The sequence below is a fragment of the Salvelinus fontinalis genome, chromosome 16 (assembly GCF_029448725.1).
Source record: "Salvelinus fontinalis isolate EN_2023a chromosome 16, ASM2944872v1, whole genome shotgun sequence".
Lineage (NCBI taxonomy): Eukaryota > Metazoa > Chordata > Actinopteri > Salmoniformes > Salmonidae > Salvelinus > Salvelinus fontinalis.
Window position 1 is genome coordinate 34,385,099 of NC_074680.1, and position 288,358 is coordinate 34,673,456.

General features: G+C 43.3%; 1 protein-coding gene across 1 annotated transcript; it reads right to left on the reverse strand.

Annotated features, from left to right (window-relative positions):
* Positions 1–13,220: 13,220 nt before the first annotated feature.
* On the reverse strand, positions 13,221–203,937 carry LOC129813065 (cysteine-rich motor neuron 1 protein-like). Its single transcript, XM_055865219.1, has 17 exons — positions 203,607–203,937; positions 187,367–187,540; positions 103,452–103,694; positions 102,425–102,545; positions 102,164–102,285; positions 65,864–66,046; positions 56,297–56,494; positions 43,724–43,852; positions 41,046–41,202; positions 35,626–35,747; positions 33,366–33,578; positions 32,910–33,125; positions 29,623–29,844; positions 29,129–29,317; positions 25,083–25,205; positions 17,538–17,728; positions 13,221–17,148 (listed from the first exon to the last, which is right to left on the reverse strand). Exons 1-17 carry the CDS (start codon positions 203,905–203,907, stop codon positions 16,963–16,965), a joined length of 3,090 nt encoding a protein of 1,029 aa, XP_055721194.1. The 5' UTR covers positions 203,908–203,937; the 3' UTR covers positions 13,221–16,962.
* Between the last annotated feature and the right edge of the window lie 84,421 nt (positions 203,938–288,358).

Here is a 288,358-nt window from a genome sequence, read left to right on the forward strand (position 1 = left end):
AACTTCACTGGACTCTATGTAAACTGGAAACCATACATCCTGAGGCTGCATTTGTTGTAGCTTGGTATTTTAACAAATGAATTTTGAGAACAAGGCAACCTAAATTCTATCAGCATTTTGATTGCACTACGCGAAGGGGCAATACACTCGACCACTGCTACTCTAACTTCCGCGATGCATGCAAAGCCCTCCCCCGCCCTCCCTTCGGCAAATCCGACCACGACGCCATCTTGCAGGCGAAAATTCAAACAGGATGTACCAGTGACGAGAAACATTCAATGATGGTCTGACCAATCGGAAGCCACGCTTCAAGATTGTTTTGATCACGCAGACTGGAATATGTTTCTGGTCAGCCTCAGAGAACAACATCGACCCATATGCTGACTCGGTGAGTGAGTTTATAAAGAAGTGCATTGGAGATGTTGTACCCACTGTGACTATTAAAACCCACCCTAACCAGAAACCGTGGATGGATGGCAGCATTCGCGCAAAACTGAAACCGCAAACCACAGCATTTTACCATGGAAAAGGTCTGGGAAAATGGCTGAATATAAACACATTCTTTGCCCGCTTTGAGGATAATACAGTGCCATCGTCGCTGCCCCCTAACAACGACTGAGCTCCCACCCCCTCCTTCTCTGTGGTCGACGTGAGTAAAACATTTAAACGTGTCATTCCTCGCAAGGTTGATGGCCCAGACGGCATCCCTAGCCGCGTCCTCAGAGCATACATAGACCAGCTGGCTGGTGTGTTTACGGACATATTCAATCGCTCCCTATCCCAGTCAGTTGTCCCCACATGCTCCAAGATGGCCACCATTGTTCCTGTACCAAGAAGGCAAAGATGACTGAAGTAAATGACTACCGCCCCATAACACTCACTTCTGTCATCATGATGTGCTTTGCGTGACTAGTCAATGATCATATCACTTCCACCTTACCAGCCATCCTAGACCCACTTCAGTTTGCATACCGCCCCAACAGGTCCACAGACGACGCAATCGCCATCACACTGCACACTGCCCTATCACTGGACAAAAGGAATTCCTATGTAAGAATGCTGTTCATTGACTAGAGCTCAGCATTCAACACCATACTACACTCCAAGCTCATCATCAAGCTGGAGGCCCTGTGTCTCAACCCCGCCCTGTGCAATTGGGTCCTGGACTTTCCTACGGGCTGCCCCAGGTGGTGAATGTAAGAAACAACATCTCCACTTCGCTGATCCTCAACACTGGGGCCCCACAAGGGTGCGTGCTCAGCCCCCTCCTGTACTCCCTGTTCACCCACGACTGTGTGGCCATGTACACCTCCAACTCAATCATCAAGTTTGCAGACAACACAACAGAGTGGGCGTGATTAACAACAACTACAAGTCAGCCTACAGGGAGGAGGTGTGGGCACTCGGAGTGTGGTGTCAGGAAACAACCTCTCACTCAACGTCAATAAAACAAAGGAGATGATAGTGGACTTCAGGAAACAGCAGAGGTAGCACCCCCCTATCCACAACGAAGGGACAGCAGTGGAGAAGGTGGAAAGTTTTAAGTTCCTTGGTGTGCACATCACGGACAAACTGAAATGGTCCACCCACACAGACAGTGTGGCGAAGAAGGCGCAACAGCGCCTCTTCAACTTTAGGAGGCCGAGGAATTTTTATTTTTTTTATTTTTTTTATTTATTTTTTTATTTTTTTATTTTTTTTCTTGGGGGGTGGATCAGCTTAATATTGCGGAAAGAATGTTGCTTCCAATGTAATTGTCTGCATCATTTCAAATCCCCCATATTTTTTGGGGTAAATATATATATCCATTCACGTATGCATATATATACACATATATACATACACATACAGTATATCACAAAAGTGAGTACACCCCTCACATTTTTGTAAATATTCGAGTATATCTTTTCATGTGACAACACTGAAGAAATGACACTTTGCTACAATGTAAAGTAGTGAGTGTACAGCTTGTATAACAGTGTAAATTTGCCCCCTCAAAATAACTCAACACACAGCCATTAATGTCTAAACTGCTGGCAACAAAAGTGAGTACACCCCTAAGTGAAAATGTCCAAATTGGGCCCAATTAGCCATTTTCCCTCCCCGGTGTCATGTGACTCGTTAGTGTTACAAGGTCTCAGGTGTGAATGGGGAGCAGGTGTGATAAATTTGGTGTCATCGCTCTCACACTCCCTCATACTGACTGGTTACTGGAAGTTCAACATGGCACCCCATGGCAAAGAACTCTCTGAGGATCTGGAAAAAAAGAATTGTTGCTCTACATAAAGATGGCCTGGGCTATAAGAAGATTGCCAAGACCCTGAAACTGAGCTGCAGCACGGTGGCCAAGACCATACAGCGGTTTAACTGGACAGGTTCCACTCAGAACAGGCCTCGCCATGGTCGACCAAAGAAGTTGAGTGCACATGCTCAGCGTCATATCCAGAGGTTGTCTTTGGGAAATAGACGTATGAGTGCTGCCAGCATTGCTCCAGAGCTTGAAGGGGTGGGGGGTCAGCCTGTCAGTGCTCAGACCATACGCAATACACTGCATCAAATTGGTCTGCATGGCTGTCGTCCCAGAAGGAAGCCTCTTCTAAAGATGATGCAGAAGAAAGCCCTCAAACAGTTTGCTGAAGACAAGCAGACTAAGGACATGGATTACTGGAACCATGTCCTGTGGTCTGATGAGACCAAGATAAACTTATTTGGTTCAGATGGTGTCAAGCGTGTGTGGCGGCAACCAGGTGAGGAGTACAAAGACAAGTGTGTCTTGCCTACAGTCAAGCATGGTGGTGGGAGTGTCATGGTCTGGGGCTGCATGAGTGCTGCCGGCACTGGGGAGCTACAGTTCATTGAGGGAACCATGAATGCCAACATGTACTGTGACATACTGAAGCAGAGCATGATCCCCTCCCTTCGGTGACTGGGCCGCAGGGCAGTATTCCAACATGATAACGACCCCAAACACACCTCCAAGATGACCACTGCCTTGCTAAAGAATCTGAGGGTAAAGGTGATGGACTGGCCAAGCATGTCTCCAGACCTAAACCCTATTGAGCATCTGTGGGGCATCCTCAAACGGAAGGTGGAGGAGTGCAAGGTCTCTAACATCCACCAGCTCCGTGATGTCGTCATGGAGGAGTGGAAGAGGACTCCAGTGGCAACCTGGGAAGCTCTGGTGAACTCCATGCCCAAGAGGGTTAAGGCAGTGCTGGAAAATGATGGTGGCCACACAAAATATTGACACTTTGGGCCCAATTTGGACATTTTCACTTAGGGGTGTACTCACTTTTGTTGCCAGGAGTTTAGACATTAATGGCTGTGTGTTGAGTTATTTTGAGGGGACAGCAAATTTACACTGTTATACAAGCTGTACACTCACTACTTTACATTGTAGCAAAGTGTCATTTCTTCAGTGTTGTCACATGAAAAGATATACTCAAATATTTACAAAAATGTGAGGGGTGTACTCACTTTTGTGATATACTGTACCTACATAGACATACATACTTTTTTTTAAAGAGTATACCTTTATTATTATTCCCCGCAAACCCTACCACCGATCCCCCAATTGGAGTAAACTGATAAACATTTCTGTTTTTACCTTCAATTTATACATCTTATACACATTTTACAGACACAGTCTACTTTATAATAGTTCTCTCTTGTTTGTTCTTAGTCCTTCCTCTATTTCTGTTGTCCATCCAGTTTGATTTCCACTTGTAACTGTGCTATTTCACAATAGCTCCGCACCTATACACATTTCACAGATCCCGTATGCCCTACATTGTTTATCTTGTTATTAGTCCCACCCTTCAGCTCCACTCAACCTTTCCCATCTATCTTCCAACATCATCCATTTCGGATTTTTATTTGCCATATATTTTTCAACTGTGCTGTGATGCTTCACAAAAGATTTGAATCTTCCTATTCTCATAGCTTCCACGGATTGTAAATTAAAAATAAACATTTTTGCTAAAATAATTATTATATTATTGATTGATTGACTATGGCTTTTCAAATCCCCCAGTATTGCTATCTGTAGCGTTAGTTCTACGCAAATGTTGCAATTCTTCAACCATTCCTGGACCTGTGACCAAAAACGAGCTACATGCGGACAATACCAAAATAAATGGTCTAATGACTCTGCCTCCTCACAGCAGAATCTACAGAGCTGGGAAGATTGTATCCCCCATATATATAACATTCTATTAGTTGCAAGAATTTTGTACAATAATTTAAACTGAAAAATTCGAAGTTTTGAATCCGGCGTTGTTTTGCGTATCAATTCATAAACCATGTGCCATGGAATGGGTACATCGAAAATCTCTTCCCAACTATTTTGCAATTTATATGGCACAGCTGTAAGTTTTTTGGTCCTTAAATGAAATTGGTATATGTTTTTATTTATCACACTTTTCTTTAACCATTTATGTTATTTAATATAAGGCCGACATACAAGTTCCTTACTTTTATCCCCTTCCACCTGCCTCTTCCATTTTTGTGGTAATGCCGCAATTAATTGGTTGTAATTTTGGGTAGAGCAGACATTTCCATATGTCTGTGTTAGCTGCATGTGTGACATTACTCCACCAGTCCTATTTATGATATCATTCACAAAAATTATACCTTTTTTAAACATTTCTTCGATAAATACAGTTTTTTTATCAATTACTATATTTGAATTTAACCACAAGATTTGTTGTACTATTTGTTCCGTCCTTTCAGGTGGATTAAACTGAAATTGCAACCAACTTTCTAAGGCTTGTTTAAAAAATAAAGATATTTTGGAGATTATTTCCTTTTCAAGCAACCGAAAGTGAGCAGGTGTAATCTGAATAAAGGGAAAAAGGCCCTTCTTGAACATAGGATGAGACATTCGTACCAATCTACTAGAGAACCAGTTTGGATTTAAGTATAACTTTTGTATGACTGATGCCTTTAGTGAGAGGTCTAATGCTTTAATATTTAATAATTTCTGCCCTCCGAATTCATATTCGTTATATAAATAGGCCCTTTTAATTTTATCTGGCTTGCCGTTCCAAATAAAATTGAATATTTTTTGTTCATATAATTTAAAAAGCAGGTCACTAGGTGTAGGCAAAACCATAAGCAAATAGGTAAACTGTGATATGATTAAAGAGTTAATCAGGGTGATTTTCCCACAAATAGACAGGTATTTTCCTTTCCATGGTAGCAAGATCTTATCTATTTTTGCTAACTTTCTATAAAAATTTATTGGAGTGAGATCATTTCTTTCTTTTGGGATTTGTATACCGAGTATGTCCACATCACCGTCAGACCATTTAATTGGTAAACTACATGGCAATGTAAAATGTGTATTTTTTAGTGATCCAATACGTAATATGGTACATTTATCATAATTTGGTTTTAATCCAGAGAGGATAGCAAATGTATCTAGATCCTCTAAGAGGCCGTGGAGAGATTCTAGTTGTGGTTTTAAAAGAAAACATGAATCATCAGCGTACAATGACACCTTAGTTTTTAGGCCCTGGATTTCTAATCCCTTAATATTAATGTTTGATCTAATTTTAACAGCTAACATTTCGATGGCAATAATAAATAGATATGCCGATAGTGGACAACCTTGTTTAACTCCTCTAGATAGTTTAAAACTTTCTGCGATGTAGCCATTATTTACTATTTTACACCTAGGGTTACTATACATAATTTTTACCCATTTTATAAGAGATTCCCCAAAATTGAAATATTCTAGGCATTTATATATAAACTCCAGTCGAACTGTACTGTTAGTCCTTCAATTTCCTTTGTTAATATGGACTCTTTTGATCGAAATTGCTTTTGTTTTATAGATGAGTACTGAATTGCATGGCCTCTAAAGGCACACTTAAAAGTGTCCCATACAATATGGGGATCTGCTGTACCTATGTTATGTCTAAAAAAGTCAGTTATAAATTCTTCTGTCCTAGTTCTAAACAATTTATCATCTAGTAGGCTTTGATTAAATTTCCAATATCCTCGCCCACGTGGAAATTCTGTAAGAGTAATATGTATGCCAATTATGTGATGGTCCGACCACATTCTGTCCCCTATCAAACACTTTTTAACTTTTGGTGCCAGAGAGAATGATATAAGAAAGTAGTCAAGGCGACTAGCTTGATTAAGCCTCCGCCATGTATATCTAACTAGGTCAGGGTATTTAAGTCTCCATATATCCACTAATTCCAATATATCCATGACATTCCTGATTTCCTTAAGTGCCTGAGGGTGATAGTTTGTAGTGTGATTTCCTTTCCGGTCCATAGAGGTATTTAAGACCGTATTAAAATCTCCCACTATAATAATAGAGTCTAGTGTTGCTTGTAGAGTTGATACATTCTTATATATATTGTCAAAGAAGCTTGGATCATCATTATTCGGACCATATAGGTTAATAAGCCATATATGTTTATTGTCCAATAACATATTTAAAATAATCCATCTACCTTGAGGATCTGTTTGGACAAGTTGGACATTTGGATCAAAGTTATTATTAATTAAAACCATCACCCCTTTTGAATTTCTTTGCCCATGGGAGAAATATATTTCACCCCCCCAGCTCTTTTTCCACAAAACTTCATCTAAAACTGTCGAATGGGTTTCCTGAAAGCAGTAGATATTATAATCCTTCTCTTTTAGCCAGGTAAATAATGATCGTCTTTTCTTATTATTTGCTAAGCCATTACAATTGTAACTGGCTATACTTATTTCACCACTTACCATAATGAGACACACCTTTCAATAATTTTTATCAAAATATATGTTTGTAAACGTCCTATTAAAAAGTAACATAATGATTGAGTGTCTATATAGTTGTACCATGACATTTGCATCTCCACTAAGCAAACCTCCAATTGGGCCCCACTATTCCACCCGCCAAAAGCCCCAATCTCGAGTTGGGTTGTCATCCCAATGCCCGGCAGACCACCCCCGACCCCCCGCATCGCACAGCCCCGGACCGACTGGGATCCATCCTTCGAAAAGTGCACACAGCACCATCCACCGAACCGAAGCAGATCCATTGCCAAATGCATTTCCATCGCCCTCACCTCGATTTTTATTACCTATTGCTGTGAATCATCCTCTATAGTCCCTAACATCTTTTACTTCTTCCTTCGCAACAGTTGTGGGATACACACATACACCCACACACATTCAGCCCTTACCCCAACACAATCATAAGCTCACCCTCTCAACAATTGCACCATCCCAGAGCCCAACTCAAGATGGGTCATGATTTACAAATGTACTTGCAGTTGCAGCTGCATGAGAAGGCCTGCAAGACCGCGCAAAAAATGAGCATAAATGTAGAGATTTATTTACCATTGTCACATCCTAGATGATGGAGGTCAAATGTACACCTTCTTCCTGAAACACCCACAATACGGTCATCCATTTTGACCATGTTCCCAAGCATCTCCATGCAGTCCGATTGGTTTCGTGCCACCAGGGCCACAATAATATACCCCCTCTCTGAATGTCCGAGTGTGACCCCCTCCAAATGGGTTACTGCAGCTAGTGTTGCCAGCACTGCCACTGCCTGGGTGGGGGCACCCCACCGGAATCCCCACCGGCTAGGTACAAGGTCGTCAAGGTTCTCATTAGCAGCTTTGAGAATTTCCTTGTTTATTATGCTCTCCCTTTAGGGGGCTTTGGCTTTGCAGGACCAACCCTGCCAAGCAGGCTCAGAATCTTGAGGGGGCAGTGCTGCTCATGGTCCCTGACCTCATTTTGGCTGCATACAGACCGCTTACAGCATGCACATAAAACAGTTAGGGACTTCTCCTTAGTATCTGGGCCATTCATGTGGGTGTCTAGGGTATAGGGCCATGGACCGTACCATTAAAATAGGATAATAAATAATTAGATATAATTTATAAAAAAATAAATAAAAAATGTAGTTCTCCATGATAGGACAATAAATAAATAAGACGTATAATTCATTATAAAAGTATATCCATCATTTGAACAATATTGAAAGCCCTCTCATACCCGGCCCACAGCAATACACTGGCTCTGGGATATGCAACTATTTCATTACTCACTCACTCAACTTTCCAAACATAACAAATAAAAATAAACACACACCACACCATCCACACATACTGTGCCTTCTGTTTACTTAGTTTTTATCTTCACTATGTAGAAATAGTGCTTGTGTTCAATTAGTTATATGTGAAGACTTATAGAAAAGCTATATTTTGTATTGTATTGTTACAATCAGTAACCGGGCTTGAATTGTGTTTATTTTCCTCATCTATGAGAACTTTGTAATTTTTAAAATAACCATGGAGCAATCTTTGTGTCTCTGAACAACTGGTTATCAATATATAGTTTATCAATGACGAGAGCTACTCGTTTCGCTTTTAATCTATTTTCTTTGAAAATTGGATACAGAACTTTGCGCCGTTCTGCAATTTCTTTCGGAAACTGATCATTCATGCCAATTTTGGTCCCAGCAAGTCTTTTACCCAGGCTTTTAACCATTATTTTATCTTTAAATGAAGCAAATTTGGCAACGATTGGGCGTTCGTACCTCTGCCCTCTCTGTCCGAGGCGGTGTACACGTTCAAGTTGGATCTTATCGATAACTTCGTGTGGAATCTGAAGCGCTGCAAAAAGGAACTCTCTAACTACAGATTCAGGAACCTCTCCTTCTTTCTCTTGGATACCTGTAAGTACCAAATTCTCTCTCATGGATCTAGTTTGTATGTCCAGTAAGCATTCCTTCAGAACGTTGTTCTCCTTTTTAAATTCATTCATTTCGGTTTCAATCTTATTGACTGTCCCTTTTAGCGCGTGTGTTTCCTTCTCCAATGTCGCAGCTTTTTCATCACTCATCTCTAGGCTTGCCTTCAACTCTTTAATATCTTTACTAACTAATTCAAGTATACCCAGTTTGTCATTTATTGATTTTAACAGATCGGTTTCGACCTTTACCATTGCTGGTGGTGAGAATATTAGATCATCAGTGTCGGTTGAGGAGTCACGTTTTCGTTTTTGAATCGGTTCCCCTGTCTTACTCTCCGTCATGTTTGGGTGTTGCTTGTTTTCGTAATATTTGTCGATAAATGTCTCTAGTCTTAGGATTTGTTTTGTGTTATTATCCAGATTGAAGGTTATCACCCACCAGATTATTTAGTGCTAATATTTTAGTCTAATTTAGCAGATATTTCGAATATTATGTTTTATCTTGAGGTGCTCTACATAACTTCGTTCAGTCCGCCATTACCTTTACGTTACCTTTGTGTGGGAAGGTAACGTAAGGCCGAGGAAATTTGGCTTGTCACCCAAAACCCTGACAAACCTTTACAGATGCACAATCGAGAGCATGCTGTCGGGCTGGGCTGTATCACAGCCTGGTACAGAAACTGCACCGCCCTCAACCGTATGGCGCTCCAGAGGGTGGTGCGGTCTACACAACGCATCACCGGTGGCAAACTACCTGCCCTCCATGACACCTACAGCACCCAATGTCACAGGAAAGCCAAAAAGATCATCAAGGACTACAACCACCGGAGCAACTGTCTGTTCACATCACTACCATCCAGATGGCGAGATTGTACATGTGCATCAAAGCTGGGACCGAGAGACTGAAATACAGCTTCTATCTCAAGGCCATCACACTGCTAAACAGCAATCACTAACTCAGAGGGGCTGCTGCCTACATGGAGACCAAATCACTGGCCAATTTAATAAATGGATCACTAGTCACTTTTAACAATGCCACTTTAAATAATGCCACTTTAATCATGTTTACATCTCTTACATTACTCATATCATATGTATATACTATATTTTATACCATCTTTTGCACCTTGCCTATGCCGCTCAGCCATCGCTCATCCAAATATTTATATGTACATATTCTTATTCACCCTTTAGATGTGTGTATTATGTAGTTGTTGGGGAACTGTTAGATTACTTGTTAGATATTACTGCACTGTCAGAAACAGAAGCACAAGCATTTCGCTACACTCGCATTAACATCTGCTAACAATGTGTAGGTGATCAATGCATTTTGATTTGATTTGATAGAGCTCCAAGACAGGATTGTGCCGAGGCACAGAAATGGGGAAGGGTACCAAAAAAATGCCTGCAGCATTGAAGGTCCCCAAGAACACAGTGGCCTCCATCATTCTTAAATGGAAGAAGTTTGGAACCACCAAGACTCTTTCTAGAGCTGGCCGCCCGGTCAAACTGAGCAATCGGGGAGAATGACCTTGGTCAGGGAGGTGACCACAAACACTGTGGTCACTCTGACAGAGCTCCAGAGTTCCTCTGTGGAGATGGGAGAACCTTCCAGAAGGACAACTATCTCTGCAGCACTCAACCAGACGGAAGCCACTCCTCAGTAAAATGCACACGACAGCCCACTTGGAGTTTGCCAAAAGGCACCTAAAGACTCTCAAACCATGAAAACAAGATTCTCTGGTCTGATGAAACCAAGATTGAACTCTTTGGCCTGAATGCCAAGCATCACATCTGGAGGAAACCTGGCACCACCCCTACGGTGAAGCATGGTGGTGGCAGCACCATGCTGTGGGGATATTTTTCAGCGGCAGGGACTGGGAGACTAGTCAGGATCGAGGGAAAGACTGGGGCGAATGTTCCACTTCCAAAAGGACAATGACCCTAAGCACACAGCCAAGACAATGCAGGAGTGGCTTCGGGAAAAGTCTCTGAATGGCCTTGCCAAAGCCCGGACTTGAACCCGATCGAACATCTCTGAAGAGACCTGAAAAAAGCTGTGCAGCGACGCTCCCCAACCAACCTGACAGAGCTTGAGAGGATCTGTAGAGAAGAATGGGAGAAACTTCCCAAATACAGGTGTGCCAAGCTTGTAGCGTCCTACCCAAGAATACGAGGCACCAGTCAGAAATTCAGCTAAGGGGTTAATTAACCACATTCAACACAGTATGATGCTGTGGGGATTATCAGTGTATATGTGTGTGTGTATGTGTGTGTTTAAAGTGAGTGTAGTGGTTTATAATGAGCACTTCCAACTAATCCATGACTAGCATTGTAAAACTACGTACTTAACGTAATTTCAAAGAAGCTTCTCTTGAACTCACAAGAACGTAAAGGGAAATCCATTGACTGTTCGGGCTGATCCTTGACCACATTAGCTGGAAATCACAAAATAAGTCCACTTAGATGTATAAGACTTCCAAAAATATCTCTCTGCAAATCATGATTCTTGTTTAGAGATAAAAATATTAGTTTACAGATATTATCACCAGACTGCATGCTGCTGCCCACAGCTATAGCCAATACTTTCTGGCCAGTAGGGAGAGAGGGAGAACCTTGGCCTTTGGCACACACACACACGCACATGCACACACACTATACTCACTGCCAGGCTGAGCCCCTTGTTACATTAACATAAGGGCTTCTGTGACAGTCGGCATTAGGGATGAAATAAGAGGATTAGTTGATGGACATTTCTGTCATGCCTGGTCAATTATGAAAATGGTCGAAAAGGTAGAGCTGCCATGCTATGTCACCGACACCCGCCCCCTCTCCTCTCTCCCTCTCCTTTACTCACACGGATGAAGACAGATATATATACACAGGCACGGATGTGCACACACAGTTAACAATCACTGAAGATATTGGGCACATTTGCACAGAATATATATATATATTTTTATCCATACATTCAAATATTACTGCTGTAAAAAATATATATATAGAACTTCTGTGATGGCTGACTGCTACATTCCACTTGGCAACACTTAACAATGTCCTTATACAACATCATCACCGAATAGACTTGTGGTTAGAGCTTTGGGCCAGTAACTGAAAGGTTGCTGGATCGAATCGCCTAGCTGATCGAATCGCGCTCTGCCTCTGAGCAAAGCAGTTAACCCACTGTTCCCCGGGTGCCGAAAACAGGGATGTCGATTAAGGCAGCCCCCCGCACCTCTCTGATTCAGAGGAATTGGGTTAAATGCAGAAGACACATTTCAGTTGAATGCATTCAGTTGTACAACTGACTAGGTATTTCCCTTTCCCTAGAATGGATGTGACTGAGGTTATGAATGACTTAGTCTATCAACAGCATAATCAGTCACATACGTCATGTCTTAACATGTGTGTAGTAAACAGATCATGAGTCAAACTAATCCTAAAGGGATAACTGTAGACATGTAATATGTGAATGAAGTATAAAAGGTACAGGAACTGGAAAGGGGATATCAGCCTATTTTGATGTGCCATTGTGGTTCTCTAAAAACTCTGTCTCCTCCCTGTGGCTTGTACTGGTCATTTGTGCATGTGCTGCACAGTACCAGATAATGTGACATAGTAATTGAACCCTTTTGTCCAGACCCTATTCACCCACAAACCGACATTGACTTTGGTCCATTACTGAGAGGATACTGTACATTACCGCGTACTGTTAAAAATGAGATGGAATCTCATTTATTGACTCAGTGTTATTTTGAATTGTTGCAACTGAGAAACAATTCCTATGAACATATTTATGTTAGAGGAAAGTCTACATGGAGTACCAAGGTCATTCTAGCTACCTAATACTCTCTCTTGTGTGTAAAGCCCATTGAACTGCTGTATGAAAATGTATTCATATATAAATAAAGGCTTATGGGTTGCTTTGACCAGATCCATGGGTAAACATTTTTATGGAAAAAAGCAAACTATTTTATCCAAAGCGATTTACAGCACAATGTGTGCATACATTTGTAGTATGTTTGTAATCCCTGCTGGAGTTGAACCTTTTACCTTGCGCTATGCTCTTGGTAACTGAGACATACAGGGCCAGGTACTGTATCACTTAGCAGACAACTGGAAGTGGTCACACATTATTTATCTGCCTCAGCTGGCTGGGTCTAATAAAATGTTTTGGTGCCATCCCCTACTGAGTGAGTAATCGCTAAACGGGTTGACCTGCTGGTATATTTTCAAAGTGCTGCAGGTGAAATTGTGTTTTTATTCCTCTTGAATTTTTGTTGTTGTTGATTGAACCTATCCTCTATCTCTAAACCCAGAGATTTCTTCCTCAAGCAGAAAATAGCCAAAAAAGTGCACCATTGACATTTCATGATTGAGGCAGAAATCCTTGAAGAGAAATCACAGAGGAGATGGACAGGTTTGTGTCAAATTCCCTTAGAGGTAAGAATGACAACACCAGTACCAGTAATACTAATAATGATTGCACGGAAGATCCACATAGCTGTTTTCAAAGTATTTATTGTGCTGCAAAGAAACAAATAATAATAATACAAGAACTTGCAAAAAACAATCTGCTGTGCTACGGGAAATTCAGTCAAATATGAATCTATCCTCTTAATAAACCTTGTTTTTGCAATATCATCATTATCAATATCAACATATTTTTTTTATTTTTACATAAGCATGAAACACCAGTAATATACAGACTCTAAAGGGGATTGGTAGTTGTGTAAATAAAAGGATTAACAGGTAAGAATGGGGACAGGGAGATATTTCCCTCTCAACGGGCTATCTTTATTGGAACAGAGGAAAATGCTCATCAGGGTGTCAGGCTTTTGTGCTCCTTGGACAAGGCATATGTAGCCTGATCACATGAGTTTGTGTTGTCTAGCTATCCAACTCCTATGTTCTTTGTCACATTGTGTTACAGTAAACTGCGTGACAGTGACCATAGGAGGTGGCAAGACAGCACAAACAGATCTGGGATCAGGCTAAATCAGGTCCATGAGACCAAAAACCCTGAAAAGATGTGAAAGCTTGTGATCCTCCAACTTCTCCACCTACCTAAAGTACAACCTTATTTACATGCTCTTAGAGAGACTGACACAACACTAAAATAGTTTCACAATTTCAGCTGCATCATCGTTTAAGGCCTATTATGTTCATGTTCAATTATCTTGCTCATTAATAAATTATTTAGGTCATTTAACATAATAAATTAAATCAAATTCTTTCCCTCTCTCTTTCTTTTCCAACAATGTTTTTTTATTTTTTATTTTGGCAAGTGATACTCAAGTATTTACAACAATACTTGGGGGATGCACTGAAAGATACAAAGATTTCACCCTGTAAGACCCATTGTGAATAAGATGCATTCCTGTATGACGTTACTCAACCATACTGTAGGGGATGTAGCACCATATCCTGCAACATAGAGCCAAGTCACATAAGAACTCAGCCAGTCAATGTGATGCGAGTGTAATAGAACTTATGGTCCTTAATCAAATCAATTATTATGATCCATCACTTCACCGATTGGAAATAATGTGGATTGTGTATTTAAGTGAGGTTTGACTGTGGTTTGTGTCCAGATGATAGACAGACCTATATATAATGGCTGGAGAACCAATCAACTTTCTTTGAAAAAGCCTTTACATACAGTACATGTCGGTTATACAGTAGATTTGAGTATGTTTTTCCTATGTCTGGAGAATACATATAGGCTAGGAGAAAACAGAGCAAGCTTCAGCTGCAATTAATGTTTTGAAAGGTAAATATTTACCCCTCTTGTTCTTGCCAGAAATCCACACCTATAAACAGAAATGCAGTGCCTGCATACAATGACCGTAAGAGTTCTAAGTTAATTTAGGTTTTGTAGATCAAATATTCAGAAACAACTGGAACCTAACTGTAACACTGGGTCTGACAGGGCTCAGAAAAAAACTAAGGGCAACTCTTTCAATGAAAAGTATGTTTAAAAAAACTAACCAAAAAAGGTTATTTTCTATTTAAAAGTGCCAAGATGTATGATTGAACAAAAAATTTTGTCAGACAGATTAAGATACACCGAAGACAAACTATAAAAGTCAACTACTACCCCTACCTTCCTCCATCCCACCCTCTCTCCCAGAGTTTATGTCCACCCACTTTCAATAGTTTGACTTCAGAAGCGGCAAATGAAAGAGAAGAATAACAGATCGAGAGAACGTAATTCTCAGCTCAGAACTCACTTGTCTATATATGGTTGGCATTTTGAACATTGCTTCATTCAGGGAAACAGATTGACTCAAATAGATAGACCAATCAAACAAAGCCCTCATAGACAATTTTTTTTTCTTAAAAAAAAATCTGAAAATGACATCAAATAAATTAGGGGAAAACAGATTGAATAAGATGTTTGTGTTTTTTCTGTCCTGCCTCTGTCACTCCTCTTTTCAAACAAGCAATGCAAATGTTTGTTCTCATCATGTTTTCTATTATTAGATCAAATCTATTTCTCAATCATAAATACATTCAATAGGAAATTAATTGAGAAATGTACATGTGAAGAAAAAAGCATGTGTGCATGCATGTGGGTTGACTCATGTACATATATGAATAAACAACATACATAGACACATACGTACTGTATATAGTCAAACAATATTTCATGTATTTTTCATCTTCAGCAGTAATATGTACATACGTGTTCCTACTGTATAATGTTTGCAATTAATAAATGAAGACAAAGGTGCTTGGGTAATATCGACAAGAGGAGACTGTTAGTCTTACAGCCAGTAAAACAAAACGAGAAAAATATCAGAGCTACTTTAATATAGCTCGTCTTCAGAGAACCCCGAGAGAAAACAAATTTGAACATATTCTTTGATTCTATGTTTTCTTGTATCCTCAGTGTTTCCTAAAGGATCTAAATAGCATCCCTTTGTGTGTGTAACTCCATGTAAAACAGGACTTACAGCAACAAAGCAGAAAGGCTTGTAAAGCATATGCTCAAATTGTTAATCCTCAAGAACTACACTACCCACTGGGCACACACTGGTTGAATCAACGTTGCTGCCACGTCATTTCAATGACATTATGTTGAACCAACGTGGAATCTACACCCATCTGTGCCCAGTTTGAAGCTTCATCCTGCCTTTATCAACCAGAACACATTTATTCTTTATCCAAATAAAAGACACCATTGTTTGGAGTGTGTGAAAGTCAGCGTCAGCCTGGCCTTTGTTGTTAAATACATTTAGCCAAAAGATTATGGAGATTTGAAAGTGACCAGGAAAATAACACTTATACACATTGAGCAGAATATCAAAGGAAAATAAATGGAGTGAATGAAGCTTCTTCTTCCTTTCCACCCTCTATCCAACAGGTGACGTTCCACGAGGGAAAACAAGACAACAAACCAATGTCAACCTTTTCAAAGGAGGGGAGGAAAAGAGGAAGGAAAGAAGAGAGCAATAGTCCAGCTTGAACAGACCTGAGAGAGGTGCTCAGCTGAGTTCTGTCTGTGACGGGGTCTACGGTATCTGACCTCTTTCTTTCTCTCATTCTCTCTCTTTTGGCTCAGCGCCACATAGAGTCTGGCAGTCGTCAGTCCGTCGTGCCACGGCTCAGATCAGACTGGCCACAGTGTTCCTCTAGCATCTCTCTTACAGGGTGTGTTTTGATTCGACATACAGTCAGCAGAGCTTTGGTTCTAAAAGTTCAGTGTTCAACAGAAAACACTAGCTTGAATTATTCTGTTTATCTCTTCAAAGGCCTTTTTCAAGGAAGCAGGAATGCAGGAAAATACCATACTTTGAAAAATACCCACTTTTTCCTAATCACAAAGATGTATATCTAACTTTGAACACACACACACACACATTCACAAAGACCCACATACAGAAGCACGCCTCCATCACACACACCAAACAAAAAGAAGTTGAATAATAATCTAGGAAAATCTGGATTCTGGTTCTTCCATTGTGTTAGCTGTAGTTTATAATCATCATCATTATATTTTGTTTGATTAGTTATTCATCTTGAGGAGATTATTATTTTCATTTATCTGTCTTTGCTAGTGAACTTTGCGAGTTTGCTAGTTATTTTATCATTGATAGGTTTGGTGTCATTTTCCCACCCGTCTGTGTTAAGTAATAGTTGTTGTGACGGTACTGTAGGTAATGCGCTCTCTCGCTCTCATTTTGGCTGCTTGCTGACTGCTGAGTATTGGACACGAGGCGAGGCCAGGCCAGTCTCTCTGTCTCACTGAGTCTGGTAGAAGTTGTCAGCCTGCAGGTTGTTGAGGTTGTTTTGTTTCTGCATGCTGTAGTAACCGCTGTACCTGGAGTCAGGGTCAGCGATCCGGAGCATGCACTGTGAACTGTCCACCTGCACCTTGGTGCCTTTCTGGCAGTCCACATATACCAGCTGGTTGTTGAGGCAGGTGGGCTAAAGAGGACACACACACACAGTTAGTTACCTCCACAGATCACACTCTAGTTAGGCTCAGAGCTTTAGATTTTATTGATATATTCATACTATATTATATTTCTCAATAAGGCTCTGCTCAGGCTGTATACATACAGTAAAGACAGCATTTGCTGCTCATCATTACTATAAAGCTAGGCAATGTAATCATTCTATGTAATAGCACAACTTTTTTTTACATTAAATTATTTCAAGATTCAAATGTATAGACATTGATCAAGTATGCATCTCCATAAGCTGCTGATGTGATATTCTCTGCCGTTTTAGACCATCAACTATATTACAACAACAACAAAGCAGTACAGAAACCAACAAGGCATACTGTAAATGTGGGTAATGGCACCCCCTACCTTAGTTGGGGTGCGATAGCAGAGCACGGGGATCCACTGCTTCTTCTGGTTAATGAAGAGCAGAGCTGTGATGGTGAACAGCATCATGATGATGGGCAGTGCCACCCATGCCACAGAGTGCAGCGTGGTGTCTTCTCTGGGCACGGGGGTCTTCCTATCAAGATAGGGCATTTGGAGACTACCAAAGTTCCCTGTGACAGAGGCAGCACACAAACGTTATGACACACCTAAAAGTCTGTATCACGAGACGTTTATACATTATTCATTTGAAAATAAAGGAAAGCCGCACACTCTAGGAGCTCAGATGCAAAAATGTTAATATCCAACGTTTCGACAGCCAAGCTGTCTTCATCAGGGTATATTATTCATTAACTGGCGAATGGTTCCATGTGGGATTTGCCTTTATATGTAGTAGTTAAAAGGAAACAGCAGACTCTGCTCCAAGTGGGGAGATGAAGAGTTACATATGTGCCTTCGGAAAGTATTCAGACCCCTTGAGTTTTTACACAATGTGCTACGCTGTAAGTTACAGCCTTATTCTAAAAAATACTCTGCAATCTACACACAATACCCCATAATGATAAAGCGAAAACATTTGTAGAAATGTTTGCAAATGTATTAAAAGTAAAAAACAGAAATACCTTATTTACAAAAGTATTCAGGTACTTTGCTATGCGACTCGAAATTGAGTTCAGCTGCATCCTGTTTCCAAATCAATGAAAACTTTATTTGTCACAGGCTCCGAATACAACAAGTGCAGACTTCACCTTGAAATGCTTAATTACAAGCCCTTAACCAACAGTGCAGTTCAAGAAGAGTTAAGAAAATATTTACCAAGTAGACTAAAATAAAAAGTAATAATAAAAAAGTAACACAATAAGAATAACAATACTGAGGTCATATACAGGGGGCACCGGTACCGAGTCAGTGTGCGGGGGTACAGGTTAGTTGAGGTAATTTGTACATGTAGGTGGGGTGAAGTGACTATGCATAGATAATAAACAGCGAGTAGCAGCAGTGTACAAAAGGGAGGGGGGTGGGGGGGGGTCAATATAAATTGTCCGGTGGCGATTTGATTAATTATTCATCAGTCTTATGGCTTGGGGGTAAAAGCTATTGAGGAGCTTCTTGGTCCTAACGGCAAGCGCTCCGGTACCGCTTGCCGTGAGGTAGCAGAGAGAACAGTCTATAACTTGGGTGACTGGAGTCTCTGACAATTTTATGGGCTTTCCTCTGACACTGCCTATTATATAGGTCCTGGATGGCAGGAAGCTTGGCCCCAGTGATGTACTGGTCCGTTCGCACTACCCTCTGTAGCGGTGATGCAACCAGTCAGGATGCTCTCGATGGTGCAGGTGTAGAACTTTTTGAGGATCTGGGGACCCATGCCAAATGTTTTCAGCCTCCTGAGGAGGAAAATGTTTTGTCGTGCCCTCTTCACAACTGTCTTGGTATGTTTGGACCGTGCTAGTTCGTTGGTGATGTGGACAACTCTCGACCTGCTCCACTACGGCCCCGTTGATGTTAATGGGTGCCTGTTCAGCCGCCTTTTCCTGTAGTCCACGATCAGCTCCTTAGTCTTTCTCACATTGAGGGAGAGGTTATTGTCCTGGCACCACAGTGCCAGTTCTCTGACCTCCTCCCTATAGGCCGTCTCATCGTTGTCGGTGATCAGGCTTAACACTGTTATTTTGTCAGCAAACTTAATGATGGTGTTGGAGTTGTGTTTGGCCACGTAGTCATGGGTGAACAGGGAGTACAGGGGGGGACTAACCACACACCCCTGAGGGGCTCCAGTGTTAAGGATCAGCGTGGAAGACGTGTTGTTGCCTACTCTTACCACCTGGGGGCAGACTGTCAGGAAGTCCAGGATCCAGTTGCAGAGGGAGGTGTTAACTTCTTTGTGATAGGGGGCAGCATTTTAACTTTTGGATGAATAGCGTGCCCATAGTGAACTGCCTCCTACTCTGTCCCAGATGCTAATATATGCATATTATTACTACTATTGGATAAAAAACACTCTGCCGTTTCTAAAACTGTTTGAATGATGTCTGTGAGTATAACAGAACTCATATGGCAGGCAAAAACCTGAGAAAAAAATCCAAACAGGAAGTGAGAATTCTGAGGCTGGTCGATGTACAACTCATCGCCTATTCAATTCCCTGTGAGATATGGATCTGTTTGCACTTCCTACGCCTTCCACTAGATTTCAACAGTCTGTAGAACGTGGAATGAAGCCTCTACTGGGATGTTGAGCCGGATGGCAGAATGCCAGTTCCTGGTCACGCGCATTCCAAATGATATCGTCTTGCTTTCCATTACTTCTAGAGACACAAAGGAATTCTCCAGTTGGAACGTTATTGGATAGTTATGATAACAACATCCTGAAGATTGATTCTGTACTTAGTTTGACCAGTTTATTCGACCTGTAATATAACCTTTTGAAGTTTACGTCCGAGTTTGCATGCATCTGCGCGAGCGTTTGGACATGTGCACTAAACGTTCTAGCAAAAGTAGCTACTTAGACATAAGTAATGGACATTATCGAACAAAACAACAATTTATTGTGGAACTAGGATTCCTGGGAGTGCATTCTGATGAAGATCATCAAAGGTAAGGGAATATTTATGATAGAATTTCGTATTTCTGTTGACTCCAACATGGCGGAGAAATGTTGTTATATCTGAGCGCCGTCTCAGATTATTGCATGGTGTGCTTTTTCCGTAAAGTTTTTTTGAAATCTGGCACAGCGGTTGCATTAAGAACAAGTGTATCTTTAATTCTATGTAAAACATGTATCTTTCATCAAAGTGTATGATGAGAATTCCTGTTATTAGACGTGGCTCTCTGCAATTTCTCCGGATATTTTGGAGGCATTTCTGAACATGGCGCCAATGTAAACTAAGATTTTTGGATATAAATATGCACATTATCGAACAAAACATACATGGATTGTGTAACATGATGTCCTATGAGTGTCATCTGATGAAGATCATCAAAGGTTAGTGATTAATTTTATCTCTATTTCTGCTTTTTGTGACTTCTATCTTTGGCTTGGAAAATGGCTGTTTTTCTGTGGCTATGTACTGACTTAACATAAGTTTGGTGTGCTTTCGCCGTAAATCATTTTTGAAATCAGACATGTTGGCTGGATTCACAACACGTGTGGCTTTAATTTGGTGTCTTTTATGTGTGATTTCATGAAAGATTGATTTTTATAGTAATATATTTGAATTTGGCACGCTGCATTTTGTCTGGCTTTTGGCCAAGTGGGACGTTAGCATCCCATATATCCCAGAGAAGTTTTAAGTCCCAGAGTCCTTAGCTTAGTGATGAGCTTCGTGTGCACTATGGTGTTGAACGCTGAGCTGTAGTCAATGAACAGCATTCTCACATAGGTGTTCCTTTTGTCCAGGTGAGAAAGGCCAGTGTGGAGTGCGATTGAGATTGCATCATCTTTGGATCTGTTAGGATGGTATGCGGATTGGAGTGGGTCTAGGAGGAGGATGTTGAAAAAATAAGTTACACAAAACGCAAAAAAACTAATAAAACAGCACAATTGGTTGGGAGAATGTAAAACGTCATCCATGTTCTTCGGCGCCATTTTTAATACATTGATCATCCTTGAGGTGTTTCTACAACTTGATTTGAGTCCACCTGTGGTAAATTAAATTGATTGGACATGATTTGGAAAGGCACACACCTGTCTATATAAGTTCCCATAGTTGACAGTGCATGTCAGAGTTAAAACCAAGCCATGAGGGCGAAGGAACTGTCTGTAGCGGTCCGAGACAGGATTGTGTTGAGGCACAGATCTGGGGAAGGGTACCAAAACATTTCTGCAGAATTGAAGGTCCCCAAGAACACAGTGGCTTACATCATTCATTAATGGAAGAAGTTTGGAAACACCAAGACACTTCCTAGAGCTGGCCACCCGGTCAAACTGAGCAATCAGGGGAGAAGGGCCTTAGTCAGGGAGGTGACCAAGAACCCGATTGTCACTCTGACAGAGCTCTAAAGTTCCTCTATGGAGATGGGAGAACCTTACAGAAGGACAACCATCTCTGCAGCACTCCACCAATGAGGCCTTTACGGTAGAGTGACCAGAAGGAAGCCACTCCTCTGTAAAATGCACGACTGCCCACTTTGAGTTTGCCTAAAGGCACCTAAAGAATCTCAGACCATGAGAAGAAAGACTCTCTGGTCTGATGAAACCAAGATTGAACTCTTTGGCCTGAGTGTCAAGCATCACGTCTGGAGGAAACATGGCACAATCCCTACGGTGAACCATAGTTGTGGCAGCACCATGCTGTGGGAATATTTTTCAGCGACAGGGACTGGGAGACTAGTCAGGATCGAGGGAAAGATGAACGCAGAAAAGTATTGAGAGATCCTTGATGAAAACCTGCTCCAGAGCGCTCAAGACCTCAGACTGGGGAAAAGGTTCACCTACAAGCAGGACAACGACCCTAAGCAGATAGCCACTCCTGCATTGTCTTGGCTTCGGGACAAGTCTCTGAATGTTCTTGAGTGGCCCAGCCAGAGCCCGGACTTATGTGGGAACTCCTTCAAGACTGCTGGAAAAGCATTCCAGGTGAAGCTGGAATTTCCACCAGTCTAATATCCATTGCTCGTGTTTCTTGGCCAAACAAGTCTCTTCTTATTATTTTTGTCCTTTAGTAGTGGTTTCTTTGCAGCAATTCAACCATGAAGGCCTGATTCATGCAGTCTCCTCTAAACAGTTGATGTTGAGATATGTCTGTTACTTGAACTCTGTGAAGCATTTATTTTGGCAGAAATTTCTGAGGCTAGTAATGCTAATGAACTTATCTTCTGCAGCAGAGATAACTCTGTACTCAACTTCCGGCGCCGACAGAGATAGCCGCCTCGCTGCGCGTTCCTAGGAAACAATGCAGTATTTTGTTTTTTATGTATTATTTCTTACTGTCTCGACTTCCGCAGAAAACGGCTCCTCTCCTTGTTCGGGCGGCGTTCGGCGATCGACGTCACCGGCTTTCTAGCCATCACCACTCCATTTTTTCATATATCCATCTGTCTTGTCTTGTTTCCATACACACCTGGTTTTCATTTCCCCAATCAATCTACTTGTATTTAACCCTCTGTTTCCCATCATGTTTTGAGTGTAATTGTTTCATGTTATGTGGTGTTAGTTTACGCGGTTTACTTTTATGTTCCGTTTTTTGAGCGCATTTGATTTATGTGGTGCTCTCATTTTTGGAACTATAATAAAAGTGTCTGTTCATTATACTCTGCTCTCCAGCACCAGATTTCGCCTCCAATACACCATTGACACTTACATTGTTACCCCAGGAAATCCTAAGATTTATTACATACAGCCGGGAGGAACTATTGGATATAAGAGCAACGTCAACTTACCAACATTACGACCAGGAATACGACTTTCCCGAAGCGGATCCTCTGTTTGGCCCACCACCCAGGACAATGGATCGGATCCCAACCGGCGACCCAAAACAACGGCGCCGCAGAAGGGGCAGATGGAGCGGTCTTCTGGTCAGGCTCCATAGATGGGCACATCGCGCACTGCTCCCGAGTATACTACTCGCCAATGTCCAGTCTCTTGACAACAAGGTAGATGAAATCCGAGCAAGGGTTGCCTTCCAGAGAGACATCAGAGATTGTAACGTTCTGTGTTTCATGGAAACATGGCTCACTCATGGAAACATGGCTCACTCGGGATCCCTAAATTTTATCAGCAATTATCAGAATTCACGACCCAGGCTGGCAAAACCCTGTATCATTGTTACTCTAACTTCCGCGACGCATACAAAGCCCTCCCCCGCCCTCCTTTCGGAAAATCTGACCACGATTCCATTTTGTTGCAACCAGCCAGAAACTAGACAGAAACTAAAACAGGAAACGCCCGTCCTCAAGTCTGTTCAACGCTGGTCCGACCAATCGGATTCCACGCTTCAAGATTGCTTCGATCACGTGGACTGGGATATGTTCCGCATAGCATCGGACAATGACATTGATGAATACGCTGATTCAGTGAGCGAGTTTGTGTATCGTGATGTTGTACCCTCAACGACAAACAGTGTAGCTATACCCTCCGCAAGGCAATCAAACAAGCTAAGCGTCAGCATAGAAACAAAGTAGAGTTGCAATTCAACGGCTCAGACACGAGAGGTATGTGCCAGGGTCTACAGTCAATCACGTCGCCTACCACGATGTCTTGCTCCCAGACAAACTAAACAACTTCTTTGCTCGCTTTGAGGACAATACAGTGCCACCGACACGGCCCGGCTCCCAAAACCTGCGGGCTCTCCTTCACTGCAGCCAACGTTAGTAAAACATTTAAACGTGTTAACCCTCGCAAGGCTGCCAGCCCAGATGGCAACCATAGCCGCGTCTTCAGAGCATGCGCAGACCAGCTGGCTGGTGTGTTTACGGACATATTCAATCAATCCTTATCCCATTCTGCTGTTCCCACATGTTTCAAGAGGGCCACCATTGTTCCTGTTCCAAAGAAAGCTAAGGTAACTGAGCAAAATGACTATCGCCCCATAGCATTCACTTCCGTCATCATGAAGTGCTTTGAGAGACTAGTCAAGGACCATATCACCTCCACCCTACCTGACACCCTAGACCCACTCCAATCTGCTTACCGCCCCAATAGGTCCACAGACGACGCAATCGCAATCACACTGCACACTGCCCTAACCCATCTGGACAAGAGGAATACCTATATAAGAATGCTGTTCATCAACTACAGCTCAGCATTTAACACCATAGTACCCTCCAAACTCGTCATTAAGCTCGAGACCCCGGGTCTCGACCCCGCCCTGTGCAACTGGGTCCTGGACTTCCTGACGGGCCCCCCCGCCCCCATGCATTAAGACTGAAAGAAATTCCACAAATTAACTTAATAAGGCACACCTGCTAATTGAAATGCATTCCAGTTGACTACCTCATGAAGCTGGTTGAGAGAATGCCAAGAGTGTGCAAAGTTGTGCAAAGTCGTGCTTCTACACCTGCATTACTAGCTGTTTGGGGTTTTAGGCTGGGTTTCTGTACAGCACTTCGAGATATTAGCTGATGTACGAAGGGCTATATAAAATAAACTTGATTGAAGGCAAAGGGTGGATACTTTGAAGAATCTCAAATCTCAAATATATTGTGATTTGTTTAACACTTTTTTTGGTTACTACGTTATTTCATAGTTTTGATATCTTCACTATTTTACAATGTAGATAATGGAAAAATAAAGTAAAACCTTGGAATGAAACCAGTTTTTGCTTTGTCATTATGTGGTATTGTGTATAGATATATGAGAAAAAATACAATTTAATACATTTTAGACTAACGCTGTAAAGTAACAAAATGTGAAAAAAGTCAAGGGGTCTGAATACTTTACGAAGGCACTGTATGGACGACAGCAGAAACATTTAGCAGCTACAGTAGCACTGAGGAGACAGACAGTGTGTTTGTGTGTGTGTGAGTGCATGCTGTGTGGGCACATGTGTCTCTTTTTCAGACAAGGAAGTGTTTGATTTGAACTCTGACCTTTGAACTGGGGCATGATGTCGTTCTCACTGCGGGTGGGCCAGGCAGGCTGGTGCTGCTTGCTACCTCTGTGCTGGTCTGTCTTCTCAATTGGCATGTTGGTGGGGGCTGGTGCGTACATCTCTGTAACATAATATGGAAACACATGGTTAGAGAGAGAGAGGAATTAGGAGTTATATTGAAATATGTGGTGAGTAGGGATTAACATGGGTAACCGGGAACACTCTTTACATTTACATTCCCCGACGCAACCGGGGATGCCTCAGCTGGCTCGACCAGCTTCCATGCCTCAGCTAATATGATAGGTTCACAAGTCCTGGTTGGCTCGTCAGACTTCCATTGCCGAAGCTGGCTCATCAGGTTCTCAAGCCTCGGGTTGGCTCGTCAGGTTATCAAGCCTCGGTTGGCTCGTCAGGTTCTCAAGTCTCGGTTGGCTCGTCAGGTTCTCAAGCCTCGGTTGGCTTGTCAGGCTCCCGCACCTCGGATGGCTTGTCAGGCTCCCACACCTCAGCCGGCTCTATGGGCTCCCACGCCTCAGCCAGCTCTATGGGCTCCCGCGCCTTAGCCGGATCTACGGGTTCCCGCGCCTCAGCCGGATCTACGTGTTCCCATGCCTCAGCAGTTTCTACGGGTTCCTGCGCCTCAGCCATTTCTACGGGTTACCGCGCCTAGAGTTTGGCGTCCTGCGGCTGGAGCCGCGCATCAGGGAGGGGGTACTGTCATGTCTACTCCCGCTCCCCCTCTCTGGCGCTTGTTGTCGCCAGTTCTCATTATGCACACCTGCCACCATCGTTACGGGCACCTGCGTCTCTTGAGACTCACCTGGACTCTATCACCCTCCTGATTACCGCCCCTATATCTGTCACTCCCTTTGGTTCTGTCACGCCCTGACCATAGAGAGCCCTTGGTTCTCTATGGTGTAGTACAGGGGTGTCAAACTCATTCCACGGAGGGCCTAGTGTCTGCAGGTTTTTGGTTTTTCCTTTCAATAAAGCCCTAGGCAACCAGGTGTGGGGAGTTCCTAACTAATTAGTGATGTTAATTCATCAATCAAGTATAAGGGAGGAGCGAAAACCCGCAGACACTCGCCCCCCCGTGGAATGAGTTTGACACCTGTGGTGTAGTAGGTCAGGGCGTGACTAGGGGGTGTTCTAGCTCAATATTTCTATGTTGGTGTTTTGTATGGTTCCCAATTAGAGGCAGCTGGTAATCGTTGCCTCTAATTGGGGATCATATTTAGGTAGCCATTTTTCCCACCTGTGTTTGTGGGATATTGTTTTGTGTATGTGCACCACTACTTTCACCTTTCGTTGTTGGTTTATTGTTTTTGTTTAAAGTTTCACCGTAATAAAGATGTGGAACTTCAATCACGCTGCGCCTTGGTTCCGTCCTTATTACGAACGTGACAGGTTCTTTACTCAGGCGTTATTGATTCTGGTTATATGTTTCATGTCTGTACATTTCTCGTGTTTCTTTTTTGTTCCATGTTTGTTTATTTATTAAATTAATTCCCTGTACTTGCTTCCCGTTTTATTAGCGTACACGTTACATCAACCCTCACGTGAAGAAGCAAGACTCTGCACATTTTGAGATAAGAATTTATATATATATTTTTTGTGATGGCATCACCTGCTTTGTAGTTAGATTCACCAAACATATACCAGGTTAATAACCAGTGTGTCTTTATATATTTCATGTAATTTAGCAATGCTAAAGTTTTAATATGTAGCTAAAATTGAAGCTAGCTAATTACACACACGCGCACACACGCATGCACGCACACACACACATTCAGTTGAGAAGTTAATGGAGGGTTAATCACGCGCACACACACACACACACCTCACACACACATTTTGAATGTAGTAGCGCAATCTCTTAGAAATTAACAAAAAATGCTAATTTTGTCATGGTGTATTTGCTAACAAATACACCATGACAGCGCAATACACAAGGGGTGGAACATTTGCAAAGGACAAACAGAATAATATTAGTCTGAGGAGAGATTAAATAGCATTAATACAACAAAAATAATTGCATTATTTAGCATTATATTACAACAAAAACAACAAAAAAAATGGCTAGCTAAAAGTGTTACAACCATCCCCGGTCTCCCCTACTTGCTGCCGTTACGAGAGCTTTGGCAGAGAATGTGATCAACAAACGGTATGAGAGTATATATGGATATGTTTAAAACAGAGTTGGTCCCCATTAAGATACTTTGCTATTTAATCTCTTTATCTCCCAGTTATTCATGAGCCGATCTTCAATCTGTATAATCATTAATTCGATTTTGCTAAATATAGGAGATATTCTGTCATTTGTTGAAGCTGTTTAGAAAATTTGGTCATTTGACTTTTGTTTGACTGCCGCTACACAAAGTTTGTATGATGTATGTACGCCAGACCCACTGGCTCCAGGTCATCTATAAGTCTTTGCTAGATAAAGCTCCACCTTATCTCAGCTCACTGGTCACCATAACAACACCCACCCGTAGCACACGCTCCAGCAGGTATATCTCACTGGTCATCCCCAAAGTCAACTCCTCCTTTCCTTACAGTTCTCTGCTGCCAATGACTGTAACGAATTGCAAAAATTGCTGAAGTTGGAGACTTATATCTCCCTCACTAACTTTAAGCATCAGCTATCTGAGCAGCTTACCGATCGCTGCAGTTGTACACTGCCCATCTGTAAATAGCCCATCAAACTACCTACCTCATCCCCATATTGTTTTTATTAACTTGTTTTTGCTCTTTTGCACACCAGTATTTCTACTCATCATCTCCACATCTATCACTCCAGTGTTCATTTGCTAAATTGTAATTACTTCGCTACTATCGGCCTATTTATTGCCTTACCTCCTTACTCCATTTGCACACACTGTATATAGAATTTTCTATTGTGTATTGACTGTACTTTTGTTTATCCCATGTTTAACTGTTGTTTTTTGTCCCACTGCTTTGCCTTTATCTTGGCCAGGTCGCAGTTGTAAATGAGAACTTGTTCTCAACTGGCCTACCTGGTTAAATAAAGGTGAAATATATTTTTTTAAAGTGACCTTCTACTCTTCATTAGTTGTGCCTGAATCTGAGAAGAGGTCAAATTTAGATTTTAATCTCCAGCCAATCACAATAAGGGATTACATGACTCTGTCTGATCTTTATCAGCCCTCTTCTCCAACTGTTCAACCAGTTATTGTTGGGCACCACAACAATAATTAGAACATTTGCTCTTGTCTGCTTGGAGTGACAGGTGGGTGCAATCTAGGAAAGATAAAGTATTTTAAATCTTTTCAAATAGTATTTGAACCCAGGGATGAATTACGGGCAGTGGAGTTCTCGTCAGCTAATTATAGTGCATCTCATCGATCCATGGCAGGACGGTGAGAGAGAACAGAGGGAGCTATTATCAATTCATTATCCTAGCCTAAGCAAAGCATGCTAATTTACTTGACATCACCAGTCAAACCCTAATCCCTCCATTCAGATGATTAATGTCAATGAAGGTGTTTGCTGTGGTTGTCCTCAATTAATGATAGCTTAACAGTCAACCGAATAAATATTTGAGGGACATGGTGTGAATGAGTCATTATCAATATAACGTCACGATCATAAAAAACATGCAGTGACTTGCTGTATAGAGTTAGAGAGTTAGAGTTAAATGTAGAATAATCAGAGATGTGTACTTCTGTGTACTTCTGACTATGCTCTTCAAGAGGTGAGGATATTAAAACCAAATAGTTAACATTTATTTAACAATCCCTTAAACGGCACGTAGTTGTCAATTGTTTGAAGATCTGGGGGTCTCCTTGACCCCCAGCAGCCAAATCGAACGCTCTGCACCATATTGTGACGTTTTACTGATAATGACCTATACATACCAACAATGGGATTGGTATGCACTCTTCATAGTCCTTATTTAAAAATATTGAAGTGAATACATAGAAGCAATATTGATGACCAGGAAAAAGCATATTTTGCAAGGGCGTGTGTTTAAGGGGGAAGGAAGTCATTAGAGGCAATGAGACTGAATGCCAACACACACACCTGAACACATAGGGCAGCAGCTGCCCTCCACTATGGTGGGTTGGTGGCATGGCAGGATGGGGCAGCTGACAGTAGAGCAGAGGGTCTGTCCCTGAAGGCAGTAGCAGTGTGTACAGCTGTCTATGTCCCAGCGCTCCTCGTCTGCATACGTCTTCCCATTGAAGTGGCACACGGCTCTTGGTGTGGCATCTGCCAGGAGACATAGGAGAAGATCAAATAGGATCCACCTCCAAGACAGGAAAAAATATGGAAGATACTCATTCAGTTAATACACACAAACATATAGGCAAGACCATCTCACCGATTGAGATGAATACAATTTCACAAATTTGTGGTTTCAAACATTGGTGCGAACACACCACCTTATCAGGTTAGAGTTAAGGCTTAGGTAATGATAAGCCTCAACCCATGTATCATGTGAACACGTCTCTGGATACCTCCCCACATTGTCTATAGTACAGGTATGTCCAATGATCTGTGTGTGTGCAGCATACCGAGGCAGTAGGGGCAGCACTGTCCTTTGCGCAGCACGGGCCTGGCACAACCAACAGGCGGGCAGGACTCTGAGAAGCAGCTGATCTGACCGTCCAGACACACACAGCTGGAGCAGGTGTTGGGCTTCCAGGACTCTGCTGCCAGGAAGATGTCCCCCTCCTTGTTCCTGCAGTAGCTGGGTAAGCTGTCATTACTGGGAGAATGGGGGGTGATGGGCTCGTCTATAGAGGAGAGAGGGACAAACACACACACAGGATCAACTGACTGCACTGAACACACAGTGAATACATTTCTTCACTCGTTCGGGTATGCTTTTAAATAGTGACGGGGGGAAAAAATCGAAAGTTACATATCGGGATATTATTTTTAACAATATCGTATCATTTGTTTTTTGCGGTAGTTGGCTGTACCAAAACACTAGTACTTTTCCTTCATAGGTTGTTCTTCATCTTCTTTTTAAATAGGGAACAAATTTGTTTTCAGCTCTTTTATTTCCATGACCGATCAAAACTCGTTTTCTCATGGCTCTCTATTCTCCCACTGCAGCAGACATATGGTGAGCAATATGTTTGGCACATCGAATCACAATAAAAAACAGTATTGAATCGCAATACATATCGTATCGGCACCTAAGTATCATGATAATATTGTATTGTAAGGTCACTGGCAATTCCCAGCCCTACTTTTAAAGATGCTGTTACGGCTCTCGTTGGTGGTAGGAAGAGTGGACCAAAGCGCAGTGTGGAAAGTGTTCATGGTTCTTTTATTTAAAAAAACACTCAAACAAAATAACAAACGTGAAAACTAAAGCGCACAGCTCTGTCAGGCAGAAACACTAAACAGAAAACAAGATCCCACAACTGAAGGTGGGAAAAAGGGCTGCCTAAGTATGATCCCCAATCAGAGACAACGATAGACAGCTGCCTCTGATTGGGAACCATACCCAGCCAACAAAGAAATATACAAACTAGAATGCCCACCCCAAATCACACGCTGACCTAACCAAATAGAGAAATAAAAAGGCTCTCTAAGGTCAGGGCGTGACAGATGCGTTCTTTAAGCCTGACTGTAGCTCTTAGAGCAGCTAATAAAACCCATAATACAGGGCTTAAAATATAGATGACATTCAAACGGTAGAATGTTCATTTTTGCGTCTTTGGTTTATTCGACTAAAACATCTCAAACAAACAGCTTAAGAGATGGAAACACACCAGATATCCATGTGAGAGTTGAGTTGGTGGCCTTCCAGGTATCTCAGTCCTCTTACGCTGTATTTTACAATGACAGAGGCCCAAAGCACTGCTGCCTGTTTCATGTTTGGCTTGGTTTGCCATGTCTAAGTTTTCTCATGCACTATTCATCTCTAGAGCTCCATAACTTATGCATTATTCTTTTTTTACTCTCTCTACGGAGTTTGATTCTGGGCTCCGATCTGTGTTTTTTTCTCCAGCTGTTTACCGTCAGAAACTATTTCTCCCCTCTCTCTTGTCCTCCTCGCTGTGTCTCTCTCTGTCTCTGTATCTCTCTGTCTCTGTACCTCTGTCTCTCTCTCTCTGTACCTCTCTGTCTCTACATCTCTGTACCTCTATGTCTCTACATCTTTGTACCTCTTGGTCTCGCTCTACATCTCTGTCTCTTTGGCCATCACTCTCTAGTCTGCTTGGCCAGACACTATTGTTGTGCTGCTGTGTTGTTGCCTTACAAAAGTATTCACCCCCCTTGGCATTTTTCCTATTTTGTTGCATTACAACCTGTCATTTAAATGGATTTTTATTTGGATTTCATGTAATGGACAGACACAAAATAGTCCAAATTGGTGAAATGAAATTAAAAAAACTTAAAAACGGAAAAGTGGTGCATGCATTTTATTGTATTCACCCCCTTTGCTATGAAGCCCCTAAAAAAGATCTGGTGCAACCAATTATCTTCACATAATGAGTTAAATAAAGTCCACCTGTGTGCAATCTAAGTGTCACATGATCTGTCACCTGATCTCAGTGTATATATCCACCTGTTCTGAAAGGCCCCAGAGTCTGCAACACCACTAAGCAAGGAGAACCACCAAGCAAGCGGCACCATGAAGACCAAGGAGCTCTCCAAACAGGTCAGGGACAAAGTTGTGGAGAAGTACAGATCAGGGTTGGAATATAAAAAAGTATCCAAAACTTTGAACATTCCACAGAGCACCATTAAATCCATTATAAAAAAATGGAAAGAATATGGCATCACAACAAATCTGCCAAGAGAGGGCAGCCCACCAAAACTCACGGACCAGGCAAGGAGGACATTAATCAGAGAGGCAACAAAGATACCAAAGATAACCCTGAAGGAGCTGCAAAGCTCCACAGCGGAGATTGTAGTATCTGTCCATAGGACCACTTTAAGCTGTATACTCCCCAGAGTTGGGCTTTACGGAAGAGTGGCCAGAAAAAAGCCATTGCTTAAAGAAAAAAATAAGCAAACACGTTTGGTGTTCGCCAAAAGGCATGTGGGAGACTCCCCAAACATATGGAAGAAGGTACTCTGGTCAGATGAGACTAAAATGCAGCTTTTTTGGCCATCAAGGAAAACGCTATGTCTGGCGCAAACCCAACACCTCTCATCACCCCAAGAACACCATGTTTTTCATCGGCAGAGACTGGGAAACTGGTCAGAATTGAAGGAATGATGGATGACGCTAAATACAGGGAAATTCTTGAGGGAAACCTGTTTCAGTCTTCAAGAGATTTGAGACTGGGATGGAGGTTCACCTTCCCACAGGACAATGACCCTAAGCATACTGCTAAAGCAACACTCAAGTGGTTTAAGGGGAAACATTTAAATGTCTTGGAATGGCCTAGTCAAAGCCCAGACCTAAATCTAATTGAGAATCTGTGGTATGACTTAAAGATTGCTGTACACCAGCGGAACCCATCCAACTTGAAGGAGCTGGAACAGTTTTGCCTTGAAGAATGGGCAAAATTCCCAGTGGCTAGATGTGCCAAGACAAATAGAAAATGTTAAAATAGCATCTCTATCAATGCCAGGTCTGAGCAGCAATAATTAATTACCTTAAGGACCTCAGCTCAGTCAAGACAACTTTGAGACCCTATCCCCTTCACATTCACCTCTACCTTCATACACGGATTAGGGCTTATGCTGCGTTTAATAATGAGGCCGCCCCTCTCTATTATAAAGTAAAACATCATACAGACTATTCTTGCCAGACAGACTCAAATATATAGAGACTTAAAGACCAATAGTGTTTCAAAGCCAACTCAAAAAAGCAATGGCTGCTCAAACTCACCTGGGCAGTGGGGGCAGCATGAGTCTTGCGTTCTGATTGGGCTCTGGCAGAGCAGGGGCGGGCACACCTCTGTCTCACACAGGACACGCCCACTGTGACAGGTGCACTGGGTGCAGGCGTCGATGTTCCACGTCTCCCCCTCCACAAAGTACTCTCCCCCCGGGGCCAGACACACTGACGAATCCCCCAGGTCTGGTTTGTGGGAGCTGGGCTCCTCTGAGGGAGAAGGACGGAAGAGAGAGCACAGGGTCAAGGGTGAAACATATTGGAAACAGCTTTTTCATTAGTGTATAATGCATTATCAACATTAACTATTATATGAAACAATGAGGAGGATGGGAAAATGGTGTGTAAACCTGTATACATCTAAAACAACAACTAGCCTATCTAAGAATAGCCTACTACCAGTGCACAGTTTTCTTCCCATATTTAATTTGTTGGTTTAAGGTTTTCTACCTGGGCAGGATGGACAGCACTGTCCGGACTGTATGGCAGGGCTGTCGCAGGATGGTACAGGGCATGAGATGAGGGCACACATCTCCCTGCCGCTGTGGCAGTAGCAATCCCGGCAGCCATCATGCCAGTTCTCTTCGTTCTCGTGCCGTCTTCCATCCATGGACAGACAGGAACCCTTCTTCACTAACGGGGCCACTGAGGAGGAGCTCTGGTCTGGAAGAGGGACAGAGGAGAGAGGAAAGATTTTAGAGATACAACTACCAACATAACCCATAAAGAACAGTGTTAGGCGGACCAATTACTGACTGGCTTTTCTGAGCACGGTCCAACCACGACCAGATTAATACCAGGGAGAGAAAAAAAAAACACCTTGATTAAACTTCTGTCTGAGACTCTGAGCTATTCTGGGTGGATGCCAAATTTCCCCAATTCAAAAGGGAGACAGATTAAAAAGTTTTTCCTCATTAAAAGAGGAGTTTTCAATGCTGATTCATACATTTTTCACAACGATTTAATTATTTAGTGCGAATCACAGTAGAACACAAGAGGAGCATCAATAATAGATCTGTGTGGAGGAGATGACCCCAGTCTGCCCTCTGGATGCACCAACAGGTGGTGTCAAAAACACCAAATGGCACCCTATTCCCTATACAATACACTAATACAAAAGTAGTACACTATATAGGGAATAGGGTGCCTTTTATTTATTATTATTTTTGTATTATTTTTTTTTGACACCAGATCCAAATTTATACATACGAACAACAACTTACAGATGCACACAAACAACGACTTCATCTCCTCTGCTCAGACCCGCATGCCCACACCCCCATCCCTAATGCATTACTGCCCAGACCCGCATGCCCACACCCCCATCCCTAATGCATTACTGCTCAGACCCGCATGCCCACACCCCCATCCCTAATGCATTACTGCTCAGACCCGCATGCCCACACCCCCATCCCTAATGCATTACTGCTCAGACCCGCATGCCCACACCCCCATCCCTAATGCATTACTGCCCAGACCCGCATGCCCACACCCCCATCCCTAATGCATTACTGCTCAGACCCGCATGCCCACACCCCCATCCCTAATGCATTACTGCCCAGACCCGCATGCCCACACCCCCATCCCTAATGCTTGCACTATTGTTGGCCACTTGGCCTTAAATTGTACCAACTTGTTTTTCTCTGTCGCCCATGCTATTCCAATATTTAAATAATAAATCATTAGATTTTTCCATTCTGTTAACGATGGCAGATTGATGGATTTCCAAGTTTTTAGTATACGTTTTTTCAAGATAAGTAATGAGAAGAGAATCGTCCAGCCTGTTGGGTATCTCACTACACCCCCATATGCCATGTCTTGAAATATGCAGACAGATGGATTAAAAGTAAGTTAACATTGTAATACTTCTGCCAGACAACTTTCTAGCTCTGCCCATAAATTTGGGACTTCATCACATTCCCAGAAAGCATGGATTATTGAGTCAATATTAGTTTTACACTTAAGACACGACTCTTCCGTTGTGCTGGTAGAATTTGTACATTTTGTCTCTTGTATAATAAATTATATACATTAGTTTATACTGGATTAAGCGTACATTTTCGTTAGGGTGCCTTTTAGGCAGAGGTGTAAAGTAATTAAGTAAAAATACTTTAAAGTACTACTTAAGTAGTGTGTTTGGGTATCTGTACTTTACTATTTATATTTTCAACAACTTTTACTTTTACTCCACTAAATTCCACTAAATGATATACTTTTTACTCCATACATTTTTCCTGACACCCAAAAGTACTAGTTACATTTTGAATGCTTAGCAGAACAGGAAAATTGTCTAATTCACACACTTATCAAGAGAACATCCCTGGTCATCCCTACTGACACTAAACACAAATGCTTTGTTTGTAAATTATGTCTGACTGTCGAAGTGTGCCCCTGGCTATCCGTAAATGTAAAAAACAAGAAAATCATGCCGTATGGGATCATGCCGTTGCTTAATATAAGGAATTGGAAATGATTTCTAGCCGTTCCAGGTTTCTTCAGAACAAGTCTGGCAGCAAGAGACTAACCAGACAACCCTCCATTGGTGGAATAGTTAGAAGCAGTAAAACATTGACAGAACAATAGTTAAAACATTAGTGGTTCTTCAAGTCTGACAAGGAAAGCGAGGAGAGAGTTTGAGAAAAAAGTATTATCAGCAGTCTCTAAATGATGAATGCATAAGCATCAAAGGTTATCAATAGATGGCACTCACCTCTGCACTGGCACTTCAGACAGCCCAACTTGTCCTGCTGGAAGCCCATTGGACAGGCTTTGTCACAAGGTAACTCTGGACACTTCTTACAGCGACAGATATCACAACCATGCTTATTCTTTCTGATGGGGTAGAGAGGGAGAGAGAGAGATATATAGAGGGTGAGAGAGAAAGAGAGAGAGGTTAAGATCAGTTCTTCATAAGTTTAGAAAATATAGGTCCTAATTTTTACAGTTTACGCCACAGAATCTAAAATGGATAGCCCGTGTCCACTAGGGATGATGTCGGGCGATGAAACGGCAAAGGTTCATACATTTTCAATAGAAAAAAAGCAAGGAGAAGCGAAGTGGGCGCATGAACAGGACACACCTACTCATTCAAGGATTTTTCTTAATTTTTTACAACTTTCTACATTGTAGAATAATAGTGAAGACATCAAAACTACTACATGATTCCATATATGTTATTTCATAGTTTTGATGTCTTTACTAGTATTATACAATGTAGAAAATAGTAAAAATAAAGAAAAATCCTAGAAAGAGTAGGTGTGTCCAAACTTTTGACTGGTACTGTCAGTTGGGGAAAGATTAACTTTATGCAAATAATCAGCGATATCATGGCTCAATATTGACCAATCGAAGCTCACTATAGCTTCTAGCCCCGACTGGTTTGGCTGTTGATACCTAGCATGCTGTCGACTTGCTAGCAACCACATGACGAGCCACTCTGGACGAAGCTAATGTGGCTAGGCGAAGCATCGCTGCTTATGGATCAAAGCCGTGAGGGTGGCCAAACTGTCCATAGCGGTGGGTGTTGCAGTGAGGAGGCAGAAATAATATTGTTTTTCTGCCTCAGGTTTGGGCTTTTTTTTAACAAAGTAGAGAATAAATAGGTGACAAAAGTGCTTAGTAAACAGGACAAAGAGCAACATATGTCACTGCACTGATCTAACCCAGGCCTCAATAATGCCTGATAGCAATTTGCCTGAGCTGCGGCAAGTAGGCCTACAGTATAGCCAGACCTTCCACTGTGTGGCCAAAACAGGAAATTAGGGGTTGAAGAATACCTCTTACCCATAATGCATTTCATCATGGAACATACTGTGCAATTTCCCATTTCAATCCTCCCCCCGGGAGAATTAACAGGTTTGCATGAACCACAGCACAGTTTAAACATTGAGCTCTTGAACGCCATTCTGTTTGCCTGTAACAATCTCTGACGAGGATACATGAAGGATCCATCTACAATTAGCCTACGAGGACAAATAAAGTAAGCATTTACATGTCTTTAGCTTAACTTTAGTATTAATCATACTCATTAGTGATCACTTTGTAGTTATACTTTTAAACAACAAATGCATGAATAGAAGAGCAATTAGTGTGGAGCTGCAAACAAAATGTTTAGTGCCAAAACCAAATGAATCGGCATGCACGACCACAAACTCGCATACATTGTACTTCAGCCTTCGGAAAAAAAGATAGCAAATCACAACTATTGCAATTCAATAAACAGGCCACAATACCGTGTCATTGAAAATTGTAATGACAAAAATTGTGCAAAAATAAAATGATGCAAGCTACAGAAGCGCAACATTGAATCTATAGTGAAAGTAAGAATATTAGGCTATGGTAGTTTCATCTCTCACCTTGTTCCATAACACAATAGCACTGATTACAGATGACGTCCATCAGATTTTAGTTTGCCATTGGGTTTGTTTGTGTGACATGCTTTAGTTACCAACAACATTGTGTTTGCTTGACGTAGTATCTGTTTCATTAGTTTGACATGGTTTTTGTCATTGCACAGAGAGGTAAACACATAGCAAACAGCCAAACAAATCTTTGTATAGCAGAGACAGGCAGTGGGTACATTCCAGCCAGGTGCCAATGACAAGCAGCACCAGTGTTATCAGTTAAAACAAGGACAGAGATAAGTGTGTGTGAGAGAGAGAGAGAGATTGTTTGCGTGAACAGGTGTGTGTGCGCCAACAGATGGCACAAATGACTGACCATAGGGACATATCAAACATACGCTTCGCTCCGTGGCTTGCTGCTCTGACCAGACCGCGCAGGGCACCTTCACTTACCTAAGTTAAAATTCACATCCCTATCCCATCCAGTTCTGCCTCTATCCTTATATCCTCCCCTCCTCTATCCCTTTATCCTCACCTCCTCTATCCTTCCATCCTCGCCTCCTCTATCCCTTTATCCTCACCTCCTCTATCCTTCCATCCTCGCCTCCTCTATCCCTCCATCCTCCCCTCCTCTATCCTTCCATCCTCCCCTCCTCTATCCCTCCATCCTCCCCTCTATCATTCCATCCTATCTCTCCTCTATCCCTCCATCCTCCCCTCCTTTATCCCTCTATCCTCCCCTCCTATATCCCTCTGTCCTCCCCTCCTCTATCCCTCTGTCCTCCCCTCCTCTATCCCTCTGTCCTCCCCTCCTCTATCCCTCTGTCCTCCCCTCCTCTATCCCTCTGTCCTCCCCTCCTCTATCCCTCTGTCCTCCCCTCCTCTATCCCTCTGTCCTCGCCTCCTCTATCCCTCTGTCCTCCCCTCCTCTATCCCTCTATCCTCCCCTCCTCTATCTTTCCATCCTCACATCCTATCCCTCCATCCTCTCCCCCTCTATCCTTCCATCCTTCCATCCTCCCCTCCTCTATCCCTCTGTCCTCCCCTCCTCTATCCCTCTGTCCTCCCCTCCTCTATCCCTCTGTCCTCCCCTCCCCTATCCCTCCATCCTCTCCCCCTCTATCCTTCCATCCTTCCATCCTCCCCTCCTCTATCCCTCTATCCTCCCCTCTATCCCTCTCCTTCTTCCACCCTCCCCCTCTTCCCTCTCTTATCTCATGAACAATAGGAGCGAGAAAAAATAGCAATCTTCATTTGGTTTGATGATAAGGATCTATCAGGGGCCATTTCAGTTGTGGGGAACATCAGAGAAGAACGCGGTCTGTTGAATTATTCAAACGATACACTTTGCTGCTCGAAAACATAGGGGTAAGGTATAACTTTGATAGGGCATAATAGATATCTAAAATTAGAATCTTAGATGCAACCATTCACCCCATGAACACTCATTTGTGAGAAAGGAGAGAGAAAGAGAGGGAGAGAAAGAGAGAGCGAGAGAGAGAGAGAACCGTCGGTTCAATGCAGACAGACCAGTGGAGTAACAGCTTACTGTGACAGACAGTTGATGAGTGAGAGTTTAGATAGGAAGGTTAAGATAGGAAGATTAACGTGTTGACAGGACACTGCCTGCTGCTTGAGCGTTTTAATCTCTGTCATATCCAGAACTATTCTGTCATAATAATCCCTAGCAGGCAGGCCGGCTGGTCGGTTCACACCACAGTTAAAATACAGGGCAGATGGAATATTGTGCAGCAGGACTGGCCTCCCCAGGGTCCAGTAGAAAAGCTGCTAGCCGCTCTATGAAAGAGAATGCGTACTACTATTACTACGAGGAACTGGATCAGCAGCCATTAAAGGGGGAATCTGCAATTCTTACATTTATTTTACAGAAGCCCGCTACTTTTTTGTCTATAAAGCTATGGCGTTAAACAACTTTATATTTTGTGTTATGATGGGGTAAGAAAGTTGTACTATGAGCTCATGAGGCATTTCTAAGTTGACTGGGAGTGAAAGAGCCTGAGGGGTTCTGAATCATTCTGAACCACTGACAGATATCATCTGCTTCTCCAACTCTTGTTAATGTAATAAATATGTTGCGCTGATGTGAGGGTAAATTATCTATTAACAAGCTCATCACCTGAGATTGAGTCATTTCATATTGTTTTGGTTATGGGTCATTTCAAAATAATCAGAAGGTGGTATGCCAGTTGGGCATGTGCTGTAATTGTCCATTCTTATACAGTACTGTACTGCCCTAGGAAAGCTTTTGTTTATGCACAGCAAGCCTAGGCGTTATAAGTGTGTGCGTGTATTTATTAATTGATTTATGTTGTGTGTGTGGGGGGGGGGGGGGGGTTTAGCTTTAATATTGCAGATAGATTGTAGCTTCCATCAAAGTAATTGTCTGCATAATTTCCAATCCCCCATATATATATTTTTTGTAAATATATGCAGTACCAGTCAAAAGTTTGGACACACCTACTCATTCAAGGATTTTTCTTTATTGTTACTATTTTCTACATTGTAGAATAATAGTGAACACATCAACACTATGAAATAACACATATGGAATCATGTTGTAACCAAAAAAGTGTTAAACAAATCAAAATATATTTATATTTGAGATTCTTCAAAGTAGCCTCCCTTTGCCACGATGACATCTGCTAACCCTACTGCTAACCCTACCAATTGTGTAAAAATACTTTAAAGTACTACTTAAATATTTAAGGGTTTCTGTACTTCACTATTTATATATTTGGCAACATTTACTACATTCCAAAATAAAATAAATATACTTTTTACTCCATACATTTTCCCTGACACCCAAAAGTACTCGTTACATTATTGATCGACTGACTATAACTTTTCAAATCACCCATTATTGCTATCTATCTATATATATCTGTGTGTGTTTGTGTGTATTTGTGTGTTTGTTCACGTTTGTGCCAGGCCTGTGTTCATATCTTGTTAACCAGCAGACAAGATTCCCTAGTGAAAGCTGTAATACATTGCTTTCCTGATGTATTTCTGTGTAAATGGCAATCAGAGTATTCGGGGAGGGATGCGATGAGCTTACAAGCATGGTACTAGTGGCCGGAAGCTAAACGTTTCAGTTTCACTATCAGAGGCCATCCCGTACAACGCGCAACAGCAACACAAGCAGCAAACCCAATCAGTAACCTGGGTGGAGCTAATTAAACTGTCAACTCTACACACAACGCCTGTTTAGCCAAAATGAGTTATGGAGAAGGAAAAAGGGATCATTTTGTCAGTTTACGAGCAAAACTCACTTAAGCATAACAGGCAAAGCAGGTAACTGGAGTAATTTGTGACATAAGTTTGAAGGTGCCACGATTTCAATTTCAATTGGCCATCTGTCTAGCTGTCTCCGTGAAGTTCTACTGCTTTTTAACGTCTGAAAGTGACTGGCAAAGTAGGGCTCATTTATTCTGAAACGATGCAGATTTGAAATCGCTTCATATTTCAAAGCGTGGAGTGTTGGAGTTTAAAGTAAATGATAATTGCATGAGCTGGGAATCGGCATTTTGTTTTTTAAGTGTGTCTGAGTGGGTAGTGTGTCGGTAAGACTGGGAGAGGGAGGGAGGAAAGGAAGAAAGGGGAAATGGAGGGAGAGAATTACAGAGGAAAAGGGAGGGAGGGAAGGAGGGGGGAGAAGGGGGAGATAGGGAGGTAGCAATATACAGAGCGAGGGATGGATGGATGGAGGGAGTGAGGGAGGGAGGGGAGAGAAGGAGGGAGCAAGGGAGAGAGAGAATTGCTTTCTCACATGAATCCGAAGGGGCAGGCCTTGTCACAGACCACAGCCTTGCACTTTTTGGGCCTAGGGCGACACTGACACACGTCACAGCCGTGGGCATCTGTCTGCAGGCCGAAGGGACACTTCAGGGTACAGACAAAGATCAGAGCACTGCACAGCTCTTCTCCTGTAGGAAGGACATAGACACATCAGACATCATTATCAGAGGAGGCTGGTGGGAGGAGCTATAGCAGGACACATTGTAATGGCTGGAATGGATCTTTGGAACAGAGTCAAAAATGTGGTTTCCATTTATTCCATTCCAGCCATTACAATGAGCCTGTCATTCTATAGTTCCTACCACCAGCCTCCTCTGCTCAATATATGGCCAAAACTACAATGCAATGTAATAGTTCTAAAAGTCCACTTATTATTTTATGACCTGTGGCAATGGATTAGAGGTGCAGACACTCCAAATTATGATTTTTATTGAAACTCATAGGTCATAACTTATGATAATGCCCTTTGCAGCATATCATATTCTAACAGGCAGGGACACAAACCAAAAACCTGTTTGTTTTTAAAAGCCCTTTCAGGATGTTTCAGTGTGCCCTCTGAGTGCCTTTGGTCCACGTCTGATAACGGCCCAGACAGGTATATTCATATCGAGAGTAGAGGTCGACCGATTAATCGGAATGGCCGATTACAAGTTTTCATAGCAATCGGAAATCGGTAATTTTGGACGCCGATTTTGCCTATTTTTTTAATGTTTTTTTTTTACACCTTTATTTAACTCGGCAAGTCAGTTTAAGAACACACTTTTATTTTCAATGACAGCCAAGGAACGGTGGGTTAACTGCCTTGTTCAGAGGCAGAATGACAGATTTTTACTTTGTCAGCTCAGGGATTCAATCTTGCAACCTTACGGTTAACTAGTCCATCGCTCTAACCACCTGCCTCACGAGGAGCCCGCCTGTTACGCGAATGCAGTAAGAAGCCAAGGTAAGTTGCTAGCTAGCATTAAACTTGTCTTATAAAAAACAATCAATCAATCATAATCACTAGTTATAACTACACATGGTTGATGATATTACTAGTTTATCTAGCGTGTCCTGCGTTGCATATAATCGATGCAGTGCGCATTAGCGAAAAAGGACTGTCGTTGCTCCAACGTGTACCTAACCATAAACATCAATGCCTTTCTTAAAATCAATACACAGAAGTATGTATTTTTAAACCTGCATATTTAGCTAAAAGAAATCCAGGTTAGCAGGCAATATTAACTACGTGAAATTGTGTCACTTCTCTTGCGTTCATTGCACGCAGTCAGTGTATATGCAACAGTTTGGGCCGCCTGGTCTCATTGCGAACTAATTTGCCAGAATTTTACGTAATTATGACATAACATTGAAGGTTGTGCAATGTAACAGGAATATTTAGACTTATGGATGCCACCCGTTAGATAAAATACGTAACGGTTCCGTATTTCACTGAAAGAAATACGAGATGATAGTTTCCGGATTCTACCATATTAATGACCTAAGGCTCGTATTTCTGTGTGTTATTATGTTATAATTAAGTCTATGATTTGATAGAGCAGTCTGACTGAGCGATGGTAGGCACCAGCAGGCTCGTAAGCATTCATTCAAACAGCACTTTCGTGCGTTTTGCCAGCAGCTCTTCGCAATGCTTCAAGCATTGCGCTGTTTATGACTTCAAGCCTATCAACTCCCGAGATTAGGCTAGTGTAACCGATGTGAAATGGCTAGCTAGTTAGCGGGGTGCGCGCTAATAGCGTTTCAAACGTCACTCGCTCTGAGACTTGGAGTGGTTGTTCCCCTTGCTCTGCATGGGTAACGCTGCTTCGAGGGTGGCTGTTGTTGATGTGTTTGTTCCTGGTTCGAGCACAGGTAGCGGCGAGGAGAGGGATGGAAGCTATACTGTTACACTGGCAATACTAAAGTGCCTATAAAAACATCCAATAGTCAAAGGTATATGAAATACAAATGGCATAGAGAGAAATAGTCCTATAATTCCTATAATACCTACAACCTAAAACTTCCTACCTGGAAATATTGAAGACTCATGTTAAAAGGAACCACCAGCTTTCATATGTTCTCATGTTCTGAGCAAGGAACTTAAACGTTAGCTTTCTTACATGGCACATATTGCACTTTTACTTTCTTCTCCAACACTTTGTTTTTGCATTATTTAAACCAAATTGAACATGTTTCATTATTTATTTGAGGCTAAATAGATTTTTTTGATGTATTATATTAAGTTAAAATAAGTGTTCATTCAGTATTGTTGTAATTGTCAAAATTACAAAAAAAAAAAAGAAGCTGATTAATCGGTATCGGCTTTTTTGGTCCTCCAATAATTGGTATCGGTATCGGCGTTGAAAAATCATAATCGGTCGACCTCTAACCGAGAGTCAGACATTCAGGACAGTGAGAGAAAACACCAGAGAACAATGTCTCAATGTCATTGGCTCAGGGCGAGTTCTCTCCTCTATATAAACCAAACTGTTCAGAAGAAAAAATATACATATTTTGCATAATATGCTTGACTGACTGAGACGTCAGACCAGACCAGGGAGGTCACTACCTGGACTTGTCCAATAAGAAACACTCATTTTCGTTTTACATTGGAAAACATTTTAAAACGTATTCCACTGTGTGCCCTAATGAATATGGCCCAGGACTCACGTGTCTTGCAGTGGCAGGTGCGACAGCCGTTCAGATCCAGTTGGAAGCCGTATAAGCAGTGCTTCTCTGACAGGGAGCAGTTCTCTAGTGACTGACAGGCAGGGGGTGCCATAGTAATGTAGGTGGGCTCTGTAGGAACACAAATCACACAAACCACTCTGGAGGTGAGTCACTGACAAATCAGGAACTCCACTCAACACATGCATATGATGCTCACACACACATGCATACGCACGCACGCATACATACCCTCAACACAAATATACTCATAGGAGTCATAAGAGTCAAAAGCAATTTCTCTGCAAACCCTCAATACCTTCCATTAATGCGGGTAATATCAGAGAGCAATAATTAATATCCATTATAACGGCACAACCAACCTACCCTCTGCATTAAAGTCCCGGCCACTAGGAGCGTCGCTTCTGGATGAGGATTTTCTTGTTTGTTTATGGCCTTATACAGCTCGGTTAGTGCGGTCTTATTGCCAGCATCAGTTTGTGGTGGTAAATAGACGGCTACGAATAATATGAATGAGAACTCTCTTGGTAGATATTGTGGTCTAAATCAAATCAAATTGTAGTTGTCACATGCGCTGAATACACCTTACAGTGAAATGCTTACTTACAAGCTCTTAACCAACAATGCAGTTAAGAAAAATAAAATAAAATAAAAGTAACAAATAATTAAAGAGCAGCAGTAAAATAACAATAGCAAGGCTATATACAGGGGCTACCAGTACAGAGTCAATGTGCAGGGGCACCAGGCACGGGTCTATAGCTCATCATGGGGTAGTTTACCTCAGGCGAGCAATACCTCAAGACTTCTTTAATATTAGACATCACGCAACAGCAGTCATTGACATATAGACACACCCCCCCGCCCCCCGTCTTACCAGACGTAGCTGCTCTGTCCTGCCAATGCACAGAGAAGCCAGCCAGCTCTATATTATCCGTGTCGTCTTTCAGCCAAGACTCGGTGAAACATAAGATATTACAGCTTTTAACTTCTAGGGGGCAGTATTTTCACGTCCGGATGAAAAGCATGCCCAGAGTAAACGGCCTGCTACAAAGCCATAAAAGCTGGAATATGCATATTATAGATTTGGATAGAAAACACTCTGAAGTTTCTAAAACTGTTTGATTTGTCTGTGAGTATAACAGAACTCATATGGCAAGCAAAAACTGGAGAAAAAATCCAACCAGGAGGTGGGAAATCTGAGGTTGGTCGATTTTCAACTCAGCTCCTATTGAAGATACAGTAGGCTATTGGTAATGTTGCACTTCCTAAGGCTTCCACTAGATGTCAACAGTCTTTAGAACCTTGTCTGATGCTTCTATTGTGACGTGGGGCCGAATGAGAGGGGATTGAGTAAGGTCTACCAATGACCTGAACATGCGCTGACCATGCGCGTTCATGTGAGAGCGAGCTCTGTTCCATCGCACTTCTGAAGACAAATTAATTCTCCCGTTGGAACATTATTGAAGAATTATGTTAAAAACATCCTAAAGATTGATTCAATTCTTCGTTTGTCATGTTTTTACGGACTGTAATATAACTTTTTAAACTTTTCGTCCATACTTTCCGCTGGACTTGCCCGCTGGACTTGTCGTGAGTTTGGAAAGTGTACTGAACGCTAGAACAACAAGGAGGAATTTGGACATAAATGATGGACATTATCGAACAAAACAAAAATGTTTTGTGGAACTGGGATTCCTGGGAGTGCATTCTGATGAAGATCATCAAAGGTAAGTGAATGTTTATAATGTTATTTCTGACTTCTGTTGACTGCAAAATATGGCGGATATATTTGTGTCTTGATTGGGCTCTGAGCGCCGACTCAGATTATTGTATGGTTGCTTTTTCTGTAAAGCTTTTTTGAAATCTGACACAGCGGTTGCATTAGGGAGAAGGGCATCTAAAATTCCATACATAACAGTTGTATCTTTTAGCAATGTTTATTATGAGTATTCCTATAAATTGATGTGGCTCTCTGCAAAATCAAAGGATGTTTTGGAACTTCTGAACGTAAGGCGTCAATGTAAACTCAGATTTTTGGATATAAATATGAACTTTACCGAACAAAACATACATGTATTGTGTAACATGAAGTCCTATGAGTGTCATCTGATGAATATCATCAAAGGTTAGTGATTAATTTGATCTATATTTCAGCTTTTTGTGAATCATCTCTTTGGCTGGAAAAATGGCTGTGTTATTCTGTGAATAGGCACTCACCTAACATAATCGTTTCGTTTGCTTTCGTCGTAAAGCCTTTCTGAAATCGGACACTGTGGCTGGATTTACAACAAGTGTATCTTTAAAATGGTGTAAAATACATGTATGTTTGAGGAATTTTAATTATGGGATTTCTGTTGTTTTGAATTTGGCGCCCTGCAGTTTCACTGGCTGTTGAAGAGGTGGGACGCTACCGTCTCATGCACCCTAGAGAGGTTTTAATGTCCTGTTGGTAGGATATTCTTAATCGTAGATCGTCCAGTTTGTTTTCTAACGATTGCACATTGGCCAATAATACAGAAGGTAGTGGTGGTTTACCTACTTATCGGTGAATTCTTACAAGGCACCCCACCCTCCTCCCCCTTTTTCTCTGTCTTTTCTTCACACTGATGATGGGGATTTGGGCCTAGTCTAGACAAAGCAGTATATCCTTCATGTCAGACTCATTACAGAAAAATATTGATGTTTCATGAGCTTAAATAAAAGATCCCTGAAATGTTCCATTCCAAAAAAGCTTATTTCTCTCAAATGTTGTGCAGAAATTAGTTTCCATTCCTGTCAGTGGGCATTTCTTCTTTGCCAAGAAAATCCATCCACCTGACAGGTGTGGCATATCAAGAAGCTGATTAAACAGCATGATCATTACACAGGTGCACCTTGTGTTGGGGACAATGAAAGGCCACTCTAAAACGCCAAAGATGTCTCAAGTTTTGAGGGAGCGATCTATTGGCATGCTGCCTGCAGGAATGTCCACCAGAGACAGAGAATTCAATGTTGATTGGTCTACCATAAGCAGCCTCCAACTTAATTTTTGAGAATTTGGCAGTACATTCAACAGGCCTCACAACCACAGACCACGTGTAACCACACCAGCCCAGGACCTCCACATCCCGCTTCTTCATCTGCGGGATCGTCTGAGACCAGCCACCCGGACAGCTGATAAAACTGAGGAGTATTTCTGTCTGTAATAAAGACCTTTTTTGGTGGAAAAAGCTTTTCTGATTGGCTGGGCCTGGCTCCCCAGTGGGTAGGCCTATGCCCTCCCAGGCCTACCCATGGCTGCGCCCCTGCCCAGTCATGTGAAATCCATAGATTAGGGCCTATTTCATTGATTTTAATGGACAGATTTCCTTAATGAACTGTAACTCAGTAAAATCGTTGAAATTGTTGCATGACTCGTTTATATTTTTGTTCAGTGTATCTCTTAAAATGAAGTGTCTACATTTCAGTTCAGTGTATTTCAATCAGTGTATTTCAATCCATATACAGCATTTAATATCATATCGTAGGGTGCTGGCTCACCATATTTCACAGTCATGGACACCAGCACAAGGTTTAGTTATGACAGCTTTGACAAGTTCCTGCCTGATGCCTGTCACCCTGCCTGGTTGGCTGCTATCTGCTGTATGGATCTCCTCTCTGCTGAGCACAGGGCCAGGACCAGTGCTGTGCTGTGATGATAAATATGACGAGGGTTGTACAAGGCTTGTAGAGGAGACCAGACCAGGAAGTCAAAGAAGGAGTGGGGAGGAGGACATGGGAAAGAGGTTAGGAATAGGACAGGAGGAGGTAGGGAGGAGGAGGATCATAGGAGGTGTAGGACAGGGGCAGAGAGGTGGGGAGGAGGACAGGAGAAGGGAGATGTGGAGGAGGACAGGAGAAGTTAGGTGTGGAGGAGGACAGGAAAAGAGAGGTGGGGAGGAGGACAGGAGAAGGGAGGTGGGGAGGAGGACAGGAGAAGTTAGGTGTGGAGGAGGACAGGAAAAGAGAGGTGGGGAGGAGGACAGGAGAAGGGAGGTGGGAGGAGGTGGCCAGGAGGAGGTAGGAGGACGACCGGTGGAGGTGGGGAGGAGGTGGCCAGGAGGAGGTAGGAGGACGACCGGTGGAGTTGGGGAGGAGGTGGCCAGGAGGAGGTAGGAGGACGACAGGTGGAGGTGGGGAGGAGGTGGCCAGGAGGAGGTAGGAGGACGACAGGTGGAGGTGGGGAGGAGGTGGCCAGGAGGAGGTAGGAGGACGACAGGTGGAGGTGGGGACGAGGTGGCCAGGAGGAGGTAGGAGGACGACAGGTGGAGGTGGGGAGGAGGTGGCCAGGAAGAGTTACGGGGAGAACAGTCAAGGTCAGAGGAGACACCAGTGAGTAACTGCTGCTTCTTCATCTCAGAACCCAGAACCAAATCACATGTGCACTGGACAGTCTACCCAGCAAACTGGGAACATTCCCGTCTCCCTCTCTTCCAACCCTCGCCACTCAGCACATACCCAGATTGTCATGCGCCATTGCAATCTTCACTCTCATTTACATTTTACATTTTAGTAAGTTAGCGGACACTCTTATCGAGAGCTACTTACAGTAGTGAGTGCATACATTCTCTCCCACTACTCTCTCCTCTTCTGTTCTATCATCTGTCTCTTCTGATAAATCCTTCTCCCTCCTGTCTCCTGATTTTGCCATCTTCGACCCAACTCTCTTCCCTTTCCGTATCCCCTTTACTCCTGGCCGGCTAGGCACTCCCCATCTGCTCCGTGACTGAGTGACTCATCAAGCTTACAGAAGAGGGCTGCAGGCAGCTGAGCAAAAATGGAGGAAAACCAAACTTCCGGAGGACCTTTCATCCTTTCACTACCTCCTCTCTACCTTTTCTTCCTCTGAATGCGCTGCTAAAGCCACTTTCTATCACTCTACATATCAAGCTTCTGCCTCTAACCCTAGGAAACTCTTTCCCCCTTCTCCTCCCTCCTTAATCCTCCACCCCCTCCTTCCTTCCTCTCTGCGGACATCTTTGTCAAGCACTTTGAAAAGAAGATTGATGACATCCACTCCTCATTCGCCCAGCCAATTGAGCACTGATTCCACTCGCACTTAACTAACTTTCTCCCCTCTCTCTCTCCAGATGAAATGCTGTGAGGTTTGGCTTCCCGACAACCTGCCCACTCGACCTGATCCCCTCCTCTCTTCTACAGACCATCTCTGGAGACCTTCTCCCATTCCTCACTTCCCTTATCAACTTATCCCTGACCACTGGCTGCGTCCCATCTGACTTCAAAATGTCAAGAAACCCTCAACTCCTCTGACGTCAAAAACTACAGACCGGTATCCCTTTTTAATTTTTCCCCCCACAAACTTGAGCGTGCTGTCTCTGACCAATTCTCTCACTATCTCTCTCAGAACAATCTTCCTGACCCTAATCAGTCAGGCTTCAAGATTGACTGCTCTTCTCTGTGTCACAGAGGCTCTCCGCACTGCCAAAGCTGACTCTCTCTCCTCTGTTCTTATCCTAGATCTATCCCCTGCCTTCGACACTGTGAACCATCAGATCCTCCTTTCCACCCTCTCAGGGATGGGCATCTCAGGCTCTGCACACTCTTGGATTGCATCCTACCTGGCAGGCCACTTCTACCAGGTGACATGGAGAGGATCTGTGTCTGCACCATGTACTTTCACTGCTGGTGTCCCCCAGCGCTCGGATCAAGGCCCTCTCCTCTTCTCTCTCTACACCAAGTCACCAGGGTCTGTTATATCCTCACATGGTCTCTCCTATCATTGCTATGCAGGTGACACTCAACTACTTTTCTCCTTCCCTCCTTCTGACACCCAGGTGGCGACACATCTCTGCATGTCTGGCAGATATCTCAGCTTGGATGTTGTAACAGCGAATGGGGATCCATATAAAATAATAAAATACCCCCAAAAAATCCCCACCTCAAGATCAACCTTGATAAGCTGGAGCTACTCTTCCTCCCGGGGAAGGCCTGCCCGCTCCAAGACCTCTCTCCACGGTGTCCCCCTCCAAGAGTGAAAAGAACCTTGGCGTGATCCTGGACAACACCCTGTTGTTTTCTGCCTCAAACCTGTGACTTTCTCCTGCAGGTTCATGCTCTACAACATCCTAAGAGTACAATTCTACATCACACAGGAAGCGGTGAAGGTCCTAATCCAGGCAATTGTCATCTCCCATCTGGACTACTGAAACTCACTGTTGGCTGGGGTACTCGCTTGTGACATCTAAACCCTGCAACTTATCCAGAAGGCTGCAGCCCGCCTGGTGTTCAACCTTCCCAAGTTTTCCCATGTTACCCCGCTCCTACACCAACCCGAGCACTCTGTTCTGCCACCTCTGGTCTGTTGGCCCTTTCACCCCTCCCGCTCATCCCAGTCCAAGCTCTTCTCTGCCCTGGCACCCCAATGGTGGAACCAGCTTCCCCCAGAAGCTAGGACAGTAGAGTCCCTGCCAATCTTCTGAAAACATCTGAAACCCTCCCTACCTCTTCAAGTTATATATCTTGAAAACTGATTGCTGACATGAAAAACATTTTGGGACTATATTAATTAACAATGTACTAATGAAACAAATACCAAAATATTGTTTTTGGGTGGTTTTCCTTTAAGATGAATGCACTTTAAGATGTAAGTCGCTCTGGATAAGAGCTTCTGCTAAATGACTAAAATGTAAATCTGTAACAACCCCCACAGAACATTCCCCTAAGGATCTTATTTGATTTCTAGGTAATGTTAGAACAAAATGTCTTCTGGGGACATTCTTGCAACATCAGTTGAATGTTTTATACAAAAATGGTGTTATCATCAGCACAACTGGACAGTTTTTTGTTTGTTTTTAGAACTTTTGGGACAACCTAATGAATGTTCTGGGAACGTTCACAGAACCAATTTTGGTTTGCTGGGTAGTCCATCACCAGAGACTATGAATGAAATGATGCACAACATAAGTAGTAGAAATAAAACATACTGATAATGCTAATAATAACAATGCTCAATCTATTGGAAACCATTTAAAAGTAAATAGATAGTAGCCTATAGAGAGAAACATTTCATTAAACATAGGCAAAACAAAATTGTTGCTGACAATTTGGGGTCACTTTGTGATGAATGAATTCCTGGTAAACACAAAATGGCCAGGTAGGGAGGGAGAGTAGGTCTTTCTGAAAACAACGCAGTACCAGTTATTCTGGACTTGCACATTTAATTAAGCCCCAGCAGATAAAAGTAACAAAATTATAAAACCATTTTCCCCCCATCTGCTTTCCTCTCAAGGTTATTTGTCTCTGACGAACACCTCCATTCATTTATTTCAAGACTTTTAGATGTTATGATTAAAAAATGAGCACTCTCTCTCTGATTTCATTAACTAGCTAAAAACTAGGGCTAAAACAAGGTATCCCTATTAACAAACAATTGGTTGGCGGGCTGACAACAGCCTAGTGGCTACAGTAGCAGAGGCATGGTAAAAGACTATACACACAAACAGTTACAAAACACACACACACACACACACACACAAAGCACACACACCTGTTGAGGTGGGATTCCGCTATAAGTTATGCAGCATTAAGTATCGCAGAGGCTTCCAGAAGGCTTCATCCTAATATGATAGCCTTCATTTGCTTAACTACACATAGTGCATCTGGTACAATACCCACCCTGACATAAAGGGAGTGTCATATTGAGGAAACCACCTCTCCTAACAAATAATAATTATGAAATAAAAATGCATAAAGAGCTGGCCTGACTGTGGAGGAGCTAAATGAAGCTGCCGGGAGCACAAGGCCGTGTTCCCTGGGGCCGCTGGGACAAGGGCAGGGGTGTGTGTGTGTCTACTGGCTGGGAGGTACAAGGTCAGGGGTGACAGTGGCAGGACCTGGCTTGTGTTTACCTGGTTGTTCCCAGAGGCCCAGACACAGTACACACCGAGGCCCAGACCCAGTACACACAGAGGCCCAGACCCAGTACACACAGAGGTCCAGACACAGTACACACAGAGGTCCAGACCCAGTACACAGAGGCCCAGACCCAGTACACAGAGAGGTCCAGACCCAGTACACACATAGGACCAGACCCAGTACACACAGAGGTCCAGACACAGTACACACAGAGGTCCAGACACAGTACACACCGAGGCCCAGACCCAGTACACACAGAGGTCCAGACCCAGTACACACAGAGGCCCAGACCCAGTACACAGAGGCCCAGACCCAGTACACACAGAGGTCCAGACCCAGTACACACAGAGGCCCAGACCCAGTACACACAGAGGTCCAGACCCAGTACACACAGAGGTCCAGACCCAGTACACACAGAGGTCCAGACCCAGTACACACAGAGGCCCAGACCCAGTACACACAGAGGTCCAGACCCAGTACACACAGAGGTCCAGACCCAGTACACACAGAGGTCCAGACCCAGTACACACAGAGGTCCAGACCCAGTACACACAGAGGTCCAGACCCAGTACACACAGAGGTCCAGACCCAGTACACACAGAGGCCCAGACCCAGTACACACAGAGGTCCAGACCCAGTACACACAGAGGTCCAGACCCAGTACACACAGAGGTCCAGACCCAGTACACAGAGGTCCAGACCCAGTACACACATAGGACCAGACCCAGTACACACAGAGGTCCAGACCCAGTACACACATAGGACCAGACCCAGTACACACAGAGGCCCAGAACCAGTACACACAGAGGTCCAGACCCAGTACACACAGAGGTCCAGACCCAGTACACACAGAGGTCTAGACCCAGTACACACAGAGGTCCAGACCCAGTACACACAGAGGCCCAGACCCAGTACACACAGAGGTCCAGACCCAGTACACACAGAGGTCCAGACCCAGTACACACAGAGGTCCAGACCCAGTACACACAGAGGTCGAGACCCAGTACACAGAGGTCCAGACCCAGTACACACATAGGACCAGACCCAGTACACACAGAGGTCCAGACCCAGTACACACATAGGACCAGACCCAGTACACACAGAGGCCCAGAACCAGTACACAGAGGCCCAGACCCAGTACACACACAGAGGCCCAGAACCAGTACACACAGAGGCCCAGACACAGTACACACAGAGGTCCAGACCCAGTACACACAGAGGCCCAGAACCAGTACACACAGAGGTCCAGACCCAGTACACACAGAGATCCAGACACAGTACACACAGAGGTCCAGACCCAGTACACACAGAGGCCCAGAACCAGTACACACAGAGGTCCAGACCCAGTACACACAGAGGTCCAGACCCAGTACACACAGAGGTCTAGTCCCACAGCTCACACTGACTGACCCAGCCTCAGGTTTAAAGCTGATGGGCTCTAACAGGCAACAACTGCATGTCTTAAATCAACACTGCAAGTTGGTGACTACATTGGTGTAAATCAAAAAAACATTGTAAAAGTGTTTGAGTAATATTTGATATGGTAAATAGATGAGGCAATCCCATTCATTGTTTCTCAGATGATTCTAGATGGCAGTGAAATAAGTTTGAGGCCCTAACCAGTGAGAAGTGTGGGATATCTATTAAGGGTAGCCTGCTACATATCACCAATGTCAGGAGTTTTTGTTGAGGAGGCAGAGTAAGGTCATGAGAGGGATAACGATGTGAGGGCATGCATTAAACTCTGCTGCTCCCTGTCATCATAGCATATCTCTCATAGAGTATCTCTCACGTCCCCCACCAAGACACAATGGTCAATATCCCCAATAGCACAGATGGTGAAACCCATCTTACAGTATAATACAAAAACTCATCCCATCCATTAATGGAATACAAATATGAATAGGTGTTTGGGAGAAATCACATTTTGCAATTATATTTATTTTTCATTTCCCTTAAAACATTGTTAATTAGAAGTCAATCAAAGCCAAACCTATCCTAGTGACAAAAAACATTATGCCCCATAGGGATTCCATTCCCCAAACTCCTATCAGTAAATGTAATGGCTGTAAATGTGTGTGAGCCCACCTATCTATCTCAGCTTTGATCTGAAAAACCCTGGAAACATATTGCTCGAATAAGGAGGACAGAAAACACAAAAAAATCATTATCAGCAACACAAATAGTGTGCCTACTGTGAAATAGTAGTATTGAGTGAACCATTTTGAGCTTATTTCACCTATTTTACATAATACAGAAATAAAATACGGTCTATAAATGCATAAATACATATGATCTGTTATTATTCATATTACCGTTCAAAGTGCATGGCCAGGCAAGTGACGATTGGGTTAGCGTGGGAGGACTGGGGACAACATGGTGACCCTACCTGCCTCTCCCTCTCTAGGTATGAGGCTCGGTCAGTCAAAAAAACACATAATCTCTTCAGAGGCAGACAGGCACATAAAAACTTAATGGAAGGTGGTGGGGGTGAGCGTGCTCACCATGGGGTAGAGGCAACGGGACCTGCAGGCATTAAGACATGGCATGGGTCACTGCCCTCCTCTCTCCCTTCCCATCCCTCCCTCCCCCCCTCCCTTCCCTCCCTCCACCCACCCCAGGAACACATTATTGCAGACACAGGAGTGGAAATGACCCCAGGCCAGTGAAACTAGCTAACTAAGTGGAGATCTTTGCATCCTGATTACAAAACAAAACTCACCACAAATCCACTGGGTTGAGCTTGTAATATATTATGTTGCTAATTTTAAATTCCTTGTTAGTCATTGCTTTTGTTTTAAAATGCTTTGATAGTCTAATATTGGACTGTTTAATTGGAGGGAGAAGTGGAGTAAGTGGGAAATATTCATCTGTCTCATTAATGTTATGCGATTCATTTACTAATTCCCCTGTTGGTCCCTGTCAGATCATCCATCCACTGACTCACTGCATGATAGAGTCCAACTCATCTAAATACAAATACTATTTATCACAGCAGATATATCCTTCAAGTTACTGTGCGGTAAGTCAAGCATTCAAGGCCACAGTATTGAGAGTATGCTAATGCTAATAGGGGTTAACAATGTTAAGCTGTAACAATCAAATCAAAGTGTATTGGTCACACATATTTGCAGATGTTATTGCATATGCAGGGAAATGCATGCGTTTCTAGCTCCAACAGTGCAGTAATACCTAACATTACAAAAACAATGTATCCATATCTTGCATCACTGATTTTGGCATTTGCTGACTCTGGAAGATTTGTTTCATCATGACTTCCCCCTACGATGTTTTGACTGGTTATGATTAAAGACATTTTTAAACACCTATATACGTTTGGTAATAGGCCATTTGACACAGTGCTTAGTCCATAGATAGTGTTCCTGGTATACATTAGATAAGGGGTTATACTGTATTACAAACGTGGTACTTGGCTACAAAGGTAAAATAGACTATAATCAACCAAGATCTTCACCTACAGTACCATCGATCCAATATATGCTTGTGTGTGGGTGTGTGTGATATAGAAACAGGCAGCATACTACACTGCGCTAGCCCTTTGAACCTTAGATGTAATCTCATCAGTGATAGGAAGCCAGAGAGAACCTTAGAAAGATAACACAACAACTTCCCCAGATAGCTTTACAAAAATCCATAATTCAGACTTGCCTAATAAAAGATTATGATTCTGTAAGCCGCTAAGCTCACTGCTTCCACTAACCAGACAAACGAGCAACAAGCAGCAACCTAAGTCCCCAGTGTGGTCTTCCCAAACCAATATGAGAATAAAGGAGGTAATGTGGTATTCTGATACACATGCATGATGAAACTAAAGCAGTGCATGTTGGGGGAAAAGAACACCAGGGAAGATTTGTGTGTCACCGTTTGTATGCAGATTGCTGCTGTATGACACCAGCGGTAGAGGAGCTGAGGCACGCCCCTGCTAACTGAAATGATGCCATTCTGCTCAGCTTCAAATAGATGTGCCTGGATTTCCCTAGATTTCCCTGGTCGGCCTGATTAGGAGCCCTTCACAGACTACTGTTCTACTGCTATTATCTGATTATTTGGATGTTTGGATTTTTACCAGGGAGTAAACAAAGACGTTAACAGTAGAATCTGTCTGTCCACTGAGTCACACTGCACTGTCAAGTAGATAAAACATACAGACACATAGACAGGTCCATATGGCTAAAAGACAAATAAACATAAAATGTACAATACACAACGGCAGAGAGAGACAGGGGTAATGTGGAGAGAGAAAAAGCGAGAGACAGAGAAGCAGACAAACTGAAACTTAAGCTGAGAGAAAGAGGCAAAAAATGTAGACAGAGAGAAAGTAAAAAAGAGAAAGAGATAGAAACAGGCACAGCTAGCATGAGAGATAGAATTAGACAACAACTGAGTAGAGACATACTAGGAGATGCAACCAGACAGAGGCAATGAGACAGACACAAACAGAGACAGACAGGTTGAGGTGAGAGGGCATGTCAGGTGGCGGTGTGTGTTGCTCTCCTTACACACACACACACACACACACACACACACACACACACACACACACACACACACACACACACACACACACGCACACGCACGCACACGCACGCACACGCACGCACACGCACGCACACACACGCACACACACGCATACACACTTACCCTCACACACTGGACAGCACTCTCCGGGTACAGTCACTGGGTTGAGGCAGCTGTGCCCACAAGCAGCGGCCACACACCGGGAGTCACCACTCACACACTGGCAGAACGTACAGTCATCCTCACGCCAGTGGTCTCCGTGTGCTAGGATCTCCCCATTCACGTAGCAACCTGCGAAGTTCAGCATTGGGTAGATGGGGTCTGGAAAAGAGATAGTTGGAGAAAATATTGATTAAGATTAAAGACCCCAAAACAATAGAACAGGAGCCCGTAACTTGAATCCAAGATTGAATAGCAGTCGGACGTGTGTTCTTGTCTTGTCCCGTCCTGTCCCTTGTTTATATAGTTTTCTTCGTATATATTTTATATATATTTTAATCTCACCTTCCATCTACGGACTGAATATACTCTCATGCAACCCGTACCCAATGTGGTACGGATCTGCTATTTTTATACTTTAGAACCAGAACCCCGATCAGAAGCTAGCCAGCTAACTAGCTACTAGCTAGTAGTCAGTTAGCCACTGCTAGCGGTCCTCACCGTTAACTCGGACATCAGCCAGCCTCAACCCAGTCAATTCCTGCCAGTCTGAGCAAGGCGATATCAACTCAGAGCATGTCTGACTGCTTTTTCTCTACCACATCTCCGGATTCCTACCGCAAGCTCTGAACCTTTACATCGGTTCATCACAGTTAGCTAGCTGCTATCCGAGTGGCTACTCCTGGCTAACGTCTCCGTCCCGAAGCAAGCACCAGTTAGCCTGGACCTAGCCCAGAGCTAGGCCCATCTCCCGGCTAGCCAAAGAGGTCCACCAGCCAATTCTTGGGCTACAAAACCTCTTGCAAATTGGCCTGGACCCTTTACTGCTAACACGGAGCCCCGCCGATGCATCACGACTGGTCTGCTGACGTAACCGTCCGAGGTGGTTTCAACAGGCTCTTCCGTTGCGAAGTCGCCGGATGCTCATCTGCTATCCCCGGCCCGCTAGCTGTCTGAATCGCCGTGTCTCCAGCTTGCCTAGCGTAGCAGCAACTACAAAATTGGCTCCCTGACTCATCTAGTGCTACTCTTTGGACCCTACGATAACTGGGCTACACATGCCTCTCCCTAATGTCAATATGCCTTGTCTATTGCTGTTTTGGTTAGTGATTATTGTCTTATTTCACTGTAGAGCCCCTAGCCCTGTCCAATATGTCTTAGATAGCCCTTTGTTCCACCCCCCACACATTCGGTGATCTCACCTGGCTTAACTGGTGCCTCTAGAGACAAACCTCTCTCATCGTCACTCAATGCCTAAGTTTACCACCACTGTACTCACATCTAACCATACCCTTGTCTACATTATGCCTTGAATTATGCCAAACCCACTGGTTCCAGGTCATCTATAAGTCTTTGCTAGGTAAAACCCTGCCTTATCTCAGCTCACTGGTCACCAAAGCAGCACCCACACATAGCACGCGCTCCAGCAGGTATATTTCACTGGTCATCCCCAAAGCCAACACCTCCTTTCGCCGCCTTTCCTTCCAGTTCTAATGCTGCCAATGACTGGAACGAATTGCAAAAATCACTGAAGCTGGAGTCTTATATCTCCCTCTCTAACTTTCAGCATCAGCTGTCAGAGCAGCTTACCAATAACTGTACCTGTACACAGCCAATCTGTAAATAGCACACCCATCTACCTCATCCCCATATTGTTATTTATCCTCTTGCACTTTTGCACCCCAGTATCTCTACTTGCACATTATCATCTGCACATCTATCACTCCAGTGTTAATGCGAAATCGTAATTATTTTGCCTCTATGGCCTATTTATTGCCTTACCTCCCTACTCTTCTATGTTTTCACACACTGTACATATATTTTTCTGTTGTGTTATTGACTGTACGTTTGTTTATGTGTAACTCTATGTTGTTGTTTTTGTCGCACTGCTTTAATTTATCTTGGCCAGGTCGCAGTTGTAAATGAGAACTTGTTCTCAATTGGCGTACCTGGTTAAATAAAGGTGAAAAAAAAATCAATTTTGCAGAGATCAGGAGATCCCTCTTCCTCGGGTTGGTGCCCATATAATACCAGGTCAACTCTCACCCTACTTACTCCACAGACTCTCACTAGACTGTATAATACTGTAATAGATGTCATGACTCTGACCGGACATTTTCCTCTGTCAAACGGTTTAAGGAAGAAGTGAAGCAAGGAAACGTAATAAAAAAAACTTGGTTTGCTATAATCTTGGTTAACCCAGAACTAAAATATTGTGTAATTTTGTCAGATTCTCGATTAAGGTCTGGGGGCATATGTGTAAAAAAAGGTATTGTCCACAAAGATTACATCCTCGCAAATGGAAAATTCGCAGCCAAGACCCCGCCCCCAGTTTAAGACCCTTCACCCAACCTTGATACGTCCAAATAACCAGTGACGAAAACCTAAACACCGGAGCTACTGCTGCTCATTACCCCATTCCTTCCCGACAGATTCTATGGTACCAGTTATGTTTACATAAACTGAGTGTACAAACATTAGGAACACCTTCCTAATATTGACTTGCACCCTCAGAAAAGCCTCAATTAATTCGGGGAATAGACTCTACAAGGTGTCGAAAGCGTTCCACAGGGATGCTGGCCCATGTTGACGCCGATGCATCCTTCCCACAGTTCTTTGAGTGGTTGACCATTCTTGATACAGACGGGAAACTGTTGAGTGTGAAAAACCCAGTAGAGGTGCAGTTCTTGACACACTCAAACCGATGCGCCTGGCACCTACTGCCATACCCCGTTCAAAGGAACGTAAATATTTAGTTTTTCCCATTCACCATTTGAATTGCACACATACACAATACATGTCTTCATTGTCTCAAGGCTTAAAAATCCTTCTTTAACCTTTCTCCTTCCCTTCATCTACGCTGATTTAAGTGGATTTAACAAGTGACATCATTAAAGGATCATAGCTTTCACCTGGATTCACCTTGTCAGTCTATGTCATGGAAAGAGTAGGTGTTCCTAATGTTTTGTATAATCAGTGTATACACCATACAAAGCATGTGGACACCACTTCAAATTAGCGGATTCGGCTATTTCAGCCACACCCGTTGCTGACAGGTGTATAAAATCGAGCACACAACCATGAAATCTCCACAGACAAACATTGACAGTAGAATGGCTTTACTGAAGAGCTCAGTGACTTTCAAAGTGGTACTGTCATAGGATGCCAACTTTTCAACAAATCAGTTTGTAAAATTTCTGCCCTGCTAGAGCTGCCCCGGTCAAAAGTGCTGTTATGGTGACGTGGAAACGTCTTGGAGCAACAACGGCTCAGCTGCGAATTGGTAGGCCACACAAGCTCACAGAATGGGACCACCGAGTGTTGAAGCGTGTAAAAATCGTCTGTCCTTGGTTGCAACACTCAGTTCCAAACTGCCTCTGGAAGCAAAGTCAACACAATAACTGTTTATCGGGAGCTTCATGAAATGGGTTTCCATGGCCGAGCAACAGGCTTATTCGCCCAACATCAGTGCTGACCTCACTAATGCTCTTGTTCTCTGAATGGAAGCAAGTCCCGTAGCAATGTTCCAACATCTATTGGAAAGCCTTCCTATAAGAGTGGAGGCTGATATAGCAGCAAAAGTGCGACCAACTCCATATTAATGCCCATGATTTGGAATGAGATGTTCCACGAGCAGGTGTCCACATACACTACATGACCAAAAGTATCTGTCCACGAGAGATTAGGTTTGATATAAAGCTAAGGGATGGGGCTGAAGAAATGTAACCACGGTCAAGGGAGAGCAGAGCTATGGATGCAAGGACTGAATGTTCATGAGGTCAATATTACATTAATAAAAATGTTTGCTATTGTAAATGACATTTGTCCCCAAAAGTTTAGAGTTTTATAGTTTAACCCCTGGGACTTGGCCTAAATGGATAGGGGCTAATTGAAATGTTTCTTACAGAAGAAATATGAAAAGCATTATGCATAAGCATGGTAGCAATTGAAAGGGAACTGTTTGGAGATCATGGGAAAATTATTAGACCAAAGTTGAGGACACAACAGTTCACCTGACATAGGACTGAATCCAAACATTACACTGTTAATTTTATGTGAATTTTACATTTACTGTACTCTTCACCACATTTGTTGATAACAAAATCTGAAAATAATCTGTATACATTCAGAAACATAAGACTATTACTGGAAAATGTGAGAAAGGTGCAACATAAGACAAAAAAACAAAAATACAAGGGTTTGAGTGAGAGGACTAACTTGTGTCTCCAAGTGGCCATACACCTCTCCAAAGTGTGCACAGTTCCTAAGTTATTTCAGTGCACTTTTATGACAGGAAAAGTCTTGAACTCTAAGGTGTTTTTTTCTCCTGGCTGTGCCGTTGAGGAACTAGAGCAAGCACTCATGTGACAAAACTCAGCAAAAAAAGAAACGTCCCTTTTTCAGGACCCTGTCTTTCAAAGTTAATTCGTAAAAATCCAAATAACTTCACAGATCTTCATTGTAAAGGGTTTAAACACTGTTTTCCATGCTTGTTCAATGATCCATAAACAATTAATGAACATGCACCTCTGGAACGGTCGTTAAGACACTAACAGCTTACAGACGGTAGGCAATTAAGGTCACAGTTATGAAACTTAGGACACTAAAGAGGCCTTTCTACTGACTCTGAAAAACACCACAATATAGATGCCCAGGGTCCCTGCTCATCTGCGTGAACATGCCTTAGGCATGCTGCAAGGAGGTATGAGAACTGCAGATGTGGCCAGGGCAATAAATTGCAATGTCCGTACTGTGAGACGCCTAAGACAGCGCTACAGGGAGACAGGACGGACAGCTGATCGTCCTCGCAGTGGCAGACCACGTGTAACAGCACCTGCACAGGATTGGTACATCCAAACATCACACCTGCGAGACAGGTACAGGATGGCAACAACAACTGCCCGAGTTACACCAGGATTGCACAATCCCTCCATCAGTGCTCAGAATGTACGCAATAGTCTGAGAGAGGCTGGACTGAGTGCTTGTAGGCCTGTTATAAGGCAGGTCCTCACCAGACATCACCGGCAACAACGTTGCCTATGGGCACAAGCGCACCGTTGCTGGACCAGACAGGACTGGCAAAAAAGTGCTCTTCAATGATGAGTCGCGGTTTTATCTCACCAGGGGTGATGGTGGGATTCACGTTTATTGTCGAAGGAATGAGCTTTACACCGAGGCCTGTACTCTGGAGCGCGAAAGATTTGGAAGTGGAGGGTCCGTCATGGTCTGGGGCGGTGTGTCACAGCATCATCAGACTGAGCTTGTTGTCATTGCAGGCAATCTCAACGCTGTGCGTTACAGGGAAGACATCCTCCTCCCTCATGTGGTACCCTTCCTGCAGGCTCATCCTGCCATGACCCTCCAGCAGGACAATGCCACCAGCCATAATGCTTGTTCTGTGCATGATTTCCTGTGTTCTGCCATGGCCAGCAAAGTACCCGGATCTCAATCTCATTGAGCACATCTGGGACCTGTTGGATCGGAGGGTGAGGACTAGGGCCATTCCCCTCAGAAATGTCAGGGAACTTGCAGGTGCCTTGGTGGAATAGTGGGGTAACATCTCAGAGCAAGAACTGGCAAATCTGGTGTAGTCCATGAGGAGGAGATGCACTGCAGTACTTAATGCAGCTGGTGACCGCACTAGATACTGACTGCTACTTTTGATTTTGACCCCCCTTTGTTCAGGGACACATTATTTTTTAATTCTGTTAGTCACATGTCTGTGGAACTTGTTCAGTTTATGTCTCAGTTGTTGAATCTTGTTATGTTCATACAAATATTTACACATGTTAAATTTGCTGAAAATAAACGCAGTTGAGTGAGAGGACGTTTATTTTTTTGCTGAGTTCAGTTGTTTTCTTTGGAACACAACCCTGCATCCTCACCATCACATAATTACTATTGTTGTTTTACGCAATCCAAAAACGATCCATTTCAAATTGTAATCTGGGTTAGGTGCGCATAATTTGAAAGCTAAGCTAGCTAAGTTATAAAATATGGATTAAATAAATACAAATCCTCATCAATCTACACACAGTACCTCATAATGACAAAGTGAAAACGGGTTTTTATAAATTTTTGCAGATGTATTACAAATCAAAAACTGAAATACCTTATTTAAATAAGTATTCAAATCCTTTGCTGTGAGACTCGAAATTGAGCTCAGTTGCATCCTGTTGACATCGATCATCCTTGAGATGTTTCTACAAGTTGATTGGAGTCCACCTGTGGAAAATTCATTTGATTGGACATGATTTGGAAAGGCACACACCTCTCTATATAAGGTCCCACAGTTGACAGTGCATCTCAGAGAAAAAACCAAGCCATGATGTCGAAGGAATTGTCCATAGAGCTCTGAGACAGGATTGTGTCAATGCACAGATCTGGGGAAGGGTACCAAAACGTTTCTACATCATTGAATACAGTGACCTCCATCATTCTTAAATGGAAGAAGTTTGGAACCACAAAGACTCTTCCTAGAGCTCGCCGCCTGGCCAAACTGAGCAATCGGGGGAGAAGGGCCTTGGTCAGGGAGGTGACCAAGAACTCGATGGTTACTCTGACAGAGCTTTAGAGTTCTATGGAGATGGAAGGATCTTCCAGAAGGACAACCATCTCTTCAGCACTCCACCAATCAGGCCTTTATCAGGCAAGACGGAAGCCACTCTTCAGTAAAAGGCACATGATAGCCTGCTTGGAGTTTGCCAAAAGGCACCTAAAGACTCTAAGATAATGAGAAACAAGATTCTCTAGTCTGATGCAACCAAGATTGAACTCTTCCAAGCCTCACGTCTGGAGGAAACCTGGCACCATCCCTATGGTGAAGCATGGTGGTGGCAGCATCATGCTGTGGGGATGTTTTTCAGTGGCAGGGACTGGGAGACTAGTCAGGATCAAGGGAAAGATGAACGGCGCAAACTAAAGCGAGATCCATGATGAAAACCTGCTCCAGAACACTCAGGACCTCAGACTAGGGTGAAGGTTCGTCTTCCAACAGGACAACGACCCTAAGCAATCAAGACAATGCAGGAATGGCTTCGGGACAAGTCTCTGAATGTCCTTGAGTGGCACAGCCAGAGCCCGGACTTGAACCCGATCGAACATCTCTGGAGAGACCTGAAAATAGCTGTGCAGCAACGCTCCCCATCCAACCTGACAGAGCTTGAGAGGATCTGCAGAGAAGAATGGGATAAACTCCCCAAATGCAGGTGTACCAAGCTTTTAGCATCATACCCAAGAAGACTTGAATCACTAATCGCTGCCAAAGGTGCTTCAACAAAGTACCGAGTAAAGGGTCTGAATACTTATGTAAATGTGATATAAATTAGCAACATTTTCTAAAAAGCTGTTTTTGCTTTGTCATTATGGGGTATTGTGTGTGGATGAGAAAATAATCTATTTTAGAATAAGGTTGTAAAGTAATAAAATGTGGAAAACGTCAAAGGGTCTGAATCCTTTCCGAATGCACTGTATGTGGTGCTCTTAAAAGCACCAGGATTGGTAATTTGCACTTGCACTGAAGTGGGAGGGGTGGCAATATCTGAGTGTCCTTAAAAAGTACCAATTTCAGTATGTGCTAGTTGGGGATACTTAAGTCCAACCGAAAGCTGGTCTTAGCGGTAATGTGTTTGGTTATGACATGGATTTTGACAGCGGAAGCACAGCCTATCCAGCCTTGAAGCACAGGGACCATATGGACATGGAACAAGAGAGATGTTATTTTTGTGCCCGTAAACCTCGTATTTAGAAACATAAAAAACAAATGATTAAAAACCAATTAAGGCAGGGTTTTTTTTCATGCCCAATGCATTCTCCAAGTTGTCAAGACTATCGATACAGGGTTTGGCTGGTGAGGCCTTACCCTACTATAACAAAAGCTGGTTCAACAGCAATGCATCTTGTGTCTTTCTGATCTTGGCCATGCATTAGCCAAGGAACCTATCCATAAAAGGTTTCTAAATGGTCCACTCACGAGGGTTGTGCTGAAATGCTTCTGCATTATTCACAGTTCACATAGGCCTACCTGCAGTGCATACTCCATTCGGCTTGTATTCGTCCCCATTTCCAAAGAGCGCCTCATGTCCGGTTACCAAAGACGTACTCCTCCATTCAAAATGTTCAGTCCTATAACGTCATATCAACGGTAGGCCTAGGCTATATTCTTCTTATTGAAAATATGCGTCAAACATACAATATAATTTACGGGAGCCTAGTATTTTTTATTTGAGGAGAAGTGTGATGCGTAAAGGCCTATACTCATTGAAGCCAAGTACAACAATGTTGACTGTCAACACTCCAAACATATTGAACAAACACTGCATGTTTTCTAACTGTTACTACAGTTTATTAAATAGCATAGGCTACAGTATCAATCCACAATGGACTTGGACGAGAATATTCCATGCCCCCCAGCCGAATTGGAGCTGATGACAACGCAAAGACCGTCAATAACCTAGAGAATATGAAACAAATGCATGCAGTATTAAGCCATGGAACGACTGGATTGGCCAGTGAGTGGCCACGCCCTCGTCACACCTACAACTTGTTTATTCATCAAGATCCAGGCCTTTCACACGACTGCCAGCTATTGAGCTCATAATAACCGCTGTGAAAATAGCAAAAATATTTCTGACACACCCCAGACCTATAGCACTACCGGCAGGGCTTAGATTTACCATTGTGTTAGGTTTGATTTAATAAAGCCCTCTCTCTGTGTGTGTGTGTGTGTGTGTGTGTGTGTGTGTGTGTGTGTGTGTGTGTGTGTGTGTGTGTGTGTGTGTGTGTGTGTGTGTGTGTGTGTGTGTGTGTGTGTGTGTGTGTGTGTGTGTGTGTGTCTGAGCCAAAGACAGTCAGTCAAAGATAGGTTGAGTGAGAAACAGAAGGGAGAACGACTGACTCAGTGACTGTTGAAGTAATCTCATCATTCAGGCTTTAATTGCCTATATCTGGGTATTGTCACGGTGGTGTAGGCGTTAGGCATTTTCCTCAGCTCATCCCTCTCCTGATGTTTATTAATGCTTTGCACTCAGGCAGAGCAAATCTCCTCTTTACCACAGGCACTCATTTCAATGAAATGGTATGAAATGCATTGGTCTCAGCAGACTGTCATTTCTGTTGCCACATCTCTGACCTTGAGGGAACTTTAGAAACCGATGTTACATTGCTCATAGGCTTGATCACGATCTGAATACATACAATAGTGAGTCGTGCAAGGACGAGGTTTGGTTTGGTGATTCCCCTTAAAGGAACATGTTTCATTTGATTCTGTTCCTAAACAGTGACTATTATGGGATTTCTCATTTATGGTGATATGGGCCGCTATTAAAAAATCGTCTTAGTGTAAGAGTGCTGATCTAGGATCAGGTACCACATGTCCATATAATCGTATTCATTATGATCTGAAAGGCAAATCCGATCCTTTATCAGCACTCCTACTCTGTGATGACTCTTTGTGAATACAGAGGGAGTCTGTGTCATGTCATACAGGGAGGGAGGAGTCAGGAGCGATGTCATTTGGTGATGATGTCATACCTTCACAGACAGGACAGCACTCTCCTTCAGGGATGTAGTAGCGTTCACAGTGCAGGATGCCACACTGGGCGGTGAAGCACACTGATACCCCTCCCTGACAGCGGCAGAAGCGGCAGGCGTCCATTCGGAACATGTCTCCGTCATGGTACTCTGACCCGTTGAAGCTGCAAGCCGGCTTCGTCTCTAGAGAGGAGAAAGGATTTATGATGAGAGAAATTCATCAATCAATCAATCAATCAATCAAATGTATTAATAATGCCCCTATTTTACATCTACAGTTGTCACTAAGTGCTTTTACAATAATCTGCCCTGATCCCAAAGAGCAAGCAGAAGCAGAGGCCCATTGTCTGGGGAAAACTCCTTTTCTTTCAGGGTTATTTTTTACGCCCACCGACCAAGCAACAGCAAAGAACAACATTTCTTTTAAGTAAGAACAAAAGAGAAAAACAGATTATAACGATGACAAAAGTGGTCCAAAATTCCCATCAGACAGCTAGCGCGGTGTCTGTTGTAAAGACACAGCAGAGTTTCAGAAGGCTATGAAATTGGTCTCTCCTGGTCTCCATGGCAACACAAGGTGAAAAAATTCACCTTTCTTGATATAAGGCCAACAGTGGTGAGTGTGCGTCAGTGAGTACAACTCACAGATATCAATGTATGAGAGAGACAGATTGTAAACTATAGTACCTACAGATGGATGGAAACACTGCACCACTATAGGAAGACATTTGATGCAAGGCACACACATTCACACACACACAAAAAGTTATTAACAATGAATAACTTTCAACCCATTTGATCTCCAACACAACACAACTGTCCCACTGGTCACAAACTGGTTGAATGGCACACACTGGCACATACTGGTTGAATCAAGGTTGTTTCCAAGTCATTTCAATTACCTTGAACCAACGTGGAATAGACGTTGAATTGACATCTGTGCCTAGTGGGGTCTTAACTCTTATCCCTCTCAGGAGGAGTCTGTTCGCTCCAAGAGCAACTGGTAATCTGCCTGTCCTCTTCAGCTATTAAAAACCATTAAAAAAATGTCTGGTTCAAAAAAGATTAAAAAACGCACAAGCATTTAATCTAGTGCAGCTGTATCAGAGAACAGTTCATTCCCAGGAATCAATGGCACAGGAAAATTGGTCTCTACATGTTTACAATTACAGGGCCTGCCAATATGGAATGTGGGGTCTTTCATTTTCTGCTATTCGTTTTGTCAATTAGTTGTGGTTCAATGAATAACAACGTGATGGGGCGATACTGCACGCATGGTTGTCACACCAGTGAGGGCTGTGAATTCACTCAACAATTTTATAATCAGGCCCACTTCTGTTCATATGTTCTTAAATGCTGTTCTGTGTATGTGTGCGTGCCTCCCTCCTCGTATACTGCTATGGTGTGTGTAAAGCATTGGAAGGTGTGTGTGCATGTGCGTGTGTGTGTGTGTGTAGGAGGGGGTATCACAATATTTTTTTCACGGCAAAAATGTAAACACAAAGCAGTCCGAACTCTTTGGTCCTTTAAAAACCTGCAGTATGTAAAATGTTGTGTGCTAGAGCATGGAAAATAAATAAATGTGACTCTGGATGACAACATAATGATTTGCTTCCAACATTAGGGCTGTTTTAAGGGCTGTTTTAAATCCACTTCGTGTTTTGTTTGCTTGTCACGATACTAACAAGTATTACGATACTGGTATCGTCCCGGCCCGATTTACTGTCTATTATGATGGCATCAGTGTGTAGGTGCCATACAAGGACATCACTATACAATGCATGTATTTCGGGAGCAGTGTTTCAAGGTCCTCTTTGTGATTCATACAAACACAAATAATATTTGTGTTTTCTTTCAAATACATTGAGCATGTGATTGGGCCTGCCTGGAGTGCAGGTAATGGAGATGGGTAGAGTTGGCACTTTTGGGAAACTCAATCAAGAACTGGTCCAAGTACTTGGAAGAAAAGCTGGGGTCTCCAGAACTGCAGACTGTAGTGGATCAGAGCTGCCTGGGAGAGTGGTAAGAGAGTTGTGGGGCAGTCCTACTTAATTAGGAGGAACATGGCAGATGGTAATTCTGGCATCGCACACTTCCTTCCCAGATGTTCACTGAGTGCCTCCGTCTTGGGTATGATTGCCTTTATAAATGAAACAGTTACCCACTGGCACATGAAAACCACAGGCCAGCAACTCTAATGGCTACTACAGCAAAACACTGTACTGTGGTTAGGGGGTACCAATGATGCAGGACAGACTGATGTTGTATCTGTTTCTGATGCATGGGAAACAACACATCCATACTATAGGCTTGTGATTGGACAGGGCCAGAGAGGTCCTCTGGGACGATTGCTTCTCACTATACAGGTAACTGCCAAAATAAAGGAAACACTTGAGTAAATTAAGGATACACAGTATATACTGTAGAAAGCAGGTGCTTCCACACAGCTGTGGAATTAACATCCCATAATGCTTAGGGGTCATGTATAAAAATGCTGAGCAGGCCCCATTGCCCATTACTTTGGCTACTTCAGTACGTCTCAATCACCGGTCTCAACCCAATTGAACCTTTATGGGAGATTCTGGAGTGGCGCTTGAGACAGCGTTTTCCACCACCATCAACAAAACACCAAATTATGGAATTTCCTGTGGAGGAATGGTGTCGCATCCCTCCAATAGAGTTCCAGACACTTGTAGAACCTATGCCAAGGTGCATTAAAGCTGTTCTGGCGGCTCGTGGTGGCCCAATGCCCTATAAGACACTATGTTGGTGTTTCCATTATTTTGGCAGTTACCTGTACATCATGATGCATTTGAAGCACATGGTTATTCTCCACCTGAATATTCTCCACATGGTTATTCTCCACATGGTTATTCTCCACCTGGATATTCTCCACATTGTTATTCTCCACCTGGATGTTCTCCACATGGTTATTATCCACCTGGATATTCTCCACATTGTTATTCCATGACAATGAATGAGTCTTGGAGACTGACTGATTGTGTAAGCAGTTTGCTTGGGCAGAAACCAAGCTGAAGATCTTTCTCTTCACAGATAAACAGGATGAGATTTGCAGACAATAATTTAGCAAATTTTGAATTTTGATTGTTGCTGAGTGTTTTGTGACCTACCTCTCTCAATAGACATATCATCTGGCATTTTTACTGCAATCTATGACTAGGATAGTCATAATACCAGTATGTTTCTTCATTGTTTGGTGAGAAAAGTCTTCCAACATGGAATGAATTACCAGATTTTGTAGCCATTTGGGCTTTTAGATTTTTGGTTGAACTGAACCCCGTTTGGCAATATCAATCCTAAAATGCCATTCTGGAGTTTGTCTCCAGGTGATTTCCTTTTTATGAGCCTTCACAGAAAAATACTTCTTAAGGGGATGACTGCATCCAAAAGCATTTTCATATTTCATAACACACGTCGCCCACCTGGCCTGATGGAAATTGATGTCATCGCTTCTAGTGGCTCTAGTGTGTGTGCATACGTGTTTTTGTCTCATGCTGGAAGGGTACAGAGCCCTGACAGGGAACACTTGACAGAAATGTGTTGTTTTTTAATCAGACAGACATGGTTGAATATCTTAAGCATATATCTAGATCCAGCAAGCTACAGCCATAGAAATATTCAGCTATGTACAGTACATTATCCATACCAGATAACTTCACCTCGCCTAATAGTATTGCTGCTATAGTTCTGTTGGTCCACAATACACCTCCATATAACCAAGCCTTAACCAACCTTTCAAATAGTAAACACTAATGCAGGATCGGGATCAGACCTTTGAAGCTTGAATCACTCAAAACTCACCCAGAAAACAACTTATGATATTACAGTTTGGCAGGCAGCATATTACAAACAGCCAGGGCTATGAAACATCGATACTTACTTCAATGGCTAAAGTGTTTATTTCTAAAAACACTCTTATTGCCAATGTGTTCCCCTTGGGCATGCTCAATGAATGTACTGCTCTCATGTAGAGAGAAGACACTCTTATTGGTAACTTTTAACAAGGCTTTAGATCTCATTACCTGGAGGACTATTTCGTTTCACCATGGTGATGGATGAGTCCACTGTCTCAGATATAATCCTATAAAGAAGCCTATAAAGCAAAGGCAGGGATCCAACATGGCTTGGCAACATGTGTGTTTCAATATGTGTGTGTGTTTTGATGTGTGTGTGTGTGTGTGCGTGCGTGCGTGCATGTGTGCGCATGTGCTTTCAATGGATGTATCTGTGTGTCTTGATTCAATAGAGAAAAACACCTTTCTAAGCACCTTCATAATCTACTTCTGATAGAGCAGTAGTAGAGTTTCATCTTTTGGCAGTAGATAAACAATGGTGTGCCTGCCAAGCCAGAGAGCCAAAGAGCATAAGGACATCAATTAATCAAAAACAACAGATGTGCATGGTGTGGCACTGCGTGATAGAGGAATCCTATAAATATTTGATAACCCACCAACAACCTGCATACAGATTCACCATTGGCTGTGAAACGCTTTGGAGGGAACAACATTTAAAAAAAGAAATTGTAATAGCTACTGTACCTGTTGTGATTTGCATTCTGTGAATATAGTTTGAAAGGTATTGCCAAAACAAACCAGAACTTATTATGATGTTATGCCTTTCATGCAACAAAAAAAAGTAAACTCTTCAGATTGTGAAATAGCTGAACTGTGTATCAGGGACACAATTGAATGTGCACTGAGTGTATAAAACATTTTGAATACCTGCTCTTTCCATGACATAAACTGACTAGCTGGATCTAGGTGAAAGCTATGATCCCTTATTGATGTCAATTGTTAAATCAACTTCAATCAGCGTAGATGAAGGGGGGAGGAGAAGTTTAAAGAAGGATTTTTAAGCCTTGAGACAATTGAGACATGGATTGTGTGTGTGCCATTTAGAGGGTGAATGGGCAAGACAAAATATTGAAGTGCTTTTGAACGGGGTATGGTATTTGGAGCAAAGCGCACCGGTGTCAAAAACTGCAAAGCTGCTGGATTTTTCACGCTTCACAGTTTCCTGTGTGTATCAACAATGGTTCACTACCCAAAGGGCTGCGGGAAGCATTGGAGTCAATATGGGCCAAGATCCCTGTGGAAAGCTTTCGACACCTTGTAGAGTCCATGCCCCGACAAATTGAGGCTGTTCCGAGGGCAAAGGGGGGTGCAAATCATTATTAGGAAGGTGTTCCTAATGTTTTCTACACTCAGTGTTCCATGTCCATGTTCCATGTCACATAGTACACATTTACACCTTCATTCACCTTCTTTACCCTAAACTCTGTTTCCTTGCTCTTGTAGTGGTTTGTGCTGCAAACATTGTCTCACTTAGCATTCCCATTATGTCTACAAATCACACTTCCAAAAGCAACACCTGGATGTCAATCAAAATATTGACAGGCACGCGTTGCCATGGCTACAATAATCAAACAACACGCAGCTCTGTTCCACAGCCTCACTTTCACTTTCACCAACACACACACACATGCAGCGCTTCGCTATGCTTTGTCATCTGGATTACTGTTCTCTGTCTTCATATCCATCAGTCACTCAGTCTAATAGGCGATAAAGTCAGTCAGAGTTCAAAGAAATACTTAGGCTACACATTTCCTCATGCTGTTAAGAAAAGAGCATCGCTCGAACCACTTAGTAAACCAACTCTTACTCGTACACTGTGTGAGCGTCTTTGACTGCTAACTCACAAGCTAAGACTAAGGATAAGGCCTACAGTGCTGCATGCATGAACAACTACAAACTTCACACCTATATAATTTAACTCCAAATACATAGCATACAGAAAGCCTGTATTCAGTGAACCAATTTTGTTTCAACTGCAGTTCTTTTCTCATAGCACACAGATAGCCTGTATTCAGTGAACCAATTTGCTTCAACTGCAGTTCTTTTCTCATAGCACACAGAAAGCCTGTATTCAGTGAACCAATTTTGTTTCAACTGCAGTTCTTTTCTCATAGCATACAGATAGCCTGTATTCAGTGAAACAAAATTGATTCAACTGCAGTCGAAACAAAATTTTTCATTGAATACAGGCTTTCTGTATGCTATGAGTTTGGAGTTAAATTATATAAGTGTGAAGGACAGCATGAGAGTGTGTGATGAGAGAGAATAAGGAGGGAGCTACTAGTCCTAACACACACACACATAAACTCAGCAAAAAAACTAACGACTGCAGATGTGGCTAGGGCAATAAATTGCAACGTCCGTACTGTGAGACGCCTAAGACAGCGCTACAGGGAGACAGGACGGACAGCTGATCATCCTCACAGTGGCAGACCACGTGTAACAACACCTGCACAGGATCAGTACATCTGAACATCACACCTGCGGGACAGGTACAGGACGACAACAACTGCCCGAGTTACATCAGGATTGCACAATCCCTCTATCAGTGCTCAGACTGTCCACAATAGGCTGAGAGAGGCTAAACTGAGGGCTTGTAGGCCTGTTGTAAGGCAGGTCCTCACCAGACATCACCGGCAACAACGTCGCTGGACCAGACAGGACTGGCAAAAAGGGCTCTTCACTGACGAGTCGCGGGTTTGTCTCACCAGGGGTGATAGTTGGATTTGCGTTTATCGTCCAAGGAATGAGCTTTACACCGAGGCCTGTACTTTGGAGCGGGATCAATTTGGAGGTGGAGGGTCCGTCATGGTCTGGGGAGGTGTGTCACAGCATCATCGGACTGAGCTTGTTGTCAATGCAGGCAATCTCAACACTGTGCGTTACAGGGAAGACATCCTCCTCCCTCATGTGGTACCCTTCCTGCAGACTCATCCTGACAGCATGACAATGCCACCAGCCATAATGCTCGTTCTGTGCCTGATTTCCTGCAAGACAGGAATGTCAGTGTTCTGCCATGGCCAGCGAAGAGCCCAGATCTCAATCCCATTGAGCACGTCTGGGACCTGTTGGATCGGACGGCCATTCCCCCCAGAAATGTCAGGGAACTTGCAGGTGCCTTGGTGGAAGAGTGGGGTAACATCTCACAGCAAGAACTGGCAAATCTGGTACAGTCCATGAGGAGATGCACTGCAGTACTTAATGCAGCTGGTGACCGCACCAGATACTGACTGTTACTTTTGATTTTGACCCCCCCTTTGTTCAGGGACAGATTATTCCATTTCTGTTGGTCACATGTCTGTGGAACTTGTTCAGTTTATGTCTCAGTTGTTGAATCTTATGTTCATAAAAATATTTACACATGTTAAGTTTGCTGAAAATAAACGCAGTTGACAGTGAGAGAACGTTTATTTTTTTGCTGAGTTTATATGAGAGGAGTGGAGGATTTACATAATGTAATGTGCCATGTAATCTGCTTTAATGGTATATCTCATACCAGGCCCACTGTGACTAGTATAGCTACATATTAGAACTGAGACAAACATATTGATTATATTATATTATATTACAAGCTGATTTTAGTGGTCTTTTAAGGTTCAAATGAAAAGGTTTCGAATGCCAACGGCCTTCATTTGATATCTACAAATGAAAATGCTACTAATAGCAGTCCAATCCTACGGTAACTGTGGTCATAGAAATATATATACAGAATAATATATATTTAATAATATACCCCTGCTACAGTATGTGTGTACTTTCCCATGGTAAAAAACAACAATCAGTTACATTGAGGTTAGATAAACACACAGTGGGTCCTGTAGTTTGTTTGCAGCAGACAATGTTCTACAGGATTATTATCACCATCATGTTTATAGAAAACAGAAAAGCAGAGGCCTCTGTCTGTTCCTCTGTACTAAACCTCCCATGTAATGGCTATCTCTTAGTTATCAGGAACCTGTGAGAACCATGTACTCCTGGTGTACTCCTCTCCTACCAATCTGTCTCCCTGTATATCTATCTCGATGCCTGCCTGCCTGCTATTATCTGTTCTTCTCTAATTCTCTTTGGCTTTCCCCACGCCTGCAACCACCCCTACTCCCCCTCTCTCCCATATGTCTGGACCAGACCCTTCCGCCCTCTCTCCCAGCCAGCTAGCCAGATCTATTCATTCCCCCATGCCACCGCACCCTCATGTTTTGTCTGTGTTGCTGAGACAGAGACTAAATAATGTCATAACATGCAGCACTCGACAGGTGTGCCTCCCTTTCTCCCTCAGACAGGCAGACAAGCCTCAACTCTGTGGATGAACAGAATAACACACCAGCCTGGCAGGCAACAGCACCTGCAAATCAAGGCTGCATCACACATACAGCCTCAGAGTTTAGAGTAATGTGAATTTATTGAGTGAGATAGCTAGTGCTTACTGCTTACAGCAATGGAATGAAACATAAAAAATATCTGGTCCCACAATGGCTCCCAGGCCCGGTCAAATGTTATTCTAATCTCCTCCACATACTTTACAGATTAAGTTGTTGCGCGTAGTCAGTCACTGTGTTTGAATGCCTATATTTGCATAACACGTAGAACGCATGTCCAATACGGGCGGCAGGTAGCCTAATGGTTAGGTCGTTGGACTAGTAACTGATAAATTGCAAGATCAAATCCCTGAGCTGACAAGGAAAAAATCTGTCATTCTGTCCTTGAACAAGGCAGTTTACCCACTGTTCCTAGGCTGTCATTGACAATAAGAATTTATTTTGAACTGACTTACCTAGTTAAAAAAAGGTAAAAATAAATACTTTGCTTCACTTTATGTGGTACTCCAGCCTAAGCTAGTATGGATATTTCTTTCCAGAAATGTCGAAACTGATGACCTTTAGTCAACTTCCTGTTTCTAAAGCCAATAACAGCACAAGGTTCTCCTTTGACTGTCTAGCCCAGAAATATATTGTTTACTCTAACCTCCGTCTGCGAACTGACTTAACATGAAATCAAATCCAAAAATCGAATCAAATTGTATTTGTCACATGCGCCGAATACAACGAGTGTGGACTTTACCGTAAAATGCTTAATTTGACACATTTAATAAAATTACAAATAGTAACACAAGAGGTATACAAAATAATTGAGTTACTGTATATACAGGGAGTAGCAATACCAGATCAATGAGGTATTTGAGGTACAATTCCAGTCCAAAATTTGCACACACCTACTCCTTCGAGGGTTTTTCTTTATTTTTACTATTTTCTGCATTGTAGAATAATAGTGAAGACATCAAAACTATGAAATAACACATATGGAATCATGTAGTAACCAAAAAAGTGTTAAACAAATCCAAATATATTTGAGATTCTTTAAAGTAGCCACGTTTTGCCTTGATGACGGCTTTGCACACTCTTGGCATTCTCTCAACCAGCTTCATGAGGTAGTCACCTGGAATGCATTTCAATTAACAGGTGTCCCTTGTTAAAAGTTAATTTGTGAAATTTATTTCCTTCTTAATGCATTTGAGCCAATCAGTGTTGTTACAAGATAAGGGTGGTATACAGATGATAGCACTATTTGGTAAAAGACCAAGTCTATTGTATGGCAAGAACAGCTCAAATAAGCAAAGAGGAATGACAGTTTCTAATTACTTTAAGACGTGAAGGTCAGTCAATACGGAACATTCCAAGGACTTTGAAAGTTTCTTCAAGTGCAGTCGCAAAAACCATCAAGCACTATGATGAAACTGGCTCTCATGAGTACCGCCACAGGAAAGGATGACCCAGAGTTACCTCCGCTGCAGAGGATAAGTTTATTAGAGTTAACTGCACCTGAAATTTGAAGTAACAGACACATCTCAACATTAACTGTTCAGAGGAGACTGCGGGAATCAGGCCTTCATGGTCGAATTGCTGCAAAGAAACCACTACTAATAGACACCAATAAGAATTAGACACTTGCTTGGGCCAAGAAACATGAGTAATGGACATTAGACATGTGGAAATCTGTCCTTTGGTCTAATGAGCCCAAATATGAGATTTTTGGTTCCAACCGCCGCGTCTTGATGATCTCTGCATGTGTATTTCCCACCGTGAAGCATGGAGGAGGTGTAATGGTATGGGGTGCATTGCTGGTGACACTGTCTATGATTTATTTAGAGTTCAAGGCACACTTTTAACCAGCATGGCTACCACAACACTCTGAAGCGATACGCCATCCCATCGGGTTTGCACTTTGTGTAACTATCATTTGTTTTTCAACAGGACAATTACCCCAAAACACACCTCCAGGCTGTGTAAGGGCTACTTGACCAAGGAAAGTGATGGAGTGCTGCAGCAGATGACCTGGCCTATACAATCACATGACCTCAATCCAATTGAGATAGTTTGGGATGAGTTGCAACGCAGAGTGAAGGAAAAGCAGCCAACAAGTGCTCAGCATACTTCTTCAAGACTGTTGGAAAAGCATTCCTCATTAAGCTGATTGAGAGAATACCAAGACTGTTGGAAAAGCATTCCTCATTAAGCTGATTGAGAGAATACCAAGAGTGTGCAAAGCTGTCATCAAGGCAGGTGACTACTTTGAAGAATCTCAAATATAAAATATATTTAAATTTGTTTAACACTTTTTTGGTTACTACATGATTCCATATGTGTTATTTCATGTGTTCCATATGTGTTATTTCAATGAAGAAAATAGTCAAAATAAAGAAAAATCCTTGAATGAGTAGGTGTGTCCAAACTTTTAACTGGTACTGTAGATATTTACATGAAGGCAGGGTAAACTGATTAGGCATCAGGATATATAATAACAAGAGAACAGAGTAGCAGCAGCATATGATGACTGTAAAAGTGTGTGTGTTCGTGTATGTGCGTGTGTATTTATGTTGTCAAATAAAATAAAATCACATTTATTGGTCACATACACATGGTTAGCTGATGTTATTGCGAGTGTAGCCGAATACTTGTGCTTCTAGCTCTGACAGTGCAGCAATATCAACAAGTAATCTAACAATTCCACAACAACTACCTAATACACAGAAATCTAAGTAAAGGGATGGAATAAGAATATGTACATATAAATATATGGACGAGCAATGACCGAGCGGCATAGACAAGATGCAATAGATGGTATAAAATACAGTATATACATATGGGATGAGTAAAGCAAGATATGTAAACGTCATTATTAAAGTGGCATTAATAAAGTGACTAGTGATCCATTTAGTAAAGTGGCCAATGATTTCAAATCTGTATGTAGGCAGCAGCCTCTCTGTGTTAGTGATGGCTTTTTAACAGTCTGATGGCCTTGAGATTGAAAAATAGCTTCTGTCTCTTGGTCCCAGCTTTGAAGAACCTGTACTGACCTCGCCTTCTGGATGGTAGCGGGATGAACAGGCAGTGGCTCGGGTGGTTGTTGTCCTTGATGATCTTTTTGGCCTTCCTGTGACATCGGGTGGTGTAGGTGTCATGAAGGGCAGGTAGTTTTCCCCCGGTGATGCGTTGTGCAGACCCCACCACCCTCTGGAGAGCCCTGCGGTTTTGGGCGGTGCAGTTGCCATACCAGGCTGATACAGCCCGACTGGATGCTCTCAATTGTGCATCTGTTGACAAGCCAAATTTGGTGACAAGCCAAATTTCTTTAGCCTCGCTGTTATGCCTTCTTCACCACACTGTCTGTGTGGGTGAACCATTTCAGTTTGTCCGTTATGTGTACGCCGAGGAACTTTCCACCTCCTCCTTATAGGCTGTCTCGTCGTTGGTGATCAAGACCACTCTGTTGTGTCGTCTGCTAACTTGATGATTGAGTTGGAGGCGTGCATGGCCACGCAGTCATGGGTGAACAGGGAGTACAGGAGGGGGCTGAGCACACAACCTTGTGGGGCCCCAGTGTTGAGGATCAGCGAAGTGGAGATGTTGTTTCCTACCTTCACCACCTGGGGACGGCCCCTCAGGAAGTCCAGGACCCAATTGCACAGGTTGTGTCGGTATGCGTGTGTGTGTGTTGTGTGTGTGCTTATGTAGTGTATGTGAATGTGTGTGAGTGTGTATATATAGTCTTGTGAGTTAATTAACTATTTAGCAGTCTTATGGCTTGGGGGGTAGAAGCTGTCTCAGAGCCTGTTGGTCCAAAAGCTGATGTTTCGGTATCGTTTGGTAGCAGAGCCAACACTTCATGGCTAGGGTGGCTGGAGTCTTTCACAATTTTTCTGGCCTTCCTCTGACAACCTCTGATATAGAGGTCCTGGATGGCAGGAAGCTCGGCCCCAGTGATGTACTGGAATGTCTGCACCACCCTCTGTTGCGCTTTGAGGTCAAGGGCGTTGCATTTGCCATACCAAGCAGTGATAAAGCCAGTCAAGTCGTTCTCGATGGTGCAGCTGTATAACTTTTTGAGGATCTGAGGGCCCATGACAAATCTTTTCAGCCTCCTGAGGGGGAAGAAGCACTGTTCTGCCCTCTTCACGACTGTGCGGGTGTGTGTGGACCATGTTAAGTCCTTAGTGACGTGGACGCCAAGGACCTTGAATCTTTTGACCTGCTCCACTGCAGCCTAATCAATGTGGATGGGGGCGTGCTCTCTCGTCTTTCTCCTGTAATCCACGATCAGCTTCTTGGTCTTACTGACGTTGAGGGAGAGGTTGTTGTCCTGGCACCGCACTGCTAAGTCAGTCCCAGGGACCTAAGGGAGAACAGGAGCCCCCCCCCCCGAGGGGCCACCATGTTGAGGATCAGCTAGCTGAGGTGTTATTGCCTACCCTCTCCACCTGGGGCCGGCCCGTCAGGAAGTCCAGGATCCATTTTACAGGGGGAGGTATTCTGTCCCAGGATCCACCAGCTTGGTGATGAGCTTGGAGGGCACTATGGTGTTGAACGCTGAGCAGTAGTCTATGGGCACCATTCTCACATAAACTCAGGGTTTTCCAATGGAAGACTCTTAGTAAACCCATCAGAGAGCTGATCCAAAACCAACTCACAACAGTTGTGTTCAAGTAATGTGGTGTCTGGAGGAAGAATCAGAGTAGCTGGATTACATGGTGTGCCACGTTGAATGATGATGTTAGGAGCCTCCAACACAGTTGACCATTTGTTCCAATGAACAGCTGTGACCTGTGCAGCTCGATTCATTGTCAAAAGAGTATGAACAGCATGTGGCCACTTGATGGTAAGATGTTGGTCGAGAACAAGCGATGCCACCATCGACACAGCGACGTAAGTAGCCTGCACAGCTCTGAGACAGGGACCCCATCCCAATGCCATATCATCCAACTTCTTCTAATAGTAGCCTACAGGTTTCTGACAATCACCATGGTCTTGTGTCAGCACTGAGATCTTGTAGCCATCTTTTTCAGCCACAAAGAGGGTGACCGGTTGGCCTGAGTCCGGAATGCCCAAAGCTGGTACTGATTACAAAGCTAGTTTGAGCTTGCCAAAAACCTCTTTCTGCTCTTCCGTGAAGGCTACAGTCGTTTGAATCAGGGTCTCCCTTGAGGAGGTCATTAAGGAGTTGTGCAATTTCGGCGAAGGAGTCCACACAGCATCTGTTGTAATTGCACAAGCCCATGAAGGAGCGAAGTTCTTTAATAGTAGTGGGCTCTTTGGCAGCTTGTATGACAGTCGTACGACTTTATGTCATCTCTCTTTTTCCCTGTGAGACCAGTTGACCAAGGTAGATAACCTGTGATTGCATGAGTTGGGCCTTCTTAGGGCTAGCTTTATGGCCTTTGGCATGCAAGTGGTCTAACAGTGATTTTAGATCCTCAGCATGTGTTTCCTCATCTTGTGAGGCCAACAATATATCATCAACATATTGTATGACAACAGATGACATCTGAGGGAGATCTTGGAGATGTCTCCTCAATGCCTGATGGTAAATCAAATAACTATTATGAAGGCCCATAGGAGTCCTAGTCCACTAATACTGTTGACCATCCGCAGAAAAAGCAAGCCATGGACGGACCTCTGGATGTAAGGGTACTGACCAGAACCCATTAGCCATATCAATGACTGAGAACACAGAGTGAGCAGGTGACAATGAGGAAAAAGTGGTTGAAGTGTCAGCCACCAGTGGAGTGAGCTTGGAGATGGCTTCATTTGCATTCCTGTAGTCCACAGTCACTCACCAGTCCCCACTTGATCTTTTCACTGGCCATACTGGGCTATTAGAGGCACAATGTGTCTTTTCAACTATACCCATGTCCCATACATCTTTCATCTCTACTTTTGTAGCGAACATAGCTTCCTTGCTAATGGGATATTGTTTTGTGCAAGGTGGGCAACACCTGTCAAGCACACTTGTTCCATATCCAAAGTTCCACACTCATTTTTCTTCTTAGTCCAAATAGCATCAAGGCCTAAAATTGGTTGTTCAAATGAGTGTATCCATACCCCTGCATCAATCTTCATTGGACCAATAGAAATTGATAATGGTTTGGTTTGTTTCATATCTGTCCCCCCTACCTGTTGCTCTCATCTTGTTGTCCGTGTACTGAGGACATATATGTTTTGCATAAGATATGGGCAATACAGTGACTTCAGCACCCGTATCTATGAAAAAATCTACTGCAAAGTTGTTAACCATCATTGTCACATATAGTCCATCCAATTTCATATGTACACCAGCTGAGATGGGACGTAAGAGGGGGTCTATTAGTTCCCTCCACAGCATCCCTGCACACTCTGCTGCTGAACTGGAGAGAGCTTCTTACATTTCTGCATGAACATTGTGTTGTTGGGGCTGTTGTCATGTTTCCATTTTCCCTTAGACCCTGCTTCTCCTGGCCATTCCTCATAACAACACGTTTTCTCTTAGACAGACCCTGCTTCTCCTGGCCATTCCTCAGAAGTACACGTTTTCTCTTCCGACATTCTCGTTGCCAGTGACCAGAAATCCCGCAATAATAACATACACCAGGTTCCTCTTCTGCTGAACGAATAATGTTGTTGGTTTCACTCGGGGAAACCTGCACAACTCTGATAACAGCCGGTTTATTATGTGATTGATGTCTCTGTCCAGTCGAGACAACCTGTCGATGATGTCGCCGTAGTTTTGTCTCTCCCAGTCAGTAGTTGTGGAAACAACAGTTTTTCACAAATCATCATGTATGGATTGCATCATCTGATGAGTGACTGCCTCATTTTTGGAGGAATTGAGTGTATCTCATCTTCCATGTCGGGTAACCCACAGTGTCTAAACACCTCTGCTCTAAACCTTTCTTCAAATTCAAAAAATTGTTATTTCGGTTTTTGAATACATTTGGTTATCTCTCCCCAATTGGTGGATGCATTGTTCAGAACCGTAAGGAAAATATGTATGGCTCTCCATCCATCGACCACATCTTGCTCACCCACAGCTCTATAAACCTTTTCATCAAGTACATCATGTTCACGGTTGTTCTAACAAAGGCTAACAACTGCAACCCATCATAAGGATGTAGATTGTAGAGTTTCAAATAACGCTTCAAATGGTCCCACGTTTTCATACCCACTTCTCTGGGATGTTTCAACGTTTTCATACCCACTTCTAGGGGATGTTTCAACGTTTTCATACCCACTTCTCTGGGATGTTTCAACGTTTTCATACCCACTTCTCTGGGATGTTTCAACGTTTTCATACCCACTTCTCTGGGATGTTTCAACGTTTTCATACTCACTTCTCCGTGATGTTTCAACATGTATAACCATTCATCCAACTGTTTTGGAGATGCTGATTAATGTGTGAATACTGTCACCGGAGGTTTCTCTTTACTACCTTTTACAGCCTGTGTTCTGGTTGGCCTAAGACATCGTTTGTCACCTCTGTCAGTATCTGTTGACTCAAAGCCAGGCAGTGCTGACCTGATGCTTGAAACCCGATCATCCTTGTGCAACTCAGCCTGAGGGTGGATTGAAGGAACAAAGGGTCCTCCATATGTTGGAGCATATTTTAACCTGATTTGGTTCTTTTAGAATTATATTGGTCTAGACTCACCCAGCACTTCTGCCATCAATCGGGAGATTAAGAGTTGACTCTCCCAAAGTGGGTTGTGCTCAGCCTTCTCTCTTTCTCCTGGAGCAACACACAGTTGAGTTTTTCTTGTTGTTGTTGAGACCAATTCATTCTGGTCATGGCACCAAATGCTAGCAGTTGATGTTATTCTTTAATAACACAGATATCCAAAGCAATTCAGGGGGAGGGAAATAGGTTCATTCAAAGAGGATAAATCATAGATGGTATGCTGAGAGGTAGATGGTAGATGGTAGTTCCTTCCCTGTCATCAGTGATTCTCTCTCAGTGATTCTCCCCTGAACAAAGGGACAGGATGTAGTTTTATAACCCAGCCCTAGCTTGTGGTTGTCCAATTAGAATTCCTTGCAATAAAACTGTGCCAATGGTCAAATAACAAGTATCCTATTTCAGACTCAACATATAGACAAAATCCTCCCATGTCTCTGCATTAATCCCCTATTACAGAAAAAACACTATTTCCATTGATCGTTAGTACTCTATTGACTTTTAGTCCTCTTGACCTTTAGTCCTGTATTGACCTCTCGTCCTCTGTCTCTGCGTTGTGTATTTATCTTCTAAATATTCTTATGTCTCTCCATTTTCCCACGAGACTTTGCATAAACATATATCAGATGTATAACACACATGCACACACTGACTGACAGACTATATGAGTACTTATTTATCTATCTCTATGGATCAGACATTATTCTTTCTGATGAAAGCAGAACAAAGTATTGACTTTCAGATCATTCATGCTTAGGTCAGTTCAAGTTTATTCAGCCTGCCCATTTGAGGGCTGAGAGAGAAGAGAAGAGAGAAGAGGGCAGATTGCTGGTTGAAACATGATGAGTGGTTGCCGTGGTGAGGCAGGTGATTGACAGTTTATGTAATCTACTCAACACATGGTCTGAGAGAGAGACGGGAAACCACCTCTAACGTCTTGAGCTCATGCTGTCGGTTTTTCTGAGGCTCCTTTTCCCTTTTTGAGTAATATCTCTGCTGTGTCAGCCCCAGGCTTCACCCATCCATAGCAGTGTGTGTACCAGACCTTAAGCAATTAGCCCAGGGATAATCCCTAGCTGTGTATAGGGCCGGGTTGTTCTGCCTGCTCTGGGATGACATGGAGAAAGCCAGACAGAACAATGTGTTCTCTCTTACAGCCATGGTCAGATTACCACACATCAAGTTATGAAGGAGCCTCGGAATGTTCAACAGAGGCAGCCGGCAGTTCGCTATTTGAGGGATTACTACTTTAATACCGGTACCTTAAACTAACTCTGGTTAGATCAGCGACGTGAGATGTCCAGTGATGCAGAACACCCAAAAGAGCTAATTGCCCTTTATGCTCGCTTCGAGGAATACAACACTGAGTCTTGCGTGAAAGCCCCTGTTGTTCCAGATGACTATGTGATCTCACTCTCCATGGCCGATGTGAGTAAAACTTTTAAATAGGTTAACACTCACAAGATGGAATACCAGGGCGTGTTCTCAAAGCATGTGCAGACCAGCTGGCAAGTGTTTCAATCTCTTCTTGTCCCAGTCTGTTATCTCAACATGTTCCAAGTTGACCACCATTGTCCCTGTTACCAAGAACTCCAAGGTAACCTGCCTAAATGACTCTCGCCCTGTAGCACACTCATCTGTAATTATGAAGTGCTTTGAAAGGCTGGTCATGACAAACATCAACACCATCATCCCAAACCCTGGACCCACTCCGAATCACATACCGCCGCAACAGATCCATAGACTGACTTGCCTAGTTAAATAAAAGTAAACAAAATAAAAAAATATCCATAGATAATGCAATCTCAATTGCACTTCACACTTCCCTCCACCACCTGAACTTGACGGGAGGGGGACAGACATAAAACAAACCAAACCATTATCTATTTCTATTGGTCCAATGAAGATTGATGCAGGGGTGAGGATAGGCTAATTTGAACAAACAATTTTAGGCCTTGATTCTATTTGGACTAAGAAGAAAAATTTGTGTGGAACTTTGGATATGGAACGAGTGTGCTTGACAGGTGTTGCCCACCTTGCACAAAACAATATCCCATTAGCAAGGAAGCTATGTTCGCTACAAAAGTAGAGATGAGAGATGTATGGGACATGGGTATAGTTGAAAAGACACATTGTGCCTCTAATAGCCCAGTATGGCCAGTGAAAAGATCAAGTGGGGACTGGTGAGTGACTGTGGACTACAGGAATGCAAATGAAGCCATCTCCAAGCTCACTCCACTGGTGGCTGACACTTCAACCACTTTTTCCTCATTGTCACCTGCTCACTCTGTGTTCTCAGTCATTGATATGGCTAATGGGTTCTGGTCAGTACCCTTACATCCAGAGGTCCGTCCATGGCTTGCTTTTTCTGTGGATGGTCAACAGTATTAGTGGACTAGGACTCCTATGGGCCTTCATAATAGTTATTTGATTTACCATCAGGCATTGAGGAGACATCTCCAAGATCTCCCTCAGATGTCATCTGTTGTCATACAATATGTTGGTGATATATTGTTGGCCTCACAAAATTAGGAAACACATGCTGAGGATCTAAAATCCCTGTTAAGACCACTTGCATGCCAAAGGCCATAAAGCTAGCCCTACGAAAGCCCAACTCATGCAATCACAGGTTATCTACCTTGGTCAACTGGTCTCACAGGGAAAAAGAGAGATGACACAAAGTCGTACGACTGTCATATAAGCTGCCAAAGAGCCCACTACTATTAAAGAACTTCGCTCCTTCATGGGCTTGTGCAATTACAACAGATGCTGTGTGGACTCCTTCACGGAAGAGCAGAAAGAGGTTTTTGGCAAGCTCAAACTGGCTTTGTCATCAGTACCAGCTTTGGGCATTCCGGACTCAGGCCAACCGGTCACCCTCTTTGTGGCTGAAAAAGATGGCTACAAGATCTCAGTGCTGACACAAGACCATGGTGATTGTCAGAAACCTGTAGGCTACTATTAGAAGAAGTTGGATGATATGGCATTGGGATGGGGTCCCTGTCTCAGAGCTGTGCAGGCTACTTACGTCGCTGTGTCGATGGTGGCATCGCTTGTTCTCGACCAACATCTTACCATCAAGTGGCCACATGCTGTTCATACTCTTTTGACAATGAATCGAGCTGCACAGGTCACAGCTGCTCGTTGGAACAAATGGTCAACTGTGTTGGAGGCTCCTAACATCATTCAACGTGGCACATCATGTAATCCATCTACTCTGATGCTTCCTCCAGATACCACATTACTTGAACATTACTGTTGTGAGTTGGTTTTGGATCAGCTCTCTGATGGGTTTACTAAGAGTCATCCATTGGAAAAAACGGAGTTTATCTTATACACAGACAGTTCAAGCATTGTGGAGGGCGGGGTGAGGAAGGCAGGATGGGCAGCTACAATGGACAATGTGAAAGTGACAGTCACGTTAGATTTGAGAAAAGCAGATGTTCACTTTATGAGTTACACAATGCTATTGCATACAACTCTCTAATGCAGTAGGGGAAGGAGACAGACAAGTAAAAGAGATGTGGGGAATAAGTCCTGAGGGGGGACATGACATAGTACCAGGACAGAGAGTGATGGTAAAAAAAACATGTAACAGAGACATTAGGACTAAGATGGGAAGGTCCTTATCAAGTTTTGCTCATAACGAGGTCAGCAGTAAAAGTCCAGGGAAGATCACGATGGATACATGTCACTCATTGCAAGGTTGTCCATTTTGATGACAAAGCGGAGCCTGGAGAATAAAGAACTGATTGATTAGCAATCAGGGGCCAATCCCGGGTGAAGAAGCACAGTAAGATTATCAGAACCTGATAAGCTTCTATGTTGTATACCAGAGTCGTCATATTAGGGATATCTAGGTGAAATGTCCAACTTTTTCCTGAAAATCGGGACATGCTTACTTAGGGAAATCTATGTGAAATATCAATTTCTATTGAAACCACAACATTTTTTTCCCCACCTTTTTGTTTCCTTCGTTACAGGTTATGAGAATCTACAGTCTGAAGCTGAAGCAATATCCTTCGATTCAAGGACTGTACCTGAAACGATACAAGATCACCGGTGAAGTGCAACCAGTGGAACGGAAGAAGAATTCCTCACTACCGGCAGACTGTCAGAACATCATTTCTAATAGTTATTTATGTGGGACTGATACCAGTGTGGAAGAGCTGATCACTTTTAAAGGACTTGGTGAATGGTTACCTTGCCAACAGAATGATTGAATATTATTGTCTTGTTGACTGTCAGGTTCTGACCTTTATTTTCTTTGTTTTTTGTCTTTATTTAGTATGATCAGGGGATGAGTTGGCGTGGGCAGTCTATGTTTGTTTATCTATGTTTTTCTATTTCTGTGTTTGGCCTGATATGGTTCTCAATCAGAGGCAGGTATTAGTCATTGTCTGATCATTTTGTGTGAGTTTCCTCCTAATACAGGATGTGGTAGGAATCGTAAGGGACATCATCATTACACCTGTTAATACTTATTTTCTATAACTTTGTTTGAAATCTATATCCTATTGTAAAAGCAAGTACAATATGTCCTTTGTGTTTGATTGAATTGCAAGGTGTTTAATGTGAATGATTTTATGCTTACTGCTAATGCTTTTTTATACTGTCTATTTTTTCATGTTTTCTATTGGTTTCTGTAACAGTCCTGACCTGTTTTATGTTGTTTTTTATGTGTTTATGGTCAGGGCATGTGTTTTGGGTGGGCAGTCTATGTTATCTGTTTCTATGTTGGTTTTGGGTTACCTGGTATGGCTCTTGATTAGAGGCAGGTGGTTTGCGTTTTCCTCTAATTAAGAGTCATATTTAGGTAGGGCGTTCTCACTGTTTGTTTGTGGGTGATTGTCTCCTGTGTCGTTTCATGGATTTACCATACGGGACTGTTTGGCTGTTTGTTTCGTTTCGATGTAGTATGTTTCCTGTCCGTGAGTTTTACGTTTCAGTTAAGTAAGTTCATGTTCAGGTTTTGTCGTCTACGTCGTTTTCTTTATTTTGTAAGTTTGTTAAAGTGTTTGTTTTCGTGTTGCCATCTTCATCAGTTTTTTGTTTATAAATAAAAAGATGGCTTATTTCCCACAAGCTGCGTTTTGGTCTGAAGATCCTTCTCTCCTCACCTCGTCCGAGGATGAGGAGAGCAACAGCCTTAACAGTTTCTTAAAATACATTTTAAGTATATGTATTTTTTATAAATGGTTTAGAGGAGTATAAGAATATTTAGAAGTTAAATACAAAATGCAGAGCCAGAGGATGAGAGGTCAATACAGGACTAAAGGTCAAGAGGACTAAAAGTCAATAGAGTACTAACGATCAATGGAAATAGTGTTTTTTCTGTAATAGGGGATTAATGCAGAGACATGGGAGGATTTTGTCTATATGTTGAGTCTGAAATAGGATACTTGTTATTTGACCATTGGCACAGTTTTATTGCAAGGAATTCTAATTGGACAACCACAAGCTAGGGCTGGGCTATAAACTACATCCTGTCCCTATGTTCAGGGGAGAATCACTGAGAGAGAATCACTGAGGACAGGGAAGGAACTACCATCTACCATCTACCTCTCAGCATACCATCTATGATTTATCCTCTTTGAATGAACCTATTTTCCTCCCACTGATTTTCTTTGGGGTCTGTGTTATTAAAGAATAACATCAACTGCTAACAACATCAATGTGGTCGGATCAGTCTTCAGAAAAGAGATGGCTGTCTAGATTCTGTTAGATAGCCACAGCCTGCCTGGGATAGCATCAACCTGCTTCTTACTATATTCGTTGCAGGGCATGAATAGGCAGATACTGTATGTCATCTCAAAGTACATGAAACCAAACTAACATACTTGTTCATTTGTACAACCCCCCCCCCCCCCCCCCCCCCCAAAATGATAAGTTAGCAATTTCAGTACAGAGTCAACAAGATTGCTCAAATATGTGAGTCCCCTCGTATTCCTGACAGAAGGCTCCTCTCAACTGCCTCCTTCAAGCATGAGTGGCCTTCGGCTACCATTGAATAAAGGATAGACCAGCATGTCCACTTGCAATAGTAGCACTTTACACACTCGATCCAAATGCCACACACATTCAATAGAAATGCCAACTTTAAGTGTACCTGCCATAAGTGCCAACAGAGATTGGCAGCTTTTAACTGCTCCTTTGTGAGCATGACGCTCGGAAAGACAGTAGAGCACACCGCAGACGGATAAAGTGGCTAAAAATAAAGACACAACAGGCACATCTATAAAACATCTGGCTCCACTAAATGCAGCATAAGTTGCAGTGTACAGATGTAGGATCTTAATTTGAGCCCGTTTGCTACAGCAGGAAAATAACCCTGCAGCAATAGGAAATTAAAATTAGTATGTGGATTATAATTAATGGACATTTTTGTAGGGGTTGATACATTTTCCTTAAGAGAAAATGTAAGACTGAAATGTTAAAGTGGAAATTGTACATTTCAGGAGCCTTTTTAAACCACGAAAACACTACAAGTTTTACATTTCCTGCATTGCAAACTACACTAACTCCATGACTCACAAACTAATTCCATATTTATTACAAAGTCTGGTCTTTATCAACTTCCTTGGTAAGACCTGTAGCCTGCTGAGTGAGTGTTTAGATCAATAACTTCCTAGTTTATAACACGAACAACACCATATGCCATTTAATTTACAATCATGGGAACAACAGTCACTATGAACAATACTTTGTTCTCATATGCCATTCAAACCAACTAGACAAGAGGCTTTCCATTTCCTCTGAGCATCTTCACATCGGACAACATCACACAGCATCAAAGGGACACATACATACATAAGAGCTGACTTATTGACTAGAAAACAGACAAAAACAACTACTTTGCCAAAACACGTGCTTCTATTTGTCTCACTGTTTTCGGAGCAGACTGAGGAGACATGAATAGTCATCAACATCATGAACTTGGCATCTTTCCTCCTGAGTGCAGTGTGTGTGTGTGTGTGTGTGTGTGTGTGTGTGTGTGTGTGTGTGTGTGTGTGTGTGTGACCAGGATCTCTCCCTCTGCCAGATAATCGAGGTTCCTGTCAGTAGTTCAACTGCAGGTCTTTGTCAGGTTTGTGGGCTCTCTCTGCTCCTGCCATGGAGGTAACTTAGAGAGGTCGATAGCCTCGATTAGCTGGCTGAAGGAGTGATCCCAGTCAAACACACACACAGACAGACACACACACACACACACACACACACACACACACACACACACACACACACACACACACACACACACACACACACACACACACACACACACACACACACACACACACACACACACACACACACACACAGCCTGATAAAATGCTTATCTCCCCTGCAGGAGGGTTACATCACCGTCTGAGGAGGAAGCTAGCTGGTACCTAAGTGTGTGTGTGTGTGTGCGTGTGTGTGTGTGTGTGTGTGTGTGTGTGTGTGTGTGTGTGTGTGTGTGTGTGTGTGTGTGTGTGTGTGTGTGTGTGTGTGTGTGTGTGTGTGTGTGTGTGTGTGTGTGTGTGTGTGTGTGTGTGTCTGAGCAGCAGGCTCAAAGGCCATTACAAACATGCTCTGCGGAGTGCCTCAACTGTCTCATGTCTCATCTGCTGTTGCTAACATTTGCTGTCAGAGTGGGACAACAGAAGCCTGCAGACACCACTGTTTTGCAGATGGCTTCCACAGTTCATCCAGTCAAACCTTCTTTCCTATGTCCTGGCCTGTTTGTCTTCCCTGAATAGTGCTTCCAACACAGATGGTTGTGAGGAGGTAGCATTAGATGACAGACATGATGTCCTTTAGTTCTTTGATAACTCTGCAAGCTTTAATGCTTTTAACATGAAACATGTAACATTAAATATTTTATGTCCATTCAACTGCCTTTCATTAAACGAGTGGGCACACAATGGAGGAAAAAGCAATGGTGAAATCAAGTTGAACAGCTTAATCAAGGAGTCTGAATTTACGCTTGCTGCGGAGTATAGATTGTCCAACGACCGCCATAACACAGCTGTTGGAATTTCAGTTCCCCTGTAGCGAAACACTGAAACACTGTGAGTAGTCATTGATTGAGAACAGCATGTTGTTCCATACACACACACACACAAAAACAGTGTGTCAGCCATATTGAGCAGCCAGACGTAGGTGCTTATCAATTACTTACAACACCTATGTAAGTAGGATGATAACACACACACACACACACACACACACACACACACACACACACACACACACACACACACACACACACAGTGATCAATAATAGTGTAGAAATACCTCATTATTTGTAGCTCTTTCACTAAACAGTGGTTGTGCATGTTTTGAGAGTGAGGGTTTACCATGGTGTCTTTGTGTGTTTGGCATTCATTTGTTTTATGTTAATTACTGGGAGTCACAGCAAACCTCAGATAGTATTACAACAGAGCTGTAGTGTTGCAGAGCTGTAGTGTTGCAGGGGTGATGTGTGTGTGTGTGTGTGTGTGTGTGTGTGTGTGTGTGTGTGTGTGTGTGTGTGTGTGTGTGTGTGTGTGTGTGTGTGTGTGTGTGTTACATGGGTGACCTGACTCAACAGCTGCTGTTCTATTGATCCCCAGTTCAGTTTCCACCCTTTGGGATGAGTTCATCTTCACTCCCCATTTCCTTTCCACCCTCCACCCCCTTCAGCTGGAGAATCTTAGTTCCAGCTCCCTCCTTCCCTTCAGGCAGACAGATAAAGCCACCATAGAGCCAGCTGTTCAATCAGTGTATATTTCTGTTTGGTGCTTTGATGTTCTGAGGGTAGATCTCTGAACGCATGTCTCTTTGTTCTGAAATCACTAAATATACAAAAGGCAATTTCACAGCAGGATGTAGGGATGACACAGACCCCTGGCTCTACATCGCCAACAGATGTTTGTTCTAGCTAATAGGGCTAAGAGGAGAAGGGAAGCGCTGCACTGCCTGTCACACCCTCTCCCCTGTCGCCCCAACGTCAACCAACAGAAAAATCTCCTCCTCGCTAGATTTGCTTTTCCCCACATAATTTGCAACATACAGTATGCCATGGCTCTCTTAAACTTCCTCTCAGAGTAAATATACTGGAGATTTCCTTATTTTAAATGCAAGGTCTTGAAATTATTATTTTAAAGGCTAGCTCACACTTGAAAGTTCACCGCCGCTCATAATGTGGGCTCGGTAAATCCTTGAGAATTTGCTTTAATATGAAAACAATCTTCTGCCCATTCAACCTCCTCTCTCCTACTCTCTCTGTAACGCTCGTCGGAAGAAGACCAAGGTGCAGCGTGGTACATGTTCATGCTTCTTTATTAAAAAACCCAACACCAAACAAAACAACAAAAGAACAACGACCGTAACGTCTTGAAGGCTACACAGAGCTAACAAAACCAACATCCCACAACCTAAAGGGGCAAAACAGGCTGCCTAAGTATGATTCCCAATCAGAGACAACGATAGACAGCTGTCCCTGATTGAGAACCATACCCGGCCAAAACATAGAAAACCAGAACCTAGAAATAAAGAACATAGAATGCCCACCCAAATCACACCCTGACCAAACCAAAAAGAGACATACAAAAGGCTCTCTAAGGTCAGGGCGTGACACTCTCGCTAATTTGTGACTGACCGGCTGGATTCAGTCTTATGTAGCAACATTTGAAATGGTGTTTTTTACATTGGATAAAAGTAGAAAATGGTATATCATACACTACAGTTGAGGAAAATTGGGAAATTATTCTGCTTTGAAAGTTGATAAACTTGTAACCCCACTTTTCAGAAAATGACCCTTGAATCATTTTGGAACACCTACTGGAGAGCTCATCCTTGCTTATACCAATTCAGCATTCTATTAAGCCTTAGCCTCGCCCATCTCTTTAAGAATTCACATGTGAGGCCTTCTACTAAACAGAGTGAGTACGGTAGTGAACTAAACAACAAAGATTTCAATACTAAATGCTGGTTTATAATACGTCTATCGACATGTCGTGAATGTCATCCGACATTCAACTTGTCGTTGTTCTTATGAAAAAGTATAAACACAAAAATGACAGGCTGCATGACACCACCAGCCTGGTGGTCCACAATAGCATAACTGGTGTATTTTAAAACCAATAAACCCATCTGTTTAAGCAATTATTTAGTATACAGTACCAGTCAAAAGTTTGGACACATCAACTCTTTCAAGGGTTTTTATTAATTTTTACTATTTTCTACATTGTAGAATAATAGTGAAGACATCTAAACTATGAAATAACACATATGGAATCATGTAGTAACCAAAAAAGTGTTAAACAAATCAAAGATGTGACATTTGCCATCCTCTCACCGAGTATATGCCACCAACACAACCCTCTTCAACAGTCAATATGCTATCTTGTTGTTAGAAGGATTTTCACATAGTGTCACGACTTCTGCCGAAGTCGTTGCCTCTCCTTGTCCGGGCGGTGTTCGGCGGTCGACTTCACCGGTCTTCTAGCCATCATCGATCCATTTTTCATTTTCCATTGGTTTTGTCTTGTCTTCCCACACACCTGTTGTCAATCCCATTCATTACCTGTTGTGTATTTAACCCTCTGTTTCCCTTCATGTGTTTGTCAGAGATTGTTCGTTGTCAAGTGTTGTGTTGTTTGTGTATAAGTGTGCGATGGGTCTTCGTACCCAGATTTATATTATATTTTTCCCGTGAGTGTTATGGAGCAGATTACTGGGACTTTAATTAAAGTACTCCATTCTACACTCTATTTGACTCTCCTGCGCCTGACTTCCTCTGCCACTTATACACGCCATTGTGACAGAATCTCTGACCATTAAAATGAAGTCAGCAGGAGGAGGCACTTCGCCAAATGAGGTTGAGGAACGCGTCCTGGAACACGCGGCGGAGATTGACAGTCTGTGCGCTGCCATGGATCACATTGTCCAGAGTATGGACCGCTGGGAGAGACAGGGAGCTTGTCCAGTACCTCCACCACCACCTGGAATTCCTGTGAACGTTTTTTATCCTCCGGAACAGAACAGGATCCAGTTATCCCTACCCACGGGATACAATGGAGATACTGCCAGCTGCCAGGGTTTTCTCCTAAAACTGAACTTGTATCTGGCCACGGTCTCTCCAGTACCATCAGACCGTGAGAAAAGCTACGCCCTCGTCTCATGCCTTACCGGGAAATCCCTGGAGTGGGCCAACGCTGTGTGTGGAGAGGATAAGGCGTTGGACCATTTTGAGGAGCTCATCTGCCATTTCCGGAAGGTATTCGACCACCCATCCGAAGGCAGAGCAGCAGGTGAGCTCCTCTATCATCTAAGGCAGGGGACGAGGAGTGCTCAGGAGTTCGCTTTGGAGTTTAGGACCTTGGCTGCCGGCGCTGGATGGAGCGACAGGGCCCTGATCGACCACTACCGTTGTAGTCTACGCGAGGACGTCCGTCGGGAGCTGGCCTGTAGAGACACCACCCTCAACTTCGACCAGCTGGTGGATCTGTCCATCAGGCTGGACAACATGCTGGCTACTCGGGGACGTCTAGATCGGGGTCTGGTTGTTCCATCCTCCCGCACTCTCTCTCCCGAACCTATGGAATTGGGAGGGATGGTGCGCAGGGAGACCGGAGGGGGTACCCGCTCGAGCACCATCTATGATCGCAGAGATCACACTGCTGATCGGTGTCGGGTTGGTTCCTCTGGGAATAGAGAAGGCAGGCAGGGCACTCTGGCATCACCCCAGGTGAGTAGGCACCATACTCATCCAGAGCCCTCTGCTGCACTTATGTTTGTCTCTGTCACCTTTCCGGATTTTTCCCTGCATTCCCAGTATAAGGCGCTAGTAGATTCAGGCGCGGCTGGGAATTTCATTAATAAAAATTTTGCTCATAGTTTAGGGATTCCTGTTGTTTCTGTTGATATGCCTTTCCCTATTCATGCCTTAGATAGTCGACCAATAGGGTCAGGGTTTATCAGGGAGGTCACCGCACCTTTGTCTATGATAACGCAGGGGGGTCACAAGGAGGAGATTAGTCTTTTCCTTATTGATTCCCCTGCGTATTCTGTGGTGTTAGGCCTACCCTGGTTAACTACTCATAACCCCACTGTTTCTTGGCCACAGAGGGCTCTCACGGGGTGGTCGCGAGAGTGCTCAGGTAGGTGTGTAGGGGTTTCTGTTGGTGCTACTACGGTGGAAAGTCCAGACCAGGTTTCCACCGTGCGCATTCCCCCAGAATATGCCGATTTGGCACTCGCCTTCTGTAAAAAGAAGGCGACTCAATTACCACCCCATCGACAGGGGGATTGTGCGATAGATCTCCTGGTAGACGCTGCATATCCCAGGAGTCATGTGTATCCTCTGTCGCAAGCGGAGACAGTGGCTATGGATAATTATATCTCTGAATCCCTGCGTCAGGGGTTCATTCAGCCATCCATTTCACCCGCCTCTTCGAGTTTCTTTTTTGTGAAGAAGAAGGATGGCGGTTTACGCCCGTGCATTGATTATCGAGACCTTAATAAAATCACGGTAAAATATAGTTACCCGCTACCTTTGATTAATACAGTAATGGAGTCAATGCGCGGGGCCCGCTTCTTCACAAAATTGGATCTCAGGAGTGCGTACAATCTGGTGCGTATTAGGAGGGGTGATGAGTGGAAGACGGCATTTAGCACCACCTCAGGTCATTATGAGTACCTGGTCATGCCATATGGGTTGATGAATGCTCCATCAGTCTTCCAATCGTTTGTAGATGAGATCTTCAGGGACCTGAACGGGCAGGGTGTAGTGGTGTATATCGATGATATTTTGATGTACTCTGCTACACGCGCTGAGCATGTGTCCTTGGTGCGCAGGGTGCTTGGTCGCCTGTTGGAGCATGATTTATATGTCAAGGCTGAGAAATGCTTGTTCTTCCAACAATCCATCTCCTTCCTAGGGCATCAGATTTCCACTTCAGGAGTGGAAATGGAGAGCGACCGCATTACAGCCGTGCGTAATTGGCCGACTCCAACCACGGTAAAGGAGGTGCAGCGTTTTTTAGGGTTTGCCAATTACTACCGGAGATTTATCCGGGGTTTTGGTCAGGTTGCAGCTCCCATTACCTCACTGCTAAAGGGGGGACCGGTGCGCTTGCAGTGGTCGGCCGAGGCGAATAGGGCTTTTGGTAAACTGAAGGCTCTGTTTACCTCGGCGCCTGTGTTGGCTCATCCGGATCCCTCTTTGCCATTCATAGTAGAGGTGGACGCATCCGAAGCTGGGATAGGAGCAGTGCTCTCTCAGCGTTCGGGTGTGCCACCGAAGCTTCGCCCCTGTGCTTTCTTTTCGAAGAAGCTCAGCCCGGCGGAGCGTAACTATGATGTGGGGGACCGAGAGCTGTTAGCTGTCGTAAAAGCCTTGAAGGTGTGGAGGCATTGGCTTGAGGGGGCTAATCACCCTTTTCTCATCTGGACTGACCACCGCAATCTGGAGTACATCCGGCAGGCGAAGAGACTAAATCCTCGCCAGGCAAGGTGGGCCATGTTTTTCACTCGTTTTGTGTTTACGCTTACTTACAGACCAGGCTCCCAGAACGTCAAGGCAGACGCATTGTCTCGGCTGTATGACACAGAGGAGCGACCCATGGATCCCACTCCCATACTCCCAGAGTCGTGTTTGGTGGCGCCAGTAGTGTGGGAGCTGGACGCGGACATTGAGCGGGCGTCACGTGCAGAGCCCTCTCCTCCTGAGTGTCCAGCTGGTCGTCTGTACGTTCCGTCTGCTGTCCGCGACCGATTGATCTATTGGGCTCACACATCACCCTCCTCTGGTCATCCTGGGATAGGTCGGACGATGCGCTGTCTTGATGGGAGGTACTGGTGGCCCACTTTAGCTAAGGACGTGAGGATTTATGTTTCCTCCTGTTCGGTGTGCGCCCAGTGCAAGGCTCCTAGACACCTGCCTAGAGGTAAGCTTTTACCTTTACCCGTTCCTCAACGGCCGTGGTCGCACCTGTCAGTGGATTTTGTGACTGATCTTCCACCTTCACAGGGTTACACCACGATCCTGGTCGTTGTGGATCGGTTCTCTAAGTCCTGTCGTCTTCTCCCTTTGCCCGGTCTCCCTACGGCCTTACAAACTGCGGAGGCTCTGTTTACACATGTTTTCCGGCATTATGGGGTGCCTGAGGATATAGTGTCTGATCGGGGTCCCCAGTTCACGTCAAGGGTCTGGAAGGCGTTCATGGAACGTCTGGGGATCTCGGTTAGTCTTACCTCAGGTTTTCACCCCGAGAGTAATGGGCAGGTGGAGAGAGTTAACCAGGATGTGGGCAGGTTTTTGCGGTCCTATTGCCAGGACCGGCCAGGGGAGTGGGCGAAGTTCGTGCCCTGGGCAGAGATAGCCCAGAACTCGCTACGTCACTCCTCCACTAACCTTACCCCTTTTCAATGTGTATTAGGGTATCAGCCGGTTCTGGCTCCTTGGCATCAGAGTCAGACCGAAGCTCCTGCGGTGGACAATTGGTTTCGGCACGCTGAGGAAACTTGGGAGGCAGCCCACGTCCACCTTCAGCGTGCCATAAGGCGCCAGAAAATTGGCGCAGACCGTCGCCGCAGTGAGGCCCCGGTGTTCGTACCAGGGGACAGGGTCTGGCTCTCGACCCGAAACCTGCCCCTCCGCCTGCTCTGCCGGAAGCTGTGTCCGCGGTTTGTGGGGCCGTTTAAAGTCCTGAGGAGAGTGAACGAGGTATGTTATAGATTACAACTGCCCATTAATTACCGTATTAACCCCTCGTTCCATGTGTCTCTCCTCAGGCCGGTGGTGGCTGGCCCGCTCCAGGAGGCTGAAGTGCGTGAAGTTCCTCCGCCTCCTCTAGACATCGAGGGGGTCCCGGCGTACGCTATTCGATCCATTTTGGATTCGAGACGTCGGGCGAGGGGCCTTCAGTACCTCGTGGACTGGGAGGGGTACGGGCCGGAGGAGAGATGCTGGGTTCCAGTGGAGGACGTTTTAGATCCTTCCATGTTAAAAGAATTCCACCGCCTCCATCCGGATCGCCCTGCACCTCGCCCTCCGGGTCGTCCCCGAGGCCGGTGTCGACGCACTGCTGGAGCCGCGCGTCAGGGGGGGGGTACTGTCACGACTTCTGCCGAAGTCGTTGCCTCTCCTTGTCCGGGCGGTGTTCGGCGGTCGACTTCACCGGTCTTCTAGCCATCATCGATCCATTTTTCATTTTCCATTGGTTTTGTCTTGTCTTCCCACACACCTGTTGTCAATCCCATTCATTACCTGTTGTGTATTTAACCCTCTGTTTCCCTTCATGTGTTTGTCAGAGATTGTTCGTTGTCAAGTGTTGTGTTGTTTGTGTATAAGTGTGCGATGGGTCTTCGTACCCAGATTTATATTATATTTTTCCCGTGAGTGTTATGGAGCAGATTACTGGGACTTTAATTAAAGTACTCCATTCTACACTCTATTTGACTCTCCTGCGCCTGACTTCCTCTGCCACTTATACACGCCATTGTGACAGAATCTCTGACCATTAAAATGAAGTCAGCAGGAGGAGGCACTTCGCCAAATGAGGTTGAGGAACGCGTCCTGGAACACGCGGCGGAGATTGACAGTCTGTGCGCTGCCATGGATCACATTGTCCAGAGTATGGACCGCTGGGAGAGACAGGGAGCTTGTCCAGTACCTCCACCACCACCTGGAATTCCTGTGAACGTTTTTTATCCTCCGGAACAGAACAGGATCCAGTTATCCCTACCCACGGGATACAATGGAGATACTGCCAGCTGCCAGGGTTTTCTCCTAAAACTGAACTTGTATCTGGCCACGGTCTCTCCAGTACCATCAGACCGTGAGAAAAGCTACGCCCTCGTCTCATGCCTTACCGGGAAATCCCTGGAGTGGGCCAACGCTGTGTGTGGAGAGGATAAGGCGTTGGACCATTTTGAGGAGCTCATCTGCCATTTCCGGAAGGTATTCGACCACCCATCCGAAGGCAGAGCAGCAGGTGAGCTCCTCTATCATCTAAGGCAGGGGACGAGGAGTGCTCAGGAGTTCGCTTTGGAGTTTAGGACCTTGGCTGCCGGCGCTGGATGGAGCGACAGGGCCCTGATCGACCACTACCGTTGTAGTCTACGCGAGGACGTCCGTCGGGAGCTGGCCTGTAGAGACACCACCCTCAACTTCGACCAGCTGGTGGATCTGTCCATCAGGCTGGACAACATGCTGGCTACTCGGGGACGTCTAGATCGGGGTCTGGTTGTTCCATCCTCCCGCACTCTCTCTCCCGAACCTATGGAATTGGGAGGGATGGTGCGCAGGGAGACCGGAGGGGGTACCCGCTCGAGCACCATCTATGATCGCAGAGATCACACTGCTGATCGGTGTCGGGTTGGTTCCTCTGGGAATAGAGAAGGCAGGCAGGGCACTCTGGCATCACCCCAGGTGAGTAGGCACCATACTCATCCAGAGCCCTCTGCTGCACTTATGTTTGTCTCTGTCACCTTTCCGGATTTTTCCCTGCATTCCCAGTATAAGGCGCTAGTAGATTCAGGCGCGGCTGGGAATTTCATTAATAAAAATTTTGCTCATAGTTTAGGGATTCCTGTTGTTTCTGTTGATATGCCTTTCCCTATTCATGCCTTAGATAGTCGACCAATAGGGTCAGGGTTTATCAGGGAGGTCACCGCACCTTTGTCTATGATAACGCAGGGGGGTCACAAGGAGGAGATTAGTCTTTTCCTTATTGATTCCCCTGCGTATTCTGTGGTGTTAGGCCTACCCTGGTTAACTACTCATAACCCCACTGTTTCTTGGCCACAGAGGGCTCTCACGGGGTGGTCGCGAGAGTGCTCAGGTAGGTGTGTAGGGGTTTCTGTTGGTGCTACTACGGTGGAAAGTCCAGACCAGGTTTCCACCGTGCGCATTCCCCCAGAATATGCCGATTTGGCACTCGCCTTCTGTAAAAAGAAGGCGACTCAATTACCACCCCATCGACAGGGGGATTGTGCGATAGATCTCCTGGTAGACGCTGCATATCCCAGGAGTCATGTGTATCCTCTGTCGCAAGCGGAGACAGTGGCTATGGATAATTATATCTCTGAATCCCTGCGTCAGGGGTTCATTCAGCCATCCATTTCACCCGCCTCTTCGAGTTTCTTTTTTGTGAAGAAGAAGGATGGCGGTTTACGCCCGTGCATTGATTATCGAGACCTTAATAAAATCACGGTAAAATATAGTTACCCGCTACCTTTGATTAATACAGTAATGGAGTCAATGCGCGGGGCCCGCTTCTTCACAAAATTGGATCTCAGGAGTGCGTACAATCTGGTGCGTATTAGGAGGGGTGATGAGTGGAAGACGGCATTTAGCACCACCTCAGGTCATTATGAGTACCTGGTCATGCCATATGGGTTGATGAATGCTCCATCAGTCTTCCAATCGTTTGTAGATGAGATCTTCAGGGACCTGAACGGGCAGGGTGTAGTGGTGTATATCGATGATATTTTGATGTACTCTGCTACACGCGCTGAGCATGTGTCCTTGGTGCGCAGGGTGCTTGGTCGCCTGTTGGAGCATGATTTATATGTCAAGGCTGAGAAATGCTTGTTCTTCCAACAATCCATCTCCTTCCTAGGGCATCAGATTTCCACTTCAGGAGTGGAAATGGAGAGCGACCGCATTACAGCCGTGCGTAATTGGCCGACTCCAACCACGGTAAAGGAGGTGCAGCGTTTTTTAGGGTTTGCCAATTACTACCGGAGATTTATCCGGGGTTTTGGTCAGGTTGCAGCTCCCATTACCTCACTGCTAAAGGGGGGACCGGTGCGCTTGCAGTGGTCGGCCGAGGCGAATAGGGCTTTTGGTAAACTGAAGGCTCTGTTTACCTCGGCGCCTGTGTTGGCTCATCCGGATCCCTCTTTGCCATTCATAGTAGAGGTGGACGCATCCGAAGCTGGGATAGGAGCAGTGCTCTCTCAGCGTTCGGGTGTGCCACCGAAGCTTCGCCCCTGTGCTTTCTTTTCGAAGAAGCTCAGCCCGGCGGAGCGTAACTATGATGTGGGGGACCGAGAGCTGTTAGCTGTCGTAAAAGCCTTGAAGGTGTGGAGGCATTGGCTTGAGGGGGCTAATCACCCTTTTCTCATCTGGACTGACCACCGCAATCTGGAGTACATCCGGCAGGCGAAGAGACTAAATCCTCGCCAGGCAAGGTGGGCCATGTTTTTCACTCGTTTTGTGTTTACGCTTACTTACAGACCAGGCTCCCAGAACGTCAAGGCAGACGCATTGTCTCGGCTGTATGACACAGAGGAGCGACCCATGGATCCCACTCCCATACTCCCAGAGTCGTGTTTGGTGGCGCCAGTAGTGTGGGAGCTGGACGCGGACATTGAGCGGGCGTCACGTGCAGAGCCCTCTCCTCCTGAGTGTCCAGCTGGTCGTCTGTACGTTCCGTCTGCTGTCCGCGACCGATTGATCTATTGGGCTCACACATCACCCTCCTCTGGTCATCCTGGGATAGGTCGGACGATGCGCTGTCTTGATGGGAGGTACTGGTGGCCCACTTTAGCTAAGGACGTGAGGATTTATGTTTCCTCCTGTTCGGTGTGCGCCCAGTGCAAGGCTCCTAGACACCTGCCTAGAGGTAAGCTTTTACCTTTACCCGTTCCTCAACGGCCGTGGTCGCACCTGTCAGTGGATTTTGTGACTGATCTTCCACCTTCACAGGGTTACACCACGATCCTGGTCGTTGTGGATCGGTTCTCTAAGTCCTGTCGTCTTCTCCCTTTGCCCGGTCTCCCTACGGCCTTACAAACTGCGGAGGCTCTGTTTACACATGTTTTCCGGCATTATGGGGTGCCTGAGGATATAGTGTCTGATCGGGGTCCCCAGTTCACGTCAAGGGTCTGGAAGGCGTTCATGGAACGTCTGGGGATCTCGGTTAGTCTTACCTCAGGTTTTCACCCCGAGAGTAATGGGCAGGTGGAGAGAGTTAACCAGGATGTGGGCAGGTTTTTGCGGTCCTATTGCCAGGACCGGCCAGGGGAGTGGGCGAAGTTCGTGCCCTGGGCAGAGATAGCCCAGAACTCGCTACGTCACTCCTCCACTAACCTTACCCCTTTTCAATGTGTATTAGGGTATCAGCCGGTTCTGGCTCCTTGGCATCAGAGTCAGACCGAAGCTCCTGCGGTGGACAATTGGTTTCGGCACGCTGAGGAAACTTGGGAGGCAGCCCACGTCCACCTTCAGCGTGCCATAAGGCGCCAGAAAATTGGCGCAGACCGTCGCCGCAGTGAGGCCCCGGTGTTCGTACCAGGGGACAGGGTCTGGCTCTCGACCCGAAACCTGCCCCTCCGCCTGCTCTGCCGGAAGCTGTGTCCGCGGTTTGTGGGGCCGTTTAAAGTCCTGAGGAGAGTGAACGAGGTATGTTATAGATTACAACTGCCCATTAATTACCGTATTAACCCCTCGTTCCATGTGTCTCTCCTCAGGCCGGTGGTGGCTGGCCCGCTCCAGGAGGCTGAAGTGCGTGAAGTTCCTCCGCCTCCTCTATACATCGAGGGGGTCCCGGCGTACGCTATTCGATCCATTTTGGATTCGAGACGTCGGGCGAGGGGCCTTCAGTACCTCGTGGACTGGGAGGGGTACGGGCCGGAGGAGAGATGCTGGGTTCCAGTGGAGGACGTTTTAGATCCTTCCATGTTAAAAGAATTCCACCGCCTCCATCCGGATCGCCCTGCACCTCGCCCTCCGGGTCGTCCCCGAGGCCGGTGTCGACGCACTGCTGGAGCCGCGCGTCAGGGGGGGGGTACTGTCACGACTTCTGCCGAAGTCGTTGCCTCTCCTTGTCCGGGCGGTGTTCGGCGGTCGACTTCACCGGTCTTCTAGCCATCATCGATCCATTTTTCATTTTCCATTGGTTTTGTCTTGTCTTCCCACACACCTGTTGTCAATCCCATTCATTACCTGTTGTGTATTTAACCCTCTGTTTCCCTTCATGTGTTTGTCAGAGATTGTTCGTTGTCAAGTGTTGTGTTGTTTGTGTATAAGTGTGCGATGGGTCTTCGTACCCAGATTTATATTATATTTTTCCCGTGAGTGTTATGGAGCAGATTACTGGGACTTTAATTAAAGTACTCCATTCTACACTCTATTTGACTCTCCTGCGCCTGACTTCCTCTGCCACTTATACACGCCATTGTGACACATAGCGGGTTCCACCTAACATCCAGCAAGGTATGCGCTTGTATTTATCAAAGACGCCCACCGAGTGTAAATATATTGAGTGTAAATATCTCCATGTCTTAGTGCTTATCTCCTAACCTCCCCCGTTAGCTGGCCTGGCACAATATTCTTTCAAAAGTAACCAGAGAAGAAAGCAGGAAAACAGGGCTTTACCATCACCCTGCATAACAGCTCAGACACAGTGAGCCTGGTGCTGTGCAGTTCAGCTCAGAGCCAAGCAGAGGGAGAGAGAAGGGCCAAGCTCACCGTTGATACACTCGTACACATCACAGCATCGCCCGGGGGTACCGTCGCCGCGGGAGACCACCTGAGGGGAGCTCTCCACGGTGCATTGCGGGAAACTGCACAGACCAGGCAAACACTCACACCTAGAGAGAGGGGGATTCATAGAGTTAGTACACATCAGATGGATACACCCTCATACCTGACTTATTTCACCTGACTACTTTATATAACAGCCAAAGAAAGTGCATTGATTGTCGCATTCAGGGGGAGGTAGAGGCACACCTGGTGGGAAGGGTGCAGCAGCCATCTGCGGTGAGACGCACCTGGGTCTCATAACTGTCAGGTGGACACTGAACCTGCAGGACAAGAGGGCACTCCACTGTGCTGCAGTCCACACTAAACACTAGATACAGTAGGGCAAAACACAGAGACAACCATTAGTGCTGCAGTCCACACTGAACACTAGGTAGGGCACAACACAGAGAGAATCATCAGAGCTGCAGTCCACACAAAACACTAGGTACAGTAGGGTAAAACACAGAGACAACCATTAGTGCTGCAGTCCACACTAAACGCTAGGTAGGACACAACACAGAGAGAATCATCAGAGCTGTAGTAAGTATGTTAATTTGACCAGTTTCTCACAGCAGGAAAACAATGTTGCAGCAACAGGAAATGTGAATTATTAATGTACATTTATGTAGGGGTTGATACATTTTTCAGAAGGGCAAATCAAGTTTGACATTTTTAAGTGGAAATTACAAACTTTAAAATACTTTTTAAACATCGAATAGACTACAATTTACATTTCCTGCAATGCAGAAACATTTTATGCGATAACAGAGTGATCAAATTAAGATAGCATACCTGTAGGGAGGGCATAACACAGAGACAACCATGAAAAATCGTGTAGAAGAGCACATTGGGAGTAGTGTGTGTTAAGAAAACAGACGTGTCAGTATTTGAACTGCAACGTGATATGTCATGCTGTATGTTTATTGGAACAGGGAGATCACGGCACCAGCACATTCCTATCCTGGCAACAACTCCTTCTGTGGGCTAGGGCCTTCATTACACCACAACTTGAGGTGATAAACCACTGTCGAAGGATGCAGCTGCCATTCATGAGTGTAAACACATTCATATGTAGCCTACAATGTGGGCATTGAGCTTGGGAAATGCGTTCAGAAACTGGAATATAATAATCATTATTATTATTATTACTACAATGAGCTAAGTATCAGAGTCAGAAAACAATATTGCCATGTCACAAATAGTTGCTGGAAATTGTTATTGGTAGCTAGTGTACCTGGTTTGCACTCGTACAGGTCGCAGCATTCTCCAGGCTTCCCAGAGCCCTTGGCTACCAAGATGTTGAGGTATCCAGGCTGGCACACCTTCCTCAGGCACCCTGCAGGGCTGCAGACACAGCGGCTGGGTAGGGGACAGCACTCTCCAGGGGGTGCGTAGCCTTCGATTAGCACCGAGTCCTCAGGGCAGCGGGGTGAGAACTGCACCTCACACCGTGCCTTAGAACAGTCAGGCCGCTCCTCTGCAAGAGAGAGAGAGATCAGATTGTTGATTGTAGCTTTAAGACGATATGTGTACAGTTCCAGATGAAATAATCTGCCCTGGCTGTTACTTTTAGTGTAATGGGTAAAAACATTTCAAGGAATGTCAAACTGAAACTTTAAAACATGTCTGTCTTTCTCAGGGAATGTTTCTGAAAGGAACACTGGTGGGACACCCAGAACATTCGGCAAATGGACGTTAGAGGAATTGGGAACGTTATTGCTAAACTTTAAGAACCTACAAAGGATATTCAAGGACCAAAAATGCGGCGGCTGGGCAGTCAATCGAATTGACTATTTTCCATTCAGGTCAAAGTCCAAGATTTTATACACACAATCAGTAAAGACACTTTTCTATCAGAAGCACAACAGTTTCTTTCTGACTCCAACCTTTATTTAAAAAAAGAGCTAGATGAAGGAAGTATAAAGTGCATCAGATGGGCAGGTAAAACAAGCATTCAACATTGACGTGAACGCGAATGAAGTGTAAGTCTAAATTGCTGAAATGATGAGTACAGCAAACAAACAGGAACTGAGAGAGGTATGGCGCGCTAATGCCCTCACTCTCCGGAAGACACAGACACAGGAGGCTAGCAGGCAGAAAGCTGAACACACAAACAATCGGATGTGGCATGCACGCACACAATTCATGTTTTCTTTTAAAACCACAACTAGAATCTCTCCACGGCCTCTTAGAGGATCTAGATACATTTGCTATCCTCTCTGGATTAAAACCAAATTATGATAAATGTACCATATTACGTATTGGATCACTAAAAAATACACATTTTACATTGCCATGTAGTTTACCAATTAAATGGTCTGACGGTGATGTGGACATACTCGGTATACAAATCCCAAAAGAAAGAAATGATCTCACTCCAATAAATTTTTATAGAAAGTTAGCAAAAATAGATAAGATCTTGCTACCATGGAAAGGAAAATACCTGTCTATTTGTGGGAAAATCACCCTGATTAACTCTTTAATCATATCACAGTTTACCTATTTGCTTATGGTTTTGCCTACACCTAGTGACCTGCTTTTTAAATTATATGAACAAAAAATATTCAATTTTATTTGGAACGGCAAGCCAGATAAAATTAAAAGGGCCTATTTATATAACGAATATGAATTCGGAGGGCAGAAATTATTAAATATTAAAGCATTAGACCTCTCACTAAAGGCATCAGTCATACAAAAGTTATACTTAAATCCAAACTGGTTCTCTAGTAGATTGGTACGAATGTCTCATCCTATGTTCAAGAAGGGCCTTTTTCCCTTTATTCAGATTACACCTGCTCACTTTCGGTTACTTGAAAAGGAAATAATTTCCAAAATATCTTTATTTTTTAAACAAGCCTTAGAAAGTTGGTTGCAATTTCAGTTTAATCCACCTGAAAGGACGGAACAAATAGAACAACAAATCTTGTGGTTAAATTCAAATATAGTAATTGATAAAAAAACTGTTTTTATCGAAGAAATGTTTAAAAAAGGTATAATTTTTGTGAATGATATCATAAATAGGACTGGTGGAGTAATGTCACACATGCAGCTAACACAGACATATGGAAATGTCTGCTCTACCCAAAATTACAACCAATTAATTGCAGCATTACCACAAAAATGGAAGAGGCAGGTGGAAGGGGATAAAAGTAAGGAACTTGTATGTCGGCCTTATATTAAAGAACATAAATGGTTAAAGAAAAGTGTGATAAATAAAAACATATACCAATTTCATTTAAGGACCAAAAAACTTACAGCTGTGCCATATAAATTGCAAAATAGTTGGGAAGAGATTTTCGATGTACCCATTCCATGGCACATGGTTTATGAATTGATACGCAAAACAACGCCGGATTCAAAACTTCGAATTTTTCAATTTAAATTATTGTACAAAATTCTTGCAACTAATAGAATGTTATATATATGGGGGATACAATCTTCCCAGCTCTGCAGATTGTCCGTATGTAGCTCGTTTTTGGTCACAGGTCCAGGAATGGTTGAAGAATTGCAACATTTGCGTAGAACTAACGCTACAGATAGCAATACTGGGGGATTTGAAAAGCCATAGTCAATCAATAATATAATAATTATTTTAGCAAAAATGTTTATTTTTAATTTACAATCCGTGGAAGCTATGAGAATAGGAAGATTCAAATCTTTTGTGAAGCATCACAGCACAGTTGAAAAATATATGGCAAATAAAAATCCGAAATGGATGATGTTGGAAGATAGATGGGAAGGGTTGAGTGGAGCTGAAGGGTGGGACTAATAACAAGATAAACAATGTAGGGCATACGGGATCTGTGAAATGTGTATAGGTGCGGAGCTTTTGTGAAATAGCACAGTTACAAGTGGAAATCAAACTGGATGGACAACAGAAATAGAGGAAGGACTAAGAACAACAAGAGAGAACTATTATAAAGTAGACTGTGTCTGTAAAATGTGTATAAGATGTATAAATTGAAGGTAAAAACAGAAATGTTTATCAGTTTACTCCAATTGGGGGATCGGTGGTAGGGTTTGCAGGGAATAATAATAAAGGTATACTCTTTAAAAAAAAGTATGTATGTCTATGTAGGTATGTGTATGTATATATGTGTATATGTATGCATACGTGAATGGCTATATATATTTACCCCCAAAAATATGGGGGATTGGAAATGATGCAGACAATTACATTGGAAGCAACATTCTTTCCGCAATATTAAGCTGATCCACCCCCCCCCAAAAAAAAAAAAAAAAAAAAGAGCTAGATGAAGGAAGTATAAAGTGCATCAGATGGGCAGGTAAAACAAGCATTCAACATTGACGTGAACGCGAATGAAGTGTAAATCTAAATTGCTGAAATGATGAGTACAGCAAACAAACAGGAACTGAGAGAGGTATGGCGCGCTAATGCCCTCACTCTCCGGAAGACACAGACACAGGAGGCTAACAGGCAGAAAGCTGAACACACAAACAATCGGATGTGGCATGCACGCACACAAACCCATTAACACAAAATCGAAAGTGGGACGCACACACAATCGGATATGGCCAACTACCATCCAGTATAAATTGTGCTGTCTCCAAAGTGCTGGAAAGACTGGTGTGCACACAGGGTGTCAACTATTTCTCACTCAACAGCCTATCAAAGTGACTTTAGGAAGATACACAGCACATCTACAGCAGTGCAAATGGTTGTGTAGAACATCAAGTCGGCTTGTAACAGCCAGGAGGAGACAGCAGCACTGTTCTTGGATCTGAAGAAAGATTTTGACACTGTTCACTCCAACACGCTCCTGAGGAAGCTTGCAAAATTTGGCTTTGACACCACTGCAATCAAGTGGTTCATATCATACTTACAAAAGAGGAGTCAGTACACCAAACTGCAGAGCACAAAGTCAGGCCAGGAACCTGTGGTGAATGGATTCCCACAAGGGAGTTTGCTTGGACGCCTACTGTTCCCCATTTACATAAATGACCTTACATCAGTGCTGGAGAAATTTTGAAAACATTTACAGTACCAGTAAAAAGTTTGGACACACAGAAAGATATTCCTCCTCCACCAAACTTTACAGTTGGCACTATGCATTGGGCTAGGTAGCGTAATCTTGGCATCCGCCAAACCGAGATTTGATCACTACAGAGAACGCATTTCCACTGCTCCAGAGTCCAATGGCGGCGAGCTTCAAGGGTTTTTCTTAACTTTTTACTATTTTCTACGTAGTAACCAAAAAAGTGTTAAACAAATCAAACTACATTTTATATTTCAGATTCTTCAAAGTAGCCAACCTTTGCTTTGATGACAGCATTGCACACTCTTGGCATTCTCTCAACCAGCTTCACCTGGAATGCTTTTTCAACAGACTTGAAGGAGTTTCCACATATGCTGAGCACTTGTTGACTGCTTTTCCTTCACTCTGCGGTCCAACTCATCCCAAACCATCTCCTTTAAAGCATCTCAAATATTAAAAAAAGAACACTTTTTTGGTTACTACATGATTCCATATATATATATATATATATATATATATATATATATATATATATAGACACACACACTACATGACCAAAAGTATGTGGACACCTGCTCGACTAACATCTCATTCCAATATCATGGTCATTAATATGGATTTGGTCCCCCCTTTGCTGCTATAACAGCCTCCACTCCTCTGGGAAGGCTTTCCACTAGACGTTTGAACATTGCTGCAGGGACTGGCATCCATTAAGCCACAAGAGCATTAGTGAGGTCGGGTACCGATGTTGACCAATTAGGCCTGGCTCGCAGTCAGCGTTCCAATTCATCCCAAAGGTGTTCGATGGGGTTGAGGTCAGGGCTCTGTGCAGGCCAGTCAAGTTCTTCCACACCAATCTCGACAAACCATTTCTGTATGGACCTCACATTGTGCACGAGGGCATTGTCATACTGAATCAGGAAAGGGCCTTCCCCAAACTGTTGCTACAAAGTTGGAATCATAGAATCATCTGGAATGTAATTGTATGTTGTAGCGTTAAGATTTCCCTTTACTGGAACTAAGGTGCCTAGCCTGACCCATGAAAAACAGCCCAAGACCATTATTCCTCCTCCACCAAACTTTACAGTTGGCACTATGCATTGGGGCAGGTAGCGTTATCTTGGCATCCGCCAAACGCATTTTTCACTGCTCCAGAGTCCAATGGCGGCGAGCTTTACACTACTCCAGCTAAGCTTTACACTACTCTAGGTGAGCTTTATACTACTCCAGCTGAGCTTTACACTACTCTAGCTGAGCTTTATACTACTCCAGCTGAGCTTTACACTACTCCAGCTGAGCTTTATACTACTCCAGCTGAGCTTTACACTACTCCAGCTGAGCTTTATACTACTCCAGCTGAGCTTCATACTACTCCAGCTGAGCTTTACACTACTCCAGCTGAGCTTTATACTACTCCAGCTGAGCTTCATACTACTCCAGCTGAACTTTACACTACTCCAGCTGAGCTTTACACTACTCCAGCTGAGCTTTATACTACTCCAGCTGAGCTTTACACTACTCCAACTGAGCTTTACACTACTCCAGCTGAGCTTTATACTACTCCAGCTGAGCTTTACACTACTCCAGCTGAGCTTTATACTACTCCAGCTGAGCTTCATACTACTCCAGCTGAGCTTCACACTACTCCAGCTGAGCTTTATACTACTCCAGCTGAGCTTCATACTACTCCAGCTGAACTTTACACTACTCCAGCTGAGCTTTACACTACCCCAGCTGAGCTTTACACTACTCTAGTCACTTTACTGTACAAATTACCTCGACTAACCTGTACCCCCGCACATTGACTCAGTACCGGTACCCCCTGTATACAGCCTCATGTTACTTTTAAATTTTTACTTTAGTTAATCTAGTAAATCTTTTCTTAACTATATTTTCTTAAAAAACTGCATTGTTGGTTAAGGGCTTGTAAGAAAGTATTTCATGGTAAGGTCTACAACTGTCGTATTCAGTGCATGTGACAAATACAATTTTAACTGATTTGCTTGGCATTGTGTACTGTATGGTGATCTTAGGCTTGTGTTTGACTGCTTGGCCATGGAAACCTATTTCATGAAGCTCCCGACTTACAGTTCTAGTGCTGACGTTGCTTCCAGAGGCAGTTTGGAACTCAGTAGTGAGTGTTGCAACCGAGGACAGACGTTTTTTACGCGCTACACACTTCAGCACTCGGCGGTCCTGTTCTGTAAGCTTGTGTGGCCTACCACTTCGCGGCTGAGCCGTTACTGCTTCTTGACGTTCCACTTCACAATAACAGCATTTACAGTTGACCGGGGCAGCTTTAGCAGGGCAGAAATTTTACAAACTGACTTGTTGGAAAGGTGGCATCCTATGACGGTGCCACGTTGAAAGTGACTGAGCTGGGCCTCCCGGGTGGCCCAGTGGTCTAGGGCACTGCATCGCAGCGCTAGCTGTGCCACCAGAGACTCTGGGTTCGCGCCCAGGCTCTGTCGCAGCCGGCTGCGACCGGGAGGTCCGTGGGGAGACGCACAATTGGCCTAGCGTCGTCCGGGTTAGAGAGGGTTTGGCCAGTAGGGATATCCTTGTCTCATCGTGCACCAGCAACTCCTGTGGCGGGCCGGGCGCAGTGCGCGCTATCCAAGGTAGCCAGGTGCACGGTGTTTCCTCTGACACATTGGTGCGGCTGGCTTCCGGGTTGCAGGCGCGCTGTGTTAAGAAGCAGTGCGGCTTGGTTGGGTTGTGTTTCAGAGGACGCATGACTTTCGACCTTCGTCTCTCCCGAGCCCGTACGGGAGTTGTAGCGATGAGACAAGATACAATTGGATACCACGAAAAGGGGGTAAATTTTTTTTTTTTTTAATAAAGTGACTGAGCTCTTCAGTAAGGTCATTCTACTGCCAATGTTTAGCTATGGATATTGCATGGCTGTGTGCTCGATTTTATACCCGTCAACAATGGGCGTGGCTGAAATAACCGAATCCACTAATTTGAAGGGGTTTCCACTTACTTTTGTATATATAGTGTATATGATCGGATGTATAGACATGAAGGGAAAAGGAAAGGGGGATACCTAGTCAGTTGTCCAACTGAATGTATTCAACTGTGTCTTCCGCATTTAACCCAACCCCTCTGAATCAGAGAGGTGCGGGGGAATGCCTTAATCGACATCCACGTCTTCGACGCCTGGGGAACAGTTATGGACAGTATAAGGATAGAATATATAATACATATATCTGAAGAATATTGTGCCTGGAACAGTCATCATTTTAAACAGGGCTCAATTTGGCGAGTTGAAATAATGTTTTGAGAGTTACAAACCAAAATCTGTCTTCTTTTCAATATACAAACATTTTATTAATGTTTTCTGTTTATTCTGCTTGTTCTTTGGAATTTTATAAACGGATTAATAATTCGATATTGAACACTGCATGGTGATGAATTACGGCCTAGACATCTGTTTGGTGAGTAGGCCTATTTGTCTTTATCAAACTAATCAAACTATTATTTTTGTATATTTTCAGTGATGAACTTATTTATGTTTCGGGGGGTTATAGCCTAGGCTAAGCCATTTAAAATGCCACTAGCAGTTTGCAAAGTAGCTCAAGCAGAAAATAGACCGGATCATTCCAAAACTGCAGCTCCTTGTTGGAACACATATTTTCCTACTTCAATCAACCAGTCCATTTTGAATTTGTGATAAAACGGTCGTCATTTGGCAAAGAATGTAGCTTGTGTATCAGTTAGATACATTTTTGGAGTATTTTTTTTCTGTAGGATTAACGGGGACTGGTGTGGAGGGAGTGGTCGGAATGTAATTGAATGAATGAGACACGAAGGGGGAAAGGGAATTTAGGGAGAAGAATGGTGTGATGCTTGGCTTGGTTTATTTTTTGTTGTGCCCCGCACATGCAGAAATGGAACACTAGAGTCAAAGTAAATTAACGTTGTCTTCAAGACTAAATTAAATGTAATATGCCCAATCGCGCAGCCACAAAGCACATTCCACTAAATGTGTTTTTGATCTCTGGTTAAAGATTAAGCTTTAATGTCCATTTCAGTACCAGAATACTGGATTACTCATGTCCATCCCTAAAATCAGCTACAGCGTATCATCAACAGGGCTGCTCGTATCATGACCGGGCATTCATGGAGGGAGCACATAAAACAGAGGTTAACTGACGGACAGGATCCATTACAACACCCTAGTGACTGTTTTCAAGGTGACACAGCACAAACTGCCTGAATACATGTCAGGCCTGTTCAGGTGTGAATCTCCACCCATCTTCTGGGAGTGCACAGCCAAAGCCTATGAACAATGGGAAACGTACCTGCTGGCATAACCATCAGTTAAAAACATGGCTTTCCAAGGCAGTCTGCAGTTCTTTGGACCACTGCTCTGGAACAAGCTGGACTTATCCACACGAAAGCTAGCTAACATGTCCGCCTTCAAAAGAGCTGTACACAAACCTAGACAGATGTAATGTGAGTATAATTTTGTATTTATGCAATTGTGTCTGATGGTTCCTTCTGTGTATGTTGTGTTAGCTGTGCGTTGGTACGCATGCTACTGGGAATGCTGTATATGCTTCTGTGTAACATCACTGTTATGTGATGTGTACATTTGTATTAATTCTTTGGAACCCAGAACTCCCTGGATAACAGTGGCAATTGTTACTGAGTGGACTATCCTGGCCCAAATTCTTTTGTAAAAAAAGAACATGTACAAGTAAAACACTGCAAATGAAAAGCTAATTCACTTTGCTTTAGAACAGCTTCCAAGTCTGGTATGGCAGCAAGGAACAGAGCTAGGCTGAAGCTCTGGAGGCACATCTAGAATGTTAGATCTTTTTATTTTATTATTATTATTTTTTTTTAGGGGTGGATCAGCTTAATATTGCGGAAAGAATGTTGCTTCCAATGTAATTGTCTGCATCATTTCCAATCCCCCATATTTTTGGGGTAAATATATATATCCATACACGTATGCATACATATACAAATATATACATACACATACCTATATAGACATACATACTTTTTTAAAGAGTATACCTTTATTATTATTCCCCGCAAACCCTACCACCGATCCCCCAATTGGAGTAAACTGATAAACATTTCTGTTTTTACCTTCAATTTATACATCTTATACACATTTTACAGACACAGTCTACTTTATAATAGTTCTCTCTTGTTTGTTCTTAGTCCTTCCTCTATTTCTGTTGTCCATCCAGTTTGATTTCCACTTGTAACTGTGCTATTTCACAAAAGCTCCGCACCTATACACATTTCACAGATCCCGTATGCCCTACATTGTTTATCTTGTTATTAGTCCCACCCTTCAGCTCCACTCAACCCTTCCCATCTATCTTCCAACATCATCCATTTCGGATTTTTATTTGCCATATATTTTTCAACTGTGCTGTGATGCTTCACAAAAGATTTGAATCTTCCTATTCTCATAGCTTCCACGGATTATAAATTAAAAATAAACATTTTTGCTAAAATAATTATTATATTATTGATTGATTGACTATGGCTTTTCAAATCCCCCAGTATTGCTATCTGTAGCGTTAGTTCTACGCAAATGTTGCAATTCTTCAACCATTCCTGGACCTGTGACCAAAAACGAGCTACATACGGACAATCTGCAGAGCTGGGAAGATTGTATCCCCCATTTATTTTTATTTTTTTTACCTTTATTTAACTAGGCAAGTCAGTTAAGAACAAATTCTTATTTTCAATGACGGCCTAGGAACAGTGGGTTAACTGCCTGTTCAGGGGCAGAACGACAGATTTGTACCTTGTCAGCTCGGGGATTTGAACTTGCAACCTTCCGGTTACTAGTCCAACGCTCTAACCACTAGGCTACCCTGCCGCCCCATATATAACATTCTATTAGTTGCAAGAATTTTGTACAATAATTTAAATTGAAAAATTCGAAGTTTTGAATCCGGCGTTGTTTTGCGTATCAATTCATAAACCATGTGCCATGGAATGGGTACATCGAAAATCTCTTCCCAACTATTTTGCAATTTATATGGCACAGCTGTAAGTTTTTTGGTCCTTAAATGAAATTGGTATATGTTTTTATTTATCACACTTTTCTTTAACCATTTATGTTATTTAATATAAGGCCGACATACAAGTTCCTTACTTTTATCCCCTTCCACCTGCCTCTTCCATTTTTGTGGTAATGCTGCAATTAATTGGTTGTAATTTTGGGTAGAGCAGACATTTCCATATGTCTGTGTTAGCTGCATGTGTGACATTACTCCACCAGTCCTATTTATGATATCATTCACAAAAATTATACCTTTTTTAAAAATGTCTTCGATAAATACAGTTTTTTTATCAATTACTATATTTGAATTTAACCACAAGATTTGTTGTACTATTTGTTCCGTCCTTTCAGGTGGATTAAACTGAAATTGCAACCAACTTTCTAAGGCTTGTTTAAAAAATAAAGATATTTTGGAAATTATTTCCTTTTCAAGCAACCGAAAGTGAGCAGGTGTAATCTGAATAAAGGAAAAAAAGGCCCTTCTTGAACATAGGATGAGACATTCGTACCAATCTACTAGAGAACCAGTTTGGATTTAAGTATAACTTTTGTATGACTGATGCCTTTAGTGAGAGGTCTAATGCTTTAATATTTAATCATTTCTGCCCTCCGAATTCATATTCGTTATATAAATAGGCCCTTTTAATTTTATCTGGCTTGCCGTTCCAAATAAATTTGAATATTTTTTGTTCATATAATTTAAAAAGCAGGTCACTAGGTGTAGGCAAAACCATAAGCAAATAGGTAAACTGTGATATGATTAAAGAGTTAATCAGGGTGATTTTCCCACAAATAGACAGGTATTTTCCTTTCCATGGTAGCAAAATCTTATCTATTTTTGATAACTTTCTATAAAAATTTATTGGAGTGAGATCATTTCTTTCTTTTGGGATTTGTATACCGAGTATGTCCACATCTCCGTCAGACCATTTAATTGGTAAACTACATGGCAATGTAAAATGTGTATTTTTTTGTGATCCAATACGTAATATGGTACATTTATCATAATTTGGTTTTAATCCAGAGAGGATAGCAAATGTATCTAGATCCTCTAAGAGGCCGTGGAGAGACTCTAGTTGTGGTTTTAAAAGAAAACATGAATCATCAGCGTACAATGACACCTTCGTTTTTAGGCCCTGGATTTCCAATCCCTTAATATTAATGTTTGATCTAATTTTAACAGCTAACATTTCGATGGCAATAATAAATAGATATGCCGATAGTGGACAACCTTGTTTTACTCCTCTAGATAGTTTAGATAGAATGTTAGATCTTTCTGAGGAAAGCAGGCCTACTTGGTAAGACTAGCTTTGAAGTGTTGTTCTTGTTGTTTTTGTTGGGCTTGAAGAATAAAAAATAATAGAAAGTTTCACATTGGGTTGGACGAAAGCTTCTGTAGTATAGTGATTGTCTGTGACGGGTCAAGCTGAACTAACACAGAATAGAGCTTCACTGTGAAGACAGGCTCCAGCTACCTCAGCAAAGGGCCTTTCTAATAAGGCCAATCTAGAATTTTCAAATTTACATTTACATTTAAGTCATTTAGCAGACGCTCTTATCCAGAGCGACTTACAAATTGGTGCATTCACCTTATGACATCCAGTGGAACAGCCACTTTACAATAGTGCATCTAGATCTTTTAAGGGGGGGGGGGGGGGGGGGGGGGGGCAGAAGGATTGCTTTATCCTATCCTAGGTATTCCTTGAAGAGGTGGGGTTTCAGGTGTCTCCGGAAGGTGGTGATTGACTCCGCTGTCCTGGCGTCGTGAGGGAGTTTGTTCCACCATTGGGGTGCCAGAGCAGCGAACAGTTTTGACTGGGCTGAGCGGGAACTGTACTTCCTCAGTGGTAGGGAGGCGAGCAGGCCAGAGGTGGATGAACGCAGTGCCCTTGTTTGGGTGTAGGGCCTGGTCAGAGCCTGAAGGTACTGAGGTGCCGTTCCCCTCACAGCTCCGTAGGCAAGCACCATGGTCTTGTAGCGGATGCGAGCTTCAACTGGAAGCCAGTGGAGAGAGCGGAGGAGCGGGGTGACGTGAGAGAACTTGGGAAGGTTGAACACCAGACGGGCTGCGGCGTTCTGGATGAGTTGTAGGGGTTTAATGGCACAGGCAGGGAGCCCAGCCAACAGCGAGTTGCAGTAATCCAGACGGGAGATGACAAGTGCCTGGATTAGGACCTGCGCCGCTTCCTGTGTGAGGCAGGGTCGTACTCTGCGGATGTTGTAGAGCATGAACCTACAGGAACGGGCCACCGCCTTGATGTTGGTGGAGAACGACAGGGTGTTGTCCAGGATCACGCCAAGGTTCTTAGCGCTCTGGGAGGAGGACACAATGGAGTTGTCAACCGTGATGGCGAGATCATGGAACGGACAGTCCTTCCCCGGGAGGAAGAGCAGCTCCGTCTTGCCGAGGTTCAGCTTGAGGTGGTGATCCGTCATCCACACTGATATGTCTGCCAGACATGCAGAGATGCGATTCGCCACCTGGTCATCAGAAGGGGGAAAGGAGAAGATTAATTGTGTGTCATCTGCATAGCAATGATAGGAGAGACCATGTGAGGTTATGACAGAGCCAAGTGACTTGGTGTATAGCGAGAATAGGAGAGGGCCTAGAACAGAGCCCTGGGGGACACCAGTGGTGAGAGCGCGTGGTGAGGAGACAGATTCTCGCCACGCCACCTGGTAGGAGCGACCTGTCAGGTAGGACGCAATCCAAGCGTGGGCCGCGCCGGAGATGCCCAACTCGGAGAGGGTGGAGAGGAGGATCTGATGGTTCACAGTATCGAAGGCAGCCGATAGGTCTAGAAGGATGAGAGCAGAGGAGAGAGAGTTAGCTTTAGCAGTGCGGAGCGCCTCCGTGATACAGAGAAGAGCAGTCTCAGTTGAGTGACTAGTCTTGAAACCTGACTGATTTGGATCAAGAAGGTCATTCTGAGAGAGATAGCAGGAGAGCTGGCCAAGGACGGCACGTTCAAGAGTTTTGGAGAGAAAAGGAAGAAGGGATACTGGTCTGTAGTTGTTGACATCGGAGGGATCGAGTGTAGGTTTTTTCAGAAGGGGTGCAACTCTCGCTCTCTTGAAGACGGAAGGGACGTAGCCAGCGGTCAAGGATGAGTTGATGAGCGAGGTGAGGTAAGGTAGAAGGTCTCCGGAAATGGTCTGGAGAAGAGAGGAGGGGATAGGGTCAAGCGGGCAGGTTGTTGGGCGGCCGGCCGTCACAAGACGCGAGATTTCATCTGGAGAGAGAGGGGAGAAAGAGGTCAAAGCACAGGGTTGGGCAGTGTGAGCAGAACCAGCGGTGTCGTTTGACTTAGCAAACGAGGATCGGATGTCGTCGACCTTCTTTTCAAAATGGTTGACGAAGTCGTCTGCAGAGAGGGAGGAGGGGGGGGGGGGGGGAGGAGGATTCAGGAGGGAGGAGAAGGTGGCAAAGAGCTTCCTAGGGTTAGAGGCAGATGCTTGGAATTTAGAGTGGTAGAAAGTGGCTTTAGCAGCAGAGACAGAAGAGGAAAATGTAGAGAGGAGGGAGTGAAAGGATGCCAGGTCCGCAGGGAGGCGAGTTTTCCTCCATTTCCGCTCGGCTGCCCGGAGCCCTGTTCTGTGAGCTCGCAATGAGTCGTCGAGCCACGGAGCGGGAGGGGAGGACCGAGCCGGCCTGGAGGATAGGGGACATAGAGAGTCAAAGGATGCAGAAAGGGAGGAGAGGAGGGTTGAGGAGGCAGAATCAGGAGATAGGTTGGAGAAGGTTTGGGCAGAGGGAAGAGATGATAGGATGGAAGAGGAGAGAGTAGCGGGGGAGAGAGAGCGGAGGTTGGGACGGCGCGATACCATCCGAGTAGGGGCAGTGTGGGAAGTGTTGGATGAGAGCGAGAGGGAAAAGGATACAAGGTAGTGGTCGGAGACTTGGAGGGGAGTTGCAATGAGGTTAGTGGAAGAACAGCATCTAGTAAAGATGAGGTCAAGCGTATTGCCTGCCTTGTGAGTAGGGGGGGAAGGTGAGAGGGTGAGGTCAAAAGAGGAGAGGAGTGGAAAGAAGGAGGCAGAGAGGAATGAGTCGAAGGTAGACATGGGGAGGTTAAAGTCACCCAGAACTGTGAGAGGTGAGCCGTCCTCAGGAAAGGAGCTTATCAAGGCATCAAGCTCATTGATGAACTCTCCAAGGGAACCTGGAGGGCGATAAATGATAAGGATGTTAAGCTTGAAAGGGCTGGTAACTGTGACAGCATGGAATTCAAAGGAGGCGATAGACAGATGGGTAAGGGGAGAAAGAGAGAATGACCACTTGGGAGAGATGAGGATCCCGGTGCCACCACCCCGCTGACCAGAAGGTCTCGGGGTGTGCGAGAACACGTGGGCAGACGAAGAGAGAGCAGTAGGAGTAGCAGTGTTATCTGTGGTGAGCCATGTTTCCGTCAGTGCCAGGAAGTCGAGGGACTGGAGGGACGCATAGGCTGAGATGAGCTCTGCCTTGTTGGCCGCAGATCGGCAGTTCCAGAGGCTACCGGAGACCTGGAACTCCACGTGGGTCGTGCGGGCTGGGACCACCAGGTTAGGGTGGGCGCGGCCACGCGGTGTGAAGCGTTTGTATGGTCTGTGCAGAGAGGAGAGAACAGGGATAGACAGACACATGGTTGACAGGCTACAGAAGAGGCTACGCTAATGCAAAGGAGATTAGAATGACAAGTGGGCTACACGTCTCGAATGTTCAGAAAGTTAAGCTTACGTTGCAAAAAAAATAAAAATAAAAATAAAATACAAGATCTTATTGACTAAAATGATATAGTACTGCTGGCTGGTGAAGTAGCCTGGCTAGCAGTGGCTACGTTGTTGAAAGTGAAGCTGGCTTGGTAACCTCGACAATTTCACTAAATTTCTCTAAACTACACAATTATCATGGATACAAGGACAGCAAAGACAACTAGCTAACACTACGCTAATCAAGTCGTTCCGTTGTAATGTAAGTTTCTACAGTGCTGCTATTCGGTAGAAGTTGGCTAGCTAGCAGTGTTGGCTAGGTAGGAGGACGGCAGCGCGGCAGGCGAAAAATAGCTGGCTAGCTAACCGATAATTACTCAAAGCTACACAATTATCTTAGATACAAAGATAGCAAAGAAAACTATGTAGCTAGCTAACACTACACAAGTCAAGTCGTTCCGTTGTAATGTAATCGTTTCTACAGTGCTGCTAATCGGTGGCTAGCTGGCTAGCTAGCAGGGTTGACTACGTTACGTTACGTTACGTTAGGGCGAGAATACCTGGCTAGCGAACCTCAGCGAACCTTGATAACTACACAATTATCACCGATACAAAGACGGCTATGTAGCCAGCTAAGTAGCTAGCTAAGATCGAACAAATACAAATCAAAGATAGCAAAGACAACTGTGTAGTCAGCCAACACTACACTGATCAAGTCGTTCCGTTGTAATGCACTCGTTTCTACAAATGACTGCAGCCTAGCAAAAATCCTGAAGGCAAGGGCAGCTTTCTGTTGTATCTCTTTTTCAAATCCTATCAGGATCCAGGGTAAAGCAACGAAGTAGGAAACAGCTGAAAGAGAAAACAAGATAATGAATCTAGACTCTTTAATTACGGTTTGATTGAGATACCTGTGTTCAATTAGCATCCCCTAACTTTTTATATTAGGCCAGTGAGCCGAGTTCAGATCTGTATAGAAAATAGTGGAAAAAGTACTATAGAATCCACCTTTGTACTAACTTGTTTTACATTGGCTCTTAGAAAAGCACATCCACTGTATTAAATGCATCCATTCTGTCTCTCTACTGGAAGTTACTGACTCTGTGTGATGTCTGAGAGAGAAAGAAAGAAAAATAGAAAGATAGAAAGAAGGCCCTCAAAGAGAGCAGTGATACTGAGCGCAGGAGGATTATTAGGTTATATTAGATGAAGGAGAGTGTTTGGGAGCACAATGCAAGGAACTACAAAAGAAGAACTACGGAAGAGATAAGACCTGATCATATTTAACGACTGTGTTTGTGTGATTATACAGCTGTATCACATCTCATGGACCGCTCACTAAAAGGACTGTGGAAACATTTCTGCTGAAGGTAAAAAGGTCAACGCAAAATGGATATCAAATGACATGGTTTACCCATGGAACATATGTGAAGTAAACAACAACTTTGGAAGTAAACAACATCTTTGGAAGAAATGGACCAATTGATGTTGGTACGGTAACAACATCCTACTACTCCTTCACTTAGACCTGACTCGTAGCTGACACTATGACACTTTTAGGTCTGTTAGATGCTCTGGTTTAGAGCATCTGTGAATGTCAGAGGATGGTAAATTGGACTCTTCTGATCACACTAACAACCCAGCGGACAAAACTGTAATGTTGTAATGACGTCATTTCAACCAGTTTTGCCTGCTACTGTATCTGGGAAGTTCAACCAGTTTTGCCTGCTAGCTGGGAAGTTCAACCAGATCAATAGATGGCAACAATTCACTTACAGTTGATATTGGTACCTCATTTTAGTCATTGACTCCATATGAATGTCTACATTCAAATATAGCTTATTTTTTTAATTATGAAAGGTTATTACATTACACACATCCAGCTATAGTAGGAACCACAGTGGATGTGTGTAATGTAATAATATTTCAGCAGTGTGTGTGTTATAGAGACCTACTCAACGTGTTAACATATGTAGCTAGCAAATTGCCAATTAAATGTTGCCAATTTACAAGTCAAATCCTCCTCTCTCTATGTTCAGCGTAGCAGCACATGTCAACGTCAAAGAGTATTTTTCACCTGCAAAAGACAGAGAAAATTTTGTATCTGCATTTTCTTTGTTTATCGATTTTGTTAGTTCTGAAAATGCATTTCCTGACCCAATTGTGGATTTCTATTTCAATGGGATAAATATTTCCTTAAAAGCAATGGCATGGCTCGCACCTTCTCTTTCTCGTCCATCTACTCTGTTCTGATTCATCTATTCATCCTTTAACATTATGTTCCTGTTTCTTTCTTAGTGTATCATCAGAAAACCTATTTCATATTACTCCCTTAAATAATGTACAGTAGCTACCCATGTATGACACATTGGGTTTACTTCACAATAAATAGTTTTTAGCGAGCAGAACATTACAAATAGACCTGAACTTTAGGCACTGATTCTAGTTTTCAGCTCAGTCCACATGTTGTTGTTTTTTTACAATAGTAATAGTTTTTCCAGTTGAGGACTTGTGAGGCATCTGTTTCTCAAACTAGACACTCTAATGTACATGTCCTCTTGCTCAGTTGTGCACCGGGGCCTCCCACTCCTCTTTCTATTCTGGTTAGAGCCAGTTTGAGCTGTTCTGTGAAGGGAGTAGTACACAGCGTTGTACAAGATCTTCAGTTTCTTGGCAATTTCTCACATGGAATAGCCTTCATGGCCTTTCTGGCCATTTTGATCCTGTAATCGAACCCACAAATGCTGATGCTCCAGAAACTCAACTAGTCTAAAGAAGGCCAGTTTTATTGCTTCTTCAAATCAGGACAACAGTTTTCAGCTGTGCTAACATAATTGCAAAAGGGTTTTCTAATGTTCAATTATCCTTTTAAAATGATAAACTTGGATTAGCTAACACAACGTGCCATTGGAACACAGAAGTGATGGTTGAAATTGGGCCTCTGTACGCCTATGTAGATTTAAAAATCTGCCATTTCCAGCTACAATAGTAATTTACAACATTAACCATGTCTACACAGTATTTCTGATTAATTTTATTTTATTTTCATGGACAAAAAAGTAGTTTTTCTTTCAAAAACAAGGACATTTCTAAGTGACCCCAAACTTTGAACGGTAGTATACATTGTCCCAAAATGCTGTCAGTTTATCACAGGACCACAGCATATATAATAGGGTTCCTTTGTGCTTTTTGCATCTCCAACAGATGTGACATTTCTGGGTGCATTACATGCATGTAGTAAGTCCTATGAATTATCTTAAATTGCAGTAGTTTCTCTTTGGTTGTAGGAGCAGGTATGAACATTTTCACATATCAATTTCATCCTTTTTTCCCCTTATAGGTTCTGAACCATCAGGTAGAGTTTCAATCAAACCTTGATATAACTTGGCAATCAACTTCTTTGGTGTAGAATAAGCTTCTTTCAGTAATTTTTTTGTGCTAGATGTCTTAGGTTCATCCAGACTCTGTTGAAGCAATTGAATACTACACTACCTGTCAGCATTTGTCAGCAAAATTACACGTTTATTCTGTATCACTCAACTCTCATTTATGAGTCTAGTTTGCATTGATTGAGAGGGATATTGCTACATATGCATTGTTGATGTGATGCTGTAGTCATGGATGGATCAGAGGGACATATAGAATATGCATGAGATCAATTATCAATGGCCCGTTGCATCATAATTACCTGGAGAAATCTGATCTGCAATTTGTAAACAAAGCTGCTGTACTTATAAACCAAGATGATAAACCAAGATGGCGTAGCAGTCAGATGTCCTTTGTCCTCGTCTTGTCCCGTGTATATATATTTTATATATTTTTCTTCGCATATCTTTTTATATATATATTTTTTTCTTCTTAAAAACTCAACTTCAAAACACTCTCCTGCAACCGACCTCACCAAATGTGGTGCGGATCTGTTTTTTTTCCCTCAAAAGTATTATTCACCTCGTATCCGAAATCTACAACAGAAGCTAGCCAGAAGTTAGCCAGCTCACAAGCTAACGTTAGTAGTTCAGCTAACCACAGCTAGCGCTCATCAGCTATCCTTTAGCTCGGAAAACTATTGCCAGTTTTGTACAACGCGACTCAGACCAGAGCATACCAGACCTATTTTCTCTCCATATCCCCGGATATATCCCCGGATTTTTACCGCAAGCTCTGGACACCGGGCCTTCACGACTGGGATACCGACGTTATCTGCCCGAGGGAGTATTTCAACTGGCCCCTCCATCGCGACGTAACCTGAACGTCCATATGCTAACTGGGGTCCGCTAATCGTTAGCTGTCTTGAGCATATCGGCTGCTATCTGAACAGGTCTATCGAACAATCTTCTTAGGCCACTATAACTATTTTGACAATTGGATTGGTCCCCTCTACCACACGGAACCCCACTAATCTACCGACGGAATTGCACGGCGTGGCTAAAAACATTCCTCCATCTTCTGCTAGCTTGCTACCCATGACTAGCTGTCTGAATCACGAAGCTAGCACCAGTTAGCAAACACAATTCTACAATTCACAACCTCTCTTTCGCCACCGCCATCTGGCTTGGATTCTCTGTCGCCACGACCACGTCTGGTCTGCAGACGAATACCCCATCCGGTGTGCCCTCAACCAGCCTCCGTCTGAGCAGACCCCCTCCGTCTGAGCAGACCACCCCCCGGGCTACTAACTTTAAACGCCGCGTGCTAGCTTAGTGGAGGCCTCACTGCTCCATCTACGGCTGCCCCCTGGATACTATGATCATTCGGCTACATAACTGATGCATGCTTGACTGTCCATTAATTCACGGTACTCCATTCCGTTTATTTGTGTTTTATCTGTCGGCTCTGTGCTTTAACTCAGGATCTGTGTGTAGTTAATCCGACCCTCTCTGCCTGGTCGTCGCCATTTTTACCTGCTGTTGCTGTGTTAGCTGACTAGCTGCTGTTATCTCACCTGTTGTTTTAGCTAGCTCTCCCAATCAAGACCTGCAATCACTTTATGCCTTATTGTATGTTTCTCTCAAATATCAATATGCCTTGCATACTGTTGTTCAGGCTAGTTATCATTGTTTTGGTTTGCAATGGACCCCGTAGTTCCACTCTCTGTACCTCTGATACCTCCTTTGTCCCACCCCCCACACATGCGGTGACCTCACCCATTGAGACCAGCATGTCCAGAGATACAACCTCTCTTATCATCACCCAGTGCCTGGGCTTGCCTCCGCTGTACCCGTGCCCCACCATACCCTGGTCTGTACATTATGCCCAGAATCTATTCTACCACGCCCATAAATCTGCTCCTTTTATTCCTTGTCCCCAACGCTCTAGGCGACCAGTTTTGATAGCCTTTAGCCGCACCCTCATCCTACTACTCCTCTGTTCCTCGGGTGATGTGGAGGTAAACCCAGGCCCTGCATGTCCCCAGTCACCCTCATTTGTTGACTTCTGTGATCGAAAAAGCCTTGGCCTTATGCATGTCAACATCAGAAGCCTCCTCCCTAAGTTTGCCTTACTCACCGCTTTAGCACACTCTGCCAACCCTGATGTCCTTGCCGTTTCCGAATCCTGGCTTAGGAAGGCCACCAAAAATTCTGAGATTTCCATACCCAACTATAACACTTTCCGTCAAGATAGAACTGCCAAAGGGGGAGGAGTTGCAATCTACTGCAGAGATAGCCTGCAAAGTTCTGTCATACTTTCCAGGTCTATGCCCAAACAGTTCGAACTTCTAATTTTAAAAATTAATCTCTCCAGAAATAAGTCTCTCACTGTTGTCGCCTGCTACCGACCCCCCTCAGCTCCCAGCTGTGCCCTGGACACCATCTGTGAATTGATCGCTCCCCATCTAGCTTCAGAGTTTGTTCTGTTAGGTGACCTAAACTGGGATATGCTTAACACCCCGGCAGTCCTACAATCTAAGCTTGATGCCCTCAATCTCACTCAAATCATCAAGGAACCCACCAGGTACAACCCTAAATCCGTAAACATGGGCACCCTAATAGACATTATCCTGACCAACTTGCCCTCCAAATACACCTCTGCTGTCTTCAATCAAGATCTCAGCGATCACTGCCTCATTGCCTGTATCCGCCACGGGTCCGCGGCAAAACGACCACCCCTCATCACTGTCAAACGCTCCCTAAAACACTTCTGCGAGCAGGCCTTTCTAATCGACCTGGCCCGGGTACCCTGGAAGGATATTGACCTCATCCCGTCAGTTGAGGATGCCTGGTCATTCTTTAAAAGTTACTTCCTCACCATATTAGACAAGCATGCTCCGTTCAAAAAATGCAGAACCAAGAACAGATATAGCCCTTGGTTCACTCCAGACCTGACTGCCCTCGACCAGCACAAAAACATCCTGTGGCGAACTGCAATAGCATCGAAGAGCCCCCGCAATATGCAACTGTTCAGGGAAGTCAGGAACCAATACACGCAGTCAGTCAGGAAAGCAAAGGCCAGCTTTTTCAAGCAGAAATTTACATCCTGTAGCTCTAACTCCAAAAAGTTCTGGGATACTGTAAAGTCCATGGAAAACAAGAGCACCTCCTCCCAGCTGCCCACTTCACTGAGGCTAGGTAACACGGTCACCACTGAAAAGTCCGTGATAATCGAAAACTTCAACAAACATTTCTCAATGGCTGGCCATGCCTTCCTCCTGGCGACTCCAACCTTGGCCAACAGCCCCGCCCCCCCCCCCCCCGCTGCTACTCGCCCAAGCCTCCCCAGATTCTCCTTTACCCATATCCAGATAGCAGATGTTCTGAAAGAGCTGGAAAACCTGGACCCATACAAATCAGCTGGGCTTGACAATCTGGACCCCCTATTTCTGAAACTGTCCGCCGCCATTGTCGCACCCCCTATTACCAGCCTGTTCAACCTCTCCTTCGTATCATCTGAGATCCCCAAGGATTGGAAAGCTGCCGCGGTCATCCCCCTCTTCAAAGGGGGAGACACCCTGGACCCAAACTGTTACAGACCTATATCCATCCTGCCCTGCCTATCTAAAGAAAGCCAAGTCAACAAACAGATCACTGACCATCTCGAATCCCACCGTACCTTCTCCGCTGTGCAATCCGGTTTCCGAGCCGGTCACGGGTGCACCTCAGCCACGCTCAAGGTACTAAACGATGTCATAACCGCCATCGATAAAAGACATTACTGTGCAGCCGTCTTCATCGACCTGGCCAAGGCTTTCGACTCTGTCAATCACCATATTCTTATCGGCAGACTCAGTAGCCTCGGTTTTTCTAATGACTGCCTTGCCTGGTTCACCAACTACTTTGCAGACAGAGTTCAGTGTGTCAAATCGGAGGGCATGTTGTCCGGTCCTCTGGCAGTCTCTATGGGGGTACCACAGGGTTCAATTCTCGGGCCGACTCTTTTCTCTGTATACATCAATGATGTTGCTCTTGCTGCGGGCGATTCCCTGATCCACCTCTATGCAGACGACACCATTCTGTATACTTCCGGCCCTTCCTTGGACACTGTGCTATCTAACCTCCAAACGAGCTTCAATGCCATACAACACTCCTTCCGTGGCCTCCAACTGCTCTTAAACTCTAGTAAAACCAAATGCATGCTTTTCAACCGTTCGCTGCTTGCACCCGCACGCCCGACTAGCATCACCACCCTGGACGGTTCCGACCTAGAATATGTGGACATCTATAAGTACCTAGGTGTCTGGCTAGACTGCAAACTCTCCTTCCAGACTCATATCAAACATCTCCAACACAAAATCAAATCTAGATTTGGCTTTCTAATCTGCAACAAAGCCTCCTTCACTCACGCCGCCAAACTTACCCTAGTAAAACTGACTATCCTACCGATCCTCGACTTCGGCGATGTCATCTACAAAATAGCTTCCAATACTCTACTCAGCAAACTGGATGCAGTTTATCACAGTGCCATCCGTTTTGTTACTAAAGCACCTTATACGACCCACCACTGCGACCTGTATGCCCTAGTCTGCTGGCCCTCGCTACATGTTCGTCGTCAGACCCACTGGCTCCAGGTCATCTACAAGGCTATGCTAGGTAAAGTGCCGCCTTATCTCAGTTCACTGGTCACGATGGCTACACCCACCCGTAGCACGCGCTCCAGCAGGTGTATCTCACTGATCATCCCTAAAGCCAAAACCTCATTTGGACGCCTTTCCTTCCAGTTCTCTGCTGCCTGCGACTGGAGCGAATTGCAAAAATCTCTGAAGTTGGAGACTTTTATCTCCCTCAACAACTTTAAAAATCTGCTATCCGAGCAGCTAACCGATCGCTGCAGCTGTACATAGTCCATCTGTAAACTACCCACCCAATTTACCTACCTCACCCCCCATACTGCTTTTATTTATTTACTTTTCTGCTCTTTTGCACACCAGTATCTCTTCTTGCACATGATCATCTGATGATTTATCACTCCAGTGTTAATCTGCTAAATTGTAATTACTCGATTTATTGCCTACCTCATGCCTTTTGCACACATTGTATATAGATTCTCTTTTTTTTTCTACCATGTTATTGACTTGTTTATTGTTTACTCCATGTGTAACTCTGTGTTGTTGTCTGTTCACACTGCTATGCTTTATCTTGGCCAGGTCGCAGTTGCAAATGAGAACTTGTTCTCAACTAGCCTACCTGGTTAAATAAAGGTGAAATAAAAAATTTAATAAAATAAATACTCCGTAAAACCTTCATTTGTATCACTTTGAAGTGATCCAAATGGCAAATTAAAATTTCATCTATACATTTCGAGATATATTAAACCAGAAAAAAATTGCAACATTTTATTTGGGACTTACTTGTCTTGCTTTAAAGGTGTTGTCATTAAACACTGAACGTAAGGTTATTATAATAATAATAATAACAACAAATTAAATAATACATTTATTAAATAATACATTTTGTCAGTATGTGTAATCTCTGACAGTAGAGGGGCCTGGGTCGCTGCGTGTTCAGCTCCCATACCCATTCCCAACCACTGCGGAGTGAGTGTCAGTACTATGTGTCAATGCTATGTGCGGTCCACATCATAAATGTACATCTATCATAATGTCATGGATGAAGCTGGGGTAATGTGCAAATAGCTTTTTCATTGATCTGCTTCGTGTACAGAAGACAGGTTTACTCACCTGTACACCACACACTTTTCCATAAATCATGAGCCAGAGGAACCTTGGTTTCTGACATTTCTTTGAATGAGAGAGACTTTATAGTTCATAGTGGTATCCTTGAAATGAGAAGGAAGGCAGCAACTCCAAATCATACCTCTGTCATCTCTAGCCTAGCAAGTGAAGCAGTCTGGGCAGCCTTAAATGTACTCGTGATTTAAAGTAACTGCCCAATGTTTTCAGATTTCTACGATATATTATCTATAATTACTTACAATATGAGTGAAATAGTTAATTATAATCTTTTGAAAGGGAAACTATGTTAAAAAGCATATTTTCTTTGTTGGAATGGTGTGAGCGTATGCCAACAACAGAATGGTGCAGGCGTATACCGGTAATAAAAAATATTAATGCAAATAGACCTCTGTTTGGCCAGCTCATCATGCTCTAGACCAGTGGTTCCCAAACTGTGGCACGGGGTCCCCCCCACCCAAAAAACCTATTTTTGTGGGAACTCAGTCCGGCTTTTCAACTTACGAAATTGGAGGGTACATCATCAGTTTTCCTCTGGTCATGTCAGTCATTGCATACCTTAGAGAGCTATTTATAACTTGTCAGAAATGTCCAGATCAGCTAGCCCATGTCAGCTAACGTTTTTTAGTTCGTTTTTTAAGCCTATAGATTTTGTTGTAATGTTTGAGTCACTTTTATCACATTAATACACATTAGGGACGGCTAAATGTATTGAATTGTAAGAAAATTAGCTTTAAAACTGCAACATTTTCTCTGCACCCCATGACAAAATGTGTAGAATTGCAGGAAATAAGCTTTGAAAGCTTAAGAATTTTCCCTCAGCCAACAAGGGGTGTGAACAGTTTTTGTCATCAACAGTGCTTGTGCCCAGAGAAATAAATGTGGTGCGGGATGTTCCCCAATGCTGGAAGGTGGGCCTGAGGAAATATGTTTGGGAACCCCTGCACTAGACCGCTGATTGGCCAGTTCATCCTCCTCAGAGAGATTACATGTTCTATGGGAAAATGGCAAGCATTTTTAAATGGTCTGTTTGAGATACAAGTTTGATGTAGGCTTTTAAAAATGTTTTTTTTCTCCAATTTATGCTTTGGCCACAAATGGGAGTATAGGATGAGTCAACAACATCATTTTGATTTAAGTTAACAGAATATGAACTTTTAAAAGTAAGAATTTCACTAGGCAGTCACTTTAAATGCCTTCCTTCTCCTCCTCCCTCTGATTTGTGTTTTGACAATGGCAGCTGGTGGGGTTTGATCACATCAGAGTGGTGTGTGTGTGTGTGTGTGTGTGTGTGTATGTGTGTGTGTGTGTGTGTGTGTGTGTGTGTGTGTGTGTGTGTGTGTGTGTGTGTGTGTGTGTGTGTGTGTGTGTGTGTGTGTGTGTGTGTGTGTGTGTGTGTGTGTGTGTGTGTGTGTGCGTGTGTGCGTGTGTGTGTGTGTGGCCAAACATCTGGATAGGCACTTGAAATCCATTGTAATGGGTGTACAATCAAATTGATTGGCCACACCATGCCTTCTTTAAGATCTTGATGGCAAATAAATATGCCTGTTAAAATAAAGAAAGACAGTGCTGCCATTACATCTAGTATATAGTGCAATGAAACGGATACAATACAATCAAACTGATTAGGCCACTTCCCTTGGATCTTGGTGACAAACACAAACATACATGCACCCCCTCACACACACACACACAGTATAATGAACACCAGGTGAAGGAAATTCAAGTACATTTATTTTTAATACAACCCACTAAGTACATCAAAGCTGCGGATAATTGTCCAATCTGTAAGACTAAACCATACACAAGGCCCTGCTCTGCTGAGAGAGACTCCAATGCAATGCTTCAGGTTTATAAATGTAAGCAATTATTTGATATTCCATATAGAGCAAGTGAGAAAGGATGAGAAATCCTCACACCTTGCTGAGTCATAGAAAGAGAGCCCCATGGGATCAACACAAACAAACTCTAAAATACTGAATGCAAAATATGTGACATCTCAACTCATTAAAGCATTTTGCAAGAGAAAATAGGAGGATATATAAACAAACAGTTGAGTTCTTTGTTCAGCTTTAACTGTCAAATTAGTCGTCTGGTTGAATTACTTAATGGTGCCCGAACCAAATTGTTTATTAATATTTTCTGTCCAAACAGGTAGCGTATCCATCTCTCACAGGAAGTCTAAAGCCTTGTTCACACTGCAGGCCTTAATGCTCAAATCAGTTTTGTTGTTCAAATCCGTTTTGGAATACTGACTGTCCAAACAGCAGTAATTTGCTAACATGGTTATGTTAGTTGTTATAGAAATGATGGGTGTGTGCACAGTGGTGTAGGCTGATTGGTGGTGGTGCTTGTGCTTCCTATCGCTCCGAAGTTATGTAGCAAGCTAAAGTGACAACAATGCCTTCTATAGATGTTTCCCAGTTGCTGTGAACGAATACTTTTGAAGCCTCAAAAGATAAGATCCAACTTTCAAAACTAGTCATTTTTGGCTAACCACAGCAGTCAACTAGCTAGCTAGGTACCTGTTACGCTTTCTAGTACATTCACTAATTTGTTTGTAAACAATTAACAAGCTAGCACGTGTTCTTGTCAAACTGTCAGAGTAGCTAGCAAGCAGCAACATATGCCTAATAACAGTCTAAAAAACACTTGAAGGGCAAATCAATCAGATTTGACCGTTCAGACACAAGTCGCATGGCCAGGAATCAGATTTGTATCTGACTTCAAACCACCTACGAAGGTATTTTGAAATGTGGCTTGAAATATCAGATTCCATGTCCTTTTTAGCCGTTCAGACTGCAAACTGCCAATGTGAACAAAGCTTTATGGTTTTGGTCATTCAGTAGGGGTCCCAAATATCTAGCATGGTCCCAGATCTGTTTATGAGGTATACAGGCAACTGTCAAAATAAAGGTAACACCAACATATAGTGTCTTAATAATGTGTTGGGCATCACGAGCAAGAACAGCTTCAATGCACCTTGGCATAGATTCAAGCGTCTGGAACTCTATTGGAGGGATGTGACACCATTCTTCCACTAGAAATTTCACAATTTGTTGTTTTGTTGATGGTGTTAGAAAACGCTGTCTCAGGCGCCGCTCCAGAATCACCCATAAGTGTTCAATTGGATTGAGACTGGTTACTGACAGTCATGGCATATGGTTTACATCATTTTCATGCTTATCAAACCATAAAGTGATCACTCGTGCCCTGTGGATCGGGGCATTCTCATCTTATGGGGGCATAGCCATAGTGGCCAATATAATGGCCTGCCCAGCAGTTTTATACATGACCCTAAGCATTATGGGATGTTAATTGCTTACTTAACTCATGAACCAGACCTGTATGGAAGCACCTGCTTTCAATATACTTTGTGTCCCTCAATTACTCAAGTGTTTCCATTATTTTGGCAGTTGCCTGTATACTGGCTGTTATGCAACTATAGGAGTCAGCACAAATACAGCACAAACAGACCTTGTAGCAGGCTACCAAATATCCACACATACAGCAAGAGAAACAAATGGGGTCCAGTGGACAAAATATTACAGAGATCAAAGAGATCAAAGGGTTGAAAATCCCAATGTTTTTTGTAATGGTCTATGCTATAATATTTGCTCTACAATCTCTTTTAATTTGGTTTTTCATCCATCCATGGAGCTGTGTTGTGTCTGGAAGCGGGGGCAGAGGAGGGTATCCATGGAGCTGTGTTGTGTCTGGAAGCGGGGGCAGAGGAGGGTATCCATGGAGCTGTGTTGTGTCTGGAAGCGGGGGCAGAGGAGGGTATCCATGGAGCTGTGTTGTGTCTGGAAGCGGGGGCAGAGGAGGGTATCCATGGAGCTGTGTTGTGTCTGGAAGCGGGGGCAGAGGAGGGTATCCATGGAGCTGTGTTGTGTCTGGTAGCGGGGGCAGAGGAGGGTATCCATGGAGCTGTGTTGTGTCTGGAAGCGGGGGCAGAGGAGGGTATCCATGGAGCTGTGTTGTGTCTGGAAGCGGGGGCAGAGGAGGGTATCCATGGAGCTGTGTTGTGTCTGGTAGCGGGGGCAGAGGAGGGTATCCATGGAGCTGTGTTGTGTCTGGAAGCGGGGGCAGAGGAGGGTATCCATGGAGCTGTGTTGTGTCTGGAAGCGGGGGCAGAGGAGGGTATCCATGGAGCTGTGTTGTGTCTGGAAGCGGGGGCAGAGGAGGGTATCCATGGAGCTGTGTTGTGTCTGGTAGCGGGGGCAGAGGAGGGTATCCATGGAGCTGTGTTGTGTCTGGTAGCGGGGGCAGAGGAGGGTATCCGTGGAGCTGTGTTGTGTCTGGAAGCGGGGGCAGAGGAGGGTATCCATGGAGCTGTGTTGTGTCTGGAAGCGGGGGCAGAGGAGGGTATCCGTGGAGCTGTGTTGTGTCTGGAAGCGGGGGCAGAGGAGGGTATCCGTGGAGCTGTGTTGTGTCTGGAAGCGGGGGCAGAGGAGGGTATCCATGGAGCTGTGTTGTGTCTGGAAGCGGGGGCAGAGGAGGGTATCCATGGAGCTGTGTTGTGTCTGGAAGCGGGGGCAGAGGAGGGTATCCATGGAGCTGTGTTGTGTCTGGTAGCGGGGGCAGAGGAGGGTATCCATGGAGCTGTGTTGTGTCTGGAAGCGGGGGCAGAGGAGGGTATCCATGGAGCTGTGTTGTGTCTGGTAGCGGGGGCAGAGGAGGGTATCCATGGAGCTGTGTTGTGTCTGGAAGCGGGGGCAGAGGAGGGTATCCATGGAGCTGTGTTGTGTCTGGTAGCGGGGGCAGAGGAGGGTATCCATGGAGAAGAATGAGATGAATATGAGATGGCGTAGATATGGTTCTCAATCCACTCATTAACGAATCTCCTTAATCAAGTCAGTCACACAGATAAAAAGACACCATATGGAACAGCTGGGACTGTGAAGACACACACATGGATTTTGTGTTGTAGATATGTGGTAGTAGAGTAGTGAACTGAGGGCACACACTTAATGTAATGTGAAATCTGTTTTGAAATGTTTTTTATTTTTTTTATTTTATTTTTTTACCCCCCAATTTCGTGGTATCCAATTGTTAGTAGTTACTATCTTGTCTCATCATTACAACTCTCATATGGGCTCGGGAGAGACGAAGGTCGAAAGCCATGCGTCCTCCGAAACACAACCCAACCAAGCCGCACTGCTTCTTAACACAGCGCGCATCCAACCCAGAAGCCAGCCGCACCAATGTGTCGGAGGAAACACTGTGCACCTGGCGACCTTGTGCACTGCACCCGGCCCACCACAGGAGTCGCTGGTGCGCGATGAGACAAGGATATCCCTACCAGCCAAACCCTCCCTAACCCGGACGACGCTAGGCCAATTGTGCATCGCCCCACGGACCTCCCGGTCGCGGCCGGCTGCGACAGAGCCTGGGCGCGCACCCAGAGTCTCTGGTAGCACAGCTAGCGCTGCAGTGCCCTAGACCACCACGCCACCCGGGAGCCCCGTAATGTAATGTTTTTAATTGTATATAAGTGCCTTAATTTTTCTAGAACCCAGGAAGAGTAGCTGATCCATAATAAATACAAATACACACAGCACTGCACAAAAACGCACACTCTCTCTACCTCTTTTTTTCTTTACCTCTCACGCTGTCTACCTCTCTCTCTACCTCCTTTATCTCTGTTTCTCTCTTCCTCTATCCTTACCTCTCTCTATCCCCCTCTATTTTTTCTCTCCCTCGCTTTTCCTTTCATAATTATCATCCACACACTCTTTTTTGTTTCAGATAACATATGACAACCAGCTGGCCCATGTCATACTACGGGAAACAACATCTGCTGTGACATAAAATACAGTATGGCTCACAAGAGACACGACGCAAACATGCACACATACACACTGCAGTGCTGCTATTCACACAACACACTCCACAACATTGTGTGTGTGTGTGTTGTGCCCTCCAAGGTAACATGAGCTCCCTGATTGTTGTGGTTCCATTTTGACCTCATCACTATGGCAACCAGTTTTTTTCCCCCTCCATGGTTTCTCTGGCAACCAATTTTACTGCATTTGGTCACACTTTCCCTCTGGAGTGCAAAACATCTGTGTCCTTCTAACTAGATTCAACTGGAGGAGCATTGTCATAATCCTTCAAGTGAGACACACAAATTCATGCTTCATAATCTACAATATTCTTCAGAGATTAATAAATATGTTTGTGAGGATGGTTGGTAGTAAATTCCTTGTAGTAAAGCAAATGTGCTCCTTGATATCCTCATTTGCATAGCCAAATTAGAAACTTGAAGAAAATGATTAAATGCTGTTAGTCTGCTAACCCATTTGACATCCACGTCTATTAAAGGATACTGTTACTGACATACTATACAGCTGAAATGTTATTGAATAACACCCTAAGCTATGAACGCGGAACAAAAATATTAGTGGCTTCACAAACACTTGTGAAATATGTATCAAAAGGCTTGAAGAAGGACTACAGTGAGTGAGTCGTTATCATCATTAGACTGATGTCTTCACCTACATCATCATCATCGAGAGAGAGAGAGAGAGAGAGAGAGAGAGAGAGAGAGAGAGAGAGAGAGAGAGAGAGAGAGAGAGAGAGAGAGAGAGAGAGAGAGAGAGATAGAGAGAGAGAGAGAGAAAGAGAGAGAGAGAGAGAGAGAGAGAGGGAGAGAGCATCCCAACGCGTGTCACCCTGGCTGATCTCACACCTGTTCCTGTACTCACCTTCTTTCATATAGATTTTGTCTGCTTGAAATGACTTTTGACAGGCTATGGAGTTTGCAATGGACATGCAGCAGTTTACCGTAGCAAAGTTGTTTTTTAATTACGAAGATCCCAAGTCCCCATTCCATTCCATTTCTGACTTTGCATTCAATTTCAGTTCACCTCCAAATCGTGATTGACAGCTCAATGATTATCCAGATCAACCTCACAAATCATTGCTGTAACTGGTGCTGCATTTCTTCTGACCGAGGCAAACACAGTCTGCTGCACTGTCAATATTATTCTGACACATAGAGAAAGCTCTTTGGTCGCTCAGCATGGTGCCTGTATCAAAGTGTTTTTTTTTCTCCCTCATAGCATATATCTTAGAAGTAACATGGGGATAGATAGATAGACAGTCCAGCTAATATACTACTAGAGAACCCAGATAACACCATGCATCATTCTGCCTAACTGTTTCAGACTTATGCTGGTAGACGAAGCCCATTGGGCAATGCTGGTTGTGATGACAGTTTCATCCAGCGGGCTGGCATGGTTGAGAGCTTTTCTTGACATACCGTTTGGTTTCATTCAACCGCTCTCAACACTGCAGACTTCCTAGTTGGTTTTGGGGAGAATTCAGGTATAACAGCAACCTCTTCTGTGTTAAAGAGACCACAAAGTTTAATGCCCTAAAAAGGCAAAAAAAAGATGAATCACACACCTGTGCAGCGTGGAAGTTAATGTTTGAAACAATGAATAACGTGTCTTCAGATTTCACGAAGTCTCCTCAACCCTAAAATAAACCATATGTTAGTGATAGCAATATTAATGTGCAACGTAGACATTCTATTTTCTCCAGTGATTGCAAAAACTATTTGTATGTTGATGTAGTGCCCATCTGTTTCAACCTCTGTGTTAAGAAGTCATCTTTTTTCCATCAGTTGCTGTTTCCAGAGAGCACAAAAAAACTACACTAACCATGAACCTTTTGCATTTCTGCTGCCACAGAAACAGACCTCGGGGCTTGGGTTTGATTTCAGGCTGTATCCATTCCAGCTAAACAATGGATATATTGTTTTTGCAACAACAACAAAATATTTTAATACACACCTAAAATCGATTAATAAAAAATCAGAGAATAGTAATATTTTGCACACACATGAAAGTACCCATAAACAATCATTTCTGGCGAAAAAACATAAATGCAAAACATTTGTGGATATAACATTTTGGAAATTAACTCAACATTTCTGCATCTACAGATTTTTTCTTTTACGACTTTGTGATTGTAATTTGGTTTAAACTTCTGCATGAAGCCTGGTTAGATGGAATATCAAAAAATCTGTGTTGTTAGACTTGTGGAAATATATTGTGCAACTTGCCCTTTAATGTACTGCTACAGTATGTATATCTGCAGTAAGGCAGCTTTAGAGGACTACAGTAATCTGACAACAGTAAGCAAAGTGATGCATACATCTTGCTCAAGTCCCAACACAACTAATAAGCATTTTAACAGTGGATTCCTTCTGTGGGGATACAGATTGGACTTAATAATCTTCTTAAGGAAATGTAAATCATTTCTAAGCACACTGTCTACTCACACACTGTCTCCTATTATCAATATAATGCTCTGTGCGACTATGCAGCAACTGCAATTAATTACTCATCATAAAGACTCGTGAAGGACGTTGAGAAAATTCTTCAAATTCTGTATCATAAAGGCATTATACCATCGGCTGCAGGCACTTCATTGTCCAGACCAGGACCGATTCTGCCTTTAAAAGTTTGCTTCAACAACAACAACAAGATTTACGGAAGAACAGTGACAAAGAATAAGTGTGCCGACATGTTTGAGAGTAAACAAAAAGAAGTTGAAAGCTTCAAGAAAACAAAAAGTAGTCGAGAGCTTCCTTGGCGTCCACATCACCAACAAACTAACATGGTCCAAGCACACCAACACAGTCGTGAAGAGGGCACAACAAAACCTATTCCCCCTCAGGAGACTGAAAATATTTGGCATGGGTCCTCAGATCCTCAAAAGGTTCTACAGCAGCACCATCGAGAGCATCCTGACGTGTTGCATCACTGCCTGGTATAGAAACCGCTCGGCCTCCGACCGCAAGGCACTACAGAGGGTAGTGCGTACGGCCCAGTACATCACCAGGGCTAAGCTTCCTGCCACCCAGGACCTCTATACCAGGTGGTGTCAGAGGAAAGCCCTAAAAATTGTCAAAGACTCCAGCCCCCCTAGTCATAGACTGTTCTCTCTGCTATCGCACAGCAAGCGGTACCGGAGCTCCAAGTGTAGGTCTAAGACGCTTCTAAACAGCTTCTACAACCAAGCCATAAGACTCCTGAACATCTAATCAAATGGCTACTCAGACTATTTGCATTTCCCCCCCTCCCCCTTCTACCTGCTATTACTCTCTGTTATTATCTATGCATAGTCACTCTAATAACTCTAATACCTACATGTACATATTACCTTAATTACCTCGACTAACTGGTGCCCTTTGACTCTGTACCGGAATCCCCTGTGTATAGCCACGCTATTGTTATTATACTGCTGCTCTTTAATTATTTGTTACTTTTATTTGTTACTTTTTTTAGCTATTGTCTATACTGCATTGTTGGTTAAGGCCTTGTAAGTAAGCATTTCACTGTAAGGCCTACACCTGTTGTATTCAGCGCATGTGACAAATGCAAATCAAATCAAATTGTTTCACCTTAGGGATGGTGCCAGGTTTCCTCCATAAGTGACGCTTGGCATTCAGGCCAAAGAGTTCAATCTTGGTTTCATCAGACCAGAGAATCTTGTTTCTCATGGTCTGAGAGTCTTTACCTGCCTTTTGGCAAACTCCAAGTGGGATGCCATGTGCCTTTTCCTGAGGAGTGGCTTCTGTCTGGCCACTCTACCATAAAGGCCTGATTTGTGGAGTGCTGCAGAGATGGTTGTCCTTCTGGAAGAGCGGTGGTGGTTCCAAACTTCTTACATTTAAGAATGATGGAGGCCACTGTGTTCAATCCTGTCGCAGAGCTCTACGAATAATTCCTTCGGTCTCATGGCTTGGTTTTTGTTCTGACATGTATTGTCAACTGTGGGACCTTAGATCATGTCAAATGTAATTGAATTTACCACAGGTTGACTCCAATCAATTTGTAGAAACATCAAGGATGGTCAATGGTGGTCCCGTGTGGCTCAGTTGGTAGAGCATGGCGCTTGCAACGCCAGGGTTGTGGGTTCAATTCCCACGGGGGGACCAGGGTTCAATTCCCACGGGGGGACCAGGATGAATATGTATGAACTTTCCAATTTGTAAGTCGCTCTGGATAAGAGCGTCTGCTAAATGACATAAATGTAATGTAAAAATCAATGGAAACAGGATGCACCTGAGCTAAATTTCAAGTCTCACAGCAAAGGGTCTGAATACTTATGTAAATAAGGTATTTCTGTTTTTGTTTTTTTATATATTTGCAAAAATGTCCAAAAACCTGTTTTCACTTTGTCATTATGGGGTATTGTGTGTAGATTTTAGAATAAGGCTGTAGCGTAACAAAATGTGGAAAAAGTCAAGGGTTCTGAATACTTTCCGAATGGACTGTAGGCTTATATACACATAAGACACACACTTACACTGCTGCTACTCTGTTTATTACCTATACAGATTGCCTTGTCACTTTTACCTTTACCTACATGTATATATTACCTCAATTACCTGAACTACCTTATACACTTGCACATTGACTTGATACCGATACTCCTTGTATATAGTCTCAAATTGTTTTTTATGGTGTTACTATTTCATTTTTGGGGGAAAATGTTCTTACTTTTAAACCCTGCACTGTTGTGAAAGGACTCGTAAGTAAGCATTTCATGCTAAAGTCTACAGCTGTTGTATTCGGCGCATGTAATATAAGATTTGATTTGAGCGGCCTCTATATTACGTAGAATAGACGTTGAATTGACACCTGAGCCCAGTGGGGTGGTATTCAAACTTTTTCTCACGAAACCACCCCAAATCTAATGACACAACCTTAGAAAACAGTACATTTAGATTTTTACAAAATAAAAATAAACCAATAAATAGATTTACTAAACAAAATGTTATTTTCAAATTATCTTTCTCAAAAACATTTGTATATTGTCCCATACCAATCTGTACTCAAAACATTTCGTTCCTAATTTCTGTTGTTATGTGTATTTTATTTTTTCATGACATTTTTGCGACCCCACTGCACTTGAATATAACTGTTCACATGACACATGTAGTGCACAGTGCATGGCCCCATCAAACAACAAACCTAACTAGTCCCCATATTCATAATTTAACTGGTCCAAACATCCCTCTCCCCCCCTCGCTTTCTGACACATTCACGTCTGGATGAGTATTTAAAGTGTTTGGCCTTCAAGCCTAAGTTGTGTCTGCTTCTCCATCCACCTCAAGTGTGTGTGTGTGTGTGTGTGTGTGTGTGTGTGTGTGTGTGTGTGTGTGTGTGTGTGTGTGTGTGTGTGTGTGTGTGTGTGTGTGTGTGTGTGTGTGTGTGTGTGTGTGTGTGTGTGTGTGTGTGTCAGGTGAGGCCCCGGCTCGCCCTCCTCAAGATAACTGACACCCTAGTGACAGCTGGGCTGCTGTCACCTTGACATGCCAGAGAGCAAGAGTGAAGGTGGGAGAGAGATAGGAAAGGAGTGAGGAAAGGATAGAGAGAGGGAGGAGGCAAGATGGGAGGAAAAATAATAAGTGTGATCCGCAGCTTCCTGGCTCGTAGTCAGTCAAGTCAGAGGATCAATCTGTCCCTTGCTCCACCAGAGTCACACAAGTTTGCATGAATAATGTAGTGCAGCCTCATCCATCATCCCCACACTTAGCTCTGCCTTGAATCTACATTCAGACCAGCCTCATCCCTCCTGCCTCATCCCTTAACTCTGCCTTGAATCTACATATAGACCAGCCTCATGCCTCCAGCCTCATCCCTTAACTCAGCCTTGAATCTGTCATTTAACAATGTGTGCTAATGAATCAAAGCACTAGGGTAGTGAGAGCAGAGGGATGTTCCACGTGGCTGAGGAAGAAAGAAAGATCCATAAGGCATTGCAATATGTTCCCTGTTCTCCCTGTCTCTCTCTCCACTCATGTTCCTCACATGTCAGAGAGCTTATTACATGGATGGGGAGTCTCCTGTTCTCTCTCCACACTCTGCAGCCATCCAAACTGCTCCTTCACTGAATCACAGCCAGACTTGTAAATCATTAACAGCTAATGTAGCAATATAACCTTTGAATATAACTATTTAATCATTACAAAGACTAATGGAAGCACTTCCAACATGGCTGCCAGGTTAAAGCTCACTTGGTAGCTACCACTCTACCCTGGGAATAGTACTACTCCCTTACTTATCTTCTTCCTGCCTACTGGCACATACAGTAAGGCAGAGACAAGAAGACTAGCTAGCCTTGTTTTCTCCTAGTTATAGAGTGTTGCACATGCAAAAGGGCTACACATGGCAAGCCATTGGAGTAAATGAGATGACAACATTTGACCCATCTTCAGGTTGATCAAGTCAGATGTGTCCCAGATGCACTGAAATAAAAACTGAAGCAGGAACATAGTAGTTGTAATGTCGTTCTCCATTAAGAAACCAAAAATCTCTGCTCAACAGAAAAAGTGAACTAACAACTGAGTCACTGACAACCAAAACGAAACCAGGTGGGGTTTTAAAATGGGTTCTGAAAGGCATCCATGGGGGTGCATTCTGAGTGCTGGCCAAGCAAACTCAAGTAGGGTCTTAATGCACACCCTCCATGGACGCCCACTAGATTTGCCTGATAACAGACAAACTAAAAGAAAACCCACACCAACTTAGGTTAGGGAGTGAAAATAAACCAAACAGGGAGAAACAAAATAAAAGGCTTTTTATTCACAAACTTAAGGAAGATGCACACGCTAAACCGAGGTCTAGCTCTTCCAACATCTCTCATGTCCACCGGAGCATCGGCTCTGCAGCTCTTAAATTTCACATGTACCAGCACAGGTGAAATTAATGACTGACTAATGAGGCGACAGGTGCAGCACTGTCACGACTTCCGTCGAAGTCGGTCCCTCTCCTTATTCGGGCGGCGTTCGGCGGTCGACGTCACCGGCCTTCTCGCCATCGCCGATCTACTTTTCATTTTCCATTTGTTTTGTCTTTGTCTTACACACCTGGTTTCAATCCCCCAATTACTTGTTCATTATTTAACCCTCTGTTCCCCCATGTTTGTTTGTGAGTGATTGTTTATTGTATTGCGGTCCGTTATGTGTGGCCTTGGATTTATTTGACGTGTATTGTATTATTGTTGAGTAAAATTGCGTACATTACTCATATCTGTTTAAAAAAAAAATATTAAATTTAAAAATAATAATAAATTAAATTAAAATAAAATTGTAAATGAGAACGTGTTCTCAACTTGCCTACCTGGTTAAATAAAGGTGAAATAAAAAATAAAAATAAACCTGCTGTCCTGCGCCTGACTCATCTACACCAGCTACACACAGACACATTACAAGCACATCATGACAAACGACGATGACTCCAATCAGTGCACGTCCACACCCAAATAGAACTTTGCTCGAAATCGAAGTAGAAAACAAAAAAACAAAGACTGTAACACTTTTAATACTAGACATCAGCTCACTCCATACTAAAGTCATGCAAGGAGACAGTGTTATGCCCAATGATTTATATACACTAAATGACTGATATGGGTGCTGTGTTAAAGCCACCATGCCACCATCTTGGCACTCCCCCATCATTGTAAAAAAATATGTTTGGAAGCTATAGAAACGTATTTATTTGCCACATATTATATTACAGACACCTTAATGCATACTTAAATTATATTATGTGAGCTAAACATACAAATAAAAAATTAAATAATATACACAAATGTTTTCCTTAAAATATAGTTTTTGGAGATTACCAATGTTACTTTCCCCACTACAATAAAAAAATACTTAAATAAATGTAATTTTGTTCTTGAAACATTTAATTGAAATACTGTAGAATCCCATTCATTCCTATGGAGGACTTCTCCATCTCAATATGGCCGATCTGTGGCTTCAAAGCCTCTCAATGGCATATACATAGCATCAGCAATCCAGGGTTTATAGACATCATTGGTGACACCTCGGAATGCAGCACTGTTGCTCCGATAAACTAAACTACTTTTAAATGGATTTCATGGGATGTGAAAGTGTGTGTGTGTGTGTGTGTGTGTGTGTGTGTGTGTGTGTGTGTGTGTGTGTGTGTGTGTGTGTGTGTGTGTGTGTGTGTGTGTGTGTGTGTGTGTGTGTGTGTGTGTGTGTGTGTGTGTGTGTACACTTTACATATTAGAGTGTTTTGGTCTTATAAGAAGACCTCAGATTTCTGAGAGAAACCCACTCTCCATTTCTATTGTATATGATGGTGCAAAATGATCAATTTCACCTCCAGGAGTAATAGTTTTAAAAATGACACAATGTCAGTAACACACAAAAACAAGAATGATGACATACATAAACAATATTATTAATAATACCCAACAGTTCACACAAAAATAGCATTTATTCCTTAAAGCTAAACCTGCTCAATGACAAGTATGGTTACTTGCTACTCAAATGAAATTGGAGAACAATTGACAGTTTTATTTCTGTCTTGCCCCTTGGTAGTTTTAGCTCTAACAGCCCCTGTATGCCTAGTTCGTTGATATTTCCCATAAGATTAACATGGTTTCCAAACTAAATTCCATGGGGGATTAGCTGTCCCAGAGAAAGTAGGAAGGAAAGCTGGACTTTTCTAAACACAATAGCAGCAACCATTTTAAGTCAGTTTGTAATGTCTACTGCTCTGACTTCCAAATCCTATACATGACCAATACAATTACACACAACGTTATACACTGCAAACCCTTTTAAAGGTACATGACCATGCCCTAAACAGGCATGCTATTTCTGGAAGTTTCACACTAACCCAAACCAGTTACTTCCAACAATAGCATGTTTGTTGCATTATTAAAGATAGTAGAACATGATTGTGATTGTTCAGCAGTGTTCAAACAATAAAGAACTAACATACAATACTGTTCTGTTCTGTACTGTACAATTCTTTCCCATTCTTTCTCATATGCGATAACATTTACTAATAAACTTGAAGCTTGTAACCCTGAGGTAAAGTATACCTCGTCGGTCGGTCAGTGTGCTTTCCCACCAGCTCCAGGGACAGAGGCCCCAGGGGTCATGAGCTGGATTAAGATTAAGACGCCCACAGCGGAAGGACATTAATTCGGGGCCTGTTTGGATGGTGCTCTCCATTGGGATGAAGCATGGGAAACTCTGGCCACTCTCCCTCTCTGCCCCCTCTATCACTCTCTCTCTATCCTTTCTCTCTCCCACTTTCTCTGGCCCCTCTCTCTCTCCCTCCCTCTCTCATTCCTTCTCTCTCTCTCTCTCTATTTTTCCTTCTGCTCTCACCCTGTGTAGAGGAGATCGGTCTACACCATGAGGGGGGAATAGTTTCAGTGTGACGCCTGTGAGTCAAATGGAACTCTCCCTAGGAAGCAGGGGATTACGGTACCCTCAGAAACAAATCATGTGGAGCCCAGAACTACTCCTAGACAAATCACGTGGGGCCCTGGGCTATCCCCTCTTCTTCCTGTTGGTTACAAGGGTGTATGGTGTAAAATCCGAATTAAAAGTTGAACGGTTGAGAGATGGCCCGTGTGAGCAAGATGAAACATCATTGTGCGGGCAAACACTTGAGTCGAGAGAGAAGAAATGTGGTTGTGCGAGAAGAGGACAGGTCCCACAAGCGCAGGCCAGCATGGTGTGCGCAAATTAAACTTGAGAGCTTGCGAGTGTGACTATGACCGAGCAGAACTGCATTGCTGCACACAGTAAATTAATTCGAGAGCAGAGATTTTTGTTTGTCTGAAGAAATGACTGAACTCTCACAAATAAGCAGCGTCCACACACGGACGTCTCCTCTCCCTCTCATACCAATTTTCCAGTTTGCTCTCCAAAATCCATTTTGCTCTCGCAACTGCTTACTATAATTTCATAACAGAGGGGAAAATCTAGCCAATTAACATATCCTGAAGCAGTCTACTGAAACGCAATTGGTCCGGTTTTTGAACCAATCACGGCTTGACTGCTCTTTAACCAGATTTTGGACTATAGAGACGAAAGGGGACTGTTACGTCCGTCGTTAGAAGGAGACCAAGGTGCAGCGTGGTAGGCGTACATTTGACTTTATTTAAAATTACACACACAAAAAAAAACACGAAACAAACGAGAAGCTCTGTAGCGCTAAACAGCAACTATACAAAGACAAGATCCCACAAACTAGGGTGGAAAACAGGCTGCCTAAGTATGATTCCCAATCAGAGGCAACGATAGACAGCTGCCTCTGATTGGGAACCATACTCGGCCAACAAAGAAATAGAAAACTAGAATGCTGTCACGCCCTGACCTTAGTTATCTTTGTTTTCTTTATTATTTTGGTTAGGTCAGGGTGTGACATGGGGGATGTATGTGTTTTGTCTTGTCTAGGGGTTTTGTATGTTTATGGGGTGTTTACTAGTCTAGGTGTTTGTATGTCTATGGTTGCCTAGGTTGGTTCTCAATTAGAGGCAGCTGTTTATCGTTGTCTCTGATTGGGAACCATATTTAGGCAGCCATATTCCGTTGGGTATTTCGTGGGTTATTGTCTATGTGTAAGTTGCTTGTGTCTGCACATTATATTTATAGCTTTAAGTTAGTTTTGTTGTTTTGCTTAGTTTGTTTAAGTGTTCTTCGTTTCGTGTTAATAAATAGAAGAATGTATTCGTATCACGCTGCGCCTTGGTCCTTCTCTCTTCATCCAAAAGACGAACGTGACAAATGCCCACCCAAATCACACCCTGACCTAACCAAATAGAGAAATAAAAAGGCTCTCTAAGGTCAGGGCGTGACAGGGACGGTGAAAGATGAAAGATGGCTGACAATAGAGGTAAGTTTGATATTTTTTCAGTAGAGAAACTAGCTTACCAAATAGATAGCTAATCAACTATGATTTCAATATTGCCAAGGTGGTTTCATTTCGTCTCTGGTTTAACTAAGAGCATTGTAGATTAGTCGAGGAGGGGTTTAGTAGAGGAGAAGGATTTGGATGACCAGCATGACTGGATGGAAGAAGAGGGGGAAGAGGCAGGGTGAGAACAGACAGGGAAGAACCTCACTGGGGAAGAGGTCAGTGATTGAGGAGGGGGAGCCAAGAGAGGTCAGGGTCTGAACCAATTACTTTGAGGTAGTCTGATTTGAAATAAAGATTTGATAACTTTTCCTCTGTCAGTTTTTGTACATTTACAATAAATGAGAATGACCTCAAACCATTTCTCTCTCTCCATCCCTTTTTCCATGCATGTCTACTATCACTTATATGTTTTGGTGAAGTTGTTCTCTGCTCAGCTGTCAGAGACAGGAGATACAGGACTCCATTATGTTCCAAGTAGTTTACCTTGTCTTTCCTCTATGCACAGCACTCTGGGGATATGAGTAGTGTGGGTTAGGGATGAAGTGAAACCTATAGGAGGATAGTTTTCCACAAGTTGGGTTGGGCATGAAATGACAGTAGGCTGTTCAATAAGGAGCCATACTGACTGACAAGTCGCGTGGATTGGTACAGAGCAGAGATTAATTGCGACAGAGCTCATGTCATTGTTTTAGGTGGAATCTTATGTTGAACGATGCATTTATTATCTGTTTGCATTATATCTTTCTTCTACTTGTGCTCTTTCCACAAAAGGCTCTGGCTTGCTGATAACATTTGATCTGATGAGACCCCCTATACGACTGTATTCAATAAAACTTCAACTGCCAAATTCAAATAATTTGGAATTCTGTAATTGATAGACAATGGTAGTTCCCAATCAGACAATTACTATAAAAAAAGATGTTTTCCTCAGTGCAATGTTTGGTGAATGCATGGTGTTGTTTGTCCTGGAATGCTGTGTGTACTGATTCCCTCCTCACCTCCTCCATCCCTGCAACGGATTGTTCGGTCTGCTGAGGGGGTCATTGGCTGCCACCTGCCACCCCCTCTTCCAAAGACTCCCCTCTGGCAAACGGTTCAGAACCTCCCGCCACCTGAACAGTTTCTTCCCCCGCGCCGTGGCCCTCACCAACCAATGATCCTCTCAGCCATTGACTTTGTACTCTCTGCACATCTCTTACATGCATCAATTATGATGTACCTGATAGTGTTCATAGTACGTGGAACTATGGAAATTCTGCATCTATATATTTTTTTGTCTGTATATTATGTTTATTGTGGCAGCACCAATTCACAGAGTCTTAAATTTCAATCGAGCTGTCTAAAGTGATACTTCTGTGAAACGGCTTGAATCCAGCTCCTAATCTCCAAGTACCGATTGCGTAATGCTGCAATCCCACTAGAATGGCTGAGACATGAATATAACAAGACAACTCCTTTGAAAAAGTCCCAACTGAGAAGAGAGAAAATACTGAAAATCACATCAATTGGCTGTGTAGTGAAGCTAACTTTCTTCAAATTGCCATGAAGCAGTTTCCTCTGAAGTTGTCTAGGACAGAGACTAGTGGGAGAGCATCTGATTTTGATCGCATCACAAGATGGATTATTTTCTTCAGCCACCACCACAGTGGAATGGGGAAATCTTTCAAACAAAGCCCTCCCAGTGCTGCCATGCCAGGAACACATCTGACACATGCATCGTTGTAATTCATTATCAGTGACAAAAACCAGCAACACAGAAAGAGAGGGCAAGAACAAGAACAAGCTACAGACAGACATCTTGTCTTCAGATCATTAAAAGTTGATAAGAAAGGGTTTTATTGTGCCAACTTTAGAGGCAGTGCAATTATGAGGAGCGTCCTGACAGATAAGGTTGGCAGGCTGTGACTGCAGTACATACAGCTGGGCGCGGTGACAGCCATATCACGTGTAGCATCAAGACTTCTCTCTCTCTCTGTCTATCTGAATGCCAGCTCAATTTCCCCCTTCACTTCTCCCCTGTAATAACCTTGGCTTTAATACATTAAAAAAATGTCACCGTGACTGACTTCATAATGCAAAAACGCACATAATAATATAACTGTCATCATCGCATCTGTCCATCCTCTCTCTCTTTCTCTGCACCCTTCCTCTCATTCTATCTCTCTGCCATCCTCTCTTTCTCTCTCCTTTCCCTCTTTCTTTCTCCTTGTCTCTCTCCCTCTCTTTCTCTGTCTCCCTCCCCTCAGTTCCTAGCTCGTCCTTGTCGCCCTCAACAACCGAGTCGATTCCTCCTGCTACCTGCTGCCGTGTCAGACTTCCTGCATTCCTCCCGTAGCGCCGGGCCTGTCATGCAGAACGTCTCCCAGACGGGGCACACAAATGATTTCCTAACGTGTTCAGAAGAGTTATTCATAAACAACATAGCACAAACTGCAGGCCCCTGCTTTTCAGAGGGAGGAGGTTGGAAAAGGGTTCACAAAGTAAGGAAATCAACAGGAAATAGATTAGAGTGGAGCTGTGGAGTGACGTTCTTGTGTGTGTCATTCTTATGCGTGTGTGTGTGTGTGAATATGTTAGCCTGGCTGTGTTTCATTGACTTGTTGTGTGTACTGTAAGCAGGGCCTCCCATAACAACTGTGTGTTCCACAGCTTTGTTTATCTTGATGAAAATGTCTGACAGCTGAAGCTTAGACAGACGTAGAGTGGAAGGTCATGCGGTGTGTGTGTGCACGTGTGTGACAAACGCAGGGTAGCAGGCAGGTCATCAGGTAATGATGCTGTCCCTGTCAACAAGAACATCCACAATACAGTGATCCAATGACACCATTAAATCCATTTACATGTTCTGTAGACACTGTTTGATGAATGGACAGCAGAATACTATTTCAAATATTTCAATCACTTTCAAATACATTTCAAGGTACATATTCAGATATTTTTTTATTTGAAAAAGACAAGCAGTTGAATATTTAAATATATTTGGAAATACACTGTGGCAGCAACAGGGGCTGGCTGTGGGAGGAACAGCCCTGGTTACCTGGTTAGAGGAGCTGGCTGTGGCAGCAACAGCCCAGGTTACCTGGTTAGAGGAGCTGGTTGTGGGAGCAACAGCCCTGGTTACCTGGTTAGAGGAGCTGGCTGTGGCAGCAACAGTCCTGGTTACCTGGCTAGAGGAGCTGGCTCTGGCAGCAACAGCCCTGGTTACCTGGTTAGAGGAGCTGGCTGTGGCAGCAACAGCCCTGGTTACCTGGTTAGAGGGGCTGGCTGTGGGAGGAACAGCCCTGGTTACCTGGTTAGAGGAGCTGGCTGTGGCAGCAACAGCCCAGGTTACCTGGTTAGAGGAGCTGGCTGTGGCAGCAACAGCCCTGGTTACCTGGTTAGAGGAGCTGGCTGTGGGAGCAACAGCCCTGGTTACCTGGTTAGAGGAGCTGGTTGTGGCAGCAACAGCCCTGGTTACCTGGTTAGAGGAGCTGGCTGTGGCAGCAACAGCCCTGGTTACCTGGTTAGAGGGGCTGGCTGTGGCAGCAACAGCCCTGGTTATCTGGTTAGAGGAGCTGGCAGTGGCAGCAACAGCCCTGGTTACCTGGTTAGATGAGCTGGCAGTGGCAGCAACAGCTCTGGTTACCTGGTTAGAGGAGCTGGCTGTGGCAGCAACAGCCCTGGTTACCTGGTTAGAGGAGCTGGCTGTGGCAGCAACAGCCCTGGTTACCTGGTTAGAGGAGCTGGCTGTGGCAGCAACAGCCCTGGTTACCTGGTTAGAGGAGCTGGCTGTGGCAGCAACAGCCCTGGTTACCTGGTTAGAGGAGCTGGCTGTGGCAGCAACAGCCCTGGTTACCTGGTTAGAGGAGCAGGCTGTGGCAGCAACAGCCCTGGTTACCTGGTTAGAGGGGCTGGCTGTGGGAGCAACAACCCTGGTTACCTGGTTAGAGGAGCTGGTTGTGGGAGCAACAGCCCTGGTTACCTGGTTAGAGGAGCTGGCTGTGGCAGCAACAGTCCTGGTTACCTGGCTAGATGAGCTGGCTGTGGCAGCAACAGCCCTGGTTACCTGGTTAGAGGAGCTGGCTGTGGCAGCAACAGCCCTGGTTACCTGGTTAGAGGGGCTGGCTGTGGGAGGAACAGCCCTGGTTACCTGGTTAGAGGAGCTGGCTGTGGCAGCAACAGCCCAGGTTACCTGGTTAGAGGAGCTGGCTGTGGCAGCAACAGCCCTGGTTACCTGGTTAGAGGAGCTGGCTGTGGGAGCAACAGCCCTGGTTACCTGGTTAGAGGAGCTGGCTGTGGGAGCAACAGCCCTGGTTACCTGGTTAGAGGAGCTGGTTGTGGCAGCAACAGCCCTGGTTACCTGGTTAGAGGAGCTGGCTGTGGCAGCAACAGCCCTGGTTACCTGGTTAGAGGGGCTGGCTGTGGCAGCAACAGCCCTGGTTATCTGGTTAGAGGAGCTGGCAGTGGCAGCAACAGCCCTGGTTACCTGGTTAGATGAGCTGGCAGTGGCAGCAACAGCCCTGGTTACCTGGTTAGAGGAGCTGGCTGTGGCAGCAACAGCCCTGGTTACCTGGTTAGAGGAGCTGGTTGTGGCAGCAACAGCCCTGGTTACCTGGTTAGAGGAGCTGGCTGTGGCAGCAACAGCCCTGGTTACCTGGTTAGAGGAGCTGGCTGTGGCAGCAACAGCCCTGGTTACCTGGTTAGAGGAGCTGGCTGTGGCAGCAACAGCCCTGGTTACCTGGTTAGAGGAGCAGGCTGTGGCAGCAACAGCCCTGGTTACCTGGTTAGAGGGGCTGGCTGTGGGAGCAACAACCCTGGTTACCTGGTTAGAGGAGCTGGCTGTGGCAGCAACAGCCCTGGTTACCTGGTTAGAGGAGCTGGCAGTGGCAGCAACAGCCCTGGTTACCTGGTTAGAGGAGCTGGCTGTGGCAGCAACAGCCCTGGTTACCTGGTTAGAGGAGCTGGCTGTGGCAGCAACAGCCCTGGTTACCTGGTTAGAGGAGCTGGCTGTGGCAGCAACAGCCCTGGTTACCTGGTTAGAGGAGCTGGCTGTGGCAGCAACAGCCCTGGTTACCTGGTTAGAGGAGCTGGCTGTGGAAGCAACAGCCCTGGTTACCTGGTTAGAGGAGCTGGCTGTGGCAGCAACAGCCCTGGTTACCTGGTTAGAGGAGCTGGCAGTGGCAGCAACAGCCCTGGTTACCTGGTTAGAGGAGCTGGCTGTGGCAGCAACAGCCCTGGTTACCTGGTTAGAGGAGCTGGCTGTGGCAGCAACAGCCCTGGTTACCTGCTTAGAGGAGCTGGCTGTGGCAGCAACAGCCCTGGTTACCTGGTTAGAGGAGCTGGCTGTGGCAGCAACAGCCCTGGTTACCTGCTTAGAGGAGCTGGCTGTGGCAGCAACAGCCCTGGTTACCTGGTTAGAGGAGCTGGCTGTGGCAGCAACAGCCCTGGTTACCTGGTTAGAGGAGCTGGCTGTGGCAGCAACAGCCCTGGTTACCTGGTTAGAGGAGCTGGCTGTGGCAGCAACAGCCCTGGTTACCCTGGTTCCCAGACCTACAGACTGGTGGTTTGTCCAGGTGTCTGACAGATAGAGTTGTGTTGTACAGACTAGTGTTGGTATCTGGGAAAGTATTTGCATGTATTTGAAAATACTCATATACACTGATTCAAATACACTCATTTAACCCATGTATTTTAAAATAGTATTTGAAATACTTTGAAATAGTAGGCTATTTATAGGAAATTAATTGAAAATACTTTCAAATACTGTACTTCCAATAGAAGTAGTTGATTCGGGCAACATTATATGAAAATACTCAAATATACAGAACATTTAAGTATTTAAATAACATTCAAATACATATGTATTTGAACCCAGGTCTGATGGACTGTTGTTGAATCGGAATCCATGTCTGGCTCCATATAAGTTAATATCTGTGCTGCTGCGTGTTTAAAATGTATTATTCTATTGAAATGCTGAAAGAAGGTTCCTTCTATGTTTTTTTGCTAGGTAATGTGCTCAATGTTCACAGTGAACTCTTTGTCTTGTCATTGCATGGTAGAAAATGACATTTCCTTTCCTGTAGTAGGCCTACTGAAATTAAATCAGCAGAAGGAAAAGAAAGAAAAGGAGTGTAGAATAAATAGTGTCTGCTTTCAGAACACACTTGAACATTCTTCACTGTGTTCTTTCACGTCAGCAAATTCCCATCTTCAGAAGAGCAACCTGAACATTCATCACTCACAGTGTGCGGTATAGTTGAAATACAGTTATTGCTATTGCAGTCCATTTACAGCAGAACAAACCTGGGTTTATTAACATTTTAAACTATAAACCTGGAATGGCTACCGCGTTCCTCCATTTATCATTCTGTTTCCTTGGGGGTTGTCAGCCACGAGTAAGTCTCAGCACGCAGAGCAGCATGGAAACAAATCCCCTTCAGAATCATTTCTCAGCATAACTGCTGTAGCTCCTCACTGATCTCCCAGGAAAACCTGGCAGCCATAAAAAAATACTATGAAAAATGGAATAAATAAAAAACGTCTTGTGAATTAATCATATTAATAAAACCCAGCAAGTGGCTCACCAGAGATAGATCAGGTGATTGCCAGTTTACAAGTGATACAATGCGTTGCTCTCCTGGTTCTCTCTCTCTCTCCCTCCTTCTTTTTTGCTACTTATCTTTACCCCCTCTCTCTACTTCTCCCTTCCATTGTTTTACGATTCCTTCTGTCATGTTAAAGACTTATCTACATTTCATCATCATATTTACAGTGGCGCTATAGACAGGTGGACTTTTAGATTTATCTGTTTGACCTGTGTCCACCTGCCTGCCTGCCGCAGTGCCAGAGCTACAGCAAGGAGAAAGGAAATATGTCTAGAAGTACTGTATGTTATTGTTAATTAGGCTTTTGTTTTCTCTGTACAATTCTATCTACAGTATAAAAGGTGTTAATGTAAATTAGTGCTGTTATGATACATAATCATGAGACTCACAATACTGCGAGATTAAATGAGTTTATCCACCTTATGTAGCCCCGCCAGAGCCATTTCGAACGTGTTTGTCTTCAACTTGCTGTGCATTGACACACAAGCAAACACAGGAAGGATATGGCGTTAAATATGAATTGACATTTTTAAAGCTATTAAATAATGGTCACAGAATTGGAAAGATATTTCTCTGTTGAGGTAAATTACTTGAACTATTTAAACTTTTATTTTCATGTCTTATAATCCAACGTAAGTGCTGTTAGCATTCCCATAGACTTAACATGGATGCTTAGCTAGCTAGTGTAGTTAGACTGTCTCTAATGGTCGTTATCCACACAGGCTATTTCCCTTTTCAATCAAAGACCAATACTTGAAAGGGCACTGTTGTTATTGTTGTTAGACACAGAATACCATTGACAAAGGACAGAAACAATGAATTTACAATACATTTTAGTCATTTAGCAGACACACTTATTCAGAGTGACTTACAATTAGTGCATTCATATTAAGATAGCTAGGTGAGACAACCTACTATTACAGTCATCGCAAGAGCATCAGCAAAGTCAGTTCAAGTAGGAAGAGACAATGATTACATTTTTTTTTATAAGTGTGGGATTTATTTAAGATAATCTTTGAAGAGGTAGAGTTTCAGACATTTTCGGAAGATGGGCAGGGAGTCCTCTGTACTGACGTCAGGTGGAAGCTAATTCCACCATTGGGATGCCAGGACAGAGAACAGCTTTGACTGGGCTTAGCGGGAGGTGGGAGCTGACCCCCCACATAGGGGTGGGAGGGCCAAGAGACCAGAGGTGGCAGAACGGAGTGTTTGGGTTGGGGTGTAGGGTTTGAGCATAGCCTGAAGGTAGTGAGGAACATCAATGCCAAGATGTTTTATGTAGGATATTTGCAATCTGTTGTGGCACATAGCTAAGTAGCTAACGGCCCAATTTTAAATCTATGGGAATGCTAACTGCCGTAAAACATTGGCATGGAAACAATGTTTTAATATTTTCCTCACAAGAAAATGACCATAACTTTCAAATTCTGGGCACGTTATTTAATAGTTTTGCCAAATGTAATTTATATAACAACACCACCAGATGTGTGTCAATGTACCTTGAAGTTGGAAACTGCAACAAATTGTCTGCGCCCTTGTTGCCAGGCTGGATAAGGTGGATAGACAAGTAGGCTAGTGTGATTAACTGGACTTCTCATTTCACTGTATATTTCTATCTACACTGTGGAAGGTCCTATTGTACTGAAGTATTTCAATACTGGGTGTCTCTGTGTTTCAGGCCAACACCCAATTCGAGCTGGGAGAGATCATTCATCTGGGGGCTTGGGGTTACACCTACTGCACTGTACTTTTTGTGGGTGGCCCCACAACAAAATGTCACTTAGGCCCCCCAAAAGGCTGACTGCATGTGTATGGATATTGGTGCGCAGACCCGCGAGCCACTGCTGCCCCTCATGATGAGGTCAGATTTTTTGTCCTAAAAATCCTAAAAATAGTCCCCCTGAGGCATTTACACTCACCAGCCAGTTTATTAGGTACATTACCCTGTTCACGAAAATGGATTGCTCCTACCGACAGTGAGTCATGTGGCTGTTGCTTGTTATATAAAGCAGGCAGACGGGCATTATGGCATTCAGTTGCTGTTCAATTTAATGTTAAAATGGGCAAAACAAGTGACCTAAGCGACTTTGAGCATGGTATGATCGTCATTGCCAGGCACACCGGATCCTGTACCTCAGAAACGGCCGCCCTTCTGGGCTTTCACGCACGACAGTGTCTAGAGTTTACAGAGAATGGTGTGACAAACAAAAATCATCCAGTCATCAGCAGTCCAGTGGGATAAAACAACTCGTTGATGAGAGAGGTCACAGGAGAATGGCAAGAATCGTGCAATCTAACAGGAAGCCCAAAAACAGGCAAATTACGGCATAGTACAACAGTGGTGTGCAGAACGGAATCTCAGAATGCAGAACTTGACAATCCTTGTCACGAATGGGCTATTGCAGCAGACGACCACACAGGGTTCCATTGCTATAAACCAAAAACAAGAAGCAGCTCCAAAGGGCACGCAATCACCAACACTGGACAATTGAGGAGTGGAAAAACATGACAGAGAGTTCAGTTTACTTGAGTGACCTGTGCAGGCCCAAGACCTCAACCCAATAGAACATCATTGGGTTGAGATTGAATGGGCTGTTCGCAGTATGAATGTACCGCCGTTCAATCTGCAACAACTGCATGGTGCCATCACATCAGCGTTGACGAACATCCATGTGGAATGTTTACAATACCTTTGAGAATGCCCAAAACAATTCAGGCTGTTCTGGAGGCAGGCTGTTCTGCATAAATTGGCCAGTGAGTGTATATTTATTTTGTGGCATTTTGTATCATGGTTAAACTAATATCCCAGAAATTGTCAAACTCCCAATGACGTCGTCACACGGGGGAACAGCTGAGGTATCTAACCACCCACCTAACATGGGGGGAAAAACTGAGATATCTAACCACCCACCCAACAACGGGGAATGACTGAGGTATCTAACCACCCACACAACACTTCCTTTTACACTGATCCACTGGCTGAATGACGACGCGGATAATATAGAGCTGGCAGGATGTTCCATGCACCGGCAGGACAGAGAAGCTACATCTGGTAAGACGAGGGGCGGGAGTGTGTTTCTATTTGTCAATAACAGCTGGTGCGCAATGTCTAATATAAAAGAGGTCTCGAGGTATTGCTCACCTGAGGTAGAGTACCTTATGATAAGCTGTAGACCACACTATCTACCAAGAGTGGTCAGATCTATTTTATTCGTAGCCGTCTAATTACCACCACAAAACGATGCTGGCACTAAGAACACACTCAACAAGCTGTATAAGGCCATAAGCAAACAAGTAAATGCTCATCCAGAAGCGGCGCTCCTAGTGGCTGAGTACTTTAACTTCTTCAGGCTGCAGGGTGAATATTGAAAAAACTGGAAAATATGTGCACATTTTCAAACGGCCTCTTAAGACATTTTTGATTTTACAATATGCATATATTTACTACTATTGGATAGATAACAGTCTATAGTTTCTAAAAACGTTTGAATTATTTCTCTAAGTGGAACAGAACTATTTTTACAGCCATTTTCCCAGCCGAATTGAGATTTCCAAAATGCGATGTGTCTCTTTAAGACCTTGTCTATACAAGGTCATGACACTTAGGACCGTAGAAACACGTCATACGCCTTCATCTGGGTGTAATGCGGAAGTGAGAGTTGAAAGGAGTCGAATATCTCTTCCATGGACTGAATACCACATCTTCTTGTGAGACCTGCGCAGTTTAATTTTTTTTCCGGGCGCGAGGCAGAATCTGGACTCGGCTCCTGGAATCCGCTCGTTAAAGGTGAATATGACCTCTGCCTACGATATTATTTGATACATGTCACAAAATCATCCTAAAGTATGTTTTTTCAATATACTTTAATTATATTATTGCAATTTATTCTGGACTTTAGATGTCATGCGACGGAAGAATTTTTTGAAGAAAGACAGATTAGCGCCGCACGGCCGTTGTGCTTGCTAACCAAAGAGGGAAATATTTCGTTCTGGAACCCAACTAAAGACTTTACTGGACAATGGACCCCGTTACAACATTCTGATGGAAGATCAACAAAGATAAGGACCCAATTTGGGATGCTTTTTCATATATCTGTCGAACTGTGCTATGCTAGCGCTTGACTAGAATCAATGCTGCCGTATGCTAGCTAATGTTGTAAGCTAATATAACGATATATTGTGTTTTCGCTGTAAAACACTTCAAAAATCGGAAATATTGGCTCTATTCACACGATATTTGTCTTTCATTAGCTATCCACCATATGTTTTTCTGAAATGTTTTATGAGGTGTAATTAGTAGTTGACGTTGGTGTCTGTATTTTCTCTGGCTACTCCCGTCTGATTTCAGACTGTAGCTATGCTGTAGCAATGATGGGAGCAGTAATGTAAAACTGATTTATAGCTAAAATATGCACATTTAATGAACAAAACATAGATTTATTGTGTAACATGTTATAGGACTGTCATCTGAGGTAGTTTTTTCTAGGTTCTTTAGGTTGGTTTTAGGTTATTTAGGTTGGCTTGTGCATGCTACTTGAATCATAATTCATACATCATAATCATAATCATACGTGTCTGTCCACTTTTGTATTTGGTGGTGAGCTAACATAAATATATGTGGTGTTTTCTCTGTAAAACATTTAAAAAATCGGACATGTTGGCTGGATTGACAAGATGTTTATCTTTCAAATGCTGTATTGGACTTGTTAATGTGTGAAAGTTAAATATTTAAAAAAAATAGCTTTTGAATTTCGCGCCCTGCACATGAGCTGGATGTTGTCATATTTGTACCGACGTCGGGAGAGCCCGCCTAACAGTTTAATGCAGGCAAACTTAAATCAGTTTTTCCTCATTTCTACCAGCATGTCACATATGCAACCAGAGGAAAAAAAACTCTCGACCACCTTTACTACACACAAAGAGACACATACAAAGATTTTCCCCGCCCTCCATTTGGCAAATCTGAACATAATTATATCCTCCTGACCCCTGCTTACAAGCAGAAACTAAAGCAGGAAGTACAAGTGACTGTTTTGCTAGCACAGACTTGAATATGTTCAATTCATGATTCATGCAATGGCATTGAGGAGTATACCAACTCAGTCATCGGCTTCATCAATAAGTGCATCGACGAAGTCATCCCCACAGAGACCGTACGTACATATGCCAACCAGAAAAAATTGATTACAGGCAACATCCGCATCAAGCTAAAGGCTAGAGCTGCCGCTTTTAAGGAGCGGTACACTAATCCAGAAGCTTATAAGAAATCCCGCTATGCCTTCAGACGGACGATCAAACAAGCAAAGCATCAATACAGGATTAAGATTGAATCCTACTACACCAGTTCTGACGCTCGTCGGATGTGGCAGGGCTTGAAAACAATTACGGCCTACAAAGGGAAACCCAGACGCAAGCTGCCCAGTGAGGCTTCCAGACGAGCGAAATGCCTTTAACGCTCACTTCGAGGCAAGCAACACTGAAGCATGCATGAGAGCACCAGCTGTTCTGGACGACTGTGTGACAACGCTCTTTGTATGCCGATGTGAGCAAGACCTTTAACCTCTCTTGGGTAGGGGGCAGTATTTTGACGTCCAGATGAAAAGCGTGCCCAAAGAAAACTGCCTGTTACTCAGGTCTCTAGGATATGCATATAATTGGTAGATTTGGATAGAAAACACTCTAAAGTTTCTAAAACGGTGGAAATTATGTCTGTGAGTATAACAGAACTGATATGGCATTCGAAACCCTGAGGACAAACCAACCCAAAAAAGAATCATTTCAGCCTACAACTATTTTCAAAGGCTATTACTTTTATTATAAGGCCAATTCCTCCCAGATTGCAGTTCCTAGGGATTCCACTAGATGTCAGCAGTCTTTAGAAAGAGTTTCAGGCTGGTTTTTGGAAAAATGAGCCAGAAATTGTAGTTTTTCTAGGTGGCTCTATTTTTTATTTTTCTATTTTGGCTGTAGTGTTTCCAAGCACGTGGAAGAGAGCGCGTTCTTTGGTATTATTCTCCGGTAAAGACAATAACGATTCTCCGTCTTAAATTTTATGGTTTGTTTTCGTATTAGGGTACCTAAGGTTTGATTATAAACGTTGTTTGAGTTGTTTGGAAAAGGTTATTAGTAGCATTTGGGATTAATTTTGTATGCATTTTGATATGTTTTTCATGTATTTGTATGCAGGGCGCTTTCCTCAGATAATCGCATGGTGTGCTTTCGCCGTAAAGCGTTTTTGAAATCTGACACAGCAGCTGGATTAACAAGAAGTTAAGATTTATTTTGATGTATTACACTTGTGATTTTATGAAAGTTAAATATTTATAATACTGTAGTTTGAATTTCGCGCTCTGCAATTTCACCGGATGTTGGCTACCGTCCCACCTGCCCATAAGAAGTTCAACAGGATCAACATTCCCAAACCCACGGGGCCAGGCGGATTACCAGGACATGTATTCAAAGCATGCACGGACCAACTGGCAAGTGTCTTCACTGACATTTTCAACCTCTCCCTGACTGAGTCTGTAATACCTACATGTTTCAAGCCGACCACCATAGTCCCAAGGAAGCGAAGGTAACATGCCTAAATGATTACCGCCCCTTAGCACTCACGTCGTTAGCCATGAAGTGCTTTGAAAGGCTGGGCATGGTTCACATCAACAGCATCTTCCTGGATACGCTAGACCCACTCCAATTCGCATACCGCCCCAACAGATCCACAAATGACACAATCTCAATCGCACTCCACACTACCCTTTTCCCACCTGGACATAAGCAATACCTATGTGAGAACACTGTTCATTGACTACAGCTGAGCATTCAAGACCGTAATGCCCACAAAGCTCATCACTAAGCTAAGGGCCCTGGGACTAAACACCTCCCTCTGCAACTGGATCCTGGACTTCCTGACGGGCCGCCCCCCAGGTGGGAAGAGTAGGTAACAACACATCAGCCATGCTGATTCTCAACACGGAGGCCCCTCAGGGGTGTGTGCTTAGTCCCCTCCTGTAATCCCTGTTCACCTACGACTGTGTGGCCAAACACGACTCCAACAAGATCATTAAGTTTGCTGATGACAATAAAGGCTGAAATAAATCATTCTCTCAAACTAGAAACTTTTCAATATATAAATTTAAACATTATTTTAAAACGATTTAAATATAATACATAGAAATGTTGTGGGACTATAGTGGATGAAGAATCCATATTGTTTTAGATTGAGTATTTATTGGGTCATTATGTTAGTATATTATGTATGTTTGTAATAGTGTGTTATATATGGAAATGTGTTCGTATTCGTATTATGTATTTTATTTGAATGTTTAAGGACTCTTGGAAGATTAGTCCAAATGGGGACTAAAATCAAGTTTATTTTATATTGCCCTTCGTACATCAGCTAATATCTCGAAGTGCTGTACAGAAACCCAGCCTAAAACCCCAAACAGCAAGCAATGCAGGTGTAGAAGCACGGTGGCTAGGAAAAACTCCCTAGAAAGGCCAAAACCTAGGAAGAAACCTAGAGAGGAACCAGGCTGTGAGGGGTGGCCAGTCCTCTTCTGGCTGTGCCGGGTGGAGATTATAACAGAACTATGCCAAGATGTTCAAAATGTTCATAAGTGACAAGCATGGTCAAATAATAATCATGAATAAAAGAGATCCAAATCAAATCTCTACTATTTTTCTGACATTTCACGTTCTTAAAATAAAGTGGTCATCCTAACTGACCTAAGACAGGGAATATTTACCAGGATGAAATGTCAGGAATTGTGAAAAACTGAGTTTAGATGTATTTGGCTAAGGTGTATGTAAACATCTGACTTCAATTGTATATACTAGGCGGTGTCAGAGGAAAGCCCCCAAAATGGTCAAAGACCCCAGTCACCCAAGTATAGACTGTTTTCTCTGCTACTGCACGGCAAGCGGTACTGGAGCATCAAGTCTTGGACCATTAACAGCTTCTACCCCCAAGCCATAAGCCTGCTGAACAATTAATCAAATGACCATCGGACTATTTACATTGACACCCTCCATTTGCTTTTTACACTGCTGCTATGCTGTTTATTATAGTCTCTTCACCCCTACCTACATGTACAAATTACCTCGACTAACCTGTACCCCCACACATTGACTCGGGTACCAGTACCCCCTGTATGTAGCCTCATTATTATTATTTTATTGTTACTTTTTATAATTTTTTACTTTAGTGTATTTGATAAATATTTTCTTAACTCTTTCTTGAACTGCACTGTTGGTTAACACTTCTTATGGCTGCAGGGGCAGTATTGAGTAGCTCAGATGAAAGGTGCCCAGAGGTGCCCATAGTAAACTGCCTGCTCCTCAGTCCCAGTTGCTAATATATGCATATTATTATTAGTATTGGATAGAAAACACTCTGAAGTTTCTAAAACTGTTTGAATAATGTCTGTGAGTATAACAGAACTCATATGGTAGGCAGAAACCTGAGAAAAAATCCAAACAGGAAGTGGGAAATCTGAGGTTGGTCGATTTTCAACCCAGCCCCTATTGAATACACATTGGGATATGGATGAGTTTGCACTTCCTACAAATTCCACTAGATGTCTACAGTCTGTAGAACCTTGTCTGATGCCTCTACTGTGAAGTGGGGCCGAAGGAGACAGGAATTAGTCAGGTCTACCATGACCTGACCATGCTCTGACCATGCGCATTCACATGAAAGGGAGCTCTGTTCCATCGCACATCTGAAGTCAATGTAATTCTCCGGTTGGAACGTTACTGAAGATTTATGTTAAAAACATTCTAAAGATTGATTCAATACATCATTTGACATGTTTCTACTGACTGTTACGGAACTTTTTGACATTTCGTCTGCTTTTAGTGAACACGCTTCCTGACTTTGGATTTGTTTACCAAACACGCTAACAAAAATAGCTATTTGGAAAAAAATGATGGACATTACCGAACAAAAGAAACATTTCTTGTGGAAGTGGGAGTCCTGGGAGTGCATTCCGATGAAGATCAGCAAAGGTAAGTGAAGATTTATAATGCTTTTTATGAGTTTTGTTGACTGCACAATTTTGCGGGTAACTGTATGGCTTCCTTTTGTGGCTGAACGCTGTTCTCAGATTATTGAATATTGTGCTTTTGCCGTATAGCTTTTTGAATTCTGACACAGCGGTTGCATTAATAACAAGTGTATCTTTAATTCTATGTAAAACATGTATCTTTCATCAAAGTTTATGAGTATTTATGTTATTTGACGTGGCTCTCTGCAATTTCTCCTTATATTTTGGAGGCATTTCTGAACATGGCGCCAATGTAAACTGAGGTTTTTGGATATAAATATGAACTTTATCGAAAAAAACATATATGTATTGTGTAACATGAAGTCCTATGAGTGTCATCTGATGAAGATCATCAAAGGTAATTGATTAATTTTATCTCTATTTCTGCTTTTTGTGACTCTGGCTTTTGTGACTTTGTATTTGGCTGGAAAAATGGCTGTGTTTTTCTGTGATTTTGCGGTTACCTAACATAATCGTTTGTGGTGCTTTTGCTGTAAAGCCTATTTGAAATCGGACACTTTGGTGGGATTAACAACAAGATTACCTTTAAAATGGTATAAGATCCATGTATGTTTGAGGAATTTTAGTTATGAGATTTCTGTTGTTTGAATTTGGCGCCCTGCACTTTCACTGGCTGTTGTCATATCGATCCCGTTAACAGGATTGCAGCCATAAGAAGTTTGTGTGTAAGCAATTCACAGTAACACCTGTTGTATTCGGAGCATGTGACAAAAACATTGGAATTTATTTTATCCTTTGTCTGCAAATTCAACAACACAGCAATGTAAAATGAATCTTAACTATGAAACTAATGACTTGGAGTTGTAACTGTGAAACTAGTTCCTTGAATATGAAACTGAAAGCACCAAAAACATGATTATCCAAGAAGAAAACCCTAGAAGGTGTTCTGCCCAAGCATGGCTTCATCTTTACACCGCACCCTCCTGAGTCAATTATGGTGTTATAATTATAGTGGTCCTATATACCTCAGTTGGTGGAGTGTATTGCTTGCACCGCAAGCGCTGTGGGTTCGATTCCCGGGACTACCCATACGTGAAAAATAATGCATAAATGACTGTAAGTTGCTTTGGATAAAGGCGTCTGCTAAATGGCATATATATGTATTATATTACCATATCTCACGCTTGGTGTGATTGTAAACGTTTTATCTAAACAGTGTGGGATTAGATGACATCTCTCACTCCGTGGTGTGATTGTATCCGAGCCTTCCTCAGGCCTTTAAACCATGTGGTCTGACTATATTACAGCCTCAGCCTTCAAAGCCGACAGGCCTGACATGCGGCATTAATCCAAGCTGCTGCATCCACCAAGTCAGCTTTTACAAATGAAGGACACCCGACCAAGAGTGAAGACTGGGAATGTTTTATTTTTTCTCTCGATCCCTGCTTTTTCTTTTGCAAGGAGAGCAAAATCCCGAGCCTGATGGATGCATCTGTGTGACGCGTGGGCTGGTGGGAGACGATTGGAGATGCAACGGAGGGAGGGAGGTTAGGGAGGGAGAGATGGAGGGAGTTAGCACCACGTAGCGTCCCAACGCCTGTCTGCCGCTCCGCTCTGCCACACCAAGCCAGTGGATTTCAACACAGATAGATCAATGAGGGTTGCGATGGCTGGAAAGGGAGCTGACAAGAAGATAAGCACAGCTGACAGCTTCATCCATCTCATGTCTTTATCCCTGACTTTAAGGCTTTTTGGGGGGGAGGACTGGTAACCTATGGTTATTTTCATGTACTGTAAAAGGACCCATGAGCACCAACATGTGAAATTCATAGGAGCATGTCAAATCGAGTGTGAAATTAAAGCTAAGAGTCTATATTTTTGGGAAATTAACCTTTACCGCTCCAGCGTTCCGCTAGCGGAACTCCTCCCACATTCCACTGAAAAGGCAGAGAGCGAAATTCAAAATATATTTTTTAGAAATATTTAACTTTCACACATTAACAAGTCCAATACAGCAAATGAAAGGTACACATCTTGTGAATCCAGCCAACATGTCCGATTTTTAAAATGTTTTACAGCGAAAACAGCACGTATATTTATGTTAGCTCACCACCAAATACAAAGAAGGACAGACATTTTTCACAGCACAGGTAGCATGCACAAAGCCAACCTAACTAATCAAGAACCAACCAAACTAACCAAGAAACAACTTCATCAGATGACCGTCTTATAACATGTTATACAATAAATCTATGTTTTGTTCGAAAAATGTGCATATTTGAGGTATAAATCAGTTTTACATTGCAGCTACCATCACAGCTACCGTCAAAAATAGCACCGAAGCAGCCAGAGTAATTATAGAGACCAACGTGGAATACCTAAATACACATCATAAAACATTTCTGAAAAATGCATCGTGTACAGCAAATGAAAGACAAGCATCTTGTGAATCCAGCCAATATTTCAGATTTTTTAAGTGTTTTACAGCGAAAACACAATATAGCATTATATTAGCTTACTACAATAGCCTACCACACAACCGCATTCATTCATCAAGGCACGTTAGCGATAGCAATAGGCACGTTAGCGTTAGCGAATAAACCAGCAAAAGATATTAATTTTCACTAACCTTCATAAACCTTCCTCAGATGACAGTCCTATAACATCAGGTTATACAAACACTTATGTTTTGTTCGAAAATGTGCATATTTAGAGCTGAAATCAGTGGTTATCCATTATGCTAACGTAGCTTCTTTTTCCCAGAATGTGCGGATATTTCTATTAGACTCTCACCTATTCTGACCAAATAGCTATTCATAAACATTACAAAAAAATACATGTTGTATAGGAAATGATAGATACACTAGTTCTTAATGCAATCGCAGTGTTAGAATTCTAAAAATATCTTCATTACGACATAAGGCTTATGTTATAGCGAGAGAGTGGCCAAAACCTGGGCGCAAAACTACTAGTACACAGTTCGACAGATATATGAAATAGCATCACAAAATGGGTTCTACTTTTGGTGACATTCCATCAGAATGTTGTACAAGGGGTCCTTTGTCCAGAACAGTCGTTGTTTGGATTTAGAACATTGTTTTTCCCTCTTGAATTAGCAAGCACACTGGCCAAGTGGCACACTGGCCAACATCACAAAAAATGTTCAATAATCTAATAAAACTATATTGAAAAAACATAGTTTACGATGATATTGTGACATGTATCAAATAAAATCAAAGCCGGAGATAGTAGTCGCCTATAACGACAGCTTTTCAGAAGGCAATTCCAGGTCCATCTTCGCGCTTTCCAGAAAACAGGAAATGGATGACTCGTCGTGCCAAGAGGATTAATTCCACCTCAGACCAAGATAAACACTTAATTTCTTCTCTCACTTCCTCTTGGCATCTAGGGGAAGGTGTATGACGTGCATGTATACTCATACGTATCATGCCCATTTATAGGAAGGCCCTTGAACAGAGCATAATTTTCAGACTTTCCACTTCCTGGTCAGAAAGTGTGCTGCCAAATGAGTTCTGTTTTACTCACAGACAAAATTCAAACGGTTTTAGAAACTAGAGAGTGTTTTCTATCCAATAGTAATAATAATATGCATATTGTACGAGCAAGAATTGAGTACGAGTCCGTTTAAATTGGGCACGTTTTTCCCCAAAGTGAAAACAGCGCCCTCTGTCCTCATCAGGTTAATAAGCAACGGCTTCGATTTCTTGTCAAACAGATGATAAGGGGTCTTAGAAAACATCTACCAGAAAAAGTCTTAAAAGGTATTAGAAATACATCAAAAAGCAATCATGTTGAAGGAAAGACTATCACCACATATTAGCTTAGGAGAATTTGTTCTGTCTTCTGTAAGTTTAAGAAAAATTGCCTTGTGCCTTCCGTTACCAAAAACCCACATATCTTTTAGATATATTCTAATTTCTCTCCCTCATGAGGAGGGAGGATACTGTAATGAAAGTTCACAGAAGTAACAAGTAAAGGTAGATCCACCAATTAGTTACAGTGTTTTTAATGATATCAATTTTAAAACGTAATTTTTTCCGCTAATATAATTTCCCAAAAATAGGTAACATAATTTCTGCAAATGAATTGGCTACAATGGGAAATCATAGTAGTCACAAACTCCTGTTGGGTCACCTGCGACTGTCCTCCCTTCCACTGGCATACTGTTTCTCTTTCTGTCGTCTGGTGGTCAAAGCAAGAGAGTGAAAAGTCTGGCCAGTCTCTCTCTCTCTCTCTCTCCAATTAATGTCACTACTACCAGTTCTTACTGACACCTACCAATGAGCCCCCTCTCTTTAATTTATTGTAACTAGCATCCTCACCCACTGAGCCACCAACCAACACCGGACGTCTATGGACGTTGAAAAGTAGTTGACATTTGGTCAGTCCATCCTGACCTTGATTTCATTGTCCACTGATGCCGTTTTTTTGGTCTGGTGCAGACGAGCCTTGTTTTTAACGTACACAGACGTCTGGACTGGCCTTTATTTGCCAAAACATAGACATCCATGATTGGTTCAGATTTGGTCTGGTCCGGACCGGACCAAATCTGAACCAATCATAGACGTCTATGTTTCACCATTTTGGACAGCAGATTACAGTACAGTACAGTAGAGTACAGTAGAGTACAAAACAGTACAGTACAGTAAAGACAAGTAGAGTATACTTCAGTAAAGTAGAGTGGAGTAGAGTTCAGTACAGTACACAGTAGAGCACACGAGTTGAATACATTATAATGTCCAGTATGGTACTGAACTACTGTCTACTTTACTGTACAGTACTGAGATCTACTGTACTGTACTGAATTCTACTGTTCTGTGCTGTACTGTACTCTATCATACTATACTGTGCTGTACTTTGATGTCAAAACTTGTAAAACATAGACATCTATGATTGGTTCAGATTTGGTCCGATCTGGACCAACCAAATGTGGTCTTGTTTGGTGGTGGAGCTCATTAAAATAATAGCCAGTGTATAGAATAATACCCAAATATGCAATGGAGAATATTGCATATTTTTTACCTTTGTGTTCCTATTTAGGATACATCACCATGAAGTTGACGTTCAGATCCATAATTATGTATTCCTGTGTAAGACAGATCAGGAACCCATGATGAAGTTCCGTTACTGCAATTCTGTTACTGGGTGTAAATCCACTTCACTTACTGTAGGTTAATAACCTAAAAATATATATTTTTCAAACTCAAGGTCATGACACCATTCTTTCTGCAGACATCTTTGAATCTTCATTCAGAACAGATATTTAACAGAGTTTTGGAAAACGGGGTTACATAAAACACAGAGGGAGATTTTACAGACATTCTGTTACCAAACTTAGCATCTGCACAGCTCTTCCAGTAAATGTGTTTTTGTAAATTCCGTGTATGCTGTTAAAAGTAGTCCTTGTGCATAAATATGTATGGTTAGCTCAACTTTTAAATCTATGGTTTTTGTTTGGCATACATTTAAAACCTCTTAGGGATCCCTTCATCCCCATTCCCGCTCGGATCTGGTTAACGGGATTGATTTGACAACATCCAGTGAAATTGCAGCGTGCCAAATTCAAAAACAGAAATACTCATAATAAGAATTCATTAAACATACAAATGTTATACATCAAAATACAGCTTAACTTCTTGTTAATCCAGCCACAGTGTCAGATTTCAAAAAGGCTTTACGGTGAAAGCAGACCATGCGATTATCTGAGGACAGCACTCCGCATACAAACACAAGAGAATCCTATTTCAACCAGAAAGATGCGACACAAAAATCAGAAATAACGATATAATTCATGTCTTATCTTTGAAGATCTTCTTATGTTGTCATGCCAAAATGTCCTAGAAACATCACAAATGGTCCTTTTGTTCGATAAATATCTTCTTTATATTCCCAAAATGTCCATTTATTTGGCGCGTTTGATTCAGAAATACACCGGTTTCAACTTGCCCAACATGCCTACAAAGTATCTAACAAGTTACCTGTAAACTTGGTCCAAACATTTCAAACAACTTTCCTAATACAACCTTAGGAAAATTCCCTGGATGGATTGTGTTCGGCGTTTCGCCTGCCAAATCAGTTCCGTTATACTCACAGACATTATTCAAACAGTTCTAGAAACTTTTCTATCCAAATATTCTAATAATATGCAAATCCTTGCTTCTGGGCCTGAGTAGCAGGCAGTTTACTTTGGGCACACTTTTCATCCGGACGTTAAAATACTGTCCCTTAAGAAGTTTTAAAGTGAAAAATCTGAGCACTAACTTTACATACTGTGACAACAATACGTTTGTTGCAACTTATTGGAGCTGCACTGGTGACAATGTGCAACCTTGTTGAGTTTGAACTGTGAAAAGTATTTGGAGAGAAACGTCATCTCACTGGCCATCTAACAACTTGAATGCAATGCCCTGTCTGGCATGTTGCTAGTACGGACTGTTATCTTCAGGAGACGTAGCATCACACGTACATTGTCTAACAACTGGGGGTGATGATGAAGAGATATCCAGACCAGGATGCTCAACTAAAAGGGGGAAAATAAAGAAAAAACTGTAGCCTACTGTTATCAAAGTATCTCATCTCCAGAGCTTTAGTTCATCCAAATGACACAGTGGTTTCCTAACCCTGGAAGCAGTCTATGGACAAGGTATGACAGCAATCCATGCTTTCACTGGCACTGTTTCCAAAGGCTAATATTTTAGCACTTGTGGCACAAATCCCATTCAAGTCATGGTACCGATATTAGATTTTTTGCATCATGTCCAAACCGTCCAAAAGCATCTAAAATTCATTGTGAAGCTCAACAAAGTCACTTATAGATGATTTGACCATGATGCAAGAAAAATGCTATTATCGGTACCATGACTTGAATCGGATTTGTGCCACAAAGGCTAAAACGTTAGCATTTGGAAACAGTGCCAGGGAAACTAAACCATTGCTGTCATACCTTGTGTATAAACTTCTTTCCTGGTAAGGAAACCAATGTGTCATTTTGTAACATGGGTGAACTATCCCTTTAATAGAAAACTGTTATGACTGTGTTAAGACTCTTGAGTAATTAATAAGCACATTCTTTATTATCGTGTCTTTTTTCTCAATTTGTGGCAGCCAATGGAAGACGAAGTCAAGATGAAGTCCATTTTATCTTGTGCATTTTTCATAGATGTGTTGAAGTTGTAAAGCAGCACGTACAGTAGAGTTCAGCAACCCCCCTGACTTCAGAGTGGACTGCCTTTGAAACTGATTGCTATGATGCTCAATTATCCACAAGAGCTTTTACTTAATTTGACACTGGTTTCTTTTTGAACTTATAATCAGTTAGTTCATGAGTTTTGAGTTCATTAATGTCCATGATTTATGCATTTATGATGGCTTGTATGTCTCTGTATACCTGTCGTTAGTGATGTTATGTTGGCCTTTGGTGTATTAGTGTCTGTCAACCTTGAAGAATCAATACTGTCGACCTCTGCTGATTCAGGCTCTGCTTGAAAACATCCCAACTCCTGACACTAATTTATCGGAGCCGCCTAGCTCATTCACTGGTGATGTCCCCTCCAGGCATGATGGGTAGCAGGAAGCCAAGCTGTGCAGCACCATCACAGGGACTTTGGGATGGGAAACAAACAATGGCTTATTTTCCTCAAGTCAGGAAGGGAATCTGGAATTCAATAAGCCAGTCAATTACACTCCTGCACAATTCTATAGGCTATAGAATGAATTGAGCGCACAGCTTTGTGGTGATAATGGAAATGGATGGAGTTCTGGTTCCAGTCTATATCTCACTGACCCCAGCACCACCCTCCCCTATAAGCAGCCCTTTATCACACGAGGCACACCATCACACCCCCATACTGAGATCAGTTATTTTCAGCAGTATTAAAGCATCCTTCTTTGAGAGTTCTCCCTACAGAGGGGCAATGTGTGTGCATGTGCACATGCATGAGTGTGTTGGGATAAATTAACCCATATCTCTAACAAAAGGGGCGATAAGAGAAGCTGTCTGCCTTGTACATTCCAGGCAATGTCTAAACATGTCCTGCAAACATAAAAAATCCTTAATTTGAGAAACCCTGTTACATAATACATGGAACCATTACGCCTGCAGATGCTAATATTGAAATTCATGAACAAAGGCTTTGAGAGAGAGAGAGAGAGAGAGAGAGAGAGAGAGAGAGAGAGAGAGAGAGAGAGAGAGAGAGAGAGAGAGAGAGAGAGAGAGAGAGAGAGAGAGAGAGAGAGAGAGAGAGAGAGAGAGAGAGAGAGAGAGAGAGAGAGAGAGAGAGAGAGAGAGAGAGAGAGAGAGAGAGAGAGAGAGAGAGAGGCACAGGCAGGTGGAGGCAGGTGGAGGTATATTGAAGCTTTGCTTAAAGCTTCATAGACCTTTCTTTGAAAAAATTATTTCCCTTAGACTTTTTGTAGCGCACATAATCAATAATGTAATACTGTGCCTATCAGGGTTAAAACCAGCAGAGTTGAGAACTTTAGGAAAAAAGGTGCTTGGGATTCTTTTTTATATGAATTTAAACAACTTTTCTGCATAACAGTACCTTAAGTACCTTAATATAGTACCTTAAACATTTCCAAATTGAGTATAAGTTGTTTTCAAATAGCTTGACCTTATCTTGGAAGCTCATACATAGCCATAGTAAACTGTATGGTGGAAAACTATGCTGTTAGACAAGCACTGTCGACTCTACTTGAAACACATTCCCCTTTCTGTGTCTGCATCACTTCTTTCATCCTGATTTCCAGAATGAGCACATTCAGAAATAGACAGACATACTGTAAATGTGATATTTTTTCTCTTCTCGCGATAAAATGTGGTTGCAATGAAAGAAACAAGCGTCATGCTTTTCTGCTGCATTTGCTAGTCAAAACAGATCCTTCTGAGTCTGTAGGCAGCCTGAAAACAATAGGCCTGAAAACAATAATATTTTGAGCTCGTTTTTCATTCAATCCAAACACTTTCAGGTAAGGTTCAAATTAAGGACCTGTTAAACTCAAACTCAAAGTACCTCTCTAACAATATTTTAGTCTCTCAAACATGCATACTTCTAGTTCTTCTTTTAACACATGAAGAGCTATAGCACACATTCACAATCAGACACACAAAAACACACAGACATTACATCTGACAGCCGCACAGCCCACTCTCACAAACACCCATACAGGGCCAACACACTCTCACAAACACCCATACAGGGCTAACACACTCTCACAAACATCCATATAGGGCTAGCACACTCTCACAAACACCCTCTCTGATTCAGAGGGGTTGGGTTAAATGCAGAAGACACATTTCAGTTGAAGGCATTCAGTTCTACACCTGACTAGGTATCCCATATCTCAGTTGAATACATTCAGTTGGACAACTGACTAGTTATCCCCTTCCTTTCCTTTCCCTTACCCCTTTCCCATACAGGGCAGAATATGCTGAGAAACATACACAGAGGGATAGCATATGCTCATAAACATACATACAGGGCTAGCACAAGCTCATAAAAATACACATAGGGTTAGCACATGCTCACAAACAGGGACAAGAGACCTCTCCAGAGAGTTGACAGAGATCACATATTACGAGCACTTCACAGTTATTTTCCAGCCCAGTTGTCACACCATTGCCTTTGAGGGGGTAATTTAAAATCAGAAAGAAACACTCAATAGTTTTGGACATGACTGGTAAACAATGAATCTATTTGCTAACGTTCACTTGAAAACTAACCGACACTGGCAACACTAAATGGGATAAACACAGCAATTCGGAGGAAAGTCAGGGACCTCAATCTGGAAATGGAACTTATATTATCTCCTGCTATAAAATGGAGTGTCTCCTCTGGCTTGACATTCATTTCCATTCCATGGCTGAATGTGACTGTGCTTGGCAGATGCTGATGGCCTAGTCCACTCTGATACCACCATAACAGTCACTAACATGTATTTCACCTGAGCAATTTCCTGAGTCTGTCGAATGTGCGTTCATGCATACGGTACCTGATGAATGGAGTGACACATGGTGACTGTTTGCAATGCCCTTTCCCTTCAGTGGTGGTATTTGCACTCGACCATAGGTCACCGTGAATTTGATGGGCCAAGCCATTTCTGACCCGGGGAAGCACATATTTGCATACAAAGAGTTTTGGCCCAACTGAACGGAGTAATTCAACTGCAAAGCCAGAGCAGAAAAAAATCTGTTGACAGCCCATACTGCTATCCTCAGTGACAAGGTAATAAAATAGAGCTGTTTCTCCAGATTGCAACACCAATAACATTTGGTTTCAATAAATAAATAAACAAACACACACTTTTATCACAAGACGGTAGCGAGCGAGCAGAAAATAAGGCTCCTACCACATCTCCCACAAACCATTTACAAAAACCAAAACAGACCAGACTATACAATCACATTAGAAAGGAGCAACAACAAATGTTTTCTGTGAAAGGTGTTTTGTTATCGTTAGGAGAGGCGGGACAAATGAGAGGCACGCATGAACAGTAGCTTCCGTTCCGCTGGAATTCAACACAAAGACAACATAATGTTTTACCTCTAGTGACCAAACAAACATACCCATGGAATTCAATAAGAAACCAACACACGGTCAAGTCTTTTCAAGTCTGCCACTCCCACTGTAGCTACTGTATCTTATAAGACCAGTACAGAACTAAAGGCTAGGCAGGAGACAAGCTTATCACAAACAGTCCAGATCACAAACAGTCCAGTTTTTGGTGGCCCCCACCCCCATCAAAGTTGCCCATCCCTGGTTTAAGTATAGAACAACAGGAGATGATGAACTGCAATCTTTGGCAGAAGGTAATCATCCGCCTAAATCCAAATCAAATCCAAATGAAGGAACACAAGAAAAAATAAACATATCTCATCTTTTATGTTTTGTCAGGAAACATGTTTCTTAGAATATAACAAAGAGGTTTAATGTTTCATTCATTTAAATTTGTATTTATTTATCTAGGATAGTTCACTCAGTAACATGTACCACTGTTTTCCAGGGAGTCCCAGGATCCATGTTCTTTTTACAGTACTGCTTGATCCACTGGAGAGGTCAGATGTAGACTATAGTCTGATGACAATGTCTCATTGGTGTATAACACAGAACACCGGTTATTGTGCTCATTGGTCTGTGTCTCTCCAACAGTTCAAATAGGACAGGCACTGGGTCAACAGTATACTGGCAAAAAACACCTCTGAGAGAATGGAGGAACATGTCAGGGAACATTCTTCATAATGTTTAGCCTTGCTCACGGTCACCACCCAATCACCCTGCATTTGTCCAGCAGGAGCCATTTGAACTACAGAGAATAGGGCTTTGGGACTTGCAATGGTGAAACGCCCAAACACACACACACACACACACACACACACACACACACACACACACACACACACACACACACACACACACACACACACACACACACACACACACACACACACACACACACACACACACACACACACACACACACACACACACGCGTGATTGTGGGACTTCGAATGGTGTAAAAGTTTCGAGCCCCATGCTCCCTGAGCTCTGCTAATCTGATGGTTCCTGCATGTGCCTGCTGACCGTTTTCTGTCTGAGGCCTCAAAACTTCCGCCTGAGAGGACCTGCCAATACCATGAGGTCAGACTGCAGAGTGATGTACACGTGGGCCCCGTGGTGTGTGCGTGGCACAGGAGGCTGGTGAGAAAGGACAGCTCATAATAAATAACTGCTGGAATGGAGTGAATGGAATGGTATCAAACACAAGGAAACCATGTGTTCTGTGACAATAAAATTCCATTAATTCCATTCCAGCCATTACTATGAGCCTGTCCTCCCCAAATTAAGGTGCCAACAGGAACATGTGGTGTGTGGGGCTGCTAAATATCGAACAGAGGCCCTCCAACCATCACCACCACCACCACTACAACCACCATTGGCGATTTTAGATACTTTAATTTGATTTCCCTTTGTCCCCAACACAAAGGACACAGTAGCCCTTTCTGGTCACGTGTGTCATACATTGACCACTGGGTTTTCACTGGATTCCTGTCTGAGTCACTGCATGGTGGTAGAGACTAAAGAAGCCCTGGGTTAGAGGACAGGAGGCCCCACACGTGGTAGTGCTGGTTTGGTTGACTTGTGGTTGCTGGTTGAGGGCGACAGTGTGTTTATCTGCTTTGGTATCTATATTTTACAGTGCCAATGCTTATGATACCATTGAGGAAAATGCATACTTGGATGTAGAGTTAGCAATCTGTCCTGAATATTCTCTGTAACGTACAGTATATCAACCATGACTAATTAGTGAAAACTAATTTGCTCTCTACACTCTTAGAAAATAGGGTTCCAAAAGGATTCTTCGGCTGTCCCCATGGGAGAAACCTTTTTAAGAAGTTTTGGTTCCAGGTAAAACTATTTTGGGTGCCATGTAGAACCCTCTGGGGAAATGGTTTTACATGGAACCCAATAGGGTTCTACCTGGAACCAAAAGGGTTCTACCTGAAACCAAAAAGGGTTCTTCAAAGGGTTCTCCTATGGGGATAAGCGAAGAACACTTTAAGGTTCTAGATGGCACCTTTTTCTCTAAGAGTGTAGTGACAGCAAAACAAAACATAAAAAAATGTTCTTCTATTTCTGGTCAAAATGTGATATTGATTTCAACACCATGAAAACCAACCAAAGGAAAGTCTATGGGTCAACATCGAATCCATCTTTTTCATGTATTTTATTCTGTCTTGACAGAGAGTGTGACAAAGGGCCAGACGGATTATCAGGACGCGTACTCAGAGCATGCGCTGACCAGCTGGCAAGTTTTTTCACTGACATTTTCAAACTCTACCTGACCCAGTCTGTAATACCTACAGTACATGTTTCAAGCAGACCATCATAGTCCCTGTGCCCAAGAATGCCAAGGTAACCTGTCTAAATCACTATGGCCCCACAGCATTCACATCTGTGGCCATAAAATGCTTTGAAAGGCTGGTCATGGCTCACATCAACACCATCATCCCAGACACCCTGGACCCACTCCAACAGATCTACAGATGACAGAATCTCTATTGCACTCCAAACTGCCCTCTCCCACCTGGACAAGAGGTACGACTATGTGAGAATGTTGTTCATTGAGCACAACTGCGTGGCCACACGCGAAGCTAACACTATCATTAAGTTTGCTGACGACATGACGCTTTTAGGCCTGATCACCGACAACGATGAGACAGCCGAGAGGGAGGAAGTCAGAGACCTGGCAGTGTGGTGCCAGGAAAACAACCTCTCCCTCAACGTTAGCAAGACAAAGGAGCTGACCTCCCCATTCACATCGATGGGGCTTTATTGGGGTGGGTATGAGAGCTTCAAGTTCCTTGGTGTACACATCACTAAGGACCTATCATGGTCCACACACACCAACACAGTTGTGAAGAGGGCATGACAACGCTTCTTCCCCCTCAGGAGGCTGAAAAGATTTGGCATGGGCCCTCAGTTCTGCAAAAGGTTCTATAGCTGCTCCATCGAGAGCATCTTGACTGGCTGCATCACCGCTTGGTATGGCAACTGCTTGGCATCCGACCGCAAGGCGCTACAGAGGGTAGTGCGTATGGCCCAGTACATCACTGTGGACGAGCTCTCTGCATTTCAGGAGCTCTGTACCAGGCAGTGTTAGAAGAAGACACTAAAAATTGTCAAAGACTCCAGCCACCCAAGTCATAGACTGTTCTCTCTGCTACCGCACGGCAAGCGGTACCAATGCACCAAGTCTGGAACCAACAGGACCCTGTACAGCTTCTACCCCCAAGCCATTAAACTGCTAAATAGTTACCAGGACTATCTGCATCACAGGAGGTTGGTGACACCGTAACTGGGGAGAACGGGCTCGTGGTAATGACTAGAGTGTAATCAGTGGAATGGTAACAAATACATCAAACACATGGTTTCCAGGTGTTTGATGCCATTCCATTTGCACCGTTACGGCCATTATTATGAGCCGTTCTCCCTACAGCAGCCTTCTGTGATCTGCATTGAACCTTTTTGCAATCACTGTTTTTGACTCATCAGATACGCTTCTGCTATTGTTTATTATCTGTCCTTATTCCTAGTCACCTTATTCCTAGTTATACGGACCTCTATTTCCTCGTACTCCTGCACATGGAATCCGTACTGGAACCCAGTGTATATAGCCAAGTTATCATTACTCATTGTGCATTTATTATTACTTTTATAATTATGTGTTATTACTTTTCTATTATTTCTCTATTTTCTCACACTCTGCATTGTTGGGAAGGGCTCGTAAAGTAAGTATTGTTACGAATCCTGTGATTAATACAATTTGATTTGATTTGATTTCTGTCCAGTGCTCACATTTAAAAAAAAGATTATTCAATCAAGACCATTCACCACATAACATATTCAAACAGTGCTGGCCATATTAGCCTTGTTGCCCTATAAATGTGACACGGCCACAGCCTATTAACACATGTCTCTGTGACTATAGCGTTACAGCCTCGGCAAGACTCAGTGTCCGACTGGCCCAACAGATTAATGTGAATGAGTTTAGGAAGCCGCAGACGCAGTGGCTCTAAATCTTGGCTGAGGTCAGGTGGTGGAACAGAATACGTCCGCAGGCCGAACGGCAGTGCAGCGCAGCACTGGACAGATAGACACATGTTCCAAAAACATTTGCGTCTGCCAAACTCGTCTGAGGTGAAACTCACTGCAGAAAGCAATGCATGCCATGGATCTGTTTACAGAACTCTAAAATGAATAACTTTCCCTGTGTCCCACATAATCAGTTAATGTGCAAACACACGCTGAGAAATAGGGCGTACAAATAGGGCCTTTCCTCTGCCTGACATTTATTAGGCACATTCATTCACTGCTCCATCTGAATGACATACATATTCTGTCGGCATAACCTTCCCCTTGAATAATATTTCACTGCCTCGATCTGAGTTACATATTCTGTTGTGAAAGTATAGTCCTTTCTCCGTGGTGGTGGAAGGCTCCATGAAAACAGCACCATATTGAATAGAGGAGGCACATAGAATCAGGGAACTCTGCCGTCCTGTACAGAAACATGTTGATTTAGATATGAAGCAGCCGCAAATCCCCCTCGTCTCGCTTTCTCCCCCTTCCTCTCTCTCTCTGTACGAGAGAGAGAGAGAGAGAGAGAGAGAGAGAGAGAGAGAGAGAGAGAGAGAGAGAGAGAGAGAGAGAGAGAGAGAGAGAGAGAGAGAGAGAGAGAGAGAGAGAGAGAGAGAGAGAGAGGAGAGAGAGAGAGAGAGAGAGAGAGAGAGAGAGAGAGAGAGAGAGAGAGAGAGAGAGAGGAGGCACAGGCAGGTAGTCTTGATGCTACACGTGATATGGCTGTCACTGCGCCCAGCTGTATGTACTGCAGTCACAGCCTGCCAACCTTATCTGTCAGGACGCTCCTCATAATTGCACTGCCTCTAAAGTTGGCACAATAAAACCCTTTCTTATCAACTTTTAATGATCTGAAGACAAGATGTCTGTCTGTAGCTTGTTCTTGCCCTCTCTTTCTGTGTTGCTGGTTTTTGTCAGTCCTATATATTAAATATCTTCAATATGGAAACATACTGTTGTCTCATTACTCGAATTGCTGTGACAAAGAATGTGGCACCTGTCAGTTTGTTCTATTACTACATTCATTTTGGTCAGATATTAGTTCAGTAATAAACCCACACAGGAGTTTATAGATCAGTTAAAAGTTAACTCGTCAAGCAGCTGGTCTTGACCAACTCCAACTAAGGACCTTGATCGGAGTGTCTCAACACAACAGCTACTTGGGACTAAAGAATTTCCTTAAACACTGAGGGCTCAATTTTCGGCCGGCGTTAAGCCAGCGCAATTGTCAAACACGCTTGTTTGCAGGTTCGACCTGTTAAAGCCATCGCTCTTCTATTTTCAAACCATTGTTCCAGGATTGGTAATTTACCTGTCTTATGTGAGCTTGCTTGCATTGAGGTGGGATGGGTGGCAATGTCTGAGGTATGTCCTTAAAAACGTGCGCCAAAGTGCCAATTTCAGTATGTGCTGGATGGGATATTTAATACTAACCAAAAGCGGGTCTTAGCAGTAATGCTGTTGATTTTGGCATGGATTTTGACAACGGAAGTGCAGTCTATCCAGCCGTGATGCACAATGCCCATGGAACATGAGAGATGTGCTTTTTGTGCACCTTGTATTTAGAAACATACAAACATAATGTTTTTTCACATTTGATTACAAACCAAGCATAGCCTCCCGTCTTCTCAATGAAGCCTCTTTTGTATGTCATGCATTTGAGCTTTGAAATAAATCTTAAAAAGATCAAGTTTGGCGGCGGCAAAACAGTGAGTAGACATCCTTTTTTAACCTATTACATTATTTTAGCCAGCTCCTGTTATTATTTTGGATGTGCGTAAAAACCCCTCCATGCAGGCTATATGCCCACCATGGATCGTGAGATGAGATAATCCAGTGGCATCTCCATATAGGCTATATGCCCACCATGGATCGTGAGATGAGATAATCCAGTGGCATCTCCATATAGGCTATATGCCCACCATGGATCGTGAGATGAGATAATCCAGTGGCATCTCCATATAGGCTATATGCCCACCATGGATCGTGAGATGAGATAATCCAGTGGCATCTCCATATAGGCTATATGCCCACCATGGATCGTGAGATGAGATAATCCAGTGGCATCTCCATATAGGCTATATGCCCACCATGGATCGTGAGATGAGATAATCTGGTGGCACTAATATTTAGAAACTTTTAAGTTATTTTCCAGTAACAATCGCTTGTTTTCCATTTAGTTTGATTAAAAAACAAGCTCTTACCCTACTATAACAAAAGCTGGTTCAACAGCAATGCATCTGGTGTCTTTCTGATCTTGGCCATGCATTAGCCAAGGAACCTATCCATAAAAGGTTTCTAAATGGTCTACTCACGAGGGTTGTGCTGAAATGCTTCTGCATTATTCACAGTTCACATAGGCCTACCTGCAGTGCATACTCCATTCGGCTTGTATTCGTCCCCATTTCCAAAGAGTGCCTCATGTCCGGTGACCAAAGACTCCAACAAACATAGACTGCTCAAATTTTTCAGTCCTATAATGCCGTATCAACAGTAGGCCTATTGTGCTTATTGAGAATGTGCCTCCCACATACAAGACAATTTACGTGAGCATAGTATTATATTTGAGGAGACTTTCAATGCGTAAAGGGTTATACTCGTTAAAGCCAATTACAACAATGTTGACTGTCAACACACCTGTCACGCCCTGGCCTTAGTTATCTTTGTTTTCTTTATTATTTTAGTTAGGTCAGGGTGTGACATGGGGGATGTATGTGTTTTGTATTGTCTAGGGGTTTTGTATGTTTATGGGGCTAGTCTAGGTGTCTGTATGTCTATGGTTGCCTAGATTGGTTCTCAATTAGACAGCTGTCTATCATTGTCTCTGATTGGGAACCATATTTAGGCAGCCATATTCATTAGGTAGTTCGTGGGTGATTGTCTATGTGTAAGTTACCTGTGTCTGCACTTATTGTATTATAGCTTCACGCTCGTTTGTTGTTTTTGTATAGTTTGTTTAAGTGTTCTTCGTCTTCGTTAATTAAATATGTATTCATTTCACGCTGCGCCTTGGTCCTCCTCTCTTCAATGTTACGACGAACGTGACAACACCAAACATATTGAGCAGATGCTAGATGTTTTTTTAAACTTTTGATATCACTTGTTACTGTAGCCTATGCTGGGATTGGACGAGAATATTCCGTGCCCCCAGCTGAATTTGAGCTGATGACAATGCAAAGACCTTCAAAAACCTACAGAAATTGAGACAAATGCATGCAATAATAAGCCATGGAACCGCTTGATTGGCCAGTGTGTGGCCAAGCCCTCGTCACACCTACAACTTGTTTATTCATCAAAACCCAGGCCTTTTGCGCCACAGCCAGCTATTGCGTTCAAAATAACAGCTGGGAAAATAGCAAAAATATTTATGACACACCCCCTGACCTATAACGCTACCGGCAGTGCTTAGATTCACCATAGGGAAAGGGGGATACCTAGTCAGTTGTACAACTGAATGCCTTCAACTGAAATGTGTCTTCCGCATTTAACCCAACCCCTCTGAATCAGAGAGGTGCGGGGAGCTGCCTTAATCGACATCCATGTCTTCTGTGCCGGGGAACCGTGGGTTAACTGCCTTGCTCAGGGCAGAACAACAGATTTTTACCTTGTCTGCTCGGGGATTCAATCCAGCAACCTTTCGGTTAGTGGCCCAATGATCTAACCACTAGCATTATGTTTATTAAAATATAGCCCTCAGTGAACAAAGAGACCTGAAGACTCCTTATCAGGTTATGATATGACAAAAAATACAGTTTTCTAAGCTAAAAATATCTTTAAAGGCTTGAAAGGTCAACATGCTATTCCAGTTTCATTGAAGATTGATTTTCTGTAGTAGAAGCAGGCGTGCGGAACATGGGTGTCAGTAGGAGCGAAAAGAGCAAGAGCATTATCAATCTCCTGTTGAACTTTCAGGAGACCTTTGTATCTGTGTTAGAGAGTTATTAAAGGCCATTAGGGCAGAATGCATGATCAGGGGTCATTCGGCCTATCAGAAAACATCATCAGGGGTCATTCAGCCTATCGGAACACATCATCAGGGGTCATTCGGCCTATCAGAAAACATCATCAGGGGTCATTCAACCTATCAGAACACACTAGCCGTACAGATCAACCTATCAGAAAACACCAGCCGTACCTGCTCAACCTATCAGAGCGCATCAACCGGGCATACAGATCCAATCTATCACAACACACCTTCAGAGGTCATCAGGCCTATCACAATACAACAGGCTTGGAGATGTACCGCACAGATTATTTAAGATCTATTTGTTCAACAAACTCATGACAGATCACATAATTTACATTCCTGACATACTGTACATTTGTCCAGAGGTACTTTTTCAGTCAGATTGGTAATCTTTTACAAGGACATGGCTGCTAGTGCTATTGTGTGCATCTGGATTGGGCCTTATTCATTGACAGAAGGAGAAGGCTTTGGTCGCAATCCAGGCAGACTACATTGCAGCGGATTACTATATCAAATGGTTAGCTGATACACTACATGGTCAAAAGTATGTGGACAGCTGCTCGTCGAACATCTCATTCCAAAACCATGGGCATTTTTATGTAGTTGGTTTTTATGTACTTTTTATGTAGTTAGCTGCTATAACAGTCTCCACTCTTCTGTGAAGGCTTTCCCCTAGATTTTGGAACATTGCTGCGGGGACTTGCTTCCATTCAGCCCCAAGGGCATTAGTTATTCCATTATTCCTCCTCCACCAAACCTTACAGTTGCAACTGAGGACAGACGATTTTTACGTGCTACGCGCTTCAGCACTCGGCAGTCCCGTTCTGTGAGCTTGTGTGGCTTACCCCTAGGTGGCATCCTATGATGGTGCCACGTTGAAAGTCACTGAGCTCTTCAGTACAGGCCATTCTACTACCAATGTTTGTCTATGGAGATTGCATGACTGTGTGCTCGATTTTATACACCTGTCAGCAAGAGGTGTGCCTGTAATAGCTGGATCCACTAATTTTAAGCAGTTTCAACATACTTTTGGCCATGTAGTGTATATTAAACACCTACCCAGGAGATGTGAGATCAGGCAGGAATGTAGTCAGCCTTGAACACGGCCATTGTATAATCAAGAATTATGGTAATAATACCTCTTCATTTGATGGGGGCAATTGTTTAATATGAAATCAATATGGGTATTGTCTACTCACTCCGGATACTAAAGATAAGACAACCAGATGAGTCACGAACAACAGTCATGGCCATAAATAGCAGGCATGAAAATGTATGGTATTACAACTGGACAAATGCACCCCTCTCCACTTTCACATTCAGAATCAATCAGCTTGCTTCCTCCAAGTAGTGCAAAAATGAAAAACAACTCGGCTTTATGTAACAGCCCAGAAAATGAATAATTCTGTCTCGAAATATGATTCTCAGGAAAAGAGGAAATGGCCCATTATCATGGGGCTGTTTCCTGATGACATATCACATCACATTTATTTGAAAAGCCCTTTTTTCATCAGCAGATGTCACAAAGTGCTTATACAGAAACCAAGCCTAAAACCCCAAACAGAAAGCCATGCAGATGTAGCACGGTTGCTAAGATAAACTCCCTAGAAAGTCAGGAACCTAGGAAGAAACCTAGAGAGTAGTATTTGGATTTAAATTTAAAAAAAATCTTACATTAATTTATTAATATTGATCAATACCAAAACACCATTTTGATTTGGAAAATATTTCAATATATTGTTGAACACAATATACTCTATTGGCATATCAAACTTCCAGAGTGGGATCTCAGCTACTTTTAGAGTTATGATCCAATTTGTAAGCATTACCAACAGAGTGAATGTGAAAAGAGAGGAAGATGGTGCTGCAGTGGATAACAGACGTCTTACGGGCTCCTGACCAATTCTGCTATTTTGTGTGTGTTTTTACGCTGATCTTAACTTTTTGTACATAACATCTCTGTAATCATTTCCTATGACCTAAAACAGCTTATGGACACCGATACCATGTGCTTTTACCATGTGCTTTTTCAAGATTCGAATCGGATATGCAAATGAATAGGACTTGAGTCACATCAAACTGTCAATGTGAACACGGCTTAATTTAACAGACTCTGAGAAAATCTACAAGGAAGAATGGGAGAAAATCACAAATACAGATGTGCAAAGCTGATACATACATACCCAAGATGACTCAGCTGTAATCGCTGTCAAAGGTGCTTCTACAAAGTATTGACTCAGGGGTGTGAATACTTACAGTACCAGTCAAAAGTTTGGACATACCTACTCATTCAAGGGTTTTTCTTTAATTTTACTATTTTCTACATTGTAGAATAGTAGTGAAGACATCAAAACTATGAAATAACACATGGAATCACGTAGTAACCAAAAAACAATTCACTCCACCAGCTTCACCAACAGTCTTGAAGGAGTTCTCACATATGCTGAGCACTTGTTGGCAGCTTTTCCTTCACTCTGCAGTCAAACTCATCCCAAAGCATCTCATTTGGGTTGAGGTAGAGTGATTGTGGAGGCCAGGTCATCTGATGCAGCACTCTATCACTCTCCTTCTTGGTCAAATAGCCCTTACACAGCCTGGAGGTGTGTTGGGTCATTGTCCTGTTGAAAAACAAATGATAATCGCACTAAGTGCAAGAAAGATGGGATGGCATACCGCTGCAGAATGCTGTGGTAGCCATGCTGGTTAAGTGTGCCTTGAATTCTAAATAAATCACTGACAGTGTCAACAGCAAAGCACCCCCACACCATCACACCTCCTCCTCCATGCTTCACGGTGGGAACCACACATGCGATCATCCGTTCACCTACTCTGTGTCTCACAAAGATACGGTGGTTGGAACCAAAAATCTCAAATTTGGACTCATCAGACCAAAGGACAGATTTCCACCAGTCTAATGTCCATTGCTCGTGTTTCTTGGCCGAAGAAAGTCTCTTCGTCTTATTGGTGTCCTTTAGTAGTGGTTTCTTTGCAGCAATTCAACCATGAAGGCCTGATTCTCGCAGTCTCTGAACAGTTGATGTTGAGATGTGTTGGTTACTTTAACTAAGTGAAGCATTCATTTGGGCTGCAATTTCTGAGACTGGTAACTCTAATGAACTTATCCTCTGCAGCAGAGGTAACTCTGGATCTTCCTTTCCTGTGGCGGTCCTCATGAGAGCTAGTTTCATCATAGCGCTCAATGGTTTTTGTGACTGCACTTGAAGAAACTTTCAAAGTTCTTCAAATTTTCCGCATTGACTGACCTTTATGTCTTAAAGCAATGATGAACTGTCATTTGTCTTTGCTTAGTTGAGCTGTTCTTGCCATAATATGGACTTGGTCTTTTACCATCTTCTGTATACCACTCCTACCTTGTCACAACACAACTTATTGGCTCAAACATATTAAGAAGGAAAGAAATTCCACAAATTAACTATTAACAAGGCACACCTGTTAATTGAAATGGTTTCCAGGTGACTAACCCGTGAAGCTGGTTGAGAGAATGCCAAGAGTGTGCAAAGCTGTCATCAAGGCAAAGGGTGGCTACTTTGAAGTATCAATTTTGATTGAAATATATTTTGATTTGTGGTTACTACATGATTCCATATGTATTATTTCATAGTTTTGATGTCTTCACTATTCTTCTACAATGTAGAAAATAGTACAAATAAAGAAAAACTCTGGAATTAGTATTTATTTAATTTAACTCGGCACGTCAAAAATTCTTATTTACAATGACGACCTACCCAGGCCAAACCTGGACGATGCTGGGCCAATTGTGCACCGCCCTATGGGTCTGCCCTCATTGAACCAAAACAAGGCTCATTGATACTCTGAGAAATGTCTGTAATACCTGTGATGCTGCTGATTATAACAATCCCAGTCTGTACTCAGTGTAATCTCTCAGTCCGTGGTTATGGCAGCAAGAGTTCATTCTACACACACATCCAAAGGACTACCTTGCCAAGACAAAGAGCAGACACACACACATAGACACAGAAGCATGCATGCAGGTGTGTAACGGATGTGAAATGGCTAGCTAGTTAGCGGGTACGCGCTACTAGCGTTTCAATCAGTTACGTCACTTGCTCTGAAACCTAGAAGTAGTGTTGCACCTTGCTCTGCAAGGGCCGTGGCCTTTGTGGAGCGATGGGTAACGATGCTTCGTGGGCGACCGTTGTTGATGTGTGCAGAGGGTCCCTGGTTCACGCCCGTGTCGGGGCGAGGGGACGGTTTAAAGTTATACTGTTACAGGTGCACCCAAACACACAGACAGACAGACAGGAAGAACCCAGACCACCAACGTTCACAACACCAGCCATAACAAATGACTGAACCAGCCAAACAGGATACATTGATTTTTAGGAGCATATACCCACGTGGGTGATGGAAAGATTAACACACTCCAGTCGGTTGTAGTAATGCTATGAAGTTGATTAGCAACCGCCATAAAGTCCAAAGAAGAAAAAGAAGCCTGAACAAAGGAGGAGAGATGATGAGAAACAAATTTACCGTTTTATCTGTGGATTAATTGTCGGAGTAGAGGTCCTTGTGCATTTCAGGTAAAATAACAACCCAATGTTTATATCCCAGGACAAATTAGCTAGCAACAGCAAGCTAGCTAGCTAAATTGCCAGAAATGTTTAATGCTTTTTGACCTGTCCCCAAATTAATATAATTGGTTAAGTGTCTGTTTTGATATTTCAACCTGCATGTGCTGTTCGCGTCTGGTGTGGGTGAACAAAATCAACTTGCGCAAAATTGCGCACGCCAACGCACGAATGCACGTGTGCGGTGGTCTGGTCAGCATGTGAAGGTATACCTGCCACAATTTAACAACAACTGCCCTCATCCCCATTGCTAGGACGGTTGGTTGCCATAACAAACCAATATTCTGGTGATTTAATTGGCCGTCTGCTGCCAGAGAACTGTGAACACAACAGCAGACACTGAGATAAAGTCTGGGTAACCATGGGGGACTGCATTCTGATAGGCCTATTAGAATCCTTATCAGCTTTTCAACAAAAAGCTTGTTTGTTTGTTTGGTGATGCACTGAGGAGAGCCTGTCAGAGAAAAAATATATGACTAAACAAACAAAACCCCTCACACTAAAAAACAAAAAATGGGAGAAAACAGGAGCAGCAAAGAGCAGATAAATAAATGACAAAATTGTGTAGCGCCAGAGATTTACGAGTTGTTATTCAAAGTGCAACTGTAACAGAATTTTAAATATGCTGGGGGAACAACAGAAAAGGATAAAGATCCTGAAAACCAAGCTCAGTGACAGCTATTCAATCAGTATGGAGGCCGCATACCACCCCTAACCGAAGCTGAGAATTGACAATTCAGTTTGATTTATGTCTGGGTATTTAATAATTAATAAAGAAGCACATAAAATTAGCTGAGTTAATTACTGCCAATAATAAATCCTATAGAACTGGCAGAGGCATATGGGGCGAACATAATATCGGGAAAATCACTATGTGTAACGGGCTTCCTCCTTCTCCTCATCCGAAGAGGAGTAGCAGGGATTTGACCAAAATGCAGCGGGTTGTGAATACATAATGATTTAATTACAAGACGAACTAAACACACGAAGAACACTTGATATATTACAAAACAACAAAACGAATGTAGACAAACCTGAACATATGAACTTACATAAAACACGCAGAACGCACAACAGGAAAAATGACTACATAAAACGGAGAACGCACGAAACAGTCCCGTATGGTGTAACATAGACACAGACACAGGAGACAATCACCCACAAACAAACAGTGAGAACAACCTACCTTAATATGACTCTCAATTAGAGGAAAACGCAAAACACCTGCCTCTAATTAAGAGCCATACCAGGCAACCCAAAACCAACATAGAAACGGAAAACATAGACTGCCCACCCAAAACTCACGCCCTGACCATCACACACATACAACACAACAGAAAACAGGTCAGGAATGTGACAGAACCCCCCCCTCAAGGTGCGAACTCCGGGCGCACCCCTAAAACTCAAGGGGAGGGTCTGGGTGGGCATCTGTCCGCGGTAGCGGCTCCGGCGGTGGACGAGGACACCACTCCACCACTGTCTTTGTCCTCCTCCTTAGCGTCCTTTGAGTGGCGACCCTCGCCCCCAACCATGGTCCAGGAACCCTTTACTAAGGCCCCTCCTACATAGAGGAGACAGCTCAGGACAGAGAGGTAGCTCAGGACAGAGAGGTAGCTCCGGACAGAGGGACAGCTTAGGACAGAGGGACAGCTTAGGACAGAGGGACAACTCTGTACTAATGGCAACTCCGGACTGGGTGGCAGCTCCGGACTGGGTGGCAGCTCCGGACTGGGTGGCAGCTCCGGACTGGGTGGCAGCTCCGGACTGGGTGGCAGCTCCGGACTGTAGGGCAGCTCATGACTGTAGGGCAGCTCATGACTGTAGGGCAGCTCATGACTGTAGGGCAGCTCATGACTGAAGGGCAGCTCATGACTGAAGGGCAGCTCATGACTGAAGGGCAGCTCATGACTGGAGGGTAGCTCATGACTGGAGGGCAGCTCATGACTGGAGGGCAGCTCATGACTGTAGGGCAGCTCATGACTGTAGGGCAGCTCATGACTGTTGGGCAGCTCATGACTGTTGGGCAGCTCATGACTGAAGGGCAGCTCATGACTGGAGGGCAGCTCATGACTGGAGGGCAGCTCATGACTGTCTGGCGGCTCTGGCAGCTCCTGACTGTCTGGCGGCTCTGACAGCTCCTGACTGTCTGGCGGCTCTGGCAGCTCCTGACTGGCTGGCGGCTCTGGCAGCTCCTGACTGGCTGGCGGCTCTGGCAGCTCCTGACTGGCTGGCGGCTCTGGCAGCTCCTGACTGGCTGGCGGCTCTGGCGGCTCCTGACTGGCTGGCGGCTCTGGCGGCTCCTGACTGGCTGGCGGCTCTGGCGGCTCCTGACTGACGGACGGCTCTAGCGGCTCCTGACTGACGGACGGCTCTAATGGCTCGTGGCAGACGGATGGCTCAGAAGGCGCTGGGCAGACGGATGGCTCAGAAGGCGCTGGGCAGACGGATGGCTCAGAAGGCGCTGGGCAGACGGATGGCTCAGAAGGCGCTGGGCAGACGGATGGCTCAGAAGGCGCTGGGCAGACGGATGGCTCAGAAGGCGCTGGGCAGACGGATGGCTCAGAAGGCGCTGGGCAGACGGATGGCTCAGAAGGCGCTGGGCAGACGGATGGCTCAGAAGGCGCTGGGCAGACAGATGGCTCAGACGGCGCTGGGCAGACAGATGGCTCAGACGGCGCTAGGCAGACAGATGGCTCAGACGGCGCTGGGCAGACAGATGGCTCAGATGGCGCTGGGCAGACAGATGGCTCAGACGGCGCTGGGCAGACAGATGGCTCAGACGGAGCTGGGCAGACAGGCAGTGCAGAAGGCGTTGTGCAGACGGCCGACTCTGCCCTGCTGAGGCGCACAGTAGGCCTGGTGCGTGGTGCCGGAACTGGAGGTACCGGGATGACGGCACGCACTTCAAGGCTAGTGCGGGGAGCAGGGATAGGGCACACTGACATCTCGAAGCGCACTATAGGCCTGGTGCGTGGTACCGGAACTGGAGGTACCGGGCTGAGGGCACGCACCTCAGGGCGAGTGCGGGAAGAAGGAACAGTGCGTACAGGGCTCTGGAGACGCACAGGTGGCTTAGTGCGTGGTGCCGGAACTGGAGGCACTGGGCTGGAGACACGCACCATAGGGAGAGTGCGTGGAGGAGGAACAGGGCTCTTAAAACGCACTGGAAGCCTGGTGCGTGGTGTAGGCACTGGTGGTACTGGGCTGGGGCGAGGAGGTAGCGCCGGAAATACCGGACCGTGTAGGCGTACTGGCTCCCTTGAGCACTGAGCCTGCCCAACCTTACCTGGTTGCATGCTCCCCGTAGCCCGTCCAGTGCGGGGAGGTGGAATAACCTGCACTGGGCTGTGTTGGTGAACCGGGGACACCATGCGTAAGGCTGGTGCCATGTAAGCCGGCCCAAGGAGACGTACTGGTGGCCAGATATGTAGGGCCGGCTTCATGACATTTGGCTCAATGCCCAATCTAGCCCTACCAGTGCGGGGAGGTGGAATAACCCGCACTGGGCTATGCACCCGTACAGGAGACACCGTGCGCTCCACTGCGTAACATGGTGTCTGCCCGTACTCCCGCTCTCCACGGTTAGCCTGGGAAATGGGCGCAGGTCTCCTACCTGCCCTCGGCCCACTACCTCTTAGCCCCCCCCCCAAGAAATTTTTGGGTAGTACTTGCGGGCTTCCAGCCTTGCTTCCGTGCTGCCTCCTCATAACGTCGCCTCTCCGCTTTAGATGCCTCCAGCTCCGCCTTGGAACGGCGACACTCCTCTGGCTCTGCCCAGGGTCCTTTACCGTCCAGGATCTCTTCCCATGTCCAATCCTCCTTTTCCCACTGCTGCTGTCGTTGCTGTCCGTTAACCCGCTGCTTGATCTGGGTTTGGTGGGTGATTCTGTAACGGGCTTCCTCCTTCTCCTCATCCGAAGAGGAGTAGCAGGGATTTGACCAAAATGCAGCGGGTTGTGAATACATAATGATTTAATTACAAGACGAACTAAACACACGAAGAACACTTGATATATTACAAAACAACAAAACGAATGTAGACAAACCTGAACATACGAACCTACATAAAACACGCAGAACGCACAACAGGAAAAATGACTACATAAAACGGAGAACGCACGAAACAGTCCCGTATGGTGTAACATAGACACAGACACAGGAGACAATCACCCACAAACAAACAGTGAGAACAACCTACCTTAATATGACTCTCAATTAGAGGAAAACGCAAAACACCTGCCTCTAATTAAGAGCCATACCAGGCAACCCAAAACCAACATAGAAACGGAAAACATAGACTGCCCACCCAAAACTCACGCCCTGACCATCACACACATACAACACAACAGAAAACAGGTCAGGAACGTGACACTATGAAAACCTAACAGCACGAGTCAGATCCGAACTCAAACTACCCACGCACTTGGATGATCCATTTAAAGTCATAGCATCTAACAAACCATCCATACAGATGGTAACTAACAGTAGACTACATAGCATACATTACTGCATGAAAACACCTTGGGTGCTTGTGGCTTGAAACCTGAAACATGACCATGCATGCACTACTCTACCCACTCTTAGGAACTGCATCATGCAGGCCAGAGAGAGAGAAAGGTTTTTGTCGAAATGTGTTCCATTCTGGGAATAATGTTCCTCCTTCTAAATATCCTTCTTCTATCAACTGAGCCATACAGGACCAAGAGGACAAACATTAATATTTCATTGTTAAACATTAATTGACATGCATCATACCTTCAATCTTCCTCAGAGAGGTCTGGCATGCGTCCTGGCTGGGGAACTCAAATGGGTTGTTGCAGGTCCGTATGCTGTCACACTCACACCTCCCGTCGATGATGTTGCAGCCAGTGATCAGGTTCTCATTGCACGGCTCAAATCCCAAAAGCTGGTCGTCGTCCCAGTTTTCATCTGATCGGGACCAAGAAAGGTAGAGTGAGGACAATGTAATTGTAAGACTACATCAAATCAAGGGCATCAACACTTTTGTTTTATCAAGTTGACAATATAACATTTCATTAATGTTTCAATTCCAGATTTGTTTTCATAACGCCTCCAACAATCCTAACTGGAAAGCATTACCGGTACTCACACTATCCCCCAAAAATGTATTGCAAATAAGACACTATAAAGGTCAGTAATTTTCACCTCCTCAGCTGAAATATTGATCAGTATGTTACAGTGGGAACATTGCAAATGGCACCCTATCCCTATTATAGTTCACTACATTTGACCAGAGCCATATGGGCCTTGGTCAAAAGTAGTGCACTACATAGGGAAGAGGGTACCATTTGGGACGAAACCAGTATATCCAGGTGTAGGAAGAAGCATTCCATTCCACTATCTAGCTCCCCACCTCATCGTCAGTGATTTTTTCCCCACAGAGTCAGTCTCAGCCCCTAGACCACAACACACTGCTATCTGACAGCAACATTATGAAGTTGGATTTGCAGTGCAAATAAGGCATTATGCGTGTGTGCGTGGGTGTGTGCCTGCATGTGCATGTGTGTGTGTGTGTGCCCGCTTGAGCACGTGTGCCCACTCTAGCGCTTTTGTTGGCATAGAGTATAATGTTTTCATCTTCTATCTCTGAGCATAGAAGTGACATCGAGCGAAAGTGTGTGGGTAAATGTTTGAGTGTGTGCGTATGGACAGATACAGTAAAGTATGTGTATATTATTGTCAATAACTGTGTGTGAAATGCATACGCTTCAAGTTTAGAGAACACAATGTACACGTGACTCATCATTATATAAACATCTAGCATTAATAATACAGTAACAATACATAGCCAAAAAATATGTGGACACCTGCTTGTCAAACATCTCATTCCAAAATCATGTTATTCACTACTTTATCAAAATCAAAACGGAAGATGTTAAATTATCATTTATCTTTCAAAATGCGGTTGTAATTGATAAGGGCTGTCACGCCCTGACCTTAGAGATCCTTTTTATGTCTCTATTTTGGTTTGGTCAGGGCGTGCGTTGGGGTGGGCATTCTATGTGTTGTTCTATGTTGTCCTTTTCTATGTGTTTGGCCTGGTATGGTTCCCAATCAGAGGCAGCTGTCAATCGTTGTCTCTGATTGAGAACCATACTTAGGTATCCTGTTCCCACCTGTGTTTGTGGGTAGTTGTTTCCTGTTTTGTGTTTTTTCACCTTACAGGACTGTTTCGTGTCGTTCACTCTCTTTGTTGTTTTTTGTCATTCAGTGTTCAGTTTATTTGATTAAATTTACTATGAACACTTACCACGCTGCGTGTTGGTCCGATGATTCCTATTCCTCATCATCAGACGAGGAGGAGGAGCGTTACAAGGGCATTGCCTAACTCAAGGGTTTTTAGAAAACTCCCACTGACATCAAAGTATGATTTATGTGACATTTTGAGTTATGCAGCATTGACCACAGTCTGTATCTGAAATTAGAACTACTTTTAAAAGTTGGATGAAATCTTCATTGAAACAGTAAACCCAACACCAAAGCAATGCTAAAAGAAAAGGGATAAAGTTGCGGCCCCATGGCATCTGAAGTCCCTGTGATTTTGTTTGAGGATAGCGCCCTGGTTCCAGTCTCAGACAGCACACTGTGGTGGCACCTGATGGTTATCTTAGCAGGGGGCCCTGCCTGGCTGCATGAAGGAGCAGGCAGTATTTGTATTAGATGGTACTGGAGGTACCTATTAATTACTCAAGACAAAGATATTTCAAACATGTAAGCTTTTAAATGTACAGTAATTTCGTGTAGGAGAGGAAAATTAAAGAACTATCGTCGTCTGACAATATGATGCAACAAAAGCACAAATAAAAATGGCTTTAGCCTTTAAGAAAATAGGATATTTTTTAATGGATTTACAGTAGCTACAGAAGATGCTCTGCTCTTCCTATGCTGGGGATGTGTTTTTCGCAAGCTCGGGATTCTAACCTAACCTAGGGCTTTATTTCTTATTTAGTTCTGCCAGCCAACCCTAACCCCTCCATCTTTTCTTCTGGTTCTAAATTATATCCACTATCCAGCCCTGGAAATTCTATCACTTCTCCCAGGCCCACGATTCCCATGAGGACAGACTACCAGTTGATGGCATACCTGGGTTTAAATACTATTTTAAGGGCCTCCCGGGTGGCGCAGTGGTCTAGAGCACTGCATCGCAGTGCTAACTGCGCCACCAGAGTCTCTGGGTTCGCCCCCAGGCTCTGTCGCAGCCGGCCGCATCCGGGAGGTCCGTGGGGCGACGCACAATTGGGCTAGCGTCGTCCGGGTGAGGGAGGGTTTGGCCGGTAGGGATTTTCCTTGTCTCATCGCGCTCCAGCGACTCCTGTGGCGGGCTGGGCGCAGTGCGTGCTAACCAAGGGGGCCAGGTGCACGGTGTTTCCTCCGACACATTGGTGCGGCTGGCTTCCGGGTTGGAGGCGCGCTGTGTTAAAGAAGCAGTGCGGCTTAGTTGGGTTGTGCTTCGGAGGACGCATGACTTTCGACCTTCGTCTCTCCCGAGCCCGTACGGGAGTTGTAGCGATGAGACAAGATAGTAATTACTAGCGATTGGATACCAAGAAAAATGGGGATAAAATAAAATAAAAAAAAAATAATAATAATAATAAAAATTAAAAAAAATACTATTTTAAGTCTTTCCAACACTTTTAGCATTTGCTCTAGTCTGGCTGGAGTGCAAGATAATTCAGGGTTTGCTCTATTGCAACTATTCTATTGGTTCCTTTTATGTACGGCAAGCACAATCAAGCCCAGATAAAGTATTTGAAATTAGTTCGTATTAGTATTTGAACCCCGGTCTGTTTGAGAGACTTCAGGGACGAAAAGGGGGGAGTGTGACAAGGAAGAAGCAGTGGAGAAGGAGGTAAATATTTCCGCTTGTCTTCCCTCACTACAGACACCAAATTTCATCCAGCCTTCACTGGCCCTATTTGTGGGAGCATCAGAAAAACACTGGGGCACAAAATCACCCTTGGCGGCAGTCACAGCAGTCACATCCATCTTTGGGCAAAGGTGTTAAAGGGTTGTCTCACCACCGAGTGTTCTGGATTTTATTTGAGCTGGTGAGCCTGTCATGGCCTCTGGCGTCACTCAATTAAATGTGTCTTCATTTCTTTCTGTTATCTCACAGTTTAATCCCCCAAATCACATTAGAGTGAGTGGAAACAATATTTTATTGAGTTGAAATCCATTCATAAATCAACCCAGCGAATGACTGGAGGGTGTAAGAGAATAGGCATCTGGGATTGGTTTAGCTTGGCTGGTTCACAACCCCTATGCGCCGCTCTACTGATATAATCTATATTCTGTTATTTTTACATAGCCATCAGGCAACCATTCCTTCTGACAGGAGATTTTAAGTTTGAGATGGTTATTTCCAGAGCCCCATTCCTCAGCTTACCAAACAAAGTGGCAGAGTCAGCCTGTTCAAATTACAGATTGTTGTTTAGTTTTAGATGGATTTTTAGATGGATGGATGTCATTACAAGTGGTTGAAAAAGAGAACAGTTGAGCCTGAGAACAGACAGAACAGAACTGTTTCTGAGAACAGACAGCAGAAGTTTGGATCCACTATCAGTGCAAACCTGCAAATGAGAAGGGACATCTGTGTTCTGAGCACAACAATAATGAGGAGAGTCATTGTTAAAGTACATGCTTCAGGTGCATCTGGGTACAGGAGTGTTTGTCATGTGCTTGACAATTACGCCTGATGGAAATCTTCATCAATGAAAAGACTGAAACTCTAGCCACAATAATAGTGGTTATTAACACAGTGTGCAAAGAAGGGTCAGATGTGTACAGAATGGTGTCGTCTGCGTAGAGGTGGATCAAAGAATCAAGAGCGACATCATTGATAAATACAGAGAAAAGAGTCGGCCCGAGAATTGAACCCTGTGGCTCCCCCATAGAGACTTCCAGAGGTCCGGACAACAGGCCCTCCGATTTGACACACTGAACTCTATCTGAGAAGTAGTTAGTGAACCAGGCGAGGCAGTCATTAGAGAAACCAAGGCTGTTGAGTCAGCCAATAAGAATACGGTGATTGACAGAGTTGAAAGCCTTGGCCAGGTTGATGAAGACGGCTGCACAGTACAGTCTTTTATCGATGGCGGTTATGATATCATTTAGGACCTTGAGCGTGGCTGAGGTGCACCAGTGACCAGCCCGGAAACCAGATTGCATAGCGGAGAAGGTACGGTGGGATTCTAAATGGTCGGTGATCTGTTTGTTCACTTGGCTTTCGAATACTTTAGAAAGGCAGGGCAGGATGGATATAGGTCTGTAACAGTTTGGGTCTAGAGTGTCTCCCCCTTTGAAGAGGGGGATGACCGCGGCTGCTTTCCAGTCTTTAGGAATCTCAGACGATACGAAAAAGAGGTTGAACAGACTAGTAATAGGGGTTGCAACAATGGCGGCAGATAATTTTAGAAAGAGATGTGGATATATTGAAGCAACATCTCAAGACATCAGTCAGGAAGTTAAAGTTTGGTCGCAAATGGGTCTTCCAAATGGACAATGAACCCAAGCATACTTCCAAAGTTGTGTCAAAATGACTTAAGGACAACAAAGTCAAGGTATTGAAGTAGCCATCACAAAGCCCTGACCTCAATCCGATAAAAAATTTGTTGGCAGAACTGAAAAAGCGTATGCGAGCAAGGAGGCCTACAAACCTGACTCAGTTACACCAGCTTTGTCAGGAGGAATAGGTCAAAATTCACCCAACTTATTGCAGGAAGCTTGTGGAAGGCTACCCAACACGTTTGACCCAACTTAAACAACGTAAAGGCAATGCTACCAAATACTAATTAAGTGTATGTAAACTTCTGACCCACTGGGAATGTGATGAAATAAATAAAAGCTGAAATAAATCATTCTCTCTACTATTATTCTGACATTTCACGTTCTTAAAATAAAGTGGTGATCCTAACTGACCTAAGACAGGGAATTTTTACAAGGATTAAATGTCAGAAATTGTGAAAAACTGAGTTTAAATGTATTTGGCTAAGGTGTGTGTAAACTTCCAACTTCAACTGTATATCACTCCAGTGTAAATTGCTAAATTGTAATTACTTCGCCACTATTGGCCTATTTTTTGCCTTACCTCCTTACTTTATTTGCACACACTGTATACAGATTTTTCTATTGTGTTATTGACTGTACGTTTGTTAATGCCGTGGTAACTCTGTGTTGTTTTTGTTGCACTGCTTTGCTTTATCTAGGCCAGGTCGCAGTTGTAAAAGAGAACTTGTTCTCAACTGACCTACCTGGTTAAAAAAAGGTGATATAAAAATGTATAAATAAAATGTGAGTACATGATAATCCGTCTGGCTCTGCAGCTTTGTGAATGTTGACCTGTTTAAATGTCTTGTTCACATCGGCTACGGAGAGCGTAATCACACAGTCGTCCAGAACAGCTGGTGGTCTCATACATGCTTCAGTGTTGCTTGCCTCGAAGTAAGCATATAAGGTATTTAGCTCGTTTGGTATGCTCACGTTACTGGGTAGCTCGCTGCTGGATTTCCCTTTGTAGTCCTTAATAGTTTTTAAGCCCTGCCACATCCGATGAGTGTCAGAGCCAGTGTAGTAGGATTCAACCTTAGTCCTGTATTGACGCTTTGCCTGTTTGATGGTTCTTCTGAGGGCATAGCGGGATTTCTTATAAGCGTCCGGATTAGTGTCCAGCCTTTAGCTCGGTGCGGATGTTGCCTGTAATCCATAGATTCTGGTTCACTGTGGGGGCGACGTCGTCGATGCACTTATTGATGAAGCCGGTGACTGAAGTGGTATACTCCTGAATGCCATTGGATGAATCCCAGAATATATTCCAGTCCTTTTTATTGACCAAGTCACTGGTGCTTCCTGCTTTAGTTTTTGCTGGTAAGCAGGAATCAGGTGGATATAATTATGGTCAGATTTGCTAAATGGAGGGCGAGGGAGATCTTTGTATGCGTCTCTGTGTGTGGTGCAAATGTGGTCTTGAGTTTTTTGTCTGGTTGCACATGTGACATGCTGGTAGATATTAGGTAAAAAGGGATTTAAGTTTGCCGATGCTGCATTCAAGTCCCCGGCCACTAGGATCGCCGCTTCTGGATGAGCATTTAATTTTTTGCTTATGGCCTTATACAGCTCATTGAGTGCGGTCTTAGTGCCAGCATCGGTTTGTGGTGGTAAATAGATGGCTACGAATAATATAGATGAGAACACTCTAGGTAGATAGTGTGGTCTACAGCTTATCATGAGGTATTCTACCAGCAATACCTCGAGACTTCTTTAATAATAGACATTGCCCAACAGCAGTTATTGACAAATAGACACACCATTAGGTCCAATGGTCACTTTATGGACGCTATAGCCTTGTTTAAATTTCGTTTTCAGGATTTGAGCTAGGTAGTTACACGGTACACTCTTAACTTCTCTAGGGTAGGGGGCAGCATTCGGAATTTTGGATGAAAAGCATGCCCAAATTAAACTGCCAGCTACTCATCCCCAGAAGATAAGATATGCATATTAGTAGTAGATTTGGATAAAAAAACACTCTGAAGTTTCTAAAACTGTTTGATTCATGTCTGTGAGTATAACATAACTTATTTAGCAGGCGAAACCCCGAGGACAAACCATTTAGATTTTTCTTTTTGAGGTCACTCTCTTTTCAATGAGTTTTCATTGGGAATCCAGATTTCTAAGGGACCTTCTTGCAGTTCCTACCGCTTCCACTGGATGTCAACAGTCTTTAGAAATTTGTTGAGGTTATTCCTTTGTGTAATGAAGAAGCACGGCCATCTTGAACGAGGGTCACTCGAAGTGTCCTGTTTGTTAGAGGCGCGTGACCAGAAAGCTAGCTACAGTTTGTTTTAATCCTGTATTGAACACAGATCATCCCGTCTTCAATTTTATCGATTATTTACGTAAAAAAATACCTAAAGTTGTATTACAAAAGTAGTTTGAAATGTTTTGGCAAAGTTTACAGGTAACCTTTGAGATATTTTGTAGTCACGTCACAAGTTGGAACCGGTGTTTTTCTGGATCAAACGTGCCAAATAAATTGACCTTTTGGATATATATTGACGGAATTAATCGAACAAAAGGACCATTTGTGATGTTTATGGGACATATTGGAGTGCCAACAACAGAAGCTCGTCAAAGGTAAGGCATGAATTATATTTTTATTTCTGCGTTTTGTGTCGCGCCTGCAGGGTTGAAATATGCTTCTCTCTCTTTGTTTACTATGGTGCTATCCTCACATAACAGCATCGTTTGCTTTCGACGACAAACCTATTTGAATTCTGACATGTTGGCTGAATTCACAACCAGTGTAGCTAGCGTCCCACATACCCTCGAGAAGTTAAAACCTCTTATGGATCGGCTCCTTTTTTTCAATTTTCGCCTAAAATGACATACCCAAATCTAACTGCCTGTAGCTCAGGCCCTGAAGCAAGGATATGCATTTTCTTGGTACCATTTGAAAGGAAACACTTTGAAGTTTGTGTAAATGTGAAAGGAATGTAGGAGAATATAACACATTAGATCTGGTAAAAGATAAAACAATGAATAAACCAACCGTTTTTTTGTAGTTTTTTTGTACCATCATCTTTGAAATGCAAGAGAAGTGTTTATAATGTTTTATTCCAGTCCAGGTGCAATTTAGATTTTGGCCACTAGATGGCAGCAGTGGATGTCCAACGTTTTAGACGGATAAAATTAACCATTGCATTTCTGTACAACATTTTGAATCAAGACTGCCAAAATGTGCCTAATTTGTTTATTAATAACTTTTCATGTACAAAACTGTGCACTTTCCTCAAACAATAGCAAGCTATTCTTTCACTGTAATAGCTACTGTAAATTGGACAGTGCAGTTAGATTAATATCAATATCAGATATGTCTATGTCCTGGGAAATGTTATGTTTCTTACAACCTCGTGCTAATCGCAGGGGACCCACCAATCCTGAAGAAATTAAAACTCAATTGCTAACGACCCTGTTAAAAAATCTAGTATGTGGTTCTCGGTAATGGACGGACAGCTCATGAAGAGAGTGTTGTGTACTTCCAATAAAGTTGATTTGCGAAATTTCATCAAGATTGGTGTCATATTGGCTTAAATATGATGATAGGGAGATTTTATTTAACACTGAGCTTCAACCAATACCTATAGTAGGCATGATTATTGTCGCCTTTTTTTAATAGATGATGGCAGAACTATATGGTGTACCATTTAGGTGAACTGCACTTTTAAGCCCTGTTTAGAGAACTGCACCTTTAAATAATCTTGTTTAGAGAACTTCACCTTTAAATCTTGTTTTGAGAACTTCACCTTTAAATATTCAAGTCAAATCAAATCAAAGTTTATTGGTCACTTGCGCGTCGAATACAACAGGTGTTGACCTTACAGTGAAATGCTTACTTACAGGCTCTAACCAATAGTGCAAAAAAGGTGTTAGGTGAACAATAGGTAAGTAATGAAATAAAACCACAGTAAAAAGACAGGCTATATACAGTAGTGAGGCTATAAAAGTAGCAAGGCTACATACAGACACTGGTTAGTCAGGCTGATTGAGGTAGTATGTACATGTAGATATGGTTAAAGTGACTATGCATATATGATGGAAAGAGAGTAGCAGTAGCGTGAAAGAGAGGTTGGCGGGTGGCGGGACACAATGCAGATAGCCCGGTTAGCCAATGTGCGGGAGCACTGGTTGGTCGGACCAATTGAGGTAGTATGTACATGAAGGTATAGTTAAAGTGACTATGCATATATGATAAACAGAGAGTAGCAGCAGCATAAATCTTGTTTAGAGAACTTCACCTTTAAATCTTGTTTAGAGAACTTCACCTTTAAATCTTGTTCAGGAGAAACGAACCTTTAAACCTGGTTTAGAGAACTGTATCTTTAAACCCCATTTAGAGAACTGCACCTTAAAACCCTGTCTGTAAGTCCCAGGTGGCCATCTGTCTAACAGATGGGAATGGGAATGGATTTTTGTGGAGCTCATCTCATTTTGTAAATACCCAGCTGCAGAAATGGCTAACATCACAAAGTAAAAATGTAAACTATGCATGTCGCCTTAGACAAGGGTGTGAGCTAAGCAAATATATTATTATTATTCCTCCCCAGCCCTCATGCCATAGCATGCATGTAGCTTGTATAGAGAAGCTAGAGAGGAATGCTAAACAGCAACAGAACACAAAAAAACCTGAACATTCTATCCGCATGTTAGAATCTCTGTTACATTGGATTCCTGTTTTTTAGTCACTCAGAATTATTTAATGTTGTCTTTAAAGCACTAAATTATTTGGCATCAGGCTTGCCAGTCTAACAAGCAGCCAGCTTCGCTAACTTCCAGATACGCTTCTGTGAGCCAAGTGCACACATTCCAAGAGTAAACTGTTAAAACAAGAGAAATACGTGTCCTAGTTCCTCTCAACGTTTTAACCATCTTCCTGACAGAAGACAGTAATTTCTATGTATACTGAACAAAAATATAAACAAAAATATAAACGCAACATGCAACAATTTCAAAGATTTTACTGAGTTATAGTTCATAGAAATCTGTCAATTTAAATAAATAAATTAGGCCCTAATTTCACATGACAGGGCATGGGTGGGCCTGGGAGGGCATAGGCCCACACAGTTTGGAGCCGGGTCCACCCACTGGGGTGCCAGGCACAGCCAATCCGAAAGATTTTCTTTTTTATTACAGACAGAAATACAACCCCCCCCACCCTCCCTCCCCCTGCTCAGATGATCCCGCAGGTGAAGAAGACGGATGTGGAGGTCCTTGGCTGGCGTGGTTACACGTGGTCTGCGGTTGTCAAGAAAGGAACATTCAATTCTCTGGCAACAGCTCGGGTGGACATTCCTGCAGTCAGCATGCCAATTGCACGCTCCATTAAAACTTGAGACATCTGTGGCATTGTGCTGTGTGGCAAAACTGCACATTTAGAATGGCCTTTTATTGTCCCCAGCACAAGGTGCACCTGTGTAATGATCATGCTGTTTAATCAGGTTCTTGATATTACACACCTGTCAGGTGGATGGATTATCTTGGCAAAAGAGAAATGCCCACTAACAGGTAGGTAGACAAATTTGTGCACCAAATTTGAGAGAAATAATATTTTTGTGTGTATGGAACATTTCTGCGATCTTTTATTTCAGCTCGAAACATGGGACCAACACTTTACATGTTGTATTGATATTTTTGTTCACTATAATAACAACACAAAACTGTTTTTTGTTGCATAAAATGATTATCTTTGAAACCAGACAGCCATGATAATCACTTAGCTTGCTCCATCATGTCATGGTGGCTCTGCCAAAGAGGAAGTTATCCAGACCACGGGGTGTGTCCCAAATGGCACCCTATTCCCATCTTGCTCTGGACAAAAGTTGTGCACTATATAGCATTTATGCGTACATACATTTTTTAAGTATGGGTGGCCCCGGGATTGAACCCACAATCCTGGCATTGCAAGCACCATAATCTACCAAGTGAGCTAATCTCCCAAAGGAGAAATGCTCACTAACAGGGATGTAAACAAATTTTTACACAGAATTTCAGAGAAATAAGCTTTTTGTATGTATGGAACATTTCTGGGATCTTTTTGTTTCAGCTCATGAAAAATGGGACCAACACTTTACATATTGCGTTTATATTTTTGTTCAGTATAGAAAGAAACCAATTTAATTTGGCCACATTACCATTTGAAAAACAAGGGAGCCAAACATATTGCACGGCACCCAGTGAGGGCATGTTTTTCTAGCTTTTTGGCACAGCTCTGTTCTTATCTCAATGACATTTCATTTTACAATCAACATCTGATCAACACTGCTACTGGGCCTCAATGAAGGGACTTTAATTTAGATTTGAAAAGCACTGATGCAATGAATCTTGTACTGACCACAGTCCAATGGTTGATGAATTATCTTTAGATGAGTTCATAACCACAATGATAATCCACGCAGGAAACAAAGCAGTCATTTTCTCATAGACTCATTGGTTATGATCATTACTTAACCATTTCTGTAATTGTACAATTGTAATCTGGTTTATTTTGCCTATTACTCATTGAGAGAGCATGAACATTAATAGGACAACCCCCAAGAGCCACTCAAACAATGTGACAATGGTGTATTGTGACACCGTGGTGTGCAAGGTACTCCATGCTTGGGATACATGGCACACCTATTTAGAACAGTGTCACTTCAAAGTCATTCACAGTTATAGCTTTGCCATTTGGGCTCACACTCTGCGTTGAGTGACAGACACCTCAACAAGACCCTATTGTGTAAGCCCCACTGAGGCTAGGGGAAGGTGGTGTAGTAACACCAGGGTTGTGGGTTTGATTCCCAATGGTGCCACATACACAAAAATGGTATGTACTTATTGTTTTGTACGTTTCTTTAGGTAAAAGCATCTGCTAAATGGTATATATATTTTTTTATTATTGCAAGATTTGTTGCCTGTTATTTGCATATTGCCCCCCGGTAGACCTGGGAGCTATTCCTATGAGACAGACCTTTCAGACGCTAAACAACTGGTGCACGTAATCAATGACTTTCAATATGGTTAACATCAAGGACAGGGTAGAACCTATTCCTTATCACAATTTCCTCTTTAATAGGCCCGCGTGAACAGGAAACACTCCTTCCTTTCTCCTCTTGTTCCTCTAAACATTCTGTGAAAGATGTATAATTCAGTGAGACATGGATACATATTCATGAGAGATTATTATTCCACATACTTCAAAAACCATGTCAATGACTGACTACAAACACTTTTGTGGTGGTGCTGTGCTCATTTTCAGAGTCAGATAACAATAATCATTGCAGTTATTTTTCACTCAAATGGCTGTCAAACTATACAATGGCAAAATTATGTAGAAATAGAAATGACAGATAGGGTGTCAGACAGTCAGTATGTTGCAAAGGACATTGCAGTGATGCTGTGCTGAGAACCTGGAGGCAGTGAAATGGCCTGAAGCCGGAGCTGCCTGTAAGCCTGCCTGCCCAGCTGCCTGGGGGGTAATGTAACTTCTGTGGCAGAGAGTAACTAATATCCCCTGAGACCCTGACCATCCGACAGCACTAACTGGGGAACTGGGACAGAAAAAAATATATAACATCCACAGCAGGGCCATCATCCCAAGTGGGACGACCCTGAACCCCCAGAGCCTCCAGAGAGACTCGTCTGATGGTGCTCTTTGTTACATGTTGTCCCGTTAGCCAAGCAGTGTTCTGGGGATCTGTTAGAGGTGAGCTGTTAGCCAGCTACTGTTCTGGGGATCTGTTGGATGTGAGCTGTTAGCCAGGTACTGTTCTGGGGATCTGTTAGAGGTGAGCTGTTAGCCAGGTACTGTTCTGGGGATCTGTTAGAGGTGAGCTGTTAGCCAGGCAGTGTTCTGGGGATCTGTTAGAGGTGAGCTGTTAGCCAGGCAGTGTTCTGGGGATCTGTTAGAGGTGAGCTGTTAGCCAGGCAGTGTTCTGGGGATCTGTTAGAGGTGAGCTGTTAGCCAGGTACTGTTCTGGGGATCTGTAAGAGGTGAGCTGTTAGCCAGGTACTGTTCTGGGGATCTGTTAGAGGTGAGCTGTTAGCCAGCTACTGTTCTGGGGATCTGTTAGAGGTGAGCTGTTAGCCAGGTACTGTTCTGGGGATCTGTTAGAGGTGAGCTGTTAGCCAGGTACTGTTCTGGGGATCTGTTAGAGGTGAGCTGTTAGCCAGGTACTGTTCTGGGGATCTGTTAGAGGTGAGCTGTTAGCCAGGCAGTGTTCTGGGGATCTGTTAGAGGTGAGCTGTTAGCCAGGTACTGTTCTGGGGATCTGTTGGATGTGAGCTGTTAGCCAGGTACTGTTCTGGGGATCTGTTAGAGGTGAGCTGTTAGCCAGGTACTGTTCTGGGGATCTGTTAGAGGTGAGCTGTTAGCCAGCTACTGTTCTGGGGATCTGTTAGAGGTGAGCTGTTAGCCAGGCAGTGTTCTGGGGATCTGTTAGAGGTGAGCTGTTAGCCAGGTACTGTTCTGGGGATCTGTTAGAGGTGAGCTGTTAGCCAGGTACTGTTCTGGGGATCTGCTAGAGGTGAGCTGTTAGCCAGCTACTGTTCTGGGGATCTGTTGGATGTGAGCTGTTAGCCAGGTACTGTTCTGGGGACCTGTTAGAGGTGAGCTGTTAGCCAGGTACTGTTCTGGGGATCTGTTGGATGTGAGCTCGGGGTAAGCCACTTATACCCTTACCCAGTGTGATTGTCCAAACTGAGAGTGATCAGTGAGTGTCACTGGCTTTGGCTGACATAATCTGTTGGTTTTGTAAATGTGATCGGAATCTTTTCAACACCTACCTGGCTTGGGACTGCATGGGTATAAATTCAGGGGCTAAAAGGCATTTATTTAATCTGACCCTTCGCGTAGAGAGAGACGCTCTACGCTGATAACAATATCAGACTGAGGTACCTCGGGGGACTGGCGGAGTCGAGCTCCCTGTGTTACACCAACAAAGGCCTGTGCACCGCCTGCATCGTTGTGACACTCATCATCATTCATAATGAGTAAGCTGACATTAGCTGTCACGAGGCATGACACATTGTGTGCTCTGCCTCTGTGACACTATGAACAGCAGCAGGTATGTAAGTGGTGGTGAATTATGGGGCTCTGATGTGCTGGGTGAATATAGGGCCTCTGAGGGAAAGCTAGAGAACATTAGTGTTTGGGGGTGAGAGGTGGTGGCGACTATAGCTCTAATGTGTTGGGGAAAGGCCCTGTAGGGAACGGGGCACATTTAAGGTTGAAGACAGAGGTGTGCTATGGGGTGAAGATCATGCTCTGTACTTTCAATAACTGGTGTTCAATACTTTGCTCTGGTTCAACCCTCCAGGGGATTATTGCAGAGACAAACTATAGCTGCTGTTTTATCCACATGCCTTACAATAGACATCACCTGCCTGAGAGACTACATAGGCTACTTACTGGCCAAACATTTGAGACGCTCATCAACATGTTTTCATTAATGGCTGCTCCTGTTGAAACATGACTCCTCCCTCGGGGCAATGTAATATGTACATGCAGGTAGACTAACCGATGCCCCTTCACATTGCCTCTGTACTCTGTACTGGTACCCCCCTGTATATACTTGTTCCCCTGTATATTCACTTGTTATTTTACTGCTGCTGTTTAATTTTTTCTATTTTCTATTTTTTACTTAACACTTATTTTTTTAATTCTTAACTTCTTAAAGCATTGTTGGTTAAGGGCTTTGTAACGGTTTTCTTCCATTGGTGAAGGAGAGGACCAACATGCAGCGCGGCTAGTGTTCAACATATTTAATAAACAAAGAGACGAATACGTGAACACGATACAAAATACAAAATAACAAATGTGAAAACCGAGACAGACCTATCTGGTGCAGAACACAAACACAGAGACAGGAAACAATCACCCACAAAATCCCAACACAAAACAAGCCTCCTATATATGATTTTCAATCAGGGACAACGATTGACAGCTGCCTCTGATTGAGAACCATATTAGGCTGGACACAGAAACAGACAAACTAGACACACAACATAGAATTCCCACCCAGCTCACGTCCTGACCAACACTAAACAAGCAAAACACATAAGAACTCTGGTCAGGACGTTACAGGCTTGTACGTAAGCATTTCACTGTAAGGTCTACTACACCTGTTGTATTCAGTGCATATGACAAATACAATTTAATTTGCACTTTAAAATCATTATATCCGTTTTCCTCTCCACTCAGATTCTATACTTGAAAGGGAGTGCTGCATTTGGTTGAGTTGTGAAATAACGTGAATTCAACGTGAAATCCCCCAGAAAATGTCACCCTGACATTGGATTTAGGTTAAAAAATAAAATACAACATTTCCTTATGTTGATTACTTTTTGCAAATCCAATCAGTTTTCCACGTTGTTTCAACGATATCACATTGAATGTGTCGGTTGTATTGAACATATTGATTATCCTATGTATAAGGAATGAAATATAGAATCAAAATCTCTCAGATGTGATTCATATTTATTTTTCTTCAATGTTCAAGGAATCGACCACCTTCATCAACATTCCACAAGTGCAATTTGGCTATATAAACTTGCGCAAAACTACAGCATTCTAGAGAGCCAGAAACAGTCGCGTCACTAATTGAGTCACCACGAATTGCGAACACTACATAGCCACAAAATATAATAGGCTACACCTGTGATTCCAGGTAGCCCACCCTATTTGCGGGGCACGTCCTATTCGTTTGTGACGATGTAAAATATACCGGGCTGAAGCGTATGTTGGGTTGCATAGCAGATATTCCAATGAAAAACATACAAGCCACGGCGGAAATAGAGGGGCTGGCACCGCGTCCAACAACAGCAAGGAATCCGTTAGCAATACCCTAAAGAATTGGAAAACCGACATGCTGCAAACACATTAACCAGCTCGCTTGCTCAATATCTCTCTTATTCCAGACCCCCACCATACCGCAAGACCAGCAGCATGGAGAGACATGTTTATGCAACTGCAAGTTATAGCTCTACCTTGACTGTATAAATAAACAGCATGAAAAGCAACAGCATTCACTTTCGAAAATAGTAACAACTTCCTAGTAGCCACAAAATAATAAACTTATGTTCAGCATTATTATTAACCCAACATTATTAGGCCTATTACTGTGTACTAACTTTTAGTAGCCTACTAGAGCAATAGGACTAAGAATGTATTATATATCATGACAGAAATGCCAGGTGCACATTCTGTAGAACTCAAACATTGCTCATTGCTATTCGTTTCAAGTCATTTGAATGCATTCTATATGATATAGCCTATTATGCATTGTATTCCGCTATCTGATTTTGAGACTATAGTTTATAATAGACTGCCATGCGTAGCCGAAGTGGAACCATACATTTGTACAATGGACATGTTTTCTGTGAACTTTTAGACAGAGCATAGGCTCTAGTCATAATGATGAAACAGTGTAAATAGAATACAAACCTTCACAGACTCCGACCTCATACTGCGTGATGGATCCACCGTTTAGCGGCGATCTGATCACGCACCTCAGCCCGCGGTCGCAAGTCCCATACAGACCGTAGACACCACCGCAGCTTTCGTTTTTCTGCTTGGCGCAGACCGAGCAGCAGCCGCAGATACCGAGCACAACCGCGCCAGAGCAATGCTTTGGTTCCTCGCATTTAGACTCATCACACGGCAGACATAAAAGTGCCAGACTGCTCTTCCAAACCAGGGAGATCAGAATGCATCTCGTTATAAGGTACATCCTGGCAGAGGCCATGTAGAATTTGATTTATATATATCCACAACGCCCCCCCCCCCCCCCCCCCCAGACCCCCAATCACCAGTCCAGCGAGGTAGAAAACCCCAGCTAAACTATGCAACGCGAAAAGCACCACGCAGTTCTTCTAACGAGGCTCAAAGTTCCGGTAAACCGTCTAGATTTGTGCTGTAGGTTGTTATACTTTCCGTTAGAGAAACTTTTGTCACGGTGCTTGTAAACCAGAAAATTAAAGGATCCGTTAAATGCTCATGAAACCGCAACTATCCCATACATGGTTTCTTCGTTACGCACTGTAAATCGTGAGTTTCAGTTTGTTTTAAGAAATGGCAACTTTCTTCACTGTACTCATATGGCTCCTTCACCTTCCCCTCCGAGTCACTCCGTCTCGATCTCAAAAAGCAAGGGAATTCTTCCTATTCAGTTCGTCCATAACTGCAACAGAGAGGCTCTATAATCTATCCGTTCCCTCTCGTGGAAGCGCAATAGGTTACTCTACTCGTTTTGTTATGCGAGATTCGCTTTGCCTAATTGAAAAAAAATGTTTCCCTGATACCGCAGGTTCAGTGTGTCTCTCTCATGTTATCGTACTCCAGTGTAGCTCTCTACGCCTGCTGCTGCGCCCACTTGGTAGTTCAGTCCCCCCACTGTGACCTCATAACGGAACCACTCCCATCTTGCATTTCTTTGCTCCATTGGATAGTTCATTCCAGATATGGAACACAGGACGCCGCAGAGTCAGTGCAACCTGGTCTCAAAGCATTTCCTATTATGTTTAGTGATACGCGGGTTGGGGATGTAGTTTAGGAACAGGGCAGGTGCAGTTTGGTCCAAACATGGTCTCAGGAATACAGCAGTTTACACTGTTAATCAGTCCTGCTTTGCATGGGAGGATAATACTTAGACCAGAAGAGACTACACAGTGAATATCTGCATATTAGGACACTGTAATTACACAGCAGGTCGGCACTGACCTCAAACGATATGCAAATGACCACCCAGACCATTTACATTGACCACCCCCTCTTTGTTTTTACAATGCTGCTACTCACTGTTTATTATCTATGCATACTTTACAAATTACCTAGACTAACCTGTACCCCCACACATTGACTCGGTACCGGTACCCCAGAATATAGCCTCGTAATTGTTATTGTTATGTCATTTTCTTATAACTTTTTGATTTGATTTTTTTACTTAGTTTATTTAGTAAATATTTTCTTAACTCTATTTCATGAACTGCATTGTTGGTTAAGGGCTTGTATGTAAGCATTTCATGGTAAGGTTGTACTCAGTGTCACGAGCTTATCAGATGAGCTAAACTACTTCTATGCTCACTTCGAGGCAAATACCACTGAAACATGCATGAGAGCACAAGCTGTTCCGGAAGACTGTGTGATCACGCTCTGCGCAGCCGATGTGAGTAAGACCTTTAAACAGGTCAACATTCACAAGGTCGCAGGACCAGACGGATTACCAGGACGTGTACTGCGAGCATGCTCTGACCAACTGGCAAGTGTCTTCACTGACATTTTCAACCTCTTCCTGACCGAGTCTGTAATACCAACATGTTTTAAACAGAACACCATAGTTCCTGTGCCCAAGAACACTAAGGTAACCTGCCTAAATGACTACCGACTGTAGCCCTCACGTCTGTAGCCATGAAGTGCTTTGAAAGGCTGGTCATGGCTCACATCAACACCAATATCCCAGAAACCCTATACCCACTCCAATTTGCATACCACCCTAACAGATCCAAAGATGATGCCATCTCTATTGCACTCCACACTGCCCTTTCCCACCTGGACAAAAGGAACACCTATGTGAGAATGCTATGCATTGACTACAGCTCAGCGTTCAACACCATAGTGCCCTCAAAGCTCATCAATAAGCTAAGGACCCTGAGACTTTGCAACTGTATCCTGGACTTCCTGACGGGCCGCTCCCAGGTGGGAAGGGAATGTAACAACACATCCACCATGCTGATCCTCAACACCGGACCCTCGGGTGCATGCTCAGTCCCCTCCTGTACTCCCTGTTCACTCATGACTGCACGGCCAGGCACGACTCCAACAACATCAATAAGTTTGCCGATGACACAACAGTGGTAGGCCTGATCACCGACAACGACGAGACAGCTTATAGGGAGGAGGTCAGAGACCCGGCCGTGTGGTGGCAGGACAACATCCTCTCCCTCAATGTGATCAAGACATAGGAGATGATTGTGGACTACAGGAAAAAGAGGACTGAGCACGCCCCCATTCTCATCGACGGGGCTGTAGTGGAGCTTCAAGTTCCTTGGTGTCCACATCACCAACAAACTAACATGGTCCAAACATCCCAAGACAGGCATGAAGAGGGCACGACAAAACATATTCCCCCTCAGGAGACTGAAAAGATTTGGCATGGGCCCTCAGATCCTAAAAAGGTTCTACACCTGCACCATTGAGAGCATCCTGACTGGTTGCATCACTGCCTGGTATGGCAACTGCTTGGCCTCCGACCGCAAGGCACTACAGAGGGTAGTGTGTACGGCCCAGTACATCACTGGGCCCAAGCTTCCTGCCATCCAGGACCTCTACACCGGTGTCAGAGGAAGGTGTCAGAGGAAGGCCCTAAAAATTGTCAAAGACTCCAGCCACCCTAGTCATAGACTGTTCTCTCTGCTACCACACGGCAAGCGGTACCGGAGCGCCAAGTCTAGGTCCAAAAGGCTTCTTAACAGCTTCTTCACCCAAGCCATAAGACTCCTGAGCATCTAATCAAATGGCTTCCCAGACTATTTGCACCCCCCCCCCCCCCCACCTACATGTACATATTACCTCAACTAACCGGTGCTCCCGCACATTGATTCTGTACCGGTACCCCCTTGTGTATAGTCTCACTATTTTTATTATACTGCTGCTCTTTAATTACTTGTTACTTTTATTTCTTATTCTTACTCATATTTTTTCTTTAAACTGCATTGTTGGTTTGGGGCTCGTAACTAAGCATTTCACTGTAAAGTCTACACCTGTTGTATTCGGCGCATGTGACTAATAAAATGTGATTTTTTTTTATTCGGAGCATGTGACAAATACATTTTGATTTGATTTGAAGTGTAAATAGTGGACTAGACTATCAACTAGTTGTTTTGGCAAGGCTTATTACATGCTTATTACAAAAACAATGTAGCCAGTTGTGCCTATTTATTTAATATGTAGGCACTATTCATAATGTAACCTATTCATCATAATAACTAAATATGTAACTTAACTAGGTTATAACAGATTAGTCGAATGTTTATAACGCAATATTAACGATAACTGATATGCCCAAACCCAAATATTAATCTTGGAACCAAGATCTTTGGAACCAAATATTAATCTTTGAACCACTGGACAAATTATCCAAATATAGGCTTCAATAGTTTTTTTATTCTCAACATCAATCAGGTAAAAGGCAAATGTGTGTTTCATTCTTTTATAAATGCCTTTTGAGATAAATTGATGGGTTAGTTGTAATATACTTTAGGGGATGTGGAAAATGAATAAGTACAGACCATTTTGCTATAGAGCCAGATCGGTGTGTAGCAAAGCAATTTTCATTAATAACATGGTTGATAACCACAATTCACATTATAACGGCTCAACGTGATTATTGATCCAAGTGTTAATGTCTAGGGATGGGTTTGGTTGATTCCCCTACACTTTAAGTTGACATGGCAAGGTCACGTGCATGTGGTCTTTTAAACATTTAGGCATAGGATACTCAAGAAGTGAAATGATGGATTCCTTCCCTCGTGATAATTATGAAATAATGTATTCTCTAATTCATTCAACAAGTCATTAAAACATTATGCCATTATATAAAAACATTATTTATAAGTAATTAAAAAAATATTTGTTAGAAGTCAAAATCATCAGAGATTCGCCATGGTCATTGATTGTGTGGTAGAGAAGAAAGCATTTTGTGTTAGCCTACCACTGCATCGTCAGTTGCGCTGAAATCTATCTGCATTGTAGTATAGGATCCTAATTACCTTAATTGTGTTGTGCATGGAGTCAATATGAGGCTCCCACACCTCTTTTGTCAGCATTATTGTCCTTCAGTTGCTTTGTCTAACACTGTGATTTAGTGTGAAGACATGCTTAGGTGTTTTTAGCAGCATCTATTGCTGTGTGTAAAAAAAAAAAAAGCATCTTTGAAAAAGCCTGAAGAACACAACTCTTACAGCCTGTACCACCAAGGTTTTCAGTTTAAAAACATCTACAGTAGCCTAGACCCAAGAGTTTTTGCGGTCATATATTCCCAGACTACTTAGCTACTGATCTTGTCATTTCTTCTGGATGTGCTCATCTTATTCAGGGCACTCTTCTATCTTTTATCTGTGACAGGAGGGCAAGAGGTGGTAAAATGGAGCCGGCTACCCCCTTTCCCTTGATTCCATTGTATTTGACCATGTATGAGCTGGACATCTATATCCCTGGAGGCAAGTCAGAGGGGACCTCAGCGTTGATGGGGTGAAAGGCCTTTTTTTATGGATCAATAAACCACTATCCTTTTTGCTCTTTTTGCTCCTCTTTTTTATTCTCCCTTCCAAGAACTATCAGGTGTCCGTGGTTCTGTGGCTGGTAGGGCTTGAAACCAAACCACGGGATGACAGTCTTTCATTCCAGGAGGCAGTTCTGAGGGATCTCCCCTAAGCCCAATGTCCTCTAGCTTTATTTATACCCTATCCTTCCGCTTACTGATCTACGTATCGCTCTCAGAGATTTGGATGTGTAATTTGTTATGTATGCGAATGCGGCTGTTCAGGAAGACTGTATGTGTATGATTCTCTTACTATAGTTTGATGAAATGTGGTATGTCATCCCTAGCTAGGTGCTACTTGCTCTTAACCGGTTGGCAGCGGAGATGCATTTTTAGAAGGACAGAGGACACCAGGCATTTAATTCTGGCAGGGACAATCAGTCTACCGCACAGAATCCTGCTCTGTAGAAAAGAGACAAAATAACTGTTGACCCAGGCTGCGAGCAGAGCCGGCCAATGATAGTCTAGCAATTAGTGTAGACCAATTATAACAGGGTCATCAATCACTCAGCTGAGAGCAAGTTATTTGGGGTTATTCGTTAAATATAAGTATTATTTTTTTGTATTGGTTAGAATAATGGAACAAAAACCAAACACTTAACACATTCAACAGTCTGCTCATCTTTAATATAGTGACAATGTGCACTTTACTAAGCCCTATTGTTGAAGGTATTGTGTATAATTGGGAGAAGAGGTGTACAAAAGGATGTGGAGAAAGCAAATTCATATTTAGTTAATTTGGTGCCGAAACCTGGGAGCGAACACATTTTTAAGCAACTTATGAAATGACAGTCCACTTAGCTCTCCCCAACAAGAGGGATTTTGTAATGTTTCCGTGTTCTTGTGTAATCAGGTTATGTATTGTTATCTGGTACATGTCTATGGAACAGATTGATAAATAAGACAGAATCACTAAAAAAGTGTTTGACTGGGACCTTACTCATAACTATCTGTGTGCTACAGAATTGTTACCTACAGTGCAATCGGAAAGTATTCAGACCCCTTCTCTTTTTCCACATTTTGTTACGTTACAGCCTTATTCTGAAATAGTTTTTTTTTAAATGTCCCTTATCAATCTACCCACAATACCCCATAATGACAAAGCTAAAACCGTTTTTTAGGAATTTTTGCAAATGTATTAAAAATAAATAACAGAAATACCTTATTTAAATAAGTACTCCCTTTGCTATGAGACTCGAAATTGCTCTCAGGTGCATCATGTTTCCATGATCATCCTTGAGATGTTTCTCAACTTGATTTGAGTCCACCTGTGGTAAATTAAATTGAGTGGACATGATTTGGAAAGGCACACACCTGTATATAAAGTGCCACAGTTGACAGTGCATGTCAGAGCAAAAACCAAGCAATGAGGTCGAAGGAATTGTCCTTAGAGTGCCGAGACAGGTTTGTGTCGAGGCAAAGATCAGGTGAAGGGTACCAAAACATTTCTGCAAGATTGAAGGTCCCAAAGAACACAGTGGCCTCCATCATTCTTAAATGTAAGAAGTTTGGAACCACCAAGACTCTTCCTAGAGCTGGCCACCTGGCCAAACTGAGCAATCGAGGGAGAAGGGCTCCAGAGAACTTCAGAGTTCTCTGTGGAGATGGGAGAACCTTCCAGAAGGACAACCATGTCTGCAGCACTCCACGAATCAGGCCTTTATGGTAGAGTGGCCTGATGGAAGCCACTCCTCAGTAAAAGGCACATGACAGCCCGCTTGGAGTTTGCCAAAATGCACCTAAAGGACTCTCAGACCATGAGAAACAAGATTATCTGGTCTGCTGTGGGGTTGTTTTTCACAGACAGAAATACTCCTCAGTTTCATCAGCTGTCCATGTGGCTGGTCTCAGACGATCCCACTGGTGAAGAAGCCGGATGTTGAGATCCTGGGCTGGCATGGTTACACGTGGTCTGCACCTGTGAGGCTGCCAAACGTACTGCCAAATTCTCTAAAATGACTTTGGAGGCGTTTTATGGTAGAGAAATTAACATTAAATTCTCTGGCAACAGCTCTGGTGGACATTCATGCAGGCAGCACTCTCACTCAAAACTTGAGACATCTGTGGCATTGTGTTGTGTAACAAAACTGAACATTTTAGAGTGGCTTTTTATTGTCTCCAGCACATGGTGCACCTGTGTAATGATCATGCTGTTTAATCAGCTTCTTGATAAGCCACACCTGTCAGGTGGATGGATTATTTTGGCAAAGGAGAAATGCTCACTAAGAGGTATGCAGACAAATTTGTGCAAAACATTTGAGAGAAATAAGCTTTTTGTTTCTATTACACATTTCTGGGATCTTTTATTTCAACTCATGAAACATGGGACCAACACTTGACATGTTGAGTTTATATTTTTGTTCAGTATAAATCTGAATCTAACAAAAGTTCAAAAGGACAGTTTGTGCTGAGCTAAGATCCTGCCTCCTCCCTCTGGCACTAGAGACAATTTAGATTCAACAGAATCCCTGAAGAGGAAAGATTATATGTATTGTTTGATCTCGGGGAAATAGAAAGTAAAGTTGTATTGCTCTCTGCAGAATGACTTGAGACATGTTTTGTTTGGTAAAATTGTTGGTGCTCACCCTGAAGTGTTCTGGCTACGGGATGAACACAGGCTGCAGTTATTTTTCAGAAAGGGACTTTTTGACATTGCACAATTTGTTTTCAAAGCCTGGGAGAGAAGGAGAGGTGTATTGTTTGTGTAATGTGACAAAGTGAAAATTGTACTTTGTCATGAGTGCTAATTATGCATGTAATTGTTAAATGCATTTCATTTGTTTAATGTAAACAATTTGGTTTGTGTTTTCTGCACAGCACACATACATGATATCGTGTCTTATAAGTCCATCTGGGTTGGGCACCAGTTGGTGTATATTACGGAAATAAATAAATCTAAATCAAATCATTAAAGTGTGAACGAACAGTTATGACTGTAAGTGTTTGTTTTGGTTGTGATTTAATTGGCACCAGTCCCTATTGAATTACCTTCAGGCAGTGATCTGTCATTTAATAGGGATGGGTAAAAAAATATATACAGTAGAGTATATTAGTTTTTCAGATTTTATATCGATACTGTGTCTCCAAGTATTGATATGTTAAAAAATTCAATAATAAAAACTCCAGTACTTCTCATCACTTCTGTCACGCCCTGGCCTTAGTATTCTTTGTTTTCTTTATTATTTTAGTTAGGTCAGGGTGTGACATGGGGAATGTTTGTGTTTTGTCGATTTTGGGTGGTTATATGGTAAAGGGGGTGTTGGGTGTAGTGTATGGGTTTGTGTTGAGTGAATGTGTCTAGCTGTGTTTATGTATGTGTGGAGTTGTCTAGGAAAGTCTATGGTTGCCTGAATGGGTTCCCAATTAGAGACAGCTGGTTTCAGTTGTCTCTGATTGGGAGCCATATTTAAGGTAGCCATAGGCTTTAGTTTGTTGTGGGTAATTGTCTATGTCATACGTTTGTAGCCTGTGTGTGCACTACGTTCATAGCTTCACGGTCGTTTATTGTTTTTGTTAGTGTGTATAAGTGTTACGTGTTCATCTTCGCCGTTAAAATAAAAAGAAGATGGCTTATTTTCCACATGCTGCGTTTTGGTCCTCACTAACTCCAAAAGACGATCGTGACAGAATTACCCACCAATGCAGGACCAAGCGGCATGTAAAGCGGCAACAGGACCCACCTACACAGGATTCTTGGACATGGGAAGAGATACTGGATGGTAAGGGACCTTGGGCACAACCGGGAGAATATCGCCTCCCTCGTGAAGAGCTGGAGGCAGCGAAAGCCGAGAGGAGGCGATATGAGGAGGCAGCACGGAAGCAAGGCTGGAGACCCGTGAGTAATACCCAAAAATTTCTTGGGGAGGGGCTCATGGGGAGTGTGGCGAGTCCAGATGGGAGATCTGCGTCAACTTCCCGTGCTACCCGTGAGGACTCTAAGAAGGAACCTGAGCCAGTCGGGCTGATATTGGAGGTGAGCAATGGGAATGATACAGAGACTGTTAAGGATTTATTGGGGAGGTTGGAAGAGAGTGAAATGAGGGAGCTGCTGTGTTGGTGCGTGAGGCACAAGATCCACCCGACAGAGCGTGTGCGGGATGTGATGTTACCTGAGTCAGCTCTCCATGCTCGTCCTGATGTGTGTGCTAACCGTCTGGGAATGACAGTCCCACGAACCAGGCCTCCTGTACGCCTCCCTAGTCCTGCACCTCCTGTATTAGCCCCACGTACTAACTCTCCTGTGACAGTCCCCAGCCCAGTACCACCAGTGCCTCCTCCACGCACTAGCCCTATGGTGCGTGTCTCCAGCCCTTTACCACCAGTGCCTAAAACACGCACCAAGCCTCCTGTGTGTCCCCAGAGTCCTGTGCGTCCTGTTGCTGCTCCCCGCACTAGCCCTGAGATGCGTGTCCCCAGCCCGGTACCACCAGTTCCGGCACCACGCAGTAGGCCTAATGTGCGTCCCCAGGGTCCAGTATGCCCTGTTGCTGCTCCCCGCACTAGCCCTGAGATGCGTGTCCCCAGCCCGGTACCACCAGTTCCGGCACCACGCACTAGGCCTAATGTGCGCTCCCAGGGTCCAGTATGCCCTGTTCCTTATCCCCGCACTAGCCCTGAGATGCGTGTCCCCAGCCCGGTAACACCAGTTCCGGCACCACGCACCAGGCCTACAGTGCGCCTCAGCCGGCCAGAGTCTGCCGTCTGCACAGCGATGCCTGAACTGCCCGTCTGCCAAGCGCCATCTGAGCCATCCGTCTACCCAGCGCCATCTGAGCCATCCGTCTACCCAGCGCCATCTGAGCCATCCGTCTACCCAGCGCCATCTGAGCCATCCGTCTACCCAGCGCCATCTGAGCCATCCGTCTACCCAGCGCCATCTGAGCCATCCGTCTACCCAGCGCCATCTGAGCCATCCGTCTGCCCCGAGCCATTAGAGCCGCCCGTCTGTCCCGAACCGTCAGAGCCGTTCGTCAGTCAGGAGCCGCTAGAGCCATTCGTCAGACAGGATCTGCTAGAGCCATTCGTCAGACAGGATCTGCCAGAGCCGCCAACCAGACAGGATCTGCCAGAGCCGCCAACCAGACAGGATCTGCCAGAGCCGCCAACCAGACAGGATCTGCCAGATCCGCCAGCCAGCCATGAGCAGCCAGATCCGTCAGCCAGCCATGTGCAGCCAGATCCGTCAGCCAGCCATGAGCAGCCAGATCCGTCAGCCAGCCATGAGCAGCCAGATCCGTCAGCCAGCCATGAGCAGCCTGATCCGTCAGCCAGCCATGAGCAGCCAGATCCGTCAGCCAGCCATGAGCAGCCAGATCCGTCAGCCAGCCATGAGCAGCCAGATCCGTCAGCCAGCCATGAGCAGCCAGATCCGTCAGCCAGCCATGAGCAGCCAGATCCGTCAGCCAGCCATGAGCAGCCAGATCCGTCAGCCAGCCATGAGCAGCCAGATCCGTCAGCCAGCCATGGGCCGTCCCTCAGTCCGGAGCTGCCGTCCCTCAGTCCGGAGCTGCCGTTCCTCAGTCCGGAGCTGCCCCTTATCCTGGTGCTGCCCCTTATCCTGGTGCTGCCCCTTATCCTGGTGCTGCCCCTTATCCTGGTGCTGCCCCTTATCCTGGTGCTGCCCCTTAGTCCGGAGCTGCCCCTTAGTCCGGAGCTGCCCCTTAGTCCGGAGCTGCCCCTTAGTCCGGAGCTGCCCCTTAGTCCGGAACTGCCCCTTAGTCCGGAACTGCCCCTTAATCCAGTGGGGTTAATGTGGAGGGTGGCCATTTGGAGGAAGCTACGGAGGCGGTTAGTGACTGTGGTGGGGTGGGGACCACGACCAGTGCCGGAGCCGCCACCGTGGAAGGAAGCCCACCCAGTCCCTCCCCTAGACTGTGTGCTGGTGCGCCCGGAGTTCGCACCTTAAGGGGGGGGTTATGTCACGCCCTGGCCTTAGTATTCTTTGTTTTCTTTATTATTTTAGTTAGGTCAGGGTGTGACATGGGGAATGTTTGTGTTTTGTCGGTTTTGGGTGGTTATATGGTAAAGGGGGTGTTGGGTGTAGTGTATGGGTTTGTGTTGAGTGAATGTGTCTAGCTGTGTTTATGTTTGTGTGGAGTTGTCTTGGAAAGTCTATGGTTGCCTGAATGGGTTCCCAATTAGAGACAGCTGGTTTCAGTTGTCTCTGATTGGGAGCCATATTTAAGGTAGCCATAGGCTTTAGTTTGTTGTGGGTAATTGTCTATGTTATACGTTTGTAGCCTGTGTGTGCACTACGTTCATAGCTTCACGGTCGTTTATTGTTTTTGTTAGTGTGTATAAGTGTTACGTGTTCATCTTCGTCGTTAAAATAAAAAGAAGATGGCTTATTTTCCACATGCTGCGTTTTGGTCCTCACTCTCTCCAAAAGACGATCGTGACAACTTCTCCTTTTTCTTTTTAAACATTTCAAATGCTGAGTCAATATGTGTTGAGCACTTTTATCTCAAACTCATTTTCTCATGGCTCTCGCTTGTTCCTCTGCAGCAGAAATATAGTGAGCAATATGTTTGGAACATCGAATCACAATAAAAGCAATACATATAGAATCGTGATACATATAGTATTGGCACCTAAGTATAATATAGCATCGGCACCTGATAATATAGCAACATGAGGTCCCTGGCAGCCCTATCATGTCCTCATAATCAAGGATGGTTTGTCATATAAAAGTGTCATTTGTTATACCTATATTGTGTTGATAAAGTATGGAAATCTGAATAAAATATCTGTCTTTGGAAGCTTTCTCAACTGTAGAGAAAGGTTTCCAGCCGTTCACGTTCCTGACAAAATTATGTGTAAAGGGTAAGGTCCAATGCAATTGGAACTGCAGTCTATTCAGTAAAATACATGTAATATCAATTTCTTAATTCCAAATCATTTTATATGAGTGCCCAACAACAACATACTTTTGACTCTTGAGAGTAGAACATTGCATTTAGCTGTGATCTCAGATCTCTGTGTAACGGCTGTCTAATGCCTCCTCCTCGGATGAGGAGGAGTAAGGGTCGGACCAAAACGCAGCGTTGTATGCAGACATAATGGAATATTTATTTAAACAAGACGAAACACAAACTCTTACACAAACTACAAAACAACAAACGACGTAGACAGACCTGAACTTGAGCACTTACATATAGACACGAAGAACGCACGAACAAACGAACGAAACAGTCCCGTGTGGTGCAACAGACACAGACACAGGAACAATCACCCACAAACAAACAGTGAGAACAGCCTACCTTAATATGGTTCTCAATCAGAGGAAACGTCAAACACCTGCCTTTAATTGAGAACCATATCAGGCAACACATTTAACCCAACATAGAAACACATAACATAGAATGCCCACCCCAACTCACGCCCTGACCAACTAAACACATACAAAAACAACAGAAAACAGGTCAGGAATGTGACACTCTGTTGCAATTTACAGTCTTACAATGACCTGTTAAATCTTTTCATTGAGAAAAAGTATCAAAGCATTTACTTTCTACAAAACAATATTTGTTAATATTGGGAGAACGTCAGGAAAATATGAGAAGAGCCTTTAGAAATGTCACTGGGTGCACTGCAAATTATTTTCTCTGTCTAAAAGTGGGGGGGAATTCATGTTACTGGATTATGACGTGGTGATTATGTGACATCAGAAGTAATCAAATTATATTATTTTAAATGCTGGAAAAAGTTGTGTTCCTCTGTGTCATTTGTACATGATGGCTTTCCGAGAGGAACTGAGCCAGGAACTGTTTGCTCAGTTAGCACTCCAATCCCAGAGAAATTCAAATAAGCTCTGATAAGGCCCCAACCACATTCAGTACGTGTGTATAATACATTATTTACCACCCACTGCTGTTTACCTTGGCACTTGCTACTCTGTTTGCTTGTTGTCTCTCTCTCCACTTACGCCTGAAACAATTGTCTCTAGATTAATGGTGTATCTTAAATTAAATAACAAAACACTTAAGCTACCAATAAGCTTTATTTCCAACAAAGTGGGGTAGACGAAGAAGAAAAAAACAACTACAACAAAAAACAAATAAGTAATATTCTCACAATAAGAAGTGGCGGGTTAAGATTCATGAGGCAATTTGATTCCTGAGCCTCTCCAATACACATCAACTGTAAAATGTCAGCTTGGCGTTGGCTGGTGTTGGGCACGTTGGAGCTGTCATGACGGGGGCCATAGAGCCATGGAGAGTGGAACGCCTCTGCAGGCACTGAGCTAACTGCCCCATTAATCATCCACAGAAAGAGAGAGGGAGAGAGAGGAGAGAGAGAGAGAGGGAGAGAGGTAGAGAGAGAGATGGAGAGAGGGGCGAGAGGGAGGGAAACAATAAGATGATAGTTGGAGTTGTATTGTTAGATTTCAGTGCAGCCTTTAATGTTATTGATCATAAATTGTTATTGAAAAAACTTACTTGCTATGGCTTTACATCACCTGCCATCAAATGGTTGGAAAGTTATTTATCCAATAGAACCCAGAGAGTGTTCTTCAATGGAAGCTTCTCTAACATCAGATATGTTCAGTGCGGTGTCCGTCAGGGCAGTTGCCTTGGGCTGTTATTCTTCTCTATTTTTACAAATGATTTGCCACTGGTCTTACAAAAGCTAGAACGACTATGTATTCGGATGATTCCACACTCTACATCTCAGCACCCAAAGCCAGTGAGCTCACTGAAAAAGGAGTTACAGTCATTATCAGAATGTGTGATTAATATCAACTGGTCTTAAATACAACTAAAACTAAAAGCATTGTATTTGGTTCTAAACATTCTCTAAGACCTAAACATCAACTGGAGTGATGTATAAAGGGAGTGAGCATTGAGCAAGTTGAGGAAACTAAACTCCAAAATGAATTCAAAGCAAAATATTATACAGAGCCATGATTGCACGGAACTCGATTCCATCTCCAATTACTCAAGCAAACAGCAAAAATACCTTTAAAAAATATATATAAAACATAATCTCATGGGACAATAGATACTGTGAAATGACACACACACAAACACACACAGACACTGTCCATCACACTCTAACACACACAATCTACACACACATTATTATTTGGTTGTATTGTTTGTATATCGTTGTATTTCAAATTTGTGTGACTGTCATTGTCTATCAGTGTATCAGTGTTTTGTTATTTGTCATGTTTGTGTTTTTTGTGGACCCCAGGAAGAGTAGCTGCTGTTTCTGCAAAAGCACACCACACATCACCACCCTATAGCACCACATATTTATCTGAGAGCCCTAGCTACTGAAGGGGCTACATTCAAACACCTCACCATGGGATGCCTGGAAACTTTGTGTGACTAATTCTATTAAAAGTGAAATTTTTTGTTTGTGGGAATTCAAACATCTTCATTGTTGGCACATTGTTATTCTGTTAATGTGTTTTCCAATTAAGCACTCATACTGTCACACCCTGATCTGTTTCACCTGTCTTTGTGCTTGTCTCCACCCTCCCTCCAGGTGTCACCCATCTTCCCCATTATCCCCAGCGCATTTATACCTGTGTTCTCTGTTTGTCTATTGCCAGTTCGTTTTGTTCATCAAGCCTACCAGCGTTTTTCCCCTTGCTCCTGTCTGTTTCTAGTTCCTGTTTTCTAGTTTTCACAGTTTTGACCATTCTGCCTGCCCTGAGCCTGCCTGCCTGCCATTCTGTACCTTGTCACATCACACTGGATTATTGACCTCTGCCTGCCCTGACCCTGACACTGCCTGCTGTTCTGTACCTTTTGGACTCTGATCAGGATTACCGACCTCTGCCTGCCCTTGACCTGTCGTTTTGCCTGCCCCGTTCTAGTAATACACTTTTGATACTTTGACACTGTCTGCATCTGGGTCTTCCCTAAAAAGTGATACATACTGAACATCAAACATTAAAAGATAGACATTAAAACAAACTCAAGAAAAAGAAGCCCTGCTTTTAAAGTCTAAAAGCAGAAGATAGATGCGTCAGAATCATTAGCATTTTCACATTAAATGCAACGTCAAACCCTTCTCACTAGCCTAATCCTGTGTTATTACATTACATTATTCAGACATTTTTCCGTGGGGTGACGCACAATTGGCATAGCGTCGTCCGGGGTTAGGGAGGGTTTGGCCGGTAGGGATATCCTTGTCTCAGCATGTAAAATGTAATAACATGTATGCACTCTACTGTAAGTCGCTCTGGATAAGAGCGTCTGCTAAATTACTAAAATGTAATTATTCAGACTACATAAGAAAGACAGCCATTATTATAAATTATGTTTTTTTTTGTCATTTCATATCATGTTTTATTAATCATTTTCTGCTTCTGAAATGGCACCCTATCCCATATAGTGGTCAAAAGTAGTACACTATGGAATAGGGTGACCAGGGCCCATAGGGCTCTAGCAAGGGCAGACTGGCAATTTGGCACTTTGTGCAAATGCCTGATAGGCTGGAGCATTTGTGGGCCTGTCTAACTTGATTTTTGGGGCCGCAAAACTATCATTATTTGGCAAAAATTGGGGCTTCCATAAAAAAATAGTTTGGTGTGGGAACTTCGAGGAATAAAATGGGCTGATGTTTTTGTAAATGCTATATGCGACTTCTGGTTAAAAGTAGTGCACTAAAGGGATACAGGCCTTGCCATAGACAGACAATGGTTAATGGTTATAAACGCCACGTTGTGGCTGATGCAGAGATGCCTTTCTGACGTGAAAATGTCAGTTCATGAAGGTTTGTCTTCGCAGGGATGAAGCACAGGCACATGGATCATGACGCAAAGCCATGAGGAGTCAGGGCATAAAGTTACCCAAACTGAGTTGGAAAGATATCCTCCATTAAACTTCAGCTATGAAGTCATTTTTTTGTGTTAATAGAGTCTTAGAGAACGGGAGTTTATAAGCATTGTCCGACCATGAAGCATGCATAGCATGGGAACTAACTAACAGACTGTATTATTCACCGGACGTTCCAAGTCATCATCTGAACATTCCAAATATGACAAATATGTTCAATTGCTGTGGGCTTTAATTGGGCTGTTAAAATTCTCACAAAACTAGTTTGATAATTGGTATTGATTTATGAAATAACTGCAGATAACTGTGTCTAATTATGTGCACAAACACAAAGCATATTTTCTGGAAGTGGAGCCCTCTATCGCTCTCTTTCTCTCTGTCTCATTCCCTCTATTCCTCTCTCCCTACCCAGCTCTCTCTCTCTGTCTCATTTCATCTCTATCTCGTGTTCTGTATCTTCCCCCTTTTCTCCCAAACATTAATTTAATACCATGAAATGTAGTTTCTATTCTTTCAATTGGATCCCTCATTTCACATGGTGCCCCACAGACAGATACTGTATACTAAACACTAACCAAATCCACTATCCACTAAGCACTGTAAGTATGCAATGGTTAACTCATTGCAATTTTTCTCTGTCTATTCCCTGTCTCCATTTTTCCGTTTTCATTTCATGAGCACATGATGAAAGAATGCTGGGAATGCCAGTGAGCACGGCGCCAGCAGCCTTTGCAGTAGCACCCGCCTGTGAGAACTGGGAGGCAGGGGAGGGGAGGGTCCTGGAAGTCTGGGCTTTTTACTGTGTTTAGGGAAGTTATAGCTTTTTTCCATATAAAGAAGTGCACATACCACAGCCTCAGCAAGTAGACTAATCCCCCTACTCGTAGAAGAGAGAGAGAGAGAGAGAGATGGAGGGAGGGAGAAATTTGCAATAACTTACTGTGCACTGCAGGAGGGTGTTTCCATGTCATTTTCAGCTCCACTGCTCAATGTGACAACCTGAATGTGAGGGGATGTCTGGGGCCCTCGTACACTCCAACCCCAGGGAAGAACACCTCAGGGACACAACTTTCAAACACTATGAATAACAACAGTAGCCTACATTAGATTTAATGCCAGAATCTGAAGTTTAAAAAAAGAATACACACACACACACACACACACACACTTTACTATTTATATTTTTGACAACTTTTACTTTTGTTTCACTGCATTCCTAAAGAAAATATTGTACTTTTTACTCCATACATTTTCCCTGACAACCCAAAGTACTCGTTACATTTTGTATGCAGAACTTGAAAATTGTGAAATTCACACACTTAACAAGAGAACACGTGGTCATCCCTACTGCCTCTGGTCTGGCAGACTCACTAAACACAAATGCTTAGTTTCTAAATGATGTCTGAGTGTTGGAGTGCGCCCCTGGCTATCCGTAAATTTAAAAAACATGAATATGGTGCCGTCCTCTTTGCTGCATATAAGGAATTTTAAATGATTTAAACTTTTAATACTTAAGTATATTTTAGCAACTAAAGTGACTTTTGATACTTAAGTATATTTAAAACTAAATACTTTTAGACTTTTACTAAGAAGCTTTGAAGGCCATGAGGCCGATACGTAAGCTTATTAAAGATCAGTGATACTATCAAGAGCAGTGTGCGGTTTCCTTTTTCCCTCATCTTGTCCAAATGTTATCATGCACCTACAAAAAAGATTGCTCAGATTTGCGAGTGCCTTTTGAATTTAGACTTTTACTAAAAAAACATTTTTTTAAATGGAATACTCAAGTAATATTTTACTAGGTGACTTTCACTTTTACTTGAGTAACTTTTTTTAATGAGGCATCTATACTTTTACTCAAGTATGACTTGAGGTACTTGAGGTAGGTACTTTTTGTAGGTACTTTTTCTTGAGGTAGGTACTTTTTCCACCACTGCTGGTATCTGAGCCTTAAGCAGGTGGCACCACAGGTTGTGATGAAGCTGACACAGAATGGAGGGACACACACAAAAGAGACCGCTTCATAAATGCCGGAGAAAAGGCAGTCATTATGCAAGGAGAGAATTCACTTAGGCTATACCCCCATAAAACCTTTGGTGCAATCTGCTGCTCCATTATAGACACAGATATGGGTTTCTTTTCTAAATTCAAACCCTTATAAGGAAATTCACTTTAAGCCTCCAAGATTCAGATCACAATTTCTCGTCATTATCCCAGCTTTTTAACATACTGTGTTGGATATGTGTTTCCTTTGAAGGGGGTAATTTGCTACCTTTGCCTGGGTGATTGCAGTTTCTAGCCTTCAAAGCATAAATGTTTTAACCTTATTGAGATATCCACCTGCTTCAGCTCTGTCACGATCGTGTGGCGGATTAACGGACCAAAATGCAGCAGTTGGAAAATATGCCATCTTCTTTTATTATAACACGAAGATGAACACGACACAAAAACACTTTAACAAAACAAAATAACAAAACGACCGTGAAGCTACAAACGTTGTGCACATACAAACAGGCTACAAACGTTCTTACATAGACAATTACCCACCACCAATGAGAGCCTATGGCTACCCTAAATAAGGCTCCCAATCAGAGACAACCGAAATCAGCTGTCTCTAATTGGGAACTCATTCAGGTAACCATAGACTCTCCTAGATAACTAACCAACATAGACAACGCTAAACATATACACTCAACACAAAACCATATACTCCACCCCATAACCCCTTTACCAAATAAACACCCAAAACCAACAAAAACATAAACATTCCCCATGTCACACCCTGACCTAACTAAAATAATAAAGAAAACAAAGAATAATAAGGCCAGGGCGTGACATAACCCCCCCCTTGAGGCGCGAACTCCGGGCGCACCATACACAGTCTAAGGGAGGGTCTGGGTGGGCTCCCCTCCACGGTGGCGGCTCCGGCTCTGGTCGTAGTCCCCACGTCACCACAGTACCTAACCACCTCCTAGGCTTCCTCCAAACGACCCCCCTCCACATTAACCCCATTGCATTAAGGGGGAGTTCCGGACTAAGGGACAGCTCCGGACTAAGGACCAGTACCAGGGTAAGGGGCAGTACCAGGGTCAGGGGCAGTACCAGGATAAGGGGCAGTACCAGGATAAGGGGCAGCACCAGGATAAGGGGCAGCACCAGGGTAAGGGGCAGCACCAGGGTAAGGGGCAGCTCCAGGGTAAGGGGCAGCTCCAGGGTAAGGGGCAGCTCCGGACTGAGGAATGGCAGCTCCGGACTGAGGGACTGCAGCTCCGGACTGAGGGACTGCAGCTCCGGACTGAGGGACGGCCCATGGCTGGCTGACAGATCTGGCTGCTCATGGCTGGCTGACGGATCTGGCTGCTCATGGCTGGCTGACGGATCTGGCTGCTCATGGCTAGCTGACGGATCTGGCTGCTCATGGCTAGCTGACGGATCTGGCTGCTCATGGCTAGCTGACGGATCTGGCTGCTCATGGCTAGCTGACGGATCTGGCTGCTCATGGCTAGCTGACGGATCTGGCTGCTCATGGCTAGCTGACGGATCTGGCTGCTCATGGCTAGCTGACGGATCTGGCTGCTCATGGCTAGCTGACGGATCTGGCTGCTCATGGCTAGCTGACGGATCTGGCTGCTCATGGCTAGCTGACGGATCTGGCTGCTCATGGCTAGCTGACGGATCTGGCTGCTCATGGCTAGCTGACGGATCTGGCTGCTCATGGCTAGCTGACGGATCTGGCTGCTCATGGCTAGCTGACGGATCTGGCTGCTCATGGCTGGCTGACTGATCTGGCTGCTCCTGTCTGGTTGGCGGCTCTGGCAGATCCTGTCTGGTTGGCGGCTCTGGCAGATCCTGTCTGGTTGGCGGCTCTGGCAGATCCTGTCTGGTTGGCGGCTCTGGCAGATCCTGTCTGACGGACGGCTCTAGCGGCTCCTGTCTGGCTGGCGGCTCTAGCGGCTCCTGTCTGGCGGACGGCTCAGTGGGCTCATGGCAGACGGGCGGCTTTGCAGGCTCATGGCAGACGGGCGGCTTTGCAGGCTCATGGCAGACGGATGGCTCAGATGGCGCTGGGGAGACGGATGGCTCAGATGGCGCTGGGGAGACGGATGGCTCAGATGGCGCTTGGCAGACGGGCAGTTCAGTCATTGCTGTGCAGACGGCAGACTCCTGCCGGCTGAGGCGCACTGTAGGCCTGGTGCGTGGTGCCGGGACTGGTGGCACCGGGCTGGGGACACGCATCTCAGGGCTAGTGCGGGGAGCAGCAACAGGACGCACAGGACTCTGGGGACACACAGGAGGCTTGGTGCGTGGTTTAGACACTGGTGGTAAAGGGCTGGAGACACGCACCATATAGCTAGTGCGTGGAGGAGGCACTGGTGGTACTGGGTTGGGGCGGGGAGGTGGCGCCGGTAATACCGGACCGTGCAGGCGTACTGGCTCCCTTGAACGCCGAGCCTGCCCAACCTTACCTGGTTCTATGCTCCCCGTCGCCTGACCAGTGCGGGGAGGTGGAATAACCCGCACCGGCCTATGTAGGCGAACCGGGGACACCATGCGTAAGGCTGGTGCCATGTACGCCGGCCCGAGAAGACGCACTGGTGACCAGATGCGTTGGGCCGGCTTCATGACATACGGCTCAACGCTCAGTCTAGCCCGGCCGATACGTGGAGCTGAAATGTACCGCACCGGGCTATGCACGCGTACAGGAGACACCGTGCGCTCTACTGCGTAACACGGTGTCTGCCCGTACTCCCGCTCTCCACGGTAAGTACAGGGAGTAGGCGCAGGTTTCCTACCTGACTTCGCCACACTCCCTTTAAGGCCCCCCCCAAGAAATTTTTGGGTTGTACTCACGGGTCTCCAGCCTTGTCTCCGTGCTGCCTCCTCATATCGCCTCCTCTCGGCTTTCGCTGCCTCCAGCTCTTCACGAGGGAGGCGATATTCTCCAGGTTGATCCCAATGTCCATCTCTTTCCAATTCGTCCTCCCAACTCCAGAGATCCTGTGTAGGTAGGTCCTGTTGCCGCCTTCCATGCCGCTTGGTCCTATGGTGGGTAATTCTGTCACGATCGTGTGGCGGATTAACGGACCAAAATGCAGCAGTTGGAAAATATGCCATCTTCTTTTATTATAACACGAAGATGAACACGACACAAAAACACTTTAACAAAACAACAAAATAACAAAACGACCGTGAAGCTACAAACGTTGTGCACATACAAACAGGCTACAAACGTTCTTACATAGACAATTACCCACCACCAATGAGAGCCTATGGCTACCCTAAATAAGGCTCCCAATCAGAGACAACCGAAATCAGCTGTCTCTAATTGGGAACTCATTCAGGTAACCATAGACTCTCCTAGATAACTAACCAACATAGACAACGCTAAACATATACACTCAACACAAAACCATATACTCCACCCCATAACCCCTTTACCAAATAAACACCCAAAACCAACAAAAACATAAACATTCCCCATGTCACACCCTGACCTAACTAAAATAATAAAGAAAACAAAGAATAATAAGGCCAGGGCGTGACAAGCTCTGAAGAATATAAAATGGTAAAACTTAGAAAATCAGTCCTGGTATGCCCTTGTCTGTATATAGGAAACTACAGTTTTGTACCTTCATTGAACTGTGTTTGTGTGTGTGCTTTTATTTATGCATGTGTGTGTGCATGCGTGTGTGCGTGTGTGTGTGTGTGTGCATATGAACCAGCGTGAGAGAAATAGGTACTGCACTGTTTCCTGTCACTTTGATGTATACATGCTTTTATTTAGCTCAATAACTGTATTTCTGCTGATCCAACAAAAGATAATGAGAAGATGCCTGAGATAAGCTAGATGACAATTCTCTGTGGTATTTAATGTCTTTTGATTGGAGTTTGTTTACTGCAACATTTTATAGGTTTCATTTCTGTACAACTCATGCTGAACCCTGCCGAGTTGCGGTATAGAATAACATCGGCAACAGCTCCACAAAGTGAGCCTTTTAGATCGCTGAAGCTCTTAACACTGTTATTGCTACCATTAGGAAGCGAGCTCTCATAAAAGTATTGTCCTCACATATCAATTAGCCAGCCACAAGTACAGCCCACTGCAGTCATTGTACTGCTCAGACCTTAATGCCCACTCAAAATTACATTGGTCTTGGCTCACCAAGCGAGCTGAGAGACTTCATTACCATGGCTCCCATTAAGAACCACAGAGATGGAGACATTATCACTGCCCTGACTGGAAGCATAATGTGATGAAGGGAATAACAAAGAAGCACCCAGAGAGAGAAGTTTTATTTAGGAGCGTATACCAAATGCCACCCTATTAACTATTTAGTGCACTACTTTTGACCAGGACCCATAGAGCTCTGGCCAAAAGTAGTGCACTATATAGAGAATAGGGTGCCATTTGGGATGCATTCTTAGTTTAGCATTTTATGGAGTCGGTCATGAAACAACATGACTGAACAAAGAAGCTCTGTTGTGTGGTGTAGTGGGAGGTGTCCCCTAGGCTCAAGGGGGCAAGATGAATGTTTAACAATGGAGTTCAATGATGGTTATCAATGACTATGTTATCACAGGGCCTTGGAGTTCAGGAAGGGGCATCCGCCCTTTAGAGCTACAGTCTATGAACCTGTACTAAGTGAATAGGGTGTATCATTACAACTATGTATCACACAGAGAGGTTAAATCCATCTTAATATGCTCACTATAATGATACTGTATCAGTTAAGGCACTGTAAGGTAGATAATGATGTTTTAACAAAGCTTAGCCATGTGTAGGCTATGCAACTTGCATGCATCCATGAGACCAGCACAGCACAGTACAGCTGCCTAAATGTTCTGCAAGGTCAGACACGTTGTTGGTAGGTCTAGCATCAGCCCAGGATAGCATTAGCTGAGATTGAATACACATGTACTCTGCATACTGTCAAGGTCCGGAGCCCCTGTGACACATCCCAAATTCTCATTACTTTAAATTTAGCAAACAATGTTCACAAAAAAAATGAATCCCAGCTGTGTGACTGACAAGCACCCCCTTGGGACTAGCAGAAAATATATACTTCATAACAACATTAATACCTGCAATATTGCACTAAGCCTTTTGGACCAAAGTTCTGTTATTGTTTAAGGACCTTAGCCAGGAAAGGTCCTGCTGGGGATTCAACCTGCACTGGAAGAGGTGACTGTTTGAAAGGGGAGAGTGTGCTAACTTACTCTGGGTCAAAAGGTCACAGTAGATTGTAAATTAAATGGGAGAACATAGAGTGGTTCTGTATGTCAATGGGAACATTTAATTAAGTATAGGTCTCATGTAAAGTAGCAATACATATTCATATTGTTACTTTACATGAGGGGACATTGTCATATAGCATTTTACAGATTACACGACAATGGCAAAAGTACACTCAAAGGAGTACAAAATACACTGAACAATTTCTAAGATTTTACAGAGTTACAGTTTATATAAGGAAATCAGTCAATTAAAGTAAATTCCTTATCCTCCGACCTATGGATTTCACATGACTGGGAATGCAGATATGCATCTGTTGGTCACAGATACCTTAAAAAAATGGTAGGGGTGTGGATCAGAAAACCAGTCAGTATCTGGTGTGACCACCATTTACCTCATGCAGCGCGACACATCTCCTTCACATGGAGTTGATCAGGCTGTTGATTGTGGCCTGTGGAATGTTGTCCAACTCCTCTTCGATGGATGTGTGGAGTTGGATATTGGCGGGAAGTGGAATGCGTGTCGATCCAGAGCATCCCAGACATGTCTGTTGAGTATACAAGCCATAGACGAACTGGGACGTTTTCAGCTTCCAGTGGGGGCGCCGTGCATTATCACGCTGAAACATGAGGTGCTGGTGGAAGATGAATGCATTATCCTGCTGAAACATGAGGTGCTGGTGGAAGATGAATGCATTATCACGCTGAAACATGAGGTGCTGGTGGAAGATGAATGCATTATCACGCTGAAACATGAGGTGCTGGTGGAAGATGAATGCATTATCACGCTGAAACATGAGGTGCTGGTGGAAGATGAATGCATTATCATGCTGAAACATGAGGTGCTGGTGGAAGATGAATGGCACGGCAATGGGCCTCAGGATCTCGTCATGGTATCTCTGTGCATTCAAATGGCCATCAATAAAATGCAATTGTGTTCATTGTCTGTAGCTTATGCCTGCCCATACCATAATCTCACCGCGACCATGGGGCACTGTTCACAACGCTGACATCAGCAAAACCACATGATGTCATACACACTGTCTGCCATCTGCCTGATGCAGTTGAAACTGGGATTCATCCATGAAGAGCACACTTCTCCAGTGTGCCAGTGACCATCAAAGGTGACCATTGGCATACTGAAGTGGTTTACAACGCCGAACTCCTGTCAGGTCAAGACCCTGGTGAGGATGACGAGCAAGAAGCTTCCCTGAGATGGTTTCTGACAGTTTGTGCAGAAATTCTTTGGTTGTGCAAACCCATAGTTTCATCAGCTGCTCTCAGAGGATCCCGCAGGTGAAGAAGCCGGATGTGGAGGTCCTGGGCTGTCATGGTTACACATGGTCTGCGGTTGTGAGGCCGGTTGGACGTAGTGCCAAATTCTCTGAAACAACATTGGAGGCTGCTTATGTTAGAGAAATGAACATTACATTCTCTGGCAACAGCTCTGGTAGACATTCCTGCGGTCGGCATTCCAATTGCACGCTCCATCAAAAATAGAGACATTTGTGGCATTGTGTTGTGTGACAAAACTGTACATTTTAGAGTGGCCTTGTCTCCAGGACAAGGAGCACCTGTGTAATGATCATGCTGTTTAATCAGCTTCTTGATAAGTCACACCTGTCAGGTGGATGGATTATTTTGGCAAAGGAGAAATGCTCACTAAGAGGTATGCAGACAAATTTGTGTACCAAATTTGAGATAAATAATATTTTTGTGCGTATGGAACATTTCTGGGATCTTTTATTTCAGCTCATGAAACATGGGACCAACACTTCATGTTGTGTTGATATTTTTGTTCACTATAATAACAGTTTTTTTGTTGCATAAGATGATTATCTTTGAAACAAGACAGCCATGATAATCACTTAGCTTGCTCCATCATGTCATGGTGGCTCTGCCAAAGAGAACGTTATCCAGACCACGTATTATGTCCCAAATGGCACCTTATTCCCATAAGGCTCTGGACAAAAGTAGTGCACTATATAGGGAATAAGGTTCCATTTGGGACACCACCATGGTGTCACCCAGCTTGATGGAGTCCTCCATCATGGCTCCAATCCATTCAGACCTTCATTTCCACAGGGTGAATCCTATAATATATAGTATTTATGCGTATGGGTGGCCCCGGGATTGAACCCACTATCCTGGAATTGTAAACACCATAATCTACCAACTGACCTACAGAGGACCACTTCTCTTAAATGGCCAAGACCCTTTTGTTTACCAATAGAGTCTGTCTGGTAGGCTCCTATATGTTTTCTTGAGCCCAGTTCAATGAGGTGGCATTTGGAATACTTATCTCTGTTACACATAAGCCTTTAAGGGTCTGAAAGTACACGAGAATAATGGAATAGGGAAATGAGTTTAAATGGCCTGAAGGAATGGAAAGATGGATAGGGGGAAGTTAAACCTTGGCTACATCTCAAATGGCACCGTGTTCCCTGTACGCCTTCTACTTTTGAACAGGACCCATAGGAATCTGGTCAAAAGGAATGCACTACATTGCCAATAGGGTTCCATTTGGGAATGACACCTAGTGGAAGCATTATTGATAAAGTACATGGGCTATATTCATGTTATACAGAGGTGGCCAACTATGTGTTTCTTTTGCTTTCTCCCTAACTATTATTTGATGTTCAAAACGATTCCCTCTCTTCTGCTATCACAAGGGAAACTGAAATCACAGCCAGATGTCTTTGTAGAGAACAAACAATGAACAAATCATAGGCTATAATCTGGAAGAAACAATGCCAGGGCAACAGTAATGATAGCTAATCTGTCATCATTATGGGATGCTGAAATTAGATTGACAGTTTTGGTTTAGATGATTTAGATTGACATTATATGGTTTTTACAACTATAAATTATTTTGGCTATGAACACAATCGCTATATATTGTTCAGAGCAACCCCGGTATTGAGGTGACAAAGCCTGCCCATTGGAACTTGTTATGGGAAACCAAACACATTACCAGATTATGGTTTTGTGCTTGGGTGACATTGTTCATTAAGTGTCAGAGAAAGCATAAGCCTGCGTGAGTTTTGTAATGGCATCTCATTCGACCCTATCGCCTGTAGCCTACTGCTCCTTCTGGCGGCTAGGGCACTTCAGCAGACTGAGAAAAAAGAAGAGGCGTTGAGAAATATTATCTAGCTAGATATATCTCACAAGTACTTGTATGACATTGCCAAAGTGTAGCTCAGAAATTCCCTTACAGTGCATTCCGGAAAGTATTCAGACCCCTTTACTTTTTCACATTTTGTTACATTACATCCTTATTCATCCTTATAAATCTACACATAACACCCCATAATGACAAAGCAAAAACAGGTTTCAGAAATGTTTGCAAATTTAGTAAAAATAGAAAACAGAAATATGACATTTACATAAGTATTCAGACCCTTCACTCAGTACTTTGTTGAAGCACCTTTGGCAGCAACTACACTCTCGAGTCTTCTTGGGTGTAACGCTACAAGATTTGAACACCTGAATTTGGGGAGTTTCTCCCATTCTTCTCTGCAGATCCTCTCAAGCTCTGACAGGTTGGATGGGAAGAGTCGCTGCACAGATATTTTCAGGTCTCTCCAGAAATGTTCGATCAGGTTCAAGTCCGGGCTCTGGCTGGGCCATTCCAGGACATTCATAGACTTGTCACGTAGCCACTCCTGCATTGTCTTGGTTGTGTGCTTAGGGTCGTTGTCCTGCTGGAAGGTGAACCTTCACCCCAGTCTGAGGTCCTGAGCGCTCTGGAGCAGGTTTTCATCAAGGATCTCTCTGTACTTTACTCCATTTCCCTTTCCCTGACTAGTCTCTCAGTCCTTGCCACTGAAAAACATCCCCACAGCATGATTCTGCCACCACCATGCTTCCCCATAGGGATGGTGACAGGTTTCCTCCAGACGTGACAATTGGCGTTAAGATCACAGAGTTCAATCTTGGTTTCATCAGACCAGAGAATCTTGTTGTTGTTTAGGTGTTTAGGTGCCTTTTGGCAACTCCAAGCAGGCTGTCATGTGCCTTCCAATGACGAGTGGCTTCCGTCTGGCCACTCTACTGTAAAGGCCTGATTGGTGGAGTGCTGCAGAGATTGTTGTACTTCTGGAAGGTTCTCCCATCTCCATAGTGGAACTCTGGAGCTCTGTCAGAGTGACCATCGTGTTCTTGGTCACCTCCCTAAACAAGGCCCTTCTACCCCGATTGCTGTTTAGCCGGGCAGCCTGCTCTAGGAAGTCTTGGTGGTTCCAAACTTCTTCCATTTAAGAAGGATGAAGGCCACTATGTTCTTGGGGACCTTCAATGCTGCAGACATTTTTTGGTACCCTTCCCCAGATCTGTGCCTCGACACAATCCTGTCTCAGAGCTCTACGGACAATTACTTCGATCTCATGGCTTGGATTTGCTCTGACATGCACTGCCATTCCAAATCAAGTCCAATCAATTGAATTTACCACAGGTGGACTCCAATCAAGTTGTAGAAACATCTCAAGGATGATCAATGGAAACAGGATGCACCTGAGCTCAATTTGGTGTCTCATAACAAAGGGTCTGAATACTTATGTAAATAAGGTATTTCTGTTATAGATTTTTAATACATTTGCAAACACTTCCAAAAATATGTTTTTTCTTTGTCATTATGGGCTATTGTGTGTAAATTGAGGAGAAAAAATAATAATTTAATACATTTTAGAATAAGGCTGTAACGTAACAAAATGTGGAAAAAGTCGAGGGGTCTGAATACTTTCCAAATGCACTGTATATGTTGTGGGGGGGGGGGGTTCTCAAATATGCTAATTGTTAGAATCATTGTTGTAGTACTCGAGACTGCAAGCCATGCATATACATGTTTCCCTTATATATCAGACCTGTTGTAAAACTGTGAGCCCATGAACAAGCATTATAACTCCACCTGAAAAATGCCCATCGTTCCCCTTTTATGCTGACAATAATGCCCTTCTTTGCTGTATACTTTTGCAGTATTGGAATAAGGCCAAAAAATAGCATTGGCGAACTTGATCAAATGTCTTTGATGTATCTTATCGTCTCCGAAAGAGAAAAACATTTGCAAATTGTTTTGGACCAGTACACAGATAATTTGCATACACTAATGTTTTGCATTTACTTTTTCCCCGAACCTAAATATGCTGCACTGCCCGCGAATTCTGAAACATTGTCTACTCTGAAAAAAAATGAAAACTATAATAGGCCTACTTACAGTGGTAGCCCACACCAACGCAAAAGATCAACTGTCTGTTCACTTGTCAAATTCTACTGTAGGCCTATGTTATAACCGCACTCCCTTTCGGATGCATAGAGCAAAATCCAAATATAATAGGTCCAATCTAATAGGTCCAATTAAATGAGAGATGTCAATGGTATTTTGTTGTATGGCTACTTCATAAATATGAACTCTTCACGGTCAGAAAAGGTGAAGAATTTATTCTGCAATGATCATGGAAATGAAATAAATAATAGGAATTAGATGCTTATTTCAAATTATTTTAGAATCCAAAGATAAAATAAATAGGCCTAGATTCTTCATTTTATCAAATCATTTTTTTAAATATATTTTTGATACCTAAAGGGGTCCTCTAAATCAAATAACTAAATTATCCATGGTATGACCATCTTAAAACAATGCCATATGTTAACCCCCACAACGGCTTAGACTTTTAGAGGCTAAAGAAGGATTTTTAAGACAATTGAGACATCGATTGTCTGTGTGTGCCATTCAGAGTGGGCAAGACAAAATATATAACTGCCTTCTCACTAACGGCAAACGATTGCATCTTGTTATTATATCTAGCTACCTGTTTTTTTGTTGTGAATTAAAGTGTCATCATGCAGAGTGTACAAAACACCTCCTTTTCCCCTCAGTACAACATTCCACAGAGATGCTGCTACATGTTGACTCCAATGTTTCCCAGTTTGTCAACATTTACGTCATTTCGCAGACGCTCTTATCCAGAGGGACTTACAAATTGGAAAGTTCATACATATTCATCCTGGTCCCCCCGTGGGAATTGAACCCTGGTCCCCCCGTGGGAATTGAACCCACAACCCTGGCGTTGCAAGCGCCATGCTCTACCAACTGAGCCACACGGGACCATGTTAAGTTAGCTGGATGTCTTTTGGGTAAAGGACGTTCTTGATGCACACAGGAAACTGTTGAGCATGAAAAACCTGGGAACGTTGCAGTTCTTGACACACTCAAACCGCCTGACACCTACTACCATACACCATTCAAAGGCACTTGTGTCTTTTGTCTTGCCCACTCTGAATGGCACACATACACAATCCACGTCTCAATTGTCTCAAGGCTTAAAAATCATTCTAAAATGCTTCTAAAAGTCTAAGCCAGTGGGGGGGATTTAGAATTTTAGGACCCCTTTAGGTATCAAAAAATAATAAAATAAAATGTATTTGATAAAATATAGAATTTGGCCTTTGCTACTATAACCCATAGTAACGCAATGAATAACACATTCATAAATGGTGACAATAAATAAGAAGGAATAAGGTTTTGAAGTGTCTGTCCAATATCTAGGAAATATAAGAGTTTTTTTGGACACATATTTAACCACTTATTTTTGTTGGCACAAAACTACCTCCACACTTCCATTTATTTCAGACGAGTCCCTTGATACTTGTGGGGGTTGTATAGAAAAACCTAGGACACCATTGTGTTTGTGAGAGTCTCATCTTTCTACGATCATGTTAGTTTGGCCAAACCGTTCTTACATTTTTTCATGACAAGACCGATTTCCGGGATGTCTCATGGTCTGACAAACACCACTGTAGCTCGGCTATCTTTAACCACAGATGCAGAAGGACGACATAGGTGGATACGGTGGATTGACACGCAGCCCAGATATCTCTAGCTTAAACTGACAGAATGTGATGGGGATTTTTTTTAATTATTTCACTTAGATTGACGCACGGCTGCGTCAATAGACTTAAGGATTACTGTCTCCTCCCCTTCATTTACACGGATTGAAGTGGATTTAACAAGTGACACCAATAAGTGATAATAACTTTCACCTGGATTCACCTGGTCAGTCGAAGTCATGGAAAGAGAAGGTGTTACTAATGTTTTGTACACTCAATGTATATGTAACGGTCCTGACCTGTTTTATGTTGTTTTTGTATGTGTAATTGGTCAGGGCGTTAGTTTTGGGTGGGCAGTCTATGTTATCTGTTTCTATGTTGGTTTTGGTTGCCTGGTATGGCTCTTAATTAGAGGCAGGTGTTTTGCGTTTTCCTCTAATTAAGAGTCATATTTAGGTAGGGTGTTCTCACTGTTTGTTTGTGGGTGATTGTCTTCCGTATCTGTGTTATGTCTTGCACCATACGGGACTGTTCGGTTGTTCGTTTCGTTTCGATGTAGTCTGTTCCTGTCCGTGAGTTTTACGTTTTAGTTTAGTAAGTTATTGTTCAGGTTTTTTCGTCTACGTCGTTTTCTTGTTTTGTAATTTTGAAAGTGTTTTGTTTTTCGTGTTGCCATCGTCGTGTTTAAAGAAAAGATATGGCTTATTTCCCGAATGCTGCATTTTGGTCTGATGATCCTTCTCTCCTCTCCTCGTCCGAGGAAGAGGAGAACGACAGCCCTTACAGAATCACCCACCAAACTAGGACCAAGCGGCAAGGGAGTGCTCAACAGAGCAACAAGGACTCCTGGACTTGGGAGGAGATCCTGGACGGTAGAGGACCCTGGGCTCAGCCAGGGGAATATCGCCGTCCCAAGGAGGAGTTGGAAGCAGCGAAGGCTGAGAGGCGCTGGTATGAGGAGGCAGCGCGGCGACGCGGTTGGGAGCCCGTGAGTCAGACCCAAAAATGTCTTGGGGGGGGGGGGGGCACACGAGGAGTGTGGCAAAGCCGGGTAGGATACCCGAGCCAACTCCCCGTGCTTACCGTGGAGGTAGAAGGCGTCGTACTGGTAAGACACCGTGTTATGCTGTAAAGCGCACGGTGTCCCCAGTACGCGTGCTTAGCCCAGTGCGGGCTATTCCACCTTGCCGCACTGGGAGGGCTAAGTTGGGCATCGAGCCGGATGTCATGAAGCCGGCCCAACGTATCTGGCCTCCAGTACGTCTCCTCGGGCCGGCGTACATGGCACCAGCCTTACAGGTGGTGTCCCCGGTTCGCCTGCATAGCCCAGTGCGGGCTATTCCACCTCGCCGCACTGGCAGGGCTACGGGGACCATTCAACCTGGTAGGGTTGGGGAGGCTCGGTGCTCAAGAGCACGTGTCCTCCTTCACGGTCCGGTAGACCCGGTGCCACCTCCATGTACCAGTCCTCCGGTGGCAGCCCCCCGTACCAGGCTGTCTCTCCGGGTTCTCTCTCCAGCTGTTTCCTCCTCTCCAGCGCAGCCAGTGCCTAGACCACGCACCAGGCTGTCTCTCCTTCTCCTCCCTACAGAGCCGTCCTGCCATGACCAGCCAGAGCCGTCCTGCTATGACCTGCCAGAGCCGTCCTGCTATGACCTGCCAGAGCCGTCCTGCTATGACCTGCCAGAGCCGTCCTGCTATGACCTGCCAGAGCCGTCCTGCTATGACCTGCCAGAGCCGTCCTGCTATGACCTGCCAGAGCCGTCCTGCTGGGACCTGCCAGAGCCGTCCAGCCGGGACCTGCCAGAGCCGTCCAGCCGGGGCCTGCCAGAGCCGTCCAGCCGGGACCTGCCAGAGCCGTCCAGCCGGGACCTGCCAGAGCCGTCCAGCCGGGACCTGCCAGAGCCGTCCAGCCGGGACCTGCCAGAGTCCCTCAGCCGGGACCTGCCAGAGTCCCTCAGCCGGGACCTGCCAGAGTCCCTCAGCCGGGACCTGCCAGAGTCCCTCAGCCGGGACCTGCCAGAGTCCCTCAGCCGGGACCTGCCAGAGTCCCTCAGCCGGGACCTGCCAGAGTCCCTCATCCGGGACCTGCCAGAGTCCCTCATCCGGGACCTGCCAGAGTCCCTCAGCCGGGACCTGCCAGAGTCCCTCAGCCGGGACCTGCCAGAGTCCCTCAGCCGGGATCTGCCAGAGTCCCTCAGCCGGGATCTGCCACTTATCCCGGTGCTGCCCCTTATCCCGGTGCTGCCCCTTATCCCGGTGCTGCCCCTTGTCCCGGTGCTGCCCCTTGTCCCGGTGCTGCCCCTTGTCCCGGTGCTGCCCCTTGTCCCGGTGCTGTCCCTTGTCCCGGTGCTGCCCCTTGTCCCGGTGCTGCCCCTTGTCCCGGTGCTGCCCCTTCTCCCGGTGCTGGCCGTTCATTTAGGGGATGTTAGTTTTAGGGTGGTCATTGGGAGGGGAAGACAGAAGCGGGGAGTGACTATGGTGGTGTGGGGACAGCGTCCAGAGCCGGAGCCACCACCGTGGTCAACTGCCCACCCAGACCCTCCCCTGGACTTTGTGCTGGTGCGCCCGGCGTTCGCACCTTGAGGGGGGGGGTTCTGTAACGGTCCTGACCTGTTTTATGTTGTTTTTGTATGTGTAATTGGTCAGGGCGTTAGTTTTGGGTGGGCAGTCTATGTTATCTGTTTCTATGTTGGTTTTGGTTGCCTGGTATGGCTCTTAATTAGAGGCAGGTGTTTTGCGTTTTCCTCTAATTAAGAGTCATATTTAGGTAGGGTGTTCTCACTGTTTGTTTGTGGGTGATTGTCTTCCGTATCTGTGTTATGTCTTGCACCATACGGGACTGTTCGGTTGTTCGTTTCGTTTCGATGTAGTCTGTTCCTGTCCGTGAGTTTTACGTTTTAGTTTAGTAAGTTATTGTTCAGGTTTTTTCGTCTACGTCGTTTTCTTGTTTTGTAATTTTGAAAGTGTTTTGTTTTTCGTGCTGCCATCGTCGTGTTTAAAGAAAAGATATGGCTTATTTCCCGAATGCTGCATTTTGGTCTGATGATCCTTCTCTCCTCTCCTCGTCCGAGGAAGAGGAGAACGACAGCCCTTACAGTATATTCCCCATTTGCACAAAGCTCCAAGTGTTTTTTTTTGCAATACTTCAACTGCTAGAAACTGTGTGTACGCATGGTCTAAAAATTGCAGGAGGATAAGCACATTCTCATGTCAAGTTTATATAAATGCCAACTCTTGCATGAAAACTGGCACACGCAAGTTTAGGGGAATGTTTTGTTTGTTCCCAAGATTTTTAAATCTCAGAATTATTAGCCCCTGTTCAGTCAGTGCTTAAAACTGCTTTGCCAGGCCAGAGATCCACACTCCTTTCATGACTCATTTATACCTGTGTCTTATAGCCTATTAAAACCTGGGCTTTCTACTTTACTCATAACACTACTGTCCTTTGCTTTTATTGAAACATATCCTCAAATCTTCACACTCTTCGAAATTTCCTTGCTCCCCTGGAAGGGGAGACTGGGGGAAGTTGTTTGAGAGATGCGCACTCGCTTAGGGGAGACCAGGGGAAATTGTAAGACCTTCAGTGGCTTGTATGTGTGGAGGCCTGGAGGTACTAAACGTGTTTATATTAATGAACGGTCAACTACCGTGGGACCGGCAGGCTTTTTTCTCAGCATTCTTATTTTTACCTCTGGGGACGTCTGATTTTGAATCAGTAAAGAAAGTCAAGCAACTCAAGAGCAAACCCTAAACAGTCATTACCTAGGGGCAATTGTGTTCTAGTATGAATCACATAATAATATCAAGGCATAAAGGCTGTACTGTATGCATGCTCAGTCTGCTGCATTTCCAAGAATTGATCTTTGTATGGTTCAATTTCACTCCAAGTGTTTTTCCCCTTTCCATCAAGGCTGAATGAAGAGATGGAAAAGAAAAGAGAGAGAGATGTATTTCCATGTCTCTGGAAAGTGCTTACCTGTGTGTGTGTGTGTGTGTGTGTGTGTGTGTGTGTGTGTGTGTGTGTGTGTGTGTGTGTGTGTGTGTGTGTGTGTGTGTGTGTGTGTGTGTGTGTGTGTGTGTGTGTGTGTGTGTGTGTTAGACTCTGTAGACTGGGACATCCCCAGGGTTAAAAACAACAAATCAAATAAAAGCACTGTTTTTAGTTTCTCACACGAGTCAAATCATAATAGTATCATACGATCTACAACTGTAAGCTACTCTGTACGTGATAGCTTGAGGAGAGTTTCATATAAACACGTGAACATTACTTGTAATGATACTGTTTGCTGGCACGGTGAAAAAGAGGGATTTTAAGCATCAAATACTTTATAATGAACATGCATTTATGTGCTAATAATGAAGTGGACGTATGATGAGACCAAGTGGTCCATAGAAACTATATTTTTTTCCTCATTTGACAGTGAAACACAGACACACGTCATTAACTCTGACCTACTATTTACTGACAGGATTCTCCTGGGAGCAGGGTGTGTGTGTCTGTGTGTCTGTATATGTGTGCATGTGTGTGCGTGTGTTTGCTACTAAAGCCTCCTTCCTGCTCCTTCCTCCTATCATTGTATCTCATTGTCTTGTTGTTTACCCCAAGTCACTTGAAGGCTAAAGAGATGTATGAGTCACTACCACTAAGAAAAGGAGCAGTAGACTAATAATAGCGGCTGGCCTACCGGTCACTTTCTCATTATAAGATCTATAGATTGGTATCACCATCATCCCCCGTAAAAATCACTAAATACAAACAGCATTTCACTAAAGGTCAGGTTCATTAGTGAGACTCATCCCTTAGCTAGTTCCTTTTTGTCCCCATGCACTATGCTCTGCAAAGAGACGTCTGATGTGTAGGCTATCTATCAGGAACAGTGTAGTGAAAGGGATGCTGATGCCAAGTCAGATAGTATTCCCAGTGTGATGCATGCCAGTGTGGGGGCTAAGAGCCCTGTTCTGTCTGATAAATTCACAATTCTCTGTTTCATAAATTGACAGAATCTCTTTTAATTCAAATTCCTAGTCAAAAACATGTTCTATACGATCTAGAAATGATATTGTTTCTTATTAAAACTCATTGTCACCCCATCCATATCCAAGAACAAGCCAGAATCGATTTCCCCATGTTTCCTCCACTACAACTCATTGCACCAGTAAAGATAACATTTCCAGGAACAATCACAAGTTGCTAGGATCCCTCAAAGGTCTGTCGACTCACTACTATAATGGGAAAGGGGGATATATAGTCAGTTGTACAACTGAATACATTCAACTGAAATGTGTCTTCTGCATTTAACCCAACCCCTCTGAATCAAAGAGGTGCGTGGGGCTGCCTTAATCGACATACATGTCTTCGGCACCCAAGGAAAAGTGGGTTAACTGCCTTTCTCAGGGGCAGGACGACAGATTTTTACCTTGTCAGCTCAGGGATTCGATCCAACAACCTTTCAGTAATGATATGAAAAGGCAGTCCAATGCAATAAACACACAAACCTGATTCTCAGCTATGGTTGTGAGGCCGGTTAGACATACTGCCACATTTTCTAAAACAACATTGGAGGTGGCTTATGGCTTATGCTACCGTGTTGTTGTCATGTTGTATTGCTACCATGTTGTGTTGTTATGTGTTGCTGCCATGCTGTGTTGTTGTCTTAGGTATCTCTTTATGTAGTGTTGTGGTGTCTCTATTGTCATGATGTGTGTTTTCTCCTAAATTTTTATTTGAATCCCCCGTCCCAGCAGGAGGCTTTTTGCATTTTGGTAGGCCATCATTGTAAATAAGAATTTGTTTTTAACTGACTTGCCTAGTTAAGTAAAGCTGTTAAAAATAAATAATAAATAAAAAATGTTAGAGAAATGAACATTACATTCTCTGGCAACAGCTCTGGTGGACATTCCTAAAGTCAGCACGCCAATTGCATGCTCCATCAAAACTTGAGACATCTGTGGCATTGTGTTGTGTGACAAAACTGCACATTTTAGAGTGGCCTTTTATTGTCCCGAGCACATGGAGCACCTGTGTGATGATCATGCTGTTTAATCAGCTTCTTGATATGCCACACCTGTCAGTACAATGGATTATCTTGGCAAAGCAGAAATAAATGCTCACTAACAGGGATGTAAACAAACATTTGAGAGAAATAAGCTTTTTGTGCATATGGAACATTTCTGGAATAATTTATATCAGCTCATGAAACATTTGGACCAAAATTTTACATGTTACTTTTATATTTTTGTTCAGTATAGTTTGGTTGTACCAGCACCCCGTTGTTTGACTGGGAGAGACTATAAGGACACAGCTGATGCTTAAACTGACAAGCCAAAAACTAAAACCGACCCTTACCTTAACCCTAACCTCAACCAAACCCTTAACCATGACCCTAACCTTTACCCTAACCTAAGAAATTCAGAAATTATTTTTTTTTCTTTGTGACTGTGTTATCTATTGGAAACCCTCCTCTCTTGCCTGTCTTTGTGCCTGCCTCATGATAGAGTGAACACACATTTTCATGGAAAACAAGGCCTGTGCTAATAAAAGGAATTCCTTAAAAGAAGTTTAGTCATCCTCTAAAACGATCTAGAATAATCCAATCTATAGCTAGCAAACAAAACTATTAACGGTAGCTTTAGAATAGCCTAGCTAGATAGGTAGATAGCTAACATTAGCTAGTTAGGTTGATGCAATCATGCAGCCAGTTAATCCAGTAATGTTTGTTATTCTTTAATTTATTCACAAACATTTGTGGTTCAAATTTCACCTTCTTAAAAGTAAAAAAACTACAAATTTCGCCACAGAGCAGTCTGCACAGACAAAATGAACACATTTGTCCAACCCTAACAGATGGATGGCTAATGCAGAAAGAGAGAATTGAGGGATTCTAGCACCACCATAACTTTCACAAATACAGTGCATGGTGACATCTAATGATATGAACTGGTAATGCAGGTTTGGTTAGAATAGAGTGCAGTAGGGGCCTCCCAAGTGGCGCTGCGGTCTAAGGCACTGCAGGGCTTGAGGCATCACTACAGATCTGGGTTCGATCTCGGGCTGTGTCGCAGCTGGCCACGACCGGGAGACCCATGAGGCGATGCACAATTGGCCCAGCGTCGTCCCGGCTAGGGGAGAGTTTGGTCTGCCAGGATGTCCTTGTCCCATTGTGCTCTAGCGGCTCCTGTGGCCGGGCGCATGCACGCTGACACAGTCGCCAGTTGTACGGTGTTTCCTCCGACACATTGGTGCAGCTGGCTTCCAGGTTAAGCAAGCAGTGTGTCAAGAAGCAGTGTGGCTTGGCAAGGTCGCGTTTCGGAGGACGCATGGCCCTCAACCTTCGCCTCTCCCGAGACAGTACGGGAGTTGCAGCGACGGGACAAGACTGTAAGTACCAATTAGGTTGAAAAAAAAGGTTAAAAAGTGACCAAAATTATATATATAAAAAATTAGAGTGCAGTAGAATGAGTGACATTCAATAAAATCTACTTCATGAAAAGGAGGATATTATTTTCAATAAAAATGTTGAAAGTAGTTGATTTAATGATTGAATATATGGATTTTACAGGCAATCCGTTCCTACGGTGAGAACCAGGGAACCAAGCTCTGGTGGGCAGATGGTGCCGAGGACAACAACACAAGGTTAGTGGTTTTGTGACTTACATCTAAAAAAAAACATTAATACAAAGTCTACTGTGCATAGTGTTAAATGTAACCCTGCCTTATTACAAAGTCTACTGTGCATAGTGTTAAATGTAACCCTGCCTTATTACAAAGTCTACTGTGCATAGTGTTAAATGTAACCCTGCCTTATTACAAAGTCTACTGTGCATAGTGTTAAATGTAACCCTGCCTTATAACAAAGTCTACTGTGCATAGTGTTAAATGTAACCCTGCCGTATTACAAAGTCTACTGTGCATAGTGTTAAATGTAACCCTGCCTTATTACAAAGTCTACTGTGCATAGTGTTAAATGTAACCCTGCCTTATTACAAAGTCTACTGTGCATAGTGTTAAATGTAACCCTGCCTTATTACAAAGTCTACTGTGCATAGTGTTAAATGTAACCCTGCCTTATTACAAAGTCTACTGTGCATAGTGTTAAATGTAACCCTGCCTTAATACAAAGTCTACTGTGCATAGTGTTAAATGTAACCCTGCCTTATTACAAAGTCTACTGTGCATAGTGTTAAATGTAACCCTGCCTTATTACAAAGTCTACTGTGCATAGTGTTAAATGTAACCCTGCCTTATTACAAAGTCTACTGTGCATAGTGTTAAATGTAACCCTGCCTTATTACAAAGTCTACTGTGCATAGTGTTAAATGTAACCCTGCCTTAATACAAAGTCTACTGTGCATAGTGTTAAATGTAACCCTGCCTTATTACAAAGTCTACTGTGCATAGTGTTAAATGTAACCCTGCCTTATTACAAAGTCTACTGTGCATAGTGTTAAATGTAACCCTGCCTTATTACAAAGTCTACTGTGCATAGTGTTAAATGTAACCCTGCCTTATTACAAAGTCTACTGTGCATAGTGTTAAATGTAACCCTGCCTTAATACAAAGTCTACTGTGCATAGTGTTAAATGTAACCCTGCCTTATTACAAAGTCTACTGTGCATAGTGTTAAATGTAACCCTGCCTTATTACAAAGTCTACTGTGCATAGTGTTAAATGTAACCCTGCCTTATTACAAAGTCTACTGTGCATAGTGTTAAATGTAACCCTGCCTTATTACAAAGTCTACTGTGCATAGTGTTAAATGTAACCCTGCCTTATTACAAAGTCTACTGTGTATAGTATTAAATGTAACTCTGCCTTACATAAAGCTTACAGAATGAATAATTGCAGAAGAGCACTGTAATCCGATGAACAAATAATTGGTTGTGATCCACCTTAGGCTATGAGTGTTTCCAATTCACCTGACCCAACACGAAAACCCCCAGCCCTATAGTCATAGCAAAGATGAAAAGGGAGCTATCTATAATAATAATATTTTGTCATCATAGCCTACGAATAGGACCCAGAGTTTTACCTGACCTAGTTATGAGATCAGGAAAAACTCTGTATGCTCTCATTGAACGATGTAGCCTTGGCATCCGATGGTGGGCGCTAGAGATCTGCACTATTGTCTAGGATTGATGTACCCAGTCAGTAATATACTCGTGTCCCCTGTGGCCTGTCTCATACATAAAGCATCCTCCATTTAGGCTGCAAAAACACAATTTACCTCCTTAACAAGCTTATCAACTGTCTTTAAAAAAATCATCCCAAAATAGGTGGTGGAAAATTGTGTACTGTACACTTATTTTTCATGTTTTCTTCTGACTTCTCACCATTAAAACTAGTTAAGGAGGGAAATTATGCATTTGCAGCCTGAATAGAGGATGCTTTATGTACGATCCAGTCCATGGGCGACACAAGTGTATTACCGGCTGGGCACATCAATACTAGACGATAGTGCACAATTAGAGCTCACTATTGGCTGCTTAGGCTATGAACGATGCATGCCGGCAAGTTTAAAGCTCTTGCCACAGGTTGCAAGCCTCTCTTTATTTGGTTTCTCCCATTTCTTGTGGTTTTCTTTGCTTATTAGGAACGTTAAAAGGATGCTCAGGAACTTTTGTATAATTTCAGCCAGTAGTTTTGAAAGTGGTGCTTATGAGCCAAAACAGCTCCCCGTTTTATGTGTACTACGTCATCCAATTGTGTACTACGTCATCCATTTCGTATATGTAACGTACTGCAATTCATATATGTTACAAATTAAATTCATACAATATGTTATGAATTTGTTGTGCTTAAGATCCTGGACTGCATGTTTAATAATTATGCTAATCATGTCTTTGTTTTGACTTAACAAGGGAAGTAATGTCTGTTGTAATGGAAAGTATGCAGTAGCAATGCCTTTCATATGTCATTATCACTGTCCATCGTATGTATGAATGGGTCATGCCAGGTTGGGGCAGGTCCTTTTAGGACGCCCGTGCTCCTCATTCAGGGAGAGAAGTTTGTTGAGGTAACATGCAGGTAGCCTACTCTACATACTGTAGGCCTAGCTCTGCTACCCCCTCAGATATTTATGAGGGTTTTACCCTGTGTTTGAGGCTATTTTGCCTTTGTTCTCGAGTAGCCTAGTCATTATAGTAGACTATTGTTTATGTACTTAGAAAAGTACATTTATTGCTAAAGGGATATTTCATCCAAATGACAAAATCACATGTTTGTTTGCTTAGCATTTGTGGCACAAATCCAATTCAAGTCAATGGTACCTACATTGCATTCAGAAAGTATTCAGACCCCTTGACCCTTTCCACATTTTGTTAAGTTACAGCCTTATTCTAAATTGTATTAAATTACTGTTTTTATTCATCAATCTACACAAAATACCCCATAATGACAGAGCGAAAACAGAAATACCTTATTTACATTAGTATTTCAGACCCGTTGCTAAGAGACTCGAAATTAAGATCAGGTGCATCCTGTTTCCATTGATCATCCTTGAGATGTTTCTACAACTTGGAGTCCACCTGTGGTAAATTAAATTGATTGGACTTGATTTGGAAAGGCACACACCTGTCTATATAAGGTCCCACAGTTGACAGTGCATGTCAGAGCAAAAACCAATCCATGAGATCGAAGGAATTGCCCATAGAGCTCCGAGATAGAACTGTGTCAAGGCACAGATCTGGGGAAGGGTACTAAAACATGTCTGCAGCATTGGAGGTCCCCAAGAACACAGTGGCCTCCATCATTCTTAAATGGAAGAAGTTTGGAACCACCAAGACTCTTTCTAGAGCTGGACGCCCAGCCATACTGAGCAATCAGGAGAGAAGGGCCTTGGTCAGAGAGATGACCAAGAACACGATGGTCACTCTGATAGAGAACCTTTCAGAAGGACAAACATCTCTGCAGTGCTCTAACAATCAAGCCTTTATGGTAGAGTGGCCAGACATAAATGACTCAGTAAAAGGCACATGACAGCCCGATGGAGTTTGCCAAAAGACACCTAAAGGACTCAGATCATGAGAAATAAGATTCTTTGGTCTGATGAAACCAAGATTGATCTCTTTGACCTGAATGCCAAGCATCACGTTTGAAGGAAACCAGGCACCGTTCATCACCTGGCCAATGCCACCCTACGGTGAAGCATGGTGATGGCAGCACCATGCTGTGGGGATGTTTTTCAGTGTCAGGGACTGGGAGACTAGTCAGGATCGAGGAAAAGATGAACGGCGCAAAGTACAGAGAAATCTTTGATGAAAACCTGCTCCAGAGCACACAGGACGTCAGATGGGAACGAAGGTTCACCTTCCAACAGGACAACGACCCTAAGCACACAGCCAAGACAACGCAGGAGTGGCTTCGGGACAAGACTCTGAATGGCTTTGAGTGGCCCAGCCAGAGCCCGGACTTGAACCTGATCAAACATCTCTTGAGAGACCTGAATAGCTGTGTAGCGACGCTCTCCATCCAACCTGACAGAGCTTGAGAGGATCTGCAGAGAAGAATGGGAGACACTCCCCAAATTCAGGTGTGCCAAGCTTGTAGTGTCATACCCAAGAATACTCGAGGCTGTAATCACTGCCAATGGTGCTTCAAGGTGCTTCAACAAAAATGTCTAAAAACCTGTTTTTGATTTGTAATTATGGCATATTGTGTGTAGATTGATGAGGGGAAAAAACAGTTGAATCCATTTTAGAATAAGGCTGTAAGGTAACAAAATGTGGAAAAAGTAAAGGGGTCTGAATACTTTCCGAATGCACTGTATATTAGCATGTTCACGCTTCTTGTCCACATCATCCTAAAATATCAAAAAATGGATTGTGTAACTCAAAGTTACTTGTAGATGATCTGGACATGATGTGCAAAAATGTTAATATACGTAATATTGACTTTTTGTGAAACAAAAAGTCAAATTCCACAAATGCTAAAAAGTTAACATTTGATACAGTGGCCAGGTAAACAAAACCAAAACATGGATTGCTGTCATACCTTGTCTATAGACTGCTTACAGGGTAAGGAAACCAACATTACATTTTTTGGGGGGGGTGAACAATCCCTTTAAGTATTTTTGTCAGCAACTATTTTTCATAATTTTTTGTCATTTGTAGGCCTATCCATATGACCTATCTGCATATTCGGTAGGTTTGGTATATAGGTTCGGTATATACTATATAACCTAGGTTACATCTCCCTGTTGCTGTTCTACAAATTAACTAGGCTTCCAGTTTCTTAAGGAAACAGATTCTTTGTCAGATTGTCCCTGTCATCTGTGCGTGGTGTTCTTTCCAACTCCACTAAAGCAAAATGGAAGTTGTATACCTATTGTGGTCTTATCTTATTGTTTAGTCTGCAAAGCCATGGTGGCCAGGGTTTGACCTTTTGCTTGCATCCCAAATGGCACCCTAGACTATTTCCTACATAGTGCACTACTTTTGACCAGAGCCCTACCCTGATCGAAAGTAGCTAGTGCACAGGATATAGAGTGCCAATTGGGACGCATCCTTCTACTTTACTAGGGAACAACAAGGAGCTGCTATGACTCATTTTCATAGCACAGAATTGAAATCCACTTTTACCGTAGGGAACCAGGGATGAGGTAATGACAGAGTTATAGGCCTTCTGATAAACATGTATTTTTATTTATTAAGGATCCCCATTAGCTGCTACCAAGGCAGCAGCTACTCTTCCTGGGGTCAAAACAAAATTAAGGCAATTACATAAAAAAAACATTTTAAAATGTAAAAAATAAAATATTACATCATACAACACATTAGAACCCCACTACTCTACCACTACATATCTACAATACAAAATGTATAATGCCACAATACAACAATATTACAACATTACGCTTCGAACACAACGACAGCGTCATTGCGCAAAATAGTACACAGCATCATCTGGATATGTATGTAACAAAAGTTCAACCTTCACCTTCTGCTACCATTTCTGCCAAGCCGTCTACGCATACTGTTTGACTCATATGTTTGATAAATCGAACGTCTGCACCACACCGAATGCACTGCAACTGCCTCTGCAACGCAATGCTGCAAGGTAAACGCAGCGTTTCATTGGAAATTAATATAATTAGGGTGTAGCAAAATGCAATGACGCTGTCGGTGTGTTTGAAACGTTACAATGTACATGTAAATCAAATCAAATGAAATTGTACTGGTCACATGCTGTTATTACGGGTGTAAAGAAATTCTTGTGTTTCTAGCTCCAACAATGCAGTAATATCTAACAAGTAATATCTAACAAGTAATATCAAACAATACACACAAATCTAAAGTAAAGGAATGGAATTAAGAATATCAAAATATTTGAACGAGCAATGTCGGAATAGAATAGAATAGTAGTAGAATAGAATACAGTATATACATATGAGATGAGTAGTGCAACATTTTTCAACATTATTAAAGTGACTAGTGTTCCAATTATTAAAGTGCCCAGTGATTTCAAGTCTTCGTGTATAGGGCAGCAGCCTCTAAGGTGCTAGTGATGACTATTTAACAGTTTGGTGGCCTTGAGATAGAAGCTGTTCTTCAGTCTCTTGGTCCCAGCTTTGATGCACCTGTACTGACCTCACCTTCTGGATGATAGCGGGGTGAACAGGCAGTGGCTCGGTGGTTGTTGTCTTGATGATCTTTTTGGACTTTCTGTGACATCGGGTGGTGTAGGTGTCCTGGAGGGCAGGTAGAATGCCCCATACTTGATGTGGAATAGAGATCCATGTAGTCATGGCTCTAGTACTGTGCATTTCCCAAAGTCTGTTCTGGGGACTGGGGACTGTGAAGGGACCGTGAGAGGTATTGAAGGTTTCAATACCTCTCACAAAGACATGTAGTGATGCAGTCAATCTCTCCTTTACTTTAAACCAGGAGAGATTGACATGCATATTATTAATGTTAGCTCTCCGTGTACAACCATACTGCTCTGTTCTGGGCCAACTGTATTTTCCTATGTCCCTCTTTGTGGCACTTGACCACATGACTGGGAAGTAGTCCAGGTGTGATAAAACCAGGGCCTGTAGGACCTGCCTTGTTGATAATGTTGTTAAGAATGCAGAGCAGTGCTTTATTATGGACAGACCTCTCCCCATCTTAGCTACTGTTGTATCAATATGTTTTGACCATGACATTTTACAATCCAGGGTTACACCAAGCAGTTTATTCTCCTCAACTTGCTACATTTAGTTGAGGTTTAGGGTTTAGGATTTTATGAAATTGACTCCTACTGAAGCGTGAGTTACCTTATCTTTCGCATTTCTGTTACACGAATCGGGTTTGCCTTCTTCTGTTGTCACAAGAGTGGCTCAATAAGTATATGTCAACATGGGGACACCGGGTCCGAACATTCACCGAACATTCAGCCGGTTATTTTCTTCTACATGACCAGCACGTTTATTGTAACGCCTGCTTATCAACAGTTGATCATCGCAAAAGTACAGTGAAACAACGATCCACTCATGGCATTATAAAACACATGTTCACTTACACATGTTTGCTTATTAGGCTATTCATTCAACTTTTAGAAGAAATAGGGTCGCTATTTTCAGTAGCATAGGCTCTACTTGATTTATGTTGCTTGTACATTTTCAGTAAGACCAACCTTTTGTGAAACAGTCCTTACCAGTGACATTATGAATTGTAATATTATCAATCAATCTACCTGACATTCTGCTTGAAAGAAAACAAGTTTCATAAGATATGATAGACCTAAATGCTGAGTAGAGTATATGACATTTCTTTTCATTTTATCTCAATGGAACTCCAAGAAACTTCTAAGCTCAAACAGAGGACTGATCTGATGTAGGCTACTGTCTGCTTGTGAGACACATAGTTTCTTCCCTTTGTATTATTATACAGTCTATGCTCCCTCTTCTCTCTCCCTCCTACCTCTGCCTAACTCAGTTCAATATCCATGTATAGGTGAAGGTGAAGGCAGCACATGCACATGGCAGTACAATACAGAGTTCAAAGTTCAAACAACATCTGTATGTACATATAACTCTGTAGGTAACATATGTCTCTCACATCCAAGTCCAACATTTCTCTGGATAATTTTGCTCTGTTTTTATGCTTGTTTTTGTCCAGATTTATTTCCTAATTTTAGACTGATATCAGATCTGTTTGATTTGTCTCATCAGTGCTGCAGGACAGCATCTCCATGTTGAAAAAGCATGCAAAGCAGATGTCAATTAGGGAATGGTTTCCTGTACCCAGATTAAGCCTATTCCTGGACCCCCAAAAAATGAAATGTTGATTCTCCGTTGAGCACACTTTCTATTCCACAACTAGGCTTAATCTTGGTCTGGAAACAGGCCCTTAAAGTCTCTGTTCCTCTGTCCAGGCGTGCTATGAGCTGTTTCAAGACTTCTATAGTACATCTGCAGCTTCACGAAGCACCAAAAGAATGACGAGGAGCTGATCAAGGATCGTTCCTCCTACCTCTTCCTGCTGAAACCATGTGTGACCAGCCTAGTGTCCATCCTTCCAGCAATGCTGACCGCTCCAGCTACAAGGCCATCATGCAGAAGATTAAGTTCTCCGTCACTGCGACGGATTTCCAAAATATGGCTTCTGGAGAGGTCGTTTTTGATATAATCCGCAATAAAAATGGGAGTGGGGGGCTGGTTTGGAGATGATGTCTGTATATTCCCAAATAAATGTATTCTCAAATATTTTCTTTTCTCTCTTTTACACTGTGGGCACTGAACTGCCAAGCATGATTGTTGGTGACACTCTGATGTTCAGATGAAGGGAATTAAATAGTCTATAATGTGCTCCACAGCAGAGCTCAACGCAGACAGCGGTGTGTAGCCTAGCCCAGCGGTTCCCAAACCTTTTCACTCAGGCCCCTCTTCCATCGTTGGGGAACACCCCGATTTTGGCAAATGTATTCTGAAAGCAGTTTTTGCCTTTGTTATTGTCTCAACACTGAGCTGGTCAGCCGAGAGTTTTCAAAAGAGTTGCTAATGCCATTGTTTTCCCATTTGAAATATACAGTATGGTAGGCCTTCACAGTATTTGCAATACAGCATCTGTGCACTGACTGCCACCCAAATACAATGTTGAATGTGTTTACGTGTTTACGTTCCCTGTCTCGTCATGTAATCTTCTTTTGAATTCTGGAATATGTAAGACTACTCCTGCATATTGAATAATGTATCTTAAATACCCATGAGCAACTCAATGTTGATGTATAGTTTGTCATCCATACATGAACAGATGTTTAATACATTTATGTACAGTTATGGTACTGAACATTTTATTTTCTTTCACCTTTATTTAACCAGGTAGGCTAGTTGAGAACAAGTTCTCACTTGCAACTGCGACCTGGCCAAGATAAAGCATAGCAATTCGACACATACAACAGCACAGAGTTACACATGGAATAAACAAAACATACGGTCAATAATACAGTAGAAAAATAAATTGATATACAATGTGAGCATTTGAGGTGAGATAAGAGAGGTAAAGGAAAAAAAGGCCATGGTGGCGAGGTAAATACAATATAGCAGTAAAACACTGGAATGGTAGATTTGCAGTGGAAGAATGTGCAAAGTAGAAATAGAAATAGTGAAGTGCAAAGGAGCAAAATAAATAAATACAGTAGGGGAAGAGGTAGTTGTTTGGGCTAAATTATAGATGGGCTATGTACAGGTGCAGTAATCTGTGAGCTGCTCTGACAGCTGGTGCTTAAAGCTAGGGACGGAGATGTGTTTCCAGCATCAGAGATTTTTGCAGTTCGTTCCAGTCATTGGCAGCAGAGAACTGGAAGGAAAGACGACCAAAGGAGGAATTGGCTTTGGGGGTGACCAGTGACATATACCTGCTGGAGCGTGTGCTACGAGTGGGTGCTGCTATGGTGACCAGTGAGCTGAGATAAGGCGGGGCTTTACCTAGCAGAGACTTATAGATGACCTGTAGCCAGTGGGTTTGGCGACGAGTATGAAGCGAGGGCCAACCAACGAGAGCGTACAGGTTGCAATGGTGGGTAGTGTATGGGGCTTTGGTGACAAAACGGATGGCACTGTGATAGACTGCATCCAGTTTGTTGCATAATATTTTCAAAACATTTGCACATGACTCAAGTCACATAATTTATGTTCCACTGTCCACTCCTCTCACTGTCGACACAATATGTGTCAGGTTTTGGCCAGGACTGTTCAGGTTTTGGTCACTAGATGTCCCCATTGCACCTTTTTTGTACCTTTTTGTTTTTCCTTGCTCTAATTATTGTTTGCACCTGTGTGTCGTTCCCTTGTTAGCATTTAAACCCTGTGTGTTCCTCAGTTCCTTGCTCAGTGTTTGTATGTTAGCACCCAGCCCCAGCCCAAGCCTTGTTCTGAACATATGATTCTCTTATTGGATTTTCCAGAGGTTCTCTGGTTTAGTTCTTGTGTATTTTTGAGTAGTCTTTTGAGGTTTGTTTTTCCCTGCTGTTTTTACCACTTTGTGGAGTTTCTTTGTATTTTGGAGGATATCCATTTTGTGCTTCTTGGCTTTATGTTTGGACATTGTGTATTTAGATTCTTTGCCTGAAGATTTTGTTCTTTAATTAAACCACCATCTCTAGTACTGCTGTGTCTGCCTCATCTTCTGGGTTCTGACGATTATTAGTGACTGTTTCTCGCACCGGGTCCTGACAGAAACACTGAGCCCTTATAATGAACCCAGAGGCAGCCAGTACCCAGGATTTTTGTTCCATCCTGTCCCACCACGAGGGGACTGTCCAACGCCACGAAGCTGCTCTGGTTCTGCAAGAGGCCTTAATGGCTAGACATTCTCAACTTCTGTCAGAGATGCTGACTTCCATAAAGCAGATTTCTGATCGACTTTCCCCGGCAACCGCTTCTGCTCCAGTTCATCAGATTCAAGTGCCCCTGGCAGTTAACTCCCTGGCTGAACCTCGTCTACCGCCTCCCCAACGGTTCTCAGGTGATCCGAGTGTTTGTAAGGGGTTTTTCACCCAATGATCTCTCTCCTTTGAGCTACAACCATCGTCGTTTCCCACCGACCGGTCCAAGATAGCATATATCATCACCCTGCTGTCGGAAAAAGCCCTAGACTGTTTCTCGCACCGGGTCCTGACAGTATGTATTGCGATTCTCACGATTCTATATGTATTGCGATTCGATACTACGATTTTATTCCAATTTCATGAACCAAACATATTTCTCACTATATGTCTGTTGCAGAGACAAGAGAGAGCATGAGAAAATGAGTTTCGATCAGTCAGGGAAATAAAAGGGCTGAAAACAAGCAATAGGATGAAATAAAAACACTTGGCGCAGGTAGAGCCGACTAGCACTAGCTAACACTACCTAGAGTAAAAAAAATATCGATACTTGGAGTCAAATATCCATATAATATTGTCAGAAGATAATATTGCGATATGTAGTATTATGCAATGAACAGTGGCAGTACTCTAGGACCATATAAAGCCAGAGTTCACCCCCCCATTTCTGTGAGGTTAGTTACCCACATGTGATTTTGAAAACCAAATATCACAGGACTCCTCTTAACTATCGTCAACGTGACTGGCCATGGATTGGAGGATATTTCATGGTATGCACTAGCTATGCCACATGGCTCAGAGTAGGAGTCTATACCACCAAGCCCCCACACTGTTACAAATACATTTTACTTACCTTTTCACCTTGCTTTAGAAAACCTAAAATCGAAACATAACATCAAAAAAACAGAAACATAAATACTAAAATAAAACCAAATGCATTGAATCGCCTGAAGCACACAAAAAACATCCAAACCAGGTATTTACACTTTACCCATCTGAAACGATAGCAGCAATGATTTTAACACTCTCTGTCTGTCAAGGGACCCTCTGTGTGTGTGAGTTTGTGCGTCTCTCCTCTTCCTCCTTCGTGATCACATCAATGGGTCTGGGTCGATTACTTGTCTTGGTATGATATTAAAACAAAGACTGTGTCACGCCCTGACATTGGAGATAATTTTATGTCTCTATTTTGATTGGTTAGGGCGTGAGTTTGGGTGGGCATTCTATGTCTGGTGTTCCATGTTGTTCTATGTTTTGTATTTTTATGTGTTTGGCCTGGTATGGTTCCTAATCAGAGGCAGCTGTCTATCATTGTCTCTGATTGAGAACCATACTTAAGTAGCCTGTTCCCACCTGTGTTTGTGGGTAGTTGTTTTTCTGTTTTGTGTATTGCACCTTGCAGAACTGTTCGTTTGTCGTTTTGTTGTTTTGTTCAAGTGTTTCGTATTTATTAAAAGTAACATGGACGCTTACCACGCTGCACCTTGGTCCTCTTCTCCTTCTCCCAACGACGTTCGTTACAGAACTACCCACAACCAAAGGACCAAGCAGCGTGTAATGGACTCCTGGACATGGGAGGAAATATTGGACGGCAAGGGACCCTTGGCACAGCCGGGAGAGTATCGCCGTCCGAAAGAGGAGATGGAGGCAGCTAGAGCGGAGTGGCGACACTACGAGGAATTGGCTTGAGGTAACGTGCACGAGAGGCAGCCCCAGAATTTTTTAATTTGTGCAGTATTTTGGCTAGCTAATGAATATGAGGTTCTGATTGTAATGCCTGATTGTGGGCCAAAAGCCAAACAGCAGACTTACCCACAAATTGTAATTTTAGGAGGGGCCATTAAATTGATAGTCCAACTGTAATTTCAGTTTGACAGTTATTAGGAATAATAGAATCTGTATTATCCTATCACTCAAGAATCGGTAACACTTTCGGTAACACATTTACATTGTATAATGTAAATGTATAATTACTATAACAAGTATTGCAGTTAATTGTAATAATTTATAGTTACACTGTAATAACAACATGTGACTGGTGGTTGCAGTCTGTAATTACAGAGGTGTAACAGAAAATACTTCTTACCATCCTTGTTACAAATGGGCACGTTTCCACTAAATTCATAAATGTAGTGTTTTTTTCCCCCAGCTGCATCCAATTCAGAAATAACTGTCACAAGGTTGTAATCTCTTGTGGACAGGTGTGCTGGGTGTCTGAGATTGCAAAGGTTGGAGGATCAATAGACTCTAATTACCTACCCGTGAATGCACATTCTTCATGTTGTTGCTAGCACTTTCCCCCAAAAAGGTTTGCAAGCTAGCTACAGTCAGAGACATATATTTAGAGAGTTGGGGAAAAATGCGATTTATGAATTATGATGCATTTACAGACCTCTTGACTTTTTCCACATTTTGTTACGTTACAGCCTTATTCTAAAATGCATTCAATCAAACAAATTCCTCAGCAATCTACACACAATACCCCATAATGACAAAGCGAAAACAGGTTTTCATAAATGTTTGCAAACTTATAAAAAAACAAAAACAGAAATACCTTATTTACATTAGTATTCAGACCCTTTGCTATGAGACTCAAATTTGAGCTCAGGTGCATTCTGTTTTCATTGATCATCCTTGAGATGTTTCACAACTTGATTTGAATCCACCTGTGGTATATTAAATTGATTGGATATGATTTGGAAAGGCACACATCTGTCTATACAAGGTCCCACGGTTGACAGTGCATGTCAGAGCAAAAACCAAGCCATGAGGTCAAAGGAATTGTCCGTAGAGCTCTGAGACAGGATTGTGTCGAGGTACAGATCTGAGGAAGGGTACCAACAGGAGATGGGAAAACTTGGGAAAACTTTCCTGAAGGACAACCACTCTGCAGCACTCCACCAATTAGGCCTTTACAGTAGAGTGGCCAGATGGAAGCCACTCACATGACAACCCGCTTGGAGTTTGCCAAAAGCCACTTAAAGACTCTCAGATCATGAGAAACAACATTTTCTGGTCTGATGAAACCAAGATTGAACTCTTTGGCCTGAATACCAAGCATCTTGTCTGGAGGAAACCTGTCACCATCCCTACGGTGAAGCATGGTGGTGGCCGCATCATGCTGTTGGGATGTTTTTCAGCTGTAGGGACTCCGAACAGAGCAAAGTACAGAGAGATCCTTGATGAAAACCTGCTCCAGAGCGCTCAGGACCTCAGACCGGGGCGAAGGTTCACCTTCTTACAGGACAACGATCCCAAGCACACAGACAAGACAACGCAGGAGTGGCTTTGGAACAAGTCTCTGAATGTCCCTTAGTGGCCCAGCCAGAGCCCGGACTTGAAACCGAACAAACATCTCTGGAGAGCCCTGAAAATAGCTGTGCAGCAACGCTCCCCATCCAAACTGACAGAGCTTGAGAGGATCTGCAGAGAAGAATATGAGAAACTCTCCAAATACAGGTGTATGTTACGCTCGTCGATGGAAGGATCGGACCAAGGTGCAGCGTGGTAGCGTACATTTAAATTTATTAAATGAACACCGAAAAAACAACAAATACAAAACGAAATGTAACATCTAGTAGGGCTCAACAGCACAGTACCAAAAACAAGATCCCACAAACAACAGGTAGGAAAAGGCTGCCTAAATATGATCCCCAATCAGAGACAATGATAGACAGCTGCCTCTGATTGGGAACCATACCAGGCCAACATAGAAAACTAAAAACTAGAATGCCCACCCTAATCACACCCTGACCTAACCAAATAGAGAAATAAAAAGGCTCTCTAAGGTCAGGGCGTGACAGTACCCCCGCCAAAGGTGCGGACTCCGGCCGCAAAACCTGACTCTATAGGGGAGGATCCGGGTGGGCATCTAGCCTCGGTGGCGGCTCCGGTTCGGGACGTAGACCCCGCTCCGCTCGCTGATCCCTCCGCTTCCGTGGAACCGGACCGTAGATCGTCGCCGGAGGAACCGGACCGTAGATCATCGCCGACGGCTCCGGACTGTGGATCATCGCAGGAGGCTCTGGACTGGGAACCCCTGCTGGAGGCTCTGGACTGCAGACCGTTGCTGGAGGCTCTGGACTGCCGACCATTGCTGGAAGCTCTGGACTGCAGACCGTCACTGGAGACTCAGGAATGCAGACCGTCTCAGGAGATTCCAGATTGAGGACCGTCTCAGAATGTTCCGGACTGTGGATCATCTCAGGAGGTTCCGGACTGTGGACCGTCTCAGGAGGTTCTGGACTGTGGACCGTCGTTGGAGGTTCCGGACTGTGGACCGTCGTTGGAGGTTCCGGACTGTGGACCGTCGTTGGAGGTTCCGGACTGTGGACCGTCGCCGGAGGTTGCGGACTGTGGACCGTCGCTGGAGGGTCCGGACTGTGAAATGTCGCCGGAAGCTCTGGACTGGGAACTGTCGCCGGAAGCTCTGGACTGGGAACTGTCGCCGGAAGCTCTGGACTGGGAACTGTCGCCGGAAGCTCTGGACTGGGAACTGTCGCCGGAAGCTCTGGACTGGGAACTGTCGCCGGAAGCTCTGGACTGGGAACTGTCGCCGGAAGCTCTGGACTGGGGACCGTCGCCGGAAGCCTGGTGCGTGGGGCCGGCACTGGTGGTACTGGGCTGGTGACACACACCGCAGGGCGAGTGCGAGGAGCAGGCACAGGACGTCCTGGACTGGGGAGGTGCACTGGAGGTCTAGAGCGTAGAGCTGGCACAACACGTCCTGGACCAATGACCACCTTCTCACGGCAAGCGTGGGGAGCTGGCACAGGACACACTGGGCTGTGAAGGCGCACTGGGGACACAGTGCGTAGAACCGGCGCAGGATGTACTGGACCCTGAAGGCGTACTGGAGACCAGGAGCGCTGAGCCGACACAACCCGTCCTGGACAGATACCCATTTTAGCCCGACTAGTGCGGGAAGCTGGCACAGAACGCACCGGCTGTGGAGGCGCACTGGAGACACACGGTGTGTAGAATCGGAAAACATGGCACCTGAACGGTGACCAACTCCATACGGTGAGTACAGGGAGTTGGTTCTGGTTCCCATCTTGGCTCCGCCAACCACCCCGTGTGACCCCCCCCCCCCCCCCAAAAAAAATGTTTTGAGGCTGCCTCTCGGGCTTCCGTCGTGGCCGCGAACCCCTGTGTCGTCGTTGTTGCTCCCTTGCTACTTCCGCCTGCTTCCATGGCAGGCTTCTGTCTCCTGCCATAATCTCGTCCCACGTCCAGGATGTCTGCTCCTCCTGGCCACGCTGCTTGGTCCGTTTGTGGTGGGATCTTCTGTTACGCTCGTCGATGGAAGGATCGAACCAAGGTGCAGCGTGGTAGGCGTACATTTTAATTTATTAAATGAACACCAAAAAAACAACGAATACAAAACGAAACGTAACGTAACGTCTAGTAGGGCTCAACAGCACAGTACCAAAAACAAGATCCCACAAACAACAGGTGGGAAAAGGCTGCCTAAATATGATCCCCAATCAGAGACACCGATAGACAGCCTGCCTCTGATTGGGAACCATACCAGGCCAACATAGAAAACTAAAAACTAGAATGTCCACCCTAATCACACCCTGACCTAACCAAATAGAGAAATAAAAAGTATCTCTAAGGTCAGGGTGTGACAGTGTACCAAGCTTTTAGCCTGCGTCATTCCCAAGAAGACTCAAGGCTGTAATCGATGCCAAAGGTGCTTCAACAAAGTGCTTTGTAAATGCTCTGAATACTTATGCAAATGTAATATTTCCGTAGTTCTTTATGAATTTGCAAACATTTATATAAACCTGTTTTGCTTTGTCATTATGGGGTATTGTGTGGAGATTGATGAGGAAAATATAAAATTTAATCAATTTTAGAAGGTCTTTAATGTCACAAAATGTGGAAAAAGTCAAGGGGTCTGAATTCTTTCCAAATGCACTGTACATTACATGACACTTCAACATTCTATGGCAGCCATGTTAGCTCCCCATTAACATTACATGGGAAATATTTAGGGTGTGTTCGTAAATTCAATCTGGAGTGCCAGAGTGCACTCAGAGTGCGCTCTGGGCGTTCGTAAACTTGTTGTCAGATGCGCTCTTTGTAAATTGAGAGCGTTTTGCCCTCGGAATTGTTCACAGCGAACACTGGACGCTCTGGCCGAGGAGTAGCGTTGATCCGAGCGTTCTAACCTCACAACGGCAGTCAAGCACCCAAGCTGAGCATTTTACTCGCCCTAGCAGAGCTGGTTAGGCTGTTTTCATGTTATCCGAAGCGTTGGTGACTGTAACTGTGCTACTGTCAACAATTGAATTATGTTTTGTTGCCGACGTTTACTGACACCGGCCTTATTCAACGGGTGTTGAGCGTTCATAAATTCATAAATTATTCTGTTATTCTGCACTCTGGCACACTCTGAAATCGGAGTAGATAGCCAAAGTGAATTTACGAACGAGTCCTTAATCAATGCCATGTTACTGAATGTCTAGAATGACCATTCTGATGCATTTACATGACACAGCCATGTGAGCTCTCAATTAACATTGCATAGGGAATATTTAAATAATGCAATGTAACTAACTGAATGATATAAGTTGGCCTAACTCTAAATATATGGCTCTGGCTACAGTTAGCTAGCTATGCAACACTAGGCTAGCTAGCAAATGCTATGGAAAACAATTTATCTCACCTGTGTTGATGTTTTTGATCTACAACAGCAATATTTCATGTCTGGATTTTGCACATTGACCTTCTCAACCCCATTCTTTGCACACTCAACGAATCAGCGTATTCGTCAATGTTGTTGTTTATCTCTGACATGACGTCAGTGTCAACACGTGGATACATTCGAAGTTGTCCTTATTTCGAGCATGTTGCACAGATGGGCAGATCTTGACATGATGCTTTAATTCCTTGCATAAATAAATACTTCCACCAATGCATCCCATCCAAAAGTGAGAATGTTCCTCGATAGTGAAACACTTGCAAGGTTACATGATGGAATAAAAGTTTGTCTTATAATCGTTTAAATGCATTTAAACTATTATTCAACCAAACTTAATAGGCTTACAATTTGGCAACCACAAATGACTATCTCACAATTTGAACCACAACTGTTAATTAATGTGTCCAAAAATGTTGGTTAAAGTAATTGACCCATTGTCAAACGCACCGTTAAATAATGTAACAATTTCAAGTATTTTTTATGTGAACTGTTTTTGCCATTGTGCCTGGGCATCTGACTCTAGAGCCCTTTATTGCAGAGTTATGCTAATGAGGTGGTCGGTTTTCAATTAGGTAACACTTATCATGTGGTTTGTGCAGGGATCCTTAATTGTAACAGGGATTGTAATGATTACAGACTGCAATCACCACCAGTTGTTATTACAGTGTAACTATGAATTATTACAATTATTTACAATACTTGTAATTAACATGGCTAATCTGAAAACAAGACGCCCTAAATTCGATCAGCATATCGATTGTGCTACCAGGGCTGGTAAAACCCTGGATCATTGTTATTCTAACTTCCGCGAAGCATATAAGGCCCTCCCCCACCCTCCTTTTGGAAAAGCTGACCATGACTCCATTTTGTTGCTCCCAGCCTATAGACAGAGACTAAAACAGGAAGCTCCCGCGCTCAGGTCTGTTTAACGCTGGTCCGACCAATCTGATTCCACGCTTCAAGATTGCTTCGATCACGTGGATTGGGATATGTTCCGCACTGCGTCAAACAACAACATTGACGAATACGCTGATTCGTTGAGCGAGTTTAGTAGCAAGTGCGTCGGCGATGTCGTACCCACAGCAACTATTAAAACATTCCCAAACCAGAAACCGTGGATTGATGGCAGCATTCGAAACTGAAAGCGCGAACCACTGCTTTTAACCAGGGCAAGGTGAGCGGAAACATGACCGAATACAAAGAGTGTAGCTATTCCCTCAATCAAACAAGCTAAGCGTCAGTATAGAGACAAAGTAGAGTCGCAATTCAACGGCTCAGATACAAGAGGTATGTGGCAGGGTCTACAGTCAATCCCGGATTACAAAAAGAAAACCAGCCCTGTCGCGGACCAGGATGTCTTGCTCCCAGACAGACTAAACAACTTCTTTGCTCGCTTTGAGGACAATACAGTGCCACTGACACGGCCCGCTACCAAAACCTGTGGACTCTCCTTCACTGCAGCCGACGTGAATAAAACATTTAAATGTGTTAACCCTCGCAAGGCTGCAGGCCCAGACGACATCCCTAGCCGCGTCCTCAGAGCATGCGCAGACCAGCTGGCTGGTGTGTTTAAGGACATATTCAATCAATCCTTATCCCAGTCTGCTGTTCCCACATGCTTCAAGAGGGCCACCATTGTTCCTGTTCCCAAGAAAGCTAAGGTAACTGAGCTAAACGACTACCGCCCCGTAGCACTCACTTCCGTCATCATGAAATGCTTTGAGAGACTAGTCAAGGACCATATCACCTCCACCCTACCTGACACCCTAGACCCACTCCAATTTGCTTACCGACCCAATAGGTCCACAGACGACGCAATCGCAACCACACTGCACACTGCCCTAACCCATCTGGACAAGAGGAATACCTATGTGAGAATGCTGTTCATTGACTACAGCTCAGCATTTAACACCATAGTACCCTCCAAACTCGTCATCAAGCTCGAGACCCTGGGTCTCGACCCCACCCTGTGCAACTGGGTACTGGACTTCCTGACGGGCCGCCCCCAGGTGGTGAGGGTAGGTAACAACATCTCCACCCCGCTGATCCTCAACACTGGGGCCCCACAAGGGTGCGTTCTGAGCCCTCTCCTGTACTCCCTGTTCACCCACGACTGCGTGGCCATGCACGCCTCCAACTCAATCATCAAGTTTGCAGACGACACTACAGTGGTAGGCTTGATTACCAACAACGACGACACGGCCTACAGGGAGGAGATGAGGGCCCTCGGAGTGTGGTGTCAGGAAAATAACCTCACACTCAACGTCAACAAAACAAAGGAGATGATCGTGGACTTCAGGAAACAGCAGAGGGAGCACCCCCCTATCCACATCGACGGGACAGTAGTGGAGAGGGTAGTAAGTTTTAAGTTCCTCGGCGTACACATCGCGGACAAACTGAATTGGTCCACCCACACAGACAGCGTGGTGAAGAAGGCACAGCAGTGCCTCTTCAACCTCAGGAGGCTGAAGAAATTCGGCTTGTCACCAAAAACACTCACAGACTTTTACAGATGCACAATCGAGAGCATCTTGTCAGGCTGTATCACCGCCTGGTACGGCAACTGCTCCGCACACAACCGTAAGGCTCTCCAGAGGGTAGTGAGGTCTGCACAACGCATCACCGGGGGCAAACTACCTGCCCTCCAGGACACCTACACCACCCAATGTCACAGGAAGGCCATAAAGATCATCAAGGACAACAACCACCCGAGCCACTGCCTGTTCACCCCGCTATCATCCAGAAGGCGAGGTCAGTACAGGTGCATCAAAGCAGGGACCGAGAGACTGAAAAACAGCTTCTATCTCAAGGCCATCAGACTGTTAAACAGCCACCACTAACATTGAGTGGCTGCTGCCAACATACTGACTCAACTCCAGCCACTTTAATAATGGAAAAATGTACGTAAAAAAATGTTTCACTAGCCACTTTAAACAATTCCACTTAATATAATGTTTACATACCCTACATTACTCACCTCATATGTATATACTGTACTCTATACCATCTACTGCATCTTGCCATCTTTATGTAATACATGTATCACTAGCCACTTTAAACAATGCCGCTTTATATGTTTACATACCCTACATTACTCACCTCATATGTATATACTGTACTCTATACCATCTACTGCATCTTGCCTATGCCGTTCTGTATCATCACTCATTCATATATTTGTATGTACATATTCTTCATCCCTTTACACTTGTGTGTATAAGGTAGTTGTTGTGAAGTTGTTAGGTTAGATTACTCGTTGGTTATTACTGCATTGTCAGAACTAGAAGCACAAGCATTTCGCTACACTCGCATTAACATCTGCTAACCATGTGTATGTGACAAATAACATTTGATTGGATTTGATTTGATTTATGTAATAAGGCCCCTTTTAAATGAAGTGTTACCCAAGAATCTGTCCAATTACTTTAACATACATTCAACCATAAACCAGTCGGTAATATGCTTCAAAAATAAAGAATGTCTAATGGTATGTGATGTTTTGTCCTAAGGGTTTACCCTGCTGGTGATCTTTCCTCTGCTGATGAGAGTGGTAGGAGAGATGACTCGGGCCAAGGTGAGTGTCCTCTTTAGGACAGCAGTCTTCATCCTCATGGCCTTCTCCACTAACACATAGATGGTGTTTCGAGGTGAGGGATCATTAAGAACACCTGCTCTTTCCATAACATAGACTGACTAGGTGAATCCAGGTGAAAGCGATGATCCCTTATTGATGTCACCTGTTTAATCCATTTTAATCAGGAGGGGAGGAGACAGGCTAAATAAGGATTTTTAAGCCTTGAGAAAAGTGGAACATGGAGTGTGTGTGTAGTGTGTGTGCAATTCAGAGGGTTAATGGGCAAGACAAAATATTTATTAAGTGCCTTTGAACAGGTTATGGTAGTAGGTGCCAAGCGCACCGGTTTGAGTGTGTCAAGAACTGCAACGCTGCTGTTATTTTCATTCTCAACAGTTTCCCGTGTGTATCAAGAATGTGGGAAGCATTGGAGTCAACATTGGCCAGCATCCCTGTGGAACGCATACGACACCTTGTAGAGTCCGTGCCTTGACGAATTGAGGCTGTTGTGAGGGTAAACGGGGTTGAAAATGTTTTGTACACTCAGTGTATGTAGGGGTTCATGATGTACTGACCTAATATGACTATGACTGTGATATGTGGTTGTCACACCTAGTTACCATAGGATGAATGCTCTGAATAATAGTGCCTGCTAAGTGACACAATTTGAATGTAGATATTCAATTCTGGGCCTGTATTCAAAGCATCTCAGTGCAGATCTAGGATCAGGTCCCCCCTGTCCATGTAATATTATTCATTGTAATCTAAAAGACAGAACTTATCCTAGATCAGTACTCCTACACTGAGACAGGGACTGATGCTCTCAAATAGAGGTTCCCTCCCCCTGGAGAGCTACCCTCCTGAATGCTTTTGCTCCTGCCCTAATCTAGCACACCATATTCCAGGAATTGGCTTCTCACCAGAACCCTGCTTGGCTATATCAGGTGTGTTACAGTAAAACCTGTGTTTGAGTAAAAGTCTCTAGATTCAGGGCCTCTCCCACTGGGAAGAGGGTCGCCACCCCTCATCTAAAATAAAACAATTTTAAAAGGTTTCACAACTGATTAAGTTTATACTGCAAAGTTAAGACTACAGCCACTGGATTGGATTTTAGACAGGAGTTGTTGTGATGATGTTGATACACTTTCGATCCTGCTGTGCTTTAATTAAAAAGAGACAAATCCTGGATGTAAAGTTGTTATTTTCCTGATGAGTTGTTTAAACACAGACACCTTTAAGATAACAGTGCATTGTGCTGGCCTTGTGGGAGATGGACAGGATGGGTATTGATATCCTTCATTAAATAAATTGTTGTTGAAATTGTTAGGTGGACACGCACTCACACACGCTCCCTCTTTTAAGCATTGTGTGAATAATCAGCTGCGGCCTCATCAGATATCTGCATTCTGCTGTCTCTTCCTCTTCCTGCCTGGGATAATGAGGGTTAGCACAGTTTCAGAGTCATCCCCTCCATTCCCATAGCCAGGTAGGCGTTGGTTGGTCTGACTAACACACACACACACGCGTGCACACACATAATAAGCACACATATCTCACACTCACGCACATAACACGCAAACACACACACACACACATTGGTGATGAGTAGGCTTTGTACTGTTTGTTCTAATAAAGGAGAATGCCTTCCCCTCACTTCCCCTTTACCATGCCTGAGCTGAATACCAAATCAACCTGAGATTATATCTCCCATTAGTTTTTACAGTCATTAGGAATAAAGTGCAATAATTGCACATTGCTGTGATGATCTAACATTATTAAATCTGGCATCTATTTATCTACCGCACAGCATCTCCTACAGTTTCAGAAATGAAGAGGATGTTTTACAAATTTCAAATATGTTATTATAAAATAACAAAGCAATTAAGACAATATTACTGCTTAAAATATGTGCATCGATAAAGCAGTTTAGTAACTTATATTATGTAAAAAAAAGACAACTCTGTCTTGTTCTGCACTGTCCTGTCTCTTCCTGTCCTGTCTTTCCTCTTCTGTCTGCCCTCATCCCTGTCTGTCCTCCTCTATCCTGTTGGTCCAGTTTGTTTTCCAGTCCTGTCTGTCGTCCTGTGGGTTTCGGAACACACGTGTGAACAAATTACATGTTATATACTTTCTTTTCACGTGATTTTCACCACTTCCTTCTACATCTTGTCCAGGGACCGACCCTGCTTAGTTTCAGAAGCGAACCAGCAGTGGGATGCAGGGTGGAAAAAGGTATCGAAAGCAAAAGCCAGGGTAACATAACCAAAGATAGTGAAAATTTAAGGAAAGAGGGAGGCGTTCTATATAATTACTTAATCTTTTTTTTTATCACTGAAAAAAAAAGGCTGCCGCCATTTACAATTAATTTGCTCTCGCATTTAAAATGATTTCTTTCGAATATTCAGTTTGATATAAATACTTTTGGGTTACAGTATTTTTTGTTTTCAATATCATATTTTTTTTTGTAATAATAAGAATTTTGTTCTCGACTTCAGAAGTTTTGCTTGATATTATTGGCACAAAAGTAACTCACTCACTAGACCATATAAAGATGTTTAAAGCGGCACATTTTAATTGAAACATTAACAAAGTGTACTCCCTGTCAAAGTTTCAGTAAAAATTTGAGGGATGGGCCGGAAGAAATGCAACCAATCTCAAATCCATTTGCTACGTTATTGATGCAAACTCTGACATTCCATGATGTTATAGTTTTAACAAAAAAATGCAGACTATACAGTGCTTGTTTACATTTACTTTGTTGAGTGAATGTGGCATTTTCTTACATGTGAAACTGCAAATTTGATTTTCATTTTCACAAGTAGAATTGCAAGTAAAAATCGAATTTGCAGTTATTCAGATGTGAAACAGCACATTTGACATGTGTTTTTTTAAGGGCTCCTCTGTCTTGTGTGTCCCATGCAGTGGTTGTAGTGTCTGCCCCTGCTGGCAACCCTCAGGCTGTCATCCGCTCTCTGTCCTCCGCCAACGTAGAACGAGATGAACAAGGTGGGTCCAGAGCCCCACATCAAACAATCAAATAATTTACATTTGATTTATAAATCCCTTTTTACATCAAGTGTACAGTGTTCACAAAGTACTTCACAGTAACCTGACCTAGACCCCAGAAAGCAAGAAGAATGACAGTGGCAAGAAAAAACTTCATAGAATGAAAGAAACCTCAAGAGGAACCACCCCTTGACTCCCATGTCAAGAAGACTGAAATGAAGAGACAGTTTAGCACTGGACTCTTGATCCAGAAATCCCCTGTCCTCAAGTCCAACTCCTGAGACAAAGATGCACGTTATTCTGTTCTCATGATTATTGAAATCCTGAGCACAGCGAACATCCCTGGTTAAGGCCAGATGGCGAAGCCTTGTGGATGTTCTGTTCTGTGTTCTCTGTAAGCCCGTCATGGCCACATCAGAGAATGGTTGGATGAACAAATGATTCACAGTGGCATTTTATTGTTCCTTTCTCTTATTCAGTCCCTTTATCTAAACAAAATGCTATGTAGAATGTTAACCCTTATTATTCCTCAGATTATTATTCCTTATTATTCCTCAGATCATTGTACCACAAATAACCTGCTCTTGAAGGCTAAAAAACATTAGGGTTGCAATCAAGATTTCAGCGAGTTAAATTGTTACCTTGTCTGGATACTAACCAAGTGCCTCTGTATAATGCTGTAAGAAATGTGTGTTCATGTCAGAAACAACAGCATTTTATTCTGAACATTTATTTTACCATTGTTTTTATTCTGAAGGGCATATTGCACTTCCACTTTTAAGCTTACATTCAAAAGTACTTAGCTAGCAGCCAGTCTCTCTCTCGGATCAATACGTATTCCATGTTGGAACCACTTAAGATTGCCCTTCCTCTGCTCTATGTACTTCATCTTATTCCGCTCTAGTTGGTACTGTAAGCACAGTCACCAGCTTAACAATGTAACAAAGAGATACTATATCATATATCATTGTGTGTCTTTCTCTGTTCTAAGTTATTCAGCCTGGACTGTGTGTACTTAGAGGTAAACAACACTTTCAATGAAAGTACAATGATCCAAAAACATTGAATATTTAAACTTCTGAATCTTCATGAATTCAGTTGACGGAACTCGCTCTTTGTAAACCCTTATCTCTTTTGTGACCCGTGCAGGTGTGATGTTCTCCTTCTCTGCGTCTGTAGAGACCACATGTATTATGGTCTGTACCCTCGTACCCTGCTCACCTTCCCAGGGATGCCCTTCATTGCTATGGCAGGCTTTACATTATCTTCATCTTATCTTCATCTTAATGCAGTTAGTCACCTGCTGGTTGTCCTTATATACCTGATTGATTACAATTTAACAAAAAATATTACAATGAAATACCATGGTTTCACAAACAGATTTATTCTGACACACACACAGCAACCTTAGTTGTCAGAAAGTGTCCGTCTTTGACACGTGATGATTGAACGGCCTTGACATGGGCATACAGTATATAAGAACATTAAAGAATGATGAAGAGTAATTTATGTACTTTATGTACTGTACGTAGGGAAAAATGCAGGTTTAGCTGCATTCACTTTGGCTTAAAGGAACACCAACGCAATTAACATATCAAAATGTTAATTGTTGTAAGGTTTCTCAAAATTGAATTATCATTATTGCTGAGTTATCAGTGAAACGTTTATTCTGAAGCTTTTAAATAGATTTTGTAATGTAATTAATTAATGTCTGTTAGCTTACTTTTGTGCCATTGCTTGAATGTTGAATACAGTACATGACCTTCTGTCTTTAAAAGCTACAATAAGTGAATCCCAACAGTGAAGCATAGGGCTACCATTAAACACTAACCTGTATAGTAGTCTTTGTCTATGGCTGTAGAGCTTTGGTCAAAAGTAGTGCACTATATAAGGAATAGTGTGCCATTTAGGACGTGTCTTATGATTCTGACTGGCTGGAGCCAAATGTGTTGTACTACAGGGTCAGGACTGACAATAAACAGGCACTACCAACTCCAATTGATTGTGACGGTCCATTTGATGTTCTTCCTGACACTATAATTAAGCCATTGTGTTTGGTAATGGAGGGATTAGGTAATGTAGGGGTCCCTGTAATAAAAGCTCCATGTGGTCTGATCTGGTGGTTGGTGTGTGTGTGTGTGTGTGTGTGTGTGTGGTGTGTGTATGTATGTGTGTGTGGTGTGTATATGTATGTGTGTGTGTGTGTGTGTGTGTGCGTGCGTGCGTGTGTCTGTGTAGTGAGGAGTGGAGCAGCTATGTTATCGGGCCCAGGCTGTAATTACAACTCTAATGGGATGTTTACTCCCTGTATTGCTGGCTGGGTTGGAATTCAGGAAGTACAAGTTAATGACAGGTTATGGATGATTGTCTATCCCTCTAATATGTGAAAATATAAGGTAATGCCTGTGGGTGAGTATGTGTACTGTGTGCACCTGTGCATACATGGGTGGGTAACCAGTTGGAGATCACATTTTGAGAGACGTGCTGATAAAAACAGGTCAAATTTTGAAATGGATTAGCAATACAAAAACAAAAATGTACATTTGCTGAAGTCAAACATTTTCATAATAACAAATATTGAGGTTATATTCTAACATAAGACACAATACACCTTGATAGACAATATAGACAATGCAGCAGCTTGAACAGTATTCTATCATTTTAACTGTAGTATTCTATCATTCTAACAGTAGAATTATATCATTCTAACTGTAGTATTCTAGCATTCTAACTGGGGTATTCTATCAATCTAACTGTAGTATTATATCATTGTAACTGTAGTATTCTATCATTCTAACAGTAAAATGATATTATTCTAACAGTATATTCCATCATTCTAACTGTAGTATTCTATCATTCTAACTGGGGTGTTCTATCATTCTAACTGTAGTATTCTATCATTCTAACAGTAAAATGATATTATTCTAACAGTATATTCCATCATTCTAACTGTAGTATTATATAATTCTAACTGTAGTATTCTATCATTCTAACTGGGGTGTTCTATCAATCTAACTGTAGTATTATATAATTCTAACTGTAGTATTCTATCATTCTAACTGGGGTATTCTATCAATCTAACTGTAGTATTATATAATTCTAACTGGGGTATTCTATCAATCTAACTGTAGTATTATATAATTCTAACTGGGGTATTCTATCAATCTAACTGTAGTATTATATAATTCTAACTGGGGTATTCTATCAATCTAACTGTAGTATTATATAATTCTAACTGGGGTATTCTATCAATCTAACTGTAGTATTATATAATTCTAACTGTAGTATTATATAATTCTAACTGGGGTGTTCTATCAATCTAACTGTAGTATTATATAATTCTAACTGGGGTATTCTATCAATCTAACTGTAGTATTATATAATTCTAACTGGGGTATTCTATCAATCTAACTGTAGTATTATATAATTCTAACTGTAGTATTATATAATTCTAACTGGGGTGTTCTATCAATCTAACTGTAGTATTATATAATTCTAACTGGGGTATTCTATCAATCTAACTGTAGTATTATATAATTCTAACTGGGGTATTCTATCAATCTAACTGTAGTATTATATAATTCTAACTGGGGTATTCTATCAATCTAACTGTAGTATTATATAATTCTAACTGTAGTATTCTATCATTCTAACTGGGGTGTTCTATCAATCTAACTGTAGTATTATATAATTCTAACTGTAGTATTATATAACTCTAACTGGGGTGTTCTATCAATCTAACTGTAGTATTGTATAATTCTAACTGGGGTATTCTATCAATCTAACTGTAGTATTATATAATTCTAACTGTAGTATTATATAATTCTAACTGTATTATTCTATCAATCTAAATGTAGTATTATATAATTCTAACTGGGGTATTCTATCAATCTAACTGTAGTATTATATAATTCTAACTGGGGTATTCTATCAATCTAACTGTAGTATTATATAATTCTAACTGTAGTATTATATAATTCTAACTGGGGTGTTCTATCAATCTAACTGTAGTATTATATAATTCTAACTGGGGTATTCTATCAATCTAACTGTAGTATTATATAATTCTAACTGGGGTATTCTATCAATCTAACTGTAGTATTATATAATTCTAACTGGGGTATTCTATCAATCTAACTGTATTATTCTATCAATCTAACTGTAGTATTATATAATTCTAACTGTAGTATTATATAATTCTAACTGTAGTATTATATAATTCTAACTGTAGTATTATATAATTCTAACTGTAGTATTATATAATTCTAACTGGGGTGTTCTATCAATCTAACTGTAGTATTATATAATTCTAACTGTAGTATTATATAATTCTAACTGGGGTATTCTATCAATCTAACTGTAGTATTCTATAATTCTAACTGTAGTATTATATAATTCTAACTGGGGTATTCTATCAATCTAACTGTAGTATTATATAATTCTAACTGGGGTATTCTATCAATCTAACTGTATTATTCTATCAATCTAACTGTAGTATTATATAATTCTAACTGTAGTATTATATAATTCTAACTGTAGTATTATATAATTCTAACTGTAGTATTATATAATTCTAACTGTAGTATTATATAATTCTAACTGTAGTATTATATAATTCTAACTGGGGTGTTCTATCAATCTAACTGTAGTATTATATAATTCTAACTGTAGTATTATATAATTCTAACTGGGGTATTCTATCAATCTAACTGTAGTATTATATAATTCTAACTGGGGTATTATATAATTCTAACTGTAGTATTATATAATTCTAACTGGGGTATTATATAATTCTAACTGTAGTATTATATAATTCTAACTGGGGTATTATATAATTCTAACTGTAGTATTATATAATTCTAACTGGGGTATTATATAATTCTAACTGTAGTATTATATAATTCTAACTGGGGTATTCTATCAATCTAACTGTAGTATTATATAATTCTAACTGGGGTATTCTATCAATCTAACTGTAGTATTGTTAGAACTGTCGCTTTCCTCATCCTCAGATGAGGTGAGGAGAGAAGGATCTTCGGACCAAAATGCGGAGTTAGGGAAATATGCCATCTTTATTTATTAACAACGAAAACTAATGACACGAAAACAAACACTTTCAAAACTTACAAAATAACAAAACGACGTACACGCAACCTGAACATAAACTTACATGGACAAACGTAAACTCACGAACAGGAACGGACATCGAAACGAACGAACAGCCAAACAGCTCCAAAAGTGAATACATCTAACATAACGAAGACATCACAGGAGACAATCACCCACAAACACACAGTGATAATGCCCTACCTAAATATGACTCTTGATTAGAGGAAAATGCAAACCACCTGCCTCTAATCAAGAGCCATACCAGGCAAACCGAAACCAACATAGAAACAGGTAACATAGACTGCCCACCCAAAACACATGCCCTGACCAAAAACACATAAAAACTAACATAAATAGGTCAGGACTGTTACAGTACCCCCCCCCCAAGGTGCGAACGCCGGGCGCACCAGCACAAAGTCCAGGGGAGGGTCCGGGTGGGCAGTTGACCACGGTGGTGGTTCCGGTTCCGGACGCTGTCCCCATACCACCATAGTCACTCCCCTCTTCTGTCTACCCCTACCACTGACCACCCAAACATTACCTTCCCCTAAATAATCAGCTAGCACCGGAACAAGGGGCAGCACCGGGACAAGGGGTAGCACCGGGACAAAGGGCAGCACAAAAACAAGGGGCAGCACCAGGATAAGGACCATCACTGGAATAAGGGGCAGCACCGGGACAAGGGGCAGCACCGGGACAAGGGGCAGCACCGGGACAAGGGGCAGCACCGGGACAAGGGGCAGCACCGGGACAAGGGGCAGCACCGGGACAAGGGGCAGCACCGGGACAAGGGGCAGCACCGGGACAAGGGGCAGCACCGGGACAAGGGGCAGCACCGGGACAAGGGGCAGCACCGGGACAAGGGGCAGCACCGGGACAAGGGGCAGCACCGGGACAAGGGGCAACACCGGGACAAGGGGCAGATCCCGGCTGAAGGACTCTGGCAGGTCCTGTTTGGACGGCTCTGGCAGGTCCATGCTGGCTGACGGCTCTCGACGCTCATGGCAGACTGACGGCTCTCTACGCTCATGGCAGGCTGACGGCTCTCGACGCTCATGGCAGGCTGACGGCTCTCGACGCTCATGGCAGGCTGACGGCTCACGACGCTCATGGCGCTCTGACGGCTCTGGCTGCTCATGGCTCTCTGACGGCTCTGGCTGCTCATGGCTCACTGACGGCTCTGGCTGCTCATGGCTCTTTGACGGCTCTGGCTGCTCATGGCTCACTGACGGCTCTGGCTGCTCATGGCTCACTGACGGCTCTGGCTGCTCATGGCTCACTGACGGCTCTGGCTGCTCATGGCTCACTGACGGCTCTGGCAGATCCTGTCTGGTTAGCGGCTCTGGCAGATCCTGTCTGGTTGGCGGCTCTGGCAGATCCTGTCTGGTTGGCGGCTCTGGCAGATCCTGTCTGGTTGGCGGCTCTGGCAGATCCTGTCTGGTTGGCGGCTCTGGCAGATCCTGTCTGGCTGACGGCTCTAGCGGCTCCTGTCTGGCTGATGGCTCTAGCGGCTCCTGTCTGGCTGACGGCTCTGTAGGCTCATGGCAGACGGGCGGCTTTGCAGGCTCATGGCAGACGGGCGGCTTTGCAGGCTCCTGGCAGACGGATGGCTCAGATGGCGCTGGGGAGACGGATGGCTCAGATGGCGCTGAGGAGACAGATGGCTCAGATGGCGCTGGGGAGACGGATGGCTCAGATGGCGCTGGGGAGACGGATGGCTCTGGCCGGATATGGCGCACTGTAGACCTGGTGCGTGGTGCCGGAACTGGAGGCACCGTGCTAATGATAAGCACCTTCCTACTAGTGCGGGGAGCAGAGACAGGGCACACTGAACTCTCAAAGCGTACTCTATACCTGGTGCGTGGTACCGGCACTGGTGGCACCTGGCTGAGGGCACGCACCTCAGGACTAGTACGGGGAGAAGTGACAGTGTGTACAGGACTTGGGAGACGCACAGGTGGCTTAGTGCGTGGGGCCGGAACTGGAGGCACCGAACTGGATACACGCACTATAGGGAGAGTGCGTGGAGGAGGAACAGGGCTCTGGAAATGCACTGGTAGCCTAGTGCGTAATATAGGCACTGTAGGTACTAGGCTGGGGCGTGGAGGTGGCGCCGGAAATACCGGACCGTGCAGGCGTACTGGCTCTCTTGAGCATTGAGCCTGCCCAACCTTACCTGGTTGAATGCTCCCGGTCGCCCTGCCAGTGCGGCGAGGTGGAATAGCCCGCACTGGGCTATGCAGGCGAACCGGGGAAACCATGCGTAAGGCAGGTGCCATGTATGCCGGCCCGAGGAGACGCACTGGAGACCAGACGCGTTGAGCCGGCCTCATGACACCTGGCTCAATGCCCAATCTAGCCCTACCAGTGCGGGGAGGTGGAATAACCCGCACTGGGCTATGCACACGTACAGGAGACACCGTGCGCTCTACTGCGTAACACGGTGTCTGCCCGTACTCCCGCTCTCCACGGTTAGCCTGGGAAGTGGGCGCAGGTCTCCTACCTGCCCTTGGCCCACAACCCCTTAGCCCCCCCCCCAAGAAATTTTTGGGAGTTACTCACGGGCTTTTCGGGCTTCCGTGCAAGACGTGTCCCCTCATAATTCCGGTTACGAGCTTGAATCTCCGGCTTCCATCCACGTCTCCTAGCTGCCTCACTCCTCTCACGAGAGCAGCGATTTCCTCCAGTTTGCGCCCAGGGTCCTCTACCAGACAGGATCTCCTCCCAAGTCCAAAAGTCCTTGTTGCTCCGTCGAGCATTTTTCCCATACCGCTTGGTCTCTGTATTTTGGTGGGTGATTCTGTTAGAACTGTCGCTTTCCTCATCCTCAGATGAGGTGAGGAGAGAAGGATCTTCGGACCAAAATGCGGAGTTAGGGAAATATGCCATCTTTATTTATTAACAACGAAAACTAATGACACGAAAACAAACACTTTCAAAACTTACAAAATAACAAAACGACGTACACGCAACCTGAACATAAACTTACATGGACAAACGTAAACTCACGAACAGGAACGGACATCGAAACGAACGAACAGCCAAACAGCTCCAAAAGTGAATACATCTAACATAACGAAGACATCACAGGAGACAATCACCCACAAACACACAGTGATAATGCCCTACCTAAATATGACTCTTGATTAGAGGAAAATGCAAACCACCTGCCTCTAATCAAGAGCCATACCAGGCAAACCGAAACCAACATAGAAACAGGTAACATAGACTGCCCACCCAAAACACATGCCCTGACCAAAAACACATAAAAACTAACATAAATAGGTCAGGACTGTTACAAGTATTATATAATTCTAACTGGGGTATTCTATCAATCTAACTGTAGTATTATATAATTCTAACTGGGGTGTTCTATCAATCTAACTGTAGTATTATATAATTCTAACTGTAGTATTATATAATTCTAACTGTAGTATTATATAATTCTAACTGTAGTATTATATAATTCTAACTGTAGTATTATATAATTCTAACTGGGGTATTATATAATTCTAACTGTAGTATTATATAATTCTAACTGGGGTATTATATAATTCTAACTGTAGTATTATATAATTCTAACTGGGGTATTATATAATTCTAACTGTAGTATTATATAATTCTAACTGGGGTATTCTATCAATCTAACTGTAGTATTATATAATTCTAACTGGGGTATTCTATCAATCTAACTGTAGTATTATATAATTCTAACTGGGGTATTCTATCAATCTAACTGTAGTATTATATCATTCTAACTGGGGTGTTCTATCAATCTAACTGTAGTATTATATCATTCTAACTGTAGTATTCTATCATTCTAACTGTAGTATTATATAATTCTAACTGTAGTATTCTATCATTCTAACTGGGGTGTTCTATCAATCTAAATGTAGTATTATATAATTCTAACTGGGGTATTCTATCAATCTAACTGTATTATTCTATCAATCTAACTGTAGTATTATATAATTCTAACTGTAGTATTATATAATTCTAACTGGGGTATTCTATCAATCTAACTGTATTATTCTATCAATCTAACTGTAGTATTATATAATTCTAACTGGGGTATTATATAATTCTAACTGTAGTATTATATAATTCTAACTGGGGTATTCTATCAATCTAACTGTAGTATTATATAATTCTAACTGGGGTATTCTATCAATCTAACTGTAGTATTATATAATTCTAACTGGGGTATTCTATCAATCTAACTGTATTATTCTATCAATCTAACTGTAGTATTATATAATTCTAACTGGGGTATTCTATCAATCTAACTGTATTATTCTATCTTGACACCATGAAATACTGATGAGAAAGAAGTGACGATGAAAGGGAATCAGTGAAGAGATAATGACAGTCGGTGGAACTCTGGTATTGGGTGCGCGCATCAGCATCCACTAATATAATAGAGAGAGAGAGAGAGAGAGAGAGAGAGAGAGAGAGAGAGAGAGAGAGAGAGAGAGAACGTGCATGCATGGGTGGGTAACTAGTTGGAGACCACAGTTTGAGAGAAGTGCTGAAAAAAACACTCTCTCTCAGCAAAAAAAGGAATTATCTTTCTACCCAAACACAGAACACAGAAGAGCGATAACATTTAAGACATTTATTTTGGCCTAAAACAAAGTATTATATTTTATGTTTGTCAAAATAATGAGGGAGTGATAGAGATGGAGATGGTATGAAATGTCTACTTCCACCAATCAGAAAAAAAGACTGATCCAACCCACTGTATACATACCCCACATTTCTCCACGAGTAAAAAACCCTGAGTGGTTGATGAGGAGGAAATGGATGAGCTTAAGAAAGCGTCCCATGTTTTATCATTGTTTTCAGCCTGGAAATCAAACTCTGTTTATTGGTTAAGCAGGTAGGGAAATTGAATGCAGATGTGGTATATTCCCATCGAGATATACATTTATCACAACAAAATAGTGAGCTTTGACTAGAATTAATGCTGTGGCAATGGTACAGTATGCCATACAAAACATGAAGTAATGTATTATATTCTAATGTTATTTGTCAAAATCAATCAAAGCAAAGTCCCAGAAAATAGAACTAAGTTGACCACAGATAGTTTGGATAATCATGGTTCCAAATTGATAACAAACATACCATAGCAACTGTGTGATAAAATTAGAGGGACTTCTTCAGCATCTGTTAGGTTGGTGGTGGTAACACAATGCCATCTGGTAAAGGCAGATATTATACAAATGAGTGTCTGTTTGTGGTGTACAGCATGTATGTCTGTCTGTCTTTTTATGATGTGTACTGTACTATGTGGTGCGTGGGAAGAGTCATGCTGCTGCTGAATGGAGATTTGTTGAAGTGATTGCATTGATTGAGACAGTGGATTGATTGATACAGTTTGTGTGCAGGGAGCTGCCTTAATCAACATCCACGGAACAGTGGGTTAACTGCCTTGCTCAAGGGCAGAATGACAGATTTTTACCTTGTCAGCTCAGGGATTTGATCCAGCAACCTTTTGGTTACTGGCCCAATGCTCTAAACACTAGCTTACAACCAATAACTCTAAACCAAGCTGGTAATTGGACCGGTGATGACACACATGATACTTGCAGTTGTCACACGCTCAATGACAAGGATGCAATGACACTCACACGGTACCCTACATGGCCAAAAGTTTATGGACACCTGCTTGTTGAACATCTCATTCCAAAATCATTGGCATTAATATTTAGTTTGTCCCCCTTTGCTGCTATAATAGCCTCCACTCTTAAGCATTTCACTGTAAGGTCTACACCTGTTGTATTCGGCGCACGTGACAAATAAACTTTAATTTGATTTGAGTTTGTTAAAGACACAGACACAAACCTTCAGCCTGACAGAGAGATGCTCCTCCTGCTCAGCTTCCAGGCAAAATAAGCATCGCTGTTGGGTCAATACTTTTGGACTTGTTATTGTAGTTGTTTATTTCTTTCTTTATGTTTACAGTAATTGCCTTCTTCCTCTTTTTCTTCTTCTTCTTCTTCTTCTAGCTGACTAGTACAGCGATAATAAGGGCTGGATGTAAGGCCATGGTTGCTTCCATAGCTGCCTGACTCTCTGCTCTTTCTCCTCTCTTTGCTTTCTCTTTCTCTCTCTCTTTCTTTTTCTCTATTGATTGATTGCCTGGATCTTCCTGTGCTAGACATGGATAACACAGAGCCAGACTGGCAGCCTACTGTTGGTAGATTAGTGACAGTCCACTCTCAATGGGGAACTACTTAGAAGACTGACAAAAGACTTGTCATACAATTGGTATTGAACATGTCAGGCATAGGAGATGTTGTTGTGAGTTGTTGTGCATTTTTTCTATTGGTTGAATAGATAAATCTTTTTTATTTCAACAATTTAAGAATCTGGTTAGTACAACAATAGAAAAAACAGGTTGAGATAGATTGCCTTTCATAGCCTTAATCTAATATAATAAAGGGAAGACAAACTCCATGTATTCAACACATTTGGCCAAATATATTGTAACGACACCAGTATTGTAATCCAGGATATTACAATGTAAAAAGAGGGATAGCTAGTCAGCTATACAACTGAATGCCTTCAACTGAAATGTGTCCTCCGCATTTATAACCCAATCCTTCTAAATCAGAAAGGTGCAGGGAGCTGCCTTAATCGACATCCACGGAATAGTGGGTTAACTGCCTTGCTCAAGGGCAGAATGACAGATTTTTACCTTGTCAGCTCAGGGATTTGATCCAGCAACCTTTTGGTTAGTGGCCCAACGCTCTAAACACTAGGTTACAACCAATAACTCTAAACCAAGCTGGTAATTGGACCGGTGATGACACACATGATACTTGCAGTTGTCACACGCTCAATGACAAGGATGCAATGACACTCACACGGTACCCTACATGGCCAAAAGTATGTGGACACCTGCTCGTTGAAAATCTCATTCTAAAATCATTGGCATTAATATTTAGTTTGTCCACCCTTTGCTGCTATGACAGCCTCCACTCTTCTGGGAAATATTTCCACTAGATATTGGAACATTGCTGTGGGGACCTGTTTCCATTCAGCCACAAGAGCATTAGTGAGGTTGGGGATTGATGTTGGGCGATTAAGCCTGGCTCGCAGTTGGTTTTCCAATTCATCCCAAAGGTGTATGATGGGGTTGAGGTCAGGGCTCTGTGCAAGCCAGTCAAGTTCTTCCCCAACAATCTTAACAAACCATTTCTGTATGGACCTCGCTTTGCGCATGGGGGCATTGTCATGCTGAAACAGGAAAGGGCCTTCCCCAAACTGTTCTTCCCCAGAATCGTCTAGAATGTAACTGTATGCTGTAGTGTTCAGATTTCCCTTCATTGGAACTAAGGGGACTAGCCAGAACCATGAAAAAAGCCTTGGACCATTATTCCTCCTCCACCAAACTTTACAGTAGGCACTATGCATTGGGGCAGGTAGCACCCTCCTGGCATCCGCCAAACCCAGATTTGTCTGCCGGACTGCCAGATTGTGACACGTGATTCATCACTCCAGAGAATGCGTTTCCACTGCTCCAGCTGATGCTTGGCATTGCGCTTGGTGATCTTAGTACTGTGTGTGGATTCTCAGCCATGGAAACCCATTTCATGAAGCTCCCAATGAACAGTCATTGTGCTGACGTTGCTTCCATAGGCAGTTTGGAATTCGGTAACGAGTGTTGCAACACACATGATTTATACTCGCTACGCGCTTCAGCACTTGGCGGTCCCGTTCTGTGAGATTCTGTGGCCTACCACTTTAAGGCTGAGCTATTGTTGCTCCTATACGTTTCCACCTCACAATATCACTTGCAGTTGACCGGGGAAGCTCTATCAAAGCAGAAATTTTATGAACTGACTTGTTGGAAAGGTGGAATCCTATGGCGGTGCCACGTTGAAAGTCACTGAGCTCTTCAGTACGGGCCATTCTACTGCCAATGTTTGTCAGTGGAGATTGCATGGCTGTGTGCTCGATTTTATACACTTGTCAGCAACAGCTGTGGCTGAATAGCCAAATCCACTCATTTAAAGGGATGTCCACAAACTTTTGTGTGTATATTGTATAATGTCACTGAACATTACTTCATCAGCACCAACTGCACTGTCTGACCAGGCTCAGAATCAGAGAGCATTGTAGCGTGCTGCCACAATTATCATTTTTTGATGACTTAAAATTACAGTTTTAATTTGGCCTCAGCTGTGCCCGTGTTATTACAGCGAAGGAATGACAACAGAAAGAAGGCTGTTTGGATTAGCTGTGTGGCTTTGGCATCCTAATGCTCTTCTGTTCCGCATGTACACTCTCTCATTAAGACTGAAATGAAGGCACATCGTTGGGACCTGTCAGGAAGAAATGATCCCACATGCAGTCACCGGCATATACACATCTGACAGCAACAATTAGTTATCAATTCAGTCACCCCCGCCAATCTCAGCTCCGACAACAAGCAAATAGTTAATTGGCAAACACTTCTCTAAATTGGATTTCATCCAGGTGATATTCTTTGAATGATTAGGTGTGTAAAGGTCAAGTATCATACACACTGTGATATTGGCTTGTCTGTAGTTTCACTACATTTTTTGCTCAAATATAAAATAATAAAATGAAATATGTCTGATACAATTCATTATACAGTATGTTATATTACCAAGTCATAAATTATGCTACATGTTGTTTTCGAACTCAAATATCTAGTGTGAAGCTTAACATTGAAGTAATGTTTCCAACAGAATAGCGTAATGAACAACCCTTGCAATGCATTATGGTCGATATAACACTATGATGACAGTAGTATTTAGACTACGTTAATAATAGATTACAGTATTAGAAAGTGTTGTATCTGTGGACCAATTGGTATATCCTTTAAGAATTTATACTCAGTAATCTTATGTCCCCCTTTAATATCCATAAAACCACCATTTGACGAAATACGGGATATGAGATTCAGAGGGCTTGTGTTGGGAGAATAAGGAGATCCCTCAGGAGAAATTAAAATGGAAGGGTTTTATTGGTGGATAATTTGGTGTGACGAATAGGTGCTCAGTGCCTCCAGGAAACAATGTCTTCTCTCTCTCTCTTTACAAGTGGATCAGTGTGACGCCGGCCATAGAAACCCACCTAGTCATACAAGACTAAACACAGGCCTACAACACACTTGTAGGCAACACACACCACATACAACACACACCACATACTGCAGATAGTACACTATATAGGGAATAGGGTGTCATTTGGGATGTATCTCTAGTGTTCACCACAGATGGAATAGGAATAGGAATGGGAAGGAGGCCAGAAATAGTCTCCTCGATTAAAAATATATATCTCCGATAATCAAGGGTGAAAATCAAGTGCTAACCTTGTTTTTTAAAGGGTCAGTGCAGTCAAAAACATGATTTTCTGTGTTTTAAACAGTACCAGTCAAAAAATGTACTTAATCCTTCAAGGGTTTTTCTTACATTTTTTACTATTTTCTACATTGTAGAATAACAGTGAAGACATCAAAACTATGATATAACACTTGGAAACATGTAGTAACCAAAACAGTATTAAACTTCTTCTTAATTCTTTTCACTTTGGGGAAAAATCGTGCCCAATTTAAACGGCCTCGTACTCTATTCTAGTTCATACAATATGCATATTATTATTACTATTGGATAGAAAACACTCTCAAGTTTCTATAACTGTTAGAATTATATCTGTGAGTAAAACAGAACTCATTTGGCAGCAAACTTCCAGACAGGAAGTGAAAAATCTAAAAACGAGGCTCTGTTTCAGGGCCTGCCTATTGAATTGCCTTATATTTATGGATATGCATGCACTGCATACGCCTTCCACAAGATGTCAACAGGCAGTGGAAGGTGGAATGGGGTGTCTAGCATGATCTGAGGTCGAACAAGAGCTTTTGGAATGACGTGTCCAGAATTTCCTTTCTCTACCTAGGCGCAGGAAGCACCTCCAAATTGTCTTATGATAAGCGTTCGGTATACACGGCTAATATCTCCGGCTATGATTTTATTTGATACATGTGATAATAACATCGTAAAGCAGGTTTTTTCAACCGAGTTCTATCAGTTTATTCAACGTTTATTTGGACTTATGGAATTTTCCGTTCTATGCGTCAAGAGAAGATGGGCATGTTCGCGCCACATGGCTAGCTAAGGTTGCTAATTCGAAAGGAGAAAAGGACATTCTAAAACCAAACAACGATTTATTCTTGACCAAGGACTCCTTGTACAAAATTCTGATGGAAGCTCAGCAAAAGTAAGAACAATTCATGATGTTATTTCGTATTTCGGTGGAAAATGTTGAGTCCTATTATCCGCCATTTTGGCGGGCGCTGTCTCGCTATAACGTAAGCTGTTTGTTATGGTAAAGTTATTTTTTAAAATCTAACACGGCGGTTGCATTAAGAACTAGTGTATCTTTCATTTGCTGTCCAACATGTATTTTTTAGTAAAGTTTATGATGAGTTCTTTGGTCAGATTAGGTGAGTGTCCAAAATAGCTCCGGACATTCTGGTGAATCGATGCTACATATTCACAATGTATAACCTTATATCTTTTGCTGGTTTTTGTGATCGCTACCTTTTGCTGCTAATAAATGCATTTGTGTGTTTGGCTATTGTGGTAAGCTAATATAATGCTATATTGTGTTTTCGCTGTAAAAAACTTTAAAAATCGGAAATATTGGCTGGATTCACAAGATGTTTATCTTTCATTTGCTGTACACCATGTATTTTTCATAAATGTTTTATGATGAGTATTTGGGTATTTCACGTTGCTGTCTGTAATTATTCTGGCTGCTTTGGTGATATTTTTTATGGTAGCTGCAATGTAAAACTATGATTTATACCTCAAATATGCACATTTTCGAACAAAACATACATTTATTGTATAACATGTTATAAGACTGTCATCTGATGAAGTTGTTTCTTGGTTAGTGACTAATTATATCACAATTTGGTCGGTTTTGTGAACGCTACCTATGCGGTAGAAAAATGGTGAAAATATGCAGTTGAGTCTTTTGCTATTGTGGTTAGCTAATAGAAATACATATTGTGTTTTCGCTGTAAAACATTTTAAAAATCGGAAATGATGGCTGGATTCACAAGATGTTTATCTTTCATTTGCTGTATTGGACTTGTGATTTCATGAAAATTATATTATATGATATCCCTGTCGCGTTAGGCTAGGCTATGCTAGTCAGCTTTTTTGATGAGGAGGATCCCGGATCCGGGAGAGAGAAGCGGTAGAGGTACAAATCAAAATATATTTTATATTTGAGATTCTTCAAAGTAGCCACCCTCTGCCTTGTTGACAGCTTTGCACACTCTTGGCATAAACCAGCTTCTTGAGGTAGTCACCTGGAATGAATTTAAATTAACAGTTGTACCTTGTTAAAAGTTCATTTGTGGAATTTCTTTCCTTCTTAATACATTTTAGTCAATCAGTTGCTCGTAACTTGTTTTGTACATAATGTTGCTGCTACTGTCTCTTATGAATGAAAAGAGCTTCTGGACATCAGAACTGCGATTACTCACCTCAAACTGGACGAAGAGTTTTTCTTCAATGAGTCAGATGGGACGGATATACTACAGACACTCGGCCAGGCCTAGATCCCCGTCATTCGCTGGAGAAGGAAACTGAGATTTTGCGGAAAAAGATCAGGGTGCCTTGTGAGGATCAGGCGACGAGTGGCTAGTCTGCCTTTGCGTTCCGTGCTGCTAGCTAATGTTCAATCGCTGGAAAGTAAATGGAACAAACTGAAAGCACGTACAATATATCCCACCAACTGGACATTAAAAACTGTAAAATCTTACATTTCACCGAGTCGTGGCTGAACGACGACATTAAGAACAGACAGCTGGCGGGTTATACACTCTATCGACAGGATAGAACAGGAGCCTCTGGTAAGACACGGTGCGGGGGCCTATGCATATATGTAAACAACAGCTGGTGCACAATATCAAAGGAAGTTTTGAGGTTTTGCTCGCCTGAGGTAGAGTATCTCATGATAAGCTGTAGACCACACGATCTACTTAGAGAGTTTTCATCTGTATTTTTCGTAGCTGTCTATTTACCATCACAGACTCAATGAGCTGCATACCGCCATAAGAAAACAGGAAAACACTCATCCAGAGGCGGCGCTCCTAGTGGAATTGGACTTTAATGCAGGAAAAATTTAAACTGCATTGTTGGTTAGGGGCTCGTAAGTAAGCATTTCACTGTAAGGTGAAATGCCCTGTTGTATTCAGGGCATTTGACTAATAAAATTGGATTTGATTTGAGTTGGACCACAGAGTGAAGGAAAAGCAGCCAACAACTAAGTGCTCAGCATATGTGGGAACTCCTTCAAGACTGTTGGAAAAGCATTCCTCATGAAGCTGTTTGAGAGAATGCCAAGAGTGTGCAAAGCTGTCATCAAGGCAAAGGGTGGATACTTTGTTTAACACTTTTTTGGTTACTACGTGATTCCATATGTTATTTCATAGTTTTGATGTCTTCACTATTATTCTACAATGTAGAAAAGAGTTTTAAAAAATACCTTGAGTAGGTGTGTCCAAACTTTTGACTGGTGCTGTATATTTCCACAAAATGAGGTTCTAATAATAATGTGAAATCGTGAAAATGAGGAGAATACTCTTTTAGTGTAAGAGCTGTTTGAAAACGCTTGTTTTGCTGGGTGGAGTTTTGGTGACATCACCAGGTGGTAATAGACTAATAACATAGACAGTTTCAAACCTATCTGCCAATAACAGCTAGTTTTCAAGTTACCTATCCATCCCATTAGGCTCCTCAAATTAGGTCCATCACTCAGACCACTCCCAGACAGTCCTAGCAAAATTATTGCTTGAGAAAATTGCCTTTTGCCAAGAAGCAATTTTTTTCTCTATTACCATTTTAATTGAAAACAATCACAGTAAGGTACTTAATTGTTGCCCAGAAATGATTTCATATTGAGATTAAAATGGCTGCATTGGACCTTTAGCTTTTTTAGGATAGGGGGCAGTATTTGAAAGTTTGGATGAATGAGGTGCCCAAAGTAAACTGCCTGTTACTCAGGCCCAGAAGCTAGGATATGCATATAATTGGTGGATTTTGGATAGAAAACACTCCGAAGTTTCCAAAACTGTTAAAATGATGTCTATGAGTATAACATAACTGATATGGCAGGCAAAAACCTGAGGACAATCCATCCAGGAAGTAGGATATTTTTGATGTGTGTAGTTTTCAACTGCCTGCCTATACAGTATGTTATGGGTTAGGACCCAGATTGCAGCTCTTATGGCTTCCACTAGATGTCAACAGTCTTTAGACATTGTTTCAGGCTTGTATTCTGAAAAATGAGGCCATTTTCTAAGTGGACTGTAGAATGAACCAGAGCTGTTTTGCGCGCATGACCGATTGCGCACCATTCATTGTTTTTCCTTTCTATTGAAGACGCTATTGTCCGGTTGAAATATTATAAATTATTTAGACAATAGACAACCTGAGGATTAATTATAAACATTGTTTGACATGTTTCGACAAACTGACGAATACATACTATTAGGATGTATTCGTCAGCCTGTTGTGACCGCCTTTGAGCCAGTGGATTACTGAACAAAACACGCCAAACAAAACAGAGTTTTTGGGACATAAAGAGGAACTTTATCGAACAACATGAACATTTATTGTGTAACAGGGACTCTTGTGAGTGCCACCAGATGAAGATCATCAAAGGTAAGTGATTCATTTTATCGCTATTTCTGACTTTTGTGACTCCTCTACTTGGCCTGAAAATGTTTGTATGCTTTTGTAAGTGGGGCGCTGTCCTCAGATAATTGCATGGTATGCTTTCGCCGTAAAGCCTCTTTGAAATCTGACACAGCGGCTGGATTAACAAGAAGTTAAGCTTTATTTTGATGAATGACACTTTGTATTTTTATGAATTTTAAATATTACTATTTCTGTCATTTGAATTTGGCGCTCTGCAATTTAACCGGATGTTGTCGAGGTGTGTGAGAGTGTGCCGCTAGCGGGACGCCTATCCTAAAAACTAAGTTATTCTCATCACATTCTCTGATTCCTGCTGTTCTCAGCAGGAAATGGGTAAAGGTAAATGGATAATATTCCCTCCCACTCCTCACACCTGTACAAATTATTGTGACAGAATTGTTTTCATAGATAAAGTTGCATTATGGGTGGATTGAGGGAGATAATGGAGAGATGAAGAGTGGGAGAGGGAAATGAGGGGAGAGAGAGACAGAGAGAAGGGGAGATGAGAGAAAGATAGATTTTTGAATTTGTCTTACAGAATGGAGTGTTCTGATTGAGCTGATAAAGGAAGTAATAATAACCGGATAATACATTTAAAATACTAAAAGGTTAGACACCATACCTGAAGAAGGTCATTGAGAAAGGCTGTATTAAAACCTCTCTCTAGACTCCCTGATAAGCCTCTATACTGACAGACACACAGACACAGACACAGACACAGACACAGACACAGACACAGACACAGACACACACACACACATACACACATACTGACACTCCACAATTAGAGCTGAGAACAAGCATTCTGCAGCTTTTTTCTTCTTTTATAGAGACAGAGACAAATATCCGCGTCCAATTAAGGAGATAGAATTCAACTTGGAGGAACATCTACAGGTAACTACCAAAATATTGCCAGTGTCTTAATAGGGCATTGGGCCACCATAAGCCAGAATGGCTTCAATGCACCTTGGCATATGTTCTACAAGTATCTGGAACTCTATTGGAGGGCTGCAACACCATTCTTCCATAATTTGGTGTTTTGTTGATGGTGGTGGAAAACGCTGTCTCAGGAACCGCTCCAGAAACTCCCCATAAGTGTTCAGTTGGTTTGAGATCTGGTGACGAAGACAAACACACACACGTGCACACACAATTTAAACTCCTTATGCTGTTTTGAGACCCCTCTTTAAAGGTAACTGAGCTCTCTTCTTCTAGCCATGGTAGCCAAAATAATGGGCAACTGGCAATGCATTTTTATACATGACCCTTAGTATGATGGGATGTTTTAATTGCTTAATTAACTCAGGAACCACACCTGTGTGGAAGCATCTGCTTTCAAAATACTTTGACTCCCTCATTTACTCAATTGTTTCCTTTATCTTGTCAGTTACCTGTATTTTAAAAGTTGCATTCAATTCCAGCTATCCAACAGACTGCTTTAACAGTAGTAGCACATAGTTACAGTACACTCTTTACTCTAGGTGGTCTACCAAGTAGAGTGTTAAAGTGTCTGATGTTGTCTCTTTATAGCTGTGGTATGACAATGTTTTAATTTCCTGTCATATAGCTTCTAGAGCAGGGAGCCCTTTCCATTCATCTTCAGATAAAATGTTTCAAAAACAACTGCCGTATTACAGCATGTGCATATTGCATTTCTACAGGGAGGTTGTTGTTAACGCTACAGATGAACTATGCCTTTTCACGTCATTATACAGCCATATCCCTACACTTATTTTATTGACAACATAAGTAGATAAGTAGCCTATTGTGAAGTGTGTCAGTACACCAGCAGGCCCATTACCCAGTCCATTTAGTCATTCATTTTTTTTTAGGTCTAACCAGACATTCGCACTGAAGCAGTTGACAACAAAATAATACAGTCCCTGATATAATGGATACAAATGTATATTTCAGTCATTTAGCAGATGCTCTTATCGAGAGCGACTTACAGGAGCATTTAGGGTTAAGTGCCTTGCTCAAGGGTATATCGACAGATGTTTCACCTAGTTGGCTCAGGGATTCGAACCAGCGATCTTAACCGCTAGGCTAGCTGCCTCCCACTTCAAGGATGCATTTTGAGGAGTGGAAAAGCTGATCATCAGTGGCCGTGCATTTAGTTGGTAATTTCTCTAAAATTGAGTTCAACTTCCGTCAACAAGGCCATTACTGCCTCGTAAGATGCTTTTTTCGCCGGCACTTACTTGAACACAAAAGATCTTCAGCTAATCCTGTAAAAGCAATGGCCCATGCTATTTGGAAACCGAACAACCCCAAGGTTTTTATTTGAACTTTGTTGGAAAGACCAAAAAAACATGTCATGACTGACATCTCCAAACAACATTATTTTTGAATTAATGCAGTAAAAAGCTAGACTAGGGGCATTTGCTATTGACCAATCGTAGCTAAGTCGGTGAGGCATCTCGTTTGGTCTGTTCCTGGTGTTTTCTCAATCTGTAATGGTCCACACTCTCACAGAGTACACTTTACACTCACATTTCTCCTCATCCCCCCCACATACACACACACACACACAGCAAAGGGAGCTGTGACCTTGCCAAATCAGTAGCACTTAAGATGAAAGCAAAGAAAGGCTAATTATAAAATAAAAATGTGAGTGGAAGACTGGTGGAAGCAGTGTGAATACAAAACAGTGAGTCTGTTTTGTGTAACAGTTACACACTCTCTCTCTTACACACACAATCTCACACTCACTCAACTACAGGCACTGGGCAGACACTGGTTGAATCAACGTTGTTTCCACCTCATTTCAATGAAATTACGTTGAACCAATGTGGAACAGACGTTGAATTGACGTCTGTGCCCAGTGAGATCCTGCTCTCCGAATCTCCCATCCGCTACAGTCCTCTGTGATAGCAGAGATTCACTTGATCACAACAGTCGTAATCAGAAGGGAATTAGATTTAAATGATCAATGATTCACGTTTGGGTAATGGAGCACTCTTACACATTCCAATCTTGTTACTTTGATTTAGTCTTTTACAACCAACATGATAAAGTATGAATCACAGCATGACGCCTACAGTACAGGCCTTGGTTTGATTTACATTTACATTTAAGTCATTTAGCAGACGCTCTTATCCAGAGCGACTTACAAATTTGGAAAGTTCATACATATTCATCCTGGTCCCCCCGTGGGAATTGAACCCACAACCCTGGCGTTGCAAGCGCCATGCTCTACCAACTGAGCCACACGGGACCAGCCACACGGGTTTGATGTTCTACTGATATAACAATACAATGGTGTTGTAATAAATTATATTGGGGTGGTGTTAGTAAATAAATACACAGTAGCCTACATATATCTAAATACAAAATGTGTCACATGTATGCTCAGGTATGTTCAGAGATGAGCTTATGTAACGGATGTGAAATGGCTAGCTAGTTAGCGGGTACGCGCTAAAAGCGTTTCAATCAGTTACGTCACTTGCTCTGAAACCTAGAAGTAGTGTTGCCCCTTGCTCTGCAAGGGCCGCGGCTTTTGTGGAGCGATGGGTAACGATGCTTCGTGGGTGTCAGTTGTTGATGTGTGCAGAGGGTCCCTGGTTCGCACCCGTGTTGGGGCGAGGGAACAGTTTAAAGTTATACTGTTACACTTACAGTAACAGATGTGGAAGTTTGAAGTCAATGAATGACAGGGATGTTTTTCTCAGGTGGTTTTCTTTCATGGCTCGTGTTCATCTCAGCTCTCATGTAGCCTTGTTATGAGTGATGCGTGCATGTGTATGTGTTGAGACCTCCTAACCCCACAGTGTGTGTATGTGTTTGTGTGTGTGTGTGCGTGCGTAGAGACCTCATAACACCACTGCAGACTAGCTCTTTATTTGGTGTTTGCATTACAACAGCCAGACTGACTGACTGCAGAGTGCTTTCTTGTCCTTGAGCCCTGAGGAACAGATAAACAGAAAATAGCGACGTCCAAGATAATGAGTAATAGAAGATATCACTAATGGCCCTATCGTCACAGATCCTCCAGTCTGTGTTTAAAAAATAATCCAATCTCACTGATTATTTCTCCCAGCTATATCTGCTCATCTATACAGAAGGAATCGTTATTTCCAATTTACTCCTCTTATTACTTACTGAGATCAATACATACCAGTCTAGTAGCATGGTTGGATGGTCAGTGAGTTTCCGCCGAGCAGTTACTGCCTGACTCAATGGCGATATCTCAAATGGCACCCTATTCCCTATATCTTGCACACAGGGCTCTGGTCAAAAGTAGTGCACAATGTAGGGAATAGGGTGTCATTTGAGATATCGCCATTGAGTCAGGCAGTAACTGGTCGGCGGAAACTCACTGACCATCCAACCATGCTACTAGACTGGTATGTATTGATAAGCTTAAAGCTTGAATCCTTAATGGTGAAACTGCCACGTCCGTTTGCAATATAACGACAACAAAGAATTTACTGCAAACAACCAACACTGTTTTTCCCCTCAGACATCATTGCATGCAGGACAGAACAGCAGCATATGTACTGCCATTTTTTTTTACCATGATTCAATACGCCATAGAGGGTAATATAGCAAATCAACAACTTACATTGGTACATCAAACATGTCTAACAAAACAAAACACAAGTATTAACAAGAAAATGCTAAAACATACAAAAAATATCAATAAAATAATTAAAAGTGCAATTGTATTCACTCTGAAAGAATCTCATGATTCAGGAAGATGTTATTCTTGTTGTTATTCACAAGGGATAATGTCTTAACAAGATAATTAAATTCAATCAAAAATATGTGTAATTTTGGTATTGTTTGTGTATAAAGTACAGTCGTGGCCAAAAGTTGTGAGAATGACACAAATATTAATTTCCACTAAGTTTGCTGCATCAGTGTCTTTAGATATCTTTGTCAGATGTTACTGTGGAATACTGAAGTATAATTGCAAGCATCTCATAAAAGGCAGTGTTGACCCTTCTTTCTCAAGACCTCCGCATTCCGCCTGGCATGCTGTCAATTAACTTCTGGGCCACATCCTGACTGATGGCAGCCCATTCTTGCATAATCAATGGTTGGAGTTTGTCAGAATTTGTGGGTTTTTGTTTG

What these genes read in the sequence shown, in the direction of transcription:
- LOC129813065 (XM_055865219.1), bottom strand. Translation starts at nt 203,907, where the DNA reads ATGGCCTCTGCCAGGATGTACCTTATAACGAGATGCATTCTGATCTCC. An exon ending in TGAGGTCGGAGTCTGTGAAG is followed by an intron (nt 187,541 to 203,606) that starts GTTTGTATTCTA and finishes GGTCCCGATCAG; the next exon opens with ATGAAAACTGGGACGACGAC. An exon ending in TGCTGCACCCTTCCCACCAG is followed by an intron (nt 102,286 to 102,424) that starts GTGTGCCTCTAC and finishes CCCTCTCTCTAG; the next exon opens with GTGTGAGTGTTTGCCTGGTC.